Source organism: Sinohyriopsis cumingii, chromosome 8 (assembly GCF_028554795.1).
Source record: "Sinohyriopsis cumingii isolate HCF-2022 chromosome 8, ASM2855479v2, whole genome shotgun sequence".
Classification (NCBI taxonomy): domain Eukaryota; kingdom Metazoa; phylum Mollusca; class Bivalvia; order Unionida; family Unionidae; genus Sinohyriopsis; species Sinohyriopsis cumingii.
In genome coordinates this window covers 113237634-113525991 of record NC_142968.1, presented here as the reverse complement: position 1 = coordinate 113525991, position 288358 = coordinate 113237634, and the positions used below count along the sequence as shown (strand labels likewise).

The 288358-nt window shown below is 36.1% G+C and overlaps 7 protein-coding genes across 11 annotated transcripts; 3 read left to right on the top strand and 4 right to left on the bottom strand.

Annotated features, from left to right (window-relative positions):
- Positions 1-8136: 8136 nt before the first annotated feature.
- Positions 8137-49360, top strand: LOC149794406 (uncharacterized). 2 transcript variants are annotated; one of them, XM_089968594.1, is made up of 11 exons: positions 8137-8318; positions 8548-8570; positions 16443-16772; positions 18684-18731; positions 26882-27093; positions 31070-31162; positions 32971-33307; positions 33977-34150; positions 35533-35655; positions 37914-38031; positions 39472-39571. In XM_089968594.1, exons 3-11 carry the CDS (start codon positions 16448-16450, stop codon positions 39488-39490), a joined length of 1449 nt encoding a protein of 482 aa, XP_089824720.1. In that variant the 5' UTR covers positions 8137-8318; positions 8548-8570; positions 16443-16447; the 3' UTR covers positions 39491-39571. The 2 variants fall into 2 exon arrangements, with proteins under 2 accessions (XP_089824720.1, XP_089824719.1); XM_089968593.1 differs by lacking the exon at positions 39472-39571 and adding an exon at positions 47878-49360 and having other exon boundaries at positions 8140-8318.
- A 19980-nt stretch (positions 49361-69340) lies between these two features.
- Positions 69341-87401, bottom strand: LOC149794405 (uncharacterized). The gene is made up of 10 exons (XM_089968590.1): positions 87285-87401; positions 86626-86964; positions 82838-82885; positions 82148-82359; positions 78477-78566; positions 77197-77533; positions 76399-76572; positions 74897-75019; positions 71120-71237; positions 69341-69694 (listed from the first exon to the last, which is right to left on the bottom strand). Exons 2-10 carry the CDS (start codon positions 86948-86950, stop codon positions 69406-69408), a joined length of 1716 nt encoding a protein of 571 aa, XP_089824716.1. The 5' UTR covers positions 86951-86964; positions 87285-87401; the 3' UTR covers positions 69341-69405.
- Positions 87402-116371: 28970 nt separating this feature from the next.
- On the bottom strand, positions 116372-134367 carry LOC149794404 (uncharacterized). 2 transcript variants are annotated; one of them, XM_089968591.1, is made up of 10 exons: positions 134210-134367; positions 128700-129034; positions 128329-128376; positions 126928-127139; positions 125651-125740; positions 122463-122802; positions 121429-121596; positions 120692-120817; positions 120091-120208; positions 116372-117314 (listed from the first exon to the last, which is right to left on the bottom strand). In XM_089968591.1, exons 2-10 carry the CDS (start codon positions 129019-129021, stop codon positions 117041-117043), a joined length of 1698 nt encoding a protein of 565 aa, XP_089824717.1. In that variant the 5' UTR covers positions 129022-129034; positions 134210-134367; the 3' UTR covers positions 116372-117040. The 2 variants fall into 2 exon arrangements, with proteins under 2 accessions (XP_089824717.1, XP_089824718.1); XM_089968592.1 differs by lacking the exon at positions 134210-134367 and adding an exon at positions 132586-132702.
- Positions 134368-142599: 8232 nt separating this feature from the next.
- Positions 142600-175642, top strand: LOC149794403 (uncharacterized). 3 transcript variants are annotated; one of them, XM_089968587.1, is made up of 7 exons: positions 142600-143559; positions 144022-144069; positions 153235-153437; positions 153937-154026; positions 166009-166088; positions 172930-173242; positions 175391-175642. In XM_089968587.1, exons 1-6 carry the CDS (start codon positions 143268-143270, stop codon positions 172994-172996), a joined length of 780 nt encoding a protein of 259 aa, XP_089824713.1. In that variant the 5' UTR covers positions 142600-143267; the 3' UTR covers positions 172997-173242; positions 175391-175642. The 3 variants fall into 3 exon arrangements, with proteins under 3 accessions (XP_089824713.1, XP_089824714.1, XP_089824715.1); XM_089968588.1 differs by lacking the exon at positions 175391-175642 and adding an exon at positions 162613-162708 and having other exon boundaries at positions 172930-172983; XM_089968589.1 differs by lacking the exons at positions 153937-154026; positions 166009-166088.
- A 4058-nt stretch (positions 175643-179700) lies between these two features.
- On the top strand, positions 179701-212001 carry LOC149794402 (uncharacterized). The gene is made up of 10 exons (XM_089968586.1): positions 179701-179824; positions 181486-181906; positions 184018-184065; positions 195649-195860; positions 196491-196580; positions 198104-198443; positions 199188-199343; positions 204437-204562; positions 208709-208817; positions 211680-212001. The coding sequence occupies exons 1-10, from the start codon at positions 179813-179815 to the stop codon at positions 211942-211944; spliced, it is 1779 nt and encodes a 592-aa protein (XP_089824712.1). The 5' UTR covers positions 179701-179812; the 3' UTR covers positions 211945-212001.
- A 615-nt stretch (positions 212002-212616) lies between these two features.
- On the bottom strand, positions 212617-217737 carry LOC149794401 (uncharacterized). Its single transcript, XM_089966567.1, has 2 exons — positions 214688-217737; positions 212617-213819 (listed from the first exon to the last, which is right to left on the bottom strand). The coding sequence occupies exons 1-2, from the start codon at positions 214823-214825 to the stop codon at positions 213637-213639; spliced, it is 321 nt and encodes a 106-aa protein (XP_089822693.1). The 5' UTR covers positions 214826-217737; the 3' UTR covers positions 212617-213636.
- Positions 217738-233981: 16244 nt separating this feature from the next.
- Positions 233982-264171, bottom strand: LOC149794400 (mitochondrial import receptor subunit TOM40 homolog 1-like). The gene is made up of 7 exons (XM_089968585.1): positions 263858-264171; positions 251955-252115; positions 247402-247503; positions 244341-244446; positions 241412-241543; positions 237346-237531; positions 233982-234426 (listed from the first exon to the last, which is right to left on the bottom strand). The coding sequence occupies exons 1-7, from the start codon at positions 264051-264053 to the stop codon at positions 234287-234289; spliced, it is 1023 nt and encodes a 340-aa protein (XP_089824711.1). The 5' UTR covers positions 264054-264171; the 3' UTR covers positions 233982-234286.
- Between the last annotated feature and the right edge of the window lie 24187 nt (positions 264172-288358).

The window sequence follows — 288358 nt, the reverse complement described above, 5'->3', positions numbered from 1 at the left end:
TGATCTCAAGTAAACAAAAGCTGAGTACATTTTAAGTATGGAAAATATCATCTTTGCACCAGAAATTGATGAAAACATGCGGCTCGGTAATTGATGAAAACACGGGGCTCTGTAATTGATGAAAACATGGGGTTCGGTAATAGATGAAAAGATGGGGTCTGTAATTGATGAAAACATGGGGCTGGGTAATTGATGAAAACACGGGGTTCGGTAATTGATGAAAACATGGGGTTTGGTAATTGATGAAAACATGGGGCTCGGTAATTGATGAAATCATGGGTCTCGGTAATTGATAAATACATGGGGTCGGTAATTTATGAAAACATGGGGGTCTGTGTAATTTGATACCTCTTATTACATAATGTGTATTGATGCATATTTCATGCATGCACATGAACGTGGCAGACACAAAGGGAATTAGGAAAAACATGAGACCAACTATTAGAATCCTTGTATTTGTTCAGTTATTTACATCTATAACGTATTTACATGTAAAGATCTCTTGCAAAGCAACATTCATTTTTATCATCTGTAGGCACTATATAAGTGCCGATTATTGTCATTGTCTGTGCTTCGAATGCCGTCAAAAATTCAGTTTAACGTATCCTTGGTGTATTAGGTTGGCAGTGCATACAAATGTACACAATTGATGGTTGGTATAGGTATCGGGACACTTTTTAACAGCCTGAGAACCAGACAGTTGGTGGGGAAAATAAAAAAATAGAATACTATATATTTTGAGATGCTCCCATTTCTTGCAAATGTATTTAATTCCTTCCATTGTACATTCCATAAACTCCAATCTTTGTACTATAGTTGACACTAAAATATTTACTTTCACTTTGATATTCTGTATTTATTTTCCTACTGACAAAATAACGTACAGACTATTGCTTGAGGATATGTTATCCGGTGCAGACCAGAGAGTCCCCTGACTAGCATCACGAGGCGCAAGGAAATGCTGCAAAGCACCTGTTTTTCAAAGCTTCAACAATTTCTATAACTCTGCTGAATAGAAACATGTATGGTTTGTATGCCAATATAATGAAGAAACATTTAATTTTATTTTTTTTGATATTAACGTTAATTCTACGTGAAATGAATTATGAGATCCGATCGCAGCAGCTCTCCCAGCTGATATAACACAGCGTCTTCCTCGTCCTGAAGAAATTATGCAAGCGTCTCGTCCACCATGTATGCTGTTAGCAGTCTTCAAATACAAATACAAAGGGAAATCACCAACTCGCAAGTTCGTTCACTCGCAAATGATTGACTGACCTTGTCATCGCGAGTAAACAAACATTTGTCAATGGTCGTGCTGGCATGACTGTCAACAGCGAGGCCACAACGGACTAACGTTGAGAGTTGAACCGGGTAGTGGATGATCTTTGCCTGAGGGTATTTTGAGAATCATCCCGGGTAGTGAAAGGTCTTTTCATTTTTATTCGTCTGCGAGACGCTATATGTCCACCAACAACCTTTTTCCGAGCCCTCTTGGATGCAATTTCGATGGCTTCTAACGCAGCTGCTTTTCAACAAAGCATGAATTGCCGCGAGGAATGGAAATATCCTATTAGTCTATGGATTTGTGCCACCTCCGACTTTGATAACTTTAATGTCACTGAGGTGTTCGTTTTGTTGGCTGATTTGAACTGATCAGATTTTGCTTTGGTTAGCCACACGAGGACATTTCAAGTTAACTATCTCGGAGAGAGCCTCATTATGTGCTAGCAATCGTTTCCTATTGCGCTCTTGATATTCGCAAGCTTGTTTTCACTAGGTCCAACTTTAACCTTGTGATATTACATTATTGTTAGAAAATGTAACTCGATCAATAACGAGTTTGAGATAACTTAACTGGTTTGACACTGGCGTGTGAATGACGCTCATCTGGCAACCTATGCCCACCAACTATAATATCATATTAGAAATAATCACAGCAGTACATCTGTATCCATCGTCGGAGCCTTAATTACCTGTGCATGAAAGTGTATGTTTGCCAAGGACTGCTAAGCCATGGATAGGTGTTCCAACGAAAAATAATAAATCGGGTACAACGTAGTGATGTAGTGCTGGAAAATCTGCAGACCTGTGTCAACGTTTCAGTCTCTGTCCATTTTCAACGATTGTGACATGCACGTTCGACATAATTGTTTTCGAAGTTAAGCAAAACTTCCTCGGATCGTTCCTGATGACCGTTTCACCGCAAGGAAACTTTAGATACTCCTAAATGGTCAAATATCATTTTACTCCTGCACTGTCCTCCACGCACGTGAGCTATGTCCTGAACTACAATGAATGAATGTTTTGATGCACGGGCACCATGTTGTTTAGTTATTTAACATGAAAACGGCTAACTCGAGGTTCACGAGTCTTTGTTGCATGTGAGAAATGACAGCGGTGATTTGCTTACAGAACTCATCATGCCAGATGATTCGTGTCCACCAACACACATTTGAACCCCTGTATTGCTTCGCAGTCCACGAGGAGGATCTGCCTCCCAAAGATTTCTTCCTACATGTTGTCACTGGGGTTTGGGCGGACTTTTACATTTCACAATCTCTTGCCTTTTTGTCAAGGTCCGACCTAATAAATTCATTATATATGTTTCTAAAAGGATTCAATTTCTCACCGGTGGCTTTATTTCTCCAGTAAACTCCTTAAATACCATTTTAATCTATTCATTGTCCATGTATACATAGTTTATCTACGACAGTACTTTTAACAAGTACTCTTCCAACTTGGGGCTATGTCATAGCGGTATTAACGATCTCACACCTGATCACATTCCGAAGCAACCAACAAGCTACCATCAAGCTCTGGACTCTTCAGTTATCGCGGACAAAAGAGAAGCACGACCACGGAAAGCAAAGTCAAGTGGACTTAGTCTATTAAGTAGAGCATTGTGTGAGATGAACTACAAGTCGTTTCCGCTGATACGGTACTACCTCCAAGATTTAGTTTTGGTATAACGCTTGCTCGTACGGGTAAGTTATGATCCCATCAGGGAAAAGTCATCGTTTAGTATCCAGCGGGGACAAACTCACCTTTTAATAGCGATATACACACATACAACTCATCTTTGAGCAGATAAATCTGGCACCGTGTTTATTGTTCTTGAGATCTTTCAGTACCACAACCCGGGGAACTCCTTTAGCTTTCTTGATATCTTGATATTTTTTACAACCTAGCCCCCTTTGCGGTCCAAGCACAATCGAATAGTAATGTGCATCAACAAAGAGTCAATATCCGAGTACAACTTTCTGAGCTTGTCGCCGTACCGCGGCTTGATCTTATCGTAGCAGAACTCCTGCATGAGTTGTTTGGACACGTCTAGTACTCACATGCCAACGTAAACGGGTTTTGCCATCTTCAGCTTGTTGAAGTTTTTTGCTGCATACGGCAACGAGCGACCATCAAAGACTTTGCGTGACTCAAACCCTGTGTCCACAATTAATCAAAAGAGGTGGTCTTGCTCACTGTCACTAATATGCATTCGCTTCTGCCTGTTCTGCATAGTTTTTCCAAACACGGCCTTGTTCGAGAGCTTTAAGACGTCTTTCTCAAACTAGTTAGTGGCGACTGTGCCCAGATCCATGTTCATTTGCATATACGGTGTCATCCCGGCGCGCTGCCGAAATCCAAGCACGGATTTCCAACCACAAATACAATTAAAGGTTTCGTACGTGAACTACATAATTGATCTTGCATCGCAGATTGGAAACTGACTGAGAAGCATTCTGTAAACCTGCGTCCAGAATACCCCAAGATTCCATGCTGACAACCACTAGCGGGTCACTGACAGCACACTCCAGGTCAACATCAAAGAATTATCCAACGTTGCTGTTGATGTTGCTTTCGTTCTGCTGTACGTGTTAGTGGGCATCCACATATGCTAGATTAATCCATTAAACTCGTCTACATCGCCTATTCATACATGTTGTTTGATTATTGTTACATGATGTAACTGTTTTGACAAAGGGGTCATATGCGTCATCGATCTGTTAGTTCGCGCTAGCGATGACTTGGCATTGAAATCCGCTGCCAGCTAAACGTTTGACGAATAAATGTTGACCGATCCGTTAACAGCTCAAGCTCGTAAAAGGGTTTGACAGCGATGCATCCCAGGACATTCCTGGCAATGAGAGGTAGTGTGCGAGATCGAGATTGTAAATGCGCATGGCTCTATAAAAAAACGTTTCGAAGACGTCCGCGAGCAGCAACACTAACGCGGAGTAGGCATTGTTCGTGGATGTATAATCGTTGCAGGAAGCACGTTTGTGAGACGGCTATAAATGGAAGAGATCGACAGGTGGCAACAGAGTTTCTGAAAAATGTTCCTAGTCGCTAATGTATTGGTACATGTAGATTCCTTTGCGAGTGAGCCAGGCGATCTTAGAACTTACACCGTGGGAAGCACGACAGTATCGATGAGAGGTTGTAAAACGGTCGTTGCCATTCGATGAAGGATTGCGCGCTAGTTTGCACATGCCGGAATGCAGAAGTTGTAGCGAGTTAAGAAACTGTAGTGTCCCAGCCAAAATGTCACGTATTTCTCCGTATTTTTTGAGGATGAAGCTCATTATCATATTTGATGTTCTGCGATCCCTTGCATTATTCAATGGCCATTTATCATCGCAAATGATGAAGCACAACAGGGATTGCCAGGGTATATTCGCAACTGCAAAGTGCATGCGCTGTGTGCGGTTACCCTGTATATGATTATAAAGTAATATAGTAAGTTGTATAGCTAAATAATGTTCTGTATAAGGTGTGAATGAACATAAAGATGCACAAGTTTTCATTAAAAATAAGTCTTATCAGAAAAGGTATATTAAGACATTACTAAAACCCTCGTTTAAAATTGTGAATGCAACTTTTATTTCCTATTTTTTTTCGGCAATCTGTATAATTCATTGGGTACTACTCATTCCACTATATAATTTATATAGACGGTTTTCATTATAAGTATACATTTTTTGTGAGACTATCACAGTAAAATTAAACAAGTTCAGTTGAGTTTGTGTTTTCATGGGACCTACAGAAAGATCTTATTCAACACCCTTGTGTGAAATACAGGTCTTTTTTTATAGTAGAACTCAGGAATTTATTAAGCTTGAGTTGGATCGAGCTGTACTCAACATCTTAATGAAAGAGCAACAATGACAAAATTCCTTACTTATCGAGAGTGTAATTTCTTTCCTTACTTATTGAGGGTGTCACTACTTTCCTTACTTATCGAGGGTGTCATTTCTTTCCTGACTTATTGAGGGTGTCACTTCTTTTCTTTCTTATTGACCGCTCCGGTGGCCTAGTGGTTAGAGCGTCCGCCTCGGATGCGGGAGGTCGTGGGTTCGATCCCCGGCCGAGTCATACCAAAGACTTACATAAATGGTACTAACATTTGCCTCGCTAGGCGCTCAGCATTAAGAGGTTAGTGTTAGGACTGGTCGGCCTGGTGTCAGGATAATGTGACTGGGTGGGACATCATGCTACATGTCTGCGGCATGATGCCCCAGTGCTAGACATCACTATGAACTGCCACACTGCAGACATCGTAGCAATATGACTGAAAAATTGTTTAAGCTACGTTAAAAATCCAAATCACATCACATCACACTTTCTTATTGAAGGTGTCACTCCTATCCTTATTTACCGAGGGAGCCAATTTTTTCCTTACTTTTCGAGGGAGTCAGTCCTTTCCTTACTTACTGAAGGAATCATTCTATTCCTCACCTAACAAGGAGTCGCTCTTTTCCTTACTTATCGAGGGTGTTTCTCCTTTCCTTACTTATCGAGTGTGTACTTTTCTTACTTATCGAGAGTCACTCCTTACCTTACTTATCGATGGTGCCACTCCTTTCTTACTGAGGGAGTCACTCTTTGCCTTACCTAACGAAGGAAACACAGTCTCGTTTCCTTACTTATCGAGGGTGTCACTCTTTTCCTTACTTATCGAGTGTGTACTTTTCTTACTTATCGAGTGTGTACTTTTCTTACTTATCGAGAGTCACTCCTTACCTTAATTATCGATGGTGCCACTCCTTTCTTACTGAGGGAGTCACACCTTTCCTTACTTATTGCAGTAGTCACTCCTTTCCTTTTTTATTGAGAGAGTCACTCCTTACTTTACTTATCGATGGTGTCTATCCTTTAGTTACTTACCGAGGAGGTCACTCGTTTCCTTACGTATTTAGAGAGTAAATCCTTTCCTTACTTACTAAGGGTGTCACCCCTTTCCTTACTTAAGGAGAGAATCACTCCGTTCTTTACTTATTGAGGGTGTTTCACATTTCCTTACTTATAGAGGGTGTCAGTCTTTTCCTTACTTATGGACGAAGTCACCCCTTTCCTTACTTATCGATTGTGTCAATCCTTTCGTTTTTTGAGGGAAACACTCCTTTCCTTACTTATCGAAGGAGTCACTCCTTTCTTTTCTGATCGAGGATGTCACTCTGTTCCTTATTTATAGAGGGAGTCTCTCATTTCCTTACTTGTGATGATGCCACTCCTTTCCTTACTTACTGAGGGTGTTACTCCTTTCCTTACTTAACGAGGTAATCACTCCTTTCCTTACTTATGGAGGGTTTCATTCCTTACCTTACTTGTCAAGGGAGTCACTCATTTCCTTACTTATCGAGGCTGACACACCTTTCCTTACTTATCGAGGGAGACATTTCTTTTCTTATTTATCGGGGAAGGCATATATGCAAATAGCTGAGTCATTATAGAAACCATTTGATTGTATATTTTGCAGGTAACAGGAAATTAGAGATGAATAATATTTTCTTATCGGTTGTCCATTGCACGATATTTTGAGGTATATATATATTAATGTGACTGGGTGGGAATGATGCTACATGTCTGCAGCATGATGCCCCAATGCTAGACATCACCATAAACTGCCACAATGCAGACATCGTAGCGATTTGACTGAAAAAGTGTTAAAGCTACGTTAAAAATCCAACACACACACACACACACACACACACACACACACACACACACACACGCATGTACGTACACGCACGCACACACACACACACACACACACACACACACACACACTCCTCGGTGCACAATTTGAACGATAGGAAGTATGTTATGCTTTCTTGAGTAAAAGATCTTAAATCTTGAATCTAAAAGCCAGATTTTTTTCTCAGAGGAATTTTGCATCCACTAAAGAAGAGCCTGGACTCAGACAACAATCACGCAAGTTACGATGTTCTGGTACTGCTGACGTAACTAGCACATGTCAGCCCCAATCCGCTCGTGTAATAATTTAGATAACAGATGACATTTTATGCGAATATCCACCGGGTAAACCAATCTCACAATAACATTTTAGCGAAATATTTATGACGAGAGAAAGATATCAAATTTGTTATTACTGAGTAATATCTAGCATTATTTCTTGCAGTCCTTAATTGTAAAACTAAAAGTTCCATGTTACAAGTTTCGTTTTTGTCCAGATCATCGCTTTTACTGAGAACAAAAGAAATACCAATCGCTATACAACCGATACAATTTTCAACTCTTCTGTTTGACAGATAGACAACTGCATATTCCCGATGGGTATCACCCAAAATACGAGTCAGAATCTGATGCCGCCAACATTTGCAATGTGTCTGTAATATTCGGTATTCTAGAGACAAATTTTAATGACGTGGAAAATCGAATCGAGTCTACAACAAATACGTTTCTGTAAATTTAATTGTTATATCTCTTCTAATATCCCAAGAATTATATTAAAAAATTAGATGAGTATGATCCATAATTTGTTCATTAATTTTCGTTGGAAATGAGAAAAAAATAACACTAATTAGTAAATCCCATCCACCGTGTCAATGTTTTCCCGACTATTACATAAATTTTTCGCTTACTAATGCACATACATGTTACAACTTGCATACATCTTTCAGAGAAACACCAGATAAATGCTTTGATTATGTTGAGATTATATTTCTTCGAAGAGTTTTGTTTATCTACTTCCAGCAACATTTCAGTTAAGGGCCATTGCTACATGCATAAATAATAATCTAAGTAATCTGAGCAAACAAATCAAGTGAGATTTGACGTCATCAGAGTAATATTTACAATAATTTATGGAGATACACAGACGTGTCAGTAGCAAATCTTGATGATATATTTGCCTTCAGGCAGGTTATGGGGCAACATGCACTTCATGTATCAACCATTTACTTTCACCAAGTCCACGGATAAGGATAGGAGATTTTGTTTATCTTCTTTAGGCGTTCTTCTGAAGTAACAAGCCATTGTTCGAAAGCATATTACTACCCGCACAAATCTTGTTCCAGGTAATATAAGCAAACAAATTTACAATTTAACATCGTCGTGATATATTTTCACAATAATTGATTGGTATACCCTGACATAGCAATAGTAAATCTTGACGATATATTTGCCATCGGACAGTTTATAAGTCTACGGACATTCATTTTATCAGCTATTTGTATTCTGAATGAAGATAGAACGATACATCTCATTAACAACATTATTATATTTTAGTCTCTTTATTTACTTCAGAGATTCGTCAGAAGGCAAATAAGGTAAGTAATGGAATGCGTTACATTTATGTATTATTATTCTATAAGTAATCGAGTAATATCTAAGTAAAATTAGTATAAATATCACCATGTACACGTAATCCTGGCACTAGATGCCTGTGGTTAAAATGACGCATTAATCATGCCAAATGTATCTTTTGAAAATGATTGAAATCTTTAACAGTTTCAGGGACCTGTTCAAAAGGATAAATTCATATCATTATACCACAAAATGCATTATTTCAGACATGTTTCCTGTAATCAGTTTAATAGTCATCCAAGTATTTGAAAGTTATTGGTATTTTGGAGTTAATAAAAATCGTCGATACATTCTTTCATTTCAAAATGAGATATCGAAATGTGTAAGTAGGAGAAAAAATTATATTGCCAGTGTGGCGATATCACCCTTGGAACTATCATTTACGAAATAGATCTGCTCTTACGTCTGTTGATCAAACCTGTACTTTCATATATGGTTTATTTCATATTTCATCTTCTTCATCTGTATGTCTGTGTCTCAATTTGTCTGTCTGTTTCTGCCAGCATGAAGAGATCTTAAAATACTTGTGGAGACTGTAGACCCTCTAGAATACATTTATGTAATCAACGAGGAAGCACCGTTAATAAATACCAGAAAACGAACTCTAGTCTACAGATAGCAGGCTTCTTCTACTATTCTTCTGCATAATTACGTGTCCACATGAATCGTGCAAATTGTCAGTGACTGAACTTACATGACTGTTATTCGATATTGTGAGATGCTCGTCATACAGTATCGTATAAACGGTACACATTTTTAGGAAAAAAGTCTTGATACACTATAATAATAATATTTTCTAATTAACGATGTTAACTCTCACTACATTCTTAGTCATGTCTAAAAACAATGGAGAAATATGGTATGCATGTGAGTTGATTACAATCCTAAATTAAGTGACAACCGAAATATAGTGCAGCATCTGTTACCAAACTCAACTGCAAACCTGTCACGGCCACACAAGTCATGTTTGAATGCACTTATAAACAAAATAAACAATCAAAAGTATTACAATTAAACTAACAATCATTCAAATCTTTAGCTTAATGGTATCACGCACAGAAGTCTGTCGAAAACAACCGCTCTGTAATTTTTCTACAATATCCTTACGCAACGATGTTTACTTTATCAATCCGTGCAAGATATTTGTCCACGAAAATAACAATATCTTCACTTTTGCACAAGAAAGTAATGAACAATTTACATTTAGAATATATATATATATATATATATATATATATATATATATATATATATATATATATATATATATATATATATATATATATATATATATATATATATATATATATATATATATATATATATAACAAGTCTTAATAACATGTACAGATCTATTATGCATGATAAGTGTAATACCAAACAAATAAAATACGACAATTGACCTACACGGGCTTCAACATAAAGATCAACTGTGCCGACATATTCTGAAAATACATGGACAGATTCTTGTCACATCTGCAAAGTGAAGCAAATGATACAATCCATTTTATGGATAACTGGAGATTGACCCGACCAATAATTAGCTCAACTCTGCCTATAAGATCAGCGTTTCTTTCCTTGAGTGAAAAATAACGTTAATAACAAAGAGTCTAAAGTACTTTGATTTGGTTATTAGCAGTGGTGTACAAAGTTTCGTTGTTTCATGGTTAAGGCAGATCGCGAATTTAGAGTCATAGCAAAACATAAAACAAGTTGATACTCCAAGATCATCCATCACGCTTCATGTCCGCTTCGCCGTATGCAAAGGAGGACATCACTCGTTTGTTTCTTTGCTTTAATACTATTTATAGTACTGAATTAAGCTGGATTTAATTTCCATGCAAAATTTCATAACTTGAAAGCTCTACACTTCTGTGATGACCATATACGGTGCTATTGTATTAAATTCAGAGATACTCATGAATTATGTAATCTATATTTCCCCAAACACATATATCCCTTTAGAATAACGAAATTTCACTAACACTTGATGGAAACAAATAAAATTTGGTAACATATGAGAAACGAGACACCATTAAAGTTTAAGAAAATAAAATGTCAAGTACTTTATGAGTACACGTATCATTGAATAGCGCCAGTTACAATTTATTAGGACAGAAATGGGTAGTAAATTACTTACCCGTAATACATTAACGAAACTTAATCTGGTATAAATAGGATAACACAACCCATGTACAGAATGACATGTTAGAATGATATCATATTACATATTTTCAGCTTATAAAATATTCTTACAACCTACTCCTGCTGAAACAAAGCCATTTCTCGCTTCTTGCATGAGCACTGTACATACATTCTACCTTTATTATCTTTATTTTTTCATATTCTCCACTAGCTGATGCAGTAATCAATACCAATCGTGCCAATTACCAAGATCACTGAAAATGCTAAGTGTTAGACTTGTATGTTGTAATGCTAAAATGACTGAGTCTTAGACGCAAGTAGACAATACACTTAATATGTGAATGGAAGAAAATAAATTTCGTATTGTGTTAGTGTGTGCTTACACACATTTTGATTAAAGCTAATATAGTAAAACATGTTTTAACTTAAATCCATGTTGGAAAGACCTTTCGCTAGAATGCAGAAGTTGCCCGTGATGAAGTTTTATTGACCAAAAGACAGCAAGCAGGTCACCAGTGAAACAGCTAGAATATGCTTTTATGCCTGAAGTCTGTTTGAAATATCTAAGTACAACGTAAGTCGTCATTTAATATATTGGATAGATAAAGCATGGAAATTAAATGCATTAATTTTCCAATGTTATACACTTTTTCACAAATGAATAGGACACTGGGTATTACAACAAACTGTCTCTGTCTCGGGTTCCTCCCAATTTAAGGACCTCATTCCCTCATTAAGGTAATTTAGAACATACTAAAGATGTTTCTTCGGAAAATACCAGTATGCACATTGGATCTCCAAAAACAAATTCAGTTATCTTAGCAGATTTAATTCCAAGTTACAATTTTGACAATAAATATCAACGTAACTTTGTAGAGTTAAAGGTCCTGACCAAAATGCTCAAAGTCAAAATAAAATAGGTTACACTTTATTATTCTCTATAAAATTTAAGACTTTTACAGTAAATTTAAGAGCACTTTTATTGTCAGTGTCAGCATAAAATTACATAAGCACCAATGTGAGACAAAGACACGACAGTTATTTATGTTTCATGGTTAAATGACCAGAACTAGTTAAGCATCAGAACTCTGTTATCTTCTAAATATCAAATTTGAAACATTGTCCAGAAAGAAATATCAGAAATAAAAAAATTGTAAGGTATTCGGCTTTGGTTTTTACGTTGACGGGAATTTCGTACCTAGGAAGCACGGTCTGTCGCATAAAAGCACAGCGGGTCACGTTTATACTCTGGTCCAGTACTGTGCTTAACATTAGAGGGGAGGTCAAAACAATTAGGAAAAATATTATAATATCCTTGAGCTGAAGGGTGTGAGAAACACAATGCGTGTTCATGACGTTAAAGCTACCTCCATATGTTTTGTTGCATTATCTGTCTCCATGACGCTTATATATGAAACATTAAACAAATTGATGAGAAACGTGAGTTACCATACAATGTTCACACCTGAATGTCGATACTCTATGTATTTGGTGGATACTCATGTTGTGCCCATGCAAAATTGGAGACCATTTTTTAATGTTCATGGTTTTTCGGTGAGAGAAGGAAGGCACTTTTTTGTTGAATGACGTTGCTACAAACAAATATTGCTTTGATATCTAGTAAGAAGGAAATACTTATGTCCTCTACTCCAGTATAAAGGTTGAATATATATATATATATATATATATATATATATATATATATATATATATATATATATATATATATATATATATATATATATATATATATATATCTCGCTTAGTGTTGTGTGCTGCTGCCCATGAAAAGTTCAAGAAATTAAGTATTCACGAAAATATATATTTATTTTATTCAATCAAGCATCAAAAATTAATACGAATTTAAAATTATTAACTGTATTTGGTGAAATAAAAATAATTGAACCAGAAGTATTAAAGGTATAAAGATAGGAAAAGATACATACTATACAGTGCAAACTGCGTTTGTGACCAGCTTAGTTCATATCCAGTGGTGGACAAACCAATACACGTGGGGTGAAGTTAAATAGTTTTGGGGAGTGATCTAAATGGTCAGCGGTCTATTGAAATGTTTAATATTGTTATGCACATTTAATTCAATTATTTGTTTGTTAGTTTTAATTTTTTTATTCCATTACATGCTATTGTAAGGTAACTTTGTTTACTGGATTTGACATTTTCCAGAAATTCAGTTCAGTTCTGTTTGACCTGACTGTTATAATAATAAAAACACTATTTCTGACCTTGATTCAGAAACAGACGCAGTTCTGGTAAACAACTTTTTAAAAAGTTTGTATTATTTCACTGAGTAAGAACCATTGATTTCAGTTAAGGCCGTACCTGATAATTTTCATGTAACAAACTTCCATTTCTTCTGGAAGGTTGAACTCTTGACCTCCATCCGGGAATCTGTTTGGCGTCTTAAATTAGCCTTATTCCTAATGTTTTGTATAGAACTAGTCAGTGGGCTTTAAACTTTTGACACGTTAAGTTGTGTTATTGTGACCAGTTTGGGCTGAGATTTTATTTTCTTCAAATTATTGGATTTCAAGTGATTATTTTCCCTGGAAAACTAGTGCTCTAAATTAATTCTTTGACAAGGACATTTATCGAAATTTAGACAGAATTAAAAAACTGGAATAATATTTTCTGTGATTTAACAAGAGACTGTTGACACTGCAGCACTTCGCAGGTTACAACAGACGTCATCGTCTTATCTTTTTGGATTCCATCGGGATTCGAACTCAGTTTCATTCAGGACTTTTTATTGTAAGGATTTCTATACTTTAATTCTTGGATTATTTTGGGATTTGATTCGTACAACCGTAAGTCCCTTTCCTCATTTTTCACTTGATATTCTAGGGAAATAGATTATTTGTTAAATTTTACAAAGCTTATTGTCTTCACTTTTTTCCTGCTACTTTTTGTAAGAGCTTAGACTCGTAACAATTTGCAATAGTTAATTGACAGCTTATTCGGGTAGTCAGTTTGCGGAGAAATACGCAGATGTGACCAGACTGATCTCAACATTACCAGTGGCAGTGAATGAAAAGAAAGGCAAAATATTACACGAGAATTATCCTCACCATACACATGTTCTGTCATCAAACAATTATCATCATTTTGTTTTTCAAATTTTATTTTTTTGATTATTTTATTTAGTTGTGAGTTTTTAAATAACTTTATTCCAGATGATTTCACAAAGTTGCAATTATCCCGCTGCTAAAATATAAAATTGGTAACATGACCAACAAAAATAATAATGGATATCAAGTTCTCATGATAACCATTTTAAAACAATTTTAATGAGAAGACAGAATCTCCGATACTCAATTTGGTTTTAGAAAAAAAACCCACACTCAACAGACTAATGCGTTAATTGTTATTTAGAACACGACAGCCCTGTGTTTGCATGTTTATTTCATGCTATTATGGCTTTTGATAAGGTAAGTCATTGGACACTGTTTAAAACGTTGCTCGACAATCAAATTCCCGTCTAAAGCAATTATACCCAAGTTAAATGGTATGGTAAACAGTTGTGCTTATGGATTGTGATGTATCCAATTCCTACCAAGTAACCAATGGAGTGTGGCATGGAGGTGTTGTTTCGCCTTTGTTATTTAATATATACATAGACGATTTAAATCCTAAATTGGGTCATTGTCACTTGAGGATACATATGACACCAAACGCATTATTTCTGAACAATTTTATTATTGCTGACGATATATCATTGACAAGTCCTTCCATCGCAGCTTGAAGGAATTTATTAAAGAATTGTGATCATTACGCATCTGAGAATGATATCATATATAACGCACACAATTCGGTATAAATGGTCTTTATGTGAACTTATTTCGTATTACCATCTCTTCCCTCTGTACTTCTTAACAGCCATGGTCTTCACTATGCGAAAGGTTATATGTATTTGGATCATATTTTAAATTGTTATATACTCATTTTTGTCTCCGTCAACTTTACATTGTCAGACTCATGCAGAATTTTACGATACTGAACACCTTGATACTGCACTCAAGTGCGTTACACATGTGCATAAAAATAGTATAGTGTATTAAACAAATTTGTATTTGTAAACAAATTATGTACACTAATGTACTGAGCGCTTTAGGTTTCGGATGATTAGATCTGTCTTGTACATTTGAAATTAGAGATTATAAAGTTAACTGTGTGGACGAGTTCTCTGAGTCAGAAACAAAACTTTCCAACAAGCACATGCATATACGTGATGTTTGCAATGTCAGCAACAAACGTGAAGGACGCGGTGATTGAAAATACCGTTCTCATCACTGAAACAGTTATTTAAGAGAATATTCTTATCTTTTTGCAAACAAAATGGTTTAGACTATGACCAGTGCTGTCTAAGGTCTGTAACAATATAACACACAGAAGCATATTGAGGCCAAGGGCTATCGCATATCTACAAGAGACGTACCATTTTATGCGACTGTCAAAATACTAGATTAGAGAAAAAAATTAAACTGAAAGTTATGGTAGAAAACTAAGATCCTCAGAGCCAATAAGCCAAGATGACGAATAATTGTTATTTCCACTGAACTGTATTTTTTTCTGTAAATTGTTTCTTCCCCTGAAGAAGAGATTGTTTATCTTGATGCGTTGGGAAATCGTGTATCTCGATGCGTTGGGAAATTGTTTAGCTCGATGCGTTGGGAAATCGCTTATCTCGATGTGTTGGGAAATCGTTTTGTATTTGCGCAATTATCGAGCTTTGGTTTTGTTTTGTTTTGTGGGTTTAACGCCATTTTGAAACATGATAGGCTATACATGACGGACAGTATAATTGGTAGAAGAAAACCATAACAAACCACGAGAAGAGTCCTTACCTACGGGAAGCTACTGGTAAGCTTTCTCACCTACCCACGTTGGCCGAGCTGAGACTCAAACTCTCGCAGACAGAGGTGAGATGTCAGTGATATGCAAAGGCGTGCCATAGACCACTGGGCCACCCGGAGCCTCTATCAGCTTTTGTGACACTACATATATATGCACACATTAATTTCTATGAAATACAAAACAATGTGTCTCTTGCAAAACCCGTAATTTTGTAGATTAAGAATGCTAAATATCGCAACTATTATTTACGAAACTCTTGCAAAGCAGTTTACATGAATATAGAAAATGAATCAATCATTCATGTTCTAACATAAATAGATTTTGTAAACGCATTTCTGAAATCAGAATTACCGGTAACGCTTATTTTTTGCCATGAAATTTGCTCTTATCCATACACCAAAACTTTAAAATGAAATTCATGTTTATTAAAACAAACAAAGAGTTTAATTGATTGTCATATATTCTATTTAACAGGGTTGTCCAGCTCACAAAGACACTAAACTGTGTGGTATAAAAATCGCATTACAAGTAAATACAGGCTCGTACACCAGTCAAACCGCTTATTTAATTACTGATAATATTTTTGTTGTTTGTGAAAATATAAAATTTTGATTGTCTGCGACGTTTAAGTTATGTTTTGCCCCACCCCCTCCACTGAACTTAAACAAAATTTGCAGAAAAGTCATCTGTGAAAATCACTTAAAAATTGACAAAAGAAGATTTTTTCTCTCTCTACCAAGCTGGTTTAGCAATTATTTCATGTCATCATGGTATAAATTATTATTTTATATTAATTTATATCATTTATTTTATTTAAGCAAACATGAAGCAGAATTTTTATAGCGTGGTATTTTTTCTGACCCTGCTACGCTGTACTGCTGCTGCAAGTGCAATACCAGACACTGCTCTCTTTATCGGTAATGGTTACAATCTCCTCATGGGAAACCCTGACGGTGACTTTTGGTTGAGAGGCGGTGATGACCCTGGATTACTGCTAGGCAGAAGCATTTTTCCCGTGTCCAGGGATAATAACCAAGATGAAATATCATACCTAAGTCACCTGTCGTGTCACCATGCGCACTCTGTGGTGTTGATTCATGGGCCGAAATCGTACCAGGACAAGTTGCTTAGATATGTACATCTGACAGGTAAAATGAAATCATATTCAATCCAGGAAAATAAATAAAATAGAATAGATGTCAGATAGCAGGTGATGGATCCTTCTCACTGATTATACAAAATGGTTATTTTACAAATTTATCAGTTAAGAATGACAGTCTCATGTCACCGAAAGGAACTTTTCGAACTATTTTCGGTAGTGTCTGAAATTGAAACATAGATGATAAATAACTTAAAATTGATGTGGGCCCTGATACGAATAATGTTTTACTTGAATGATGATAGATGTCATGTAATATTTGTATCGGTGTCAAATTCAATTAATATGGCTTGAATGTTACAGTTCAAGCAACGGTTAATTAGTTAATAGATGGTCCAACTCCCCACAGCCCCATTAGCATCCAACTCCCCACAGCCCCATTAGCATCCAACTCCCCACAGCCCCATTAGCATCCAACTCCCCACAGCCCCATTAGCACACTCTCTTCCTGTGGTATATTTACCTGCGGTTAGATCATTTATTTTCAAGGGAATCGTTTTTGTGGCTTTGTAATACTATTCCATTCCGTTGATTTTTTAAGTTAGCACTAAACAGTTTTTGGTTGCGATCGAGGTAGGTAATTGACTATCTCTTGCAGAGACATACGACCATTATAACACCGGGACGCGTGAAAATCGTTTAAACTTGAGATTTTCAACTCCACAAAAACCTACAGAGAACAAAACAGAATATTTTCCTATAAAAAGCGGTGAAACTGCAACCCAAATATTACTTCACTGAATAAAATGGACCATAAACGTAAATATTTCCTGATAACACTTGCTTTGAAAAGATAAAAATGAGTGAAAACAGGGATTATAGAAAATGGGCAACCGCTGATGCACACTGTGGGCCAAAACTTAATCTCACACCTGGTCAGCTAAATATGTTTCTGTAATAGAATTGTCCCTTTATGCCTGCAAAATAAAATAATGAATTACTGGAACGACTGTAGAAAAGAAAGGACAAATATGGCAATATAATCTTAAGTGCAACCTTAATCTTAGTATTTGACTCTGCAAGAAAAGATATTTATAGTAGTTACAGTTTGATTAGGTATTTTAATTGTTTGCAGCGCTAGGAAATAACGAAGTTTGTATTCCAAGAATAAACTGAGTGATGCGACAGGAGTAGGGGTGGCTTAGTGGTTAGCTTGCCAAACTCTCGACCGAAGAGGCAAGGGTTCGAATCCTTCAATATGATAAGCTCAGATAGGATATAGTAGTGTGTCCCTTGAACTAACTAACCTATTTGTGTTGAAGTGCCCTAAAACGCCAAAACCAAATTTATTCATAATGTTATAAAAACTAATCGGTTAATTTTGTACTTTTATGATGCACTGCAATCAATGTTGTTCTTATCGTTCTTTTGTTGTGTGAATGGGTAACACTGGCTTCACGTTAGACTTCAAGTTGTTGTGTGAATAGGTAACACTGGCTTCACGTTAGACTTCAAGTTGTTGTGTGAATGGGTAACACTGGCTTTACGTTAGACTTCACGTTGTTGTGTGAATGGGTAACACTGGCTTCACGTTAGACTTCAAGTTGTTGTGTGAATGGGTAACACTGGCTTCACGTTAGACTTCAAGTTGTTGTGTGAATGGGTAACACTGGCTTCACGTTAGACTTCAAGTTGTTGTGTGAATGGGTAACACTAGCTTCACGTTACACTTCAAATTAGTGAATTGTCTGAAGCATTCAAAGACATCAAAAATATGTGTGCATCACTTACCATACTGTTATCATCAAAATTAAAATTGAAATTTTCTATTAAGTAAATAATTGTTTTAGGTATAACTAAAATGTGGTTGAAAATAAAAATAGACTTCAACTTTCTTTACAAAATTGGAATCTTTAGATACCTAACTATTTATAAAGTTTTCCTTTCTTTCTTCTGGCAGGTACAGAAATCCAGAATCTGACAGAGGCGGCATTTTCACTAAGCAATGGTATATTTTATAGTAATAATTATTTACTTGTGTTTACAATTTTCGTTAGTAAGTAGTCATTATATTGAATCAGTTTAGCATCACCTACCGTTAAACACTAACAATAAGCCATTTAGAAATAAGGCAAGTTGAATCAAGACGTACTACTAGTATGGCAGCCGTGTATTCACAGATGAAACATATATTGAGACAGGAGTGAAATATAAATGTATTTTGCATATTTGATTGATGCATATATACTGTCTTCAAAAAACATGTTACCGGCATTCATTCAAATCTAATGCTTCGTTTGAGTATATTTTCCAAACCAAGTTAAAGTGCCAGCAAATAAAGAAACTGTCATTCCGTCCAATGTTTGAAACTCCAGTTACTAATCTGACGACTTTTGTTCAATCTTTGTTCAATAATGTGACAATAATAATAATAATAATAATAATAATGAAGATTTTGTATAGCGCCTAATCTTTAGAAGCTCTAAGCGCTTTACAACATTAGACAACACCTATAATATAAAAAAACATATATAATGATATGATTATCCCCCCCCCAAAAAAAAATCCCACCATGAAATTAAAAAACATGCTGAAATATTAAGGTAGCGAACATTATTAGGTCTTTAAGTTTGTTCTTGCAGTCGAAATAAGTGCGTTTTAAGAGCACTCTTGAATGGGATCACTGTGTCTTTGTGTCTACGTTCAGTGGGCAATTCATTCCACGTTGCTGGGCCCTGGTATGCAAAAGAACGTTGTCCATATGACTTCGTTTTCGTAGTGGGAATAATGAGTATACGACTGTCAGAAGAGGAGCTTAAGTATCTTGCTGGTGTGTACGCATAGGTGAGGTCGGATAGGTATGTTGGACTGGAGTCCGTCAGTTGTTGTTGCTGTGGGGTTTAACGCCATTTATTAGCACACGATAGGCTATACATGGCGGCCAGTATTAATAGTGGAGGAAGAACCCGGGAAAACTCCGGAAAGAACCACCGACCCACGAGAAGCTACTGGCAAGGTTTCTCACATACCCACATTGGCTGAATCCGAGACTCGAACCCACGCAGACAGAGGTGAGATGGCAGTGATCCGTAACGGAGAGCGCTTTAGACCACTCGGCCACTCGAGGCCCCAGTCCGTCAGTGAAACGTAACTCAGAGAACAAATTTTGTGTTTGATTCTGGGTCGAATGGATAGCCAGTTTAGGGTACAGAGCAGCGGGGAGGTGTGTTCTGATCGTGGTACTCTAAGTATGATCCCAGCAGCTGTGTTTTGAACTTTTTGAAGTGTCTGAAGTAGATACTGAGATGAACAAGATAGAATTGAGTTACAATAGTCCAGTCTTGAAAGTACTAATGCACATACAAGTGTTTTAGTGGCATCAACTGAAAAATATTTGCGAATGGAGCTGATGCGTCTTAGCTCAAGATATGTGTCATGTTTACCCCGACCCAGAGTAGCCCAGTTGAAACACGTATAATCAAAGTAATTCTGACAAGCCATTGTTTGATGTTAAAATTGCCGCAGGCTAGCACTAATCCATTACGTAAGATTGCCGTAGCTAGAAGTGGAGAGCCGGACCTCGGAGTTGCGAAGTCACAGATAGCCAATTATCACCTAGGTGTGGAAATGTTTATCCAAGATCAAAAGAAGTTGCCTGAAGAAGTGGGAGTGTCTTAACTTATTTTCCCTGCAGACAGACAGACAGGTTGAACTGGCCGCTAAGACGATTGGACAGGGTCACAGCGCCACCCAATCAGAATCGAGATAGGGGAGAGACCTTGATTTGGGTAGAATGATATCTCTGCGTCTTCCGCCAAGAATTAGTTCGCTAAGAGAAATTACCCAGAGTGGAGGTTAGCGTAACTCCGAATAGCCATTCGTTATTGGTTGGAAAATATTAGAGCAGGAAATTCTAAGTACAGAGAGCTTCAAATAAGGTCAGTGGGATATTTGTTCGGTCTTTGTGGAATGCGACTGCATTTTAACTGTAGGTCGTATGTATACTTTATTATTACTAGAATCGTAGTACGAAGAATTACTTTGTTTTGTTAATATGTTTGCATATTTTGAAGAAATGAGTTGATATTTGTAAAGAATTATATAGCTTGCTAGCCGTCGTAAGAGTTAATATTGTAATTCGCTATGCGGGTATTTTATAGTAGACTAATACATGTGTTCATATGATTATAGATTTTGCCATTGCTGAATATTTGTAATGTACAGACATGCGTCTGCTTGTGGTCAGATTGTAGTACCATGAGATTAAATATATATGTGTATATACTGATGTGACGCAATGTATTGATGTCTATATGACAATTAGCTGATACCATGTTATTACGCTATTGTTTACCCTGCAAGAAGTGTGTGGGAATTTCGATGTGTACGCATGCGTGACAGAAACCGTGATGGACTTCCCTGATGATTAATTGTCGATATAGTGTGAGGTGAGATTCGATAAAACATATGTTAACGCCTTGTGGTTTTTCACAGGAAGCTTTGAGGGACAGACCAGTTACAGTTTGGTCCCGTAGTCTCAGATAGAGAGAAGGAGGAAAGGAGAAGAAAGGAAAAGTTGAAGTCTGGGAGCGAAATTGGAGGAGAAGATAGTAGAGAGGGAAACGGAGACAAAGGAGGAGTTAGAAGAACGGAAAGAAGGAAGGAATTAGCGGGAAAGAAAGAGATGAGTAGATGCAAGGACAGGGGGAAAATCGAACTCACACTGTAAATCACGGGATGAATTAGGCTGTCACTTGGTCGAGGGAAAGACGAGTGATTGGAAGTTATCGTTTTAATTAATCGGATTTATTAAATTGTTATTGATTGAATTTTCATCTTCGTGTTCTCTATAATTTAACCGTCCTCATTGCTGACTGGGGGCTCAGAGCTGTAAATCTACCTCGTCACTAATTTAACTTTCTAACCTCACGAGCCCGGGTGGAACTTTCATCATAATTTAATTAAATTATATTGGAAGAACCCCACCCCAATGCGTGCAAACGTCACAATATGCAGCCTTGCATATGTTCATGACATGTTGGTGCAACGTCAGATTACTGTCCAGAGTGACACCTAGGTTTCGTGCTGGCTGTGAATTTAATGTTGTGTTACTGATATATATTTTTTGAGGTAAAGGGTTTGAATGAGAAAGTCTTTGTGTTCTGATCAGAATGGCCTCAGATTTATGATCATTCATCTGCAGCTTGTTACATGTCATTCATGATTTCACATCAGAAATGCACCTCTCTACACCTTGGATGGTAGCTTCAAGTTCAGTTGGGTGGCTAGATCTGTATATTTGCGTGTCGTCAGCCTACAGTTGTTGAGACACTGGATGTTGATCTATGACACTTGAGAGCGGTTGAGTGTATGTAATGAAGAGAACAGGTATAAGAACAGACCCCTATAGAACACCACAACATAGATTAACTCGGCTGGAGTGTATTCCATTTGCTGACACAATTTGTGTCCTGTTGACCACGTAGGACTTGAACTACAGTAAGGCTGTATCATGAATGCCAAACAAATGCTGGAGACGGTGAAATAAATATATCATGGTCTGTTGTGTCAAATGCTGCAGACAAATCAAGGAGGGCGAGGAATGTAATCTTTCCGCTATCCAAAGCAGAAAGAATGTCATTAACTACTTTTAGAAGAGTAGTTACAGTACTGTGGCAAGGGCGATATGAAGATTGTACATGGCCAAAAAGACTATTTGAATTAAGATGAGATACAAGCTGGGATAGAACAACCTTCTCTTAGATTGTTTATATGAATGGGAGATGAGAAACTGGGCGGTAGTTCTTTAAATCGCTATGTCCGAGTGTTGGTTTCTTCAGAAGAGGCTTTACAATGGCAGTTTTGAAAAATGATGGGATTTCCCCGGATGAGAGAGAGGTATTAATAACATCAGTTAGTAAAGGCAATACTCGATCTAAACACTCAAGCAGCAGTGATGTTGGAATTGGATCAAGTTCACATGACTTTGGTGCACTCTTCATCACGATTGTACGTACGAAATCCATAGAGACAGGTTCAACTGCTGCTAATGGTTGCCGCTGAAATTCTGTATCCCAACTGTACGGTGACGACGAGTCAATTGAAATTGTGTTGTCAAGCTTATCTCTAATGGTTTATACTTTGGCACAGAAGAAATTTGCAAACAGGTCCGGAAGGTCGACTAGAGAGAAATTAGTTGTAAGTGGTGTAGATTTGTTCCTTGACATTAGCTTGTTAGTAATCTCGAAGAGATCTTTGCAGCTGGAACTTTCCATGATCTTTTTACTGTAGTTGGCTGATTTCGCTGCATGGACTATGTTTGTAACGTTCTTCTTAGCGGCTTCATAGATTTGCTTATGAACCGTGAGCTGAGTGAAAAGCCAAAGCCTCTCAGCTTTACGGCGGTCTCTTTTAGCAGTGCGGAGCTGGTCCCTAAAACTGCTATACCACGGAGAACACTTTTGAATTGATCCTCTGCACTTGGTAGCGGGGACATGTTTGTCGAGCAATGAACGCATGCAGTTATCGAGTTGTTCTGCTGTAGGAGGCAGGCAAGCGGTTATGTTTGCTTGGATGTCATGCATTAGTTTGGTTCTATTTATCACACAGAGGTTTCTCTTAGTAGCAAATAAAACGTGGCACAGGGGGCTAGTGGTGATACTTTTCTTCACAATTGTTAAGTATTGTTTGATTAAACTGGTTAATCTTATCTTACCAATTTAACTGCATACATGCATGTTAATGAAACTAAACATAAAGAAGGAAAATGCACAAAGTTTTGCATTCCTGCAAGGCATTTAATTTTTTTCTTTCATATGGTTACCATAACGGCCAAACTAGCTTTTCAATATTAGGAGATTTTAACATTTCCCAATTATTTACTGACTGATATAGCAGTCGGATCGAAGAAAACTAATTTTATTCCATTTGTTCAGGTACAACACGATATCAATAAACCTTCCTTTAACGAACATCATCAATATTGTGTAATAAAACATAAAGAAAGGGATTTCAGATTTTATTGCAGTCCTTAAACAAAACAAATTTATTTTTTTCAAAACGACTGTATAACTTAAATCTTTGTATTTGTTGATACAAATCTTTAAAGCTAACAATACTTGCTTGCACAATCCGCGACAGAATTCTGTTGAATCGTCTTGTGCATCACTTCCATCAAGAAGTCCTGCCTGTGAAAATCAGTGTAGTGTCAGAAAATGACGATGGACATTAGGCATGGTGTTGGCAGCTCGTCGGCTCCACATGGACGCCCGCAGGAATTTTGCGGGGGTGGGTGGGTTGGGGTGGTGTCAGTCAGCCACGGCCGGCTTGGGACGGAAGTATTAGTATAGTAGTATAGTAAGCAGTCTGAAACTAAGGCTAATATTTACTAAGCGTTTTGAATACAATCTTGTGACATATTTTCAGCTTCATTTGCATGATTAAGCTTGTCGGAATTTATAAATATATTTGCAGCATGATTTCCAGGAGGGGTCACGTGACCTCGTTTGACTTATGCTGCGGGCTCCCATGTAGCTCCAGGAGAAATGATAGGAACAGGACTTCATCATTTACATGACATTCATCGACCAGACAAAAGGCTTTGACGTGGTCAGCCATGGGGGCCTTCCGAAGATCATGGCACATTTGGTTGCCCAGTGAAATTCATCGCGATGGTTCGGTCATTCCATGCTCGCTGGTGTCGTGGGCGACGGTGAGTCATCTGAACCATTCCCAGTCACCAATGGAGTCAATTAAGGCTGTGTGTTGGCCCCAACAGCCTCCCGTATGATGAGACCACTCCGGTGGCCTAGTGGTTAGAGCGTCCGCTTCGGATGCGGGAGGGCGCGGGTTCGAACCCCGGCCGAGTCATACCAAAGACTTATAAAAATGGTACTAACAACTGCCTAGCTAGGCGCTCAGTATTAAGGGGTTAGTGCTAGGACTGGTCGGCTTGGTGTCAGGCTAATGTGACTGGGTGGAACAGCATGGTACATGTCTGTGCCATGATGCCCCAGTGCTACACATCACTATAAACTGCCACACTGCAGACATCGTAGCGATATGACTGTAAAATTGTTAAAGCTACGTTGTAATTCCAAATCATACACACACTGATGGTGTCTGCAACTATAACACTGGTATCGACATCGGACACCTCACTGTCGGCAAGTTTTTCAATCTGATGAGGCAACAGGCGAAGACGAAATTACGTGAAGTGACCGTTAGTGATTTTGTTTGTTGACTACTGTTTCCCGAATGCCAAATATGAGACTGTAATGCAACAGAGTATGGGCAATGTCTCTTCAGCTTGTGATAATTTCGGTCTCAGTCAGTATCAACAAAGAATATAGAGGTGATGCAGCAGCCTGTACCAGAAAAGCCTTGCATACAAACTTTAATCACAGTAAATTGCTATACCCTCCTGGCAGTGGACACATTCAGCTAATTGGCAGCACATCATCAAGTGCAGTCCGCATCGATGATAAAACAAACTCCAAAATTGCTAAAGCAAGTGTGGCATTTGCCAGACTACGCGAAAATATGTGTGAGCGCAAAGGTATCAGTCCACAAACATACCTGAAGATCTACAAAGACTTAACATTTCCGACCCTGATGTATGGGCTACTTGAGGAAACTGATGAGGATACGATGACGGGACAGGGTCCAGACGGTAAGGTTGTCACACGGGTAGGCATTGCAAGCATCCACACTCTGCTGACAAAATCACAGATGAGATGGGCAGGCCACGTCACCAGGATATCAGGAGAGCGATTACCTCAAGTCATCATTGAAACACTTCAACATTGACCATGTGAATTGGTAAGATGTTGCACAGGATCGCTCCACCTGGTGTTGTCTCATCCTTACTGGAGTAACACACGATGAACTGACGAGAATTGCAGAGGCAGCGCAGAATCACAGGCATCGTAAATCTCAGAACCTCTGCAAGTTCTTTATTGATCAAGCAAATCCAAGCGTCATTTCCTGTCAAGTGTCCTACAAACAGTTCATAACACGTTGGCCTGATTAGCCATTCATGTACTCACATACGCCAAACAGTAAGTGAAGTCATGGTCATCTTCGAACTCGAAGGAGGAACAACTGCAACAATAAACATGTAGATGCAAAGTTGAGGTTACTGATCCACAACATCAATGACCCTCATGATTTAAATAGATGAATTGTATGGTGTGGAGACACATGTGCATGTGTTCATGTGTATATTTAAATGGGTTATTTAGAAACAGTTTTGACAAATTTCCAACTTTGTCATTTTCTGGTGAGTTTCTATAAACTGCAAAATATTAAATTCCTTGTTTAAGTGGCATTTGATTAATTATTTGTACTATTTATAATTAGAATGCTATAATCTAGTTTCTCATATAATTGAGTTAATATCTATAGTTTCTTCTGTCACATTTAAAGTAATATCGCCATAATACATGGTGTAATGGTCAAGAACAGGACATGATGCTTTAATCGACTGAGTAAGAAATTGATTTCAGGCCAGACTTTGATGTCAGAGACAGGATGAATGACGTGGAGAGTAAATGAACTAGATTTCTCATTGGCAACACAGCCAGTGAATGAGAACTAATATATTATTTTGAAAAGAGCCCAAAGTCATTCAGATAAAGGCATGCAAACAAAATGTAAATCTACTTAACTTTAAGTTGCTTAATTGTGGCAAATGTTTATAACAGAAAGATTTGTCAGCAATCACGATCTAATGGATTAAAGGTGTGAAAATGGTGTGTTGAGAACATGAATTGGTGTACAGTTTAATTCAACATTAAGTAGACATATAGGTTCCATTCTGCAGATGTCAGTTTCCAAATAAAAGGTGAGGTTACGTTTCCTCAGTAGAATTTTACACTATTCACTGAGAAATCCTTCCTGGTTTATATAATGTTTTCTTTGACCTGGCAAAGGTATGGCTGACCGCCAGAATAAGGACCACTCAGACCATGTCTAGCTATACCACAGTTCAGACTGTAAAATTGTTGAAAACTTTATCTAAAAAAGTGCAAAATTTAATAAAAAGGTCATGCTATTCAATGTTTTAAACTGGAAAGGTGATAATTAAAGCATGCATCGTGCATGGGGAGAGAAACAACGTTTCAAAACTAAGTATATTGTCCTCCAATTATTTTCCAGGCTACCAGGTGATCAAACACCAGACAGAACGTCATCATTACGTGTATCAGGACCAGGAAACGAGGTGCATGCTGGGTAAAGCAGTACACCGAATAAACTTAGGTCCAAGTCAGGGTTTGGTTGTTACGAAACACTTTGCTGCTGCAATGTGTGCACTACCACAGGTGTATGACGTCACGAAATACATGTCATTTCTTGACACATGGGGAACGGTAACTCCACATTTTTATAGTCAAATAAGTCTCCCAATGATTACGTAAGGACGGACGGACGGATTAATGGATGGATGGATATGTGATAATACATAATAGCAAAATGCAGAACGTAAAACCAAACACGAAATTATCCAAAGCAGAGACTGCATACTAAATTACTGATTGGTAATCTATACCCAAAGGATACTTTAAAAACGTTCTAAATGTCATTCTAATAGGTGTTCATTTAAACCAAAGGACAAAGTTCTATAATGTACGATTTTGTCTACCAAATTAGCGATAGATCAAAGTGTCTTTTAAGAGTGTTTGTTATTGTTATTCCATATCCAGTGTTTGTCCACCGCAACGTAAGTACACAACATGTAATGAAACAGTGTGAAATTAACATTTAATGTTCCTATATAGGCGTCAGTCCCATCATAAACTCAAACTTGGCGTTATGTCCTTATCTTTGAATTCCTTAAAAGCTAGCAGCACATACAAGGTTTTATTTCATGACAGAATTAACCATCTAACACAAATTTTATGTTATCTTCTTCATTCATTCCTAACGGACAGAAAAATAAAAGTTTTGTTTTAGACACACTCGTTACATGTCCATCGCCATGTAAACCTACTTCACAGTATCGTCCAAATGGCAATTTATGTTTCTTTAAACTAAACAGATATTCAAATGTCGATTGCAATTAGCATCGGAGATTGTATTGTTTTCTTCTCTTCCTGATCGCATTTGTGGCATTTTTTTTTAAAGCGCAAATCATAATCAATGATAATATTTGGATGAGAGCAGCTATACATAGAACAATCGCATGAAGGAGCGAGATCCACAGCAACAACAAAAACAAGAAGCAGCCGTTTTTGCCATTTTTGACTAAAGTGGTCTGAAAAGGAATACTTGTAAGAGATAAAAATCACACTGAACCCAGAATAAATGCAATATTTGTTAGCATCATTGTTCATTTATTTCAATTTCATTCGTTATTTTAATAGATAACTCCAAATTGGCGTCTGTAGAGTTGACCTCTATGTCTACTTAGTAAAGTCATAGCACAGTATAACACGAACTTATCGTCCGCAGACTTGATTTATATACCTTCTTAGTAGGCTGCAAACACAGTATAACACGAACTTATCGTCCGCAGACTTGATTTATATACCTTCTTAGTAGACTGCAAACACAGTATAACACGAACTTATCGTCCGCAGATTTGATTTACATGCCTACTTAATAGGCTACAAACAGTATAACACGGACTTATCCACTGTAGACTTGATCTACATGCCTACTTAGTAGGCTACACACAGTATAGCACGGACATATCGTCTGTAGACTTGATTTATGTTCCTACTTAGTAGGCTGCAAACACAGTATAACATGGACATATCTGCATACTTGATTTATATACCTTCTTAGTAGGCTGCAAACACAGTATAACACGGACATATAATCTGCATACTTGATCTACATGCCTACTTAATAGGCTACAAACAGTATAACACGGACTTATCCACTGTAGACTTGATCATCATGCCTACTTAGTAGGCTACATACAGTATAGCACGGACATATCGTCCGTAGACTCGATTTATATTCTACTTAGTTGGCTACTAGCATAGCATAATAAGGACCAATAAGATTTGATGAGAGCAGCTTCTGAGGAAATATCATTGAAGAAAAGGATTATATTGTAGAGTTGGGGAATTTGAGTCTACTTATAATGTAACAATGTGAATCACTACAGAGCGCTCAAGTTAGCAATTACGGGTATAATAACAGTTTGCATACAGACAACATAAAACACATGAAATGTCTCACAAACACTATAAAAACAAATGAATTAATGCATAAAATAACAACATGAAACATATAAATGGGTTTACACAAAATAACCTAAAAACACAAAATGAGTTTGCAATACAGTTTCAATCTAAAGCTAATTACCGATGGATGAATGTCAAATTTATTCTTGCTGGTGGAAAAAATGTGTCTTGAGAGCGCTCTTGAATGTGACCACAGTCTCTTTGTGACCACGAGCAGTTCATTAAAAGTAGCTATGTCCTGATATGCAAATAAACGTTGTCCTTAGGACTTTATTTTTACCTTGGGAATACTAAGAATACGAAAAACAAAGAATATAAGAATATGAAATATATATGAAAAACTGAATCACTGAAATAATAATACAGAGACAAACTGTCATACATCCAATTATATATTAATAAAGAATATACAACATATAATTTTTTTTTGTAAAAAGTTCACCTTTAAAAGTTACCAAATCGGTAATCAGTTGATTTGTTTTGCAGAAAACTTGAGCTTAAAAACTCAGTGAATAGTCTCCCCATTGGACTTGATTAAAAAAGTAATTTTGCTACAGAGTTACGTTTTTTATTTATTATTTATTCGACCAATTATGGAATTGTCTAAAACGTTAAAACTCCGGAACGCATGTGAACTGTTGCTTAGTCATAATATCATGTTTTAAAATAAGTGTGTGTGTGATTTGTAGTTTGAACGTAGCTTTAACAATTGTTGAGTCATATCACTACGATGTCGGCAGTGTGGAAGTTTAAGGTGATGTCTAGCACTGGCGCATCATGCCGCAGACATACAGCATGATGTCCCACCTAGTCACATTATCCCGACACCAGGTCGACCAGTCCTAACACTAACCTCTTAATGCTGAGCGCCTAGCGAGGCAGCTGTTATTACCATTTTTATTAGCTTTTGGTATGACTCGGCCAGAGTTCGAACCAACGACACCCTTATCACTAGGCAACCGGAACGGTGGAAAATAAGTATGTAGATTTTCATTTGATTAAGAGACCTTAGAGCTTCTTTAATTAGTTCACGCATATATATATATGTATATATATATATATATATATATATATATATATATATATATATATATATATATATATATATATATATATATAGAGAGAGAGAGAGAGAGAGAGAGAGAGAGAGAGAGAGAGCGATACACACAGACAGACATACACACAGAGAGGAAGGCTGAATGGCTCTTTTTTTAAACAAGGAAATCACTATGGTGTAAATCTTGTTACTGATAGTGAATCAACTTTAATTTCCTTGCTATTAAATAAAAAAATAAAAAATAAAAAAATAGATAAAATAATAAAAAAAATAAGCAAATTATGGCAATAAATGTATTAAATACGGAATAATTTCTTCAGAACCAAACACCAAACATCTAGTAACGTTTGAAGATTAGTTTACAATTTATTGCAAAGTTGTAATGTAAGCTTCCCCCGCCGATGCAGAACACTGGCTTTCATTGTTAAATATGCGGTGTAGCAATGTCCGTGTATGTAAAAAATGTTTGCACGGCTCTTGTGTGAATATTTATGACAAAGAAATACATTGATCAATATTTTATGGCGATTCTGTCAGGATTCTGACACGACAGTTTGTCCTAAACATAAAACAGAAGTTTTGAATGAAAACGAACATAGGTGTAAAAAATAATCAATCATACAGATATATAGAATTATAAATCATTTAAACAATGTTGCCAAAAGGAAGCCAGAATTATAAATAATATTGTTGACTATTAGACATATTGTGTGCAAATGCATGATTTTAGATACATTATTTTCGGCAGTCAGCTTCAAGGCTTTTATTAGCCTTAATGTCCATAATGGAAGAAAATATGTGTTATAACAAGGAATAAAAACTCTGACTTATTGTTTCTTTTCTTTGCTAACGTGATTCGTGATAAGAATGAAATACACATTTAAACGAGAGAGTGAGAGAGAGAGAGAGAGAGAGAGAGAGAAGGCTCTTTAATCTGGATGAATTGCATCTAAATAGGGGCCTAAATCGATCCCTATCGAACGTTGTCATTTAAATGATGACCAAATCTGATCATCGGGCAAGCAATATCCCAGTAAAATTAAATTAGGCTATTATTTTTGGAATTATGTTATGAAAGATTAATTTTTTATGCAGCATGTTGTGACAGAGATTGAACTTGGCTGGCAAGAGACTTACAGATATGGCTTACGGCTGGAAGACTATATACTGAAGCACGGTTTAATTCATGTAAGTAAAATCTAACAGCACCGTATTAGAAAGGCATACAAAAAATCAAATGCCATTCAGGACATTAATGCAAAGCAGATCGGTAACTTTTTAACTTTTCACTGTCCACCTTTCAATTTTATAGCAACAAGTATATCCACCTCAGGTTACCTAAACAATACATTAATGGGAATAATTATAAAGTGCTATGTAAATACAGAAAGATGTGCAAAACATATTCAAACTTTATGACTCTGCTGTAAACATAGATCAGGAGCTGTCACAGGGAACATTGAAGTAAGTTGCCAAACAAAGGGTTATTGAGTTATTGAACTCATGACACGGAAGAAGTGTTATAATACAAACCATCGTTCTCATTCACTTTCTTTCTGACAATAACTTACACCCCTCTTCTACATGTGCATGAACACATCACATAAAACGATTTACGCTCGCGTAAGGACATTTATGGGATGTGTGATTGGGTCTACAATTTCCCGCCAGTTTTGTCGTGTCACGCGCTGTCAAGGGCCAATATATTTAAAGCTTTCAATCACGTGTTCTGCCCAGCCAATTGCAGTGCTCTCGCTCCGGCAGCGCGCGGAGGGATTCTCTCTGATAGGGACTGCGGCGTCAGTTGAGCCAATTTCCTTCTGGGGTGTGGACATGTTTCCTTTTTCTGTAGAAATTTTTTCCCACCTCCACCCCATCATACCTCCTTGTATATAATTGCTATATACTATCTTGTTGTTAATGATATATTGGTTTATTGTTGTGTTTTCTTTTAGTTGTTTTGTTTATTTGTTGTTATATTTTTACTTTCTCCATTTGTTCGGTTTTTAGGCTGTTGCATCCGCAGTAATCTCTTACAAGGTTATACGGCTTCTACAGTATGGTTGTATTATAATACCGCTCGTCTCAGTGTTTCATTTGTTAGCACCTTTACTTGATATATTTTGTTCAAAGTTACATTGCTGTAAATACATAGTTTAGGTTGAGTCTGTCTTGTAATCTTTGCACGACTGACCTAGGGTATTCTGTCCTTTCACTCTCTATCTTCCTCTTGACTCTATCGATGTCGGAAAGAGTAGGCGTGTGCATGTACATTTCATTTTACAATCTCATCAAACAAGTTAATAATACAAACCATCGTTCTTATTCACTTTCTTTCTGACAATAACTTACACCCCTCATCTACATGTGCATGAACACATCATATATATATATATATATATATATATATATATATATATATATATATATATATATATATATATATATATATAGTAATGACTCTGTCACATTATTTTACTTACTTTCATACTTGAAATAGGCAGCTAAATGCATAATTTACTTATGGCTATGATGCATTGTATGTTGGTCAGTGTGGCATCTGTTAAATGTTAACGTTATTGAACAAAACGTGGAAGAAAAGTTTAAAAGTTCTGGTGCATCTTTTATTTCCCATTGCCTAAACAAATTAATGAAAGCATGAATATACAAGAAATTAGTGTGCAGTAAACAACAGCATGAATATGCTAACTGTGACAGTATTTTTACCTTTATTGCAAAAGATGCGGTGTTATATAAATAAGCACCCTGCGAAATCTGAATCGGTAAACTATACTCATCCAGATTACCCATGATCCTATTTTGAAGTTTACTTACCACAAGTATGGTAAATATTTCGAATGATGATAATGTGTATCTTTTAAGCAGGATGGCGTGAACAAAGAAACAAAAGAATATTCAATTTGGTTTCACTTATAGAAATACGTGATATTAAGGTGCTGAATATATGTTGTAACGAATTCTCTTACGATTATCAGGCTCAAGACGATGTTACTGTTGGTGGTCAATACATGGGGGCCTCATCATCCTATCGATTTAATCTTGATTCATTCAAATATCGCCAAGAATTCACCATCACTGCCGGAAATCTCACGAACACGTTAAAGTTCGGAACGAACATGGAGCCGGAACCGATCGGAGTGACTTTAATGACTTTAGACGGGGTTTTCAGTGTTGAATATTTGAAGGATTTGCAAGGCTCAACACTAGGGCAGTGTTGTAGTAACGTCGCCATGAATGTGGAGGTCTTGCGTATAAATATCCTGAAGGCACTCAAAACATATTCAGAATTCAAGAAGGCAGTGACATCGCCAAGTAACACATTTTCACTTTTTTATTTTCACGCTGAAAATAAGAGTAGTCATTGTATGTTTGTTTATATGGAGTAGGTGATGGGAGGTTATTTCTCGTTCCGAACAATCAGCAAAGTAGTAGAACTGATGTCATAACGTGCAGTATTCACTAGACTTTATTTAAGCATGTCTTAGTTTCGTAACAGGACCATCCCAGATTTCTGACAACATGAATTGTCAGGCTATTTCATGTATGAGTGTTCAGTAATTTGTGCCACATATAATTTAGTAATTTTAGATAGGATAAATTCCGAATATTAGATGTTTGTATGATGTTTTGTAGTTCTTGACATAAAATATACATTTACTACTTAAAAAAGTATGCTTATAAGTAATACGAATGGTGACGCAAGATAAAACAAACAAGTGTGAAGTTCTAGTTACGTGAATTATGGTCGTTAGTTGATTAGAGGAAAATATTAGTTGTATAAGCGAGTTTTTGAACTTTAGTTGACAGCTACTGTTGTCTTGAGGTCCTCAGAAATAGGGGAAACATGAACCCCAAGCCGGCCTAATAAGGGTGTTGTTTTATTCGCCCGATAGTGAGGCGCTGTTTTAGTCATTGAGTGTTACAATATAGTGCATGTTTATCATAAAAGAATTTTAACTTATATACACTGTTTCCTTGCAGCCTTACCCCTTGTTATCCCAGTCATGTGGCCAGAAGGTACTTACGGCATCCCGATGGCAAAGGTTGGTTGCCCTGATGGGATAAGGTCTTGGAAGTCAGGATGGCGGTATCAGAATACTGAAACTCAGCATCCAAACAGTAGATGGTCTCCAGATATCATCAAGTACATGGAAGGTAATATTTTTCCTATTCAGTACACATAATGTTCATTTTTGACTGAAATATAAATATATTGATAAAATAAATTAGCTGACAGAATAAGTTAGGAGGCAAACAATGCTAAAATTGAACAAATGGCACCGTGAAAATCAAATAATGGATTCATTCCAAGTTAATTTCATCTTGAAATAACTCGAGTAACGCAACCTTGATATTGTAGATCTGACATAGATAACAAGTCAGTATATGCTATTCTCTGTGGTGAAAATAAGAGCCATTAGTCTTTCGACAGTGTCTGCCAGAATCCATAGCGTTAGCTTGGTCTGTCCTTATTGTTTCATGAGTAACATAAATGCAATGACGATGATATTATTGTTTAGTTTACATTAAAGGAATAGATATATTGTAAATAATAATAACAATAATAATAACAATAATAATTAATAATAATATTATTATTATTATCTTTATTATTATTATTATTACAGTTAGACATCTATTTCATTAGGAGGTCAACGGTTCAGTGGAAGAGTTCGTCGTGTTTCAGTAAAGTTTTCCATCCTTGCTCTGAAGAACGAAACGCATGCAGGACACAAAAGTACTCGACTTGATCAGATTGTTCGCTTCGATGCTGCTGTAGTACTTCATCCAAATTGAAGATGACCATATAATTTTAGATCTTTAAAATCTTTGTAAAATCAACATATACAAAATGGACTCTTCCACGTGAACTTTGGCATCACAGTAAAAACATAGTCAAATTTGAAAGTGTTGACCAGAAATCTGGTTCGACCTGAATCACCAATCCGATATTTTCAAAACGAGATCGGTTTCCTTTGATAATAATCAATGTCATCAATACACAATAACCAATGTTAAAGCCTAATATTTTTGGCACAGTTTCAAAACACACCTTAAATAGGAAAACTAGAATAGTGTTTGGAACAAAATTCATGTCTATTGTTTGAAAAGACTATTGGACATGTCCATAATGTTTTCTGTATTTTGCATTATCAAAATCGAGGTTATAAATGGGCGTTCCGTTCTACACATTAATCGTCCGTATAGAATCAGCATATGTGTACTGTATAAGTTGTTTCCAAAACTATACCTAAATAATTTTTAATCGATTAAATGATGTAAACAGAAAATAAGACGTTCATTACAATATATAAACTGAAATGCGGAAAAATTGTTTGTAAAATAATCAGGATGGGTGGGGATAGGTGTGGATGGGTAGGGATGGGTGGGGATGGATTGGGATGCGTGGGGATGCATGGGGATGTGTGGGGATGAATGACAAATAGAGAAACATGACATTTGTATGATTTTATTCAAACATGAAAACTAGTAAAATAATTTACCTCGTTTCAAGAGCTTTTTCATAATTTTTACAGTGGTGGCGAATCCTGTTTACTACAATTTGTCCTTTTGTATGAAAACAGACGCTGATGGGACATTTCAGGCTGAGTGGCCAGTTGGGGACTATTGTATCTATAAGTACAGAGAGTGTCCAAAAGGTATACTACTACTACTACTAATAATAATAATAACGATAACAATAATGACTGATACATAGATAAAATTATAGATCGATAGATATATAAACAGACCGAAAGAAAAAAATACGTGGGTGAGTGTAAGAGGTGTCGAACCTAGTGTTTTACTTGACTGATTAACAGCTTTTTGGAAAGGCACAAACAGAAAGGTGCCTGTATTGGTGGCAACACATGGAATCAAAGACATGGAGCGAGGGATCAAAACCATTGGCCATTAATATTAACACGTCTGATAATTTGGTAATTGTTAATTACTAATATTAGTTCCATCAGTTTACGTAACGACCATTCGGAGATTGTTTGTCCTTTTGGAAGTGACTTCATCACTCAGTCTATCGCAATATTCGGTCTTAGTGTTCAAACAAATTAGAGCAGCTCAGGAAAGTTACAAACAGAGATAAACAGCTACTATTTAATGTCTTTGGTGCGCCACTCCATTGTAGAGAAGCATTGTTCATCGTAAAATTATGAGTTAAGGTAAGTTTTTGCCTGTAATTTTGCTATGCGCAATGTTCTGTGAAAACTGTTGCACATCAAAGATGCTTAATTCGCAGCTATATACGTCTTTCTCGTCAAAATCACACTGATTTGTTTCAAACAGTTTGACCAATCGTTTCAAATCACTGAAAACGAACAAGCTGCAGAAAACGCGTAGTAACCCGAAGCCCGTGACGTAGGCTGGTAAACTTAACAGTCGTTTCTTGCAGTGGTATATATGGTTTGTGGAAGAGATTAAACTGAATGTGCCCCATTGCGTAACTTCAGCCGTAAGAATATATTTTATGGTACAATAGCCTGTGTGTGTGAGTGACATATTTGCCAGCACATAATTGTGGTACAGTGTCTGTCTACCATAGGGTCAAGGAGAGTGTTTTTGAAGATTCTAGTGGTAAGAAAACCAGGAGAATTGAAACCAAGAAAAACCAACGTGAGTTTGAGCTTCGACTAAAGATTATTACTAATTTACTATGAGAAGATAAAACTAATTTATCCTACCAACTTATCCTTTGAGCTTTTGATTCTTCATCCACAAGTATGTTTCATTTACGCTGTTTAAAGTCTGTAACACGTCCGATGAAAACCTTACTGAAAGATGAGAGAAAGTAATTTGAGACAGAAGACCCAAACCAATAGACATTATGACCTTCACATATAAATCAGATATTAATCGTCCCAAATTATCATTCAAATTTTAGCTCTCCTTCAAAGTTATAAAGTAGCTAAATAAGTTTCCAATTACGTAATAATGCTACTTTAAGAAGAAAGAAAAGAAAGAGAGTATTAAACATAGGGCATCTTGATCAAAAGAGTCAACAAAGTGTCAAATCATTTCAAAGGATTATTTCTCCCATCCCAGCGTTTTTGCAAATTTTTAAGGACTGTAAAAAATATAAATAATCTGAACACTTGTCAGGACTGTAGCAATACAAATAATCTGAACACTTTTCTCCAGTTCCAGTAGACATGTAGAAGCAGACAATGCATCATATAATATTATCCCTTTGCATCAATAGTGGTAACTTTCCAACGGATTTTTCACTATAGACGTTAGACGCGACGGCCTTTTATCCCCTTTCATTCAAGTGGGAATCCTATCCATTTCAACAAGTAACTTTGTTGCATTAACCTTTCACGGCCTTATTGTACTCTCTATTTCAGAATATATCGCTGTCTTGAGGTTCTTTTGACGTAAATGAGATCTAAACCTTTGCCCATCGTCCCCAGAAATCAGTACACGAACACGTTGACTAGGTCCTACCTAACTTTTCTTATCACAGATTGAAATATTGCAGCATCATCAGCCTTGTGCTCGACCACTTCAAGTAAAGAATTCATTACTTATACTTAATAGGTAATCAACAAAAACGTACCATCCTGTCGTAAGCCACTGTAAAGATCGCAGCAAATGCATTCTTAAATTAAGTGTAGGGTTTTCTCAATATGACATTTTACACCAAATTTTCAGCGTTGTGGCAGTACCTTTATCGTAACCAAGCGAAGAAAGATATTTTGAGGATATGTCACTGTCATCACTCACAGTGAGATATCAGTCTTAGCAGGTTAGACGCGTGCAGTGATCATGTTATACATCTGATGTGTCTTGGATAAGTACTTCGATGCAAAGTCAACATAGCTGTGGAAGGTGATCGTTCAGGTTGATATATAAGTCTTGTTACATACGGGCCTAACTTGCAATTTCGTGTAAATTATTGCTGCAGGTTTCCAGGAAGGCTTTGTTAGATGGGATGATGAGGACACGGGGAATCAGAACAGCTATGGAGGATATCTACCTAGTGGAATTTATGACGAGAATACTGAAATGAGATATTGCTGCAGGTAGAGTAACGGCATGTAAAAACACACGTGTTTTACTATGGGCGGCTTGTTTGAATGTTTCTATATATAAATGAAAATTTCTGTAAACGGATTTTCTCCATTATTCTTTTTGAAAACAAGGTCGTTATAAATTAATTATTATTCAAAAGGATTTATGTGCGAAAATGTTACCAAAACATAATTTGGCTGTATATGTTTATTCTAATCTAAAGTATGTATGTATGTATGTATGTATGTATGTATGTATGTATGTATGTATGTATGTATGCAAACATTCACGGATGGATGGACGAATGTATGTATGTAATACACCCCTGTATGCAAGTATTTAAGTAGTCAATGGGGTCACTCAATACTAAATAAAAAATTGTCACTATGGGATCATACGAATATCCCCATTCTTTAGCTATCTTGGATTCTGTCACTATAGAATCTAATGGGATTTTAATGTTAAAAAGGTGTATTGGTGGGTCATTTTGGGTTACTATGGGGTTTGACACTAATCCAGTGCTTATAATGTCATTAGATTTAACACTGTGCGGTTGATTTGGATTCCAACGAGCGATGAACATTATAATCTTACTTTGGAGCCTAACAAGAATTTAACATGGGGTATTTGAGCATCAGTCAGTTTCACTGCCCAGTAAATATATTTTACTGACCAGTGTAATTCTTGACTGATCAACACCCAATCTTTTTTTGACCAATACACATCCTTACTGACCAAGACTCACCCATATTCAGCAACACCTACATATTACATATGGATGTGTAAAGGAGAGGATGTAATGCAGGAGGTAGAGTGATACAGAGTAACAAATATTTACTATAAAACACCCTTTATTAATCATCCAACACATACACCTACAAACTAAAGAGGGGAGAAAATGCAGGAATAGATTATGGTCACTCACACTCTTTTGAATTTTTATGCATACATGATACAAACGTATCATTAATGGTAGGGTGGTTTTAGGTTTGCAAAATAAATAAAGATAAATATAGAGAAACACTTAAAAATACATTCACAAAATATATCTTGTGTGGCAAAAATGAGTAGTGTTTCCGTTTCTATATACCTTCGTTGACCCTGAGAAAAACCGTTGGATTGACCCCGATAAATGTTTTCGTCTCAGTTAAAGTTAGTAACAACACAAACCAATGCAGAGAACACATTCAGCTTATCCTGGCGCTATATATCTAAGTGAAGCAGATTAGCCTCATGTTCCTTATTTTTACCTATGAGATTATTGGTTCTTCTGGTGGGAGATGTTCCTTCAATTGGGTCTGCTGCTCCTGCTTGTGCTGAGACATTTGCCAAAGCTTCAGTTTTCGCTGCTTACTCTGTTGTGTATCTATTTGTCATTGTAGTTACAACCTCTACAACCTCTTATTTTATTAATGTTCCATCTTCTTTCTCTCTGATTTGTCTTTTAATAGATCTGCCAAAGCCGTTTAGCAACCCTGAACGTCAACATCTTCCTCTTGTTATGGCGCTAGTTTGGGTTTAGCGCCGTGTCCTTTATACGGTCGAGAGGAGTTCAACTATTTGGGACCATGTTTGAGTGACCATTTGGGACCATGTTTGCATAACCATTTGGGACCATGTTTGCCTGGCCATTTGGGAACATGCTTGCGTGGCCATTTGGGACCATGTTTGTGTAACCATTTGCGACCATGTTTGCGTGGCCATTTGGGACCATGCTTGAGCACTCTCCCACACATACTCATGCTGATTTCTTATATCTTTACTGATTAATCAATAATTAATGGCAAGACAGGGAAAAAAACTTCTGTATGCACCAGTAACGCAGACATGATTCAAAACATCTCCAAGGTTTGTTGCAAGGATTGAAGGAAAACGTCTTTGAGGAGATATGTAGAGGCGAAGAAAAATATATTCTTTAGAACGTCAAGAAAGATTGAGAGAAAGAATAAAAGACCATCCCAAAAATGTTAAAGAACCACGATTCGTAAAATATTCACTAACAAATAAACCATTATACTCATCAAAATCAATTTTAAAAAAATATACCATTCAGAACATATCACGAACAACAAGGAAATGATGGAAAATTAGAACATTACTTTATTTTCCTGTACACTGCTATCATTTTTACATGGGATAGTCTTGGTATAAAAAGGATGTGTGTTGGTCTAACACAAACACAAGTACATTACATTTTTAAACATGAGCTTATTGATGAAGTTGACAAAATTGGTAAGTAGACGTGAAATGATGGAAGATTAGAACAGTACTTCATTTTCATGTACACTGCTATCATTTTAACATGGCATAGTCTTGGTATAAAAAGAATGTGTGCTGGTCTAATACAAATACAAGTACAATACATTTTTAAACATGAGCTTATTGATAAAGTTGGTAAGTAGACATGGCTTTCCATGATCTGGACTAGTTTCATCATGTTCTTGATGGATACTACATTTCTTTACTACAGAAACACATATCAATAATGATCACCAAACTCCATTTCTACTGTTTCATCATTTCTAATGAAATGGGTTCAAACACCAGTCAGAAAATGTTCTAAAGGGGATCCAAGATTTCCTTCACGAAAAACATACGTACACTTTTGTCCAATCACCATCGAAGCGTATCACTCTGAAAAAATCACATTATTCAATTGGATCGACACAGCATTTCTTCTCATAATTAACATTTTCGATAAGAGGAAGATCATGCAAATCAAAATATTGAATTCTTTGCACGCTGGAAACGAACACAGTCTCCAAACTGGTTAATGGCCAATGTTGTAAATGTTGATTGCATAGGATGGAACATCTTTTGATACGGAATGTTATAGTTAGCATAGGCCACTTTAATTAACAAGGATGTGTACGAACTGTGTCAGAGGTTATGAAGTTTCCAGGTAATAATTTCATTGTTTTGTCTTAGACTTCAAAAGGTGACATGCAATGATTTTAAACCTTGGTATGTCTTTAAATTGATCTGTAAGATAAGTCGAAGAGCTGGAAGTGTCGGTACGATGCCCTGCAACGGCGACATCTTGGTGTTAGTTGATGGAATGTGTGAATGGTCTATCGAATCTTTATACGATTCATTCAAGATCATCTCGTCTTCCTTGAGAGTCTATGCTATTTGAAGATAATCTTCGAATTTTTATTTTGGTTCATCATTACACATTTATCCTATTGTATTTAACTAGGATGATCAAATGTGACAACCATAACAACGGTATATGACCAGGAACCAGAGTCGTTTAGCAAAGTGGTTAGTAAAACAGGATACTAAGTGTCACTTTTGTTTCAGCCCTCGTGCAGATGCTGTTTCTTCCTTTGCAAATTTTATTCACGCAGCTGTTGTAACTGCTGTTGTTCCTCTCCTATGAATTGTGTTCCATGAATGAATTTCTTAATAGTCTCGAATCTCTTCTCTGAAACTGTTGATAACAAGAGTATTGCCAAATTCTGTAAACTAGGCCAAGTTCAGCGTGTTCTCGAAGGTTAGATCAACTGAAGTTCCACAGTGAGTGTCCTGAAAATGGCGGAAATATCCCTCGTCAATGTTTTGGTTTAGAGTGAAATCAAATCAAAAAAATACTACCTGCATAATCATCGTGCAAAATACCGTTGGTATTGAATTGTACTTCAAACGGAATCAAATAAGGTCTCAAATAACTCTTCTGCGTAAAATTACGTTCAAACGGTCTAGTACACAATATCTGGCCGTCACAAGTGACTTCCATCTTCGAGACATTATAGTGCTGGAAAGGGTTTTGATCTATAGCTCCTTTGAGAAGTGAATTACTGACGATGCCAATGAACACATATTCAGGGAGCTGAACCTGGGGCACATGACCTTTGAGCCTGTTTTGGAGACCACCTGCAGTGGTGAAGGTTTAGTCTTCAACTCGTCGTATGTTTTACTTATCTGTGCTTCTGCTGCTCTGTCGGATTGATGCTGTTTCCTCCTTTAGGCAGGACTTCAACACGTTACACATACAGTCTGGGTTTTTCGATGTTGGGTTTCTACTCGTATGCATTTACCATCAAATCGAAAACGGTGCTATATCGATTGAGTCTTTGACGTACATACATCCACTTCAATCAACAAAAATAATTTTCTTGCAACAATTTCATTTATCATTTCTAAACCACGTTTGATTCTTTTATCTCTCAGCGAGTGGTCTGCATCATTATCAACAATCAAGACCGTGGATTTAAATTGCCCAAAGTATCAGATTTACACTCATCACAAAGAGATAAGTGTGGATTCTCGACTTATTGTCTGTTAGTCACCAGAGCCTATTGGTAAACTTGGTTATATTATGTGCCCATGATGTTGTCGCTGATTTTGTTTGTTTAAGTAAAAATCCACTTCACTGAACAAAAAATGCATTAAATTCTTGACAGAAGGCACTCTAGGATCTGCACCGAAATGTCTGCTGTCGGTCTTTATTAGTTGCATTTTGAGGTATTATTACTTTTTCCAGTTCGATGTAGTCTTCGGTTTGTCATTTAATTTCAAACTGGATGGTAGCTAGTTTTGTATCAGACAACACGGTATCGAATTCATCCCAATGGGATTCTTGAGTCGTTATCATCCTAGATGGCATAACAAACATATCTAATTCTGTTTTGGAACATAAGATTATCTGTACATCATTCTTGCGTGGTAATGATAAAAATTTCCAATTCTGTGACGGGTCTTCGCCTCTTATTTTTTATGGCATGTCTGTGTTTTTTAAAAACAATTTTAACATTCGTTTCTGTCTTGCTCTTGCTGCTGCACAGGTGACCAAACAAAATTCCTTCGACAGGAGTGTGAAGTGAATTTATAGTTTTTTCTCTGTAGTCAGTACTACTTATATGAGACTCAGTCAACTAACACGTTTTGCATGATTTCCATCCTTACGTCAGTGAAGCATATTTTAAAACATGAATTCCATGCTAAACAAACGGTTTTAAGGCAGGCGCCACAGTATGGCAAAAGGATGAGAACATATTTTCCAAGCCATGTCCTCGTTATCGAGTTACTCCTCGGTATACAGGATAAATGAATTATAGCTCAATCGACGAGCGTTTCGAAAATACAATGTCATGGTCACTTTTATTTTTGGAGAATATACTATTTGCTACAGATTTGCTTTTATGCGAAAAATAGCACTTTCAAAACACGATTTACTGGCAGGAATCCAATGGGGATGCACAAATTCTCGGTGAATGTGATACGCGTTTTCTTCATTTTGATCATAACTGATGGAAGTAACAGAATTAATTTTAAAGCGAATGACACTCCGGAAAGGAGCAGATGTGTTTTCCACCATGCTGTGTTCGACCACATTACACACTAAACTGAGTCCTTTATTGATTTCCATGGTATATTTTAAGAATCGGTTATTGTTGTCAATGTATTTCGACTAGGGAGCTAGGTTCGTGTCTCACTATAACAGTAAACCCTCTTTGAAAAAGTTAAAGGACAGTATTTTGCACTCCGGATTCGTTTTTAGACTCTGAGATGACGGCTGGTAGTAGATCAGCATATGTCTGTTATTATTCTGGACGGAATTGCGAAACTGATCATTGAGGATTGTTAATATCGTATCGATGAGATGTCGACTATTACAAAAATATAATTCAGAAATTGTTATTTCATACAGATTCATACGGGAATTGGTTGGCGATTCTATTTTGTTTTTCTGTAAAAGCCAGCATCACATTTGTCTAATTGTTCTTGTATTTGTAAGATGAAACTACTTTATTTCCTGGCGATATTCAAGATCTACGTCGGATGAATAATTTCTACCAAAGCAACTTCCCAATGGGTTTCATGGTCGAACTGTATGGATTAAGGTCATTTCGCCGTAAAACTGCACAAATGTTTGTTCGGAAACAGACCGAGAGAATTTTCATCAGGTAAAGTCAACTAATTCGGTTTTGCATTGTTCTATCATTTTTGTTTCCGGTAGTTGCCCAGTATCAGGCGATACTGACTTTTCAATGGGTTGCGTAACTTGAGTGGTTGTGACTGAAAATTGCGTGGCAGCTGTATATTTTAATGATGGACCAGGATGAAGATAGGTACTACACAGCTATATATCCCCTTATTCCAAACACACAATACACCTTTTTGTCATAACTTTGATTGGATTTTCCAGTACGAACCCAGTCTCAAGTCTTTAACATTTGTTCTATATTGGTCATGTCAGAGGCTCCAAAGAATCGATGTAACACATGTGCCTTGTTTTTGGAGTCACTTGTGCTGGAGCAAATCCGACTCATTGCATCTCAGTAAATCAGACGTTGTCGTTTCTTGACTTAGTTTTTCATATCTGTCATCCCTTATTTCCTCATTATGTAAAAGAGAGCGTCGATATCATCTTTTTCACCCAGACATTAGTTTCCTGTCGAATCCATGTAGTGAAGGGGTCAGTGTGTGTGCAACCTTTTGGGGTGTATCAGTGATTTATTGGATTGTATTGAGAACTCATTCCCATCTCTGTAAACATATCTGTCGTAGTCTTGATACCTTCTGTTATTTCTTCGGTCTTCATTACAGTCTTGAAATCTCTAAAAGTAAATTTGGCTGTGTCTTCTACAGCTTTATGGTGAAACAATCGAAGCCATCGCAGTAATTTTCATTAGCGTTGCAATGTTCTGTTTTAACAAGGTTGGTCTATCTATTAACTGGTTGTATCTCTTTAAAGGTTGTCAATTCCATGGGATTAAGTTAGTGCTGTTGTTTGTACTAATGTTGGAGGTCAATCTACTGTTTGTAAGCTACTAAATTTAAGTTCAGTCGTTCCAAAAAGTCAAGGTGCACCGTCCAGTTGGCATCATATTTTTATTTTCACCTCAACACTCCTTCAAAATGAGCGGCTATCACTCCCACCATGGGAGTAAACACTTGGGCAATAATGGAACTATTAGCACCGGAAGAAATCCTTCTCGTTATAGGAGCTATCTTTTCTTTTTCTGGCTGATTGAAGTTTTCTTTATTAATATGTCAAAGAGATATCAACTGAGAGTAAGATTTCAACGCAGAACAAGAGCTAACACTTTTTGAATCTTCTTCATTTCACGAGGTCCACACATGGTTTCTGTTCCAAGAGGACCTACTCTTCTTTCATTTGTTTGGCGGATTGCCTAATACCCACCGATAATCTCTTCCTTTCCAGTGTATATGTTTTCTTTGCATGAACTCTAGTCAACACGATAGCGAGAAATAAACATGATATGCGATCTTGGTCGTGGCTGCGTTTAATATTACTCAATGTCTTCGTTGAAACATGATTTACAAACAAGACTGCATTGTTTTCTGCCTGCAGTAACTAAAACATGAGTCATATGGACGATGTCTTTTCCGTAGAATACGTCAAATTCTTTGTTCCATTGTGACAGGTGTTGAATCTTTTCGATGATTTTTGGATGGTATTAGTCTCGCAGTTCTACTAAATTAGATTAAAACACATGATTTCAGACTGTCATGACTAATAGAAAGACGCAAACGATTTTGAGCTTGAGCTCCAACGTACCGTTTGAACGTATCCCAACAGAGACTCCAAGTCCGTAATAAACTCAGCCCTTTTCGCTTCAAGGGCTTGGGACATGAACTCTTTAAATTTAAATGTTTAAGTGTAGTCGATGGCTCGAAATATTTAGAAAGTCACCTTTTGAAATATGAAAATAAACTTCAGGGGCAACCTAACGACTTTCTCTCTTGTTTTATCTTGACTCTCTCTCCATCTTTCTTTCTCTCTCTCTCTTTCTCCCTCCCTCTCTCTCTCTCTCTCTCTCTCTCTCTCTCTCTCTCTCTCGATGATGATGATGATGATGATGATGATAATGATGATGCCTCAGGATAAATTCTTTCATCTAAAAAGCGCTTCTGTCAAAACGTCTCAGATGGCTCTGAGTGACGCAAAATGTGGTAATCGTCATTGTCGCTCTTCCTGGTTTCTACTTGGAGTGATGTGATCATTTCGTGATAGTAAAAACTTCAAGTTTAATCTAGCTATTGTACTTTCTTATTAACAGTCCCTATGAAAGACAGTGATATCTTCCAGTTCCAATTATATATAGGCTTTCAACGTGAGAAGATGTAAGAAAATGATTTAAGTTAAAGATTTATAGGAAATTATTTAACATTAAATGACATATAAAAAAAACCGGCGTGAAAATTGTGAGACGAAAGAACGCTTTGATACAAAATGTTCATAACGTCAAAATAAAGGAACTACTTTTCGACAGAAGGGAGAAACCAGACTCCAGATGAACGTAAATGCGAATGTTGTGTTTGACATGAGCAAGGGTATTGGTCTTCAGAGTGTCCAGAACGTCAAAGTACTGTGATGGAAGAAAAATAAATAAGAAAAAGATATTTCAGAAGATGAAAAAGCTGAAAAACCCGTTCCTTCAAAGGGATTAAAAAGAAGACATCAATAAGAATAAGTGGACTTTTGAAATGATCGAAATTTCAATGAGATTTTTTAATGAAAATATACGAAACGTAAGTAAAAAAATAAGATGCATCTATTTTTTATTATTATAATCAGTATGATTAGGATATAGACAAACACGCACTGCTGTTGCCGTTGCTGAAGTCATGGTAGTAGTGGTAATTGCTGTCACAGAGGTATTTTTCTCTTTGGCTTTATCAAATAGGCTTCACATATCGATCTCATAAATTTTTATTCAGTGAGAATTTCATGTAACTTAGGATTTATGCAGGGTTTTTTTTTCTCTCACTAGCTTCAGTCTGTTTACCAAGTGGTGTTGATTAATAAAGGCGATTCCTGGTCAATAAGGCTGTGTATTAGTCAATAAAGGATGCATGTCATCAATTCAGATTTATGTTGGTGATTATAATATAGGTATTTGTCAGTAAAAGATAGATGCTGATCAGTCAAATTGAGTCATGGTCAAATCCTACATTTCAAATTCCCAAATGGCCCCAACGTGCCGACCTAATGTTCATTTCGTGTAAGCATCCATAGTGACTCACAATGTTTAACCAAAGGAAGTATTTTGCATCAAATTTTATTTAATTACCTTATGAGCCGAATATTAATAATATGGACGTGTTGAACACTGCAGATACAAAAGCCCTCAGATTGACTATAACAAGCTTTTTCATCTAAAAGCAACTAAGTGTTATTTAAATGCTTTCAAAATAATGACCAATGAATTTTAGATTGAATACGTTCCTAATAATCATAGTGGAGCCGATAACGATTTTATCATGTGCACATACATCATATTTAAATATATGAGGATGGCGTAAAAGGAGAATGCTTCCATCACACATTTTGTCAACAGCTAATTCTTACATCGGTATATGAGTATGACTTAGAACCCCTTGAATCATTTTACTTACGCAGGTTTACTCATAGTGAATTTCAGCATACCTGCCTAGCAAGGAAACCAGACTAACTTACATAAAGGTCCAGTTTATCTTCCAACCACGAAGCCATCTTACAAATTCTGATAGAAGTACTAAAAATTGTATAGTTAATTTTTATTATAAATTCTAAATTTTATTTTGTTGTTAAGCAATTTATGATTGCAAAAAATTTAGTACGTTTGAAAACTTCACCATGTTTGCTTGACTATTTATTTAAAAAAGACTATGATAATATGCTATGTTTTAATTCCAGTATTCAAATACCGAACCCAGTCCAGTGATAAGAGAAATAAACATCCTTTGTAACAATGTTGCCGACTTGAATAATATTGTATGCTGAAACGTTTCTGGAAAATAAATGTTCAAAGAGCATTAAAAGGTTTCTAGAAGCACGAGTTTAGAATTAACAATGATACTTAATGCTCGACTTATAAATAATTTATTAGCACCCAACGTTTCAGATCAGACGGAAAGGCTGAAGATCCAATATATCTTCCAACCGAGAGACCGTTCTATCTATTTAAATACAAACATGGCTGTCAAAATGTAAGAGATATGAAAGTCACAGAGGAGTATCTCGTGTTTGATGATGAGGACAAGGCAGACCCATCGACTGCTGATATAGGAACGGTACATCCTGGGATGAAATTTTGCAACCCCCCGAAGTATCTTACAGACTGCGGAACAGGGAGTACGATATACTACTGCTACTATCACCGATAGGCCACAATTCCTGATTAATATTTGATACATACTTTTTTCAAAACCCAGTAATATAACTCATTCACGACTCTCTTCGTAAACTTTATTTTAACTTACGTTTTGTTGAAAGCGTTGTAATTACTGTTATGAAGCAATTTCTTGAGATTGTTAAATTGCATTTTTTGAAGACTTTTTAGACAAAATAAATTTGAAGTTTAAATTTGTATAAGAAATATAATTTGTATTTAATTGTTAGAATATTTGTATTATGTGATTCTAATGAAGAAAATGATTGTTAGAATGTTTTGTAAAATCAATCTTCAGTAGAGGTTTTCTCACGCTGGCACATTTTACAGACATCACTAAAACTAGACTGGGATCTAATTTTCACACTAAAGCAATTTTTGACGAAGCAAATTATCACTGGAAACAGAATAAGAACCTCGTGGCTCTTCGAATCACGAGAGTCGTGCGTGTTCCAAGGATACATAAGTGAGGCTGAGGGTTGTAATGTTATGCCCTATTATGGGCAAAGCTAACGTCTCCCAGAATAGGGACCACTATATATATATATATATATATATATATATATATATATATATATATATATATATATATATATATATATATATATATATATATATATATATATATATATATCTTCGCTCTCACGGCTTGGTCAAGAATTGCTGTGCCGCAGATTTGGATTCCTGAGTTCCTTTTTTCCAGGTAAGCTTTTCTTAGGTGTCGAATGCATTGATAAATAACATATTTAGAAATTATTCAACCTATCTCTAAAGAACTTGGGGCATGTTATTATTATTATTATTATTATTATTATTATCATCATACAATATGGAGTTTTAAATGTTTAAAATTTGTGTTAATTTATAATATTAAATTTGGTTTTGTAGAAATTGGTTTGCTACCAACTAAATGTTACAAATTTGTTTATTTAGAAATAAAATATCTTTGAAATTACAAGAAGTATTATTTTAAAATACTTTGATTGCAAACAACTTCGGTATTAGTTTGCAATATTTAATTCTTAAGCTTTTTTGCATTATTGGCAATTTATTCGGTTTTTAATTCCAAAATACAGAAATTATATCATTGTGTGAAGTTTGTTAGCCCTGATTAAACATCAAATTTTTATTATACACTTTAAATGATTTGTGAGTAATTTCTCTTTTATATCTAGTGTAGTGTTGTTTAATTTTAATAAAGAATTGCAGACTAAGATTTCTGACTTCCTTTTTCCAGTTCGATCCCAGTACATCTTCGCATATATTCGCCATGTAACTACATTGCTATAGTGTAGTGTTGTGACACCGCAACTATCAGGAGGCCAGAATGTCCTCTCTCTCTCTCTCTCATCAATAAATTGAAATATTTTGAAAGAACTTTACTCCCAATAAACTGACCATCATAAAATGTTAAATTTACCCATTAACATATTCTCTTTTATGATAATTGGTGGATTTTCTTCAAATTACTAACATAACCAGACACGATCCTTTGTTATTTTTCAAACAAAACATTGTGCTGATTTTATCATATGCAGAAGTCTTTCGTCTTTTAAGAAAACCTCTCATTTATTTTATTTTGTTTAATTTCTAAGTATCCCAATATTGTTTGAAAATATTTGACATAATAAACGATATTTCTTTTATTAAATCACATAATTAGCTTTCCTTGTAAATCTAGTTATAACTGCAAATTTTGACACGAACGAAAATAATCAAGTCCAGCGTGAATACATATTCATAATTTTTATTTGATACATTAAGTCCACATTTTTCTAAGAAGGCTTCAAAATGCTGTGAAGTTATCCATCTGTATATCCTTTAATCTTAAAAACAATATTGAAAATGGGATATTCTTTGAATATTACTTCCACATCTATCTCATTTTTAACAACTTCCTTTACAAAGTGTATCACACCCTTATTTCTTCACCACACTTATACATACATGTACTGACGCACACCACCCCAGCCCCCCCATATCTATATCTATCTATCCATCTATCTATCTATCTATCTATCTATATAAATATATATATATATATATATATATATATATATATATATATATATATATATATATATATATATATATATATATATATATATATATATATATATATATATATATATATGATAACTCAAGATATATAGAGCATGTTCAATCACAGGATCTAGCTTATATCTATTGACGGTAGATGTAAGGCATTGACATTCGGCTCAAGGCTCGAAATCAACTATTTCAACTAGATTTGCCAACTCTGATTAGAATGTGTGTATACCTTTCTTCTTATATATTAAGTTAGCTTTTTAAGTCTTGAATTTACTTAAAAACACTTCGGGTGACGTTTTGTCTTAGTATTTTCAATAAAATTTTGTCATGATTACTTAGCACTTTCTTTGTGGATTATGAGTGTAACTCTTCTATCCAAATTTTGCTACGTGTTCGAAATTTTACTTAAAAAAATACAGCACATATAATCCTTAAATCATAAGTATAAAGCCATTTATATTTTGTCATTCCTATACATAATGTAATTTGCTTACGCGATAAAGTCATGTGGGTAAATGTTTAACTTGGATCTAAATTTTGTATATTTGAATAATAGAGCAGGTTACAAAGTAAGCGGATGTGATGATCTTACGCATAAAATTAGTAACAAGTGGGTACCGATAAACTTTGTAACATGGCTGCTAAGTTTCAATATTAAGAGTTAGTTAAATTACCTTACAGTTATACAAATGAAAGGGTGGTTACAATGTAATTTCTCTTCATGTGAAAATCGACGTAAATATATTTACTTAATTTCAGTAATTTAGGCTACCGTCCTGTAATACATGTAATAAATGTCACTGTTAGAGCACAGTGTACTTCATATAGTATAAATGTCACTGTTAGAGCACAGTGTACTTCATATAGTATAAATGTCACTGTTAGAGCACAGTGTACTTCATATAGTATAAATGTCATATGTTAAGTACAGATTTTTGTCACGGTACTAAATGTTATATAAACTGCAGACTTTGATAGGAAATCAAGCTATATAATTATATTAAGATGGAATGGCACACCAATGACTATCTTAACATTGTTTCTGGTTTCTGGAAATAAATATATCCTTGTAAATTGTTTAAAAATTGCGTAGTGTTCGTCATGAACTAATATTTAATTATTTCTAGAACAGAAATGGAAAAAGCTCTCTGAGGCAATGTCACCTTCATATATACCTGCCTCAGTATTAAGTTTATGGCTAGAATATATAAATTTAGAAAAGTCCAGGAATGGAGAGAGGATCATAACATTTCGCAAAATGGATATTATGGGTTTTGGCGAAACCAGAAATAGAAATAAATATGCAAATTATAACAATAAACAGATGCTACTATTTAATGTTTTTTTATTTACTGCTATTATTATTTTATTGACTGCTATTATTAGACCGAACAACAAAACAATTATCTACATAGCCAATAAATCATGAACCTCCCCAAATTAGACGACTTAAAGTCTATAAAACAAGTCTTTATTAAATTTGGTTAATATTGTATTGGCAGGAGCAGAGCAGCATAGGTCCAGGGATAAGGTACAGTTCAACGTAAGCATCACATTGTGTACACCCCAATGTTGTTCTGTTTTTCCGAAATCAATACGGCAATGTTCGTCAGGTCTTGTGGGTAATGACATCAAAGTCTATACCGCTGTTGCAATTCGATGCATTTAAACTATACAACAGTAAAGAAGTGAAGCAAAAAGTTTAAGTAAAATTTGAACATAATTTACTTGCATAGAATACAAGAAAATTCAAAGGACACTTACGGTAAAGTGAATTAAATACCAAATAATCCTAAATGTCCTATCACAAGCCCAAGGTAATAGAATGTTCAAAATGATTACAGCAGTCTCGAATGTCATGATGTACGACAATGATGTAAACCAGAATGTCTTTGAATGAGTTCTCAATAATCCCAAAATATTGTTTTAGTCCAAAAAGTCAATGAAAAATTCAAATAAATAATTATCTAAAATTATATTTGGACACAACTTCGGACTCTTATTATAGATTGTAAAAAAGGGATATGAAACATTAATGAACACTTGTTTTCCAACACTCTTATATACAAGTACTCACTTGACCTATAACGCACTGGATTGGTCTGGAAACCCTAATTTCCGATGGAAATTTCCACCAGAATTTTCTATGCTCATAAATAAGGCTAGGCCTTGAGCTCAAATTTTAGTAAATATCTGAAAAATATGACAAAAGTCAGGTAGGCAAAAATTCTACCTTCAAAGTCAAGCACACAGTATAAATTAAATATACATAACTATAACACCAAGGTGAATTCGTAACCTGCTCTAATTGCCCATGTTAAATTGCTACGTACACCTATCCCAAATGAACTCACCACATGAACTTTATCCTATTTATGAAACCCTATTTATGTCCATTATATTGACATTATATGGTAATCTATCAATCATTATGATTTTATTCAAAGTATTAAAGAAATAATCAATCATATGCATTATTATGGGATAGGGAGATCTCACAACCGGGAATAAGACTTGTAGGCAAGACAACTGAGTTCCAGCCCACAAACTCTGACTCTTGAAGAATTGCAGTATATTTAAATTTATTAATCTTTCTGATATTAACGATATAAAAACTAGATTAAAATAAGAAAGAAAAATAGCGAAAAAATACACAATAGTATGCATTGGGAGAGGTGACATGAGTATACATTTAACATAGACGAATACAGCAGTATAGATTTTTGCACATGCACAAAAACTCAGTGGGGTAAGGAAGATAATAATACGGATGGACAGACGGATAGGCCAAGCGTGTTACCATGTCCATATGCTAAACTTAGCATGGGGGTGCTATGAACAGTGTACTCCTTCAAGCATTGTTCTTGAATGGTGCTGACAAAATACGTGACGGCGATAAATGAATTCATAACATTCGTTGACAATCATTGTATGAATAATTCAGGTATGATAAAGATCAGGTTTGTAAAACCTAAGATACTTGAACCTTGCCGAATACATCTTTCAGAACTCACCGTAATCTTCACTTGTGTTTAAGGAAAAAACAAAAGAAATTATTTAAAAATAATAAAATCATTTTAATCCAGTAATTCAGATTTGAACAAAGATGGGTCAATGTTTCCACAAATGACTTTGACAATGTTCATGAAGGTCTATTTTGTTTGCAAATTTTTGCCATTTCTGATAAATTCTTTATGACAAGTATTTATATCGAAGGAACGAAATAGAAAAATGTGCACGCAAGAGCAGAACATAAACATTGACTGCTGATCCAAAATGTTTTGAAACAAATAGACAAAACTATCCTTTTCAACACAATTACAAAGAATCAACGCAAACTGCATACTGTTGTGATATTTGTTAGCTAATTATCATGATGTTGTTCTTTGAGATAACAGTAAATGCTTTAAAGTGATATAAACATTTGACGTTGGGACCCAGCTTTTCCCCAAAAAATGTCAGCTGGTATCAATCACGGTATAAAAGCCCACTGAACCGCGTACGTAAAGAAATAAACAGAGATAAACTTGAAACTTGAAAATACGTGATACAAAAAGTTATCGTTTGATGGATTTAACAGTCCAGAGTACGATTAAATGTAACCCCCCACAAATGAGAAATTCATTTTGTGGTACAGACATTTTTATCAGACAGGTATGCTTTAAATATTGCATCGGAGTAGAGTCTTGCAGTCAACTTTGCCTACCAATTGGATCTTCTCGCCAGTATTATCGCGTGCGCCGGCGAAAACTTGCAAACACAAATATGGAACCTATCGTCATGGATAAACTCAGTGATACCATCTAAGGAAAAACCAGTGAAATAAATAGCCAAGACTGAAGCGATTGCGTTTTTTTCCCTGGTTAAGTAAAATTACGGCAAAATAATCATTGATGAAATATGCAATTAGACAATGATATGTCCATTATGTACCGGTATGTCGGCTGTGATTCAGGTTAAACACGTGCATGAGCGTGGGATAGGGATTCCAATCGGTATGAAAAAGGCAGAAGTCACAGGATGAGTCGCTACAAACCGTGAAGCAACTGCGTTCAACAGCATCTCGGTTACGTATCAAGATTCCTCCACGGGTCAAGCGGGTTGAAATCGCAAAGATTCCTCCACGGGCCAAGCGGACTGAAATCTCAAAGATTCCTCCACGGATCAAGCGGGTTGAAATCGCAAAGATTCCTCCACGGGTCAAGCTGGCTGAAGTCGCAAAAGTGGTCACTGATGACCATAGGCTGCCTCGTATGTTCGTCAATGAGTTTATGTCCTGAAGTTCAAGGTGCTCAAGCGCGTTAGTGATTTTAAAGAATATCATGCGATTATCACACTCGGGAAAAAGTATCAATGCCGTGACGTTTTTCCCCAACATATGTCCGGAAGTCAAGTCACCGGTGATTTTGCTACTCACGGACACCTTTTGGACACGGCTGAACATTACTTTATTATATCTCTTCGAGCCTGCTACAAAGATGCGTTAAAACATACACGGACACTTGGGCAGTGTTGCTCGTCTGATCTTGAACATATAAGACACCGAGGTTATCAAAGATGAAATGGAAATTTAATTTGCATTGATTCTCAATAAATTTGACTATTATACCCATGGAGGTTCGGGAAGGATTCTGCATGCCTAGCAGTATAAGCTGATCGACACCCTAAAGTTACCCAGGATCGACTGAAACTTCCTCGCTGTTACATATGTGCCTGTAAACGCGTCAGAGTTGTTTGCGTAATTACAGGCTACAGTGACTATTAAACACTTACCAGAGCAGATCGAGAAAGTCAAACAAGGTCTAGCTGTGACCAAATAAGATATAAATGGCCTAATATTCGATCTCAGCCGTTGGGGACTTAGACACTAAGGCATCAGAAGCTCTGCTGCGATTGTTTTTAAAAGCTAGGATCAGAGGCGGTCCAATCGATTCAAGATCAACTACTACAACGATTAGTGACGAAACAACCAAAGTCGGATACGCTTCCATCGACAGCAAGAATACCAGCTAAGGTTAATAAAATTATTAGTGAAGCCGTTGAACAAAGACTGGCAGAAGCCACTACGGATACAATGAATACGAATCTGGTAATAGGGAGCGAATTACGGTTGTCTCGCAAAAGGCAGAAAGCAAAAACCAAAATCATCCTGTATAAACAATAGCTCAGTTCAAAGATATATCCAATCTCGTGTTTGTTATGGATTCACCATTGTTGCGAGATCAAAGCTTCCGAAATATTTAGTTTTAATCGTACCGAGCTAGGTTCTCTGATGACCATGGACGAATAGAATTACAAGTGCTTGATAAGTCTGGAAAATTTCTCCCACTTTTGAAAATCGAAGCAAAACATATACAAAGGCCGACTATGCCATGCTTAGATTTGTCAACGACGGCATCGTGCGTTTTTTTTTTATCAGCCTACGATATCTGATCGACGGAAAAGAAATTTAAGAATGCTTGGATAACGTCGACATTGCCACGACAATTCTATGGCTATCCAGATACAGCAATGATTATAGAAGATGCGCTGACCCGACTACGATGGTTAACAAGGGCGCATACGATAATGCAGTTCATATCCCACATACCGCAGAAAATGGCAGGAGATGGACAGTCGTCCGCTGTAATCGCTGTCTAAGAACATTTTAACCTTGGATTCGCACAAATTCATGAAGACTCGTTGCTGTTTTCGTGTCCAATTCCTCTCAGTCATATAGGTGGGTTTTGTAGAGATGACCGAAAGATTATTTTCACAGGCAAACTAACAGTTGTGCTAACCCGGAATGACCAAGACAACGATGCAGTCTGGCGTGTTTCTGGTGCCGCAAGTGGCAAAATTGTCGTATCGTTGTTAACATTGTGGATATCTGTCATAACCACAGAAGCGCGTTTGCTAACCTTTATGGAATCTGGCGGCCTGTCAACATTATCATTTCTCGCGCCCACCATAGACCCAATATCAAAAGCCGTTTGGGGACAGTTTACATGGCAAACAAGTTCCCAACAAGGTATTACACACCAAGACAAGTGTTTGTACCATCTTGACATTCACATCAGGATAACACCCAAATCAGTAAAGTAATAATATTTTACCAGTTAGGAGCGTCTGAAGTTTCTCTGCAGTTGTGCGGTCAGGCAGGCATAACACAATCTGCTATAGCGCATGTGCGGAGACCAAAATGTAGACATGAGTCTGCAGATGTCTCCATAAGACTTCCCTACATTATGCGATTAATTAATTTTTTTTGGCACACCTTGTTCTGTTTAATCAGTCCGTGGTCGATATGCACTTTAAAGCACGTGTAACCGTGGAACATATCCCCGTCGGCAGTTACAGATGCATTACTGTGATACTCTCCAAGAAGACTCTTTTGATGGAGGCCACATGTTGCCGAATGAAGATAATTGGCGCACCTGTGGAACGTTCAAATAATTTTCTCCAAATCTTAGTGGGTAATTGAACCTGTAACATTTCAAATAAGATGTCACATCTGTGTTAGCATATCACGTTGACTCGAGACCAACTCGAAAAGATCGCAGTCCCAACTGGGAAACAAACTGCATTGAGTAGAAGCGTTAAGGGATATGCTAAATTTATCACTTACTGGTACTTGACCATCTTTGGTGTTTGCATATATATCTCTGTGTGTGTGTGTGTGTGTGTGTGTGTGTGACGGATTCTGAACGCGATGACGTTGCCGAATCTAGTGATGGGATGATTGATCAGCCGACACCGGATACCGATATCGACGGTGATTTTGTGCCACTTGTCGATGCATACCTGTGTTTGAAGGGTGTTACTAGATCCTCATGTACACTCAAATATAATCTTGCCAAGTGCCAAACAGAAACTGACGGTTGGAACCACCGTGATGTGTCAATATCAACTCGAGACCAAGGTTGGAATCATTGCATTAACACTTAAATTAACACAGCCGCAGAGAACAACACCATTTGTGAGAGCACCCGGGATGTTGTTAAACGATGGAGTGGAATTCACCGACAAAACCACCCTGATAAAATTTCCCGTAAAGTATATGAAGTCACTTAGATAGACTCGGCCAGGAAAAGAAAGACCATGACTGATACGATCCGCTTAAACAAGAACATTCCGAGATACCCAAGAAAGACGCAATCCATGTCATTTTAGATACACATGTGTCACGCCCGAAACACACAATGCCGGAGACAACAATAATACCGTAGAAGATTTTCTGTTATTGTACGGCAGTTGTACCAGTGATGAAAAATACTTGCTGGTAAATGCATATACATGTAACACATAAACAACGCCAATCTCTCAAACAATTCATACTCCACAAAGCCAATATTAACAGAAGAACTATGGCGGACGCTAAAACTTAAGATGTTTTGTCCTGTAAAAAAAAAACGGTTGAAACAGAAGACACAAAGCAACGGAGAAACTTCAAATAAAAGTTGCTATTAAAAATCAATAAGGTTCGTTTGGGACAAGTTTGGAATGTCTACTTTACGGTGAAATAAGTTTTGAGTGACTAAATACGCAGATAGTATAAGACAATTAGCACGGAGTCATCGAGTGGTTCTGATTTCAAATCAAGAGTTACTTACCTTGTGTTAATTGGGACTAGAAGAGGGCTTTACCATGAGGTTCCCCCATTTTGCTGATATAATCAAGTGCATGTGGTTAATAAATAGCACACTCAGCTGTTTAATGTGTTTTAGCCAAAGACACAACGATTCAAGCTCAATAAACACAAAAGGCACTGTAATATATAATTCCAGCTCTTGAGACGCTCCACCTCACCATACATTGGTGTTAGAGCTGATTTCACCATGAATACCTAAGCCATGTCGTTTTGAGGTAATATATCCTCGCAAGATGGTATGAAATAATCCTGGTGACGTTTGCCAGTTACATTGTATTTGTATCAATGAGGTATTGAAATCACAACTGGACTCCCTGGAAGCATGCAAGGTAATCCGATCGTTACATCTATTATATACCAGGCCAGACCTTAAATGAGATAGGACGTGTTTCTTCTAAGCTTCTATATTACCTAAATAAAGGTAAATGAAGTGAAAAATGCTAGCTATAGGGATTACGAACAGATATTAAGTGTGCAAAAACAGGAACAATACATTTTACATAGTGACACTCAGAAATGTGAAGAAACTGACATATATTATATCGGCTATATATCGATAAAATATTCGCGGTTTCCAGAAGCAGGTTTATAATAGTATGTTCTTCCATTTACAGGCTTAATCACAAAAGCCTATGTTAATCCAATTACATGTATTACGACTCTATGGTCTTAAACTAAAAGCCAACATGTTTTGTAAAATTCAACAAAGAGTTTATTTCCCTCGAAGGCTTATAAACTAACGACGCTCAATGACATGGAAGACTTATAGACTACTAAGTCTTATTGACTACTGAATCTTAGTACGTAATATCTTTTGCAATAGCTCTGAGTTCTCTGCATTACTGAAGATCTGGCGGATTCAAATAAAAAGGAGATTGCAACGGTTTTTCTCATTTGTAACGGAATAGGGTGAGTATTCCAAACCAAAGACATTTCTTTAAATAATTTCATTCTGAGATACTCGATTGTTATATATCTTTTCATAAGATAACGAGACAAGAAACCACTATTTGTAAGACAGCCATTTTGCTTTGGGAGGTCTCAGTCTTTTGCTGTTGTTCCAAAGTTCAAGACTTACACGCAAATTCATTTAAGTAAACTAAATCACTTACAAGAATACAATTATTTTGTATCATTCTGTAGGGGAACCAAGATGATAATTTTCCTATACGAGTGAGAAAAGACCATACTTGAAGTTTTCATTCTCGTTTAACTTGGAAACTGGGATAACATATTAGAAATTTGGAGGAACAAGGAAACAGCTCCCATTCCTTGATGGCCTTGTTTATATGTCAATGACATTGGAAATTAGTTCCGCATGTGGAATGCGATGCCTTGTATAGATGTTTGATGTTTCTCCCTTGGAGTTCGCATTATCCTCGCAACCCAATACCACAAAATTAATTTGTATGGTACTTTATGGTTATTTCATTTCAATTTCAAAAAGAATAATAGAATATTCTTAACTACAATATAAAGGAAGGAATATAAAGTCACCAACTGGTTGACCTGAGTGCATTTTAAAAGTAAAAGAATAAAACTACTTGATAGTAGCGGCAGTTAGTGCCGGATGCTAGTGAATTGCCTCTGAATATTATATGTTTCAAGTATCATTTTGTCAGTTCAGAATTGATATTGATATGCAAACAGTCACTGATTGCAGAGTGGACATGATTACTGGTGAATTATATGAAAGGTTGTAGAAAGATAGAGGGTTTCTTACCGTCTAAATACCTGGATGAGGGAGGAGAAATGCGACTTTAGTGGTGCAGTTTGCAAGACCTTCTTGTTTAGTTTTACTCTGTTTGCTAGAGTTACCTTCTACTTCTCAGATTCATTAATTCATATTGTTTGGCAATTTGTGAGTAATGACTGTCAGTATTTCAAATGAGTGGCAGCTAGAATAGATCAACCCAGACAAAATTAACTACAAACATTACGTGTAAAGAAAGGACTAAGGCAAACATTAAATGAAAACTAGATTATAGTATTTACCGAAAGAACACATCTAACACAAGATTCAAGATAGATCGTATTTCAGTTATGCTAAGGAAATAAAGCTAATCCTCAGAGGTCAATTTCACATCAGCTGTGGAAAACCTTGTGAAACCAAAAAGGTTTGTGGAGCAAAAGTAAAGGTTCGAGAAAAGAGCTTGTTCAAGACAAGGGGGGGGGGTATTTCCCATTACATTTCAGTCATTGACACTAAAATGTCTTACGGTCAAGACGTGCCTATATCATGATGGAGACACCTTTAAAGCACCCATAACCGTCTTTGTAGCGGTTAATAACTTTAACAATGAGGAACATATTTGCTAATAATTAACATCTCCTTTCAGCAGCAGCTTTGGACATTTCAAATAGCGAAGCACATGCCATCAGTTATGTTTGCATGTTCAATTAATTCACAAGATACGTAATACAATAGCTTCTCGAGTTTCAAACAGTACTGAAGTATTTTACAATTGTTGCATAAATAATGTATGGATAATTAAGATCGAAAAATGCAGCATCTATTGTGCTCATGGAGGATTATGAAAACGTTATCATTCAACATGTTACATCTGTTAAGAAGAATCAAATGATAAAATGGTTCGAGACTATGGCTATTGTAACAGGATCATCCTGGTTTGGATTAGATTATACAGAAGACACTGAAAACAATGAGGAAATAAAATGCTTATTTACAATGTGATAAAAAATAAATGGTTCTAACGCCAAACTCTTTAAGTTTAAGATTTAAACAACAAAAAAGAACAATGTTTCATCCACAACCAAGGGTATTAAAGTATAGGGTTTACACAACTATTACTAAGGCATGATTCTGTCTCTGTAGGTAATCAAAGTATAGTATTTGTACAAAAATACGAATAATTTTTTATCCGCAATTAGGTGGGATACGTATTTATATATTTGATTTGCACTCATATGGTGATACTGAATACATTGATTTGATTTTCACTTAAATAGTGATATTGACTAATTTAAGAACGAAACATATAACTCGTGGCATCCAGGTGACACTCTCAATGTATTTTCGGTCCCACCGCTCTTGTCGGATGGTCAAGCAGTCCTTAAGAGCCCTTTAGATGCAGACCAGTTGATTCCGAATCTCTTGTCCTTCACAACCAGAAAACCAATATCGTCCTCCGAGCCAATGTCACCATCCATAGCAGTGCACAGGTTATACGAAACCCCACTGTGTCCCACGATTCCCCATGAAAAATAGCAGATGAAAATATAATGACTAGTCCGATGTGGTACACGAGATATAGTCAAGTACACATGCAATGATTTACGTTCCGCATTCACGCACGTGAAGATGCTTATTGTATGAGATTATTATTATCATAACCAGGTTCGTTCATGAATCTGTATTCGACAAGAATAACCTCACAACATTATAAAACACGAACATTACAGAACCCTTTACTCCATGCAACGTATAAATAAATTCAATTGTTCTCTTCAGGTTTAAAATTGTTAACTTGAAAACATAATATGACAAATGTCTATATATATATATATATATATATATATATATATATATATATATATATATATATATATATATATATATATATATATATATATATATATATATATATATTTGAATAAGTACTGGAACCTACAATATCTGAAACAATTATACAACATAATACGGATAGCAACAAAAAAGAATTCAATATATTTCATATACCTTTATAGCTGAAGATTGTGTCTGTAAAGTGAACATCTCCCAAGCAAAACATTTTGTGTTGTGATAATACCGTACCGTCTGACTTGATTGTACCCTGGTTATGGTACATTTCACGGCCAGAGAGTATAAGCTAATGTTTTGTGACTGCAAGCACTTTGTTCGTGCTGCATTGGGTGTTCCGAACCCAATATTTCAAAATAATGTAGGGCGTAAATAAAACACTCTCGGGTAACGCTGTGCGCGGAAAAGAAACCCGAGTATATTTTAACTCAGGTGATGATAACTAGACAGAAATACTGAAACATTTTACAGACATGAAATCCTTTGAAAGGTTACATCAGACATCTATGCCACCGATAAAAAGTTGTACGCATCATTTAACTTAAATGTGTATGATGTCATGGAACATTTTAATCTTCAAACGTTTAAAGATTCATGACGTTCGTATTATGAAGTTTAATTATGGATGATACTCTAACGAGATTTTTAATTTTAGTAAGAAAAAATATTTTGTGACCGAAAACGTTAACGATGGCATAATGAATATCACTAAGTTTTGTGACACTTCTCAATAGCCAAATAAACATATATTTGGTATAACATAAATAAAAAAATGATACCCGGCGTTTTAAAATATTAGTTAAACGGAGTACTTACTAAAGAGTTTCGTTTGTAAAGGGAAAAAAATAACTCAGTCATGACTGATAAGCATGAAATTGAAGTTTTGTGAGTGAATCAAATGTGACTTATTAAAAACAATCTGAAAACTGTTTGTGAATATGAAGTGGCTAAAAGAAACTGAAATAATTCAAGGAAAATTCCCGCCACATACCTGTCATCATGATATTCTCATTATCATTTAACGCACTCTAAATTGTTAAAAAAGTTTTAGGTTAATCCAATTAGGACGATATGCGATTGAATTGAATTATCGCATATATGCGCTATATAGACTACCTCCGATGTTATGTATATTTAATTTAAATGTATGTTTGTTTGTTTGTAAAACAAATTATTCCATTACATGCTATTGTAATGTAACATTGTTTAATGGATTTGACATTGTCCAGAATTGATTTTTTTAAATCAATTTTACTTTTTTATTTTCGATGCAAACCACCAATAATAGAAACATTGTATCTAGTTTCTGACCTTGTTCTCAAATTAGTGACAGTTTTGGTAAGCAACTTTTTATTTTTTTAATTATCATTCTCAGAATAAAAATCATTAAGTTGAGTCAAGGTCATACCTGGACTACGTGATTTTTTATCATGTAACAAGCTTCTATATTTTCCAGACGAATGAACTCTTGACCCCTATCTGGGAATCTGTTTTGCGTTTTAGTTAGTCTTATAACTGATGTTATGATAAAGGATTGCTTAAAACATTTGACACGTTAAGTTGTAGTATGTTGTGAACAGTTTGGGCTGAATTTTTATTTTCTTCAAATTATTGAATTCAAGCGATTATTTTCTCTGTAAATACAAAAGCGCTCTGATATAATTCTTATACAAACACATTTACTGAATTTTATACTGAATTCAAAACTAGAATAATATTTTCTGTGATTCAAGACGAGACTATTGACACATCAGTACTACGCTGACTATTACTGACGACATCGCCTTCCGTTTTGAATTTTTTATCGGGACTTGAACTGAGATTCACTTAAAACTTTTCATTGATAAGATTTGTGTTTTGATTCTTGAATTATTTTTCGATTTAATTCGTAAAACTGTTAGATCATTTTTCTCATTTTTCACTTTCTATTCTAGGGAAATAAATTATTTGTTACATTTTACAAAACTTGTTGTCTTCACACATGGACGAACTGAATTTACCCTCTTTCCCTAAGGATAATGTAGAACAAACGCATCGCGTTGGTGGTAATTGCTGAGATGTGTACGTTTATATACGAGTCTACGAGTCTGCTTTCCAGTAAAGATGTAAAATGATTTTGAAAAATTTAAATTGATAAGTTTAATTATTCACGAATCATTTTAGTTTTCTTTGGAAATTGTATCATGCTGTTATTATTCGTTTTGTTATTTGATATTAGTAGGATAACTACATAAAGTGCTGAATAGCATTTCACAAACCCGGTCAAAAGATCGATGAAGATTAGAATTTGTCATGTGAGTTGCCTACTCATACGTCCTTCACGGCACGTGAGAATTTGTATATCTTAATGATCGCATTCATTAACTATATAAAATATATAGACAACAGTTGCTCTTTCTTTATCGCATTTTTGTTATTTTGTTTAGCCACATATCCAATAATTTGTGACTAAAATGCAACAAGGCCACTTACACGAGACACTAGGCTCTTTACCACGCTCCGCCCGAGTTAAAAAGAAGATGACTGAGTTGAGTGTTCCTTTGTCATCACAGAAAAAGAAAAATGTCTTACAAATTGAAGGGTGAAAGGCTGATATCACCTAAACGGTCCGTACAATTGTGCTGATTGTTTTTACAGTAGTAATGTATGAAATGTAGTATATAGACTTAGTACATTCATTTCTGATCAGGAATACTCTTTGACTAAAATTCATGCTTGAACGGTGATCTTTGGAAAGTCTCAACAGATTCTTCACAGGTATGCTGGCTGTAACACTGAGAACAGAGATTATTCTTGCATTATCAATTATGATGATAATATTCTTGGTGTCAGCCGACATGTCTCTGTAACCTAGACTGCATATTAACCCAAACCATGTAAACATTTAGCAACATAAGTTTATTTTTTATTTTGTTTTTACACTTAGCAACTTTGTTTCCAGTCCTTTGTAAAATCTATGTGCTCTCCGGAATTAGGTATGAACTAAGTAAACATGAAAAAATTACTATAGCAATATCAATTGAAATATTAAACAACTTCTTGAAAAGCATATTACAGCTGTGGATCAGAGTTTGACACTTCATGGTGAACAGAAATAATTACATGTGTTGTTGTAAAGTACAAGAATCCACTGGGTTAGGATCGACAAGTCTTGTCATCTTAAGTGCTGTTAAATGAAAAAAGGCCAAAGTTGAACAGGTTTTGTCGTTCTCCTGTACTGGTCTTTACCGGTATATTTTAAACAGGTTCTTTGATTTCATCAGCTTTAACAATAGACCTGGCAAAATGGTAAAGATACAGGTATATAACACGATATATTTTTTGAGTGTGTATTTACTCAAGAAGTATAACGCGCATCGAAGAAACTTATATTCCTGAGTTTTCGTTGATGAACTTAGGAACATTGTCCGTATAAATAGGCAATCGTAGTGAATGTGCGACAAACATCTTCGACAGCATTGAGGTAATGTTAATTCACTATTATGTCGCCATGTATGTTAGATGGCTTCACCTTTACATCTCAGACGAGCACTGACTCCGAAGAGTAATTTCTAGTAACTACAGATGCCTTTATGAGCAACGTAAATAGTTATAACACTTGGTTCAAGTGAAATTTATATTTGGTGGGCCGCCCGTTTCACACGTTGATTTGACTGAACATCTTTGATTGAAATCTAAAGTAGCTGGTCAACCTTGGGTATAGCGTAGCGTTCACATGGTATGATAAATTCGCATGCCACATGTACACAACTAATCGAATATCCTTTGTTCTCTTCGGCTTAGCGAACCCAGGTATTCAGGCAATTTTAAAAAATGATATTCAGTTCTTAAACTCGTCCACCCAGCCTGGCACAATAATGTTATAAAGCCCTTCTCATGGTTTGCGCAATTGGCTGCCCTTCAGTGTCGATCAGAATTTCCAACTGAAAAATGTTCCATGACCTTTAAAAAGTCTAGGCATTTGTATTTAAAAAAAAACGGTTAAAAAGAGATATCATTATTGTTAGATCCTGTTGTAATTGATCTGTATTCGTATTAGGACAACATTTCAAAACTCTTAGCTGTATATCCCTTTCACTCTTTAATAGCAGTTGATGTTGCGCTTTAATCACAGAAAGCTTTGTTTTCTCCAGCGAGCATTTTCCAAACTGTGCTGCACGTCTTATTATTTCTTGCTACCATATGTATAAAGATATTTTATGGTTGTTTTGGATTCACGTTGCACATTGTTTGTTTTTAAAATTCCCCTCTGTGGTTATTCGATAAAGATGCGACTAACACCTAGTCGCTATAATGTGATGTTCTGATTTAACTTTACAGGACCTCCCAGATATGAAATATTTCTTATAATGGAGATGCAGACTCGTCTTGCCCGCAAATTCGTCTGAATCAATATTTTTATTATATATATATATATATATATATATATATATATATATATATATATATATATATATATATATAATATTAGACCTTCCAGTGTCCACACACACATTTTAAACCAGTTAAATTATATTTTTCGATACAACATAGAAACTTTAGTGCGTTTAAATAGCACCAAATCTCTTTTATAATTGGTAAGTTGAACTGTTAAACTGGTTGCAAATCATATTAATTTATTTCACTTCTAATGCTATTCTTGATTGAATTAAATTTATCTTCACAAGTTACAGGTACTGCACACTCTCCATAATTTTATAATCGGAAGTAAACAAGAAATTTGCTAAGCTTTACTAATTTCTGAATATTGTTATCTATCATAGTTATTAAAATAAATTCCACAACGAGAATCTGACATTTATAATTTCCAATTCATTTGATTCTGCCAGAAATTTATATTACACTTAACTCAGTATATATATATATATATATATATATATATATATATATATATATATATATATATATATATATATATATATATATATATATATATATATATATTGTTACGTATATCTGATTTAATTCATATTTATTTTAATTTAATTGTTTGTCAGTTTTACATTTTTTTCTTCTATTATATGCTATTGTAATGTAAATTTATTCACTAGAGATGATACTCTTTCAGAAAATTGTTTGACCTTGATGTTAGTTTTTAAACACTACGTGTTGATCTAAATTCTGACCTTGTTTCAGAATTTGTTGCTACTTTCATAAACCTTCATAAACAAGTTCTACTTTATTTTAAAATTTTATTATAAAATGATTGGTTGTTTCCAAGGTCATGATGGTAAACAACTTTTTTATTTTTTATTTGGAGTAGAATTATTGGTTGTCGTCAGGGTCATTGTGACCCCCCTTTTCGATTCCGCAATTCCGGTTTTTCCATTACGCGCATTTGTTAGTTTTAATAGAGATGCTTTGACAGAGAGTTCTCAGTTTTGGGCTTTTTGCATTAATGTAAAGTTATTTTGTTGTAGCCAGATCTATAGTTATAATTTTCTTCGGATCAGTTGGATTTCAAAAGGATTAAATCTTTATTCTCTGTAAATATTTTGAGGAGTGCTCACACAGAAATTTTGGAAAGACATTGCTTACAAATTTAATTTGGATTTCCATCACCGGAGTGCCATTATTTGTGTTTCTACAAGGAAGTGTAGATAAGCACAGTACTGACTACAGCATACGTCATCGTCATCCATCTTGGATTTTCCATCAGGATTAGAACTTGAAATTATTAGAACATGTATTACTAGGACTTTTGCAATTTAATTCGTGGATTATTCTTAGATTATTTTTTTGATTTGATTCTTCAATCTGTAAGTTCTTCTCCTTTTTTCATTTTTACAGAATTTTCCACGAAAATAAATTATTTGCTAAATTTTAAAAAGCTTGTTGTTTTCACTCTTTCTGTGTTACTGTTTATTCGAGCCTACACACGTATCAATATATATATATATATATATATATATATATATATATATATATATATATATATATATATATATATATATATATATATATATATATATATATATATCGACAATAATTTATTTCTTCTTCATTTTGTACCAATTTGACCAGTTTACTGTCAGGGTCGATAATATTTGTTTAGTGTTATTACTATCGGGTTTGATACTTTTTTTTAAGTGTTTTTACTATCAGGGTCGATATTATTTAATTTAAGGTTATTATCATTAGATGAAATTTACATCTTTCTTAAAACTTTGTTTATCCCGTCCAAAAATGATGTGTCTCGTGATATTGGCAATGATGCTAGATATAACCTCAACCAAAAAATTCAACACATTGTTACCTTGTCCCATGAAGGAAAAAGTTTAAATTATTATTTTTTATATTCTGTGTTAGTTATCTAGATATTCAGTTTTATATTAGTAATTTACTTTTCATATACTAGTGTGCATATGGTAAAATATTACTCTGCACTAGTGATCATTTTTAATTTTTGAATTTTAGTATTCTCATAACCTTACACGAGTGTTTTAGTGAGACAATATAATTGCATTCTTTAATCTGATTTAATCTGTTTTAGTGTGGTTTCGACATAATTTGTTTTGTCATATTCCTTAAGAACTACTACTACTGTATGCATAATGTTTGATCAAAAGGATATTTGAAAACGTCACTGTAATTGAAAACCTTTTACTTTTAATCGTAGGTCTCTTAAAGGAACCGAGGTGAATAACCAGAAAGGATCACAGTTTTGCATATGGTTAGCACATGAGCAGGATAATAAATGTTTCGTCAAACTGACTGCATACCGCGATTAAGGACAAGGTACGTTATCAAACATAACGAAGCAATGGTGGAATATGTCTCATTATCTCCACGCTTGGAGCTATTAACACAATAACCATGTAATATTATACTTTTGAGTTGGTCGTATATTCATTGACCAGAAGAACCAGAAGTGATTGTGGCGACAACTGAGGTCAGTATACAGTTCTTCGTTTTGTTTTCTTTTTCGACGTGATCAATATCATTTCATGTCTGTGGGCTGAAAAGTTCATAATTATTTTATTATATAATCGTTACTCTGACTAAAATACAAAAATGTTTTGTGTAGTTTCTCCTGTGCTTGAAGGAGTTTTATGTATAGATGTTATTCGTCAGTAACAAGTCTGCCCATTGAAATCTATTTAGATATCTCATGAATATATCTTATTCAATTAAACGTTACGGTCTGTCTCCAAAGCTAGCTTAAATTAATATGCTGTTATGAGGACCACATCCTGATTCGGGATAAACTGTGAGCTGTTTCTACTCTTGTTGGTCACTTTTAAGTCCGATAAATCACACATCCAAATCTGTCTTGATACTTATGGATGATGTATTGCGCTGGTATAACCTGTTTATTAAAATGTGCAATTGTGCTGCATGCAGTTCTTTCCGGAACACTCCCACGTACAGTTTAGACACTAAACGGTATTTGGTAATAACCATATCTAGCAAGCATTTCAAAATGGCCATTGGGTTATGTTATTCCACGTAGACCTAAAATTCACCAAACTTAAGGCCTGATCCGGAAATATTCTGCACATATCTCTATTAAAAAAAAAATGTATACCCATATTTTGCTGACATACTTGTTTCCATACTATTCTTTGATTTTATGGAATAGGTGTTATCAGAACTATAAATAGTATCAGTCTGAATACATATTCGGGGGTCTGATTTATCGGACTAGTCGCTTGTGTAATCATTCGTGAATTTGGAAATTCCTGCTCTGTTTGAAAATGCCCGTAATCAACAGGTCGTGGCTAGAATCACCTGAAGTTGAATTTGTCAAAGGTTGATAAAGTTTAGCCACTTCTATTTTTAATATGAATCATTAATACATTCATTTCGAATAAATTTGTAAGTTTTCAATAATTTTAACATTCATGTATCTTCAGAACATAATATTTATATTTTCCAGTTTTGGAATTAGTACATTTTAAAATCACTAATAATTTAAAGGAACTTAAGTTCATTTTGGAAATTATCCTCAAAACAAAACTTTGATTCAAGCAAGGAGGAGCATTATATTACACCAGTTAGAGCAATATATTTCCCTTAACATGTAGTTTGCTCTTTTCTATCCAATTATAATCGGTACTATGGGCCCCTGATGATGATAGTAGCAATAAAATATTTGACTTCCAGTTGAACTTCCTGGGTATTTAGGTGGGTTCTCAAAAATCATCCCCGGATGAACCGTTCCAATATCGGCAGTTGATGGTGGTGTCTTGTCGTCGTCATCAAAAAACAGGTTCTCCTCTGTTACTGCCATGTCTCTCACACTTTGACAACCGCGCTTGTATTGGAAAAGATAAAATGGCCCATCGATTGGAAGAACAATTGGATCCAAGACATTTCCGTCGGACCTGAAATGTTTAATTTGAAGCATAAACTGAAGATTTGGTACATGCTTAGAGCAAGAAATATTATGTCATCGCCCTAGTTCTTTCTTTGCATACTGAACAAATTTGTCTAATTACGCATTTATTGTCCGGAAAGAAATACAACATAAATTAATTACCTCACTGGAATATGTAACTTTACGTGTTTGTGGATTTTAAAATCTGATATTTGTTAACTATTGTATGTATGTGTTTTCTTTTGTTCTCGTGGAAGCAGGGCAGGAATAAGGAGATTTCCATTCTACGAATAATTAATCAAGTCTACATTTTGTAAATATTATCGGGATTATTGAGGCCTTCTACAGTAGTCGGAAACTAGTATTATCACACGTGTTATCATGATCCCACGTGCGATGAAAGTCTCACGGATCCTTTATCAAATGTAAGTTGTTCCCGTTATTAAACCCATTCACAACACGCTAAACCTACACAAATCTGAACTATATTTAAAATATCTGGAACGTCTGCCACCAGGATTGCCACTGAGGTCAGAAGATGGACATTCGCGTCTCAAAAAATTATGTCGATATCGCAATCACAACGTTGAAAAAGCCATTGCAGATTTGAAAATGTAATCAAGGAACATACTGTGTATCTTGAATGGAAGGAAACATGACAAGTGTTCTCATCCTTTGGCACTAGCAGCATAGGAAATATATACAGGCTCAGTAAAAAAATTCACAATTTCCCTATGGGGTAAAAAATCTGTCAAGGCAATCAATATTAACATTGGTTCCTTCACCATCTAATGTATTGTAGAACCAGAAACCGTGTCTCATAAGGAGTAGCATGAAGCAAGCAAACCATTTGCACTTGTTATTAGCACCATAAGCAGAATTGGGCACAATGAACCTTTTATTAACGGTGGGGAAATATATTATATTGTGAGCCCTCGGATAAAATGGAAACATTTTAAAATTAGCGGCCACTAAAACAAATGGTAAATGTGTTTGAAAGGCAAACATCGCGAGATAACTGTTCTGCTTTGCTAGAAACTCTGCTACTAAACAGTAATGGTTTTTTTTTCTAACTTAGATTTACGCTTTATATTTACCGCCTTAGACAATTCTATATTCGATTAATAAAAGATAATTAAAAGACCTTTATACGCAAGCCTTCTTCCAGTCATACCTTGGACGGCAATGTTTCAAAAGATAAGTGATAGATACATATCGATGACACAGTGGGAAACAATAAAGCAAACATTGCCAGAGGGTTACATGAAAACAACGTTGTGTCGTTTTAGGGGTTTGATACGAAAACTGAGTTTCGATAAGACGAAATGGAGTATGCATCATAAACGAAAACACGGTTAAGATATGAGATAACATTGACTGGTATTTGAACAGTTTCTATTCCAAAGTATAAAAATAACATCGCTTTTTCTACCTGCAACAGTAGCGCATTTCAGTGTTAGCATCGTAAACTCCATCAGGAAGGTATCCTCCTAGCCTGTTCTGATTCCCCGTGTCTTCGTCGTCCTGTCGAACGAAACCCTCCTGGAAGCCTTAAATTAAAATTAGTCGAGTTTGTGACAGTTACAGTGGAAGTTTATTTATATAAGTACTACGGTTTTGCTTCTGCAAAATCAAGGATAAAGATGCGTGTTCTACATTGAAAATGTAGGCAGAAAAAAATCACTTACAGAAACAAATGAATAAAGGAATCGTAACTTCCGTCAAACGTGATTTTAAATTAAGCAAGTCATTTTACGACATACCAAAAAAGCATTGCTAAAAAAGGTCCGAACCAGTTTTTATGTACAAATTTAATGTCGCATGCACCTGCCTAATATAAAAATTCATTAAAAAGATAATACGTGAGTGATGTCAAAATGGTCCATATTTTTGGATAGGTATTATGTAGCGCAACATAATTTCAAACACTTGACCTGACAAGTCTACTGAAGTTCTTACAATATAATGTTTGTGCACCCCAATCCCTATTTTAGACATGCATTTTTCACATCCGAAGGCCATTTTTGACAGCATGTGGTGCTCACAGCGCAAATGCAAAGCCTTTCCCTGGATGAAAATTTTGAAAAACGTTGTCTACTAAATGGGCTGATGCAATTCAGAATAGTTGTCATCCAAGCCGTTTTTGAGATATTCTACTTGCCTTGATCCCACGTGTCTACTGCTATGGGAGGCTAGCTCTTCTTCCTAGCCGACTATTGGTATTTCACTATCAACATACTGTAGAGTAACTATGGAAGGTGTACATCCCTGGCATCAATTTCAAGAACAACAAACGCCCGAAACACCTAGTTCACAAATGTATCCATATCTTTAATTATTACACAATAATAGCTCAAAAACTCACACCATACACTTAAGTTAAGATATTTGCCAGAGGCTAATTTACGAAACTTGACCCTGCCACCTAAGCAAGTCATGTTAAGATATACCAAAAAAAGCGTTGATTAAAAACGTCCGATCTGCGGCTTTGAACCTCCGTTACGTTCAGGATAATAACATTTGCAATTCAGGCAAGAAAGTTTTATGTAGATTTATATAATGCACGTTACATATAAATTTTGGTTTGCTTTTCTGAATTTCATATCTTTCAAAATATGTCTGAAAAATAGTTTGAAAATATCTGGATGAAAAATAGATAAAAATCATCCTATCCAGGGTAAAGTCCTCATTGCTTTCGGCGTAAATTCCATGAAATCCAATTTACAGTGCCATTGAATCAGGTTACATATATCTATATTTTTTGAAACTTTTTGTACATGACTGTACTTATGATGGTTTTTCACTTTCAGAACGTAAAATGCATATAATCTATAAATACGTGTTTACGATCCTTAATAATACTACTTATAATAAGCCTCTTTACACATGTGGGGTTATTTCCCATTGGTTATATCGATATTGTGAATTTAAATTGTTTCCATTGGATGGATGGGTCGGGTTGTTTTATTACTTGGAGTATTGTGAAATGACTCGTTGTGAGTAGGAGGAAATTAAATGTTAGGCCTATTTGCGTGTATTGAGCATTGAGCAATTAATTCATTCCTATTTTGGTTTCTTATATCATATGTTCCTGTGTTAATATCAGTCTCCATATATTGAGTTTATATATGATTTAAGAGTAGACATCTGTTTGGATTTAGTCACTTGAATTACAAAGGGCTCATTTGACAAAAATGTTAATCGGAGTTGCCATTGGGATACATCAAAACTGTTGGCAGACCATTATATTCGAAGATCTGAAATCCGTCCGGAACATTACAGTCTTCTGGATTTGTTATAACGTTTTGTGACTATTTTGGATTCAATTCATAACACTGCAAGTTTTTTTTAAATTTTCATTTATAACTTTCAGCATTAAATTATATTTTTACGTTTTACACAGCTTTGTATTGCTTTTTTCTGTTACTAGTTTATTACCATAGAGTCGTCACGATCAGATGTAAATTGCCATTGAATCCCATGAAAAATTCAACTTAATCTTATGCAATATTCCATTGAATCCTAGATAAAATTCGATTAAAAAATATGCAAGTCCTATTCTTATGTAAAATATGGCCGATGAAATACGTTCTGTGTCCATTGAATCATACGTAAAATTCCATTTCAAGCCAAACCTAGGGGCCTCCTGACAAGAAGTAGGGCCAGAGTTTGAAGTTGAAGAGACTTATTCCCTACCAACTATGAAGACACGGGAAGGTAGGTAAAAAAATTCAATATCATACTCTCACAAACTGGATCCAACTGCAAACTGTACAGACTCAGATCTGCCATCATATAATGCGCAAGCAGATCTGGTTCTATGCATTTTTTTATAGGGTAATCGGTAAAATAAACAACTTAGACCCATATCTGCCTGCTCATTTTGTGATGGCAGATCAGAATGTATGTTATTTGCAGCTGGACTTGACTTGTAATTTCTTGTATTTGAAACTTGGGAATTATAACTTACACACGGGACTAGCTCCATATATTTTTTTATAAACATCAAACAATCATCACAAAAGTTACACTTGATAAATAGAGAATCTTACACGAGTGCTCATTTCATATGATATTTAAGAAACAAGTTGAATACGTTATCTGATCATAATCCATTAATTCCTATGTAAATTTCCATTGAATCCTTTGTGAAATTCCATTAAGAGGATCATTTTAAAGCGATGTCATTAGCGAGAGAACGCTGTTCGGTGACCACCCAATACTTTTATTTGTTTCACTTTTACATACGTACAGTCTTTAATTCTCTTTCCGGTATGGACGATGTCGATTTGTGTTTTACCATAAGGCAGTATGCTTCGCTTGTGTTTATCAATTATACAAAAACTTCAACGAAGAGTAAACTATTTTCTAAAGAGCTACATTGAATAATGATCTTTTCTACCACCATTTGTACAAATAAAATTTCGTGTGATTTCAGGACTAATTTATGTTTATCTGTCATTTAATGGTCAAATCAAACTGCTTTACATTCATTTATTTATAGATGTCTATTTCTTAAACAAAAACATTTTAATATTGATTAGGGTATTTTAAAGTGTAGAACTTATACTTTAGTTCAGCAACTTCAAACTTAAAATTAGACTTGATTATATGCTTGCCCCGTGAAGAAGTCCCGAAGGAGTGTGCATCTGTTATGGAAAAGGCATGTTCAAAATATCATCATAGGGCGAGATTGAGCCTATATGAAGCCTATATGAAGCTTATATGAAGTCTTTAAAATATTTCAAAATTTTACTATGTAGTTTTGGCATATTGTTGCTGTCCTATCTACTCGGAGTCACAGAACTACTACTTGTAAAGAAACTGAACTGCAGTTTCTCACTGCGTGTTTACTTTTATTAATAGGCAGTATTTTTTTTTATTTAAGAATGCAGAAATACGAAAGCGGAAACATCTGATGGTTTAAAATTAATGATATTCACCCGTATCTATTTTTTCTTTCCTTTTGGTTTCTCATTCATCTTTGGTAGTGCATCAGATACATATGATTGTTCATGAAATCAGGGTCATGTAATTTTAAGGCTGACTTATTTATGATCCATAATATAATTCACTCATTATAATTTAATCTTGTCAGAAGTATGAGCGCTGTTCATTGCTGAAAACAAAACAATAACGAAATAGTTTTGTACAGTACAGAGTTAATTTCATATAGAAACTGACTGACATTGGATATACGAATAATTACCTTTTGGACAGATTTTGTATTTGAAAATGCAGTAATCGCCCTTTGGCCATTCGAGCTGGAAAATTCCGTCGTCGTCCGTTTTCATGCAGAATGAGAGGTTGTAGTGGCCCGCGTTTACATCGACTGCAAGAAGAACTGTGAAAGTTTGACAATGGAATGAACTGACTATGCGATGCAATGGACAGTCTGACAATGGAATGGACTATGCGATGGTTGCAATGGAAAGTCTGACAATGGAATGGATATGCGATGATTGCAATGGAAAGTCTGACAATAGAATGGACTATGCGATGGCTGCTATAAAATAAGCTTGCAAATCAGATCAGCTTCAGTGGTATTTGATTTTGTTTATTAATAAATGATTCCTTTTCTAGAAAAATATGATCATTCAATAACAAAACATATGACATTGTGTACCAATTAATAATATTTTGCTGACAAAATAAAAGTGATTGACACAAAATGACAGCAGCGATAGACCACAAGTTCTTTCAACTTAGAATCGACCTTATCCGTGAACCATTTGCAAAGCAAATAATAAATTGTTATATGGGAGTGCTGGTGGTTGTAGAATGCATGCATACATTGTATACATTAGAAACGTGATATGTCACTTGCTATAGAGTGATGTTTATGGCATCTCTTAATTAGTTCAGTCCTTTGGAATCGTTTCTGAACTAATTTTTAACAGGTTACCATTTTCATAAAAGGTTATGCTAGTATTTATAGTGAATTATGAATCTGAAAATACTTGTACAGAAGAAGTAAGTAGTTACGCTTCACACTGACAAGCATTATACAATTAATGCGGTTGAGGGAACGTGCATAGCACCTCCCCCACCCCGAGTGCCGCTGAAAATATAAACAAACAAAATCTAAACATACTTTTACATACACAAAGATTACTCATCATGGTTCATTTTTACAGATGGATTTCCACACCATCTCCATGAAAAGTAGTGTGTTGCTTTTTAAATTGAAATGTAGATGCCAGTGGATATTTCGGCTCTGTCGACACATTTCTTCTGGTATATTATTCGTGACCCCGATGTCAAACAATGTCCATATGTATTTTAATTTTTTTTATGTGCACTACAGGCATTATCTAGAATGAATAGCCAGTAACAGCTCACGAATTTTTGTTTTAAACCGTGTCACTATTGCAGATGTTATAGGCTTCGTGGGCTCTATTTATATTTTAAAAAATCGTGTCATGTCTCCCGAAAGTTTTATTTCGGTTAGATAGTTAAAACGTTTTCCTTCGTAATATATATATATATATATATATATATATATATATATATATATATATATATATATATATATATATATATATATATATATATATATATATATATATAAAGAGAGAGAGAGAGGGGGGGGGGGCAGAAAGCTGTGTGTCATTTTGCAGACTTTTATCCAGAAAAATACAAGATGAAAGCTTTAAAGACACGACTTTTAGGATGATTTTTTTGCACTTTGGAAATTGTAATAAAATTTGCCTTCCATATGTTGATCAATGCCACTGGACCAAGAGTTGGAGGGATCTTGTGTTTCTGTATCCTCGTATCGCCATCCAGTCTTCCAAGAAGTAATTCCGTGTGGGCAGCCTGTCTTTGCTCTAGGAATACCATAAGTACCATTTGGCCACGTGACTGGCATGGATAGCTGTATCGCTGAGGTAAGAAGATAATTAAATAATCTTAACATAGTCCATGTTTTTGATATCTGAAATACAAGAAAGATGAGCACTTGCTACGACGGATTTAGCTAAAAATGACTATGACGCAAAGTGTCAACATACAGAATTTTGGCAGAAGTGCAAAGAGTCGATCTTGTTACAGTGCACGATGTGACTTACTCTGTATTCTTAACAATGTAAATATTAATATTGAAGTAAGTCAGTCTTATGGAATCTAAGCAAACCCATACAAACTGCCAACAATCAGAGCAAGAAAAGTGCAGATGAGGAGACAAAATACCTAATAAGTTCTCATTAATCATACGTACGTAAGATGCTCTCGATCATAAGTTTAGAATAACTGGAGACAACGGTTATCTGCAGAAGACAAATATGGAAATAACGTACATGCAGAGTATTATTCCAAGGATAATCTCTAGCCAGGATGTGTGCAAGGTTGTCAATTAATTTGGAATAATCATTGTTTGACGAGGTTAATGGGTATGAAATAAAAAGTAAATATCTTATCCACGTACGTTTGATTCACAATAGGTCCAATTAATTGTAATTAATTGTCATCATATTCTCAAAAGTACAAGCAAAGAGAAACTGGAGGTACCTGTTGGCGTCTCTGCATTTTTATAGGATGCATATTCATTGAGTGCTCGGATGATATTGGTACGCAATGCATTCATTTTCTGGGAGATGTTATAAGAGCACTGTCCCAGTGAGAAGCTTTCAAAGTTTTTCCAGTACTCATTACTGAAAACCCCGTCTATTGTTGTCAGCTTCATTCCAATGGCTTCGGGAGCAGACGCTGTTCCGAACTTGAGACTATCTTCAAAATACCCGATAACGGAATTAAATTCATGGCGATACTTGAATGACTCCAAATTAATCTGATAAGATGAAAATGCACCCTTGTACGGACCACCAATTGTTACATCATCTGGAGCCTTGAAGGACAAGAGAGTTTATCAAATAAGATACCATTCTGTTTAATTTAATCTGCATGAAACGAAATCAAAAAGATAGTTAACAAAGGTAAAAATTGAAACATTTTACATTCTTACGGCAATTTGGAGATCCAATGTAAAGGAATGTGAATGAAACAACCCGCTAGTCTTACCCATGCTTTGGAAGTGAGGAATAACGAAAACGACCTTACTTTTTAATGTTGCATAATTGCATATTGGTTTATGTGATGAAGTTCAGATTTTGGAAATGAATCTCTGTAAACCGTACATATCTTTCCTCTATCGTTTTTCTTTTGTTCTGGGCTCTAGTCCTCGGCTCTCGTTCCGTTTTGATTAATCTGATAAACAAATATAACACTTAAAGCAAACAATATTGTGTGATTGTTCTCTCCACACTGCCAAAGAATAATTCTTCTCTCCACATTGTCAAATAATGATTCTCTTTTCCACACTGTCAAATAATAATGTGATTATGTAGACGAGCGAAACCTTAACCGAAAGGCTTTTATACAAACAAGTTAAATATTGTCAGTTGAAATTTAATAACACGAGATATGATCTTTATTGAAAGTGATATGAGTTCAAAGAATAACTCCTTTGAAAGTATAAAAACGAAGACTGGAATCTGATGAAATATTGAAGAGACGGTTTTGGACCTGATGCTTTGCTGCAGATTTATAGCATTAGCAAAATGCTCGTGCCCAGTAGTTTCCCTTTCCAGTTTATTCGAAAGTATAAACATAACATCTAATATATAGTGGTAGCTTTCATAGTTCTTATTTAAGAAATTATATTTGCATCGTTTTCTATTGTTCTCTTTAACACTTTTTCTATTGATGAAACAAACATGCGCTGAGAATGCAACATCAAATCAATTTGGGTTGCCTGACAATTGTATTCTGTTGTGTATAATATTACTTACATGGTTGAGAACGTAGCTAATAAAATCCTTCAATAGCAAGCCATTCCTGCGAACTTCCTTCCAGCCAAGTTCAATTTCAGTTACTATATGCTGCATCGAAGTATTAGAGAGTTATATATATATATATATATATATATATATATATATATATATATATATATATATATATATATATATATATATATATATCCAGGTATAATATTATCATACACAGACTGCTAAGCCATATCTGATTCATTTTATACAAAATCTAAAAATAATGTAAGATAAAGGGTAATGACTCTAAAAGAAACAAGATCGATAAGTTGAAATTAGTTTCATCCAATGCCTATCAATGCAACATTTTGTACAAGATGGCCGCTATCGCCTAACAGGCTTGAAGCAGCTGTTCTGTTTTTTGTGCCGTTTTTCATGATATATGTGCTTGTTGCCTGTCTTCGTCTCCATTATTATGTTCATCGTGCATTAGCTGTTCAGTTCGTATGTGTTTCTTCATCTCCTTGTTTTGGAAACGAAAACAATTTAACTTTTTCTCAGCTGTCTTTCTCCACTGCTACAAATTCCTATGTTGTTGAACAAACCGCCATCACGTGATACTCGCCAGTCAACCAGTTTATGCTATGATGGACCCTCATTAATTACTTTAAATGACCACTCCTTGGCTCTCCACACTACATTGTGCTCAAGACTAAACGAACTGTGACTACATTCATCATTACTTAAATGTAAACAGAAGCGAGAAAAGAAACGTTGTTTCAAAGCTGGCCGGCGTAGGACAGAACGAAGAATTTCAGTTACCTCCCTCCTCCGGCTCAACAATTTAAAAATTCGACCGTTAATTTAGGTAACCTAATTCAAATCCCTATTAAATTGTCAACCTTTGTGTCAACTATCTAAGAGATACCTCTGCGTATTGCATTATTCAATGCCCAATCAGCAGGACCACACGAAAAACGCTCAGAAATAGTTAATTCTATCAACAATCTGAACATCGACGTCTTTTTCCTGACAGAAACATGGCTCAAAACCTCAGGCGATGAGACCAAGTGCGCGGATCTAACACCCAACGGTTACTCCATCAAGTCGTTCCCCAGCCCCTCTCGCGGAGGTGGAATTGCTATCATCACAAAGAACTCCATGATCAAACGTCTTAATCACAACACAACTTTCATTTTCTACCACACATCGTTTGAACTAGTCCAAACCACACTTACACTGGAACAAAGGTCAGTCCATCTTTTCTGCCTATACCACCCTCCTCCTAGTAGAAAAAAACAAGCTGACCGAATCTCTCTTTTTGGAGAAGTTTCCGAATCTCCTGGAGTATGGAAATTCCATAGGTTGCAACCTGATTATTCTTGGAGATTTCAACTTTCACATTGTCCCGGAAACCCAACACATAAAAACTCCTAGATTTCATTAATGGTTTCAACCTCAAACAGTCAGTTAACCAACCCACCCACATTTTAGACTGGATTCTTCATAGACCTGATGATCATATTCTACGTTCCTCCCTGGTATCATACGAACTTGCATCAGATCACCTCTGCATTATCTGCCATCTTGACATATCAGTCCCTAACCCTTCACCTTTATTTGCTACTAAGAGAAACCTCCGTATGATAAATAGAGCCAAACAAATGCATGACATCCAAGCCAACCTAACAACTTGCCTACCTTGAATAACAACAGAACAACTCGTTAACTGATTGCGTTTATTACTCGACAAACATGCCCCATCCACCAACTGCAGAGCATCAGAAGAAAAGTGTTCTCCATGGTATAGCAGTGTTAGGGACCAGACTCACTATTCATAAGCAAATTTATGAAGCCGCTAAGAAGAACGTCACAAGTATAGTCCATGCAGCGAAATCAGCCCACTACAGTACTAAGATCAAAGAAAATTTCAGCTGCAAAGAGCTTTTCGAGATTACTAACAAGCTAATGTCAAGGAACAAATGTACACCACTTCTAACTACCTTTTCTCTAGTCGACCTTCCGGACCTGTTTGCAAATTTCTTCCATGGCAAAGTACAAACGTTAGAGATAAGCTTGACATCACAATTTCAATTGACTCGACGTCACCAAACAGATGGGATACATAACTGAAGCAGCTACCATTAGTAGCATTTGAACCTGTCTCTATGGATTTCGTGCGTACAATCGTGATGAAGAGTGCACCAAAGTCATGTGAACTTGATCCAATTCCAACATCACTGCTGCTTGAGTGCTTAGATCCAATATTGAGTGCTTATAACCAATATTGGCTTCACTAACTGATGTTATTAATACCTCTCTCTCATCCGGGGAATTCCCATCATTTTTAAAACTGCCATTGTAAAGCCTCTGCTGAAGAAACCAACACTCGACCATGACGATTTAAAGAACTACACATTCATATAAAAAATCTTAGAAAAACTTGTTCTATCCCAGCTTGTATCTCATCTGAATTCAAACATTCTTTTCTATCAATGTACAGTCTGCATATCGCCCTTGCCACAGTACTGAAACTACTCTTCTAAAAGTAGTTAATTACATTATCTCTGCTTTGGATAGCGGAACGATTACAGTCCTCACCCTCCTTGATTTGTCTGCAGCATTTGACACAATAAACCATGATATATTACTTCACCATCTCCAGCATGTATTTGGCATTCATGATACAGCCTTATTGTGGTTCAAGTCCTACTTGGTCGACAGGATACAAATTGTATCTGCAAATGGAATACACTCCAGCCCAGTTAATCTATTAAGGGTCTGTTCTTGGAATTGTTCTCTTCATTCTATACACTCAGCCGCTCTCAAGTGTCATAGATCATCATCCAGTGTCTCACCAATTGCACGCTGTTGTACGTCCAACATACCTATCCGACCTCATCCATGTGTACAAACCACAAGATACTTACGCTCCTCTTCTGACAATCGTGTACTCATTATTCCCAGTACGAAAACAGTCATATGGACAACATTCTTTTGCTTACCAGGGCCAAGCAACGTGGAATGAATTGCCCACTGAACTTGGATACAAAGACACAGTGATCCCATTCAAGAGTGCTCTTAAAACTCACTTATTTCGACTGCAAGAACAAACTTAATGACCTATTAATGTTCCTAACCTTAAAGATTTTCAGCATGTTTTTTATGTTTTTTAATTTCATGGTGTTTGTTGTTTGTAATAATAGCATTATATATGTTTCTTATGTTATTTTATAGGTATTGTCTAATGTTGTAAAGCGCAAAGATTAGTCCTCATTATTATTATTATTATTATTATTATTATCATATTTGTATTTCCCCGATATGGCTGAGGCTTTTATCACAGTGGGGTAAAATGACTACCCCACATTAATCATCACGTAGTTCGTCAAGGTAGAAGCGCCCAGAGACTGAGAGTGTAGCTTACTATTCTGAGCCCATATAATAATAGGATTAAACATTTGGTTATATTAAGTGGAAAGGAAATCAAGACATTTAATGCAAGCAAGCAGCTGCTTGATATTTGTTTTAGAAATTACTACTTCTGCAAACGAGAAAATTTGAACTATATATATATATATATATATATATATATATATATATATATATATATATATATATATATATATATATATATATATATATATATATATATATATATATATATATATAATTTTTTATTTGAAGAGATATACCGTTCCCCATGTGTCCAAGAATGACATGTATTTTGTGACATCATACACAAGTGGCAGTGTACACACCGCAGCGGCAAAGTGGTCCGTAACACAGAATCCGCGGCTTGATGCAAGGTCCAGTTGGTATACTGCTTTACCTATCATGCATCTCGTTTCTTGATCCTGATATACATAATGGTGAAGGTCTGTTTGTCGTTTGATCGTCTGGTAACCTTGCGAATGTTAGATAAATTAGTAAAGGTTTACTAATTTTGTGAGAAACCAACATTTTGCGTTTTGCGTTGATAAAATTGATACATTAGACTTTCTTTGTTAATGACAATTTCATATACTGTTTACATCACGACTTGTATTACAAGCGGTAATTCACACATCACTATTATTTTAGTTTCGAAACTCTCTGTAACTTGGATACTCTTAGTAAATCTTACTAAATAAACATAAAATATTACTAAATTTGGCTGAAAATAATCTAACTTCTTTGTCGTCTTTTAAATGTTGAAACTACCCCCTCCCCAGTCTCTTTACCAACAATATCGTATTTGTTTCCAGTCGAAGTAAACTACCAACTTTTAATCAGTTGTTTTTAAATTACTTTTAAAGACCACGGTCATTTAAAATTAATCGTTCCCATGCGATTTCGTTGCAGGTAATCAACAAGGATGCTATATATGTATAGGAATAACGTACCATTGCTCAGGGTAAAAGCCCCTTCTGTCAGATTCTTGACATTCGTACCTGCCATAAAAATACAAAACAATTATGGATACTTTCAATAAGCGTATTTCGATCATGATTATATTAGCTGTTCAATACTTGAAACTGATGCATTTGAATCTTATTATTCTAAAAATAGAAAAACCTGTCATCTCTGATCTTTGTTGTGTACATTTAAATAGTTACTCAATTTTGGAATCTTAAAATCTTGTTTTGCTTGGCTTATTTTGGTACAATTAAAAAATTTGCGCAAATGTTACCAAATTTTATCAAGAGAATAATAATGCATGGCTTTTCCTGCTTCGAAAATAATATTGGTGTGACGAATATAATTCTTGTATGAAAGAAGGAAAAATGACAGGTATCTAAATTAATGGGATGAAGGTTCCAGGCACCTTATGGAAGACTTGCACAGACTAAGGAATCATTTTTTTACAACTTTTAGACAAGAAATCAAATTTTGCTAATAACTTAACTTTAATGTTCATAATACTGTTTAGTTACAATCGGACTTTAGTTTCGGGAGATGCATTTTAGTGTATCGTATTTGTGTGACTGGTCCCAAAAACTAAACAAAACTGGAAAGAAATTGTGCATTTAGACATCAATGGAAATTAGGAGATTTTTTTGATGTCAACAACTATGGTTTCAACATATCCAAAGCAGTATATAATTTACCTTCACTAAGCTTAACAAGTGTTTATATTAGTTTGTACGCTGCAGCTGTACACTCTTCCGGAGGAATGTTCAAACACTCGGTATATTAGTAGGGTACCAGCTTGGGTGGATCCCCTTCCCGATCTACGAATTTGATGTTTTTGTGGACCTACATGTATACTCAGATACCTAAAATTACCGCAGCTGTTAAAATAATAGATGCATATCGATTGACTCATACATAATGTATTATGAACTTATACCCTATGTCATAGAAATACTGCCAAAGCAATATATACAATACTGAAAAATAATGAACTGAGATTGAGAAAGCAAGTAAAAAGTGAATGCAGTTGATGTAGGAATATGTGGTAAAACAGAAAACGGAATATCCTTAAACGTATACATTAGAAGATATTGATATAAAGCACATTTTGTTTTGTTTTTTGTCGAAGTTTCAACACGTATATTTCGTTCCACCATGCAAAAAAACACATATGAGCTTTTTAATTGAATATCAAGGAGTACGTTGAATGATGGTTGGTAAACGTTAACCATTAATCGAACATGTTCATGGATTTGGATAAACGAGGGAAGATAACACCACTTTTGGAATAATAGAGAAGTGATGGTAAGTCCTAGACTAGGTTTTGACATGGTTGTAGTTTGTTGACTTTCTGAACAAGATTCTTCTGATTCCTCTCATGAGTACTTTAACTAAAGCACACAACCAGAAATGCTTGGAAAAATCTTATTATAAGTCTTGGTGACGGATGGTAGAATGAAATCAAGAGAGTTAAGAAGACGTGTGATGCTTAATGGTTGTGTCTTTATCTCTTTAAGTGATGGAAATGATTATCACAGTGCCTAGTGTGCACATCACAGTCACATGACACAGAGGAGAACCTTGAAACCATTGAGTCCTCAATAACAGTTATAACGAATGAACAACTTCCATGCAGACTTTTACAGTAAGTATTTCCTGAAACCTATCATAGCAATACATAGAAAACTATGTTTGGAAAAGAAAATGGTAGAGGAGTCAAATATTTGAAACAAAGGTTACTTCAAACACATATCTGCAATTACCAAGGCAGAATTTTAATACATTTACAAAGAAATCATTAGCTCAAATATATCAAGTATCGGAGAAGATATTCCCAATTACATTGAATACTAAAATTCCAAAACATGTGGCTGTAAACTGAATTAATCTGAATTAAAGAATTGAATAACACAACATGACGGCTACAATAACATAAAGTAAAACTATGGTCGTTTCGTGCAAAAGATGATAAAACTGTGTAGATATAAAGATGTTTTTTGCGTTGTTTTTTTTTTTTTTTGTTGTTGTTTGGTAGTTCATGTGCCTTTTATATTCCTGTATTATTTCATTAATCGTTTTATAATATCTCTCATCTTTCTTGCTGATGTCCTTCGCCGGCTAGAATGTTTTATTGCCTTTTATAAAAGCTATTGACCAAAGTTCAATTTGTTCTTTACTTCTCCTCCATTTCATCCTCAGGGCTGTCAATATCGGGAAATTACTTTTTGAAAGTTTCACGCAACATATCATGCCATGGCTTGTAACGTGTTGTTCCGTTGGCAATTAATATGTAAGTTTCCAGCTGAGTATCAGCAGAGTATTGGTATGTGTAGATATGTGATCTGTTGATGTCTTTCTGGCCCTTTTCGTTGAAATGTGCTGCAAGTTGTTTTCGTTCACTTATTCAATGATCTGCGCCATTCAGATCAGTTAAGTCTTGCCAACTCCTTATTTTATCTCTTTAAGTTATTGCAGTTTTTCTCTGTGAATCTGTTCAAATAGGAGAACACTAAACCAATAAATGCAAGCGCCAGTATCAGTACATGATCGTCTATGAAAGAAATCAGCTGCCCCAAACAAAAAACTTATTACATTGCCGATTAGACGGGATAATGTTAATTATTTCTTAGCCAACTCTAGCAATACTTGCTTGGTTGTACGTCAACATACATATGGGAATATCTACTTATCAATATGTTTTGAAAACGTAGTACTTGGATAGAAATACACTTTAGTATGTCTCCTATTGGGCGACACATTCCTCGCATTATCGTTCCGTTTCTATTAGTAGTATGATATCAGGAAGAGTGTTTACATCACGAATTTATAGACTATATGGATATACATGCATTCTGTACATATCTCTGACCAGTACCAGCTCCTGAAATAATTTCTTAAAATATCATATTTACATTTTTTTTTAAATCGTGTACATTAGAATATAGTTAGTATGAATATATATTATTTCTATCCGGATCTTTGACCAGATAAAGGTCATGAACCTTTTCCTCAAAACGCCACAAATAAAGAGAAAGACAATCAAATGCAGGGATTTGTGATGTGAGCACTCTTTGTAATATGATACTATTAAATGCAATAATCTAATACAAGGATGTATGATCTAAACACCCTTATAATGACATGATCATTCCATACGTTTAATTCAAGTAGTTTTTGGAGAATATTCTCTCTCTCTCTCTCTCTCTCTCTCTCTCTCTCTCTCGGGCAATATGATTTTATTTATGTAGTCTCTTTTTTAATTATAGTGCATGGCATTCATCAGCTACTTATACAATGTTGTAATTTCGTAGTAAATTTATTGTTGATCTATAATTTTCAATATATACTAAACGAACTTAGATTCGATCTGTAAACACATGCGTAGAGCATGTCAACCATACACTATCAGTTTGCATGGCTGCTTTCTGCGACAGCAAGTAAACAGGTCACAAAATAATAAACAAAACTGCAGAGAACAATTTGTTGGTTTATCCTAGAACAGACAGCTGGTCGTATGATTTATTAATTATCAAGCAATCAAGTCGGATCTAGGTTTGAGAGAAGAAATACGGTAAGAGTATTGGTTCGCGTGTAGTTATTATATACATGTTCCTTATCTCTGTCGTGCAGAATTAGAAAATCATGGCAACTCTTACTAAGACATGAATTGCACTCTTTATGAAATTTGTTTAAATGAACAGTGTGGTGTTTGGGTAAAAATCCAAAACAGCTTCAATTTATTGTTTCTGAGCGAAATAAATGAAAAAAATTATAATACCTGTCAGTTCTATATGCTGAAATAACTTGTCCTGGTATGATTTTGGCCCATAAACCAACACCATAGAGTGAGCCTCATGACATGTAAGGTGAACTTGGTAAGATATTTCATCGGGAATATTATCCTTGGACAATGTTAAAATACTTCGACCTAGTAGTAATCCAGGGTCATCACCGCCACTCGACCAAAAGCTACCATCTGGATTTCCCATCATTAAGTTGTATCCATCCCCGATGAACCGAGCTGTGTCCGGTATTGTGCTAACAGCATCCGTAAAACGTGCTACGGTCAAGACAATAAGAACTAGGGAAAATGCCGGTGTCATATTTGTTAAATAAACTGAAACGAAAGTCAGGAAATAAATTCAACTTTGTATGTCATCATCTGCATTATGTCTTAACACCAACAGAAAAAGCAAAGTTTATACGCCTCTGGAATTAGTTTTGGGTTGCTTAGAAAAAATATACATTCTATAAATGCCATTATTGGATTTATTCTTTCCCTAGTTTGAAGTATCTACGTGCAAGAACATTTAAAATTCAATATTGCTTACTAAATTTTTCTATTCTTGTTTTAGCCATAGATAGACGGGGAGGAGATAGAATAATATTAATAATCGATATTTTCTATTATTATCAAATATTCCGAAATAAACCTACCAAACGAATTCACATATAGAAAACGCGGAGAAGATTTATCTAGATCTTCCCTGAGAAACGTACAAACGTCCTGATGATAGTGTGAAATGTCACGTGGCTCTGCATTGTGAACTTGACTTGTAATGATAACCTCTTAATACGACTTTATTCAGTGCATTTGATAGCACTCGAACCAGATTATACCCACAATTTCTACCAAAGTTTAGATCCAAATTATTGAATTCGAGTAATCATTCTACTTGATTCTAGACCGGAATGCAGTTTTCATTGGCACAATCCAGTAATGAAGAGTGGTCTGTAAAACTTAATTTGTAACAGTAAAAGCACCATATAAGACTGCTATCACGTAACATAACCTTAATAATACTGGCTGAAGTTTCATCTGTATCCCTTTAATCCTTGAAGAACAGCCTAAAGAATCAGACCCTGGGTACAAAGTACATGTATGGCTGATTCAGAGAAAACTTTTGCAAACCCGTACCCGACTGACATACGAAGACTTGCGATATAACGTAGCGTGCTTTTGTAATGGTAAAATGGAAACTATTTGCTTAGTTCTTGAAGAGCGCGCGTGCGAAATGTTATTCATACTTAACAAACTTTGCCATGTTTTAATATTAAACCTTTCAATGTAATATAAAAATATTCGTCCATGTCCACCGAGATGTCTATAGATATAATACTTCTTGAGAACGGCCAGTATATTGTGGGGTAAAATTAGGGTTTAAGGTATGGAGACTGAAACCGAGTGTAAACCAATGACTGTTAACTGCAGCAGCAGGGAGGGCGAATCCTACAAAATTTAGAAGGTTCCAAATGTCGAAATAAACCCTCCCAAAAAAAGGGTTTCAACCGGAAATAACGTCGACTACGTTTCTCAGGAACCCTTGGAGATAAACCTCCTTGGGAGGTCCTCCTGAGTTAGTCCAAATATGGTGTCTGGTTGAAAAACTCATTAATGGCGTTTCGATTAAAAAAAATGAACCAATTCGTTGTCGTCGCCCTCCCTGCTGCTATGAATTAAAATTTTTTATCAAGACCAACTCGATACCGTGTTCGAGGATCATGTAAATTTATTGTTATAAATCCGTGTGGGGTTATTTTAGCACGACTAAAGAATTTTTTTAATTTATTTATGTCCATATCGCCGCTACACCAGGTCTGATGAATATTTCGTAACGTGTGAGTATCAACTCCGTTAAAGACAGTAAGAATATTACAGTTATCTCTGATCACTTTAGGAATTTGTGTATACCGCTGGGTTACATAAATTACATCTGTGTTTTTGTGTCTACCTCTGGAAAATATTCTGGCAGGATTTGATTGTTTATCCAACATTACGTCATCGTAAACAACTAAATTGTTAATTGACCCATCAATATCATCAATACTTGGCGCTTCATTGATGTCAGTCATAAATTCAACAATATCGTCTCCGCTTAACGATTTTGCGCTTTCATTATAATCTTTTAACACTTCATAGTATCGTTGATCGTCTACAGATGGTGCTACCAAATACAATTTATCCCATTTCATCCACTTCATTATTAAATTAAGTAACAACTGCGTCTTACCACTCCCAGATGGACCAATGATAATCATTCGAATAGAATTTGGTAGCGCTGCGTGATGCTTAACTGGTTCTCGTCGTTTTGTAGCAGAAAAATCAGTGATCTCCATTAGATATAATATAAAATAACATGGATTTATATTGTGTGAAATGCAGGGCGCGTACATCAACAATTGATCTAACAACCATTACAACAAAAAATAATAGATCTGCAGTTACGGGCAAGTGTGAGCGATGCGGTAAAAAGAAATTTAAATTTATTTCCACTGGCAAGTCAGGTGAAAAACCAAAGCCAAAGTCAAAGCAAAGACCAAAACCAAAGTCAAAACCAAATCAAAACCAAAGCCAAAGTCAAGTAAAAAAAAAAGCAACACGGGGGTGACATCGCAGCAAAATTAACAAAAATACCCGGTACTCCGTGGGCTAAATACCCAGGAGAAAAACACCTCCCAGGATATAATTACTGCGGTCCTGGAACCAGACTTGATATCACACTTGATGACCAAGATCAACCAAAATCAGGTGAGTATCCGATAAACGCTATTGACAAAGCGTGACATGCGCATGATGTAGCTTATAAAAGTAAAGATCTGCAGCATAGACTTCTCGCAGATGTGAAATTAATTCACGCGTTAAATTCCATAATAAATCTCCCAAGGAAAAATTAGCTAGTTGGTTAATAAAATCCGCAATGAAAGGAAAATTAGCGTTAGGTGCTAGTAATTAATTATAATGGAGTCGATTTATTATTCCCCAAGAGGATACTGGAGGGGTAGCGCAGCAATTAGTAAACTCGATTCAGCAGCAAAAGTTAAGCGCGTTACTGCTAAAAAGTAGTTATCCAAACAGGCAATATGGCAAATTTACCAACCACCGCCTAAACAAATTCACTTTGCACATTTTGATGTTAGTGTTCCTAATGCAGTTCATCAGGCCGATATATTATTTCTGCCACATGATACTATTAAAATCCGAAGACGTCAAATAACATTTAAATACGCGTTAACTGTAGTTGATGTTGCAAGTAGATACAAAGATGCGGAACCGTTGTCAACAAAGACATCAAGTGAAGTAGCCAATGCTTTTGAACGAATTTATCAACGCGGTGGTCTACGATGGCCGCATCTCTTACAAGTTGATCCTGGCAAAGACTTTCAGGGTGTAGTATCATCGCTGATGAAACAACATAACGTCAGCATCAGACTAGGACATACTGAAATTGATCGTGATCAGGCAATTGTTGAGCGATTTAATCGAACACTTGCTGAGCGGTTATTTGGATATCAATACGCGAAGGAATTCATTCAAGACAAGAGATCACGCGAATGGGTCGCAAGATTACCAAATGTTATAGCTGCATTAAATAACGAGATTACTCGAACAACCAACATGAAACCTATTAACGCAATTACCAAAAAACATATACCACAACGACGTGATTTTTCAACACAGCCGATACTGGGTGATGTCACTGTGAGATATTTATATGAACCAGGTGAACTTGAAGGTGGTAAAAAAAGAGCGACTGATCCTATTTGGAGTATTACCACACACAAGATATCTAACATAACTAGATCTACTGGTAGACCCGCGATCTACAGACTGGATTCAACTGCTCCTCAACGTGAATTTACACGTGAACAATTACAAGTAATTCCCGAGGACACACAATTACCGCCTAGATCACTTAACTAGCACCTGTACGCCGATTAGATTCAAGACAGGTCAGCATCACATTCTCTCGTGTATGACCAAGACGATTATCTTTTCTATCTACGGTGAATTGTCTTGGATTATTACTCGAATACTGCCACAACATTATACAATTACAGCTTGTACAGTGATTATTCTGCTGTTGCTTTAGTGTCATGATAAATTCAACATCAAGGTCAAAATCGCGATTATTTTTTTTGTCACTCTTTTTGTAACCAGTTAATTTTTTTCTTATTATATCACTGTTGTTTTCATTATTAATTTCATCAGCCATTGACTCATCCAAAACAATCCTTCGCATTTGAGACATTCTTCTGACTCTGGACACAGCTAAGTAAACTAAGTTTGACCACTCGATACGATCATCAATAATCCAAACAACTGTATCAGAAATAGTCAGTCCTTGAGATGAATGAATCGTTATTGCGTATCCTAGTGTCCACGGGGATTTATCGGCGCGCAGTGCATCTTCAACAACATTGACATCAACTGCAACAACATCATTTAATACGCGATTTTGTTTCCCTGACTGTCCTGGTATATCAACGTCGATATTCTGTAGTCGCGGAGCAGCTGGTCTATAACACAACGGCACTGGCAAAGTTGGAAACTTTTCTCGTTGTAACTGAAATAACTGTTGTTGAAGTGTGTCTCTGACTCTTTCTACTTGCCACTATCAAATCGTTTGGTCTCCACGTTTGCAGAAAGTCGCTCATTGAAGTCTCTGAAATTATTTTACGCATTATTTCACATTGAATTTTATTCGGTTGTAGTCTCATTAATTTATTAAACTCGTTTAATTCTGCATCAAGCGCTCTATAATCATCAGTTATCTCCTCGTAATAATCAAAAAAATCTTTTAACCACAAATGTGGGGATGGTCCAACAAACGAAGGTGGCTGACCGTGATAGCCGCACATTATCACAGCTGTATTTTTTGTTAATAACCAATCGAGGAATATTTTTAATGTTTCTAACGGTACCGTACATATTTCGTCCCAAATTATAATCCTTGGAATATATTTCTATCCCATTCGATCAGGAGTCCATGTGTCGCCCTTGTATCTGAAAAAGCTGTGATAAGTGCATGAGTTAACCCCTCGTTGTTTCATCTCTCGCGCGAGTCTGTGTGTAGGTGTTAACACGGTCATATCTGAATTCCGAAATAATTCAATCACTCGAGTCGTCTTACCAGACCCTCCCGGCCCATTGAGATAAACTGTCTTGTGTCTGGACACTGGATCGTACACAGATGGTGCACTCGACATTTCTGATAATTCTGATTTATAATAACTATCTTTAATCTCAACGTCTGCGGACTCACAATAATCATATACCATTTCTTCTTTCATTCTCCACGAGCCCCATGATTTATCATCAGTTGTAAAACGAGTTACCGAATTCAGGTATTTCTTGTTGATGTAAAATGAGTCCGTTGCAACTCTAACTGAAGTGTCAGGGAATCTATTTATCATCCATAGCAAATTTATAGAAACATAAGCTAGCATTGAAGATCTTAAATGAGTATACTGAGGTGACTCGCCATCAGTATAACTTACAATTGTACCCAGTCGCGTTCCATCAGATAAAAAAGCTATTTCTCGACTTAAAAATATACCTCTCGCAGCTGCATCAGCGACCACAAATTTATATTCGGCGGGATCCATATTCAGTCTTGCATAATGTCGTTTATGATCATATGCACCGCCTTGAGTAAATTTACCAATTATTCTTCTACCAAGATCTTTCGCGTTTCTTTTCTCTTCGAGGTTGGCGATTAATGTATCGTAATTATCACTTCCGCAATCAACCAGTTCAGGTGTTGATAACCAAACTTCAGTCTGTGCCCGATATGATATAACTGCCTCACTAACCGTCAACGATACCAGTATTTTACATTCAAGCATATATCGTAACAACACTATTGGTGCCCAGCGCTTTTCACTAAAATGCCGACCAAACCAAACATAACAAATAACATGAAGACCAATAGCCATTTCGAATGACACTACACGAGCGAATCCTGTTAGGTCAAAATCGGGTAATGGTCCATTAATAGCCACCCGCGTCATCCAGTTTGTGGGGTGTCCAAATCTTTTAAAGTATCCAGAACACTCTCCCATCTCGAGAAAGCTTCCTGGATAACACGCAACCATATTAACTGATATCATTTCCTTGTAATTATACTTGGTATTCCACAATCCGCCGTGTCCTTATTCGCAACAACTTAATTGTATATCTTCAAGAAACTCACTTCTGGTTGGGTTCCAGGAATTTTTTTCTCTGGCAGCATGGGCTACAACTGATGGAACAGTGAAACAATTAGTTAGTAATCGGTCAGTATCTTTTGAATATCTCTGAGCAAGTTTTCTCATTGCTTCATGAAGAGATTCTTTACGGTATATTTCACCGTTAACGCGTACAAACTGATCATATATTTCATTATCTGAACTCGAAAATAACCACATTGACACAGGATCGTTTTCACCTATCTGTTTAATAAAATCAAACATGACTCTCTCACTCTCTCAGAGTTCCTTCCTTCGGAATTTTCCGAAGACGGGTAAAATCTCACAGTTCGATTTCGTGGAAATATTGTGACTGCACTGGTCCAAGCGTGAGCGTTATGATCAATAATATTTAATGGAGCTCCGTTCCGATTATATTTTGATTTGTATAATACTTCCCATGTTATCGTTGCTACGGTTATGGAGAATCTTAATGCTTTTTCTAACTCGGCAACATCGTTTATTATAGCTCCTGTATCCTTACCGATTCAGCCCATTTGTTTATTTTTTCACGTCGTAACGCCGTTAGAACGTTTCCGCGCATCGCATTTGTAAAATGTTCTGTTACTCGTTCAGCTACACAATTCAGTTTTGAAAATTTCATTGGGGCAAGATTATTAATGTTGGTTTATTTTTAATCGGATAAATTCCATATATGACCGCGGTCACAGGATACGCTCGAGCGTAATATGGTTTATCAATCCCAGTCAGAGTTCCTGGTTTGGAATCTTTACTTAACAGAACAGTTATTCCATTAGCAAGGACAGGGTCATGTTTGTCACGGATAATCCATCTGTCATCATCCGAGCGCATAATAAACTTTGCTCTGAAAAAATATTTTTGATTGAGGTAATCGATGATCGTTTTCGCTCGTGCATCACTCATTGTAGCGTCCTTGACATTATCGTCGTGTATAATTTTGAATGTAGACCACACGTGAGATGCTCCATCATTACGAAATTCTTCTTTGGCATCTCTGATAATATCAAACAGACCAGTCAGGGCTTGCCTTCGCGAATCAGGGGTTAGTCTGTCAAGATCAAATCTAGAAGCTTTCCGGGGCCTGATCGCAGATAATCTCTCAAACTCCTCCATATCATATTTAAGACAAACATTTAAATAAGAAATATATATATATATATATATAATGTCTGATCAGTGCAAGTGTCTTAAATTGGGACCTGTAACTTTTTGTAATAAATCCTGCAGGAAGGAATTCTGCGGAGAACATTTACAAAGCATTCGGAAGGGGGGTTCAGGACCAATACCGTGTCTGCAATGTGGTATTGGAGTCAGGGGTAAAACACAGTTATGCGCATGTTTGGGGGGGGGGGAGGAAAGATACCGTGAACTTAAAAGATATTATAACAAAAAAAAAATAATAATGATGCTCTAAAATGTGAGCGCGATTATATAACTAAGTTCTCAGACAAATATAAATTAGACAAATAACATTATTATATAAAATGAACCAGGAATTTGTCCGACACCCCATCATCAATAATTACGAAGCGTCACGTAATGGTGAAATTAGAAATTGCAGGTTGAAAAAAAAAGTTGGTTTTGTTACTAATACTGGCTATCTAATGTTTAGTGTTGGAAAGAAAAATTATCACTGTCATCGTTTCGTATTTGAGGTTTATCACGGAGAGATCGAAGACGGTTTTGTGATCGATCATATAGATAAAAATAAACTTAACAATTCTTTATCCAATCTGAGAATTGTCACGCAGAGCGAGAATTGTAAATTTGGAAACGCTGGACGTCACGATAAAAGCGCAAAGGTAATATTTTCCATAAATTTAGAGACAAACGAAGAAAAAATATTTCACTCGATGTATGCAGTTAGCAAGTATTTTGATATTTGCAGCGCTTCAGTACGGAGTGTAGCAGAAAATATAACCAAATCCGCCCTGTCTAAAAACTATAATCAAATGATTGTTTTTCATTATTGTTAGATTGTGTACTTCAATCCAAGGGGTTTTTTTTTAATATAAATTTAAGGGAGATAACTCTGTTAAGCATGTGTCATGCAATTAATTTCCTCCCCTTGACTTTCAGAAAATTGCGTAACACATATCATTATCCTCTGCGAGTATTATCTTGAAAAGTAGAACTAATTTGAAGTATTATTTTGCAACAACCAAAAAGGTCAAATGATACGTTATACAGTTAACTGTAACGAATCGTCTATACACACTACAACAGGTAAACGGTTCTCCGTGCTACCGAACACGGAAGTAAATATCTCCAATTACTTCCCTTGACAAAGTCAAGGTGACAAAGTCAAGGTTGACAAAGTCAAGGATCGGCAGGCGTAATCGTTTATTTACAACTTTTTTTCACAAACAATATACTTATTTTACTGAATTTGTTTGGTTTCTTGGTTCATCTGCATTTTTTCCGCGATTATATTTAAGATAAGAAATACGAAAAACCATGCCCACCGTGTGAGCTATTTTTGAGTTTCCAAGTATCAGTCGGTTTATATACTATAGCGTCCAAATTATACACTGGGGTTTCGAAACCCAATAAAGTTGCACACCTTCCAAGTCATCACACCGTGCTGTGACATTTTACACCTCTCGAGATTGATTCAGGGAGGGTGTGAAACCTGTTGAGCGTAGAATATAACCCCGTATATGTCTGTGCTGTCCTTACACTACCCGTCAAACCTGCCAAAATGTCATAAGACAATTTGGAGGGAGCACGGTCAATAGTGTATATATGTTGTGCTGTCTTTACACTACCCGTCAAACCTGCCAAAATGTCATAAGGCAATTTGGAGGGAGCACGGTCAATAGTGTAAAAAAAAAAAACACCATTTCTGGACTTGCTAGGATGTTATAAGATAACCTAGGAGTTCACATAAATGGTGTACAATTTTTTTTTTCTTTTAAATATATAATTATATAAATAATGATTTATCCAAGCAATCTGTCGTCGATATATACTTCCGAGCTCAGACTGGTCACCTACCAATTATCAATCCTAATCCGTTAGCTTATGACACCGGTTACAAAGCAATCGCGGTCATACTTAGCAACAAGGCAATGTTACTTGAAGGTATCAGTGGCCGAATGAGACTCGTTGATGCGCCAGTGGAAAACATGTAGACAATTAGATCAATCGCGTTTATTATAAAATGTCATACAGTCACGTTAATGTCACTAACAATTGCACCAGGAGCTTTTTCGGCAACCACGTTAATGGCTTTCATCGATAACTGTTTTGCAAGAGGACCAAATTTTGGTGCTAACCCTGCAAATAATCTTTGAGTTACATCACCAAGTCCGTCTCCGTAAGCTGCTCTATAGACTGGTAATCGTGAATTTACTGCTCTGATCTGCACAGGCGTACGTCTGTTATATATGACCATGTTATGCTATTTACTATTGTTTAATCGCTGTAATCATCAACGAGTTCTCGGTAAATACTAGCATCCATGACACCACCTTGAAACAATCGCCGACAGATATCAGCTGCCTCATTAATTATTTCTGGTAAGTTGTTTCCGGCTCGTTTTCCTCCTATGAGAACTTCTAACCGCGAAACATCATTGAAAATACTATCAGGGCAGGGAATAAAACCACTTCCTAAACCACTGCCAGTAGCACCGGGTGGAGTTTTTTGTAGATCGTTGTCGTTTTTCTTCGACCTTTTGCATAAATGACAAGTAATTGGGATCGGTTGGGTTAATAGGTAATTTTTTAGCGGTAAAATACACCGCAGCAGGCCATTGCTCACGTGTTACTTTTCCAAGATACTCGGGTTTCAAATAAGTATAAAAATTATATCTCGCAGCAATATCGATTAAATGATACATTGGATGCGATTGAAAATTTTTTATGGGAGTTTCTTCAAACATCTCTGCGGGATTCAATGGTAATCTGGACCAGAATTGAGATTGTTGTTGTTCTGTTTGCTGCTGAGACGAAGGAAGATATAAAGGAGAATCATCTTGGTCTTCAGGTGTAGGAGAAAGCTCATAGTGCGGAAAAGTAATAAAAGACTGTTTTTAATTTCTTCCTTTTCTTTTTTCTTTTGTTCTCGTATTTCTCGTTGCAGTTCTTGTTTTTTTTGTCAGCGCTGTTTCTCGTTCTTCTCTTTTTCGTTCCTTTCTCTGTTGTTCTAGTTCTTTCTCTTCCTCTTGTCGTTCTTTTTGCTCCATATTATAATTCGCTACTTCCAGCAAATAAACTTTATAATTATTGCTTGTTTTGTCTATTGGTTTATTATCACCTCGATTTATTTTATACAACCAATCATACCACGTGTTTCTATCTGCTTTAAAATGTTCGGGTTTTAAAATATCACCTCTGGAATTAAATCTTTCGGCAGCAAACTTACCAAATTCGGCTATATCCGGGATTTTTTCTATCTTATATTTTTGAATTTCTTCTAAACCCGCTTCAGTAAATCTCTTCCTAGGATCAATTATCTTTTTTTTCTTTTTAGGTCCTCCAACAGCACCTTCAAGTTGAGGTTGCACGGCAGCCATTTTTTTCAGCAGTTTCTTTTAATACCTGAATAAGACTTTCTTGTTTCTCACCTGGTTTCTTTTTAGGTCCCCGAAAAGCAGTTAAACATCTCCAGTAACCGCGGTAATAGGTTTAAATGACTGTTCCGTTTCCGCTGCGTACTCAGCTTGTGCTTCCTGCCGCGATTGCACATTTTTTTTGAACTCCTCTTTTACAGGGATATATTTTTAAGTGCTTCTTCTCGCTCTCTAGCTAGTCGAGCTGTGTAAGATTCCGAATGCACCATTATTTGGTATAGCAATTTTTAATTCTTAGCAGCAGGGAGGGCGACGACAACGAATTGGTTCATTTCTTTTAATCGAAGCGCCATTCATGGGTTTTTCAACCAGAAACCATATTTGGACTAACTCAGGAGGACCCCCCAAGGAGTTTTATCTCCAAGGGTTCCTCTTGAAACGTAGTCGACGTTATTTCCGGTTGAAACCCTTTTTTGGAGGGTTTATTTCGACATTTGGAACCTTCTAAATTTTGTTGGATTCGCCCTCCCTGCTGCTACTGCACAGATATTCTGCTTTGGTGCATAGTTATTGTAAGCCCATAACGTAACAAACGGCCACATATACATATAGGCACCATTTTTGTATCTTCTGAAGTGTGTGTGTGTGTGTGTGTGTGTGTGTGTGTGTGTGTGTGTGTTGGATATTAATGTAGCTTTATAAGATTTTTATATCTCAAAGATGTCTGAAGTGTGGCAGTTTATAGTGATGTCTAGGACTGGGGCATCATACCGCACATATATAGCATGATGTCCCACCCAGTCATGCTATCCTGACACCAGGTCGCCCAGTCCTAACACTAACCTCTTAATGCAGAGCGACTAGCGAGGCAGCTGTTAGTACCATTACTATAAGTCTTTGGTATGGCTCGGTTGGGGTTCGAACCCAAGACCTCCTGCATCGTAGGCGGACGCCCTAACCACAAGGCCACCGGAGCGTTTATCTATCCTCTGAAGCGTTTTCAACTTTTCCGAATATGTAGCAAGAGGGTTTTAGGGAACAGCCTGTGGAAATTGCACTAGCCACACAAATGTATTTCTTTATGAATTGGTTTAAGCATATGAGGCCTTTATCTATACATCTTGTCGGGTCCGGACATTTCAATCAAGTGGTATGTGTGCCTAATTGCGCGACAGACAAACCGCATTTGATTCCCGACAGCGATAATTAGAATGTCTCTTCCTTTCTGATAAACTTGTAGGCTTGTCAAAGGAATATTTTTTTTTAATTTATGGCTTAATAAGTTTATTTTTGCTAAAGTCACTTACGGGTTTTGGAAGTGCTACAGTCAAATCCTTTGACAGTTGTTGTGAATTCCATATATATGACGAAACGTTCACATACCTAGTTATAGTTGTTAGAAGAACATATTTTGGAAAGAATATTTTGTAACGACTATGTAGTCACCAACTTAGTAAGAATGAATCAAAACCAACAAATTTTGTAAAACTTGAAAAATAATTTAATTATTAAAGTTATAAAATGAAACTGTAATAAAAACTTACAGTATGATAAATTTAATCTAAAATAATCCTAATATGTTATATTCCACTCCAAAGGAATCGACTGTTCCGAATGAATTTCAGATCCTCGAATGCACTAGTCTGCCAACAGTCCTGGTGTATCAAAAGGACATTGCCTGGAACTCCTTTGAATAATTCACAATAGATCAGAATAATATTCTAGTCCAATGTCAATGTGCTCTTTTGTAATTCAATGAATAATCTGAAACAAATGCTTCTTCTCAAATCTAAACACAACATTAAATACGTCTGAAGACTGGTGATGCTACAAGAATATAAGAAATAATACTACAAAATAGGAATCCGAAATAGGAATGAATTAAGTGCTCCGTTCTCTCTTTATATACAACTCCAATTGTCTATTACGACCATATGTCGCAATCTAACCCACGTGACAGACCTTACTACTTAATATAATATTTACCGATATATACTCACGTGAAATCCGTCGTAAAATAACCAACCTGGCCGATCTATTAAATGGGAAATAATTTCATTTTTCTAAGACCCCATCTGACGCCATCAGCCAATGAGATATTACCCAAACATGTCAACAGGTTCAATATATATACTGAATTTAACTTGTCAACACCTATTAAAAGCTTAATATCTATTTTTTAACAAAAATAGGATCTGCACCGATGGAAAATAAATTAGTTACGAACTATTTTGTTCACATGGGGATCAGTACAATTTACGGTCATGCACACAAATTACACACAATATAGGTACAGTCATGCACCAAAGGTTACAAAAAGAATAGATATACATAACAATTTAAGATATCGCTCTAATTTGTATTGATTGTTGTCGTCGTTGTTCATTACAAGTAAGAAATGCCATGTTTGGATTTGTATCATTTTTCGTGTTTATAATTAGCATGCTCTTTTGACTAGATGATAGTAATGTGTGGGGGATATAGTTTGGTCTTTAAGGGGGAGGAATGTAGCGGCAATTATCTAATTATCAAGTGTCATGTAACCTGCTTATCCGACATAAATCTGATTCATCTCGCTAATCATGTAGTGAAACTGTTTAGCAGTCTTTCACATGTTTAGCATGTGTTTTTGCCGTTATCATTATGTTATAAATTGTCTAAGTTCCAAACCCGGTTGCTGCACATAGTTGCCGTTCGCTGCCTTTTTCCCCATATTTAAAGCTTACTTCCGGTTTTGGTTTGTAATTTTCTCTTCTGTTATGTAAGTCGCTTTCTGATTGACTTTCGCCGGCTTGATCACATGTGAGTGATCTAGAAATTCATACTGGGCTGGGAAAGGCAGGTACAAGCTGCTTGAAGGGTTTTACTGTATTCATATTGTTTAGTAATACATTTACTGTTGCAAAGGTTCTATGTGTGCTTCGTGGGGCCCGCTGTGGCGGATTGATCTTAATTGGTAGGGAAATATAGCCCGTGGTGGATCTCATAGCGTTCATAGAGTCTAAAGATGACGTAAATATAGAACTCCTCATAAAGTAGTCAATGAGTCAACTGAGTAGTCAATTACACTGAGACAATGAGCTTTGGTACTTTATTATAGTACGCTTAATTAAACATCACCTGTTCTTACAAACGCATAATTACATTCGCATCTTTACTCTGTCTACAAATATGTTTGACTCCTTAAGATGAGAAAGATATAACTATATAACTTCTCAAATTATTTTCAGAACTATAATCAGGCGAAGTATAGACGACCAATGCCAAGAACTAAATAAATATGCACAATGTGCGTCGGTTTATGTGTCGTCCTATTAACTTGAAATAAAGCATCGACTGGCCAATCTCGTATAAAGTGGGACATGATGTGACGTTACAAATGAGGCTTTAAAAATAAGGACTAGTTTCGTTGCTTATTTCCATTTTTGGTCTTTATGCTACACTTGACGCAGTCCAAGGATAGCATAACCGTAGCAAAAAGCAAACAATTATTGCTATTAATATTAATAACTAAAGGAACTTCTTTACTTTACACCTATGATCAATAGATATAGTACGGACCAAATAACTATAGAAAAGTAAAATGATATGATTAGCCAAGAAAGAAAACATTATTCAGTTGTTGTCATATACCAGCTTAATGCTGCTTCTGTCTGTTTTAATAGCTTGAAGAAATAGTTGCTGATGAGAGTTCTCCACTTTGTACACTTTAGTGTTAATCTTATATTACTTTTTCTGCTTTTCTTACCTATTGAACAAACGATTGGTATGTGTCTATTGCATGCAATATTTTTATCCTCATCAAGAGGTTGTCAAGTGAGAATTATGTGCCTTTTTTTAGTTTTATTTCTTCTGTGTCTTGCACAGGTTCTATTGATCTCCTTCGTAGTGTCTTCGACATTTCTTTAAGGCACGAGACGCGTTACCTTGATATCCAAGATGAATAAATTATTGCCTTTTGGGACCTATATTTTTAAATCCTTCTTATTTAATTCCATTCCGTATTTAAAATGTAGGTATTGTCATTATATTAAGCTGGCTGATAAAACATTCTTTCATCTTGTCTGGGTACTGCGTACATTGTTTGGTCCAGAACTGGTTTGTATACAATCTAAATTTCATCAGCTCTACCTTTAGTACATTTTATAATTTTTTCTGATAATTAATGATTAACATTGCAGTTGCCATCGGTGCCAATATTTCGTGTTGCTTGATAGACATTTAAAGCTCTAAGTCTACAAGTAATATGCTCAATGCATTTGTCAACAACACATATACATATTGTGTCATGTTACACAAACCATACATATCATTCCCAATCAAATGAACAGAAAATATTTATAGACGTAGATGAGTTAATATGGTGAATACTTCAAAGTATAAATATGCTAAAATATTATAACATTTTAAAATCTCAACTGTGACTATTAAAAAAAGGATAGAACACGAAAACAAACCAAGCGATAAAGAAATTTGAGAGCTACTGAAAGATTGCACACAGCAATGTCTGATCAGAGCAGTAAAATAACGGTGAATCCTAATCTTTTGCAAACGTTATAGAAGAAGAAATAATTAACGAAGATCATCTAAAGAAGAAATTTTACAATATTGGAGACAGCAAGGACAAAATGATTGTGAAATAAAACAAGGTAAAAGCTATGTTTAATCAGCTCACAATTTATCCATTGCTGGTTTGAGTAATAATATAAGTTATAAATAATAAGATATGCAACATTTCAAGATTTTACATGCTGAGATTGAACAACGAAAACAATATGTAAATCAACATCTGACTTATAACACTTGTGCATCATATAGTGTTACTGACAAATTGGACAAACGCATAATAACGTATATCGAATTTGTACTGTGTGTCTGCTTTTGTCTACGAACACACACACACACACACACACACATATAGTGTTGTGTGATTATTCTTTAATCTATACTTAAGGGTAGGAGTTTGACCTACATGTCTAATGTCAAGTAGGGTAAACATGTTTACTAGGGTTGAATTCTAGGTACAGCCTTGAGTCTGATCTTAGAATATTCTAGAAACAAATTTTGTGTACCGAATAATGGAAATTTCCATTTAGATGACCCTCATACTTGTCCTCGAATTGTGTCTTAGGTTTTATATTAAGGTTGATTGTATTAGAATTATGCATTTCTATCTTAATATTAGTCTTCAGAAGAATCAATTGTAGTTGTGTTTCAGTTACTATTTGAGAGGATTTATTTATTTAAATTATTTATTGGAAATACAATGTGCTCTTTAACTTTGTGACTAAATCACTATTTTGGTATTATTGTGAATTCATTTAGGGACATTATGGATTATAGCATTAATACATCAAGTCTGTAAGCATATCAACATCTTTAGAGGCTACTGGTACTGGTACAAAACTTTCAAATTGGGAATTCATTTGGAATACCACTTGAATTCATTTTGAATTCTCAGTACTTTTGGACTTGTGATATAATATTTAGCACTATTTGGGGTTTAATTCACAATACTGTAAGTTCCTTTTAACATATGCAAGTTGGTAGCATAAAAATCTATTACTTTATCATATTGTTTTTAATGCTGATATTTGATGGGTTTATAGTTTAATTTTGTAGATGCTTGTATGGACTATTAACATTATATTAAAAGAAATCGCCGCTAAACATATCTTGCAGTATAAATTACATCTTGGATTTCATCAGCTTGTTTTATAAAATGAATGTGTTTTAAAGGTATCAAACTATTACATAATACTCAAATTCGGTAATCCAAACCTTAATGATAAAACCCCACTAAATTATCTAATCCATTGTGTTGTTAGTAGTGTTCCTGTAACACTTCTTATATTTTGTTAAATTATCAAATGCCAGAAATGTTCTCATCAAAGCTTTTGTTTTTACAAATTGTTAATCACAACCTAAAATATTAAAACATATTTTATTTTAATTGCTTGTATATACGCTTCTTGTTGTTTCCATTTACTCACAGAAGATGCTATTCCTTTTTTGTTACATCTAACAAACTATTTTGATATTTTAGCGGATCTGGCATTTACGAAAATTGTATGCCTGCTTTATTAGTTCGGAAACCATCCTATCCAGACTATGGTTAGTCAAATGTATGTCTGTTATTTCTTTGTATGTTTCATTTACTGTACTAAGTTTAAATTCTTGCTGGCATTCTTCTTCTATGCCATCACTTACATAGGCTTTGCTGTCTTTGTTTAATGTTCTCGCGTTAGTATCTTGAACAGATTCTGAAAACCAGTTTCTTTTCGAGTTGTTTTAATCCATTTAAATGGTGTAAGCTGACAGAGGTGCTGGCCAAGAATCGAAGAATCCTAGTTTTGAAGACCTTTATAATGGGAATGAATTAATGAGTGTAATATTGGTGTAAAATAATAGTATCACTGATAGATTTGAAGCTTGTCAATATGCAGCTTAACAAATGAATCCACAAACAGTTGGTGAACTATAGAAGGAACATATCGGGCAAAGATTTAGAAAAAGATACAACACAATATATGTAATTAAGCATCATTATTGCTGAAGCAACGTAGAATTACTAACAAATAGGTAGAGATTTGTTTTAAATGTAAAAAACTGGGCACCTAGCACTGTATGTATTAAAATAGATGATATTAATTTTTTGCTTTTGTAATTGAATTTTGGGGAAGTGGGAAAAAGAGAGTAACGAAAGTACATTAAAAGAGTGAAATGTGTTCCTAAAGAGTAATGTTCAAACTAGAAAAGTAAATTACACAAGGTCTCAAAACCATGGACAAAATTATAAATGCTTGATTTTTTATTGCATGGTCTTTATTATTGGCTGCACTGTCTTTATAACTTTTATTCCTCTTACCATCATATTGCTTATCATTCTTTTCCACACTTTTATGAAATTTTCCCCTACGATTATTCGGACTGCCGCAATTATTATTCATTGTGTTTTCATGCTTGCCAGCCATTTGATTACTTTATTTAAATTTTATCATCTTTTTCGTGTCCACATTTTATCATCGTCGTGTTTACAGGAGTATTTATTTCTATAACAATTGAATAAGATTATTGTAAATTCATATTGCAGCCTAATACGCTACATATTGTCATAATCATATACATATGTACAAAACCTTACTGTGATGTTTTCATTCACAGTATGCCTAAGTTCACCTAAGATTGCTTGAACACATGAAACAGGCTGTGTAATATCCGCGTGGGTACCTAAAATATGTATAATATGCGGCCTAATACTCAGATGTAAACTCGATATTCCTCCATCTGTTAGTCCGTTGAAATCCTGCAATAAACCAACCTATTAATTATGCTAGATCTGCTGTATGATCGTTCCGATAGTTACGTGTTAGACGTTAGGTAAAGTGAGATGGACCGTTTTGATATCATTAATAGATGTTACTGTCTACAGTCATTCTATTCTTCCCTTTGAGCTATATCCAATCATGATGTAGTGGTATACGAACACTTTTGCAGATGATATTAGCTTTTTCAGGTGTATCATATGGTTACTAGAGTTAAAGGACAGGTAAATGTATTGAACATTCGAATAGCTTATACGTGATTGATTATATTTCTAACGAACTAGAAAATCTCCGACCCTAAACTTGAGAGTTTTTAAATTTTTAAGCTTAATTCAGCATTCAGTAATTGAGCCGGTAGTCTCTCTCTCTCTCTCTCTCTCTCTCTCTCTCATTGTAAGATCGGTTAATCTTTAATAATAGATCGTGGCATTCTGCTTAGATATGACTGTAAAGATGGTGTTTGTACGTTTGTTTTACTATATTCCAAATCGTAATATGTGTCATAGTAAGATTGTTGCGTTTAATTTGGATAATTGACATCTTCAATTAACAATGCATAGCTTAGCATTTATGTTTGTTTATTCATCTTTATTATCGACGTGCTACGTATTTTTGTCTTCTATACTATACACGATTTTTCTTCGTGTTGTATTATCTGTCATTCTCACAGCCTTAATGTGTATCGTAGAGTACAAATACGAACAGTGCATAAGGCAGGTGACAAGTTATTCAAACAATCCAGTAAAATCTAACGTGCGAAACAACATTTTTTTGTGCTTTTGCTCAAAACTAGACATCGTTCACATTTACTAGTTTGGAATAGACAATAGTAACAAATATCATCAGTAGCAGACGTCTTCTTAGATTAAAGGATTATTTCGTTTCTTGGGGAGCACGATGACCAAATATTGGGTCCATGTGGTGGGACATTCTCCTGTCTACTATACCTTGCTGCAAATTTTTGTTAGGACTGTGACTATCTCTTCTCCTCCTATTTGAATGAGCTCTGCTGGTATGTTGTCAACGCCAGTTTACTTTCCGTTCTTTAATAACCTAACCACAATTTCTAATTCCTCACGTAAAAATGGGGTTGTCATCAATTTTTTCTGCTTGAGGGCAGTTTAGTACTGTCGGTTCTCCTTGGGTGTTATGATTGTACAGTTCTGAGTAGTATTCTGTCCATCGCTTGAGGATCTCTTGATCTTCTGTGAGGCATTTTCCTGATTTGTCTTGGATGGTGGTAGTTTTCCTTTGTTTATGGATTGTGAGATTTGTCACCAGTTGATATGCCATCTTGCAGTCGTTTCTGCTTAGTCTTTGATTTCACAACATTGTCTTTCTATCCAGGACTCCTTTGCTTTTAAGGTCTCCTTTTCCTTCTTTTCAGTTGTCATCTGTTCTGACCCAAGGTTTCTTTGATCGACAATATTTGCCAATGATCTCTATGGCTGTGCTAGTCACAGCTGTGTTGAATGTGGTTGTTAAGGACTTGAGGTATGTATCTTGGTTGTCCAGGGTTATCAGAAGGGCAAATTTACCACCGGTCATTGGTTGGAAGGCTTCTACTTTTTTTAGATGCTGAAGATAATTCTCAACAGACTATAGCCTCAAGCAGACAAAATTATTGCTGAAGAGCAGGCAGGCTGTCAAGCACGACATAACAAATCTTCAGTCTTTTTCAGACTCCTTGCGAGAAATTCCTCCAGCATCAGCAAAGTCTATACCATATCTGTCTAGATTTCAAGAAGGCCTTTGATAGGGTATGGCATGTGGCCTTACGGAAAACTGTGAGGAAATACATCAGCTCAAACCTGGTTCGGGTTGTTGAGCACCTCTATAACAAATCCATCAGTGCTGTACTCATCAATAGTAGAAGGTGAGTCAGACATTGATGTATACTGTCAACTACATTTTCCTGGAAAGGATCATGGAGGATGCTTTAGAAGACCACAACAGCACTGTCAGCATCGGATGCAGAACAATCACCATGGATGGCTTAGGAGGAGCTGAAAAAGAATTGGCTGACTTGGATGAACAGAACCTCCATATCATAAGATATGGAGTTTAGCACCGAAAAAACTAAACTTATGACAAACAACACCAATGGCATCAGTGCCGAAATAAAGGTCAATGGACAAAACCTGGAAACAGTCTCGAGCTTCATGTACGTGTGATCAATCAAAACAGATGAGGGTTCCAAACCAAAACTACTTTGCAGGATTGCCCAACCCACAGCAACAATAAGACACCAACATTGCTCTTGGTTCCAAATAAAGCTGATGCGCTCTATTGTCATATCCATTTTTCTGTTTGCTTGTGAAATAAAGATGCTCACATCCGATTTACAAAGAAGTAGTAAAACCTTTCGAAATGATATGCTACCGCAAGATCTTTGGCATCTCATACTTTGACCATCTAACCAAAAAAGACGTCCACAGCAGGATCCAACGAGACATCGGACCATATAAAGACCACTTGACCACTGTGAGAAAATGCAAACTGAAGTGGTAGAAGTGGTATGGTCATGTCACAAGATCATCGGGACTGGCAAAAATAATCTTGCAAGGCACAGTGCGGGCATGCCGAAGAAGAGGCAGACAGAAAAAGAAGTGGGAAGATAACAGTAAAGAGTGGACAGGCACGGGGTTTGGAGAATCCCAAAGGGCAGTAGAAAACGGAAAGATGGAGAGAATTGGTTGTAAGGTCAATTGTGGTGCCCCAACGACCTCTTTGGCTACCGGATTGATGATGATACACACACACACACACACACACACACACACACACACACACACACACACACACACACATGTGTGTGTGTGTGTGTGTGTGTGTTGTTACGACCTATGATTTTAATCTAAGTACAGTGAGAAGCAAAGCCACCAACTCTTGTAAAATTCAACAAACAATTATTTCCCTATAATACAAAGTGACAAGAGGAACTTGCATTATTGTGAATTAAATACTTCACAAATTCTTTTACAAGTCCAAAATTATAGAATGTTCCGAATGAGTTACAATCTTGAATGTGCTAATGTACCAAAAGTTTTGAATTGTTTAATGTACCCACCGTCTTGATGTATCACAATGATATAATCCAGAATGTCTTGGAATGAATTTATGATAATCCCCAAAATAGTGATTTAGTCCAAAAAAAGTCAATGTGTAATGCTAATGAATAATTTAATAAATGTTTCCTCTCAAAATTATAACACATAATAATAAAATGACCTGGATGTATCTCAAACGTTCTCTTCTAGACCGTCTAATGATTTGTAAATAAGGCTAAATCAGGAACTCAAATATCAGATAACAATTTATTTATAACTTACAAACATGAACAAAATTTAAGCACACACACACACACACACACTATATATATATATATATATATATATATATATATATATATATATATATATATATATATATATATATATATATATGTGTGTGTGTGTGTGTGTGTGTGTGTGTGTGTGTGTGTGTGTGTGTTTATATACAAGCATGAAATATCTTTTACACGTCGCTTCACATCTATCTTTTCATCTCGAAGGATTTTTGTATTGTGATAATACGTTGTAATCTGTCTTGTATATTCATTTGAGGATCTTTCCGTCCTTGCATCCGTCTAGCAGTTGTTGTTAGGGACAGGTAAGACAGAGAGGAAGTCGGAAAAGCCGAGAGTGAAGATACGCGAATATGAGCGATTCCTGTCTACTCTTTAAAACTGATGCTTAATGAGAATTATTAGTTGATAACTGCGGTTACGAACTTTAGATGCGATACACCTCTCTGTCAAAACTCGCATTGTCATGTTGCAATAGGTCATATGTCTAACAGGATTAAAACCGAATGCGTATGGATTAAGTGAAAGCACCCGACACCACATACGTGAATTAAATGTTTATGACACTAAAGCATGATAGTCTTTATAAACCCCAAACACAAATATTAATTCCACGAAGAATGAAAAAGACAATAATATTATTGAAAAACAACACTCGGTTGCGACTTAGAACTGAGGCACAATGTTCATAGCTTTGCACAAAACGTTCGTCTTCCCTTCGATATAATGAACACGATCGTTACACATAAGTACGCCATCAACAATATAATTACCCCAAAGCTGGTGCTAGACATCCCCACATGTTGACTATCTGTATTCAAAATTAAACAGATGTTCAAATGATCAAGCAACACACAGATACGGTAAATGATATTGACGTTGTCACATAAAACTCATGTTTTGCATACACCATAATGCGAATGTGCATTATGTGAGTATGGGTTAATATAACTAGATGAACTATTCAAAATTCAAAATACCTAGTACAAAAATCTCATTCTTTGAGCGAATTTATCCCGATTTGTTACACCCTCTTTCTGAGCTCAACGGCTCCTAGGAATTCCATTAACTTCTATATGACTCTGTTGCCAGCTATGTTACACAGTCTACAAATATATGCTGCCCAATTGCCAGTCACTGTAGACACTACCTGACAAGATTTCTGAATCGTTGTGCCAGCATATAGAATATACATTATATAAATATTAAAAAACACGTGCAATGCCCAAGGTTAAAGTACCCGTCATCATCATAAAATATGGGGAAATCGCTGTGAACGATCTACAACAAGATGCAAATATTGCTCGATAGCTTGTTTGGTAAGGAAAAACAATAAAACTACACTAGGTAAGTCTATACACATCTACGAAATCCACTTTATCCTATCGTTCTAATGTTTCATCAGGTTATTTTGTTGCAAAATTATGTGACAATATGGACTCATGCTTGAAGCCTAAACTATATGTGTCGGGGGTGATGGTGAGGGCCAGGCGGGACTGGTATCATGCAAAAATGTAGATGATTTTTTCTATATGTTGCCTAATTTCTTCATTACCAATGATTACCACCTATTTCTGAATGGAAATAAGTTGTTCAGAACGGTTTTCGACAATATTTAATGATAGTGGCTTATTATCTAATACCTAAAGCATTATCTGAATAATCCAGAATAGATTGATTGCAATCTGAAACATAAAACTAAGGCTAGTAAAATACAGGAGAATCACATTCACACATGCATTAGTTTATGACATCAATGTCTTAAATATAAATAACTTAATTTCTAAAGACAAGTTATATACAGAGTGCATTTTTATGGTTTAAGGCTGAAGGAAATGAAACAATCAGAAACAAGCTGAGTTTTAGATACCACTAAATCTTGCTCCATCTGCACCAGGAACTGACTAGGTTCCAAGAAAGTACATTCACTATTTCGCTACCATAGCCTTCGTATTCTTCTTTAGCATCAAATCATTTCCTTCCAGCTTGTGACCTGTCTATAGTGTAGAGAAATATTCAAACCAAGGCATTGCCACCTGGCTTTTCAATGTATACAAATATTAGATCAATTATCATTGAAGTCAGTGTCATCAAAATGGGAAGAATGGATTTAACTTTTACATATACAAGTTATTTAATGAAAGATAGAAAACGATCATTTGTCAAGTTTGATGTATGATAGTGCATTCGTTCTGAGCGTCAATGAAAATGGAAATTAATCAATTCCGAGGTTTTCGTCGTTAATACAGGCAGGATTTGTTAAACATTATGTGCGGAAAAATTACTCTTGAAAAATTACAATATATTATTAGTTTTAAATCAATTTGCCTCTTTCAAATTACAGTAATGTGCACTGGAGGGAACCCTAAATTGACAAGATGAAATCGTCTAATACACTGACTGCGCGCCAAAATAGGTATGTGTCTTATAACCCACACGTTTATTTCTGCATGTAGGTAGATAGGTAGGTATGTTGCTGACATCATCAATATTAGTAATTCTTTAAAAGTCAAGTAGAAACTTCTGACTCGGTTATATATGGTTTAGATCTAAATCTACATTTAAGCAGTGGGATAATGATAAGTAAAATATGTTAGAAAAAGACCTTCTGAACTTTGAGATTGTTGAATAAAAACACATGTAGAGTTAGGAGTACTGTTGAGTATTATCAAGGTCTGCAATAATTGTTATAAGATGATAATCAAGATGTATTTACAATGATGATTCCACTACCATAAATTGCGTACAAAATGATTTCAAATCAACAGCATTAAGGTTCACCTGAAAGAACAAAATACCCTAAAAACAACTGCACTATAAAGGGCCGTATATGACAATGAATATGTAATCCTGACAAATTTTAAGCTGCAAGTTACATAACACACAATTGTTAAAATTTCTGATAGCAGTTTGTTTTTATAAAGCAGCATCATCTGTATTCACAAATACATTATCAGAGGATTCGATTTCTTTATTCTTTATAGCACTGCGTACGAAGTAATTGATACTGGCATGAATGGTAACCATACAAAGGCATAATTGATTCTGGATATAATCTGCGGTTATAAAGCTTTATGTTACCAAAATAGAGAAGCTATTGCACCTTCTTTTGTGAGTCAGTGAAACAAGGTTGCCATTGTATCATCATCGTTAAGGGCTAATGTAATGCACAATTCAGTACAGGTGGGTGGGGTTGGCACCCTGGTTGTGTTATGTACCATTTTGCAGTGAGTGTGTGAAAGAATAACTTACTATAAAAACAGTTCCCTAGTATTTTTTCTCCACTTATTGTGATGCAGAGTACATAAATATGGAGTCTATTTATAGTGAAAAAGAAATGCCACTCACACTTGTTTATAATACATTTAGTGGCAAGGAGAAATGGATTGCCTATAAAACAAGGAGAAATTGTACATGAGCTGTTTTTCTGAACATACTGTTTGCAAATAAAATGTATTCAAGTCAGTTATGAACACTCTTGGCATAAGTTCCTAAATAAAGATACAAAGACCTGTATTGCTCATGTGCATTCTATAATAAAGACAATAGCACAGTTCTCCATGTATTTTTGTAATTATTATAATGGCATAATTTTAGACCCAAACATTATGATGTTGTCCAAAATGAAGAGTCTGAAATATTCATATTTTCTGCTCAAATGTATGTCTGTACATGCAGAATAATCTGGGGCCCCGAGTGGCCGAGTGGTCTAAAGCGCTCTCCGTTACGGATCACTGCCATCTCACCTCTGTCTGCGGCGGTTCGAGTCTAGGATTCAGCCAATGTGGGTATGTGAGAAAGCTTGCCAGTAGCTTCTCGTGGGTCGGTGGTTCTTTCCGGGGTTTTCCCGGGTTCTTCCTCCACCATTAATACTGGCCGCCATGTATAGCCTATCGTGTGCTGAAAAATGGCGTTAAGCCCCAAAACAACAACAACAACAAAGCAGAATAATCTATTGTACCACATTTGGTAATTAAGTTTTCTAAACTTTATTAATAAATGAATCTTTAGTTTAAATCTCTAACTGTTTCTTGGTATCCTAAAAACTGGTTCAAGGCAAAATGTACGAAATCCAAGACATTGGTTCATGTAGATCACCAGCTACATTCCATGTTTGCATACGTATAAGGTTTATCTTTGGATAATTAGCTAATGTCAAGTGAGTTTAATTACCTTTATTCGGGTAATACGAACGAAAGACTGATGATACCCGAACATATCAACTTCGACGGATTAATACTTAGAGAAGTAGATGCAGTGAAAGGTGGGATGAAAAGATGTAAAATGTAAACAAGTAAATAGGTCATTTTATAGTATATATTTCATGAATGTTTTATAATTCTCTTTGCTATTATCAGTACCGACCACAACCATACTTTCAATATGAAAAGTTTGATAGCCATGGCGAATACGGCAGCCCCATTATCTGGTATTGTGATGTTTGCCAAGTGCATTGTACGCAATGCCCAATGTATATGCAAAATGTAACGCTCGTTGTGTTTTCATTATTCTTGCAACAAGATAATTACAAAGCAATAGCACAATAATAGCACAATGCCATGATCTATATACAATATTAAATTGCCTATTTTAGCTGATATAACTGCATTTTCCGTAAATACAGATCGTCCCTGAACATTTTAAGTGACAGGGATATTTTTACGTTAATAATATATAACTTTAAACCAATTACATACTATACTTGATATTTGACTATACCACGCCCACCCACCCGTTAAGCCAATTGGTATCACCAATAGCCCTTATAACCAATAAGGTGTGACATCAGTGATCTTTAAAGTTCACATTTATTAGACATACAATCATGTAAATCATGTGAAGTCTTGTACCTTCGAAAAATTTTATTGTATTTATTATCTATAAATTTACCTCGATTTTGAAACTGTATTTGACAAAGACAGTTTGTGTACATTATATATATATATATATATATATATATATATATATATATATATATATATATATATATATATATATATATATATATATGCTGTGTTTTTGCAGCTATGCATACATGTATGCGTGAAGGCATTCGTGTGTAGGTAAGTTGAAAGGGTTTTTGTTTCTTTACGCAAAACTAGACTGAATAATAGAGTAACTTTAATCTTAGGAAAACTTATAGGGACAAAATTTGTATTTTTTTCGAAAGGTTATTTATAAGGTATAGAAAACCTACTATTAGGTGAAAAGTTATAAGAGCGTTTAAACAGAATGGTATAAAAAGTGCTGCTTTTATCATAGCAACAGGAATGAAAATATCAAATATTCTTTTAGTTCCAAATATGGTAACAGGTTTAATAGGAAATGGTGTGGAACAAGTGGTGGTTGTTATGGAAGATATATCAGAAAGTAACTTTAAACAGGCATGAAAAGTACTGCTAGCTATTTATTAGAGCTTTCCAAAAAGTGTATTGCTATTGGACGTGTAATAGCCTGAATCCTAAGGACTACCGAACAGGTTGTATCGTTTTTATCTGAGCGTGTGCCTTTGCTTGGCCTGACATTAGTTGGTATGTCAGTGGTGTAGACGCCATAACAAGGAGGACTGAGAAAAGCTGATGTGCACAGCATGATCAAAGATTAATACTCTATTGTAAAAGTTAATAAATCCCCGTTTTGCAACTATCTTTACCTCTGTTTTGTTGTCTATCTTTTTTGCAGGCTTATTAAATAACAGCAGCTTACCCTATAAACATCCTTGGCCACCAATAATGTCAATTGAAGAAGTCTGCCAAATGTTAATGTCACACTTTGCTATGGGTCCGTTGACACAGCCATCACTATCAAATTTTAAACAACAGAGACAACCAAAGATGTCGGACTAGGACAAGGATTAGTTGTTGCACTATTTTTTTTATTATAAGGTCCTTTATTTCAACTTTCAAAAATAGAGTTTGGAATATAAGTTTGGAAAATGTTTCTTGCGTAAATTGGCCAATCCTTTATTATCTGTTTTTCCACATTCACATGTAGTTCTTTACTGACTTATTTATTTTCTTGCAATTTCCTCCGCTTCGATATAATTTCATTCTCAGTTATATTGTGCAGTATTTGCATCTCTGGTATTTTGTATTTCACTTTTTCCATTTCTTCTATTTAATTTTTTCTATTACATTTTGTAACATCTTATAACTAACTGGGTTGTTTCCACACCATGAAATGTTTAAATTGTATAGTTTAATTGCAGTTGCTACCAGCTGTCAAATGATAGTTTTGTAGATTGCTTCAAAAAATATGTATGGCTACATACTGTCAAATGTTTACTATATTTTGCTTCCTTCACGTTCAGCAAAAGCTCTTATTTGTATTAACTATGCCAAATCTTCATGATTGAAAGCTGGTATGTTTAAACTAGGCATTTTAAACATTTGTTCCACAAAAAATTCCTAGTTTCTGGTGTAATTGCGTAAAGTACTGCTATACTTTCGCTGCAATTTATTTTAGAGGTTTAAATGTCTTCGTGAAAAAAGCAACATTTATATTTGTATTGCCCTTAAAATAGCAAACATCTCTTTGTTTTCCTTGCTCCCTTCAACTGGAGCTGCGTACATTGATCTCTGATGAGTGTTATTGTTTTTATTATTATCTTTCTTAAAACTTTATGTTATTTTCTTGTTCTTATCTTGATTGCAATGCTTCCAGATGCTATGCTTTAGAGTTCCGTGAAACCTTTCCACTGGATAGGTTTTTTTCTCTGCATTAGTTATAAACCATGTTTAGGAAAGACACTTATATATAAGACATTATTTCGAAGGGATCTATATGTTTCCTTTTTCGAGAAATCATAAATATTGTTTATGTAAGACTTTTTTACCCATTAAATTATTTTCAAGTCTTGAACATTCTTCTTAAAGCGTCGTGTATGTCACACCTCCCCCACCTAAATGTAATTATAGTTCATCAATGTCATTATTATGGTTTAATTAGCATTGCTGCTAACCATACATTTGTTTATATCCTCCATTTTTAATTTTCACCTATCCGTTGCTTCGAATGACTACATTTTTCCATCAGGCATATGTCCAGAGACACAGACGCTAGTTTTTTTTTTAACGGATTTTTGCTGGTATGTTACTACGAAGGTCCAGAGAGAGAGAGAGAGAGAGAGAGAGAGAGAGAGAGTTGTGCTGGGGTTGAAGAGACTTATTATTAAGGCATTTATCCATTGCCCATCCCTATGTTTATTTATTGGTCGATTGGTCTGCTGCCCTACCAACCCAAACAATGATAGAAAATGGCTTCTGACATTTTAATATTAAATAATGTTTTTTGACCCATATTATAATGTTTTATAAAACACGAAGAAAGAAATAAAACTAAACAAAGCATTAAATAGAGTACAGAGTGTGTATTCCTCCTTACATATAAATGCACTGTACAAATCTTGAAAGTGTATGGCAACTTTGTATAACTGGGTAATGTGAACACTGTATTAAAAACTCATGGAACGTTTACACATAACAGTAACGAAGTCAGAGGTTCTTGAAGATTCTTGAATGTTATTTGGTGCAAATTCAGTTTTTTTCTTTTTCTCACGCAACATAAATGTATTATCTTACTTATTCACGAGAGAGAGAGAGAGAGAGAGAGAGAGAGAGAGAGAGAGAGAGAGAGAGAATGGTGTAGATTACTTGATTTAGAACATGGGAAAAAATTCCAAACATTGTCGGATAGTACGCTGTTATTCAAATATATTGGACACTTAATTTTATTTTATAGTTCATTTGTTCGGTTTCATTCGTTTGGTTTCATTCGTTTGGTTTCATTTGTTTGGTTTCATTCGTTTGGTTTCATTCGTTTGGTTTCATTCTTCGTTTAAATTTCTCGTGTTACATGTTCTGTCAGTTAGCCATCGGTATCTAACAACTGAGACTCTGGTGACACTTACCGAGCATGTAATTCACCATAGCGGGTCGATCAGTGATAATATTTTAATTATTAACATATTTCCTCAGTCAAGCATAGGATTTGAATAAAGCTTGTTTTCGTGTCGATTTTAAGTTTTAGTCTTATGCCAATTGGTTGGACTTATTCATTAAGATCGTGAGGAATTTTTAAGTACATACAACGCCTATATTTATAGATCTATTATCTCTTTAATTAGGACGTTCCATTCCGGTACTGAAATGAAAGTTCTAGTCCTTTACACGTCAGAGAACGCATTCTTAGTGCCATATCGACAGTGAGATATTGTGTTTGCACACTTGACTGGCATATCGACAGTGAGATATTGTGTTTGAACAGTTGACCAGCATATCGAACAACATAACTGAGTCAATTACAATTTTCTTCTCATTTAGAAATGGAGAAAATTATAACAAATCTGTAAACTTTATCGAAGATTTATTTCAGATCACATGACAACTCACAAACTAACAATGCAGTGTATGTTAAATCTCCTATACAATGATACAGTGCAATAATAAGCAGATTCTAAGGATGCACATATGCGTATGTATACATGTTGCACGAACGACACGACAGGCTTCAAGACCGACATCAGTATAGCTGTACGCAAAACGTAAATGTCAATCAGATTTCAAGTACATAACGTTTTGACTTAGGGCCAGTATGCAATATATACATCTTTGCAGACTTACAGATTTTCAAATAAATTTTTTTCTTCCAAATTCCCACAAATTGGATTCATTCTCATGAAGATACACATATCTGCAAAACATGAACTATTTATGGAACTTATACAGTGCGGATGTTAAACGATCGATGTGATACATAATGTTCTACAAAACAGATTGTTCATGTATATATCGAAATTGTTAGAAGTACCGAAAATGATTTACCTTTATTAGTTCACATTAAAAATCCTAACTTTCTTGTTCCTCACTCAAGTGCATGCCCATAAGAATAAAAGCAAAATGAACTGGAATAAAAAAAATTAAGCAAGGAAAAAAAATATTATATTAGTTAACGGAATTGAACTAAAGTGTGTTAAATTACAATTGAAAGCATAACTGATGACGTCACTTTATACGCATTAGGGGGATGTAGTTGCTGGAAGAGGAGCATAATGACAGTAGTAGATCTCGCTTCCGCTGGCCCCAGTGGCCTGGTTCCAGAACTCCATGCCTGGATGTACGGCTCCTATTTCTGATTTGCTCGGGGTCACAAAGTCTTCATCATCCCATCTCAACCACTCTTCAGTGACCACCATATTAGCTACCTGCTGACAGACGTCACGCTTGTATTGGAATAGGTAGAATGGCTTGTCGGTTGGCATGACCATGTGTGCAGTGGGGAGTCCGTCAGATCTGAAAAAGTAAGGAGCCGTCCGTTGAATTCTCAGGGGCGTGGGGTGCTGTAATTTTTGTCTTATCGACCAGGATATTTTTGAACCGGAAGATAATTTTGGCAACTTGATGAACATAATGTTTTGTTCCATTTTTCTACAAATCAGAGCAAGAGAATTTTTAAAGCGTTAAGGTGGTACTCTACATTTGCATATTTTGCATAAGATTTGAATTTTAGAGAAAAACAAATTCCTAAGAGTTCCTCACTGTTTTCGCATCTATTTGAAATGAGCTTGTATATCTTAGGTATTGTTAAAAGCACTTTCAATTCCCTTTATATTCATGTATGATGGATGGGGGTAGATTGGTTATTGGTTAGATATCTTTGTCTTACATCAGACATGCACCTATCAAAACGCTTCTTGATTCGCTTGGTCATTTTCACATTTCGGTCTTCAAAGCTAAATTGTATAAAAACATGCCGATGACTTTTTCACTTTTTATATATTTTGTAATTCATTTACTGCACTTTCAGAGGATCTATTGTCCATTCTGGCAAAATTCATTTGTTTCATATTTGATAATTGCCAACAAATAGTGTACGCTAGACTAATTCAGGCTGATTTTTTGAGCATATAGGACCAGCCAGTTTAGTTAGCTGTGTGCTTAGATCATGTATAGTTTCTACAAGCACAATATCTAACGACATTTCAGCCACTGTGCATGACAATATAATAGAGGTATCCTAACATTCTGTCCCTTGTGCATGTTGCAAACGCAAATAACATCACCTCATACATGTAACTCTCTCCAAGGTACTTTTATCTGTGGAACGTCCCCATGAAGGAACCAAAATTGTGTTTCAAAATACTACAGCCCCACCCCACTGCCCTTCCTCGTGACCACCCTCCTACCCACGAAACAATAATTGCCAGTTCCTAAAATACGATCTCAGATACAACTGTTTTTGATTCAGCTATGCCTTGTGCCAAGCTATAGGGATATTTGTACCGCTGGAGACGTGACTTGAATCGCTTGATTGAACGTCACGTGTCATCTGAACTGAAAAATATATCACTGCGTTAAAACTACTTTTGGCTTTTCCAAACTACATATCAGATAACTTTTCTTCCAGCTGCTATGAAGAAAGGTCATGCATACCTGAATATTAAATTTTGCTTTCTAGTGCAACAATGCCGATTGCAGACACACATATTCGATTGTTTTCTTACTTTTCCGTCGCCTTCTTACCTGGGTATGTGCAAAACTAGTATATGTGTCTGTTTGAATACATCATATACCCGTATGAACCTATTTTTTGATTGTAAACTTTTGAGATTGTAATCGTAGGCATACTTCCCAAAAAGCCCCCAACATCCCGCATGTATGCGCACACACACACACACACACACCTACCTACCTGGGGGCCTCGAGTGACCGATTGGTCTAAAGCGCTCTCCGTTACGGATCACTGCCATCTCATCTCTGCCTGCGTGGGTTCGAGTCTCGGATTCAGCCAATGTGGGTATGTGAGAAAGCTTGCCAGTAGCTTCTCGTGGGTCGGTGGTTCATTCCGGGGTTTTCCCGGGTTCTTCCTCCACCATTAATACTGGCCGTCATGTATAGCCTATAGTGTGCAGAAAAATGGCGTTAAACCCTACAACAACAACAACATCAACCCACCTACACACACACACACACACACACACACACACACACACATACATACATACATACATATATACATGCATACATACATACATACATACATACATACATACATACATACATACATACATACATACATACATCATGTTTACTTTTGGTTGGAGGGGTTTGTCTTCCTCGGAATTTTGACAGGTTTTGCCTTTCACATATTTGATACGAAACCCTTGCTCTGCATCAGATGTGTAGGATTGTACACATGCACCGTTAGGCACGACACCTACTAACATAAAGTCCCCACAGAAATGCGAATATTTTATATTTGCCTAGGAGATGGTCAATTCACTGCATTTCTGCCCAGGAAAAGATTGAAAAAATATGGCCTGAAATGCCTTTGTGTATATGTGTATAGTTTTGTATCATTACTATTGCTATCACTGATACTCTGTCGAATTAGTTTAAACTTAAGAAAGAAAAACGAAAACGAAAAAAATAAATATGTAAACGTTTTCATTTAGAGAATAGGTGAGTAGATCTCATATTGAAATGATACATTTCTGGTTTCATAATCACGATGGCATGAAAGAATGACTAAGATTTTTTTAGACATATCAATCGATACAATCGATTCCCCTGGAGACTACAAAGCGATGACTCGCCAGAAAGGCATCAATATCAATCAGCATAATGTCTTTTGCAAGCACACATGATCTCAGAATCACTCTGGTTTATAAAACTTTCAACAGTATTTACTGGACACAGTTTACAGGATTAATGTGTTCAGAGATAAAAAGATTTGCCCACTGAAATATGTGCGTACCTAGTTTTCAATCAAACACACATTTCCTTATTTTTGAAAAGATATTGAAATGTGTCAGATATAATTTAATGTGGCTCCAAAAATAGATTTTGCATCTAAATATATATCTTATGCCAAAGGATTAAGAAAATGTGGACTTAGGCAGCTAATGGAACCGATGTCTTCAATAAATTCATTCAAGACAACTTCAAAGGGTACCTGACTATAATTACAGGGAGATAACTTTGTGTGGCTCATGACAGCACGTTAGCTCTATCAATAAGAATATGAATTCCCAAAATATACATTGATACTATTTCAGCATTTTTCTACCTGCAGCAGTATCTCTGGATTGTGTCCTCGTTGTAGACTCCGTCAGGCAGAACTCCTTGCCAGTCGTTTCTGTTCTGAGTGTCCTCGTCATCCCATTTCACGAACCCCTCTTCGAAACCTAAAACCAAAGAACCATAAGGGCTCGCAGAGTAGAGATCTTGCAAAGCAGAAGAGAAAAAGAAGATCGGATGGTTGATATATGTAAGGTCTGTAGGGTTGTAAGAAATATTTTCATCGTCGTGCGGGTCGGCAACGCTACTTAGATAGAATGAAGTTGACTAATTAAAGGTTGAATGTATTAAATACAGCTTATCAATTGCAGTGTAAAGTCTTAAACATTTGTTCACCATATTTATTTCAATATATTGTAAAAACTAGAAAGTGCAATTTTAAGTTCTCACGTGCTTTAATAGAACCTAGATGCAAGTGAGACACCAGAAACCAAAATTAACCGTTTAGGGCCCTATTCAACCGCAAAGATGAACTTCTCAATGACTGTATGAAATTCGTTCTGTTAGTTTGTTTTAATTCAGTATGTTCCCTGTTTACATGTAAAATCGACTTCGTCTGCTGTGATTACTATTAGGTATGTATATCTTACCTGTAGGGCAGGTTCCGTATTTGAATATGCAGTAATCTCCTTTAGGCCATTCCATATCAAATGGGGTTGGTTTTATCTCTCCCTTTGTGCAAAATTTGAGTGTTAAGTCCCCTTTGTTTAAAACGGCTGAAAAGTGATACACGACATCAGTGAATCAATTGCTTCCACACGCGTATCGTCATATTGTATACAAAAATAAAAATGATTCTGCTCACACACAGCGGGCACCTTAGGTCATTCTTAATTTGGGTATTATTGCGCAGATATTTTCGAGATGGGGATAGTGGAGTTTGTGGTTTTGGTTGTCTTCTATTACAGCATAACCACGCTATCCGCGTTAGGCATAGACAGCCTTTAAAAACATTTAAAAAACCTGTCGAGTCATATGAAACCAGGATTCAGAGTAAATTTTGTTGTTGTATTAGATTTTCTATGTTAAGTGACAAACTAACAGACATCATGAGGCAAATGAAGAATAAATTGTATAGCCTAAAAGTCTGAGTTAAATACAATCGATATCTAGTGAGTTAAAAAAATCTCAAAGTTATTATAAATTCTATATCTTGAAGTCCATTCTGTGGGACCTTGCTTGTTTATGTCACACAACAAACCTACGTTATGTATGTTTTTGTAATCAATCTCGCCAGGCAAGAGTTATCGGCCTTGCTGTTCTACATGGTAAGAGACATGGATGTGGCTAGTTTGACTGACTTAGCAGAATTATTACAACAACGCACCATCGAGATTAATTCCATTGGACCAGGCGTTATCTGGGCTCTGGGTCTCAGTATTCTGGAAACGCCATCCCTCAAACCACGTAAAGTCTCCATGAGGGCATCCGGTTTTAGGTTTTGCTAAGCTGTAGGTACCCTTTGGCCACGTGACAGGAATAGCCAATGGAACAGCTGAAATTTTAAAATATAGCAGCATTAAGATGACAAATAAGTTACAAATTTAACATAAATTTATCTTTCAAAGATATCATGAATGATAAACGCTTTTAAAACAGTTATAAGTTTACAATAGTCACGAATCGCATAATAGTTTGCTTGCGTTCTCGTATTCCAGAGTTCACGAAGTGTACATCGACGAGGTGTAACAATTTTACACTTCTTATTGCTGAAAATAGGACCAAATTTGTTCAAAAACCAAAAATAATAACGGCTCCTTTTAATCGGCATACGTTACTCAACCTTTCCTTCTAAGCAAAATAATAATACCGCAAAAAATGTCATTGAAGGATTTTGTAAAATCACTCAAATTTGTCAAACAAATCTCCACAATTCAGTATTTGTGATACTTTGTGTTGCTCTTTTATTAAGGTACCCATATTAACTGTATTTGTTTGAGAATCGCTTGAGCATTCATGACAACTCACGGTAAAAAACAAATTCCTTTGCGCTTATTCATTCTACAACTAATAAACTTCCTTCCAAAACATGGAGTAGATTCTGTCTCTATTAACAGATGTTTTAGAACTACAATAAAATTAAAGAATTATTAATTATTTTAGCACACTAATAGGCTTCAGTTTTTATACTTCTGGCGTATACAATAATCAATTATTGTAAATGCATGCAGAATATAATGATATCTAGCTAAATATTTTCTGTGAAAGTCAATGATGGAAAATACTCAATACCAAACGGGGGATATCAAAGCCTTTAATGAAAGATATGCGATAACAATGGGGGAATATTAAAAGGGATGTTTATATTTGAACTAGGTTTTCACAAAACACGAAATCATTCCTCTGGGACGTGGAACTTACATTTAGGTGTATGAGCATGGGTGTTGTCTACGTATTCGTTAAGCGCTCGTTGCAGGTGTGTTTTCCAAAATTCAAGAGCTTTCTCTGAACTCTGGGGGCACAGTCCCCGGGTCTGGTAATCATTAATATTCTGCCAGTAACGGGAATCCAGGAAGTCTGAAATGACCACCATGGCCATACCGATGGGCTCAGGGACGGTCTCACTGCCCAGATTTAAGGTGTCTTGGAGGGTTCCCACTACGGTCCTGTAAACTTTCCTGTATTGGTAGGAATTGAGGTCCACTACAAGGGAGGAGGCGTGGTTCATCAAGGGGCCTCCCACTGTCACGTCATCGGAAGCCTAGCCAAAAGATGTCCACAAATTTATTAATTTCATTAACGGACAGAAAACGCCGCACAGAAGTTAAGCTTGTTAGAGAAATTACTTATAATTATTCTACGGAAAATGGGTTACATGTTTTACTTTGCATGTTTCTATTACATATCGACAGAGCAAAGTATGGACGATGGACATCGCAGCTTTTGTCCAGACACATGAAAAATGATATTCACAGCGTTCGTTTGAAGAAAGACAACTCCAAACATATTAGAAAAATGATTTCTTTTCTATTTTTATCTTTCACAAAATATTTAACATAGCAACCAATTTTTATCGCTCATTCTAAACTATTGCTAATATTCAAGTCCAATGAAATGTCAACCCTATTGAAGCATATCTAAGCATATCTCGAAAGTTGAAATTTATTTAGGCCACCTGAGAATCAGTGTCTCGGGAATCCAGTATGTAAGGTATAAAATCTTTAGTAAAAAATAAACACAAAAATGATTAGGTTGTACAGTAGACACAATAATCCTTTATATAAATAAATAAATGTACCAATAGTTCACCTCACTTATGTTAAAAGATGTGTTCGACCTTTAGAACCTTGTGAAGTTGATTCCATTGGCAATGGCAAATACATAATGAACATAAACATTTGCATCATTACATATCTAAATCTGCGTTATTCAATATATAAAGTACAGCATCCATCTTATATATATATATATATATATATATATATATATATATATATATATATATATATATATATAAGACGTTTAATAACCCCATTTTACTAACAGTTTAATAATCCAGTAAATCTGTACATACTTGGCAGAGAATCAGAGAATAGCTTAGTGAATTTCGAATCCGTGAATAACTTTCGTGATTTAATGAAAAAGCGATACTCGTCTTCTATTACATTACAGAAAGTACGCAGCCTCTGACTGGTACGATGTGGTTTTCTCAAATACCTTACAACAAGGACACTCATGTTTGTTTAGTATGATATGTTTGTTTTAGCACATTACAGAAAGGACACAATCGATATTTAGTACGATGTGGTTTGTTTTCGATCGGATTCTGCATGCAATTACATGATGATGTTCTTAAAATAGCACTTAAAATTTCATCGCATTGTACCCAATTCAAAAATGTATACCCAAACTCCAGTGACAAATTTACACAAAGCATAAATCTTTAGGATTCCTATATTCTTTGATGCCAGTTCTGAACAAATTGGTAAGCTAAACGTTGTTTGACAAGTGATAAAACTGTGCATTTGTATTGCGAACAGATTGATCATCCACGATTTTCAATTACTAGAACATTTAAGAATTGTCGTTCCAAAATTGCCAATATTCTTTTTGCATGATGACTTCATAGATCTGTTTTTATTTGACTGTAAACAATTCAAAGTTATTTGTTATTATTAATAGAAATAACTTCGGTCCAATTCTCAGAACATACGGTAGTACCTTTTTTGGTCGAGACATTGTCTCCGATTCACGATAAACTCAATCATATTTACTTCATGTACCCGTTCCTAACGTTCTGTCAAACGATGTTAAGTGTAATTTGGCACCATGATTAACATTTGGGCAACAAGAATACCAAATAATTTACAGTTTAGTTTGGGAGATAGGTCCCCAACTTATAGAGTAATGTGTTTAAGCAGGAAAATAAAAACAGTCCAGCAAGTCTTGGTCGCTCTTCGCTATATACGGCATTCGAGGCTAAAATATTGCAAAGAAATGCAAATTTATTGACTGTTTCTAGTCCCAAGCCCTTTTAAAAGAATTGGTCACTACCAGGAATTATTCCACGTCTTCGAAATACCATATTTGTTTTCCTTTTCTGTATTTACTTTTATGCGCCATTAGTCAAAGTAGTTTTCATGAACATTCAAATTCACCTTTTGTTTTGGAAAATATAGCCATAAAATCTACATGAAGAATAGCGAACAATTTCAGCATAATAAAATATTTCTCTGCATCCTTATTTTGTAAAAAGTTAACTTTTGAAATCTTTAATAAACTTAACAGATATAAACAATGGTCAACATACACGTTGAGGTATTCTAGTGAAAAAATATAGTCATCAAATTATTTTTGTATCTAATTCTACAGTTGACGTTTGCATACATTGGAAATATATTAGTGTACTTCTCTAACATCTAATTTCAGTAGTTGGTACCTTACAAAATAATCAGTCGTTATTACATTTTGAAACCTGGATTTAAATAACAAGCACTTAAACAATGCGATATAAAATGTTATCAGAATAGAACAAAATATTAAATAAACTCAGTTCTAAATATAGTCATATTAGATTAAGTACAAACTGTAAATGGTGGTGGTATAATGGATAGATAAAGGTAGAAAGGCCAATGGTAGCAAGAGGTATACTCTGATCAATATTTTGGACTTAGGTAACGCGTTGGGAAGAAAAATTACAATAGACATAACTATTTTAAGTTTGCATGTTGATTTAAATATTAGTTCCAAGAATTCACTTAATTTAAAAAAGTACCATGAGATTTTAAATTATTTAGCAGCTCACTAAATTTGTGTATATTAGCACTTTTAGATACTTCATACTTATATGTGGTTTCCTTGTTTCAGCGGAATGTTGACATTGTAAAAGATAGTAAACTTCGCTCATAAGGTGCATGCTTCATATTTTCTATCAGGTATACCCAAATTTTACCACCAAGTCTTCCTAGGGAACCTATGATTCGTTGTACTGAATTTTGTTAAAAGTATTCTATTCCTTTCCGTGTTAAAATGGGTTTCAAATTATTTTTTGCTAAAATATATTTTACAACGTTACCTGTTAGCATCTTATATGTATGCAACAGACTTACGTTTACTCTTACAAACTGGATGAAGTCCCTCCTGGGGGCCATGTACCTCTTAATTGACTTGCCACCAATTTCAACCTCGGTCGTGACGTGCTGAAAAATTTAAGTATGTTTAATATAGCATTTTCTGTCACATTTATCTTTCTCTGTTGGATAAGAAGTTATAATTTTCAATATTTGTGATCCTGTCAAATTCGCGATAATTTGATTACCCATGCACGTTTTCTCTTCTGTTTCGATCGCTTTCGATTTGAAATAACAAGTCTTCTTAAATGCATGCTGAACGTCTTTTAAAGTTATCAATTTATTATTATTTGGTACAAACACTTCTGAAGTCTTTTGTATAATAGATACAGCTGTCTTCTTTGACCGCTCTGGTGACCTAAGTGGTTAGAGCGTCCGCCTCGAATGTGGGAGGTCGCGGGTTAGAACCCGGCCGAATTATACCAAAGACGTATATAAATGGTAATAGCTGCCTCGCTTGGCGCTCAGCATTAAGAGGTTAGTGTTAGGACTGGTAGACCTGGTGACTGGGTGGGACATGATGCCCCAGTGCTAGACATCACTTTAATTGCCACACAGCAGACATCGTAGCGATATGACTAAAAATGTTAAAGCTACATTAAAAATCCAAATTACACACACACACACACACACAGAGCCGTGTCCTTAAATGGAATGGAGTAATCTCCCCTATAATAGCTATTATTCAGCTTTATCGTCTGCATGGAGAAAAAACAACAGAAGGCTGATTAGTGTCGCATAAAAACTTAACACTATTTTCTGCATGGGCCATTGATCAAAGCCAGTGGAACTGGTACGTTTATTAGGAAGGCTGTGAACCTAGCTGATATTTTGTACCTGAAAGTAGATTTACAAAACGTAGCTAGCTTCAGCGCAATTCTAAATGATTTCAATAAATGGAACGGAGTAATTTCCCCTGCAATAAAAGGGTACACATGAAACACGAAATGGGCATAAATAGTATTTACTCTGCGATAAAAGCACTCACTCAAGACATTTAGCAAGTGCGTTAAAGTGAATGATCACTGAGATCGAGACATTCAAACTAAGTTTTGTGAAACAAACTAGACTTTGACCACTAGAGATTTCTTTATCATTTTATGAAAAATTATGTCGCAGGTAAATGATTGGGAGATTTATAGCGATACATATTTTCTCTTAATTTATTTCAAGATAAAGTCAAGTTTATGTGACCTACTTTTGATAAAGATCAATCATGCCAACGTAAATGTTGGGAACTATTGCTATGTACTTACAGTGCCCCATGTTTCGATGAATTGCAAATATGTATTTTTGTCATAGGTAATGGGAAGCGAGCAGATAGCAGCGGCAAACTCGTCAGTGATTCCAAAATGTCGGGCCTGTGAAAGGCTGAGCTGATATCGTGCGTAACCGGAATCGCATATTGACTGGTCGTCCTGAAATACGTAGTAGTCTCCGAGCGTTTGTTGCTCAATGGCCTTAAACCCTGAAATGAAGTCAATTTTGATTAAAATTTTTCCTGTACTGGTGCAAATTACATCAAGATAAAACAAGAGTTACGAAAATAACAGATGAGTCTGAAGTATTAATCTAAGACTAATATCCATATATGGAACTAGAAGCATTATTGACCCCGACTAGTCAATCATCATCTAGTTTCCATCAACACAGAGTGACGATATTATGTTTTAATTAGTACCAATGTCTTTGCCTGGGATGTGCCGTTTACTTTGAAAAGAAATCAAATGTTGTCTCAAGTCTAACGTATGCTACTTTCATGTACAGGTATTAAAGTAGATAACGTGTTCTACGTCGTTATAACCTAGACTAATTCATTTTATTTTTTTAAACTTTAACGAACAGCAGGTTCATTTATACCATACGCTAATCAATTTATCTTGAACAAAATTTCAAATTGTCGTTATCTTCCTTTTCCCGATTGATTCGTTCTTAATATACGTGATGTCTCTCCCGTATTATTATTTGGTGTACAGGCCAGTATCATTCTGACATGTACAGATCTCTAGTATTAGTATTAGGTATATTGGTCAGTATCATGCTGACATATACCAATCTCATGTATTATTATTAGGTATATAGGTCATTACCATTCTGACATGTACAGACTCTTGTATTATTATTAGGTATATAGGTCAGTATCATTCTGACATGTACAGATCTCTTGTATTATTATTAGGTATATAGGTCAGCATCATTCTGACATGTACATATATCCTGCATTAGTATTAGGTATACAGGCCAGCATCATTCTGACACGTACAGATCTCCTGTATTATTATTAGGTATGTAGGTCAATATCATTCTGACATGGACAGATCTGCCGTATTATTATTAGGTATGTAGGTCATAATCATTCTGACATGTACAGATCTCCTTTATTATTATTAGGTATATAGGTCAGTATCATTCTGACATGTACAGATCTCCTGTCTTATTATTAGGTATATAGGTCATAATCATTCTGACATGTACAGATCTCTTGTAGTATTATTAGGTATATAGGTCAGTATCGTTCTGACATGTACAGATCTACTGTGTTATTACTAGGTATGCAGGTCGGTATCATTCTGATATGTAATCTCTTCTCATCTAGTGACAAATTGCATGAGAAAATAAAACCATTAATAAAGCTACAGTTATGTCTCAACACATACCAGAACTCAAAACGAATGCGGCAGCCGTCAGATTTTCGTTCCCATGGCCTGGCAAGAAAACAATAACAACAGTTCAGAGAAGACGTGAGTTTCATCGCAATTTAACTTATTTAATTCATTAGTTTTTGTGGACATTAAAAATCTATTAAATATTCTCCTGTCAGTAGATGACAATTACATATCTGCTTTGATCTTAGAAATTCATCATTTATCCTGGCCATACTGTTTCACAATTATAACTCAAATTATCCCAGATAATATGGATTATAAAGAAGAAAGATTTTAGTAATGTAGCTATATTTATTAATATTGTGAGAGAGAGAAAGAGAGAGAGAGAGAGAGAGAGAGAGAGAGCATCCTTTTGTTCCTACCCGATGTACGCACTCTTTCCAGCAATTTATTTTGGTATGATTTTGGATCGTAGAAAAAGGCAAATTCGTGTGATTGTCTGCAGGTATCGTGGTGTTCGTAAACAATTTCTGCTGGAACATCTCCTGTTGAAAGGGACAGAATTTTTCTTGTTGTTAGGAAACCAGGATCATCTCCACCGGCAATCCAAAAATTGCCATCCGGATTACCTCTGATAACATTGTAGCCCACGCCTATGTAATGAAGAGCTGCCGGTGCTGGAACTGCATATCCTCCTAAGATGGCGGCAAACAGAACAGTCGCACAAAAGTAACAAGACAACATCTTGGAGCACTAGCTGAAAGAGACAAATGGGAAAATAATATAGCACACGACGAACTGGAAATGATTATGTTGATTATTACATATTATATTACCTTTCTCTCAAAGGTATTAAATATACTAATATAAAAGTGGAGTTGTTGGAGTCGCAATTTTTGCACATTGTCATGTTGTTGTTTCTTTTATCCGCCATATTTCACGAACTGAATAGAAATCTCAGGAACTCGTTTGCCCTAATTATATTGATCAGATTGAAAGCGTGACATTCAACAATGGAGCCATTTCACTAATCTTAAGCAAATTTCAAGACTAAATAGGTCGTTGTGATTAACATACATCACACTGACTAAAGATGAAGAAGAAAATGCAGCGAGTCTTCCAGGGTACTTAGAGTCAATATAAAGGTATACACGATAACATCTTTTTGGTATAACTCAAAATGAGCTTAGTTGTTTCGAAAGAGATACATTTGGTCTCCAACAAAATGTATACGTATTTGGTATGATTACACCCTTATCAAGTAATATGTATACAAATATACATGCATTCCACGAAAATACTGCATCTGTCAAAAAAGTCTGTTAGTGAAATTTTACCGCTTGATAAAATATTGTCTACAAATATTTCCTCTTTGCCATTTACATCATTAACCTAATATATTGCAATGGTTCTGTAATGTCGTGGAATTGCAAGTTTGAAAGATTGCAATCGTTAACCCTGAAACGTATTTTTCCGACGATACCTAATATAGGTTAATGCAGTCTGATAGAGACTTGGCTAATATCCCTGTAATTCTGTATCTGCGTTTCGATGACACTATTTACTTAACATCAATATCACTTGAGTTATTAGATATTACACCCTTGTGTGTTTCCCATTATTTGTTTTCAGTCAAATAGTTTGGTTCGCCCGGAGTTATAGAGTGTCCTGTTTGATAGAGACAACGGTATGTATTTAAACGTAGATAATGTCATTCAAAACCATGCCGTCACTAGGTCTCTTGAAAGAGGTCGCGGAGCTGGGGTCATAAATGTATTTCTTCAACCCAGAGATAAGAGACACAGGCAGCACAGTCATTGGTAAATTTGCTTAAAAGCTGCAATTATTCTAAAGAAGATCAGAAATTGCACGAGTAAATACGCCATCATTTAGAGCGTGCAACGATATATGACCTAAAAGTTTGTTTGCCTGAATCGCGAACAGCATGGTGTGCTTTTGAATCCGCACAGGCCAGGCCAGTTCAAACGCCCTTTGGGTCACTCACTTCGCCTCATATTATCGACTTTTGCCGATATCTTGCCAGGGAAACAAAGCATCTACAAAGCATTTTTTACTTTATCTATTAGGCTTACACACCAATGAATTAGTTCGAAACCGGCACGCAGCCATTCAGTTGGTCAAACGGAGAAATAGTGCATTCATTGTCGAGATCTGATTTCATTTCCATCGTTAAAGAATGTCTTCAAGAGAGCAAACTCTTATTTTATAATTGAAATTATACTTTACTTTGAAAAATATACCTTCAAAATTTCATATTTGAATTATGCATAGTTTGAAACAGTAGTGGTACTGATATTTGTCTTCCATCAGGCATATGACAAGTTATGGACCTAGCCTACATAAAAGAAGTAAAAATATATTCAGAAAAGCAGGTAACTGCATTTGAACCAGTAACACTATGAACAAGAATTACTTAACATTTTAGGATGTTTCCCTGTATTTTTTTAAAACCCACTTCTTGTAAGGACTGTGCTAATTATCAATGTGCTTGCACAATTTAGCAATCTACAAGACAAATTAGCAACAGAAACTTTGAGACTTTGAGCACTAACCAACGTTACAAATTAGTTCAAGAAAACCACACCATTTTACTTCATGATAAAGAGTCTGACGACAAAAACTCCATTGCATCAGGTTTTGTTTTGGGTTGGTGCTTTATGGAATGGCTAACAGTTATTTAATGCAGAGACAACTTGAGAAAACGTCACGAAAGTCAGCCAGGTCTAATCAGATGGAGGGATTCGATCTCAAGCCCTTTTGGGTCGATAGTCCTGCAAGCTATCTGTTGCGATTTAATAGTTGTTATTTGGTTAAATAGTATTGTATTGAATTACACAGTGACAAATATTGACATCTCTCTGGATTATAATCAATCAGATAAAATATAACTCGGAGTACGTGTGAAAATGAAAATCAGTCTGAAGATATCGGTAATAAGAACAAAGAGCAGTTCTGGACGTAAACTGATGAATATGTGAAGGGTCAGTACCACAAATGTTGCTAGTCAGTATCATTGCTGAATTTTGAAATAATGCGAAAATACAAACATAGCTAAGACAATTAGTGTATATAAACAGTCTAGAGAGTGAGATCACGTGGACCAGACTAAATAGTGGAACCAAGTAGATCGCGATCTCAGATTCGTCATTTTGATTTCAATGTGCATTACTTAAATACATTGGTCCGATTACTTAAATACATTTGTCCAATCTAATACTTTCTTTTCCTACTTTCTATCACCCAGATATATAATTTTTTCTCCGCACGGTCCTTAAGAAGGGAATACAGATTTCAGAATAAATGAACAAGAACAAAATATTCTGAAAAAAAAAAACCCAAAGAAAACAACACAAGCCTTACTTTGCACAGGCGAAGAACTCTCATGACTATGCAAAACATGCCCATTTCGTCACGCAATGTTGTTCGTGTCCTGTCATATCCCTGAACTTCATTATTAAGACGTGTGCAGTCAGGACACGCAATATGATTCAGTCACTATACACGTCGGAAGCTGTGTTTGTTTATTTTGTTTTTGCCCATGGCTATGCCTATTTTATATTATGCACAATAGTGCGCTTGAAATTAGCTAATGGCTTCTTTCCATAATTGTTTGTAGTGTCTGAGTAGTAAACAAGACATGCATCAATCTAATTAGATACAATTCTTCAGATATAAAGTAAAAGCTTGTAGTTGCTAGGCTTACTAAAATAGCAATCTATACTTTTCAACGAGGTTTTTATATGGCAGCTGGTCGCGAATTTTCCAGTGCCTTTCGTCTTTAAATGTTCCCTAATCTTGTTAACCTGGAACAATATTTTGAATGTAATTGTGCAGTGAAATAAACTTAAAGAACTTGTCTGTGACACAGTAAATCTGGCTTTCAATTGCATATGTAAAATGTGTTTGGTAGTACTAAATTATGCATCTAAAAGTTATTATTTTAAAAATAGAAAATTTTAGCCTATGTACGTAAGCATTGTTTTGTTTATTTCTCAAACATAACCATGTAAATTAAACTATTGCGAAGAGACATTGTTATTGGCTATCAAATAACGTACATTAAAAGAACTTTGTGCAATGTACGTCATGACTAAAGGGCTACTGAATCCTGGCTGTTAAGGACTGCTGAATCATTGAATAAAGAAACAATCAGAAGTCTTACAATAAAAGTAATCATAGTCAAGACATCCGTATATCTTCCTGCCTATAAGGTGCACTCTGAGTCCGAGACAGAAGAAAACACAAAAACAAATAATTTAAAGAACACAGTGGAAAAAGAAATCTTACCTTAATAAGCAATTTCCTTTAAAATACAAAGGAAAAATCTGGACAGAGTTTGGTAATTTTGCGTACAGACATATATATATAGTCATGTATTACGGTCAACAGGTAAAAGTATGTCACCTGCAGCAGGTAAAATTAAGTTTATCTTGCGGTGTTTTCCCACGATCATATCTCATGCAGACGGTCAATTCAGTACCAGACTCAAGCCCGGGTCATTCCGTCTCGGCGCGTGCTCCGAGTTCAGCTTAAATGTCAATTCTGTGACCCCTACACACGCGCCGACACTAACAAATTTTCCGTGATAGTATCACAACTGAGGCAAGTAAAAATTGAATTTAGATCAATTATTTTATAAAGTGCATATTGTAGTCGATGAAACACATAAATACAGAAAGTTATAAATTGTTCTGTACTTACAAGTCTTTTTTAAACTCTTAACCTTTTATTTTTTAAGCTTCTGTTTTGTTGCATTAGTCTCAGTCTTTGAAAGTCTTTTAGTACTGACAATGATTCCAGTAGCATTGCTTTGTTTTGTCTGGAAGGAAATTTTGTATTAGTAGCAAGAGTCGTAATAGTGGCAATGGTATATAACGGTGGTACATGTGGTGTAGTTCTTTCAATGGTATTTGATGGTAGTACTTGTGGTGGAAACAAATATCAAAAAGAAAGAAAAGAGATAAAAGTATATATTTTTCAAATTAGACTCGAGTCATATTTTGGGTTGATTCCTTTTGCCATTTACTCCGATTCATGTATGTGTAATCGTTACGTAACAGACTGAGATAAACTAGGGTCACAGTACCGAAATCGTGTACTACTCTTAGGTTCAACGCAAGAAGATGGGTTTCTGGCAGACAAGTTCGTGATCATATTAAAACAAAAAGTGAACTCTTTCACCTCGAATTTATTGATGCAAAGACATTAAAAAGCGACTCCATCAGGTGACAACTTATTAAAGAGAGCTGCTATTTCAAAATTATTTATATGATGTGACACAGATGTGCTTGCTTTTTCCGTGGAACTAGACTCACTCAGATAAGTATTTCGGTGCTTATAATTTATCAAAATGCATCAGCGATTTAAACATTGAACTGTAATTTCTATTCGCTCATTAAAATGATATATTAGCTTGCAATAATTCTGAAAATGGAAGGAAATTTCATCGCTGACTGAAAAACAAATGTTGCATATATATATATATATATATATATATATATATATATATATATATATATATATATATATATATATATATATATATATATATATATATATATATATATATATATATATATATATATATATATATATATATATATATAATGGTGGTATATGCTTGATACGATAAAGAATGCTAATAACAGTTGCATAGAAATTCTGTTTGTTTGTGCAAATGTTTTATCTGTGCTGAAAGAAATACAAATGTTACCGGGCTGTCAGAGTTGAAAAGAAATAAACGGAAATTATCATTCGAACACAACATAAGACAAACTGCATAAATGTATAAATAATACATACTAATATAGTAATAAATAATGCATACTAATATAGTAATAATTCACTTCACAATTAATACTTTAAAAAAATTCCACCTGTTAATATCACATGTTCTAGCACGAGAACTTACCCGGAGTTTGGTCGGTCCTGCTCTGCCCAAGTCGTCGTGCAGTGGAAAAAGCCGGTTTGTCACTGCGTCTGGCTGCTTAAGTAGGCCAGACCGGAGATTCCCCTGTGGCGCGGGACCGGTTTTGATAAATGATGGTGCACTCCTGTTCAAGGGACCAATTTACAACTTCCAAGATAAGAGTAGTAGAGTAAAGGCATTCGTTCATCGACCCGCCCAAATTAATAGTTAATTTTAGCTATTTATACGGTTCTTTCCTACCAGGGTAATATTTCTGTGCAATAGCGACGCCCCAAAATTAATAAAATTAATATTTGTTAGCTATTTAAATGTCAGTTTACCATACCTAGGTCGTGGTTTAATTGCTAAAAATATTCGCAGCCTGACCCTTTTATTTATTAATTTTTTTCGAAGAGATAGATAGTGTGTGTGTGTGTGTGTGTGTGTGTGTGTGTGTCAGAAAGTGTGTACATCGAACGTGGAAACGATTGCACATCGTGGTTAATCAAAGACTTCTGGGTTAAATTTATTTAAGAAACCAAAAGAATCAAAAAGACGTATAAAGACAGTAGACTTTTATGTATAATTTGGCATTTTCATTTCCTTATTCTGGTAAAGAAAAATGGGCAGAATTATCTCTTCTTACAGCTTTTCTGCTAAGATACAATCCATCGACTGTGTTCCAAAGATACGTGTACTTGGGATTTCGGTTGTATGTACTTGTTTTATTTTGTGTCTTTTAATTAAAAAAAGTAGTATGCGTGATACTTATTCTCAAAAACATAAATATATCATTCAAAATATTTGGTGAAAAGGTTGTCCCGAATATAGTCTTCAATTTTGCTCTATATCTAGTTCGCTGTATGCTCTTAGAAAAATATTTGTATGTAAAATCTAACAAAACTTGAAGAAATGGCCAGACATGCAGGTTATAGCCTTGTTCCCCGTATGTAAATTATAACAAAACTTGTAGCAATGGCCAGACATGCATGGCATATCCTTGTTCCTCTGTGTGCAAAATATAACAAGACTTAAAGCATGGACCAACATGCAGATTTGTTCCCTTGTATGTAAAATCTAACAAGACTTGAAGCAATGGTCAGACATGCAGGTAATAACCTTGTTTCCCTGTGTTCAAACAAAATCTAACAAGACTTGAAGCAATGGTCAGACATGCAGGTAATAGCCTTGTTTCCCTGTGTTCAAACAAAATCTAACAAGACATGGAGCAATGGTCAACAGACAGATCTTAGTCTTATTCCCCTGTATGTAAAATCCAACAAGACTTGGGACAATGACCAGACATTCGAGTCTTACGTTGTTATATATTGAAACATGTAACAAGACTTGAAGAGTGGGCCTGACATGTATGTTATGGCTATGCTCTAGTGTATGGAGCATGAGCTAGACATGCAGGATAAATCTTTATGTAACAAGATACTGAGCGTGGGCCAGACATGCAGGATAAATCTTTATTCTAGTGTATGGAGCATGAGCCAAACATGCAGGATATATCATTATTCTAGTGTGTAGAGCATGAACCAAACATGCACGATATATCTTTATTCTTGTGTGTAGAGCATGAACCAAACATGAAGGATAATTGTTGTTGTTGTTGTTGTAGGGTTTAACGCCATTTTTCAGTACACGATAGGCTATACATGGCGGCCAGTATTACTGGTGGAGGAAGAACCCGGGAAATCCCCAGAAAGATCCACCGACTCTCGAAAAGCTACTGGCAAGCTTTCTCACATACCCACATTGGCCGAATCCGAGACTCGAACCCACGCAGACAGAAGTGAGATGGCAGTGATCCGTAACGGAGAGCGCTTTAGACCACTCGGCCACTCGGGGCCTCACAACATGCAGGATAAATCTGTATTCTAGTTTATGAAGCATGAACTAGGCATTCAGCTGTGGCTTTGTTCTAGAGTATGGGGCATGAGCCAAACATGCATGATATATCTTTATTCTAGTGTATGGAGCATGAACCAGACCTGCAAGCTATGGCTTTGTTCTAGTGTATGGAGCACGAACCAGACCTACAAGCTATTGCTTTGTTCTGGTGTATGGAGCATGAGCGGGACATGCAGGATACATCATAATGTAACATGATACTGAGCGTGAGCCAGACATGCAGGCAATTGCGATTAAGACGATGAAAATACTGGTTTTACTGTTGAAATACTGGTTTTAATGTTGATACATTGTATTAAATACGGATGGCAGACCTCTTATTTACGAAACTTCTTGAGCTCACATTTTGAACTTAGGTTCAAACTTCAAGCATTTCGCTGTGATTATAAATTTATATGTCACTTTAACAAAATATCCCCGACGCAAGGCCAAATAAACCTTTTTAATTTTATAAAAGAACAATTTTGTTTGAACAAGAACTAGAAGAGACCCGGGTTTTCTTACCCAGGGCCCATGATCGCTCTGGCCCTGATTACTGGCTTTGTCCACATTTGTGTCAACATAGTCTTGGAGTTAAGTCGAGATTTAACACATCTCAGTGTGAATCAAGACTTAAGTTTTGGTGGTGTTTTTCATAAATTCGCTGTCAGAAAAAACTGTCGAGGGTTTCAGGACTAGAAGTGTTTCTGTTGTGGTTGAATGTCGTCTCTTGATGTGTTTTAGGGATACAACCATTAAAATCTGATATATAAACACAGTAGTCAATAATAATAATAATAATAATAATAATAATAATAATAATAATAATATTATTATTATTATTATTATTATTATTATTATTATTATTATTTCAACCGAATAACAATAATTCGGTCGAAATAAATACCATTTATATGGAATACATAAATGTAAGCATTTGCTTTAAACTTATCTTTAAATATTGTATGTACCTGTATATCTTGTGTGTACAGATTTAATACCAGTGGCTTGGCGAAATATAGGTCAGTTAAGCAGGGTCAATGCGCTGGTCATTTGTCGACTGATGACCTATGTTTAATTTGGCAACATTACAGATCCCATATCAAACTATCGATAACTTATGAATAGTCAAAACAAAACACAGCTAAGGAATGGATAGTACTGGTCCCAAATGACCCAGAAAGGTAAGTACTTTTATCTTGTAATGCCATCAGAACAACATCGTCACATGATGTTGACAGAAAAAGAAGTCTTTTTGTTTCTACATTTGATCGCATCTCCACGTAGATAGTTTAAATTAACGTTGTTGACAATACATGACTGACTGGTTTGAAGGTCTTGTTCTTGGCTTGGTTGGTTCGAAAGTCTGGTTCTTTGCTTGGTTGGTTTGGAAGTATTGTTCTCCGCTTGGTTGGTTTGGAAGTCTTGTCTGTTGATTGGTTTGTTTTGGAAGTCTTGTACGCTCTTTAGTTGGCTTAGAAGTCGTGTCTGTTGATTGTTTGGATTGGAAGTCATGTCTGTTGATTGGTTGGTTCGGAAGTCTTGTCCGTTGTTTGTTTGATTCGTAAGTCCTGTCAGTTGATTAGTTGGTTTGTAAGTTATTTCCTTTGTTTAGTTGGTTTGGAAGTCATTTCCGTTGCTTAGTTGGTTTAGAAGTCTTGTCCATTGTTTGGTTGGTTTGGAAGTCTTGTCTGTTTTTGGTTTGTTACGAAGTCTTGTCGGTTGTTGGTTGGTTTCGAGTCTTGTCCATTGTTTGGCTGGTTTGGATATCTTGTCCGCTGATTAGTTGCCTTGGAAGTCTTGTCCCTTGTTTGGTTTGTTTTATTTGTGCTTTATGGCTCAACAGCACTTTGAAAAGTATGCCGCGTCAAGGCAAATGGAGTAAAACGTATTGCCCAAACTATGCATTAATGGATGGAATCAAGCCTGCATGATTCTAGTCACAGGTCTATCTTAACCATAGGACGATTTTTGTTTGGATAGATGCTTAGGGCCTGTTATTGTAGTAGGTAGCATGAAATGCCGATCTACAGCGCGAAGATAAATCATACCTATGTGAGCATGAAAACACATGCAAGTATAAAATTATAGTCTCCTGAATGTGTAGTTCTTATCTTAATTAGACGAAGATTATATGTGTTATTAATGCTTAAAAACCCTTTAATGGACAATGACTTTCGTCTTGACGCCCTTTAAAGTAGGGAACAAACGATCTCAAGGCAATCTCACGCAGTATTGGACATTGCTTTAGGTTTATGACTTGTACTAACTGCTTTTAGACCCCTACACTATTTATATCTCATAATCTCAGACTATTATTGAATCAGATTTGGCTGAAGAGAATATTTTAAAAAATGACGGGCACATGTAATGAAATTACACATTAGAGACGTTACAAATTTGAGCAAATAATGTTGGACACGACCGTACGACTCGCAACAATACTTAGAGTCAGTAGTTACTCCACGAGAAATTTTCGTTAGTTTTCGTCTCCAGAGCCTGCATAACTGATCTAAGTATGAATATAAATTGTGAAATTTGTAAATTGTACAGATTATTTATACGCGCAACAAATTCACTTGAGTTCTTGCGGTCCTATTTAAAATAAATTGTGGATTTTGTACTAACGGTATTTACCCATCGGTATGATTTCTAACAAGTCGAAAATTCGCAATGTTTGATGAAACTGGGACATTAACATCCTCTATTTAGATTAACTTTACTTATTAAACATATTCGAGCATTGAGAATTTTGTGGATTTTTCAATGAAATAACCAAATATAAAACGGAACTCAAGGTACGTATACAGTATTCACGTTCTCCTAATATCCAAGATGCATGCATTTTGAGCACTAACGCTAACAATTATCATTACAGTCATCACGTGTATCTTGATTTCAACTTCATTTTGCGGGGATGGTAGAGGACTATAGCTAAATTTTAGCCAGAATGAAACACTTTTTATACAACACGTTTTACACCAATTTTGGGGGGACCTGTTACTTATATGTTGATTCTGAAACGAAACAACTAACGAATTGCGCACAGTTCTACATGTTTTTTAATTTAAACGTATACTTGCTTATCTATTAACCAAGTCTTCTTATATCTTCTCATTTTTCGCACCCCCCCCCCCACTAAAAGTACAAAAGAAGCTTCTAACATTAGTTAACATATAGGAATTTTCCCCTTATTATTACGCAGATGAATTCATTTTATGGCGTTGTTTTCACCATTTTCCAGACCCATATCAGTCCATTGTTGTTAAAGTGCATACAATACAAACATCACACAAAATATATAAAAGTGCAAGCAATTTTTCATTGCAGATTAACGTTATCACGTACATAGAGTACAAATGTCTGTAATCCAAATGTTCCTAAATAGCTACGCTCATTGTTATATCAACATAAGCACTTATTTATCAACTGAGATTAATCCCCCTGTTCTGTAAAATCACCATAGTATTAGTGAAAACCACAAAAGGTCGTACTTGCATACCAGGGTTCTTGCGTACAACTAAAAGCTTAAAGCTTACAGTTAATAAAATTAATTAACTCTATAATTCGTCAGGTACAAATTAACAAAGGGGACGATGACTTATCAAAATAGATGCTTATTTTCGAAAATCAAGTAATAACTATAAACGGGTGTTAGTATCTACTTGTTGGGGGTAAAGTTTCAATTTATCACTATGCACGGGCAGGTCCATGATTTAATACACTTACGATATCTGATAGCGAAGGCCTTTGATCCATCCCTTTCTTTTATTTGAGTTCAAAGTTATTAGTTTGTCGAATTTAAGACAGTTTGTTCGCAATTTCGACATCAACGGAATTTTTAATCGAGGACTATTATATAGCGCAGCTCAGGTAATCTATTAGTTTCGTTCTTGATTCACGTCATTAGGCATACGTTTTGCAATGATAGGGTAGATTTATGGCTGATATGACGTAGTTACGTGACGAATCTAGGCTGTGACCCAGCTTTGCTTGCTCGGTACTTAAGAATAACCAAGAAACATGAGTACCATCGATATAAGTGTCTTTGAATGTTTGAATAGTTAAATGGAAAGCGAAATGGTGGTGTGTGAGAGAACAAAGTGTTAGGTGAGAGAAAGTGTGCCTTTTGAATAATGTAAAGAACAGAAATGTTATGATCACTAACGTTACAATAATAATAATAATAATAATAATAATGCACAGTCGATAAATCTTATTCGCGTCTGTTCTTTATCTAAAAGCGCCAGAGGGAGCTGCGGTGGCTCATTGATTAGCGTGCCGTTTTCAAGACCGAAAATATGTGGGTTCGAATCCTGCCGTCTGACCAGTTTTCCTTATAATCAAACGTCATGTTCCTTTTCTCATTCAGGTTCCGAATAGTGTCCTAATGAGACTGAGATCATGATAAAGAGTCTAGAATAGATTATACTATGGTAAGGAACCGTGAAAACGCAGGTTCATAGTTGAATGGACAATAACTGTTTTTACATTAGGAAGCATTATAACATTTTACCTTTGCTTATTAAAAACAAATATATTTTATTCGTATTTGAAATAAAATCCATACAGTGCTCTGCACTCGACACTCTCGTTAATTCTTGTTGTGGACTGAGGATTGTTAGCCAGATTGAATGTATTGAGTATAACATTGTATTATGTTTATAACTAGGTGTTCTAAATCCTTAAAACGGTTTGTACTTTTCAACAGTTTAATGGCCTAAAACCTCGCTCTTAAAAAGAGATAAAACTACAATTTCTCTCTCTCTCTCTCTCTCTCTCTCTCTCTCTCTCTCTCTCTCTCGCCATCCATTTGACTTTAAAACACGAAACATCTGCGTGTGCTATGTATTAACAATAGGCACCCAATTCTATCAGCAAAATCGGGGAAACATTTTAAATTTCTTCTCTAGAACCAATTAACATAAGGTAAGTAACTCCGGCGATTTGAAATCAGACCACTCGATGACTCTGTGCTAATTGTCTTTAACTATCTGCGTGTTATTCACTCTTAACTTACACTACGATAAAGTAGAAATTCCGAACATTTTCTATCTATATGTCTATCTGTGTGCAATCTAGACATGCCCGGATTCTCTTTGTATATGTTTATTTTTGGTGAGCAGGTAGCCTATGTGTCGCTTTTTATGTTTATTTGTTTTCTATTTTCATTGCAGGATCTCTCTCTCTCTCTCTCTCTCTCTCTCTCTTCTGGATGGATGGATTTGTCTGTATACTGTTATCCATTTTTGAGACCGCAGTTTCAAAACTGAATAATAATAAACATGAGATTTCATTTAATTACGCATACACTGGACATTTAAAGGTTACAGTTCAAAGGAATCAACGTTATTTAATGGATCATCTCAGTCTAAGGCTATTCACACACACATCTTGCGCGGAATCTAAACATAATGCATTGCAGTAGCAAAAACATGACATGGTTCATACGATAAGCTGAGAGCATTCTGGGTAACCATATGCCACCACTCGTAACAGCGTCGTGGAGCACACTGCATCCTCGAAGTCCATATCGAGTGCTAAAACCATGTCGCCCTGTCCTTGTCCTCGGTCATGGAGACAGAAAGTGGAAAAAGCAAGAAAGAGGGGAACAGTACTAGCAAAATTATAGAATGCATGAATGACTTAGAACAGTATTATGGGGAACTTTCCTGGCATGTTCTGTACGGCGTTTAAATCGAAGTGGACTGCTCAGATAAAAAAACCTTCTTAAATATAGTGCAAATTATTATGCAAATATGTAAATAGTGCAAGTTTTATAATATATTGTTTATCACTACAGTGAAACGCGCTTAATCCGACACCTTCATATAACAGACATTGCGTATAAATATTTAATATCAATTACATCTTTAACCTCTACATAGCAAAGAACCACCTACAAAATGACATATTTTTACATCCTTGGGTGTCCTTTACAGACAAGCTAAAAACTAAATTATTTTGTGAGATATATAAAAAGAGCCCAAATATGTGACATACGTAGTGACGGGCAGACATACAAGCGATACGCATTGACCTGTTGCGAACTTTTTGGCTCGTGGAAGGTGCCAGACTGGAAGGTCGCCGACATCACCTGATCTAATAAGCAAAGATAAGTACAAAGGACTTCATGTACATAAGAAAGATCCCTAAATTTCAAATTATCTGATCTAAATTTTCAACAATGGTGAATACTGATAGTAACATCCTTAGATTAACAAAGTCTTTGAGGCTCGATAAAGTTTGCGATGTCGAAAACCTACTGTAAAATTTTCCCTGTCTTCAGATAACATTCAGTTTGTTCGATCTATACAATTTTAAGCTTATAAATCATGCCGACAAGCTAATGTTTTCTTGAATTTATTTATTCTGTTTAAAAATAATCTCTCTCTCTCTCTCTCTCTCTAATAATGTGATTTTTAAATTAGACAACCAAACTATTTTATTTATGTTCACACTTTGACGAAACTTACTTTTTTTTTTGGGGGGGGGAGCTTACTGAATCCATAAAACCGTTACAAGAAACGCGTGACAAGAACGGAATAATTCGTCGAATATAGGTTACTTAAGCGGATATGACGGAACATCAAAAAGTATCCACGATGTGAATGCGATTTACTGATGTCATGTTAATGTTTGGTATGCATTAGAAGAATTAGATCGCATTTAGTTGATTTTGATTAAATATTAAATAATGTCCTGTCACAACACACGATTTTGATTAAACATACTTTTATGTCCTGTCACATCACATGATTTTGATTAAATATTAAATGCATGTCCTGTCACATCACATGAATTTGATTGAATATTAAATTGATGTCCTGTCAAATCACATGATTTTGATTAAATATTAAATTTATATCCTGTCACATCACACGAGTCGATCTTTGCCAATTAGGATTTAATACGAAAACAATATAATGGTAAGATATATCATGCAGTCATGATTATGTAATTAAAAGTGAACAATAAACACGTGAAGAATTGTATAAGACAATCCAAGCTGATAATAAGTCGATAATGTATAAATAATTAAAATCTGAGTCTTCATTTATAGATGCAGGTAACCGTGCTAGTAGTATTCGTCTGTTTGAGCTGAACAACAGCCCAGCTTGTCTCCGGAGTTTCAACTTCTAGCGAAGCAGTTTCGAGTGGTCCAATGATTGGTCCTGGTGGTATTCCATTGCTTCCATCGGACCCGAGTGCAATCCGCCACCTATATATAGGCTACAACATCTTAAAGGGAAACCCGGATGGTGAACATTGGTCCACTGGAGGTGAAGACCCTTGGACCCTCTTCACCAAGAAAATATTGTACGTTGATCCTTCTGATCCTCCGCGACAGCTTGTTGTGGAATACCATCATAATTGTCAGGTTTCCCACGGCTTTCATCTCTTTTGCGACACCAAGTCATACCAGGACAAACTTGTTACTACGGTTCAGTCCTCAGGTAAATAGCTCAAGACGTCATAGTTTTGCTTCATCCGTCATTTTTGTCTTTCTTACAGCAAATACGCTAATTAAGGGATGAATTACCAATTAATTGCAAAAGCAAATAAATAAACCGAACCCTCATAACCAGCTGTATTCACATCACATCACCATCGCCATCATCATTATGGTCATCTTCTTACCCATCGTGATGTTGGTCTAATCAAATAAATAAAGACGGAAATTGAAAATCTGTTTGAATGTCACAGTGAACAGAATTTAATAGAAATAATGGTGCAAATGATTTTAAATGGTAAAATATTATAGCAGCTTTTTAGCTGGGTGTATGTAAAAACATTTTATATATATATATATATATATATATATATATATATATATATATATATATATATATATATATATATATATATATATATATATATATATATATATATATATATATAACACCTTTTTCTTTTAGGTACAGCAGATGCAGCTGTACGCCCATATGCGTTCATGCTTAGTTCTGGTAGGTAAAGATGCACCTCGATTCAGAAAGTCAGTATATCAACATGACATAGAATTACACAGCTACGAATAAGATAACCCATTTTCTTAAGTGCCTTTCTCGTTGCTTCAGCCCAAGATAGGCTATATATGGCGGCCAGTATAATATCAGGTGTGGAAGAACCCGGAGAATCAACCCATTGGAATATACTGGCAAGCTTTCTCACATTGCCACGACGTCTGATCCCGAGACTTGAACACACCGGACAGAGGTGAGACGTCAGTAATCTGTAAAGGCGAGGTCCTTAGACCACTCGCTCACTTGGGACCTTAGACCACTGGTCACTCGGGGCCTTAGACCACTTGGCCACCCGGGACCTTGCACTATTCGGTCAGCCGCAGCCTTGGACCACTCGACCATTCGGGACCCCACCGCGTTCAGTCTGAGTAACATTTGGACACGAAAAATGATACACTATGCATGGTAACATTTTGCTTTATAAATTTTGATAATCCTAGGTAATTTGAAATACTGCGATTGAGCTTCTCTCTCATGCTAATGTATGTATGTATGTATGTATGTATGTATGATCTAACAGCAGATCTGCACAACCTGACTATTTGGTGGCGAGTAAGTTAAAATAATCAATAAAATAAAACAAATATAAGAGCATCACACTGGCAGAACACAAAAACAAAACAGTTATTTACATTTTACGACACTCCGAAGGAGAAATCGGGCCTATCCTACATCCCTCGTCCATCCAAACCGTTAGATCGGATGGAGAGAGGGAGAAGAGAGAAATGTAGGTTACATGCTGTCATCATAATTGCAGGGCAAGCTTTTAATTATCTGGTTGCTTAGCCTTCACTAAAATATCTTGTTTCTCAGTGGATTAGGTAGCAAAACTAGGAATAAGGTCACGAACCCTAATAAATGTATGTGACATATTTGTAGGCCCGAAGATGTGTTCTAAATTTTACCCGATTCTGGTTTGAAGGAAAATATTTTAAATTATGTCTAAAGCTGTGCATACTGATAGAAACCATACCTATCAGTGGAATGCACTCAAGAAGATATTGCAGTTATGTGTATTCCTTCGTCTGGTGCTATAGACCACCAAGCCTTGCAATGGAACTTCCTTTGATGTGACGAGAATAGAAATGAACCTAGGTTGACATATTCCAATAAGAATAATTCTGTACTTCAACTCCGGATATTTGCTATGCTTGTATATCATATGGTTATGTTCATTTAAATGATTCCATGAAGCAAAATTAATATTAGATAACACTTAAAAATTGACAGAAATCTAGTGCTTTGTGCTCAGTGTAGGAATGTAAAAGCTTTCATGACAAATGAATTGTTTCTTGTCTGTCCTTCCTTACACATTAAATTTATATGTCATCATCCATCAGGATTATTTTGGATTATTTTTCGCTTTACAGGGGTCGCGGGGATTGTAGTAGTTCACGCCTCTTGTGTGGACAAATAGCAATGTTACAATACAGGGGTTTTACTTGACCGAGTAGTGTCAAACCCTGGCGCGATTCCACTAGACGTCATAAGTTTCCCCTATTTCCAAAGACTTCCATACAATTTCTGCTGTAAATTAGAAAGCCCAACGTGTTCACTCTGTAAATAATTTTACTCTAATCAGTACCAGACCACGGATCTCACAACTTTCCAGTTGTCTATCTACTGCACATATGCATGGATTCTCTTCATCAACTTTCCGTACCGTCAGCATTTCACGCCGTAAAAACTATACAACTCCACCTAACACAGGGAATTAATTTTACTAAGCCACCTTACGCCAGTCAAATCATGGTTTTGAGCCACATTTCGCCTTTAAATTCCACCACATTTGTCACCATGGCGACATAAAAGGTACCTGCCGATGACGGAACAGTCCCTTCTTGTTTATTCCATTGTGTAATTTAACAGTTTCCAATCATAAATACTGCACCTGGAGTCACGCAACCAATGTACACCACTAGATTTTAACAGGGGACATTCATGTGGCTCTGACCTGAATTCACCAAAAGTAAACCATGGCATCATGGAAACTCACTAACACTTCATTCCGTGACGTATGTTCCTAGTATCCTAGTAACTGGTGTCACGGAATGGTGTAAATGTTGTTAATTAAATACATGTACTCGGGTTTCGTTTCTTTTTCTCTGTACAACGATACCCTAGGGTGATTATAATATGGTCTATGTATTTCGAAATCGTGAGTACGATTCGTCCTGTGCCACACGTGCAAGGTGCCTTTGATAAAGAATAACGAAAATTCTAAAGGTATAAATACGTTACTACATGTAAAGGACCTTTACAATACTAATGGTTTTGTCAGCAAGCGGCCTGCTTAAAGGATTCGCACAACTCCAGCTGTAGGGCTGAGTGTTTTGATGGTAGGAATATCCGGGGTGTCCGGTGTTGTCAGAGGGTAGAAACGTCCGTGTGTCCGGAGCGTTTAAGGTGCCGGAGCGTCTAATGTCTAGCGTCCGGAATGTCAAGAGTGACTAAGGTGACCCAGCTCTAGAGCCGTCAAAGGACCAGGGGGTCCGGAGGGTCTAATATTTCAAGTGTCCGGAGGGTCTAATGTTTCAAGTGATCATAATATTCCGAGGGTCCGGAGTCTATATTGGTTGTGAAATTGATTCAGAGGAGCTGTGGAGCGGATAAGGTGCACGGGTGACGGAGTGCATCTCCACACATGTATTTTTAGCTGTATGCTAATTTTGGGTTAGTAAGACCCAGTGTATTATTCAGGACTGGAAGGATAGATTGTATATCCGTTCTTGTTTAGTGACATAATTTCGCTACCTGAGCGAATACATTTTTTTTACTATGTGTAAACGCTTACATTGTTTACTATTTGAGTGAACTATATTCATCTTTCCATTATTGAATCATTTGTGAAATCATTTATCATTTATCCTGTGTTTTAGGGTTACTGACCTAAATTTATTTGTATATTTTTTTCATCTTTGAAACTGTGCGTTTTTTGTTAAATAGATCCAATATTTGGATTATAAATACGCACACATCTTCATCATCCACTACTCATATTAATCGCCACATTAAACCATATATCTGTGTCGTCAAAACTTGTTCTGTTGTTAATCCGAAATATCCCACCCGGTTATCTTGTTACAACTGGGTAATTAATTCGGGCTAAGGAATATTTCACAGGACCGAGTATCCATAATCAAACAAGTAATTACTAAAATCTAAGAATTCCTTAAAATGGGGCGCTATAGCCAAATACACATACTCCGAATTTATTATACTATGTATGTTTTGTTTACACCGCGCAGATATATATATATATATATATATATATATATATATATATATATATATATATATATATATATATATATATATATATTCATATTCAGAGAGAGAGAATTCTATATATCTGAACAGAAAATATATCTCATTTAAATGCAGATATATATACTTCCCGGTTATTATCATACTGGTAAATTTCAATATGTATGTATGTATGTACGTACGTACGTACGTGTGTGTGTGTGTGTAAATATTGGACTTTAAAAATCTAACGAATAACCAAAAACAAGAGGCTTATTCGTATAAATTTGACTCGTCAACCATTACAGTTCAATTATATATTTAGTCACGTCCATTGAGATGCTGCCAGATGGGTCCAACATCTACTTGTGTAGACTTAATACACACACAAAATAAACACACTGAAATATGCTGGTAAAATGCAAGGAAGAATGATGATCTTGACGAAACAATCTAACCTGCTTATTACAATCCCTTTAATCTTGAAAACAGACACAATATTTCACTGTTTTTATAATAATTTCTTCCTTAATCCTACAAGAAATATGTTGTGCTTCATTATGATTGTTGTTGCTATTGTTACTACTATTAATATTATTACTACTACTATTAGTTGTAGCAGGAGTAGGAGGAGGAGTATAATTCTCGTGTTTAGTATTTCCCACAGCAATTATTATTCACATAGATTACATATGTAAAGATTATATTTTCCCTTCAAAAAATTAAAACTATAAATGAGACAGATACTGCTAGATTACATGAAATCAAAGGCAGGCTCATCAGCAAAAACAACAGAAGCAAAAGAATATCATGTTTTCTAACAAACTCTACTTGTTTCTTTAACGAACACTTGATTCGTTTCTTGTATCTTTCAAAATTGTGTCCACAGGACACGTGTTAGCATGTAAGTGTTTAGCGTGTGCATAGCATCATTGCAGCGTGTAATGGTTTAGAGAGCATAGTAAACTTTTAGCGGGTGCATAGCAGACGCTAAACACTTACACGCTGCAATGCATGCTATTCACACACTAAAGATTTACACGCTGCAATGTATGATATGCACTGTAAACCATTACACTGCAGAGTGAAAGTTATTCGCGTGTTCATAATATTTATTGCAGCGTGTATGTATTTTGTGTATGCTTTGTATACAATGCAGGATGTGTTTAGAGTGAGCATAATGTATATTGCAGCGTGTACGTGTTAAGCGTGTGCATAGTATACACTGCAGCGTGTAAGTGTTTAGCGTGTGCATAGCATACATTGCAGGATGTAAGTGTTTAGAGTGTGCAAAACATTCATTGCAGCATGTAAGTGTTTAGCGTGTGCATAGTATACAATGCAGGGTGTGTTTAGCGTGAGCATAGTATACATAGGAGGGTGTGTTTAGCGTGTGCATAGTATACAGTGCAGGATGTGTTTATCATGTGCATAATATACATTGCAGGGTGTAAGTGTTTAGCGTGTGCGTCGTATACATTGAATCATGTAAGTGTTTAGCGTGTGCATTATATACATTGCTACATTGCAGCGTGTAATGGTTTAGCGTGTGCAAAGCATACATTGCAGCATGTAGGTGTTTAGCGTATGCATAATATACAATCCAGCATGAAAGTGCTTAGCGTGTGCATATTATACATTGCAGCGTTTAATGGTTTAGCGTGTGCATAGTATACACTGCAGCGTGTAATGGTTTTGCGTGTGCATATTATACATTGCAGCGTGTGAATAGTATACATTCCAGTGTGTAAGTGTTTAGCCTGTGCATAATATACATTGCAGCATGTAAGTGTTTAGCGTGTGCATAGTATACATTGCAGTGTGTAAGTGTTTAGCGTGTGCATAGTATACATTGCAGTGTGTAAGTGTTTAGCGTGTGCATAGTATACATTGCAGTGTGTAAGTGTTTAGCGTGTGCATAGTATACATTGCAGTGTGTAAGTGTTTAGTCTGTGCATAATATACATTGGAGCGTGTAAGTGTTCAGCGGTGGAGAGCATACATTGCAGTATATAAGTTTTTAGCGCGTGCAGAGCATACATTGCTGCATGTAAGTGTTTGGTGTGTGCATATTATACATTTCAGTGTATAATGGTTTCGCGTGTGCATATTATACATTGCAGCGTGTGCATAGTATACATTGCAGTGTGTAATTGTTTAGCGTATGACTATTTGAAATCAAATGACTTGGTTGTTTCACTCGGTTGAAATATTCTTTGATATGCTAGATTAAGGGCAGCATATTTATGTGAACAAGTAACGTTATAAAATACACCAAGATATAAACACACATCGACCCACATTACATATACATGTTTCTACAGCCTTATCCTGTCATAGCCACATAATAAATAAGGTAATTTGGGGGCGAATATAGTCTGATATATTGCTTTCTAAAAATTAACATCTGCACATTGACATTTTTCAGGTAAAACACATTGACATTTGTCAGGTAAAACACATTACATTTGTCAGGTAAAACACATTACATTTGTCAGGTAAAACACATTGACATTTGTCCATTACTATAAGAAATATATGAAAAAGTACCATTACATTATATATAAATGAAGCCAATAATACTTTAAAAAATATATTCTTTAAATGAAGGAGGAACGTTTTCTGTCGCGCGGGGCTTGGGGGTGGGAAAGTGCATAGGTCTCTCGACAAATCGCGTGGAAGATTTTGGGTCTCTATATCACAGTTCACAGAATACATTTACTTTTTGTTAATACATGTTGTGCAAGTGTGTGGTCTACGCCTTGTTCATCTTTTAGGACAAGTTTTTGTTGTTGTTGCAAACATTCGGTTCAGACATAACACAACATTTTATAAAACATGTTTGTAATGCCTACCCTGATGAAACTTTGCGAGATGGCTTGCACAGCATTACTTCTCAGTAGCTGAGCCAGAAATATTTTGGTGGGGTGGGGTGGGGGAAGGAAATTGAGTTGTGTAAGGTCCTAATTTTAAAGCGTTTCCCGTTCTCGTGTGTGTGTGTGTGTGTGTGTGTGTGTGTTGGGGATTCATCCCCCGTACAGGCTGTGACAAATGCAACGACACGAAACAGGAAACAGAAAAATATACAAACTATGCAAATGTTGCATAAAATAAACGAAATTAGTCCGACACTACAGTGGATGAAATGAACAGATTAGAGAGAAAAGCAAGAAAGAATCACACATAAATATGGAAGAAGCGTACACAGGGCATCAAAGTATTTGCATAGGTACTGCCGATATACAGACAGAAAAAAGAAAATAAGTACAGCGCCTTAGCCTTGCCCAGCGACTCAGTTTGATGTAATTAACTGTTCACATTACTTTATGCAGTTTAACATAGCAAGCGAATTTAATGCCCTGAAAAAAATATTTGCTCCCACACAAGCCTCTAAATATTATTAAAAACGACACTTTAAGACTTAACAGTGATTATTCTTTGAAAAGAAACATATCAAAGAGTGACACGAACGTTTGGCAGAATCAGCTTTATTGGAAAGTGTAGATAGCAACGGCTGTTTGCGGTATTTCCCTAACGCTTTGATGGACAAAGCATTTCCAGAAATATCACTACCAGTACACGTATTTAATGCTATTTTCACATCATAAATCTGCTGTCTGAATGTAAAATACCATTTCTAGATGCAATGAATTCGAATAAGTAATATTAACACTGATATGAAACGATTTAATTTGGCATGCAGACTTTTGGAATTCCGCCACAATATGACTTCGGATACTCGAAACACAAACAGGAACTTACAAGCGTGTTCCAAACGGTTTAAAAATATACAACTGATATTGTGTTAGATGCGTACAAACGGAGATATAAATTCGTAGCTGGTTATTTTGAGTACTGTGAAACATTACAGAAACGAATTATGTTGAAGACATAGAAGAACCTACTTATAGAGTGCTTCCTATAAGAAAGCGATGGAAAATTAAATGAAGAAACAACTAGATTGAATGAAAGTTGTTGACCTTATGTAATTTGTAGTTTTTATATGAACTCAGGTTCCAAACGAAACATCCACTACCTAGTTTCTATTGACAGTACTATGCGCTATTAAAAAGCTAATGTAGCCAATAACTGTATGAGAAAAAGGTTCCGAAACAGACAGAAATATCACGGTAAAGTTCCAAGAAGACTTAACAGATTTAAAAACACGACGGTGTCGGTGATGACAGCGTTCTATTGTTACATCGTGACTCAGATATGAAAACTGGTTTGCAATTGGCAATAACGACTATTTTTAGAAATCAACTGACTCGTTTAAACTGGGCTTAAGCACTGTCATCAATACAGAGGTAGATAAACGAGATATTGTAAAGGCTGACAATTTGTGACAATACGACAAGAAATTGTAAAAGATAAAACAGAAGACAAATCGGTAACTTTATTAGCAGAGAATATGGATTACGCTATTCTGTTCTAAAGATGCTCTGCCATTCTTACAGTACGTTCTGCTAGTTCCATCCGATTCTCAGGCATTCGAGGGACACGAGGCAGCATAGAAACGTCAAAAATGAATAAACTATGATAGAGACAAACAAGCGTTTTTTGTGGTTTTTTTTTTGTTCTCATGGATTTGGTAACGACTGTAAATTGATTTTTGAAATAGGTTACCAGCCTTTAATACTATTTCTTGCATTTTTTTAACCTCTGAACAACAATGCGATTAGCAAAACCATCAATGCTAAAAGAAATAAAGCACCCTGTTTCGCAAGGAAAGATAAAGTTTGTCTATTACTCTTAAATAAGCAACGTATCACCTCACCAGCAATACCAGGCAATGCTGTTGCAACTCTTTCTCAGGTTAATTCACAAATAAATAATTAGCTAAGTTTTGAAAGTTTTTTTATATTAAAGCATGATTTTCCTGGAGGAGGAACAGATGAAGTAGGTGCGGGAGATAAAGCAGGTTGTGGAGATAGGGCAGGTGCTCGTGGGCTTTGAAAAATAGCACCAGCTGCAAGATTTTATATAGGTAGCAATACATGATATAGCTATTCCTTCTACTGTAGCAATAGCACCGACCACTTAACCGTTTACATTGAACTGTTGTGTCAGCATTATTCACTTCAACATTCAACCGATTTTCTAAATGATTTCTCTAAAATTGCTAACCAGCTGTGCTGATTGTTCAACTCCTTGCGTGTATGCAATCCCAAGCCTTCCAACTGACCTTGTAATTCAGCATTGGGGGCGTTACTTTAGTATGTTTTTCTATCGAGTTTCACGAGTTTTGTCTGATAAACTATTTGTGGTATGTAAATGTTATCGAGCAAAGGACAAGAAGATGTTGCTCTTCTACGACTTGTGTAGCTTTAATCTGGTTAAATGGCACACGGACTCAATATTATGTTTATTTTAACACAGTACGAATGGTTTAGAAATGTTGTTTTACCCTTGCACAAGTTCGTAATAATGGCAAAGCAGAAAAGGTTCAACGCAAAGAATTCAAGAAACTTCTTTTCTAAAAGCCCTTCCATAGAACATATTTTCAAAACTAGTTTATTTTTTCTACACGAGCATTTTTCGCTTCAACATAATTTTATATGTAAGCTCCTTCCGTTTTGTCCCCATTTCCCCAAACTGAGTTCTCTTTTTGAAACCTTTCATTTTCCTAACCATTGCATCATGTTTAATTCGTTGATTTTCTATACATTCATCTCAAAAATTTTATTCCGACTGTTCATTCCACTTTTGAACCCTTCCCGCTTCCCCTATCGTGTTTTAGGTGCTTACACATATTTTAGTATGCATAAATCCCTTCAATCTCGCGAATGTCCTTCCTTGCTCTTCCCTTAACGTCTTTATTTACATCCAGTGTAGCTACATTCATTGTTTCGTTTATTTTAGCTTACCAAGCTGTGAAAAGTCAAGCTAGTCAGCACCACTCCATTTTCCAGGATGCCGCCGCCATCTGCAACATGGGACGTTATCGATATCTCGCCGCAGCTGATCACGTTCCGGTCACACGAGAATTTGCTGCATCCGTTTGCTCTTTTCCGACAGAATTTGACGAAACAAAATACATGGCATTCATTGACGAATGGGGAACGGTAACCAGTGTTTCTAGCCTCTTGTGCAGTTTAATTACCATTCGACCCAGAAATTAAAGAGGTACGGAAATCCGTTTTGTTTAAAAATAAGATATATGTGTGAAGAAACAATTATATAAATAATTAAATCTAAATAATAAATAAAATAAATGGTAAAGAGGTATACCTCTATTCCTGACCACTTGGTTAACAAAAACATATGCAATATTTATGAAACTTTACATTTTACAATTTCCAATAGGTTTTTATTTCATCTTTCTTGCCGGACTGTGCCTTGAGCTAACTAGCTTATAAAATAATTTTGCATAATTGTATCAGTTAAATTATTTTCATTAAAACAAAATGTGAAAGCATGCTGTAAAAACTGTAATTTATAAAAAAAATTATTGATCTACACGCTATTTTACAAATGCAAATGTACACATTTTACAAATTAGAGTCTAACATCTAAAGTCGCCTTGAAATTCGAAGATTACATTGAGTTTGTTCTTATTCGTAGCATAACCTTACCAACACCAGCATTGGAAAAAAGACAACATATCGATATATGGAGCGACTGCTAGACCTATTTAATTTTGTCGTACAAAATGTAAGTACGGCACAGAGAGAGAGAGAACAAAAATGGCAGATAAAACATTGAAAGAAACTACATGCTACAAAGTGAGTCTCCTTAAGCATAAAGTGAAATATAATTAACATTAAATAATCATATAAATAGCACTAAACACACCATTATACTTCGGAAATGAAAATTCAACCTTCCAAAACCGAAAAGCTCAATCTTTTTTTCGACCATGCTTTAATGACGATCTTGAAGTTTTTGAACGGAATGACAGAAATAACATTCACATGCTTATTGAAATGTTATCTGCCACTTATAATCGTATTATTTTTTATTGTTCCTACTGCTTTTGCTGTTTAAATATTTAATTGCAGAAGGTGAAATAATACCCTTTTTAATTGAAATAATATATATGACATGGATATCATTGCGTCCTACCTGTAACACAGTGGTTTCAGGCAATGGATTAAAATAGAGTGATCATCTTTTATTCCTTCATTTTCCGAAGATTTTAAGATAATTCAAAGAAATGCAATGCAAAACACGAAGGCATGGTCAAAATCATTCCAGAACTTATAAAGCTCTATAAATTATTTACAAATAAAAACTGTATTTATTGTAGATTTATGACATGCCACCTATATGTTGCTTACGATAATGTCAAGTGAATTCCTCATGTCATGCAATGCACGTGGACATAGGAATCAGTCCCCCAGTAGGGTAATGCTTGCTGCATCACTGAGTGACATGACCCTTTCATACGATGAAAGTGTGCATAAGATTATGTGGAGAATTTCTATGATTTGCAAGTTGTGACCCAACTGGTGGGTAACAGCAGCAGAGAGGGCGAACAGTCTTTAATTGATCCACCCGTATTTCGTCAAAATAGGCCTTCCTGGAAAATCGTAAAAAAAACCGCCGTATTTCGTCAAAATAGACCTTTGTCAACGATAAATTGATTTACCCGCCTGTCGCTGATCGTGATACATCGAAGGAAAATACACGATCGTGTCGGTGCCATGTTGGAGTCGCGCCCTCTCTGCTGCTATTAATTAAAAAATGTTATATCAATAATAATGGTTCATCCAGAATCTTATACTGCCCGGTTAGCCCGAGAGCGACTAGAAGCAATTAAAAAATTTATCCCCGTAAGAGATTCTTTTAGAGAAAACCTACAAGCGAGACAGCAAGCACAAGTTGAATTTGTAGAAGGCACAGAACGATTATTTAAACCCGTTACTAAAGTTACTGAAAGGGTTGCAACGGCCACTGAAGGTCTTCTTCCATCAGTTAAACAAACTGAAAAAATAGCACAAAAAAAAAATAAACAAACAAAAGAGATTTTACGAAAACTTCCAACTGATATAGCTGCAGCTCAGCCTTCTCCCGTCGGTGAAGAAATACTTGAGGGTATTGGAAAACGTCATACTGAATTCGCCGACGTGAAAGAAAAACTTGCACCTAAACCTAAAACAGGAAGAGGACATGTTGAACTGATTGAAAAATTTAACGAAGGTTTTGTTGAGAAACTTAAAGAAGAAGTTAAAAAGGAAGATTTTTCTCGTTTTGTATTTGATAATTTTCTTCGAAGATCTGAATTTTTTAAACCCAAGTACGCTGGCGTAGGGGATAAAAATTATTTTAAATGGTTATATCGCGTGTATTATAACAAACCCCAGGCTAGAACTGATGATAAAGTATACGATGAATATATTAAAGATATATATATATATATATATATATATATATATATATATATATATATATATATATATATATATATATATATATATATATATATATATATATATATATATATATATATATATATATATATATATATATATTTCGTTATTTGGAGTCCCAACGACAATCATAACATTCCCAGCAGGAACTTTCATATCGACTTCCTCCATCTCTGCAACAAATAGAAAAACAACAAATAGAACAACTTCCTCTACCGCAGCAAAAATCTTCACCCCTGCAGCAAGCAATAGACCGACGATCTACTTTGTTAAAGGATCAAATTGAGGAGTTTAAAAGAGAAAGGGAACAAATATTGGCAGGAGATGATAATGATGATGATCCTCCCGGCGCCACAGGAAGTGGTTTCCTGACTACATCAGGAGAAAGTAATTTTGTTTGTCCTGATAATATCCTCAATGATGTGTCACGATTAGAAGTTCTCATAGGAGGAAAACGTGCCAGAAAAAAACTCACCAGAAATTATTAATGAAGCAGCTGATATTTGTCGGCGATTATTCCAAGGTGGTATCATGGATATCGGTGCTTACCGAGAACTTATCGATGAACTCGTTGATGATTACAGTGACTAGTTGTCACCATGATTAGATGAATGATATTTAAATAAAAATGATTATGTACAATACACACTATAGACCCGTACGGGTCAGAGCAGCAAATTCACGATTACCAATCTACAGAGCAGCTTACGGAGATGGACTTGGTGATGTTGTTCAAGGGTTATTTAGAAGATTATCCCAAAAAGTAACACCTGTTGCAAAACAATTATCGATGAAAGCTATTGATCTTGTTCGTGAAAAAACTCCTAGTGCAATTGTCAGTGTTGCTGGTAAGGCTTTCTCGGCGATCAAAGATAGAATAGCACGATTAATGCAACGAAAATCACAACCACCAGTAAAATTACCAAGTACTACAGATAAGCCCGCAGACATCAGTAAAATAATAAATCAAGCCGCAAATGAAAAAACTAGCAGCATTGATGGATCAAGGATCTGATGAAGTACAAAGAAATATTACTGCAAATTAGATAGCAGGAAGTGGACTTCGTGTTCGTTGATAATTCATTTAAATCGAAGATATATAATAAAATGTTTAAACGTGTATCTGACTCAGCATTTAGCATAGATGAACCGGTCATCAAAAATGAATCAGTACGTGATTATCAATTTTATTACTATGATGCAAGACAACCAGATCAACGGGGACGTATCGAACTTCAAGTTCAGGATACATGTAGATATTTCTTACCATCTGAGGCATTTATTGAAGTAGAAGGTGAACTAGTAAAAACAGTAGATGGTTCTGCATACGGTGACAATGAACGAGTTGGTTTTTCAATAACGGGATCATGGCAGTATTTGATAGCGCCACATACATGATTGATGGAAGAAATATCGAATCGATTTAGAAGGATGTCGATGTTGCTACAACAATAATTGGTCTAGCAAGATATTCTGATGATTATACAAGATCAGCCGGTCCATCAATGATGTTTGCAAAGGATATTACCAACAACGCTGATCATGTTCTATATACTAAAATACGGACACCACGAAATACTGCATCTGATCCACAACCAGATGATTTTGAACATGCAGCTAGACCAGCTGATGCTTTTGATATTATAGGAAGTGTTAATGCAACTTACAACATGGGATTTGCAACACGCCGATCAATGTTGTTAGGAAATGGTAGAAATTTTTCGTGTGCGATTCCACTGTCTCACATCTTCGGATTTTGCAGAGATGTTAGAAAGGTCATCTTTGGAGTTAAACACACAGTTGTACTCGTAAGAAAAGGTGATGATAATGATGCGATCTGGCGAGGTGCTGGTGTTGCTGATGCTGGTAAAGTAAAAATAACAAAACTGTCACTATGGATGCCTGTAATTATTCCATCGGTCACAGAAGAACAGAAATTATTGTCTTTTATGGATCAAGGCGGTAAATCATTGCTATCATGGTTAACAGTAACCACAGATACTGTTCAAAGTGTCGCTAAAGACATATTTACATGGCATATAGCGTCACAGCAAGGTGTTTCTGCGCCACGACATATTTTTATTGCGTTTCAGAATTATGATCATTTAAATAATCAAGAACGTTCACATATGATATTTGACAATCTCGGTGTTAACGAGGTTTCAATGAGGATAAACGGACAACAAGAACTATCCGAAGATATGTTGTTCAATTATATCATGAATCATGTGGCACGCGCATATCATCGTTTGATGACATTTATGGGACGTGATCAAAACATAGACACAGGGCTGCAAATATCACAGTTAGATTTTATAAAACTGTATCCGATTTATTACTTTTCGCTGGAGCATCTTGATTTATCCAAACAATTTGTCGTTGATATTCACTTCCGAGCTCGTGTTGGTACCCGGCGAGTTTTGGCGGCTGGCCCACCAGTTGTTTATGGTCCTTACAGAGTAATCGAGGTCATACTCAGCGATAAAGCAATGTTACTTGAAGGTGGTAGTGGTCGAATGAGAGTCGTTGATGCACCAGTGGAGAATCTTTAATCATTATTTGGAGCGTGGCAAGTATTTATCATAAAATGTCATACAATCACGTTAATGTCACTCTGACTCCCGGTCAGGTGAAAAAATTACAATCGAAAAACGCGAGCGCATGCGCGACAAAAATAACATTGAAGCAAGATCAAATTGTTAATGGTGGTCCAAACAAGTTATCGTTGACTAAAACCCAACTAAAACATTTCAATAAAGCGCAGAAAGCAAAAACCGGAGTTCAACTTTCGCTCCAAGTGCCATCAAAGACATGATTAAAACAGGTAGTATATCTCCACTTCTCGCAGCAATACCAGCGCTGATAGCTGCTGCTGCTCCAACCGTAGCAAAAGCAGCTGCGTTAGGTGCTGTTGGAACCGCTGCTGGAATGGCATTAAAGAAAGCAACATGAAAAGGATATAAAAAAGGGAAAGGGTCTAAGATTATCGGGATCTCGTTGGGGAAGAGGTCTGAGGCTTCCAGGATCACATCGTTAGATGGTCCAGCATCAAATTTTCATTTACTTGATGCTGCTAAACAACTAAAAATATAAAACTTCAGAGGTGTTTTTATGCGATATCAATTACCACAACGACCAAACGGCGTTGAAACAGGTATTATTAATCTCGATTCGAATTCAGGACCCGGTACTCATTGGGTGTCATACGCAATTGATCCCCGAGGAATCGTTTATTTCGATTCGTACGGGTTAGCTCCACCGCGTGAGTTTATCAAGTATGTCGCACCACTTCACGCGCGAGTTTGGTATTCAACGCTACCCACACAAACAATGATAGATCCGCCAATATGCGGCTGTGAAGTAATTAATGTACTTAACGCTATATCAAAATCATCCAAACCACCACATAAAGCCGTGCATGATTATACAAGTAACCGCTTCGTTACGCAAGGTGTTTTAAACAGATCTTAGATCTTATATAATGGTTGATATTTACAGAGGATGTTCTACCAGTACCAAGAAAAAAAAGGTGATATTGATCTGCCGAAGTACGCGACTAAAGATGAACTCGCTCATATAATGAATCTCACTGGAGTTGACCGAGATGAAGTTGTTCTTTTTCAGGATAAATACGGTGTTTTAAAAACGAGTAATATCAGGTGGAATGATATAATTCGACGAATTCTCGGTGCGGTCACAGATAACATCCCCGTGTTTATTTACAGCGGAAAAATCAGAGACTCAAGTATATCATTTACAACTATCAGAGATGAAATTGCAAGAAGTGTTGCTGGTCGCTTAAAAAATACCGGTGACACAATGACAGATAAACTCAGCATGAACGGAAATAAAATAGTAGTGTTAAGAGATCCAACATCCGACGAAGATGCTGCAACGAAAAAATATGTTGACGTTAACTACAACACCGTAGATGGTAAGTTATCCACGTTGCGGGCCGAGTACGATGTTCACGTAAACGCGTTTTCAAATCTTCGCAGAAACTTTAGAAAAATTAGTGAAACCGCAGAGGAATTCTTTGGTAATCCGTTGACCCTTGACACAAAACTCTCTGATATCAAAACCAATATTAACACGATCAAACAAACACAGCAAGACATCGTAGCGAGGATTCCTGAGATCGTCAACAAAGTTAGTCTGATTAAAATTCCAGTGGGAGTAACTCCCGGGCATATTACCAACATTGTATACACAGTATCATCTGGATTTGCAACATGGTCACAGCAAAATAAAACTATCAAATATACCGCAACAGTCACTGGCGTGTACAGGCTGTCTGTGTTCAGTGCTGCAAAATTTGAAATATTTACAACGTATCTATGGCGTCATTCAACTGATAAGTTTTCCGGGGTTGTGACTATCATATTAAACAAAGGAACCGAAGAAATAATTATTCTGGAAGCAGCTGATAAGAAATTAACCGCGGCGTCTTACTGGTGGTGTCTAGAATTTGTAGCTAAACACCTCAATTGTTTACTGCGTAAAATATAATGAAGACCTCAATCGAAGATGCATCGCAACATTATAGGTATAATCAAGCACGCGAATGGCAAACGTCACTGAAAAATATCATCGAAAGATACACGATAAAAAAAATATCGAAGACGACTAGTTATCGTTGACGTAATTGTTTATTCAGCATGTGCTGTTGTTGCTGGAACCGGCGTGTTATTATCAACAATGACAATGATGGCACCAGTAGCTGTAACAATCTGTATTTCAGCCACAACAACGATTGCAGGTGTTCTTAATATCATCGCAAAAAAATAAGTACTTGCACGAAAGAAAAATTATCCGATTACATGATAAAATTACATAGGGCGACAACAGCATACTCGAAGTTATCTTCGTTGTTATCAGCAAGCCTCAGTGATGGAATCATCCCTGATTTCGAGTTTTCAGAGATGATTAAAATATACAACTACGCTGGTATTAAAGATACGAGTATTAATAATGACATCACTGACAACGTCAGGAGAGCTACTTCAACAGATCGTGACAAACACAACTCCACCAAAAACAACGATGATCTCAGTAAACTCGAATAATCCTGAATTTAACATCAATTTTCCAACTGCAATTCCAGTAAAAGAAATAGCACTAGTGAAGTTACGGGTATATTATAGTTGGCCAAATATTAGATCGAAATCATTTAATGGTACACCAGCAAATAATTCGCTTGTTTTTGCTAATAAGAACAAACCCGATGAAACTCCCGATTGGCAGGTTGTTGGAATACCAACTGGCAGTTATGAGATTGAAGAGATTAATGAAGAATTTCAGCGTAGAATAAAATCAATAACCGGAAGAGAGTCAAAAATATCAATTAACATTCATGAACCGACTTTATCTGCCACGATTGAAATACACTCACCTGATTATGCCGTAGATATATATCAATCTTCAATCAGAACGGTGTTAGGATGGCATGAAATTGTTCCGGAGGCACCACCGATACCACCAGAACCCAAAAAGTCTGACTATGTCACGGACAGGCAATCATACCACGAAGTTGAAACATCATACAAACAGTCTCTACTTGAGATAAAAAGTTCAATATATGCTAATACTTTTTACTTTACCAGCAAGGAGGATATTCGTTGGATCTTTGTTCTTGATGTAATTGAAGTAGGAGGAAAAATAAGGAGAAAAGTTACAGCTATTTATCTTAGTCAAATTATTGAATATTTTGAAGAAATTAGTCAAGAACATAAAACACAACTATAGCGAGTACGGCAAAGTTTCCAAGAACATCTTTTTGATATATCAAGTTCACGTAGTGAAATCGTCAAACACATATAAATATTATATCAACTCGTATCCGACATGGAATATCTTCACCAGCAAATGATTCAGTCAATAATTAATAATAAGTCAGACAACAAACAAAAGTTTTTAAATGAATACTCGTTAACAGAAGCGTCGCTGCCAAATTATAAATTTCCCTGGTATAACGCAGACGAACTAAAAAAATTCAATCAATGATGTAATCGAGGAAAACTTCAATGGTATACTAGCTGTGTGGAGAAAAACACTACCACCGGCAACTATTCTCCGGTACAACAATGATCCATATGGAGGTGGACGATCTGTATCACCAGGAATCGTCAATATAACTTCAACGATCGCGGTTAATCTCGTTTGTGATGTGATCGATGGCAACTATCAAATAGATCTTGGAAAATCAAATCAGGCTCAACAAGGATACATTTTATATACGTTCACACCATAAGTCTCCCCTGGAAGTTTAATCGTGCAAGAACCAACTAGTTCTGTTTATTTACGGTGTCATAATAATATGTTAACACGAGTAAATTTCAAACTCACTGACCACCTCGGACACTTAATTGACCTGCGTGGGGAAGAATTAATTGTGAATCTGTATGTGAAATCGTAGATTTTTATCCTAAGGATTTTTATCGTAATGATCTTTGATCAGAAATATTTTATTATTATTCTGAAATTGATATGTAGTTAGGTAGTCAAAATCATGTAAATCAATCAGTTTTGCAAAAACTACAACAAAAAAATATTTTTTATTATTCTGAAATATTTTTTATTCTGAAATTGATGGGGTGGTTGGGACTCAAAAATATACAAATCAATCAATTTTGTAACTCTGATGGGGTGGTTGGTACTCAAAAATAACAAAATCAATCAGTTTTGCAAAAAAATACGACTAAAAATATTTCAGAATAATAAAATTATTACACATGCTCGGTCATATTTGTTTCTTGGATCGTTTCACGATCAGACATAATTTTTCTTAATTGTCTTATACGAGTATTAATCGTTTTCTTTGCCTCGTATTCACGGGATAACTCTTATCTAATTTTTTCTACTGCGGTAGAGAGAGGAACGAACTTCTTCACCTGATCATCTTTTACTGCAGCTAGTGACTGGAACATCGACACCTGAATTCGTTTTATAAACTTGTCTTCAGACGGTAATGTGTATCCGTTCTCATTTTCACGTTTTTCTAAAATTTCATAATCAGAAATGATTTTTTTCAGGATACAGTTCATCAGATATATTAATACCGTCTTTTTCTAATTTTTTAATAGCAACAATTACATCATTAATATTTTCATCGTTCATTATACAGTATATATGTATATTTAAATTAAATTTTTAACAAAAATAAACAGTTGCATGATAAGCGGTTATGTTCATAGGAGTCCCTTTAGGTGGGGTACTCAGTGAGATTTAGAGCTTACACATCCACGCTACTGTTTATTTTGGAGGCGTCACAATTTCTTTCATAAACATATCTCCAACGATTTTTCTAAGCGAAACGAAATGTTAGAATATTCACCTACCCCCAGGACAAACCCCGGGACGAGTGCAAAACGCACTCGACACGCGGCTTGCGTGGCGAGAGATGTACATGAATGCTTTCGGGCTGCTGGCGTTCCCACTTTATATATGAAAAACCCTATAAATCGGTACCGTCGACAATGTGCCCGTTACGAGATTCGAACGGCTGACCCCCAGAACAAGAATCAGCTGCGCTACCTCTGCGCCATGGCTCTAATCTGCTTCTACATGTTTCAGAAATTATTACATAGCTAGCCATCACTAAAGAAATCAGTATTAAGTATTTTTTCCCAAAATACAACGGAATTTTAGTTCTGAACACATGAATTCAGAAGAAATACGCTATATAAACGTATTTCTGCTTAACAAGTCAGATTTAAAATGTTAGTTATTTTCGGGATAATATATGTACCTGAAACTAATTCGGGAAACGTTCTGGCTACTTGCTGTTTCCTTTATTAATTACTATTGCAGAAAAAAATACAGATGAACCAGGAAACCGACCGAATTTAATAAAACAAAAATATTGTTTCTTAAAAATATATTGTTTGTGCTTAACAAAAAGATCACATGTACCATAATGATAGTTATTGATACAAAATAAAGGAAAATATAAGGGAGATAACTGATACTCTTCCTGCAAGTCAACGGAAAATATAAGGAAGATAACTGATATTCTTCCCGTAAACCACTCTCGAAAAATCGAAATTAAATAAGTACGGTTGTCGAATTAACGATTTCTCAACTGACTTTAGAAGTACATAACAAACCACAGAAAAAATAATATTTACAAGTTTATATTTATGTACAACAATTTTCCACTTGCACAGAATGCTTGTGATAATATTCATTGTGAATGTCTTGGTCAAGGGGAAGTAATTTTATTACGCGCGTATCCTCAAGAAATTATCTCCTTTTGCTCAAGTCGAAAAAAGTAAGTAGTATGTGAGGGAAATGCGGATCCCAAAAAATAAAAAAATTAAATAAATAGTTAATAAATATAATTCGAGGTAATTACTTGCTAAAGATGATAGTTTATCTCATTAACAATAATAGAAAACAATTTTTTTTGTTTATATTTTTAGAGAAAGCGGATTTGTATATATTTTCGGCGTCTTTTTGTACTGAGGGCATGCAGATATTAAAGTATTTACCAGCCGAATTTATTGATTGAAATATCATCTCTTCGTCGGTTTTCACATTGAAGGATTTAATCGCTTTCTTTCCAATGCTCTTAAACCGACCAGTATTACCGGATTTACAATTTTCACTTTGTGTGATAGCTCTTAAATTGGATAAATTATTATCGGTTTTTATACCGTTGATGTGATCGATTACAAGACCGTCTTTGTTCACCCCAAAGAAACACTCGTATGTGAATCGATGACAGAGATACATTTTCTTCCTAACGGTAAATATTATATAACCAGTATTAATAACAACACCAACTGGTTTTTCGTTTTACAATTTCTAATCACACCATCACGAGACGCCTCGTAGTTCGATATTATAGGATGCTTCACAAACTCCATTTGCTCCATTTTATATATATAATGTATTTGTCTAAGTCATAATTTGCCTAAATCATAATTTATCTGAGGACTTATTTAGATAGTACTCTAAGGATTTTATAGTTCCATCTGCAGGGTTATTTTTTTTTTAATCATAATATCTTTTAAGTTCTCGATATTTTTTTCACCGCAACGTGTACACAACCGTGTTTTATCTCGGACTCCAACACCACATCGCAGACACGGTATTGGTCCTAAGCTTCCACCGCGAACGTTTTGCATGTGTTTTCCGCAGAATTCCTTTTTATAGGATTTATTACAAGGAGTTAATGAACCGACCATCAACCATTTACATTGATTCATTATATATTTAGATATTTGTCTAAAATATGATATCGATGGTTTATCCAACAAGTCTTTATTCGATCTTGATAATCTAGCTTCAACAACTGATACACAGGATCAGGATCTGATTAATATTATCAATGATGCCAAAAAGAATTTCATGATGATGGAGCATCTCACGTATGGTCTACATTTAAAATCATACGCAACGCTGACGAAGTCAACGTCGACGAAGTCATTGATGCTACAATGAATGATACACGAGCGAAAGTGATTATCGATTATGTTCATCAGAAATACGTTTTCAGAATAAAATTCATTGTGCAAGCAGGAGATTCCGATACGTGGATTATCAGTGACAAACGTGATCCTGTACTTACTAATGGAAAAACCGCCGTATTAAGTAAAGATTCCAAACCATGAATGTTAACTGGGATTGACAGACCATATTACGTTCGATCGTATCCTGTGACTGCGGTTGTTTATGGAATTTATAAACTAAATGATAAACCCAGCATCAATGATCTTACCCCGATGAAATTTTCATCTCTGAATTGTGTAGTCGAACGAGTAATGGAATATTTTACAAATGCGAAGCGTGGAAATGGCTTAACCGATCTACGACGTAAAAAAATAGCGAAATGGGCTGAATCGGTCAAGGATACAGGAGAGTCAATAAACGATGTTGCTGAGTTATCAAGTAAATTAAAATTTCAAATGGTAGTAAAATCATTATCGGGAGAGGTTTTATATGAATCAGTGAATAAATCGAGAGGGACACCAATTGAAATTATTGATCATAACACCCACGCGTGGACCTCCGCGGTAACAATATTTCCACGAGATCGTGTTGTGAGATTTTATTCTAAAAACGTGTTTGATTTTATTAAACAGATAAGTAAAAACGATCCCGTGTCAGTATATTTGTTTAAGAGCTCAGAAGATGAAGAATATGATCAATTTGTAAGACCTAATGGTGATTTATACCGTAAAGAATCCCTACACGGAAAAATGAAAACACTCGCAGAGATATTCAGAAAATACTGAGCAAATATTAACTAATTCTTTTACAGCTCCGTCAGTTGCTGCTGACGCCGCGAGAGAGAAAAATTCATGGAAACCAACACGTGCTGAATTCCTCGAAGATGTTCAGGTGAGTTGTATTGAATATTGACATGGTGGTTTGTGGAATACTAAGTATAATTACAACGAGATGATATCCTTAGATATGGTCGCTTGTTATCCAGGAAGTTTTCTCGGAATGAGTGAGTGTGCTGGATACTTTACACGGTTTGGACATCCTACAAATGAAATGACACGAGTGGCTATTAATGGTACATTACCCGATTTTGACCTGACAGGATTTGCTCGTGTAGTGTCGTTTGAATTTGCTAGGAATCTTCATCTGTCTTGTTATGTTTGGTTTGGTAGACATTTCTGGGAGCGACGCTGGGTACCAATAGTATTATTACGATATATGATTGACAACCGCGTATTAATATCGTTGACGGTTAGTGAAGCAATTATATCATATCATGCACAAACTTCGGTTTGGTTAACAACACCAGAGCGTATCAAGATAGATGAGGTTATTGAGGAATATACGCGAGAATGTCCAAATACTCCTGTTGATATCGTCGTCGATGATGCTCCTAATATTCTCAGGATTAAACTCAATAACAGTGAAAAAACCGCAAAAGATCTCGGTAGAAAAATATTCGGTAAATTTACTCAGGGTGGTGCATATGATCATAAACGATATCATTCATGACTGATTATGGATGATGTTGAATTAGATTTTATAATTGCTGATACCGCTGCGAGAAATATATTTTGTAATCGGGAAAACATTTACTTGTCTGACGGAAAAATGTTAGGCACAATTGTTAGTTACATTGATGGAGAATCCCCTCAGTATACACATTTAAGATCTTCAATGCTTGCTTATGCTTCTATAAATTTACTATCGATGATAAATAGATTTCCTGACACCGCAGTTAGAGTTGCAACGGATTCATTTTATATCGATAAAAAATATTCAGAATTACTGGTTCGTTTTACAAGCACTGATGAATCATTGGGTTCGTGGAGAATAAAAAAGGAAATATTACATTGTTATTGTGAATCCGCTGATGTTGCGGTTAAGGAGAATTATTATCGCGATCAGATATCAGAATTATCGTCGGAGCCATCCGTGTATGATCCAATATCCGGACACAGAATGATTTATTTGAACGGACCGGGAGGTTCTGGTAAGACAACTCGGGTAATCGAATTATTTCAGAATTCAGATATGATTGTGTTAACATCAACACACAGATTCGCGCGAGAGATGAAACAACGAGGGGTTAATTCCTGTACTTATTACGGATTTTTCATGGACTCCAGATCGAATGGGAGAGAAACATATTCCGAGGATTATTATTTGGGATGAAATATGTACAGTGTTGTTGGAAATATTAAAAATATTTCTCGATTGGTTATTAACAAGAAATACAGCTGTAATAATGTGCGGCGATCATGGTCAACCACCACCTATAGTTGGACCATCTCCACATGATTAGCTGAGAAATTTCTTTGATTATTAGGAAGAAATAAATGATGATCATAGAGCACTTGATGCAGAATTAAGTAAGTTTAAAAAATTAATCAGACTACAACCGAATAAAATTCAATGTGAAATTATGCGCGAGGTGATTTTTGGGAAACGTGGAGACCAAATGATTTGATAGTGGCAAGTAGAAAGATAGTTCGTGATACACTTCAACGGGAGTTGTTTCAGTTACAACGAGAGAAGTTTCCACCATTGCCAGTTCCGTTATGTTATCGACCAGCAGATACACGGCAGCAGAATATTGACGTTGATATACCAGAAGAGTCAAGAAAACAGAATCTTGTGTTGAATGATATTGTCGCAGTTGATGTCAATGTTGTTGAAGATGCTCTACACGCTGATAAATCCCCGTGGACGCTAGGATACGCGATGACGATCCACTCATCTCAGGGGTTAACTATTTCTGTTACTCGAGTTTGGATTGTCGATGATCATATCGAATGGTCAAATTTATCTCGCAGTATCTCAAGTCATAAGAATATCTCAACTGCGGAGAATCGTCATGGACTCGTCAGTGATCAATGATGATATTGACAATGACATAATAAGAATAAAAATAGCTGGTAATAAACAAAGTGACAAAAAAAGTAAACGCGACTTTGATCTCGATACTGACGTTGTCATAGCGCTGAAACAACGGCAGAATAATCATTGTGCAAGTTGTAATTGTATAATGTTATGGAAGTATTCGAATAATAATCCAAGACAATTTACCGAAGATAATCGTCTTGGCCATATACGTGAAAATGTGATGTTGACCTGTCTTGAGTGTAATCGTAGTAATGGTGCTAGTTAAGTGATTGCGGTGGTAATTGCGTATCTTCAGGAGTTACTTGTAATTGTTCACGTGTAAATTCACGTTGAGGAGCAGTTGAATCCAGTCTGTAGATTGCAGGTCTACCCGAAGATCTTGTTATGGTAGATATATTGTGTGTCGTAATACTCCAAACAGGATCAGTCGATCTTTTTTACCACCTTCAAGTTCACCGGGTTCATATTAATATCTTACAGTGGTATTACCTAATACTGGCTGTGTTGAAAAATCACGTCGTTGTACGGGTATATTCTCTTTTGTAATTGCATCAATGGGTTTCATGTTGGTTGTTCGAGTAATCTCATTATTTAACGCAGTTATCACATTTGGTAATCTTGCAACCCATTCACGAGATCTTTTATCTTGAATAAATTCCTTCGCGTATTGATATCCAAATAACCGCTCAGCAAGTGTTCGATTAAATCGTTCAACAATTGCCTGATCACGATGAATTGCAGTATGTCCACGTTGTATTTTGACATTATGTCGCTTCATCAACGATGATACTGGACCAAGAAATTCTTTGCCAGGATCAACCTGTAGCAGTTGTGGCCATCGTAAGGGTCCTCGTTGATAAATTCCTTCAAACGCAGAAGCAACTTCAGATGATATTTTACTTGATAATGGTTCTGCATCTTTATATCTACTTGCAAAATCAACTACAGTTGTTGTAACCGTTGATAGATCACCTGTTGGGGTACGTGTCCTGCATTTCACACAATATAGATCCATGTATTTATATAGTATGGATATAATTAATTTCTCAGCGACAAGAAAACGAGAACCAGTCAAGCATCATCCCGCGTTAAAGAAATCCATCAGAATGATAATAATAGGACCATCTGGAAGCGGAAAGAATCAGTTGTTGATTAATTTGATAATGAGATGGTTAAAATGGGATAAGTTTTTTTTGGTAGCACCATCAGTTGATGATCAACGATGTTATGATGTACTTAAGGATTTTAATGAAAACGCAAGATTGTTGAATGACGATGTTATCGAGTTTATAACCGATATTAATGAAGCACCGTCAGTTGATTCCATAGACGGATTTATTAATAATTTGGTTGTATATGATGATGTGATGCTGGACAAATAATCAAATCCAGCTAGAATATTTTCTCAAGGTAGACATAAAAACACTGATGTGATCTATGTTACTCAACGATACACACAAATACCAAAAGTAATCAGAGACAACTGTAATATTTTAGTTGTGTTTAAAGGAGTCGATACTCATACGTTGCGAAATATTCATCAAACTTGGTGTGGTGGTGACATGGATATAATTAAATTTAGAAACTTCTTTTCACTAGCGCAAGCTACTCCACACGGATTTATAACAATACATTTACATGATCCTAGAACAAGATATCGTGTAGGTATAGGTAAAATATTCGGTTAAATTCATAGCAACAGAGAGGGCGCGACTCCAATTTGGCACCGACACGATCGTGTATCGCGATCAGCGAGTAAACCAATTTGTCGTTGACAATTTCCAGAAAGGTCTTTTTTGACGAAATACGGTGGGTTTTTTGGTGATTTTCTAGGAGGGTCTATTTTGACGAAATACGGGTGGACCAATTAGAGACTGTTCGCCTTCTCTGCTGCTGCAACAGCGGTAACTAATGCTGAAAGCATCAGTTAATTTTTCATGACATGCGCAGCAAATCTATACATACGTGTATGGTGGGACTATGAACATTCTGAAGTTACGGCACAGGGGCCAGTCACCGTAGATGAAGAAGAAACCTAAAAGCCGATGATAGTTGCATAAACAACACGGTCCTATAAAGCCAAGCAAGAGTGAGTGTCTGTGTGTGTGTCTGTCCGCAGGTCCGCAGGGGGTGGGGTGATTTTTTGGTGGTGTGTGCTTAGTCGTATTAAATATTAATTTTGCCTACTATTAGCAGGCATTATTCGATACAATCCAGGAATAACACTTTCCGTTCTGCCTGGTGTATGTTTATAATTCTCTCTCTCTCTTCTGCGTGGTGTATGTTTATAATTCTCTCTCTCTCTCTCTCTCTCTCTCTCTCTCTCTCTCTCTCTCTCTATATATATATATATATATATATATATATATATATATATATATATATATATATATATATATATATATATATATATATATATATATATATTGTAAGCGACCTCTAATTCCTGTCTGCTAGGGAGGGTTAATTGAAGAAGTTCCACTCAACAGTAAAGTCAACCAAAAATGTTTAATGAAAGCAACATAGCCAAGAAACTGGAAAACTGTTACCAGTACACAATATTCATTGAAATAAGACAAATATACCCCTGAAACACTCGTTGCTTGCATTCTTGTATTGTAACAATTAGATACTGACATTAATTTCCGATGTCCTGTTCCTGGATCTTTTCAATACAATGTCTCAGCACATAATAGTCTGTTTCAATGTTAAATAAATTAAATAATGATTGGAAATCATAGAGTGGCCCCAACAGACGAGAGTTGAAGATTTGCTTTGTATTCGTTTAGCCCAGATTACCAATGTGGTGGGAGATAACTGCACGATAATTCTGAAGATTAATTTACTTATTCAACATTCCTACGTAATTTTCCAAAATGCTTGCCTCTGCATATTGTTAAAAACACGGACGTTCAAATGTTCCAAGTATTGCTTATTTTACTAGCTTTTCACCTAATTAATGTCCAAATAATTCAGAGTATTATTATTACTTTGTCAGTCCTATACTATTATTATTATTTAGCAATTTATATATATCATTACTTAAAAGGAGTATTGGACTTCACAGATGTTAGTTCTGGTTTTGAATTTGACCGCGCTCTGCAGTTATCTGACAAGTACTGTCTCCCACTCCAATATATAACCTTCGGTTTTATACCACGTGACAGTACTGAACCAATCAGAATTGGCAGACCGAATCCGCCAACGAATCAGATGTGGCAAACTGGCAAACCTCAGTCTTGCGCAGTCTTGCCATATCAACCACATATGAATAAGGTTCAATATATTCCAGCATATAAAATATTCGCACATCTTATATCTTATTCTGTACAAAACTCTGAGACAAAAATTCTGTCTCCTAATATTTCTATATAGTTTTCAGTAGCAAAACAACAGTCCTCGAATGGATAAACTGTGGCAAACCAATGACAGGGTATAATGATACTAAAAGAATTGCGGTTGCTGGGGAGGTTGCTACTATGCACAACACAAATTACATTACTCAATAAATCTAACAGTTTTTACATAAAGTCGATATATTTAAGATATCCCTTTCAGCAATAAGTTCACTGTGACTTCATCTGAGTGTAAATGTATGTGAATCACATACCTGTAATATCTAACCATCGAGGTCATGGGTCACTAACGAACAAAAATCGCGTCCATAAAAAATTGACTCGATCGTTGAAAAGTTCGTTTACTGCGAAACACGAACAGCCTGAAACTTTATATTTACTACACGTGTCGTGATGTTCACATCAAGCAACCACATGACAGAGAAACACATTTGGTATTAAATGAGGTAACACAAGCATGTAATTTGTGCAAGAAACGGTGCTGAATGTAAAATGTCAAACCTTGACAAGCAAAGTGTAATATAATGATCAACATGGTAATAGCTAAAACGTATTGACAGAGATTTCCTACATACATAATAAATATGGGATTACCTAACTAGTAATTCAGTGTAATCTAACTCCATAGACCGCAGGAAGTCTGAGAACATGCCTATGAAGTGGCGCATTATCGAAAATACGTAAAAATTAATGTAACCACAAAGCAACTAATTTGCCACAATTACATGCTCCTGCACTGCCCTATGTCCAATGAGCTAAACATGCAACACTAATATCTTAAAAGAAACATCTATAATAACATATGGAGAATTCACATACAGTAGTAAAATCCACTCCAACCCCATTATGGTGCACAAATGGTTAAGCCTGAGTCTATTACAACATATATATATATATATATATATATATATATATATATATATATATATATATATATATATATATATATATATATATATATATATATATATATATATATATATATATATATATATATATATATATATATATATATATATATATATATATATAGATAGATAGATAGATAGATAGATAGATATAGATATATATAAGTCATAGAAAGGGAATGTTTAAAGTATCCAATTTCTTAACCATGGGCTATGCCTCAAAAAGGATAAAGATAGTCACATTGACATGAGTTAGGGACAATACTGGTCTACACAGGAGAGTTGACTGTCCACTTACGCAACATTCTTGTGGACGTAGGTGTCTGCACGAACAGGTAATCCATACTGTCTAATTGTTAAACAAAGCAAATTTCATTAAAGTGCGACATGTAGTTTATACGTATGCGATATCACAAATACGTAGGCATTGAGTTTACGATGACGTCATCAGTGTTATATTTTTTTCTCAGAAAAAGGAAATTAAAGAATTGTCAAAACCAAGTGTTGCATTCTTATAAATTTTTATGTACAAATTATTGCTATAATTGATGTCATTTCTTTCAAGTTAGTTTCATATCATTGTAGGTCACTGATGATATTTCAATCGGTCGTCCGCTTGAAGGATACAACGCTTCTTACGTCATCGACATAAACTCGTTTCAGTATCGCTACGAGTATACATACATTCTATAGGTTTTCGAGAACATTTTAACAATTGGGGACATGCATAGCTATGACGTCATAGCCAAGATTTTGGTTCCCATAGATATGGCCTTGAACAGCAAATATTGGCAGGAAATTCCATTCCTTGTCTCACAAGGTGTGTGTAACTCAGACGCCAGCGGCAAGTTGACGACATGGCAGAACAACGTCATCCAAACTCTCAAGAACTACCCAGGTAAAATTCGAGAGATGCGTGAAAAATGGTTTTCAAAATTTAATTGATGTTTCAAAATGTCAAACTGTAAGTAGACTGAAGAACTGTCCTCCTTTAGTGAATCCAATACATATAAGATAACGTCGCACTATAATTTGAATGTAAATGCTGGTAATATATATATATATATATATATATATATATATATATATATATATATATATATATATATATATATATATATATATATATATATATATATATATATATATATATATATATAGTAATACCTAACTCAGCACACCAAAATGTTATTAAAAACTACATTCCTTCTTCCGATCCTGAACGCATGCCGCCCACCCACCATTGTTTAGACCGCCATCTGCATCTCTTATAAATGTGTATTCTGTGTTTTATACTAAATGTGAGTATAAAACCTTTCTATGGTCCTCGTAATGTCACGTTGTTGTCATGAGTATTAATGAATTCGTCAAGAAATTCATTTAAAGACATCAACAGTTCTACAAGCCCTGGGATATCAACATTAAGTGGAAAGAAGTTCGCATAATAGCAGTCATTGTACCATATTCATTTTTCATGTTGGACCATGTGTGTGTCGTGCTGGAATTTCGCATAAATGGTTTAGGAAATGAATTATCTTACCTTCCATGATTTTTGGAATATCAAAGCCAGAAATATGATGCTAGTCCATAAATTAGAGACTTCAACCATCCGGAGGAGTTTCATTGCCGAAACAGCGGACATGCAGGATAGTGATGGAATCAATGTGCCCAGCCAAAGAATCACATTTGTCAGACTTTTGTTGAACAATAAGTTAGAACTGATGTTACTGTTCATTATTGTAAGTTCTTGGTTATGTAGAATTTGTTATTTTTTCTTTAATGTGCAAAATAGTATGCATTTGATAGGGACTATTTCTAACCGTATTACGACTCATTGTATCAGCAGTACGTTGTACTCTCGCTCGATTCGCATCGAAATTCACTTGTCCGTTTCGTTCATTTCTACTTAATCATAGGTATGAATATATAAATAAGATTAAAAGTAAAAACGCACACCACGGACATTGAGAGGACAACTTACTTCTGTCAAAATGTTGTGAGCAGAGGGATTTTTCCATGCAGTTTCAACAGTTGACTCGGTTACCGCCATGGCTAACCCTGAGAAGGACAAACATTGATTGGCTAACTAAGGTCATGTGACGTGAATAGGAGTCTATAAATACGAACATCTAAGTAGAAAAGAATTTCGGCAAACCATCATTTATATATTTCTACACAACCGATATTAACTTTGGCACTTTGAAATCCCAGAACTGAATCAAATTGTTATGAGAAGTTTTAAAAAGATTTATTACATGATTGCCATTGAATTTAAATGCTTTAGAATTATTATATAATTCTTTATAAGGACAATGCTATCTCGCACCGCACTGTTCAAGTACACTAGTGCCTAAATTATGTTTGTTATTGAGATCATGCTACCATGTCAGAATGCATTACAGTCAATCCAATATTTAGCCGTTAATATACACAGGAATTTAATAATAGAATTAATTTCACCATAATATGGTGTATTATAACGTTGTCTTTTGGCATTTAGACAATTAAGTCTGATCTATATTATCAAAAGCCGATAATGTTGTGACGAACACTGTGTTTATGTAAAGTCACTATGCCACATTGAGAAGCATGTTCTGTCTCAACTTTATTATTTATAAAAAGCATTTTTAGTCTTGAACTCTGGTCTTTTCGATATATAATACACGGGGTGTTACTACATTTTGGTGGCGTGCGGTGGGATGGTAAAAATATATTTGCCATCCAGGATTCGAACCTAAAGAGACCAGCATAAATTTTGGACCGCAAGTGTGGTGGACAGTGACACTTTTAAATAGCTGTATATACGTGTAAAATTTGAAAAATGGCTGATTCTCCTGACCCTGAAGCTTTATTTAGGGCTGACATGGGTGAATCTGAGGCTGGTCAGGGCGATGTTATATATGATCAGGGACCTGGCGACGGAAGGGAAGATTCTCGTGAAGATATATATATAGAAAGAGAAGGGCATGAGCATGCCATACACAATATAAAACAAGACATTAATGATGTTGAGAGATTTTATTTTCATTCACGTCCATCAATGCAGCCGACACCTTATAGTGGGAGCGACGACTGGGATGAGTACATTTCCCACTTTGAGAACTGCGCGGAGTTCGGACGATGGAGTGACCGTGACAAAATTCTGGCCCTTGGTGCAAGCCTTAGGGGTGCTGCACGACTTTCTACATCAGTCTCTCTGTTGAGGAGAAACAGTCATATTCAGCTCTAGTTGGGAAACTTGGGCAAAGATTCGGAAGCACCCGTCAACAAAACCGATGGCTTTCAAGATTTGAAGCAAGAAAACGTCAACCTGGTGACTTTGGACAGTCTTCGTCAGATGACACAACAGGCTTATTCCAACTTGGGCGCAGTTGCACAAGAAGCCATTGCACTGAACCAATTATACAAAGCAATTTCATTGGAGATGAAGTGTAGATGCATAGATAGGGAATGCAAAACTGTTGCAGAAGCAGTTGATGTGACTGAAAGATATGAAGCAGTAATTGGAGATAGTAATGCAAGGAAGTCAAGTGTCAGAGTTGTAGCTGGGCTAAATGACCAGTCAGAAGAAATAAGTTCGTACAAGAATGGACGAGCTGACCCTTCTCCAGAAAATACCCTGAAACAAGTTATGGAAAAGCTGGATAAAATTGAAAAGAAAAATACATCTAGATGAGAGACGATTCCGCAAACTCAACCATTTAAAAGCAGATCTTGCTTTATCTGCAATTCTCCGGATCACTTGTTCCATAAGTGCCCAATGTACCAAAAGTGTCAAAGCCAGATGGAAGCTAGAAATTCTACATACAAAGGAGCGATCACTCAGCAGACCCAATATAAACAACAGGGAAACAGCAAACCATCAGCTCATTAAGCCAGGGGTTGATGGAAGGAAAATGGCCAAAAGAAAATGATTTGACCAGAGAGACGAAAGATAAAACTATAGATAACAAACGTTTAGGTCAGGTTGGAGAAGTTATAGGAAAATGGGACAATGGACTTTATACAACTGGAAGTATTCTGGGTGTCGAGGCAAAGTTTCTTGTTGACAGTGGCTCCACATCTACTCTTTCTTCGTACTCTATGTTTCAAAAGATACCTTATGAAAACCGACCTGCTCTTGTGGCTGCACCACAAGAAGTTCAGGGAGTAAATGGTCAACATCTACAAGTTAACGGACAAGTTCTACTGAATATTGTATTTGGTGGTATTCCATACGTACAGACTGATTGTGTGTGACATTATGCCCAAAGGTATCCTTGGACAAGATTTTATGCTTAAGTTTGAGAATAAAATTGACTATAAGAACTTGAGCATTCAGACGAATTATGCTGATATACAATGTTGGATTGGGGGAGACGTTTCAATGTCATGTAGAGTTGTTGTAAAATGTACCATTACTATACCTGCTAACTCTTACATGTGGCTACCAGTCATGATACCAGGAATTGAACACCTTCCGGACATTGGACTTGTTGAATCAAACAGAGAGCTCTTTGAAAAAGAATATTTATATATTGTTCAGGGCATTATTGACACAAGAAAGGAATACAAAGTGTTGCAGGTCGTCAGCGAAAATGGCTCAGATGTTAGCATATACCCAAATATGAAGCTGGGCTCTTGTGAATCAATATACACAGAAGAAACGATAGAACATAGATGTGCTACAGTTCTTACGCACAATGCAGATGATGCTCCAGGAAAGGTACTTGGGCATCTAGAAGAATTGTTGCAGAGAAGTTCCAAACATTTGAGTAATGATGAAACACAAGCCGTCTTGAAACTTCTTATTAAGTATCAGGACGTTTTCTCCAAGTCAAATGATCATCTAGGGCGAACTGACAGAGTGTTGCACCGCATCAATACCCTTCACGCCGCCCCTATACGCCAGCCACCAAGAAGACAACCAGTTGGGAAACGAGAAGTGGAAGAGCAAGAGCTACAGAAAATGCTGGAACAGAAAATTATTGAGCCATCAAATAGCCCCTGTGCTTCCTCTGTAGTTTTGGTTACCAAGAAAGATGGATCAACACACTTCTGCGTGGACTATATAAAACTGAATGATGTAACTGTCAAAGATGCTTATCCGTTACCAAAAGTTGATGAATGCCTAGACGCCTTAAGTGGATCGAAATGGTTTCATTGTATGGATCTCAACTCAGGATTCTGGCAGATCAGCTTAGACCCAAACGATAAAGAGAAAACAGCTTTTGCAACCGGCCTTGGCCTATACCAATTTATTGTAATGCCATTTGGACTTGCGGGAAGTCCTTCAATATTTGAAAGATTAATGGAAGATATATTAAGGAGATTGCAGTGGAAGGAATGCTTGATATACATGGACGACATTCTCGCACCAGCGATTTCCTTTCCTCAGAGTTTGGAACGCTTGGAACACATTTTCAAGAGACTGTTGGAGTCAAATCTGAAGCTGAAACCATCAAAATGTATCCTCTTCCAACGCAGTCCAAATGTTTTAGGCCATATCGTTTCGGAAGATGGCGTGCATACTGACCCAGATAAAATTCAGCTGTTCAAGAATGGCCGCAACCAAAGAATCCTAAGCAAGTTCGCAGCTTCTTAGGTTTATGCTTTTATTACAGACGGTTTGTCAAGAACTTTGCTGATACTGCTAGACCTTTGCATAAGTTGTGTGAAAAAAGTGTCAAGTTTGCTTGGACGGAGGTGTGCCAGGCATCGTTTGATGCTTTGAAACTAGCCCTAACCACTACTCCAATGCTTGCTTATCCACAACCTGGTCTTCGCTTTATTTTAGACACTGATGCTAGTAAATATGCAGTTGGAGCTGTAATTTCCCAAGAGCAAGATGGACATGAGAGAGTGATTGCTTACATGAGCAAAGCCTTGAATAAGCATGAAATTTCATACTGTGTGACAAGAAAAGAGTTGCTTGCTGTAGTCTCTGCACTTCGGAAATTTCATCATTATCTTCATAGGCAAGAGGTCCTCATACGCACTGATAATTCTGCAGTCAGTTGGATACAAAATCTGAAATGTCCAACAGGGCAAGTTGCAAGATGGCTGCAAGAACTGGGCACTTACAATCTTCATGTCACTCACTCATAGAGCTGGTAAGAAGCACTCTAACGCTGATGCATTATCTTGAAATCCTTGCGCTGTTTGCCGGCGGCAACAAGAATCTGACGAAATCTCTGATGATGATTTTGAACCCTCAAATTGCAAAAATGAGTCACCACCACTGTCTCAGATATCGGGTGTTCCCTCCGACGTTGCTCAGGTCTCTCCGAACGAAAACAGTCAGAAGAAAAGTTTAGATGTTAATTCTTTCCCTGTACAAGAGAACGAGTTAGACTTCGTGAGGGTCATAACTCGAGCTCAGAAGGCACATAAGGAGGCAGGTCCAAAACCTACTAAATGTGGTATGGTGTTATGGTGGGATGATCCAGAGTGGTCAAATATCTTAGGCAATCCAGCAGAGCTGAAGACGTTATGGCGCAGTTGGGATAGGCTACACCTGAAGGATGGCATGCTGTACCGAAAATGGATAAGTCAAGATGGCAAGACCACCCATTACCAGCTGGTTGTCCCGACAAAAATGAGGGCAGATGTACTCAAGTACTTTCAGGACGTTCCATCGGCTGGCCATCTGGGTGCAGATAGGACACTTGAGAAAATAAAATATAGCTTTTACTGACCAGATATGAGAATGGAGATGGAAAGCTACTGCACAACCTGCGATAGCTGCGTGGCAAGGAAAACGCCGAAAGGTAAGTTTGTTCGGATCTTACCTTTCGGTCAATGGTGAAATCCAAGATTGTCCCAATGCAAAATTGCCCTGTGAGTAGGGTAGATGTACATACGTCAAGATCGGCGAACAATTATTGCATTTTCTCCATTATATCACAAATTGAACGAAGTGTGTCGAGCTGTTTTGAAAATTGAACTATTCTTGATTACGACTGGCCTAAGTTGGAAATTAGCAGACGCAATTAGGATAAACTAGCAGTGTTGGAACTGCCGAGGGGTGCGGACCGGTGTCTTCCCTTGTGTTATATTATTACAAGTTAGAACCCGCATCCCTTGATTTTCTTTGTAAGGAGCCCCTGTGATATAATGGACTTATCTATATACAGAAAAATAGCAGAGTGCGTTCTCTTAACTTCACTCTCATATTTAACCTCTATATAACAAGCAATCATCTAAATAGGACATTTTTTGTTTATCCTTGTGTGTCGATTGCATACAGATTTCGCTGTAATAAAAAATATAGATTATTGTGACATCAGTTGTCCAGCTTTTATATGTATTGACGTTGTTCGAGTTATATATGTAACGATGGGAGGACATTTATATTCACCGAATTGCTCGTGGGAGGTAGGAAGGTTGTCAACGTCACTTGGACTGATAGGCAGAGATAAGCATGAAGGAACCCATGTATATAACCGAAGGCCTTAAATTTAACCTCAGCTGATCAAAATTTTGAACAATGGCGTACTCTGTAAGTAAATTCCTTACTTATACAAATGTTTTGTTAGTCCATGTAGTTTGCAACGTCATTAACCTGTTCTTAAATCATTCCTGTCTGCTGATAAAGCGATTTAAATTCCTAACCCTAAACAGTTATATGGTTCTAAATCAGCTCTACAACCTGATGTTTTCCAAGCTCTCTCTCTCTCTCTCTCTCTCTCTCTGACCATGAATACACGGAAAGATGTAGAGCTATTTTTGAGGTTTGCATCCTGTTTAATTTAATACAAACACTGAATTAATTCTCTTTTTTGTAGATTTTGTGGCAAAGTGTTTACGATGAAATTGGCTTCTAAATCTGTCATTATTTTCCTACCGTGCAAAAAATTAAACAAAACAATCCCAACAAAAAAAACTTCAAAACAACGCAGTAAAATCATTCAGCTCCACGAGCCCGGAAATTCACAAGTAAACGCACACCCCAGTCAGAAAATGGGTTGTTCAATGCACTTTCTTTTGCTTTAGCATTAGGTGCCTACATATAGAATGCCCATAGTCACAAAGACAGAAGCAGTTTTAACTAAAGTTGGTGTTCACTAATATTAACAAGAAACATTAGCTCCCTGAAGCTATTAACTGACCACAACGCAGTACAAGAAATTATAAAGTTACCTGGCACAATGTACATCATAAATATGTCAAATATGCATCTGTACGATTTTTGGCGACATTTTAAAATTCAATATTGCACTTTCCGTCATCCATTTGGCGCACTAAAATGAAATCACTTTTATTGGATATTAGTAACAAATGAAGTTGTTTTGAAACATGTTGTAGTTTATGCAAAAATATGTCACCTGCTTTCCATGTCGCGTTTAAGTTGCAGCATCAAACATTCACGCATAGAATGCATTTCTTTAGTGAATAACACTACATGTTTGGCGGCACTTTGCGATACACTGGTCATAAATATGTTTCGATTTACTGTCGGTTGGCCATGCTGGCGAATTGCTTGTGGTTGTGTGACGTCGCTGCTGCAACCCAAGTGTAACGAGACCTTATCGGTTATAAAAATGTGGCAGCATGATGGCAAAGTGAGCATTCCTAAAGGTCAGCACATTGCATAAAGAATTTTAACATGAAAATAAATTTTAAAAAATAATAATACATTCATGTTCTGGAAAGAGCGAAGCAAAATGAGCTTTAAACAGAAATATGTAAAAATTTGCTTCCTATCTGGTTGATGAAGTTGTTTTTGCAAGTAAAAACCAACACATTTGGGAGTCATTTAATTTCGTTGAAAACAGATTTGACTAGTTAAAACACAAACTCCTGTACTAAAACGCACACTTTTCATATAAAATATAGTTCTTTGTTTGGTAAATGAAGTAAAAATCGTCATTTTCTATATGTTTACTGCTTAAATTTCAAGCTATAAACTTCAAAATTTCGGGTAAGTAGAAGAATCGTTAGATTACATGCAGGTGAATCAGATTAAACTGTTAATGTAATCATGACACGATCTTTATATAACTAGAACAAAAAAGAAAACACATTTTGGTCTGATACAGGACACAGGTACGATGATGGAAAGCCAAAATAAATATTATTCAAAGACAACTAAAATGGCTAACGAAATCTTAATATCTTTATCGCATTTTAAAATCGGGTTCTTCTAAATTCCATTTACAGATGCAGGTAACCGTACTATTACTCGCCTGTCTAAGCTCAACAGAAGCCCAACTTGTATCTGGGGTTGCTGGTTCGGATGGCACAGTTTCTGCCGGAAGTGGCTCAAGCGGAAGTGGGTCAGTTGGTCCAATGATTGGTCCTGGTGGTCTCCCCTTCATGGCACCGAACCCGAGTGCAATCCGTCACGTAGGTATAGGATACAACCTCTTGAAGGGAAACCCGGATGGTGAACATTGGTCCACGGGAGGTGAAGACCCTGGAACCCTACTCACCAAGAAAATATTGTACGTTGATCCCTTGGATCCAGCAAGACAGATCGTGGTGGAACACCACGATAATTGTCAAATATCCCACGGCTTTCATCTCTTTTACGACATCAAGTCATACCAGGACAAACTTTTTAATACGGTTCAGTCATCAGGTAGATAACTTATGGCGATTGCTTTTCTTACTTCATCTACCATTTAAAGAATAGACAAAGATTATAATGAATGCAATATTAAATAACTGAATAAAGAAATAAATAAACTGAACAATCATTACCATTAGTATTCTCAGCGTCGTCGTCGTCATCAGACGATGTTTTCAAAACTAAATGTGAAAAATTCAAAAGGTGAAAGAGTAACGTTCCAAAAGATTTAGATACAGCTATTGATGTAATGATCTCTGTTTAAATATTTGTGGCCTAAAAAGATTGAAGCCAATGATTTTAAATTGTAAGAAAATTTATATTAGGTCAGGTTTTCACATCCGAGTTAAATGAGGTAATCTCTCATTTCGCATAGTAAATCCAAAGTCTTTATCTCTAACGCAGTCGTCAATTCTAGGGCCTAGCGCTTGAAGCCCTAAACATACAATATATTTATCAAATGTTCCACACGAAACATAAAATAGTTGTAAAAAAAAAAGGTTTATGATCTATGAGAATTCCAAAAATAGATTGACTAGTTTCTTTCGTGATAATGGATATAAACTCATCCTTATCGAATATGAAAGTTTTTCATCGAGGAAACAAAAATGACCTACTTTTAAAGTTCAGCGAAATTTTGCTTCCTTCATTCACTATTGTCCAAAGAATGCTCTCAGACTAAGGCAGTACATAAATCGATTTTACGATAAACCTCTCTGTGGCATCCCACAGAGAGGATATTAGAATATTTGGATGATTGAGACCACATGTCCACAAATTATTGACCTATCTCGACGACACAACAGATTACGTATTAAAAAACAAAGCAAGCGAGCCATACTACCATGCCCGTTTCCTTAGACGTCACTTTTACTTAGACGTCACTACTGATATAATAATGCACAGTGAAGGGATACAGTCATGTAAGTAAGCATGGGAAACAAGAACTGTGGACAATCCGCCCACTAACTGCATTGTTAAACTTCTGGAGCTTATCTTAAAACTCGTTAGTTTTACATTCAATGAAGAATATTACCTCAAAACCAATGGAATCACAATGGGCACAAAAATGCTCAGTTTTATAGGAGGACTGGAGAGTCAATTTTAGCATCGATGGAATTGACATCATACCAATGCATACATTTCATCGATGATATAGATATGAAGTTCCAACATGCAAGAGAAAATCTGGAGGATTTCATAGCAAAAATAAACAAATTTCATCCTTAATAAAATTCACAGCAGAAGTCTTCACCTCAAACCAGCGAAAACCTGAACTTAACACGGTCCAAAAGAACGTGCAAAACAGATAATGTAATTTATCTCATCACGGTAAGATCTGTGAGATTCATTTGGTCGGCAAAACTGAAAAGCTAAATAAAACGATCAATCATCAAAGATCTGACTGGATGACAAAGATTCTGGACAGACGTCCAGTTGTAGAATATTTCCCCTTGCCACACTTTGAGTGATGTAACACTATTTGCAATTGCTCAACCCCAAATTGAGTTTCAAAACCAGGAAAGAAAAGGAATCTTACTGGGCGGCAAGAAAATAGACGACCACGTGCAAATAAAATCATCATCATTTATAGCCAGCACTGTTACAGTTAAATATTTATTTTCACTTTGCTCATTATCCGTTCACTCGCCTCTTATTCCTATTTAAAAAATGAAATATCCAGGATATATTTTACGGTTTACGCCAATTTACATTTTAAAAATAGATATGGCTCATCCATTTGTAAGGTCGATATAAATAGATATACAGTCGAAACATAAAACATTTTAAAGATTTGATTTCAAGAGAAATAGTTATGTTAACTTTTGTAATTTCAGCGCTTGTTTGTTTATTGTTTGTCTTATCTCTATTTTGTTGCTGCCTCTGAAAAATAAACCAAATTTAGAATAGAAAGAGCTCAGGCTAGTGAGAATCTAGTTTCTCACTGTTCGTTGACAGTTCATTGCAGTTATTTTCATCAATCCCTGACACACGCGAACCCTCGATGGATCCAAAACACGTGAAAGGACTGCAATTCACCATATGATGTGTGTGTGTGTGTGTGTGTGTGTGTGTAATACAGTATACAATAGCTACTTTATATACATATATTCTTTTTCTAGGTTCAGCGGATTCAACCCTACGCCCGTATGCCTTCATGCTCAGTTCAGGTAGGTAAAGATCCATCATTTCGTGTACAAAGTTTTTAGTACAAGGTGATATGACACTACAATGCTACAGACAGGCTGGCCGTTTTACTCGATGTCCTATGTCGTATCCTCTTTTTTGTCCTTTTCCAGAATTTGATGATCACGAGAAGTTTTAAAATCGTACTACAAGGATAGAGTGTTTGTTTGCAGCTTCATCGTTTGAAAAGACATACTGTAAAAGTATAACCTTCTGACTATGCAAGAGCATTTGATTTATGTGCAGTATAAAAATATATGGTTCCCATCACACATTAAATTTGGTTTATATGCAGTATGGCAATATATAGTTCGACAATTCATTAAATTTTTACTTGTATACAGTATGGAAATACATGGTTCCCACCATACATTAAATTTTGGCCTGCATGCATGATACAACAATATATGGTTTCCACCATACATTAAATTTTGACCCGTGTGCAGCATAAAAATACATGGTTCCCACCATACATTAAATTTTTACTTGTATGCAGTATGGAAATATATGGTTCCCACCATACATTAAAGTTTGACCTGTATGCAGCATACAAAAATAAGGTCCTGACAATATAATAACCTTTGACCTGTATGCAGCATAAACTATGACAGGAAAATAAGTTGCGTTTTCATTCCACTTTCTGTAAGAGTAAAATGTAAGCAAGAACAAAAATAATGTGTGTATATAAGCATACACGCACGCATGCATGTATGTATGCCATGAGTGATCTTCTGTCTCATGCTAAGGCACATCAGCACACCCCTGAATAAATAGTGGCAAGTAAGTTTAGACAGCCACAAAAGATATACAAAACAAAGATAAAAGCAAGAAAGAGCTACATTCTTAATATATTAAAACAAACTTTTGATATAAACCACATTTTTATATAAAAAAAAGTCTAAGACCTTCTTAGCTGAAACATTATCACATGACTTCTTAGGGAATAAAGGTTGCCTCCAGTAGACGCCACTTACGACGCGTAAGATGGAACACCAGGGTTATTTTGCATTCATGAAACCTCAGGGACAGGGGGTAGGTGTTTTTATAAATGTGGGTGGCAGATTGTCATCATGATTGAAGGGCAAAACTTATATAATCTTGTTATCTAAAATTTTGCAGTAAAGTTGGAAGGAAAAATTAGAACAAAGTCACAACTCCTGACTACGTATGTTTGTGGTCCTATATGTATTATAAATGTGTCCCAGCTCGAGTAAGTGTCTCAAACAAAACCACATCGACTTATGTCCAAATTGTGTATTTTGTTAGATACTACATCATGTACTCACTAATATATTGCAAATCCATGCATTTTTTGGTATGCTGCCATGGACCAGCACGACTCGCTCAGGAAATTCCTTTGATGTGACAGAAACAGATATGCACTGGCGTTGACATTCTGATTAAAGGGGTTCCCCGTATTAACTTGACATTCTGATTAAAGGGGTTCCCCGTATTAACTTGACATTCTGATTAAAGAGGTTCCCCGTATTAACTTGACATTTTGATTAAAGGGGTTCCCTGTATTAACTTGACATTCTGATTAAAGGGTTTCCCCGAATTAACTCATAAACATTAAGTAGACTAGTATATAATGCAGTTAGGTTGATTCAGAGATTATGGGGTTTCCATGAACTCGAATAGAAATTTGTTAACACTTTTAAAAACATAGACGCGGTTTTATTGCGGGTAGCCAAATGTAGAACTATAAAAACTATTAACACAAATTAATTGTTTACTCACTCATATATGTGATTTACGGAGGGCGGGGGGTCTGTTGATTTGATTTAATAAAATTAAAGCTGGATGTAAGTTCAGTTTTTGTTATAAAGTTTTTGAAAATATGCGATTTAGATGGGCAGTATTCAAACACACACACACACACATACACACACGAGAGAGAGAGAGACAAGACAAAATGTTTTATTTCGCCCCCAAGACATTTTAATATATACTCAAAAAGTTACATTTTCTATTATTATATACTTGTATTATATACTTGAAGGCCGGAAAAATTTATTTGTATGAAATTGTTTCCCATTCTTTCTGTCCCAATGCGGTTAACACGATAAATATTATTACTACATCAAACAAGTTACTAAATCTTTTAAAATAATTTGGGATAGTACCTTTTGAGAATTTTGTTCTTCTATATGCAACGTTTCAAACATTGTATTTTATTTGTTGTTATTGTACAAAATTAATGCGATTTTTTGGATATATATTTGCTTTCATGGAATAATACGATAAACATTGTTGCGGTGGGTGTAGCGTCACAGATTGATCGAAACCGACAATTTTGAGAACGTAATATATTAATGAGTGCGAGTTTACCCATTCTGGTTTGCATTTTACAGTTTTACTCTCGTATGTGGCCCTGAGAATCAATCAGTGTAGTTCGTAAAATTTCGTTTCATCCATATTTTGGTGGTCGGTATGTTTAACAAAGTTTTAATGGCATATGTAATCGAGTGTTTTGCGTTTAACTGTTATCGTTTGTAGTTAAGTTTATGAATTATGTTGACAGTGGATAACACGCAATATCAGATGGAAACACATTATGACAGTGGATAACACGCAATATCAGATGGAAACACATTATGACAGTGGATAACACGCAATATCAGATGGAAACACATTATGACAGTGGATAACACGCAATATCAGATGGAAACACATTATGATAAGTTCAGTCAACGCAAATTTGCATCAAGAAATAACAGATGTAAAAAAAAAGAAGTGAAGATAATATTTTAAATCTTCTTGTTGTGGTTTGAAGTTTGTTTTTATGATTTTTTAAATTAAAATAATCTTTTTGCCTGGCAACACCTCATTGCTTCACAAATTACTCGTACACATATTGTTTATGATCTGCGCATACTGAAATGGGGTAGGGGTAGGCGAGAGAAAAGAGAGAGAAGAAAAAAAGAAGACGAAAATTAAGTATGGAAAATATATCTTATTTAAGGTCATATATACCTACATATATAGATTTGATGCAACCACAGTGGTTTTGCTCTGTGTGTGTGTGTGTGTGTGTGTGTGTGTGTGTGTTTGTATGTGTGTGTGTGTATGTGTGTTATCATTTATCTGTTGACTAGAAAAAATTGTTTCGTTCAGTATATTGGCGCAACGTTGCATTTCAGAAAGATAGCGAGTAACCGCAGGAGGCTTATTCACATTAAACGTGGCACTATACTCACCAACTATAGCAACTCAGCTAGACATTCTCACCAAACTCGCCAACTATCGCAACTCCGCTAGACATTCTCACTAAACACGCCAACTATCGTAACTCAGCTAGGCATTCTCACTAAGTTCGCCAACTATCGCAACTCAGCTAGACATTCTCACTAAACTCGCCAACTATCGCAACTCCGCTAGACATTCTCACTAAACTCAGCTAGACATTTTCACTAAGCTCGCAGACTATCGCAACTCACATAGACATTCTCACCAAACTCGCCAACTAGCGCAACTCAGCTGAACATTTTTATTAAATTCGCCAACACATGTAACTTAGCTAAACATTCTAGACATTGAGATGCTGCCAGTTGGGTTCAGTGTCTAGATGGATAGACTTAGAGCGCCGTGAAAGGAAAAATACTATTGAATGCAGTTAAAAACACGCAAACAGTTTTCGTCTTAACGACAAATCACAGCCAGCCCAATACAGTCCCACTATTCCCACAAAATGACAAAACAAGACACCTTGTCTATGATTATTTGATCTTCAATCATACATCGGAATATTTCGTGACCGAATTCTGCTTAGTAGTAGTAGTAGTAGTCCTTTACGCTTCTCTAGGTATCCTAATTGCTTTGCGAACTATATCTGTTTAGTATTTCTCATTGCAATTCTGTAATAGCAAATAATGATAAATGTTTAGTACTTCCGACATTAATTGCCATAACAAATACTTTTGTTTCGATTCATATATAGGTTCAATATCCAATTTTTTTTTTCTTTCTTTCTTCTCGTCAATAAATTAAAAGTATACACGATACAGGTACCCACAGATAAAAGGAGATGCAAATTTAAAAGCAAATTCAACAACAAAAGAACATTAGTTTCTATTAATGAAAATCGGTGTGGTTTCTCAACGAACATGTGGTCCATTTTTAATATATCCTTTAGGAGCCCCGTCGTTAGTAGACACGCAAACGTGTCGAGGGTATACAGTACATTGTATACCTTCCAGGTGGACAGACAATACTGTCGGTATCGAAGATGCATCATCCAATCAATTTGCCCGTATTCAGGTCATTCAACCTTTATTGCCTGCTTTATCGCGGCCTGTTTGAACTTATCTTCAGTTCGTTTTCTTACTTGATGGAAATATACTTTGTTATGTTGGATAAAGACTATGTTTTGTCCCATTTACGAGACAAAATAAGATCGGTTTATCCAATACATAAATCCACATCTAGCCACTGACGCATGTATTCACACACCCCTATGTCATATAAATATAAAGTAATTTAGTGAACAAACAGTGTCTGGTTTTCCCTTTAGAAAAATGAACATTTCCACGTTTCGTCCAATTTGGCGGCAAATGAATTGTAGTACAAAGACAAATAATCAGAGCAGTAGAGAGCGATCACTGGCACTGGGATAAGAAACACCCGGGCTTCTCCTAGTTCTTGTTCAAACAAAAAAGAATTGTTTTACAAATTAAAAACGTGTTGTTCGGCCCGGCCCCCTTACGAGCCCGGGACCCGGGAATATATCCCCGGTTGCTCCTCCCCCCCCCCTTGTCGGCCCTGCAGATAATTAGTAAAATTTGTAAATATTTATCAACATGATTGTTAGATGAATACACTGGCACAGATGTATATATAGATGGATGGTTACCTGAGTAGACGATTAGGCCGGAGGGGGGGGGGGGCAGATAAGTGGCGTACTAAGAGTAAATGGCGCTTGGGGCGACGATGAGGCCCAAATGGGTTTTGATACCCCGGGACCTCTGGCGCCTGTGGTTTTGGCGATCCAAAACCTCTGGTGCCTGGGTCACCCACTCACCCTCCCATTAGTAAGCTACTGAAAAAGATGGGCATACAGAGTTAGAGAAGTAAGTTGGGGAGAGAGGTTTACTATATGATTCATTATGAATGTTGTGAATGTTTTCAAGTAAAATTGAACCATACATTACCTGCCTACCATTTATAACTATAGACAGATATACGAGAAACAAGATTACACGTAATTCATTGCTCACGCGCTTGAAATGTGTGCAAACATGGTGGGAGGGTTGCATGAGTTTCACTGCAAACAAAATGGAAGGGTTGCATGGGTTTCACTGCGAACATGGCGAAAGGGTTACATGGGTTTCACTGCAAACATGGTGGAAAGCTTGCATGGGTTTCACTGCAAACATGGTGGAAGGGTTGCATGGGTTTCACTGCAAACATGGTGGAAAGCTTGCATGGGTTTCACTGCTGTTGTTGTTGTTGTTGTGGGGTTTAACGCCATTTTTCAGCACACGATAGGCTATACATGGCGGCCAGTATTAATGGTGGAGGAAGAACCCGGGAAAACCCCGGAAAGAACCACCGACCCACGAGAAGCTACTGGCAAGCTTTCTCACATACCCACATTGGCTGAATCCTAGACTCGAACCGCCGCAGACAGAGGTGAGATGGCAGTGATCCGTAACGAAGAGCGCTTTAGACCACTCGGCCACTCGGGGCCCCGGGTTTCACTGCAGACATGATGGAAGGGTTGCATGGGTTTCACTGCAAACATGGCGGAAGGGTTGCAAGGGTTTCACTGCAAACATGGTGGAAGGGTTGCATGGGTTTCACTGCAAACATGGCGGAAGGGTTGCAAGGGTTTCACTGCAAACATGGTGGAAGGGTTGCATGGGTTTCACTGCAAACATGGTGGAAATCTTGCATGCGTTTCACTGCAAACATGGTGGAAGGGTTGTATGGGTTTCACTGCAAACATGGTGGGAGGGTTTAGAGCTCCATATCATTATAAACAACCGTAACGGCTCCTTTAACGTGCAAAGTTTTAAAGAGATTGAACAACACGTTAATAATGGCAAGTCTGAGCAAACATTGCGAGATGGCTTGTATAACAATACTTATACAACTTGTTTCATTAACATCTTAATTCTTAACCTAAAGTTAATAAGTGGTAGTTAGAAGGCATGGCATGTATCTATATCAATGCATCCGAATGTCTACATATGTCATAAGCATGCATTTATGTCATAAGCTTGACTATATATGTCAGAACAAGCATATATATGATAAGCGTGCATTATTAGGTCACAAGCATGCCTATATATGTCATAAGCATGCCGATATATGTCATAAGCATGCCTGTATATGTCACAAAGCATGCATTTATATGTCATGAGTATGTATATATATGTCATAAGCATGCCTATATTCACTCAGCAGATTAAAGCAGACAGTCATTTATGTGTATTACCATGTTGTTAGCCAAGAGTGTAAGAGGTTTTGCAGAGCAACATAATCCGATCCCCACACGACGACTCTTCTAGGCCAATCATATTCGAGTAAACAAAAGTACCATCAAGTCACTGAGCCACTTACATTTTTAAAATAAAAAATACCCTCGAGTTCCTTGACCATACTGATATGTTAGCTCTGAGCTAGTCGTAAATTTGAAATGGTACGATCTTCAAGCATGTACAATAAATGATGACGCTAAAAAAATTATATCTACTCTAGCACAGCTGGTTAGGAAGCAAATTGAACAGCATCTTCGCGTACTGAATGTGGAAATTTTGCATCAACTACATTACAAAATACATGAAATATTATGTACAAGACAAATAATGACAGAAAGATATCATTTTGTAGAAACGTAATAGAAATATTTCATTAAATGAACATGAAACCAACCTTCCCGTTATCACGTTATCAGCAGATATGTATTTCCTTATTGCTTTGGATGGGAGTAAAGCATGGATCTAGCTAATTGTGTTGCAAAATAACATCAAAGATCATCAAAAGGTTTATTTCTCGATTTCAAATATCAAAAACTAAATATCCCGGAATATTCTTTAAAAGATTGCATTTAGTAATTAGAGTATTTACATAAGCAGCATCAGTCCTAACTGTAAGGTGGTCAAACCAGTACAATAAGAAGAACTCCATATTTAATGTAGATAAATATACAAATTTTATCCGGTTATTTTTGGACCATAACTGTAATGGATGTCTTCCAAAATATGCTTGGGCAACGAAAGTAAATGCGGAAAAGGGAGATGACATACACGTTCTTTTCTTAAACAAATAGACGGATGCAAATGCACAGTTCGAGGAGGGGAAAGAGTTTTATAGCTGGAAAGTTATGGATGTTTTGGAAATGGAAAACACTGCAAACATTTTTCTTTACTTAAATAAAAACCACCTGTTGTGTAAAGGTGTTTCACAAGTCTGAGTATTAGAATGTCGAAGTATCAAACTGAAACCAGATAACCAAATTTAATTCAGGGACACATTAGCACTCATCACGCGTCAACAGTGAAGATCCCAATTAAAGCTAGCAAGGAAGAAAACATTAAAAGTATGGATGAATCTATTTGGTTTTGTGAAAGGCGATGCGTTAGAAACTCTTGAAGTCAAAATTAGCGAAACAATTAGAATTTAGAAATGCAAATCAAATATTTTCGAAAATGGTACTTTCTAACTGTACGCAGTAAATATTGAACACAAGGCAAGTAATTCTAGGTAATCCTGTAGTTATCAAGCTTAAGTCTTAAAAGGAGATACTACAGAAAGTATTTTATCCGAGCAAAAGTTATCTCTATACAACAAAACAAAAAAATTAACTAAACGGCATGTACAGTGTTGTCAGATGATGATGAGATGTGAGATTGCAAAGAATTGTAAGCACTTCAGTTCGACCATTAGCGCTGTACACATTTAGTGATGAAATGTGAGATACCCATTCCTTAGGGCTTTTGATTATCGTTGTATAGAAGATGATCGATGTTATTGACATGGTCGAGTAAACAATACAATCAAATATGAAATTAATGAATGTAATAGAGATCTGAACAGGGATATAGAATAAATGTCATCATATAATCAAGTGAATGATCGAATTCAAATGGCCGGCATGTCAGTATCACCAGGTTGCTTCCGGTCTTTTCCAAATCACTGTTGGTGATTGGTCAGAGCTGCACTATCTATCTCTCTCTCTCTCTCTCTCTCTCTCTCTCTCTCTCTCTCTCTCTCTCTCTTGCCTCTTCGGGTCATCAACCGTCTTGATTGTAGACTGTACTCTTTTCCAATGTGCACTAAAGGTATGAAGCCTTTTTGTCGTTTTTGCCTTCCCGAGACCTCACTTGCTTATCAGGAGAAAATTCCACCTGTTTGCTCTCTGGATCCCGGTCTCTCAAATTTTAAGACCTTCTTCCTTGGACGATTTCTTTAACGAGCAGAAATCACTTTTAATTTTCCTCAAAGCTAAATTCTGGCTTCCCCCAGAACTAAGACTGACTATTTTTACGAGGAGACTTTCTTAAAAGAAATTGAATTCAGTTTGGGAACACAAACCCCCTCATTTTCTTAGCCAATCAGGGTTACTTTCTCTAAACCCGCTAAAAACATTTAACACTCCCATCGAAGTCAGAATAATCCTCTCTAGACTGACTTTATTAACTACAGTTCTGGATAATATCGTTATGTGACCCCTTTTTCAAACGACAGAAAGAATTCCCAGAATTATTGCTCTGATTTGTCTCAGCTCTGCCATTTTCCACTATTTGACCTTACTTTAACATCTCTCTCTCTCTCTCTCTCTCTCTCTCTCTCTCTCTCTCTCTCTCACGGTTATCGAACGGACTCTCCAAACATTAGGGTTATCTATTACAAGCCCCCAAGTTATAGCGGGCCCAGCTCTTACGTCAGGCTTAATGTTTACGTGCCACGCTGACCACGACAAAAAATGTGTTTTGATTGATCTTACACTATTTTTTATCATACCTAATCCACCGTAAGCACTTCAGTTCGACCATTAGCGCTGTACACATTTAGCTGGTAACATTTATGAATTAATTTGAGATACATACAACTATGAGAGAATGCCTTTGCTGTTTTCCTGGCCACATTTGTAATATAACTTTTCAAATAGACTTCAGAGACATCGTTCATTTAAACTCTCTTATTTGTATTCACAGGCCTTGTTATATGCTAGAATTTTCACTAATCAGTATATTTCTTGAATATGCCGCTTCAAAAGTCTGTTAATTAAGTCTAGATGTACATTATATAATAATCAAATTTTCGACTGATAATATTTTTTTCAAGTACGGATTAATGGCATTGAAAATCTTAATTATTGTTCACGTAAAATCTGTACACATTTGCATTTCTCTTCAGGTATTCTTTGCAATTTGATTGTGTTTAATTTTTCTTTAAAGAAGCTTTAAAGTTTTTTGCAGCTACTTTACAGTCGGTAAATCAAGTATCGAAGGCTACGTCATTGATTCATTGAACCAGAGATATAAATATTCTTCTCTAGGTGGAGGCGGGGTTATTAAGAGACTAAAGCCGTGTAACTAATTCATCTTCTACCGAAAAGTTTTAAATTTTCTGCCTCGTAGGTCACTGTCATATTTTAGTTTACTGTCGGAGCCGCCTCTCAGCAGAAATACTCGTTCCGTTGATATTATTCTTCAATCATCGCTGTTTTTGGCGTCAGTCATTTCATCCATCCACCCCCTTCCGCGGAAAATGAGCTTGCCTAATTTCTTTTCTGGTGCTTCGTGTTTTTTTTTTTTTGTGTCTACCAATGCTTGATCTAGTATTTGTTGGCTCTCCCGTTCTGTAGAGTCTGGTTTCTAATTACTTTCGCCACCTTTCACAACGTTCTCATAACTGATTTGTCATCGTCCATAAAGTGTCAAACACCTGTTATTTACTTTGAAGGTAATTAAAGGTAATCGCGTGTTTGGCACAGCCTGTAACTGTTAATCGCCTTAAAGATGTTTTTCCTTTTATGACACATGATGCTTTGTAGAGGAGAAACGTGTTCATAAGCGTAGTTCTGAACAGTATTGAATAATTCTGAATTCGCTGATACACTCCTTTCTCCACTGTCAAAATGATCAGTACCTCTGAAGTGTGCAAAGCCAGATAATAGTACATACGATTACACACTGATTGGCACCCGCTGGTGAGATGTCTCCATGTATATGCATTTGATGACATTAGGAACGGAGTCCTGATTAGCAACAAGACGAGTCATGTTTTATATTGATGGTCAAGGTGTTGCCGGCCATTATGTCCTATTTTTCACCAACATTTTTACGTCGACGATCGACAGCTCCTTCACGTGTAGTACCAACTTATCGGGAAAGTTGTCTCACAGGAAGTCCTGATTTTACGAAGTTCTGTATCTGCACATTGCCTTGCTGGGTCATAACGCTTTGAAGCAAACACTTTCCCCGAGTCTAACTCCTCTTGGAGATATGCTATATTCCTTTTCGGTACTTCACAACCTAGTACTTGACAAATTAATAGCAAATATCGTGCGGAATTCTCTCCTTGCTCCATAAATCAGTCTAGGAGTGAGTGTGTGCGTGTGCGTGTGCGCGTGCGGGTGTGATATTTGGATATATAACGTAGCTTTAACAATGTTTTAGTCATATGGCTACGATGTCTGTAATGTGGCAGTTTATAGTGACGTCTAGCACTGAAGCTTCATGCTGCAGACATGTAGCATGATGTCCCACCCATTCACATTATCCTGACACCATGCCGACCAGTCCTAACGATAGCCTCTTAATGCTGAGCGACAAGTGAGACAGCTGCTAATATCATTTTTTGTGTGTTTGGTGTGACTCGGCCGGGGATCGAACCGGAGCGGTCTTTAGGAATATAATCTGTGTATGCTCTATGGACAGATCGCACTTTTAAAACTAACAAGTCGATCGGAACTCAAATATCAATATGTTCAAGGGAATCAAGGTTATCATTGCTTTTAACGAGATAATTATTGGTTCCGCACTAGAGGATATGTTTATTGTAACGAAATATGTTCGGCCTAGAAATGTTGCCGTAACACACTGCGAGACAGTAATAATAGCACAACAAATACATTCGACGCGCAGTATTTAAGAATATTCTTTTATCAACACCAATGCATCAGTTTGTTTTCTCCAGAATAATGCTGGCGTGCCCCAGATTCATCGGATATTTTCTACTCACTTATATTCTGCTATTCTGCCTAATTTTAAATGTCCTTTCCATTTTATCCCCATCCCTGAAATATGATCTCCATTTGAATTTGTTCCTTTTCGAGACCCTTGAAATGAAATTCACAATGCAAATCTGTACCAAACTACATTTCTACACTATTTCATCATGTAGACCTCATTTATGTTTTATGAATTCATTTCAAGACTTAACTTTCGTTTTCGCTACTTTATGGCCCCGTTACCTATCCCATATCATCTTGACGCATTTATCCAACGTAATTAATAGGCTTACATTTAACTTTCTATCCTGCTGTACATAGCCCCTTCTTCTAGCGTCTTCGCTTGGGTCTAAATTAGCTTCATTCCACGTCTGATTTATTTTAGGCTACCAGGCCCTGAAGACGCAGACGAGTCATCATCATTACATTTTCCAGGACGCTGCAACCATCTGCAACATGGGACATTCCCGATATGCAACAAATCTGGCAGCAGCTGACCACTTCCCTATAACACGAGAGTTCGCTGCATCCGTTTGCTCTCTTCCGACGGAATTTGACGAAACGAAATACATGGCATTCATTGACGAATGGGGAACGGTAATTAATGTTTCTAGCCTCTTGTGCAATATGATTACCATTCGTCCAATTAATTTAGAAAGCACATAAAACCTATTTATCATTTTAATTAATTTTTAATTAAGAAGTTTACATGAAGAGACCATTATATAAATAATTAAATCCAACTTGAAATAAAATAAAAGATACATCCTTTCGCTACCACTTGGTCACTTGGAACTCTAGGGTAGTATTACTTTTAAGGAAATTATTAGTGGTCCCGGTACTAGACGATATACTTATTGTAACCAATTACGTGTGGCCATTAAATTGTGATGTAACACTGTGCGAACTAGCAACATAAACTTGTACATTTTACAAATTGCAATAGATATTCTTCATCGTTTGGAAGTGCATATTTCTTTAAGCCTTTTAGCTGATAATATAATGTTGCAGCCAAACATTGCAAAATGTGAGAAACTAAAAGCCATTAGAACTCGCATGACTTTCGCGTGAATACAAAGCTCAAGTTTTATTGTGACAATGGTAAATTGCACTATTTTTAATGATATATATGCTGCTTCACAAATATGAATGTTAAAATTATACCAATTAGAGTCTAAGATTGCACTGAAATTCAAAGAATGTAAGGACTTCATCTCTCATCTTTAGCACATTATTACCGACGCAAGCATCGGGAAAAAGTCAACCAACCGTTTTATAGGGCGACGTCTAGACCTATTCAACTTCGTCGTTCAAAATGTAAGTACGTTACGCGGAAAGAGGGGTGATGAGGAATGGCGAGAGAGGGGTGATCGGGAATAGCGAGAGTAACCATAAGGAAATTATATTCAACTCATTGAATCTCCTTTAGTATACGAATGAAGCAACGATTTCTTTTCAGAAATCTTCAAACAAAGAGAAAATGATAATATTATTACGGTCATGTTTAAATGATGGTCTATAACGCTTTGAACAAAATGACAGAAGCAACGTACAAGTGAATATGAGCATTTCATCTTCTGCTAAAGCTTTTATTATTTTTCCTTTCACTGCTCTACTGTAAAAATTAAGAAATAATATACTTTTAAAATGGAAACAGTATGCATCACCTAAGTACCTACCAAAATCACATTATTAAATTTATGTAAATTTTATTTTAGTCTCAATTTATCAATTACATAGTGCAAACATATTAGGCTTTACTGTCCATGCGCACGCACACATGCACGCTTGCTCATGCGTGATATACATAATTGTATTGGAGTATTAATTCATCCCTGGCACAAGACTAATCTGGGTTGACCGTTGGATTGGAACGAATTGGGGATGCTGGATCAAGGAGGAAAACGTGACAATTGTGCGGTGGTGCTGTAGAGTTATGTTTTTACTTACAAGTCTATAGTCACATGTCTAAATTTCATAGTACTGGATTAAAAATTACAGTGGATTATCTTAAGAATGTTACACATAATCTCTGGTCTTTTTCGGCTTCAGCCAATAATCTTTTTATTGGTTGCTATAAAGGAGACGGAATTTCCATTTTCGTGCAGTGTGCGTGAGCTTATAGTTTTAGAGTGGGTTTCTAGATAGATAGAGTAAGTACCAGGTCCAGTCTCCTTTGATATTGAAATACCCGGGGTAGGTCCAGTCTCCAGGTATATTGAAATAACCGGGGTAAGTGAAAAATGCATACGCGACTTGGCCCTTTCATGCCATGGGATGTGTCCTAGTGGATGTGCCCGAGTGGGTAACTAATGCTTACTGCATCGGTGAATTGTCCATGTCATCCCGACCAAGTCTTCACATACTTTATGGTGGAACTGTGAACAGTTTTGAAGTTATGTCACAGGGGTCACTCCCTATAGATTAGGGAGAAACCTAATGAACAGTTGTGTTTTCATAAACTTGGTCTTGTCATGTTAAGAAGCGTGCGTACAATGGTCATAGAGATAATAGTGATTCCAAAAGTTGACTTTCTAGTTGTGCAGTTTTCTTGCGGAGGTGTCATACATCACTTTGATGAAAAATCTAGTTCCCGCTGTCTACACATTAAATATTGCACGCGTCAAGAAATTTCCACGGATAGTTTTGTACTTAATGTGTTATCACAAATACGTGAACAGTGAATTAACATGGACGACATCAACCTTCCATTTTTCCCTCATAAGAAGGAGACAAGCAAGCGTTAGAACTAAATATCTTACATTTTATTAACACTTTTATGTACGAATTTTAGTTAGAATATATGTGGCTTTCACGTAAACTCCTTGGCATCATTGTAGGTCACTGATGATATTTCAATCGGTGGTCCGCTTGAAGGATACAGCGCTTCTTACGTCATCGACATAAACTCGTTTCAATATCGCTACGAGTATAAGTACATTCTAGGGGTTTTCGAGGACATGCTGACAATTGGGGACATGTATAGTAATGACGTCATCGCCAAGACTTTGGTTACCATAGATCTGGCCTTGAACAGCGAATATTGGCAGGGGCTGCCATTCCTTGTCTCACAAGGTGTATGTAACTCCGACGCCAGCGGAAAGTTATCGACATGGCAGAACAACATCATCCAAGCTCTCAAAACTTACCCAGGCTTCAAGGGACTTACACCACCGGCAGGTAAAATTCGAGAGATGCATGATAAATGATTTTCAATTTAATTTATGTGTCAAAATTTTAAACTAGGAGTAGATTAAAGAACTATCCTCCATTAATAAATCCAAAACAAATGAGAAAAATTACCGCTTTATTCTGTAGTTTCAATGCAAAGTTTATGGCTGATTAAATAGTCAAATCTAAGAAAATTTAGTCACTGATTTATTAATTGACATATCAATTTAGCAATTAATTGATTAATTAATAAAGAGACAAATGCCAGTGATTGAATGATGTGATACAAAGTTTTGAGTAAGTAATGCAATCTGAACAGCATTGATCGATTGTTTGGCTGATTATTCATTAAATGGCTCGCATATGATTTATTCTACACGAACGTAATTGCTTAATAAATCGATTCTCTGGTTCGTTGGCATATTGATAATTGCATGAATGTACTGAAGGATTGATACATGGTTGTACAAATGGATAGATGGATGGAAGGATGTATTTATATAATATACAGGGATTGAAGGGTTGTAGATAATAAGAATATGTATGATACATTTGGGATGACGGATAACTATGTTTCCTAAAGATTCTGGGTACTTAGATCACAGCTGAATAATTAAATGCATATTTAATTCATAAATAATTAAATTAAACGCAGACGTAATTAAATGCTGCTTTGAGCATATACTTGCAGTATGCATTATGTCATCTAAAATGCATAGCATCATTTTTAACCATGTACCATTTTCCCCCAAGATTCCAAACTGGCTATGCCGTTGACATGGCCCTACGGGACCTACGCTCTTCCAAAACCTATATCTGGCTGTCCTAAAGGCTGGGTGGAGGGATCAAGAACCCAGTTGCAGTCCCCCTCCCACAGCGCAAAGCCTGCGCAGTCCCGTCATCTGGCAGGTTAGTGATAAAGCCCTCCTGGCTGTGCAAGGGGCGAACGAGTAATACGCATGGAAATAAAAGAATTCAGATGAAGACCGGTAAATCCTAAAGGGTTTGAAATATCGTCGTCTTCTCGCCTAAAAAGAAGTTTGAGATAGTCTCTATACCTATTCAAACACACACAATTGGCTTGGACTTTTTAGATCTCAGATCCGAAAGCCTAGATGTGATGTGGTATTTACTGTTCAAAAAATCGGTACCTTTGTTACCGTAAGCCTTACAAAAATAATCAAGTATGCCAATAGTATGTAACGACGAGTTTCGATCCAAAAAATGTAGTCTTCTCTGATGCATTGTGTATTGACTCGCAAAAGATAGCATAGGCGACTTCTGATCTTCTTTAGGTTTATAGCTTGGTCATGTATAAACATGAACTAGTTAGTTTTTATTTATGTTTAATGAAGTAAGGTGCTAATATACCCCACATAGCGGGAGATAATACTTGGGGTGAGAAACAAGTATCAACATTCGAAAAATCAACAATGGCTCCATTGAATAGACTTGGCACTTGCATGTAATACAATGCAAATAAGATTCTTTGCACTCGTATGTAATACAGTGGATATACTTGACTTGGCATTCGAATGTAATACAATGTAAAAGATAGACTTGTCACTCGTATGTAACACTGGTCAACAGTGAAATCATTACTGACTTGAAAAGGCCCTAATCTGTAGTATTTTGGTGTGCCGAACACGAATATAACCGTGAAAAATTTGTATTGGCTCTCGTTTTGAAGATATTCATATACCTCATTTTCTATGTTTCACTGTGTAAATTTCTCCAGTAGGACTGCAGCAACATCCGGAATAATGATGTAACATTGCATAATACCATCATGCTCACATCATCCACAGTTGATTGCATCATTTTCTGATGCAATGCAATACTAATGCCATGCGGCTGCTGAAGTAAGTTGACGTCAGCAGTGTACTATACATGTGTAGGCCTATTATACTAATGCCAGGCGGCTGCTGAAGCTGACGTAAGCAGTGTACTATATAAAGCCCAATCAGATAGGTTCAGCATTTAAAATATTTTAGACGTTGTGCGAGACAGTTCAAGCTACTGTTACATAAAACTTATTATTTTATCCATTTACGTACAATAAAGAACAGTAATGCCTCGAAAGTGTGTTAATACCGCGGACAATTTTTGCTATATTTGTGGGGAAGTGACATTTGCCAACCAGAAGAAAAGTATCAATTCTCAAGTGAAGAAGGCATATCATCTTTACTTCGGATGCAAGGTTGGTGACCAAGACAAGCCTTGGGCTCCGCATATATGCTGTGCTACATGTACAACACAGCTTTCACAGTGGTTGAATTGCAAAAGGTCATCAATGCCGTTTGCAGTCCCAATGGTGTGGAGAGAGCCAAGCAACCACCTAAATGACTGTTACTTCTGCTTGGTTCCTCCTCTTTCCGGCGGAATAACGAAGCGAAAGAAGTCGAGAATAGTCTACCCAAACATTCCGTCTGCATTGAGACCAGTTCCACATGGTGAGGGACTTCCTATTCCAGAACCTCCAGCAGAATATTCTCTTGATTCATCTGACGAAGACAAAGGTGAGTCGACCTGTTCTTCTCCTGGTCCATCAGCATGCAGTGATCCAGATTTTCACTGTGGTGCATCATCAACCCCACACAGAATAACACAGGAAGAACTAAATGACCTGATTCGTGATTTGGACTTATCAAAGAACAAGGCAGAATTGCTAGGATCAAGACTCCAACAATGGAATCTTCTAGAAGAAGATGTCACAATTACTGCATATCGAAAGCGCCACCAGCAATTGGAGCCTTTCTTCAGAAAGGAAAGTAATCTGATATTCTGTTCCGATATTGAGGGCCTCATGAATGCTTTAAAAATCACTCATGACCCACAAGAATGGAGACTATTTGTGGACTCTTCGAAACTGAGTCTCAAGGCTGTGCTTTTGCACAATGGAAACATTCTTCCATCTATTCCAGTAGCGTATGCTGTCCACATGAAAGAGACATACGATAACTTAAGGCAGCTACTGAATTCCATTGAGTATAACAAGTACAGCTGGCACCTCTGTGGTGATTTGAAGGTAGTTGCCCTTTTAATGGGACTGCAGCAAGGATATACAAAATACATGTGTTTCTTATGCGAGTGGGATAGCCGAGCGAGGGAAATGCACTACATGAGGAAGGAATGGACTCACAGGCAGAATGTAGCCATTGGAGAGAAGAATATCCAACACCCAGCTCTGGTTGAGGCTCAGAAAATCTTGCTACCACCCCTTCACATCAAACTAGGTTTGATGAAGAACTTCGTGAAAGCCATTGACCAGACTTTGCCAGCATTCCGATACCTGCATGAAAAATTCCCTCGACTCAGCGAAGCAAAGATTAAAGAGGGAGTTTTTGTGGGTCCTCAGATTCGAGAGCTTTTCAAAGATGACCGGTTCAACAACTTGCTGGAAGGTGACGCGAAACAAGCATGGAATGCTTTTCGCCTAGTTTCTACAAACTTCCTCGGAAATGTTAGGGCAGAAAACTATAAGGAACTAGTAGAAGACATGTTGATGAAGTATAAGAAACTTGGCTGCAATATGTCTCTAAAGATTCACTTCCTTCATTCCCATTTGGATTTCTTTCCTAGCAACTGTGGTATTGTTAGTGATGAACACGGCGAACGTTTTCATCAAGATATCGCAACAATGGAACAAAGATACCAGGGAAAATGGTCCACTACAATGCTGGCTGACTACTGCTGGACACTCCTCAGAGATGCTCCCGAACAGCTGTACAAGAGACAAGCGAAGAAATCTAAGATGTAGTCAATGACTTGATTTTTTATAGGTAGGCTATTACAGTTGACCTTTTACTATTGAAATGCATTTCGTTATGTAAACATTCATTTCTTGCAGATTACAAAAAAACTAGAGCCAATTTTGCAATTTGACTGTCATATTCGTGTTCAGCACATAAAAATTGATAAGAATTGACTAATTTTATTTCAGTAACATGACTTTTGTAAAAATTTGTTGTCCAGTGTAATACAATGGATCTACTAGACTTGGCACTCTGATGTAATACAATGCATATACTAGACTTGATATTCGAATGTAATACAATGGATATACTAGACTTGGCACTCGTATGTAATACAATGGACATACTAGACTTGGCACTCGCATGTAATACAATGGATATACTAGACTTGGTACTCTGATGTAATACAATGCATATACTAGACTTGACATTCGAATGTAATAGAATATATAGGACAGACTTGGCATTCGTATATAATACAACATAAAGGAAAGACTGGGCACTCGTATGTGATACAATGCAACGGATAGATCCAGCGCTAGTATGAAATATAAATGTAAAAGCAAACAAGAGGGTCCTGTGTCTAAAAGAAACAATATTATAGAAACAAAGCGATAACTTAAAATTAAATAATAGTATCATGGTTATAAATTTTGAAGTATCATTTTATTCTTTGAGTTCCTGTAAATCAATACAATGTATAGATTATTTTCTAAGCGTTATTGCATGCCGTTCAATGCAATATATAGAGTATTTCTGGGCGTTATTTCATGATAATTGCAGTTGCATCAGTTGATAAATGAAGGGAATATTCCATTGGTCAGAACAAAATCATGTGATCAGGCCCAACTGCGTTTATTTCTGTATCAACTGTACGGAGAACTACTTTATACTAATTATAATAACTTCTACAAATATAGTAACGTGCAAAGTAACTAACGTAAACACTGAACTGGAAAGCATACACACTGCTAACCTTTAAAACGAAAGAAAAACGGTGGGTTTATATTTTATTAACAAACTTGAATAAATTGATTTGACAGAATCAAATAACACATCTTTGCTGTTTTTCTGAATATAAATAATTCTTTATTTGACTAGATTTTAAATAGAAAAGCTGGGAAACTCAAAATCAGCCAAGAACATTGGGGCTACGACACTTTCACTGTAGCTAGTTACAAATGAATTTAAAACTATAGGTGAATGAATATACGGATTGGGAGGAGGGTGGGGGCTCAAAGACTTGCATGATAATAATTGGATTCACAGTCCTACAACGTAGTACGCCGACCTTGATAGTTAAAATGTGGGTGGGTGGGAGATTTGCTACACGCCCCATCGTAACTTTCAGTGCCGCTGTCTTGCACAGTTTGACTAGTCGACCCCCATCACTATACTCATTTACCGATAGTCTTAATTTTTTTTTTGGAAGTAGCACCTGTAGGTAACCTAAACTGTTAATCAACACTGAAATAGATTTAAAGAAGCGAAAATCGGTTACTCACGGGTCTGGACAATAACGATTCACAAGTCACAATGAACTTAAGATCGCCTACCATTGTTAGAATTTTTGTTTGTTTGATATTAACGTAGCTATGACGTTGCAGATGGAGAAGTCCCTGTTCTGTAAATAGCCACGAAGCAGACGCCTCGTCAAGAATTCATATTCTTAAACAGGCTCTAAAACTGCCAGGAAATCTCTTTAAAACAAAACAACATTACAATATAAAAAAATGAAATAATGAATAATTGCAATTATTCTGAGTTTTTTTCTGAGTTTATCGTGGTATAAACTGTCAGTTGCCGACTCACACAGCTTACATGACGCCCTTCGATCGTTATTTGCTACGTGATTCGGTAACCGACAGTTTTTACCATGACGAACTCAGAAAAAACAACGTTAAACTCTTTATAATTCAGTGCAACATATAGATTATTACTAAGCGTTATTGCGTGTCATTCACTGCAGTATACAGGATATTTCTAAGCGTTATTGCGTGTTATTTAATGCAATACATAGAGTATTTCTAAGCGTTATTACGTGTAATTCAGAGCAATATACAGAATATTTCTAAGCGTTATTGCGTGTCATTTAATGCAGTATATAATTTCTAAGCATTACTGCGTGTAATTCAGTGCAATACATAGAGTATTTTTAAGCGTTATCGTATGTTATTCGATGCAATATATACAGTATTTCTAAAAAGAGAGATGAAAAACTCAATTATATTAATTTGGATCCGCTAGGTACATTTACTCAAAACAGCTACACACTTGGTTTCTGTGTGAAAGAAGACCCTACTCCTACAGACCATGGCATTTTCTGGCCCCAAGGAGACTACTGCATTTTCAAGTCTGGGACTTGTCCCCCGGGTAAATCTCTCCCTCTCTCTCTCTCTCTCTCAGAAGGCTATCAAGAAATTGCATCTCTTTGACAATACACGCATAAATGCATAATCACTCATGTGATTTATTTACCTTCATCTCTACATGCTTACTTTTCTGCCATGTACATCTTCCTAGCTAACTGCGTGCCTGCTTATCTGCCATTCCGATCAACCTGGCAATATGCATAGTGGAGAGAATACTGTTTTAATTCTATGCTGCTTTCGTGTACTGTGACTGAAATTTCTTTACATGTAATAATTATGGAAGCTATGCACTATTTTTTGAAGACAGCTGACAAAATGGTACATCCCCTGTGCTTGAAAAATGAATCTGAATTAGTCCAAATAAACTATCTTTAACAGTTATAGAGTATGGAAATGAATTGTGCCAGATTAGATATTACCAGCTTCTGAATGTACAGTTAATGATTGATAAAATATATAGAACGTGAAAAGTATGGCATCGACTCGTCATTTTCCAGTTTTCATTTGAAGTCCAAGAAGTGAAAATGAGCGAGCGGAACTAGCATTCTTTCGGAGTTAGCAATCGTTTCACATGTGCACATTTGAAGTATGGCCAAGTTGCATACTATATAACCCAAAATTACACCCAACAATCATATACACAAATAAAGATAATTAAAGTTTTTTTTTATCTCTTCCTAAAATATACTAGGGACGTTTTAAATAAACAGGATAACTAGTGGGGAAAATCTGAGAAATTTTGTTTAAAATATCAAATCCTATGCAAAGTGCGGGAGGGTTGGGCGTGGGGCTAGCAACCCGACCCTGTAAAACCCAACTTGCTACAAAAACCGCCAACAGAAGAAAACCCAGAAACTGTAAGCCTGAGGGAGGAAGGGTCTTCTTCTGGAAGACTTATGACGGTGTGTGGTGAACGCTGCGAGCCAGCGGAAGCCATAAAGCAGACCACACTTCTATAAATCAGAAGAATTAACATTGTAACATGGAACGTGAGAGTAACGTATGAGGCATGGAAAACAGCACAGGTAGCAGCAGAGATGAAGAATTACAACCTATCCCTCCCTACTTGGCATTAGCGAGACAAGATGGATTCAATCTGGACAAAGAAGACTGATGACAGGAGTGATGCTACTGTATTCAAGACATGAAGATGACGCGCCTCATACACAGGGGGTGGGGCTCTTGCTGTCGAAGCAAGCATATCCTGCACTGATAGGATGAGAAACACACGGGCCCAGAATCCTCACGGCAACGTTTGGGACCAAGACGGAGAAAATAAAGATGAACGTCATACAGTGATATGCTCCAACAAATGACGGTTAAGAAAAAGATAAGGACCAGTTTTACAACAGACTACAGAAAATGGTAGAGAACTTCCCAGACAAAGACATCAACATCCTCATGGGTGACTTCAATGTCAAAGCTGGGTCGGACAGCATAGGGTACGAAGAAGCCATGGGGATCAACGGCCTGGGCGAGATGAACGAAAATGGAGAGAGATTCGCAGACCTTTGTGCATTGAACAACCTCGTCATCGGGAGTACCATCTTTCCCCACAAGAGAATCCACAAGAACACATGGATATCACCAGACCATGTGACAGAATATGAGATTGACCACATCTACATAGCCAAGAAGGTCAGAAGATCCCTGCAAGATGTGAGAATGAAAAGGGGAGCAGATGCGGCACCTGACCACCATTAAGATGTCGCAAGGCTGTAACTTAAGCTGAAGAAGAACTGGATGGGCACAAAAAAGAAGAAAACAAAGTATAACATCAGCCTGTTGATAGATGCAAAAACTAAAGAACAATACAGACTGACACTTAACAATAAGCACCAAGTGCTACGATAGCTTCTTGAGGAAAACAATGCGAACAACAGACGGCAGAAAGTTAAGGAGGCAGTCAAATCAGCATGCCAAGAAGTACTATGCCCCATGAAGCACCAGCAGAAAGAATGGATTTCAGCCAAAACATTGCGCAAAATCCAGGAGCGGAAACAGAAAAAATCAGCAGTAAATAACACTAGGAAAAGAACTACAAAAGTAAAGGTACAAAAAGAGTACACTGACGCCCACGAAGACGTGAAAAGAAGTATCAAGATGGACAAAAAAAAAACTACGTTTAAGAACTGGCAGCAGAGGTAGAAGAAGCGGCTGGAAGCAGAAACATGAAGAAGCTCTACGACGTCATCAAGAAGCTGTCCGGCAAGTACAGCAAAAGAGAGAGACCCGTAAAGGACAAACAGGAAAAGACAATAGCAAGTACAGAACACCAAATGCATAGATGGGCAGAACATTTTGAAGAACTGTTGAACAGGCCAGCACCACTAAATCCCACAGAAATTCACCCAGCCAAGAAGAAGAAATACCGACTGACTGGAAGGAGGGATACCTCATCAAGATCCCAAAGAAAGGCGATCTCAGCAATCGCTCCAACTACAGAGGAATCACAATCCTGTCAGTGCCAGGGAAAGTCTTCAGCCTGGTCCTCTTGGAGAGGATGTAGAAGGCCGTCGATCCACAGTTACGAGACGAGCAAGCGGGCTTCCGGCAGAATCGATCGTGTACGGACCAAATACAGTGAAACCTGTCGATTATGATAATTCATTCGACAGCGTGGACCGAGAGACGCTTTGGAAACTTCTTCGCCACTGCGGCTTCCCAACCAAGCTGGTGAACGTGATCAAAAACGCTTATAACAGAATGTCCTGCAGAGTCATTCATGCAGGACAGCACGCAGACAGCTTCCTAATGCGGACTGGCGGGAGGCAAGGCTGCTTGCTGTCGCCATTTCTCTTCCTTCTCGCCATCGACTGGACTATGACGACGTCCACCAATGGGTGGAGAAATGGGATCCAGTGGACTTTGTGGAGTCAGCTTGAGAACCTGGACTTTGCCGATGACCTAGCACTCTTGTCCCATAGTCAGCAGCAAATGCAGGACAAGACCAACATACTGGTAGCCACATCAGCACAGGTTGCCCTCAACATCCACAAAGACATGACCAAGATCCTCAATATCAATTATGTCAGTAACAACCAAGTCACACTTCATGGAAACCTCCTGGAAGAGGTGGAATCCTTCACATACCTGGGCAGCATTATCAACCAGCAGGGTGGCACAGACGCGGGCGTCAAGGCAATGATCGGAAAGGCGAAAGCAGCTTTCATACAGCTCAAGAACGTCTGGAACTCCAAAGAAATTTACTTGACTACCACGATCAGACTGTTCAACTCCAACGCGAAGTCAGTCCTACTGTATGAAGCAAAGACCTGGAGAACCACCAAAGTCGACTGTAAAGAGAGTTCAGACCTTCATGAACAGCTGCCTTAGAAGAATTCTCCAGATCCGCTGGTCTTACATCACCAGCAACTCCAGCCTGTGACAGGGACCTCCTAGTTTCCGGTATAGGACGAGATGAAGAAGAGAAGGTGGGGTTGGATAGGACACACCCTACGTAAGCCGCCAACCAACATTAACAGACAGGCATTGAGGTCGAACCCTCAAGGCTAGCGGGGAAGGGGCCGAACAAGAAACACCTGCCGACGTGACCTTGAGATGGATATCATTAAGCTGGAACACACCTGGAATGAGCTTGAGAGGATGGTACAGGACAGAAGTCTCTGGCGATCTTGTGTGGGCGGCTTATACCCTGGCAGGAGTGACGGGCAAAACTAAACTGATGCAAAGTGCAAAACTGTAGAGCGGGACCTTAAACCAGCAATAAATATTTGTGCAATGCTATTTTCTTTTTTCATATCCTAATGTATGATTTTCTCTATAAAATGATATATTAACATTTGTGTTACGAAAAGAAATAAGCTATTTATGCCTATGTTGCTCTTGCAATGCACGAATTATAAATTATTTAAAACCTATGCAGAATACAATAAAATTCTATGCAAAGTACGAAACTGTAGAGCCGAACCCAGATCAGTTCATTATGCTAAAAAAATCGTTCATGTGATGATGTTTCTTAATTCAAATCTTTATTTTGAATCTCTCACATAAAAGCATCACTCTTCTTCAAATAGCATAAGTAATATCTTTTATTTAATATGTTGAACAATGAATACACTGCTTCTAGCGACAAAGATACTTAATTGATTCGCGAATTAATGAATATGAACTATGCCCATTGAAGATTTTACAGAAGGATGGATCCAGTTTGACGACGCAGGCACTGGAACTAACACAGGAGTAGTACCCGATGGCATTTACGATGACGACACGAGAACATCTTATTGTTGCAGGTATTAGTTTACATATGTAACTTTTTTAATTCGATAATCTTTTTAAAACGGCCCTTAAACATGTGCTCAATGTTTCTTCTGATTTTGCTGCTTTTATTGTTGAAAGTTGATCTTGCTCCTCCTAAAAAGGGACAATGCTAACATTGGTCTATCTACCATTAAATCCGTATTTTTTCTTTCATGACCCATGTACACCAGTTCGAATAGGACGATTTTCCAGAATGTTAGAGGAAATATTCAGTTTTTAGATTTCCTATCACAGCATACATCCTTAGTTAATTCTTTGCCAGCTTACAAATTATCAAAGGTTTCTTTTGTCAAATCATCAAGATAGAAGCCGAATTTAAATTATCACATGATCGAGTCATACTGAATCAATCCAGGAACATTGAAAAGAGCTGGATTAACTTCCTTCTTCTTCCATCAACACATCTAGTTGTTATAAGACTGTTGCATTACACGTTATTATACTAGTCTCCATTCCTGAGGATGCTCTATAATTTTAACAGACAAAGAATCACTTAGATAGATAATAAGCAAAACAAAGTGTGCATGCATAAGGGATTGTATACTTTTATTAGTAGTAAATCGGCTGGTCTTGACGCATCTGTTCCAGCTTACTGTACACAATCATGATAGAACGTATGTGTGTGATTTGGAATTTTAACCTAGCTATACCAATTTTTCAGCCATATCGCTACGATGTCTGTGCATTGTGGCAGGTTATAGTGATGTCTAGCACTGGGGCATCATGACGCAGACATGTAGCATCACTATGCGTGCACAGAAACCCGAAACGGACATGATATCATCGATCAAAATATCATGAGCATTATTTTCTTGACATCATGATTGTTTACCATTATTACATTTCAGTCAAACTTTCTCTTGCTTATAAATTTGAAAGTATGTCCAATTTTGTCGGGAGCACTGTTCTATTCACACATTACTCCAATAAATCACCACCCACCCACCCAAATCTGTGTTGATACTGTTGGACGATATGAAGGGATGATTTATCAGCCTATTCACACATGGGCTCCCGCATACTTATTGGGGGAGGAGGCAGACATGTAGTGGCACATAGAGGCAAGGACGGGGAGGGGGTGCCTCCCCCACCCCGTCCTTGCCTCTATGTGCGGTCGCTCATGTATTTACATTGTGCGTGTCGGGTACACAGCAGTCTAGCTATGTCATATTAAACCTTCCTGTAATGAAGATGAGAAAGACAGTACAACACAGGCCCAATATAAACGCATGTGACACTCCAACTCTAATAAGAGGACGAAGCTGCCTCAAATAATATTAATACAATCCTTACTCAAAATTGATCGACCACTCTCCCCCCCCACCACCACCACCACCACGCACGCGTGTTTCAAAGCCACAACAACCATATTTGCTCCTTTGACAATTCAGGCGAATATCGGTTTTGGGTCGAAGTAATTTTAAGGCTTGTAGCACACAGATTCATAACTTAGCGTCGGAGTGGTCCTGACAATCAGTCTGGTGGACACTGATTACTGCATGTAATGCAGTCAACACGGAGTGGTCCTGACAATCAGTCTGATGGACATTGATAACTGCATGGAATGCAGACAACACGGAGTGGTCCTGACAATCAGTCTGATGGACACTGATAACTGCATGTAATGCAGACAACATTAAAGGTATAATGTGTGCCTGGACCTCATGCATAGACAAATTTTTGTCAGCAAGTGTGACAAGTTTCGCAAGATTTTAGAAACCGGAAAATTTGATTAAGCTGTAATTCCTGCCAGTTCTCACACTGTACATGTGGTATTTCCATCCATAATTAACCACAGGTGCTCGACTCTTTACACACATCAACGGAGAACTACGATTGGCTCAAACGGTTATACTTAAATAACATCCATGCATCAGAGAACCGTTTCACGATGTAGACTAGTTGTACTCAGGCAAAAATAGGTAATAATATGATCGCATCATGTTAGAAATCACTTGAATGTGTTAAATTAACCAATGTATACATTAAAGTATAACCTTTTGAGCCAATCGTATTTCGCCGTTGACGTCTGTGCCGCATAGTGTACGTGTTTTGAAAATGAGAGTCGCTTTTATACGATGTATGTGCAGTGAAGAGGACGATGTCTAATTCTTCCATGGAACAGGATTCCTAAGCTGACTCGAGTTAATGGTAAATAAAAACTTACTTTTGCATATATCACTGTTCTGTAATTAAAGAAGGGATTATCACGGAGTCGAAAACATAGTATATGTAGCTCTCTTCACCGGCTGCTACCTGAGCTCGACGCTGTCCCAGCAAGCAAAATTCGCGAAATTCGCACGTTTCGGAGCCCGTAACTTCAGTGTGGTATAATGCAGAAAAGTCAATGATGACTGATAAATATAAAATTATCTCAGGAGTAAAACAAGCTATAGAGTATGGTCTTGTGCCTTTCAAGACGGAAATAGCTGAAGGATATCGAAGGTCATGGGTGGAAGGAAATATTTGGAAGTTACGTACTTTTTCTCTTATATAGTATGATAGAGAGGGTCCTATGTCAGAATGGGTCATGGGGGTAATCTGAGGTATTTTTGTCACTCCCTATGATTTTTTTTCCTTCAGATTTTTTGTTCTTCTCAACATCAAGCTCGCGTCGAGCACCTGTGGAATTAACTGGTTACATTTCATCGGTTATTTAATTGCTGGTATTATATATATATATATATATATATATATATATATATATATATATATATATATATATATATATATATATATATATATATATATATATTGTGGAAGTGCTTGTGTGTTTGGTACCATATGATATATTCTTATTAATTTTCCCTTGTGAAATCGTTTATGTTCTACAGGAATGACAGTGTTTACTCCAAAGCACGCTTCCTTCCCACTGATGTTCCATTCTACCTCTTCAAGAACCAGCATGGCTGCCAGAAAATCCAGGGCATGACCGTGTCAGAGGAGACTTTGACATTTTACAACGTTCAAAATCCATCCGGATCCAGATCTGCATTAGGTCCTGTTCATCCAGCCACTGATTCTGGAGACGTCCTCTCATTCGGAACCGGATCATACACGCTCCACTATTGCTACTACCAGAAGTCCACAACATTTTAATGATATTAAATTAATCATTTTAATTTTCTTGAAATAAAAAGGATTTCAACGAAACAAGCAATCTTTTCATTACTTACAATAGAATATCCCCCAAAGTTACTTCATCCTTCCTGGTCAGTTTTGCAAGAAACATACATTTATTTGATGCTTCACATGTGAAAAATGTAGAAAAAAGGCAATCCGCGGCTTTTTTATTGCATGTTAAATAAAGTAACTTTGTCTTTCTGTGCAAATGTAAGAGGATGTTCCGACTTGTTGGCTCTACAGATATTACTTGTTTCTGAGGATGATAGTGTAAGGTGAAATTGTTTTCATTTTCAACATGTATTTTGGAAAGGATGCTGGCATAGATCCTTATTACCTTCATATTCTGTGGCTGAAATATTTCTTTTCATATTGTACATGGGAAAATTGTACATGATCTAAGCAGACAGCTAATCAAAATGGTGTATCCCATCTGCTCGAAAAATCAGCATGAATTAGTCTAAAGTATACTATCAGGAGCAAAGCAGTTTTTTTTAGCTGCATATCAGAAGTAAGGTCTAGCTTTGTACCCTTTAACCTAAACTACACCCATCAATCATGTACAAAAAACAAAGGGAATCAAAAGATATTTTAAGGATCTGTACTTTATTACATAGCCAGGATAACCAATGAGGAAATCCTGGGAACTTCTTTTTCTGTAAAAATCTAACCATATGTTTAAATGGGAAACTGCAGAGTGCCACCATAATCATCTTATGTCTGTGTGCGTCAACTTCTGGGAAAAATCTGACGCCTCTTTTAAAGCCTGGATACATTTCCAGTAAAAGAATGACATCTTGTTGAACATAAAATTATCCGATGGACGTCAATGAAACATAGTAGTGGCTTTTTGTATTGATTGATTTTGTTTCACATTTCCCGTTGTCGCATGCCACGGTTACATTCCGTTTCGCTCCTTTATCTCTGCACGCAATTGTGAAATGCATGCATTCATATTTCCAACCCTACTTTTCCATGTTTATGCAGCCAAAAGAAATCAAAAACAGATGCACAATAATTTTAGTGGTGACGTGTCAAAAGATATAAAAGTCACTACAGAAACACTCGCAGACAAAATAGCCCAAAACAAATAACCTCGTAAAATCGGTCCGGATGTTGAACTTTATAAATGTATTAAATATTACATGAGACTGTTAAATATTGTTAGCTCGTTACCTAATAACAATTATCAGATTAATTTAAGGATGGTTAAACAATATCGTGGTGCATGTTATGGGGAGCACGTTTTGGCTTTCTTGTGAAACGGGGGGAATTGCAGAGCTTTTTTTAAGGGGAGGTAACCTAGTGCACAAAGTAGACCACTGAGGTTTTGACCCTGTCGCATTAGGGCTTTTGACGAGTTTTAACCAGTTCCATCCGGGAATGCACACATTTCCACATCAATGCCGACGGTAAATGATTGTATATACAAAAAATTCAACGTATAACAATTTAATGACAATTCAATACTCAAGTGATTAAAATTTCCCAAGTACTCTCATTCTGCTCGACCCTGTGATAGCCTATTGCATCATTTGATAAGTAGTGTGAGATAGCTTTCCACCTGTCCTTGAATTCTACTCATCTGTGTGTTCTTCTCTCCTATTCCTCCAATTCATTCTCCTCTTCCTTCAGACTTTCTCCAAATTCCTTCTCTACCTCGACTTGTCAATACTCCTCCTCCGTCTCCACTTCCTCCTCCTCAACTCCTTTTCCTCCTCCTCCTCCTCCTCGACTCTCTATTATGACTAGACTTGTCGACTCCGACTGCTCTGCTAATCTCACTTCCGTCTCCCCTCTTAGAGACTCGGGACTTAACTTAGCCGGAAGTTCTGTCCCCAAAACAGCTTCCTGTGAAAACACAAGGAGGATATAATATTTTCCTTAGCCCTGTCATCTCACATTACACCCAGCCTATCATCAGATAACGGCTATTAAATTTATTCGGTCGCGCATTCATTCACATCGAAATACTCATACGTTCTTGTATGGTAAAACAACGTCGTAATGAAAGTACGGTATTAATTACCTTTCATATATGCATCAATAAATTGCGTCACATCAGTACATATTCCTAATCCCTTTATACTAAACAATATCACAGCAATCAGACGCACTTCTTTACATTACAACTCATACAAAGTACACAAATATTCAAATATCCATGCATCCATATTAACTCATCTTACACACTTCAACCATTTTCCAAATTCACAATTCATGCCTGTGATAAATTCAAACATATCACATGAATAAGTGCATTAGATTATTACGAATCAAGCTATTAGCGAATGACACATTAATTCAAACCACAAGCTAACAATCTACATAATTATCAACATAATACTCAAACTCATTTCTCAAATACGCATGTAAATTAACACTACAAAGGTAATTCTACATACTACACGATCCTATTAATTAAGTATACATACTACACATAATTACAATTATAATGCTGTAATATTCTGCAAAAATCGAGCAAATAACTTAATGACCTTTACGAAGCTTTGTCTTTCCTTAGAATCTCCTCTCTAAGTTTTACCGCCAAATTACGAGTGGCTCTCTTGGAGTAACCCTTTATTGCTCAGCAATTTTCCTAGGCGAGACTAAGCTTTCGCTTGCTAGCTAGAAGTTATAATTCGGATCTAAATTGTTATCACACCCTCCGTCTAAATTTCGATTGAATGTTGCTTTGACCCGATCCAATCAAACTTACGGACAATGTCCTTCTCTCTGTCTGTCCACGTGGAGACGGAATTGTTGATGATTTCTTTTGAAAACCAGTAGTTACCGGTATTAACCTTTCTGAAATTAACACAAAACTCGGCGATATTAAAACAGTTATGTCAGACATTGAAACGATTAATCCACGATTATGTGTTATCAGAGATCCTAAATCATTTACAGAGCTAATCACGATAGTACAGAGTAATATCGATGATATTAATAAACAAATAGAAGTAATTATCAGTGGAATTCCTGAAATTGTTCAAGAAATTATTTTAATTAAGATTCCTCACAAGCAAATCATCAATGTGGTATACACGGTATCATCAGATCATCAACATGGTCACAGCAAAATAACACTATCAAACATACCGTGGAAGCTACTGGTGTGTATAGGCTGTCCGTGTTCAGCGGTGCAAAATTTAGTGTCTTTACCACGTATCCCTGGCATCATTCAACTGATATTTTTTTCTGGAACCGTGTCTATTGTGTTAAATTGGAGGGACGAAGAAACATTTATGCTAGAATCATCTGATAAAAAATTAACCACAGTGTCTTACTGGATGTGTCTGAAATTTGTCGCTGAAACACATTAATTGATTACTTAATAATTAAAATATAATGAATATTCCAATCAACGTTCAGCGTTTTAGATACAATCAAACACGTGAGTGGCAAGCAAAACTAAAACAATTATTGTTGATGAATAAACTTTGAAAGTATTAAAAAAATATCGCAGACGTGTAGATGTTGATATAATTGTCTATTCAGCATCTGCCGTTATTGCTGGAAATGGTGTATTATTATCAACAATAACAATGACATCGCCGGCAATTATAACAATATGTGTTTCAACTGCAACAACAATTGCTGGTTTTCTTAATATCATCGCAAAAATATGTGTACATATACAAATACAAAGTTGCATGAGTATATAATAAAATTACACACATCGACGCTAGCATGCTCCAAAGTATCCTCTTTGATATCATCGAATCGTAGTGATGGAATAATATCTGATGCTGAGTTCACAGAAACGATTAAAATTTACAAAGAGGTAATGACTGTGTTAGAATCTACGTCTGATTTAAATAATAATGATAATAATAATAATAATAATAATAATAATAATAATAATAATAAAAATAATAATAACGTCAACGTCGAACGAATTACTGCAACAGATGGTCGCTAATACAGCTGTCAAAAACCACCATGATATCAGCAAGCTCAACTAATAACGAAAAGAGTATCAACTTTCCAACTGCAATTTCAGTGAAAGAAATAACGCTAGCACAATTACGAATATATCACAGCTGTCCAAATATTAAATCAAAATTATTCGGTGGATTACCAGCAAATAATTCTTAGGTATTTTCATCTAAACATAAACCAGATGGAACTCCCGATTGGCAAGTTGTTGGAATTTTCAATGGTCAATTATCAAATTGAACAAATCAACGATGAATTACATATTAGAATTAAATCTATTTTAGAAAGAGAATCTAGGTTAGCTATCACTGTTCACGAACCAACATTATCAGCTGCGATAGAAATAAATTCGCAAGATTATGTCGTTGATATATATCAGTCGCAAATCCGAACAGTGTTATGATGGCCTGAGGTTCCGCCAAAATTTCAAAAAGCAACAGAACCAAAGTTAGATGATTTCCTTACAAATAAAAAAAAATTAAAATAACTCCTGAATATCGACAAAAAATTCCATGGGTAAATAAGACCAATGATTATATTGGCTCTGATGGTACAAAATGTCCTGAGTTAGGTTTGGTTATATATACTATTAATTTAAGAGGTGGTTGGATGGTTGATGAAAAAGAGCTTACAAAATATATCACGCCCGATTAGATACGATTATATACAATGAACTGAGAAAATGCGAGATCTATTTTCTAGTATTACACTTTATTACAACGATGATACACGCCGGCACATTACTAAGTTAATACAACATTTAATCCGGCTTGTATCGGAAGTAGATTATCTTAATAAAATTATAGTTGACGGTGTCAACCAGCATACTAAAATTAATCATGAAAGTTTTACATTTAAGCAAGTATTTTTCTCTCGTTATAAAATAACTGAAGCAGATCTGCAAAAATTTGTAATACCAGGATTTAATACCGACGAACTGAAAAAATTAGTCAATGATCTTATTAATAAAAATCTTTCAAAAATTGTCGAGTCATGGATAAAAACAAACCCACCAAAAATAACAATCGTCCATACGGTGGAGATCGTCATATTTCGCCAGGAATTGTAAATATAACATCAACAATTGCAGTCAATCTTCTATCTGACGCAATTGGCGGTAGTTATCAAGTAGATCTTGAAAAATCAAGTCAGGCTCAGCAAGGATATATTTCATATACATTTACACCACAAGTACCTCCTGGATATTTGATCGTACAAGAACCTATTAATCCGGTCTAGTTGCGATGTCATAATCCGCTATTATCAAGAATACATTTCAAACTTATTGACCAATCCGGACAATTACTTGATATACGGAATAAAAAAAATTTTTTAATCTGTATGTAAGATCAAAGATCTTTACGTCAGTGATTGATTTCCAATTCTGATTCATAATCAGGGGAAATAAAATGTATATATAACATAATTTTTCAATCGTGATTCATAATCAGGGGAAATAAAATATCCTTGAAAAAAACATGGCAGAATTATTTTTTACTGATTCTCGTTCAGATTTCAGGTAAATGGTACTTGAAATCACAAAACTTAGTTAGATTTAATAATTTTATGGGGTAAATGGAACACAAAATAACAAAAATTAGTTAGATTTTATAATTTGATAGGGTAAATAATTCTCAAAATAATAAAAATCTCATCGAAAAAAGAAAAAAGAAAAAAATTACATAATGATAATAATATCACCCTTGACTTTGTCAAGGAACAACTAAATATAATTTACTTTTTACTTATTCTCGTCCAGATTTCAAGTAAATGGTACTTGAAATCATGATGAATCAGTCAGATTTTATAATTTACTGTGGTAAATGATACTCGAAATTGTAAAACTCAGTCAGATTTTATAATTTCATGGGGTAAATGGTACTTTAAAAATTGTGAAAATCCTACTGAAAACAGAAAATTGCATAATAAATATTATAAGAATAAAAAAATATTATCAGAATAAAAATATTATTTTCAGAATCAGAATAAACTTTATTATCATAAACAAATCTGAATCGGAGTAAATATTATAATCTGAATCAGAATAAATATTATCAGAAATACAAATAAATCTCAATCCCTTGACAAAGTCAAAGATAATATTATAATCTTAAAAAGAGAAAACCTGAATCAAAATAAATATTATAATCTGAAAAAAGTAAATCTCAATCAAAATAAATATTATTATCAGAATGAATATTATTATCAGAATAATTTTTTCTACACTGATTATTGAATTTGCTGGGCTAAATGCTACTAAAATCATGAAAATCATTTACATTTCATAATTTTACGAGGAAAATGATACTAAAATAATATTACAGAACTGAGTCAGAATAAATATTATAATCAGAATAACGGAATTCCTTGACAAAGTTAAGGATAAAATTAAATCTGAATCCTTTGACTAAGTCAAGGACAAATATTATAATCAGAATAAAAATAAGTCTGATTCTGAATAACAAATCTGAATCCCTTCACAAAGTCAAGGATAAATATTATTATCAGAACAAATATTATTATCAAAATAAATATTATAATCAGAATAAATATTATAATCAGAATAAATATTATCAGAATAAAAATAAATTAAATATTATTATCACAATAAATGTTATTATCAGAATAATTTTATTTTTCACTGATTATTGAATTTGATGGGGTAAATGATATTAAAAATTATAAAAATCAGTCAGATTTCAGAATTTGATGGGGTGAATGCTACTAAAAATACTACTATAGAACTTAATCAGAATAAATATTATTACCAAAATAAATATTATTATTAGAATAAAAATTAATCTGAATCCCTTGACAAAGTCAAGGATAAATATTAAAATCAGAATAAATATTAAATTCAGAATAACATTATAATTATTTTTATTACAATAACTAGTAAATATTAATTATCAGAATTGTCATTGTCTTCATCAGAATAAGTTACCCCAGACAAAGCTAAAACGTTCGCTGTTGCCATAACTTTCACTTTCACACTCTCCTTTAGTGGTAATCGCTCCGGTGGCCTAGTAGTTAGAGCGTCCGCCTCGGATGCGGGAGGTCGTGGGTTCGATCCCCGGCCGAGTCATACCAAAGACTTACAAAAATGGTGCTAACAGCTGCCTCGCTTGGCGCTCAGCATTAAGAGGTTAGTGTTAGAACTGGTCGGCCTGGTGTCAGGATAATGTGACTGGGTGGGTCATCATGCTACATGTCTGCGGCATGATCCTCCAGTGCTAGACATCAATATAAACTGCCACATTGCAGACATCATAGCGATATGACTGAAAAATTGTTAAAGTTACGTTAAAAATCTAAATCACATCACAATACACTCTCCTTTAGTGACGTTTTCACAATCACTACGGTCACTGGTGACAGCGTTTTTATTTTCACGATCTTACAGAATTTTTTTCAATTGTCTTACGCGTGTATTAATATTATTTTTGTTTCGTATTCGTGAGATAATTCTGATCTAATTTTTTCAATTGCGCGTGAGAGAAATACGAATTTCTCAACTTCTGTATCTTTGACTGTCGCCAAGGATTGAAACATAGATTGTTGAATCAGTTTAATAGATCGGTATTTCGCAGGTAGTGTATATCTATCTTCAAATTTTCGTTGTAGTAATGATTCAAAATAGCCAGTATAACGAGTGAGGAAAGCCGGGGAAATTCTTTTTCTTTAAAATTCTAACCCTATGCAAAATACTAAACTGTAGAGTGCCACCATAACAGAATAATTGACTGAGTTTCCAGAATAACTCAATCACATGATTTTCTGGAACATTCTGGATAGGCGATATCGCAACAATAAAAGGTACCCAGAATTTTCTTCCAGTCAGTCTGGAAGTGCATTCGTGGGAGTGAACAGTAAGTAAAACATTTTCTTGTATTATGTTAATTGCCACACAGACATTTAAATTATTGTATATTAGTACTGAATGACACACACAAAAATAAAATAAACGCGTTAAATTAGTCATATAAATATTACGCAGTAACAAGCAGGGTAACTACTTAATAATTCTATCGGAGAGAGCATTGTTTGACAGAGTTTTCTTCCTTCATCTGTTTGTATCTAACACAATCGGGAGATACTGAAATATAATTTTTGTTTATATTTTTTCGAAAATGCTGATCTGGAAATATTATCTGCGACGTATCGTATATAATTTGGGTGAATATCAATATATTTGCCAGCTGCGTTCATCGATTCGTTTTGTCGGACGGATATACTGCACTCCCAAGGTCGTGCAGTATTTCCATTCGAAAAATTCGTTCATATTTTCCCAAACAAATGCAGTCACCTAAAATTATTTATGCAATATAACCAATAAATGATAAACCTAGCGTTTATGATCTAAAACCAATAAAATTTTCGAAAATAAATTGTGTAGGCTTGCGAATTACTGAACACCCCAAAAACGCGATGCGTGGAAATAAACTAACGGATCTAAGACGTAAAAAAATTTTGGGGGGCAGAACCAGTTAAAGATACCGGAGCGTCTATCAAAGACGTTGCTGAACTGGGAAAGAAACAATAACCGGAGAGATTTTGTACAAATCAAAATATAAATCGAAAAGAGCTCCGATAAATATTATTGATCATAATGAAAATGCGTGGGGAGTGACAATATTTCCTCGAGATAGAACAGTTAAATTTTATCAAGGAAATAGTTTTGATTGTATTAATCAGATTAATAAAAGTGATGCCGTATATGTATGGTTGTTCCAAAGCTCTGAAGATGATAGTGATCTGATAAGGCCTGATGAAAGTCTTTGTATCGAAAAAAAAATTGATCAGTTTGTAAGACCTAATGGTGATATTTATCGAATTGAGACTCTTCATACAAAAATGAAAGATCTTGCGTTAAATTATACCAGAGACTATGAACAGTTACTTTGTAATTGTTTTACTGTAATATCTGTCACAACTCATTTCGCCAGAGAGGAAAATGTGTGAAAGCCACCTCGGTTTGAATTTCTCGATGATGTAATATCAAGTTGTGTCGAATATGGAAATGGTAGAGTATGGAATACCAGATACGATTTTAAAAATATGTTATCATTTGATACAGCAGCGTGTTATCCTGGAAGTTTTCTTGGAATGGGAGAATATTCGGAATATTTTAATAGATTTGGACATCCAACCCATGAAATGATTCGAGTTTCTGTAAATGAACCTCTACCAGATTTTGACGTACCGGTTTAGCACGAATTACATCATTTAGGTTTGCTGAAAAATCTTCATCCGATTTGTTATGTACGGTTTGGCAAACATTTTTCAGAACAAAGTGCGGGCACCACCATTGTTAAGATACATGCTTGATTCAGTTATTTTATTATTGTTAACAGTGAGTGAAATATTAATGTCGTATCGTCCACATAAACAAGTTGGTTACCAGAAGAAAGAAAAAATCTTTGGAACCATCCGAGGATTTAGATAAGATTGACTATGAAATAAACAAGCAAATGATCTCAGTAGAAAGATAATTGAAAAGTTTACGCAAGGTGGTTCAAATAATCATAAACGAAGCTGTTATAGGTTAGTTAATAAATCTATTGTCGATCGTGAACAGATTCCTAAATTAGCCGTTAGAGTAGCGACGGATTCATTTTATATCGATAACAAAAATATGCAGATTTGTTAAAACAACTAAATAATCGGTAATGAATCACCGTGGAGTGGATGGAGATTGAAAAAAGAACAATTACACGGTTATAATGAAACAGCTGATGTCGAGTGTAAAAAATACTTATAGTGAAAATATTCAAGAGACAGTATCGCCATTACCATCGGTGTATGATCATGTTGCCAGACATAAAACAGTTTATCTAAACGGAACCGAAGGTTCTGATAAAACAACACGTGTGATCGAATTATTTTGTGGGCTTGATATGGTTGTATTAACACCTACACATTAACTCGCCAGGAAAATGAAAAAGCGAGGTATAAAATATAATAATTATCATAGCTTCTTTCGGTGGAAAGGTGATAATAGGACTCCTGAATGAATGGGTAAAAATATATTTCATGGATTATTATATGGGATGAAATATGTACCGTTTCATCAGAAACGTTAAAAATATTTCTTGATTGGTTGTTGACAAAAAATACTGCTGTAATAATGTGTGGCGATCATGGTCAACCGTCACATTTTGTTGGATTGTCTCCAAATGAATGGCTGAGGAATTTTGTAGATTATTATGAGGAAATAACTGATGATCATAGAGCGCTTGATCCAGAATTAAGAGAGTTTAAGAAATTAACCAGACTACAACCAAATAAAATTCAGTGCAAAACAATGCGTGAAATAATTTCAGAAACTCTTATGAACAATTTTTGGAATTTATGGAGACCAGATGATTTGATAGTTGCAAGTAGAAAGATAGTTCGTTATACACTTCAACAACAATTATTTCTGTTATATAAAGAAAAAATTTCAAATCTACCGGTACCATTGTGTTATCGCACAGCAGATATTCGACAGCAAAATATCGATGTTGAAATTCCAGGAGGACGACAAAATCTTGTACTATATGATATTGTTTTAGTTCGTGTCAGTGTTATTGAGAGCGCGTTAACGCTGGACAAAACTCCATGGACGCTAGGATATGCTATAACGATTCAATCGTCACAAGGATTAACTATTTATAATACTAATATTTGGATTGTTGACGATCGTATTGAGTGGTCAAACTTAGTTTATCTTGCAGTATCTCAAGTCAGAAGAATATCTCAGCTGCGGAGGGTTATTATTGACTTCACAGAAAATAATAACCAAACTGCTAGCAATAGCGATGATGTAGTAAGAAAAAAAATTAACTGGTTATAAGCAGTGTGGCAAAAAAAAAGCGCGATTTTGATCCCGACGCTGAAACGACAGAATAAGCAGTAATGTTGTGGCAGTTTTCGAATAATAATCCAAAACAGTTTACCGTAGATAGAACTAATAGTATTCTTGGTCACACGCATGAAAATGTGATGCTGACCTGTCTTGAGTGTAATCGATGTCGAGGCGCTAGTTCACAAAAGTGAACGAGGTGGTAATTCTGTGTCTTCAGGAATTACTTGTAATTGTCCACGTACAAATCCACGTTGAGGAGCAATTGAATATAGATTGTAGATTGCAGGTGAACCCGTATCTCTTACCACACTGGAAACTTCATGTGTCGTCACATTCCAAATAGGATAAGATGCTTTTGCACCACCTTCAAGTTCACCAGGTTCATATAAATATCTTACAGTTACATTACCTAGTACTGGATGTTTTGAAAAGCCATGTCGTATTGGTATATTGTTTTGTGTTTGCATTGGTAGGTTTCATAGATATCGCACGAGTAATTTCATTATTTAACGCAGCTATCACAATTGGTAGTCTTGTAACCCATTCACGAGATCTCTTGACTATCTGAATTATTTCCTTTGCATGCTGGTATCCAAACAATCTCCCAGCAAGTGTTCGATTAAACCGTTTAACAATTGCCTGGGCGCGGTGAATTGCGTTATGTCCTCGTCTGACTTTGACGTTGATTTTTTTCATCAGAGATGATACTGCACCATGAAATTCCTTGCCAGGATCAACATGTAGCAACTGAGGCTATAGCAACGGTCCTCGTTGATAAATTCGTTCCAAAGCAGATACAATTTCAGCTGCTGTTTTAGTCGATAGTGGTTCTGCTTTTTTATACCTACTTGCAACGTCTACCAGTTTTAACGGTATCGTGTGGTAAAAGCAAAACATCTGCCTGATGAACTTCATTGGGAGCGCTGACATCAAAATGTGCATGCTGAATTTTTTTTAGGTGGTGGTAGCTAAAAAGCCATATTGCCTGTCGTGCTAACCATTTTGCAGCAACATAACGTGTGACATTTGCTGCATCAGCAAGTTTACAAATCGCTGCTCTACCCCTCCAATATCCTCTTGGGCTATAATAAATCGATTCCATAATAATAATAATAATAATAATAATAATTACCGGCCCCTAACACTAGTTTACCTTTCATTACAGATCTAACTAGGAAGCTAGCAAGTTTTTCTCTAAGAGATTTATTTTTTATGGACTTTAACAAGTGAATCAACTTCACATCTGCAATATGTCGCTGTAAATCCTTATTTTTATACGCTACATGATGAACATGACATGCTTGATCAATCGCATTTATTGGATACTCTCCAGGTCTTGGTTGATCTCACTCATCAAATCGGATATTAAGTCGAGTTCCAGGACCACAATAATTATATCTAGGAAGATGTTTTTCTCCTGGATACTTAGCCATGGAGCTCCTGGTAATTTTCCTAATGAAGTAGCAATATCACCACCTGTCTTCATACGAGACGAAATAAATCTGTATTTTTTTTACCACATTTCACACACTTGCCTGTAAGTGTACCCTTTTTATTTTTTGTCATTATTGTTGTTAATCCACTTGTGAAAGTGGATGCTCTCCATCGAACGCAATATAAATTCATATTATTTATATAATTTCTACAACATGGATATCATTGATTTCTCAGCGACACCAAAGCAAGAACCAAAACATCATCCAGTGCTACTAAATTCTATCAGAGCAATTATCATAGGTCCATCTGGGTCTGCTAAAACGCAATTATCACTTAATCTGATAATGAGATGGCTCAAGTGGGATAAATTATATTTAGTGGCACCAGCCGTAGATGATCAGAGATGGTACAATGTGCTTAAAGATTTTAATGAAAACACAAAATTGTTGGACGAGGATGACATATTGATTTTATCACCAATATTGATGAAGCCCCATCTGTAAATGGCCTCAATGGATTTATTAATAATCTCGTAGTATATGATGATGTGATGCTGGACAAACAATCAAATCCAGCTCGGATATTTTCTAGAGGCAGACAAAAAAACAGACGAGATTTATGTTACTCTGCGATATACACGAATACCTAAAGTCATCAGAGATAACTATAATATTTTAGTTGTGTTTAATGGAGTTGATACACATACTCTGCAAAATATTAATCAGACTTAGTGTTCAGGAGACATGGAAATGATTAAATTCAAAAACTTCTTTTCAAAAGCACAAATATTAATCAGACTTAGTGTTCAGGAGACATGGAAATGATTAAATTCAAAAACTTCTTTTCAAAAGCACAAGCTACCCCACACGGATTTATAACAATAAGTTTACACGATCCTTGGTCATGATATCGTATAGGTCTTGATAAAATCTTTGGATAAAGACAGCAGCAGGGAGGGTACGACCATCAATGCGTGTCCGAAATGTAAACAAAAACACACATACAAATTTGAAAACACGAACGACAAAGATGAAGTAACAAAATAAACTAACCCAATTAGAGAAACTGTCGGTTTTGGTTAAAGGCTTCAGTTTTGTGTAATTGACCTTGTATTTTTCTTTTTCTTTTTCTTTGTATAAAGTTGTATTTTTCATTAATGGACTTTCCAGCTAACGGTCGGTTCATCCTCCCTGCTGCTCGGTAAGATTCATATAATCTCACGTAATGAAAAATTAAAATAATGTCATGTAATGAAAGTAAGATTCAAATAATCTCATGGAATGATAATACGATTCAAATAATCTCATGTGATCAAAATGACCCAGTTGTACTCAACTGAAACAAACATATGACTCGGTCATTTGTACAGCTGTACGATTCATAAATATTTGTAAAAACTTGCCAATGTGTCCACTGACAAACCACACAGTTCTCCTGAATTCTTGGGTTGGCCCGCATTTGTATCGGCCGCACACACCCTTCATGGATCCACCATGCGAACAAGTTTACAAATTAGTGATGTCATCTTTGTATGGCCTTGGTGGTTACATCATTGTCCATGTCCATATAGACACACAGATGGCCAGCCTGATATATCCACATACACGTACGTACAGAGAGCACACAGTTCTCCTGAATTGGGTTGACCCACTTGTATTGGCCACGCCCACCCTTCATGGATCCACCATGCACACAGACATACGTACAGGCAGCCCTATGACTGAAGAAGAAAAATGGAGAACGTTCACTCTTTGACAAGATCTAAAAGACCAGTGTGTCAGTTAGAAAACAAACTTGCCTTAACTCTACGCGAGAGCGAGTATTAGTATGGGTAAAATACCCGTGCATACCGTACTTTTCGTGTCTCTTCCCGCAAGTGATCTACGACGAGATACATGCTAGTTCATTTGCTTACCTAGAAAAACAATTATCCACCCTAGGTACTGTTTTAAGCAGGTACGACGAAAATGATCAAATCGTTCTAAGGCGAAACCAAGTTATTTCTTGCCTTATTCTGTGACAATATGGGATAATAAAATGTTGTTTAACTTAGGTTTTGAAAGGCTTCTGTATTGAAAGAGTATCGAACAAGATTGTACATTTGTTTCTTGAGGTTTAAATATAATTTGAAAAATTTAGCAGGGCTATAATGTCTGCATTAAACATTTATGTTTTATCCAATAATAAACTTGAGATGATGCCATGTGTTGTTGCAATTGCAACTCCTTGCCACCATCTTTCGAACAGTGGGATATGACAACAGAAAGATCCGACTGTGTTGAATTTACGATGTTATGCTATACATGGCGGTCATGTATAATTGATGGGTGAAGAACCCCAGTAAGAACCACCAACCAACGAGAAGCTACTGGCAGCTTTCTCACAAACGCGCACTGGCCGAGCCCGAGACCCGGACTCAAGCGGACAGAGATGAGATTGCAATGATCAGTAAAGGCGAACACTTTCGATCACTCAACCACCGGGGGTCCCTTTTATAAAGATCAAATATCAATGGGAGTGGGGCTGATAAACATGGTAGCGTTTTGGGAACATAAAATTGTTTAATTTCCAACAGCGATATTTGCTTTTTCTAGGTAAGAATGAACTGAATGACAAAAAAGGTGAGATGAAATTTAGTTTCTGAGCATACAATGTTTGGAATTTTGTCCTTATGACTTTATATGCAGGATTTCATGGATTGGTAGCATACTAAAAAGCCAATTTCTTTCATCCGAGACAAAGTGATGGTTCATTTGCCACAACAGAGGATTTCTGAACGAAAGTTTTTACTCCCAGATCTAAGACTACCAAACCAATCACAGATCGATCAGATTCATACACAGTCCAGCCATAGTAAGGTCTGGAACTTACTAAAGACCTGTCCAACCAAAGAAGGACCGGATCTTCTCCCCAATCAGTGTTTGCCAAGACATGTTAAATTTTGGTAAAGTCATTTACGAGATTTGCAATTTTTAGTAACAGTGGCCATATCTAATGATAGATTAACATTTTTATACAAATGAGAAAGGCATTCATTCCAGGTTGTTGTCTGCCAAGTTGGGACAAATTCTATTCAATGGTTTTGGAAAAATCAATTAAAGGTTTTCTAATTTTAGTAATGATGTCACCCCTAATCGATGGTGGATCGGCATCATTGGTGTTAATATGAAAGGTCTTCAAGTCTGGATGTTTTCTGCAAAATATAATTAAAGTTTAGTAAGGTTCAGAGAAGAAGTCATTTTGAAAGCTTTTTTCCTTCCAGTTTTTACAAATGATGGCCATTTTTACTGCAGACTTTGCATCATTTGTGCAAAATTGAAATTCCTGTTCCAGGGTGCTTTTCTTCAAATTTGGTCTATTAATGTTGTTACTTTTGAGAAGGATTTTCTATTTGTAACAAGATATATTTCATGGCAGATTGGCATCACTGGTATAAATTCTAAATGTCTTTATACAGGAAGCTTAACCTGTTTTGGACAAGAAGCGATTTAAAGTTTCTTTTTCTTTCTTTAGTAACAGTGGCTTATAATAGCTTAAACATCAGTTGATTGAACTTTGAACCCCTTTATGCCAGGATGCTTTCCGTTAAATCAGTACAAATTTTATTGAGCGGTTTTTGAGAGATTGTTTCTATTTTAAGTAACAGCTGCCATATTTCATGATGGATCAGCATCTTTGTACAAATGTGTTCATGCCAGCATGCTATAATGCATGATCAAAATCTGTTCAGTGGATCTGGCAAAGAACATGTTAAAAAAATTTATTTTACTGAATAGTGACAGCCATATATGATGGCAGATCAACATTATTTTGTACAAACCTTGTTTGGCCTCTATGCCTGGATAATTTCTTTAGAACACTTTCTGAGAAGTTGTTTGGGTTTTTTTTAAAAAAAAATTATTTTTAAAAAGCCAGCCATATTGGATGGTAGACAACCATGATCAGTATACAATTTAGAGGTCTTTATGTAGGATGCTAACTGTCAAGTTTTGGTAAATTTTGTTTCAGAGGTTTTGGAAAAAAAATTCATTTAGACTTTTTGTTCTATTTTAAGCAACAGTGGTTTGCCTATTTTTAGTAACAGCAGCCATATTGAAACGTGGATTAGATCATTTGTACAAACTTGAAAGGACTTCCATGCAGGATGCTTCTTGTCAAATTTGATCAAATTCTGTTCAGCTACTTAAGAGAAGTAATTTAAAGTGTCTAAACTAATTCAAGTAACAGTTACTAAACCTTATGGCAGATAGGCATCCTTCATAAAAAATGTCATCCTCAATTTGTTCAAATTGGTCTTGTGTACTTTTTAATTCATAAGTTTAAAACAGCAACTGTTCATGACACAACTTAAAACAGATGAAGTCCAGTGAAATAAACTCACTTGGATTTTTAGCCAAGTGAGCTAAAATCTGATTAAGTGGAATAGGTATGGGCATGGGGATTTAGGTACTGCAGTTATGAAACAGATCCAAGAGGTTTCCAAACATCTGCAGGTTTACTTATGCTAAAAGTTATCTATTACAAAATGAGCTTGTGGGATGGGTGTTCCAATATGTATGTGCATGTAGTACAAATGAGGCATATATTTTGGTGTGGAAGAAAAAAAGCATGCTTTAGGTTTGTTTTTCTTTACTAATCTTTTCCTTATTACCCATTTATATTGTGTATACATGTATTTTGTCCTTTAAGATTTGTCCGAAATAAATGGCTGCCCCGATTAAAAGATGGCCCATTTAACCGGAATCTACTGTACACTGAATAATATTTTGTTACCATCAGATTGGTTAACTAAAAGATGGCTTAAACTTTTTATAATGTTTACTGTTGTTGTTGTTGTGGGGTTTAACGCCATTTTTCAGCACACGATAGGCTATGCATGGTGGCCAGTATTAATGGTGGAGGAAGAACCCAGGAAACCCCCAGGAAGAACCACCGACCCACGAGAAGCTACTGGCAAGCTTTCTCACATACCCACATTGGCCGAATCCTAGACTCAAACCCACGCAGAAAGAGGTGAGATGGCAGTGATCCGTAACTTGATTATGATGCAATCCAACTCAACCAGCCCATCACTGAAATCTGACAGTTCAGCCATAAAAGAATCCCACAAAGTTAGTTTTAAAATAATAATAATAACTAAAAATAAGGATGACCCGTCAATACAATAACAAGCTATACCACTGTTCACATCGACATAGAGCATAACACATTTCATTAAATACATATTAAAATATGGTGGTCTGTTTACATAAATTGTTTGATGCTGCCAGGAGAAGGTCCTAGAACGGACACTTTGTTTTTTAAGGAGTGCCTAGTTTTCCTATTCAGCTATAATGTACTCCTTTGATTTCTTTGCAGTATCAAAAATGGACTCCTCCAGAACTCAGGAGGAACATGGTGGATTACATGTACACAGACCAGTCATTTTCAGCATCAATTGATTGAATGGTTTTGTGCTGTGTGTCAATATTAATTATGTTTAAATCATTTGTGCACAAAACAAATTCAGTAATTTTAGTTGCATTTTGTGATGCTTACAGGAAAATTCAACTTGAAACAGATGCAGATATCATTCACAATGCTGCCCAGGACAAACTAAAATTCAGTGAATGTTTTTCCCCCTATCATGGTGAGGTCACAAAAGTTCACAATAATGATATCTAAGACTTTTAAAACCTCTGAAAAGTTATTGAACAGGTTTGGAAAGTAACCAAGTTTCAGAGACCTACCTTGATGGCCACTTGAGCATATGTGCAGAAAATGGGTTACAAAAACAATGCATTTGTGACCTTGACATTGAGGGTAAAACCTTGACTGATAAACGAGACATCACCAAACAAAGACACGTAAGTGTAGCATGACTTACTGCTGTAATTCTTGACCTGTAACCTTATATCAGCATCTTGACCTGTAACCTTATATCAGTCTCCCAAGTTTCATCCATTTTTCTTCAACACTTAGAAAGCAGTAGAGCAAATGGTGACTGAAACCTAAAATGTGGAACTGTGACTTTGACCTTGAATGTGATATATTACATTTTTACTGATGATATGCAGCTATACCAAGTTTCATCCCTTCATCTCAAACAACTCTACAATTTAGAGTTAAAGGTGGAATAGAAAATTCAATATATAATAACATGCCACTGACCTAAAAAATAAGACACACACACAAATGTTGTGCACAAACTATCTGCTGATAATGATATACATGTATACCAAGCTGCAGACTCTGATCTCCAACAGCTCTAAAGTTATAGAGTTCAAAAGAAAGTATGATAAGAAAACGAAATATTGAACCATGACCTTGACCTTGCATTTAGCAACCCTACTGTGGTACATGAACTTCTTCTGCTGATGATGTACAATTATATCATGTTTCATCCTTTAATCTCAAATGAGGTCAAAGTTCCTTAGCTGATCTGCTGAACTGAAAACTTTAAGTACTGTGCCATGACCCTGACCTTGGAGATAGGACCCTCAATGCAACACCTTTTAATGATGGTATGCAATTATACCAAGATTTATTCCCTATCACAAGAAAGCTTTAAGGTTATAGTGCAGAAACAAGAGTGTGATGGACATATGGAAACTTGGATGCTAGGTTTGACTGCTTTTCTTTGAAACTGTAGTGGACATATATGCAAACTGTGTCATTGAAGCTTCACCCCACCCACCATATTTAAAAATTGTCTGGAGGCTTTTAACTTTTTTCCCATGGTCATAACAAGACCAAAAACTATATATACAGATTCCACGATCATAAGACCAAAAACTGCACGTACAGATTCCATGACCACAAGACCAAAAACAACACATACAGATTCCACAATCACAAAACCTAAACTACACAGATTCCACAATCACAACAAGACCAAAAACTACACACACAGATTCCATGACCATAACAAGACCAAAAACTACACATACAGATTCCACAATCACAATAAAACCAAAAACTACACACACAGATTCCATGACCATAACAAGACCAAAAACAACACATACAGATTCCACGATCACAACAGGACCAAAAACTACACATACAGATTCCACGATCACAACAAGACCAAAAACTACACATACAGATTCCACAATCACAAGAACAAAAACAACACATACAGATACCACAATCACAACAAGACCAAAAACTACACATACAGATTCCATGACCACAACAAGACCAAAAACTGCACAGATTCCATGATCACAACAAGACCAAAAACTACACATACAGATTCACATACAATAACTTGTATGCACCTCTTGGATGACATCAGTTCAAATCTAATCACGCAATACAACCTCTCTTTAAAAAAACAACACAACCAAGTCTTTCTACAGGAATTTACATGGCTTCTAATCCTACACAGAATAAAGCATATCAGTCTTGGTACTGACACTGGAATTTGATGATTCATCCAACAAAAACTTAAAAAAGAAAAGAAGATAAAATGCTAATCATGTTTACATTTATAGTATTCATTACTAGTGCAAATTAGTTTTGAAATAACCATTGCCTCCAAACAGGCATGATAATAGACAGACAATATTACTATATCTCTACACAAAAATACCAGAATAATTAAATTTAGTAGTAATGAGTTTATCCTGTACAAATTTTCTTCCCCTCCTAATCTGGTCTTTAATTTCTTAAAAGTCAAAAGAGACATTAGAAAAAGAAAAGAATCCCTAGAAGGAACTGATGCTATACTGACTAACAAGAATATCCCAGAATTCAAGATAAGACCATTTCCTCCTTTTAGCTCTTGAGTGTTGAAACCATCTCAGATATTCTTCACCAAGATTTCAAATCACCTGTTTTGGATGCAAGATTGGCACCATTTTCATTTTGGACCAACAAGACATCATAAAACGTCTTGTGGAGTAAACCTCATATTAATACATTTCATTTTGGATAAGTAACAGGAACAAGATTTTCAAGATGACTTCCATGGTGTCCATACATGATATCAGATTGGCAACATTTCCAATAAGGACCAACTAGACATCATAAGAGGTCATTTAATGAAAGCACAATATAAACAGCTATCTGGATGCAGCTCTAACAAGATTTTCAAAAAGGTCATTGAGGTGACATAATTAAGTCAAATCGGCACCATTTTCATTCACAACCAACTATACAATATAAGGTTTTAAGTGAAAACTGCTGGCTAACATGACAAGACAAGTAGTGATAAGAATTTCAAGATGGCCACGGTGGTCAGACTGGCACAAGTTTCGTTTAGGACCAACGAGACATCAGACGAAGTCTTTCAGTGAAAAACCTAATGTTGATATGATCATCCATTCAGAAGAATAACAAAATTTTCAAGACCACCACTGTGGCCACCATAATAGACACCAGTTTCATTTAGGACTAACCAGACACCATAGTCTGCTGGTGCAAACTCCATGCTGACATGGCTTTCCATTCAGGAGTAGCAATTACAAGATTTTCAAGATGGAGACTATGTCAGAGAAGCACCTTTTCCTTTAGGACCAACTAAATATTACATAAAGTCTTTTCAGGAAAAACCCAAAACTGTTATGACCATGCATCCAGGATAAGTATCGATAAGATTTTCAAGATGGATGCAGTAGTGGCTATAAAGGATGTCTGAGCAGCACCATTTTCATTTAGGACCAACTAGACCATAGGGTGAATACTGTTGTAAAGTTTCAAAGCAATCCTCCAAGTAGTTTAGAAGGAGCAGTGATAACAAACTTGTGCTAAAAGACGGACTGATTACAGATGACATTGGACAATAGACCATTCCATAAGCCCTTCCGATCTATAACCAGTAAAACAAAATACTTGTACAATTTCCTTTAAGAGTATGTCATTGAAAAACATAACACAGAGCAACACAAGAAAATAAAAGGGGGGTGGTTGCAGTCTTTATCCACCTTTTTATATCAAGTGATAGGAAGACAATAAACAAGTGATATAAACAAGTAATATATACACTGTATTAGAAAAGCCATATATATTTTGCCATGATGAAGCCAATAAAACATTTACTATATATTTACACACGTGTCACTGTTCAGGTTCCACATCCCAAACTTGAAGCATACATTCATGTGCTCATTTAAAAAGAGCTATGGGGATGATGACTGGCATGGTTTTCCTTTTTTTTCTTTTCGGGTTTTAACAGAACTTGGAACACATTACTATATTTTTGTGACAAGGAAATGTGAGCCAATTGCCTTTTCCCAAGGACAAACAAAGGCAGCTGACCCAGGTTGGCCTGGGTATTGAACCTGCATCCTACGAAAGCATGGCTGTTTGGAAACATGCTATGCTGGTTATCTAAAGTCTTTTATTTGCAATGTACAGAAGGTCAAGATTTCTCTGAGAGCCTGTATATGTCAGCAGCACCCGCAACTGTAACAAATACCTTTATGGATGGAGGGGCAAAGATATTTACTATGTGAAATTTACAGCCAGTGTTACATGGAGATAATTGCCACTACTACCTTTACAAACACTGTCAGACAAATAATTCAAATAAAATGCTTACAATCTGGAACCTCTAATTATCCAAATATTACATAAGTAATGTGGATCATGTACAAGTTTATTTTGAAGGAAAAATAAAATTCCTGAACACATTCATCTCTTAAAGAGGCCATCCTCTCATCAAGTCATACATTCTGTGAAGGTGACGTTATGATGTTTTTTAGTGGCATTCGTGTTTTACAGGGGCCCTTACAAGAGGAGCAACCACTGTACAGATTCACGGACAAGAGTGGTATGAAAAAAAAGAAAAACAATACGAATCTGAAAACTCTCTTGCCCTCCAGCAGGCATAAAAATGCAGATACAATTTATTTCACTCATGTTTGTACATTCATACAAAAGGTTAATTTTTCACATGCATTATAAAAACTTAGACCTATGCATACATACGTTAAAAATAACAATTACCATCATTATTATTAACACAAGTTGTGGTTTTGATCATGTGATACACAACACATATGCCTCACAATAAAGTTCATGTCCATGATTTAAATTTCATAATGACCTCTATAATTGACATACCTATATTTTATTAAAAGAACATTTTTATTTATACAGTCTGTGTTAGCCTACAGTTAAACCTATTCCAAATCTATATTGCTGTTTCGCTTGGTTGGCCATTCCACTAAGTAGAAATGTGAAAGGAAATGGCTGAAGCTTTTTCTCCATGATGGCTTGAATACACCAGTTAGAATCAAACTGACCTGAAATGACAGGAAAGATTAAACATTGTTTATACTAAGTTCTGAAGTTCAAACAATGATTCCACTGAATCCTGTTAGACCTGTTAATGCTATTTCAATGAGGTAGCTTTCCACATACATGGGCATAAATGGAAACATTAGCAAGCCAGAATGAAGTCCACTTGCTCTCTCCTGACTGGCCATAAAATTCATTTTTCTCAAAATTTTCTGTCCAGACAATTATGATCCAACTTTAAGTAATTCTTTGACATATCCCATTGTACATTTTTCTGAATTTTGTAAAGGTATTTTCAGACTTTTTGCCCAATAACTGAATAATCATAAACAGGCACTTTGGAAAAATTACCACTCCGCAATTACTTGAAAGATTCAACAGCACATGAATATGTGTTTGGCTTCCAAAGATTGTACGACTAATTCACCGTGTAATCTTTGTTATTATCATTTTGTAAAGTATCAACATGCATATGGTAGTACACTAAAACTTCCCTAAACCAGACACCATTTGGATCAACCACTTTGGCCATTTTAAGGAAGTATTATAACCATCTTTTCAGAACCATAGCACATGGTCCATCTGCAGAAAAAGCCAGGTTACACTGATGCCATACTAAGTGAGTTTCACTATATCATACCAACATATCAACAGAATACAGGAAATGGTGTAGAAGATACAGGGCAAACTGAGAATGTTAATGTTATTAATGATGACAATGTTCTCACCATTAAAGAAGTGATACTCCTCTCACGATTAACAGGTGAGATAAAAATCAATGTACCAAAATGATTACTGTAAATACTGACTTGCAAGTCACATCCAACTGCAAACAATACAGACCCAAATTTTCCGTATCAAAATGTGACGGTATAAAAGGGTTTCTGCTGCTTATTTTACTGATTTATCCTAACAAACAGCCGACCCAGGTCTGCTAGGGCATGATGCAATAGCAGAACTTGATAGAAAAAGTTAGCAATTGGATCTGACTTGTATACGAGTATATATGGTAAAGTCTGACTTCAGTACTGTATAACTTAGTCACCTTTCTAAATTCAAATAGCCATACTAAAAACTCAAAATCTACTCAAACATTTTACATCCAGAAATTGTTTACAATGAAATACATTGAACATTTGCCATAGTATGTATATCAAAGTGAAAAAGTGGGAAATCATCAAACTAGTCACCATGGGTATCATTTTAATACAACTCTCTTGACCTAATTTATAATGGATTTAGTGGACTTTTTCCCCGTCATGACAAAATTACAATATTTTATCTATTGTGTGAAACCTAATTTATTCAAATTATCTGCAGAGAGAATTTTGATGATATCGAATTGTAAAAAACAAAAGAAACTTCATAGGTCATTGGAAACTTGAAATAGATTTACAACAACTGTTTAAAATGCAAGACGTGAATAATAGAACTTAACAGAGGCAGACCTACCAACACAGGATTAATACAGATGCTTCCTCAGAATATTAAAACTACTATTTGTGGACATTTCTAGAATATAAATTAAATTTTTGGACACTATTATAAACTGTGAATAAAACATAGGAAGAATGTTGATTGTGGTATGTACTGTCCACAAAAGTTTAAGAATATTTTAATAGAAAAGCCCTTGTTTTACAATGATGCTTGTGAAATTTTTGTCTAAAATGACAAGCAGTTTTCAAGAAATTGAAGACCAACAGAGTATACTATGTTAGGCAATACCATAAACTTTCTTGGCCTTAAGGCAAGATAAACTATATTACAAAGAGCTAGAAATGTGTTCATGGGACACCCACCACAGTACCTGAAAATGAACATAAAACCAAAGCTAAACTGCACATAGGTAAGCTATATGTCCCAACCACATCAATGATTGGACATACAAACCATGGGCAAAATTAGAACCATATACAGTATAGAGTAGCAAGCAGGCAAAATCAGACCTGTATACAGGATAGAGTAGCAAGCAGGCAAAATTATAACTGTATACAGTCTAGAGAAGCAAGCAGGCAAAATCAGAACAGTATACAGGATAGAACAGCAGGTAGGCAAAATTAGAACTGTATACAGTATAGAGTAGCAAGCTGGCAACATTTGAACTGTATACAGTATAGGGTAGCAAGCAGGCAAAATTTGAACTATGTACAGTATAGAGTAGCAAGCAGGCAAAATGTTAACTATATACAGTACAGAGTAGCAGGTAGGCAAAATTAGAACTATGTAGCAGGAAAATATAGAGTAGCAAGCAGGCAAACCTATAACAGTATGCAGTATTGAGTAACGAGGAGGCAAAATTGGAACTATATACTGGAAAATACAGACAAAATTTGCAAAGGACCAGAGAAGCTTTGCTAGTTACAATACTAAACCTTTGTTGAGCTGTCAAGCGGACATCATATGTAATTCTGTCCCCATATAATGATCAAGATATTGGAATTTGTTACATTTTGGGAACCAGTCGTTGTCTGGTGGGGATTAAGGAGCAGTATCATGGTTAGAATAATGTCAAAAACGTAATATAATCAAAAGTACTTAACCTAATACTTTGTTATATACACAAGTTCATAAAATCATTTTTGAAAATTGTTTCTGTGATTTCAAGTAAAATATGTTGTTGTTGTGGGGTTTAATGCCATTTTTCAGCAGAAGATAGGCTATGCATGGTGGCCAGTATTAATGGTGGAGGAAGAACCCGGGGAAACCCCAGGAAAAACCACAGACCCACGAGAAGCTACTGGCAAGCTTTCTCACATACCTGCATTGGCCGAATCTTAGACTCAAACCCATGCAGACAGAGGTGAGATGGCAGTGATCCATAACGGAGAATGCTTCAGTCCACTTGGCCACTCAGGGCCCCCAAAGTAAAATATCTCACACAATAATAAAATGCATGCAAAATTAAGTCTGAAGCTAAAACTTGCCTCTAAATGTAACAGCAGCACTGGGTATTTCTAACTGATATACGAGGGTTCCTACACTTTCCTGTAGACGTAAACTTGTCTCCAACTCAGCTCCAACCTGCAGCTGGTCATTGATTTTGTGATAATAACATGCGTGAAGACCTCCAGCTGCTGGACTGATGTTTCCACTTAATTGCCATTTTTGACCTGCAGATAACAAAAGTCGTTACATCAGGATTTATGCTTTTCTTTTCAACCAGTGAACAGAACCAACCCAGATTGCTTGCTCTAGTGCTGTAACAATTAATAAAAATAATCAAAGAATGGTTGGAAAAGTCAATCAACTAGGTCTTTCATTATGATTCTCCACAACTAAATATGTCTGACTAAAATTTATCTTTTATTAAAAGTTTGACTTTGGGAATTATATCTTCAAGGAAAAGTAAAATATGTGAGTAACAAGTTCCAGTTTCTAAAGCCATCTGTTATTTAGTATAACCCCAGCACAAACAACATGGCAGATGACAAGTGTGCTGATCAACCATTTGACTTTACAGGGATACAAGCAGCTAACCATTAGGAAATGTGTGAATTTGACATTTTGACATCTCCATCCAATTAAAACTGATGGTTGATTGGTTATCATGAACAAATCGATGGCCTTTACATTTTAACCAATTACTGGCATATCAGAGTCCATGCTATTCATAAATAAATGTCAAATATATAAACAAATGAAGCCATTGGAGAATACATTATTATTATTATTAATGCAGCAATTTTGTTATAGTTTAGTTTGTATCATTTTATTATTTAAAAGCAGCTGTAATTATAGAATTATACAATGATGGCTTTCAATCTCTCATGAAGTTTATTTCAATATTTTACAATAATGTAATAAGAACATAACTAAATCTGTGTAATAAAGTAATAATAATGAACACTAAACATATTTTTGACGTCAAAAAAACATCTATGGGGTAGTTAAAATATCTTCAAGTTGAAACTGAATATAAAACAAAACAATTTTCATTGGTCATGATAGGGCTTTCTTAATTTATAATGGTGTAGGTCTAAAACAATTTCCATAGGTTTGACAGTGCCTTCTTAATAGTGCTCTCTCAATTTATAAAGGTGTAAAATTAAATCCATGACATGCCATGTAATTGCAAAATATAAAAAATGGACTATCCTTAATTTTCACTTTTTATGTACCACAGAAATGTATTGTTTTGAGTCAAATATGTTATGCCTATGAATAACTAGGATGGTACATTAGAAAGGGAAGTAACTCTTGTAACAGCATAACTGCCAACCCACAAGTACGAAAATACTGACTGCTTGTGACAAAAATACTGATGTTCAGGAACAAATACTGATTTTTAAAATTTTAAGGCATATGTAACTATTTACAACATATACAACCATCAGTAAAGTAGGATAGTGCCTTATATAATTATTTAATGTCAAAGATGCATGTGTTGCACACTTGTACCTTCTGGATGGGCACCATGTTCCATTCGGGTACCCATTCAGATGGTGCATGAGTGCAATACACTCAGACACAGGCTGCTTATAGGAACCTTTTCCACACCTTGTTTTTTTAATAATCATTATCGATTCCAATGTACAACTTTCACTGATGATCTCAATTCTGTGCAATTCTTACTGAAATGTTTTCGTTCTAGCACACAAATAATCCTTTGCAATTTTCCTGTCTGGGAAATGTGTGTGAAATAAATTGCCAGCAACACTAGTAACTGAAAGAGGAAGGTTCATTTATAAAATAAATTTAATAAACTGAATTTCAATTGAATTACATCAAGGTTCTCTCTAGTATTTATATATGTTGTAAGTTCAGGCTGAGTTGTCTTGTATTTCATGGGCACCTCAATGCAAAATAGTGAAATCACATTACATATTTGAAAAACGTTAAGTTTTCTTCTTTACTTGATGGTTTCACAAATCTAAACAAGATGGCACAATTGTCCTTCCAGTTCTGTTTTCTTATCTATCCTGGAGAAAATTCTGAATATTCTGCTTTCCTAATAAAACACGATTAAAAGTTGAATATTACGAAGATGAGATATAGTGACAGCAGTAACTGTTTACAAAATCCAATATGGCAGATAAAGACAGGCATGGTAGCCTCGATTTCAAATGAACCAATCATACTGTAGAACTGTATTCCTATATACATGCGATACATTTCTATCAGAATGGAACCAAGTGCCCGTTCTAAACTGAAAATTGCAAGTAAGTTTTTTATTATTTTTTAAAATTAAAAAACCTCTTTTTTGCAAAAGAAATGTACACCCATATTCATGTACAAAATACAGGACAAACAGAGAAAAAGTGGGACACTTAGCAGCTATGTAACAGCATACACCCACTACCTGGCCCTTCATTATCACAAGAGTCTGTTGTAAGACAAGTATGCTCATGGAGCCAGTTTTATATGTGACAGTAAAATTAAATGAATCATGTGCTTCCTAATAAAGCATTCTCATTATAAGGTGGTATAGGTCAAATGAACATAATGAGTTCCATACCATGTACTTTATTATAAGGTATTCTCACTATAAGGATTTCAAATGGAAATTACAATGAGTACTATACCATGTACTTTATTATAAGGTATTCTCACTATAAGGATTTCAAATGGAAATTATAATTAGTACCAGACCATGTATTTTATTACAAGGTATTCTCACTATAAGGATTTCAAATGGAAATTACAATGAGTACCAGACCATGTACTTTACTATAAGGTATTCTCACTATAAGGATTTCAAATGGAAATTATAATGAGTACCAGACCATGTACTTTATTATAAGGTATTCTCACGATAAGGATTTCAAAGGATTACCAGACCATGTACTTTATTATAAGGCATTCTCACTATAAGGTGGAATACTCTACATGTCCATAAACATAATAATTAAGGAGTACTGCATTTACTTGCATCACTTTGATGCACAAGAAAACACAAATCCTGTATTTTGATTTATCTGAACAATTCTTATACCTAATTTTTTGGATGAAATTAACCAAGTGATTGATAACTGTAATCTTCCTAAACAATTAGCATTTGTCTCTGGAATCAGAATAAAGGTAGGGAATGTAAATGAAGACTGGTAAACAAGTATAGAAGAATAGGGAATCTATTAAGATCCTGACAAATGGAAAATTTAATAATTTTTAAAATCAATCCACAAAAAAGGATTTAAATTCACCTAGAATTTCTTAAAGCTGCATTACCATGTATAAAATTGAAAACTTATATAATTAAAAGAGATGATGATTTTGTGGCTCTTCCAATGAAGTGGTGAGAATATCGCAAAGAAAGGCACAATAAAATAAATAACAGATTCTGAGCTAGGACCAAAAAATGTAGCCAGTCATTATAGTGTTTAAATAAGATGCAAAGTGGTAATGAGGTCACCTTGGCACATGTAACTGTACAAAGTCAATCCATAATACACATGAGGAATGGCACATTAAAGTGTCGAGACCACATGCTATCACTGTCCAAATATGGCTATATCATGAATTTGTTCCCAATCTAAAACCTTGCATACCTAAAAATTGAGACAATTATTTGAAGACAGTGTCTGTTCACAATTTTGAGGGAAAGCAAAGACATGTTATCATATCCAAGCCACAGAAAAATTATTCTGACCATAACAAGAGTTTCCTGTATATTAAACAAGTCAATCTGGATGATTCGAAAAGATTTTGGTAACTAGACTCACTTTATCTTATTTGGCAAGGACATACCTGCATTATTAGTTAAAAACCAGTTTTGGGAAAGGAATGAAGCTTAGGTTATTGCATAGAAGGGAGAAAAAAGAACAGCAAATGTGGTAGAATGTAAGTACAAGTCATGTAACGAAGTGGAATGGGATCATCAAAGAATACTTTACTTTTGAAAAAGTTACTTCTGATCTGCTTTGTGTGCAAACTAGCTCTTAAACAGTTTTTATGATCTCTGACCAAGAAAGAAATTAGAAGCAGGGACTCGTGTGACAAAATGCTCACCTCAAAATATTTTTTTAATGAAAAGTATGGAAGCATTTCACTAACCTTTTAATCTTGCTGCAATTGAAAACAAGGATAACTCCCCTCCTGGCACCTGGCTGCCATACTGATAAAAAGCCTCAGCACCAAGGTCAAGGTTAGAGGTCACACGCTGAAGATACTGTCCTACTACAAGACCTGTACAACAAATAATTAGTTTGTTCAAAGTATGGCACAAGGACAGTAATGAATACATTCTATAAAAAATTAAACATAATTTGAATGTCGTCATTATTAACACCAATATCCTAATTTTTAAGAGTTTTAAAATGGTACTTGTATGAAACTTTAGTTTCACAATACAGTGTCTCATCTGTAACAAATACAATGATGTATTTCTGCCACCCACCCACCCACATCTGACTGGCAGTAACTTTAACACAAATCTTTATATCAAAATATTGTTTTCCATTTTACCAAGCTGTTCAATGTTGAACATCAAAAAACTAAAATGGTCTCATTTCTCTCTCTCCACCTATTTCAAACACAAATACAGAGTCCTATATAAGACAAGCATTTGTATTTGGGTTTCAGTTGGTATTATGGTAATGCAATATAAATAAGTTACATTGTGCCTTGCCCAATGTTGGACCATGGTAGCTGACCCTGGCTGATCCAATGGTAAGATTCAAACCCTCAGCCTCTTGATCACAAGTCTGGCATACTAACAAAGGTCCCTGTCTCCATTAGTGTTCTCTTATAAAACATGGGAGGATGCAACGAGTCTGTGTCAATAAGCATGTAAGAAATATGTATTTGTATAATTAATGCAAAAATGTTGGCAAAATACACTGGAAGAAATGTTCAAATTACACAACAAAATTTAATTTTCAGTTTTATTCACGGCTGTACACAGAACAGTGTCAGTGAGGCCTAGAAATAAATGCAAAAATTTAACGTCACCACCAGACTGTGCTCCAAGTACATATACAATTTTAACAACCTACTTGAAACCTGAAGTGACCATTTTAAAATTTTAGGTTTCTGTAATAATTTTGTCGGAGAAAAGAAATCAACTTAATTGAAAATATTCAGTGCAAGATAACAAAAAATGAAAATTTTACTTCAGACATATTAAAGAGAAATGAAAAAAAAAAGCATTCAGGTATTGTTGTTTCCAGTGCTCAAAAAATCTGAAAGCACGATGCCTGGGGCCCCTGTAATTTTAGATCAGACAAAGTCCTGTATTCTGAGTGAGATGCCTGTCAGACTTGTCAAAAAACATTCTAATTTGCTTGAGGATACTTTGATCGTACTGATGAAATATGTAAATATATTTTCAAGATGTTGCCTTACTGCCATACCATGGTACAATCTAAATTAGATCACCAAACTGAGATCTGATTTTAATCAAATAGAAGGATGACAGGTCATACTTAAACTACGATTTGTACTGGCAAGCCCTCTGACACAGTAGCATTTTGAGAAAACACAATTTTCAGTAAAATTCAAAATACAAAGAAAAAAGAAATGAAAATAAAAACAAACATGACTTTCAGTATATGCTCATTACATGTAGCATGTATAAATGGCAAACAGTCATGACTGGAGCTGATGGGCACTTTTAATAGCAGCAATTAAAGGCAAAAGGAGAGTTATACACCACCATTTCACATAGTGCTTAACTGGCTGATAATAGCTACTGAGATGTGGTTGAAGGTTGCAATGTGTGAAGCCACTGTGATAATTTGCATAGGTAGGATCAGGAAGTGGAACAACCCATTACAGGTAAATCAAAGTGATGCTAAATGTTTGTACAAGAACAAAAGTTACTACATATTATTGCCATGAATAACAATGTTTGAGCCATATGTATATTTTTGACATGTTTGTGAACAGCAGCAGGACCATCCAGTCACTAGAGAATACAGTGATGAACACTGACACTGGTGTTACCTTCAAACTCCTTTGAACCCCTATTGAATTTGTATTCAAACTGTAGCTTTTGCAACGTTGTGTGACAATTTTAAATGTGGGGAAAGTTTTTGGGCATGTGAAAATTGGGAGTCCAGGCTTGTGGTATTTCAGTCAAGGCTTGAGATTATTTAGGTCACCAGCCCTGGGCCTGTGTCTAAAAAACATTTTCTTTGAACCCTGGTTTAATTTATTTTAATTTCTCAATTTTTGTGGTTTTGTTATGTTGTGGGTACTTACACTTGTGGATTTGTATGTCAAAGTTTCCACATTTGGAGGTATTTAATTTAGTGGATAAGCCCCTACAAATACCCAGAATAAAGAATGTAAAAGAACAAAACTATGTTGACCACAAAAGGCAGTCACCTGAATAGTTGAAACAATAATACCATCTGTACAAGCACAAATAAAACACATACAAAGTTAATACAAATGGTTTTCATCAGTGGGAGCCGATGCCAATGTACCCTGTTATTAACGCATGTGTATGATCTCTTACTTAAACCACCATCCATAAAGTTGCACCATCAATACCTTCATTTGATAATGGTACTGACACAAGCTTACAAAGTGATATAATACAGCTTAGATCCCCCTTGTTTTGGATGGTTTCATTCCATATGCGAAATCAAACACATGACCAGCAATCCCAGTCATCATGGCAATTAGTAAGCAGTTGCAATATTTAATGTGTTCATAGTCCACTAAAGTGCAAAGACGACACCTAAATTGAAAGACAATGACTCAAATCATTCATTTGTTTGTACCTACTTCGTAGAAACTATCATCAACTACAGGACTTTATAATAAAGACTACAAAGAATAATTAAAATTGCATTTCCACAACTGCTAAAGTTGTCACAGAGACCATGAGAGAAAAAGAAAATATCACTGATAAACATCAGTTTACAGTATTAATGGACCTAGAAACCTCATCAATCATTCATGCTGAATGGATAATTGCAGCTGACACAAAAAGGTATGAAAGATCAGACCTAATTATCAGATGCAAAGTCACTACCTGATTCATTCACAATGTCTGGGTTAGCAAAAGCAATGGTGGCTGAGTAATCTTTTCCCTTGTAGTCTGTTGAAAACTGGCTAGCTTGACATTTTCCTCCCTGTATCTGTAAAATAAATATTTTCCATTATAGTTATCTCAACATTCTACTGAAAATTCTGAGTCCAAATATTGTACATTTTTATATTTTATGCATTTAATTCTGTGAGAAAATTTCCTGTTTTTTAATAAAGAAAAGGAAAAAATATCCCAATATGTTTAAATCTGATAAACATTTATCACCAAAATTTCTAGCCAAAAATTAAGATCTTACTTAATATGATCACAGTTATTTCTTGACCAATTAACAAGGTATTGTCAATCGAGGACAAATCTGAAAGACACCAATGGCTATTTAGAAAATATATTGTTTCTAAGAGGCATATATTGCTTTCCTGAATTAAAATAATCTAATGCATGTTCTATATTACCAGAAGAAAATGTTAACAATACATATTAATTTCAATGCAAACAATGATCTTAAAAAACTTTTCTGGCAAAACTCCACCTTGAAAAAACAACAATGCAGCCAAATTATCTTCAAAAAAGAGAATTTTTCATAAAACTGCACAGAATTTGAACGATATGCTAGCTAAGGGCTATGGTACTAAAATGAATATACCAAGGATGGAAAGCAAGTATAAACCTGAAACCAACAGAAATAACCTTGCCCTGGTAAATTTAAGGTTTTTTTCTGTATAAGAATCAACCTACAACAACATTCTGGATTACTCTGATGCTGGCATATCCTTTGAAATGAAACAGATCTAAAGAAGTTGAGGTCTTGAAGAAATATTACTATTAAAGATCGTTTGCTTGAGACACAATTTTGAACTTTTTCTAAATACTTTACACCTTAGAAAGAAACAAAATTCAACATGGTACACACACCAAGTCACAGCATGCTGTTGGTTGCCTGTCTGGGAATTTTTAGCTCATTACATTATGACAGCAGAGCTGCCATCCCTCCAGACTCACAATTAGTGAAAAGAGGGATACAAATTAGTGAAATTTGAATAAGTGAAAAATTTAACCGTGACACTAGCTCCATCCACTTTGATGGTCAGTACTGCATCACATGAAAATCCCAAAATAAAGTTATAACATTATTTACGTTGATTACATGTACAAATTTATTAGCAGCCAAATTTACTGATATACACAAATTTGTTAGCAGAATGTACTGATATAAACAAACTTCATCCTATTTGTCATGTTATGATATCATGATGTGGCAGACTTGAACTTCCTCAATTAGGCTGTTGTAAAAAAAAAAAAATCAAAATAGTTCGGGCTTTTTGCCCACAGGTTAATCTCAGTGACTAAAAGTTTGTCTTAATTTTTCTTTGCAATAGGAAATACTCTTTTACTATCACTGTTTTTTTTGATCTCCAACTGAGAAAGGCAGGTTATATTCAACAAGAAAATTCACAAACAATGCTTCAGCATTTGTAGCTTGCAGGACTTGAGTAGGTGGCTTAAAGTACTCCGAGATGAAATCTGCTGGGGGTGCTCTTAAATTTCCCAATATTTATGTTTTTTGCTAGCAGTGTGCTTTTTCACACTGTTCTGCCACAAGCCAACACGGGCTCGTATCACTGCTTACAATTTATTTGTCATACACGTACTATATAATAATATTACTATATAGTGCATGTAAGACAGGTCAATTTTAAGCAATGGTATGAGCCTCTGTGCACATAATTCTAAAATTCACAGCACACTACTGTGCAAAAAGCATGTCCATCGATGTTTCATGGCTGAATGCAAGGCCAATTTTTGGTGTACTCCAATCTATGCTTCACTTTTTGTGGAATACTTATCTTTTTCTTTGAAGGTGAAAACAATTTACGTGCAGTGTAGCTTAATTAAGAAATGGCATTAAACCTGAAGAAGAAACATTGAACAGTTAACGATTAGTGGTGCCGGCATATGCGCGGAAAAATATGAACTCAAGCAAATTACTCTATATGCCAAATTCGTACACTCGAAAAAGCTGTCTTCATTTAGTGTTTTTTTTTTTTTAAATTACAGTTGCTATGAGTATGTAAACGAGCCATTAAAAAAAAAATCAGTTGGGTCCCAGTTTTCCTCACAAGTATTTGTAAAACATCTGTTCTAAATATATATTAGATATTGTACAATGCTTGCTACAGGGAAAACTGTAACAACTGGATATAGTTCTACTAACGTCGCAACAAGCAATACAGGACCATTACTGGCATCAGTGACCACTGCTGCTATTTTGACTAGCACTCAACGGGATAACAGTTATTTTTTTTCCTGATTTAGGCCGATTCTGAATTAGGAAATTCATCATTTTTTTGCATGCGGTGAATCAGTGAATCGCTATCTCAAGTCATGAAACTAATGCCAAAATCCTGAGTGTTGGCAGGTCAGTGACAGTCTCTCTTTGGCACTCCACTGATGCATGTACGTTGAAAATGAGGTTACATTTTCAAAAGTTAGCACACAACATGCACATGTTACAATATTGATAACATGCAATAAATTCTGGAAGATGCAAGACCAAGCAGCCCAACGAGAGTAGGGTGCAGTCCAGTGAAGAAGGGTGCAACATTCTACTAAAACCACTAAGGGACAACACTGAAATTAAATAATCAGATTAAAATGAATTAAAATGATATCAATGAACTGATGTATGATGACAAAGGATTTTTTAAAATAACAATAAAGCAGCGATAAAAAGTGGTGCCTGCCCACTGCTCCAACATCAAAAAATGTACGGTCAGATTGACAAAAGATTCAACTAGCATGGTTCTTGTGGCCAGCTCAAATTATTACAAGTTTATTAAAAATAAATCCTGAGGACAAGCAAATGTTCTGAAAAGTAACTAACTTTTTAAGATGGCTGGCCTTCAGGCCTAGGGAATATTTAGGGAGAGGAGAAACACTAAAATGGATACTTCTTAATGTTATGCTTTTCTTGCTGCTGGAGTGGGCAAGAATTCTTAAACACTACCTTTATGATAGGATTCTGGGGGAATTCATCTGCACTTACCTGAGCTACAAACTTTGATCGTATCGTTTCTGTCCACGCATGGATGACATGTGCGTTAAGGTTGCCACTGGCATCAATATCTCCTAAAAGAACTGGGTATGCCTGAAAATGAAATATATACATCTATATTTGTATATCTGCTCACCGTTTTGCCAAAACATAGTGAAAGATGCTTGTCTTAAAATGTTACATTTCAAAATTTGAAGATAAACATTTTATGTACTTTTTTTTAGACGTTTTGGAGACAATAAGTATAACATGATTACAGCTGAATGATTGAGGAGTGTAATTTGGGTTCTTGAGTATACAGCTTGCCCTTACTTCTGATGTACACCTATCAAAAATCTGCTAACTCTATCTGGTCATTTTCACTTCTGAACTTCAAAGGTAAATTGCAAACAAACAAGTCAATAATTTACTTTTAATACCTTTTGTAGTTCATTCAGAAGCTGGTTTGCCTACTTTAGAAAAATTTGTTTTATTAACTGCAAAAGATAGTATACTTGAGACAAATTCAGCAAGCTTTTATGGGCTATTGGGAATAGCCCTTTTGGATAGATGTCCACTTAAGTCAAGTAATTTTGTAATATGTAAAGATATTTCAGCCACAGTAAATGAAGGTAGCATAGAGGTACCACAACATTCTCTCCACTGTAAACTGAGACACAAATTAGGTCATAAGAAAATAAGAAGGGGGCTTAAAAAACTTATCTCTCCAGTTGGAAATGTGTCTTACCAGTAGCAACCCTGACAAATTAAGCTGTATGAATGAAAAATACTGTTTTTGCTTCATTATTGTTCAACACAAACTAGGCATTATACAAAACATAAAAATGACAATTTTTTCTACTATATTGTAATTTTGCTTCTATTAGACATATCTTGATAATGTAAACTGTTCTGTGGTGACTTCAATCAACTTTTTAAGTTGCACTAATTTTTAAAACTTAAAGAAACTCCAACCACAAAATAACTCCTTGCTCTGTACTCTTTGGCTGATTATTAAGCTGCCTAGGTTCAAAAATGGGCACAAAGAAGCCATGTATTTTCTCCCTGATGATTAACTTGCTGAATCTGCTGGACTCAGACATGAGGAAGAGTACACTGTGTTCAATTACTCTGTACGAGAGAGACCTGAAAATCCAAGTACTGTACCATTACTTTTACTCTTTCTTTGAAATGAAAAAGTACCATGTACTCCAGAATACATTCTACAGCAGAACAGAATTTTAAACAATTAAAAATGTGAGCCCTTCCCTCACCAGCAGTTCAAGTTAAAACCTGAAGTTATTAAATGTACTAATATTCTCAATTCTCAAAGATGATAATCTTTTCATCCTGAGTGACCTTTATATGCGAGATTAAATGGAATCATAATCCCAGGATATACTGGAAAAGACTGTGAATGATTAATACCCAATGTATTTGGGGGAAATCCCGCATGTGTGACCCAAGTATAACTTGTGCAGTAAAAATGACTCACCGATACTCTAGTAATTGACTGAACTAGTAATACGTTCTCTATCTTAGCCATTAATGTCATTTTACTCAAATGGGAAACTGCACCTTGTGAGCTAGCTCACCATGTCCAACATTAAATCAGAAGTTCATCTTCTTTATTTCATTCTGCAATTCACTTGTGTGGTTAGCTAGGAAAACATTAAACTTACCTTAAATAATTATGCCCTGCACAATTATTCAATGATTATGCTTTTCAAGGTCTTGTCATTGAGTACCGTCACACACGTCATAAAGTGTCATGTCAGCAAAGAAAGCAAATTTTTCAGCAAATTATGCTTCTCTGAGAATACTTACCCTTACAAATTATCATTACAAAAAAATAATCTTACATGACAAGCACTGCCCCTTACCTTCTCCTGCTATCTCCAGGTGTTGCTAGTTTTAAAATGAGCGATATAACAATGAGGCTACTCACATGGTGCCGAGTTTGGGAGAAATTTGAAGTAATGTGAAGGAGTAAGTATTCGCAGATAATCTAATTTACTAAAAACATTAGCTTTCTCCTTCAAATAAGTTCACTGATCACATTAATGTTAGGAAAATATATAATAGGACAAAGCAATGCTAACCATTCTACATATACCACGGACATCCTTCGAGAGAAGGCTTGAATCACTATATGAAAGATAACCTGTTCTCAACCTGAAATCAGCCGACAGTCATGTGATCTGTGACAACTACACAGGCCAAAAAAAAAAAAAGATAACTAACCTCTTCTTAGTAACAAACATGTTATGGGCGAATCAAGCCAACAGCTTCTATGATGTCTCAGATTGAGACATTACCGGTATGTTCGAAAGTGAGGTTCACTGAGATCATTTTCATATCAAGAGATGAAATCTTCATGAGAATACTAAGATCTTTTGAGACTTCAGTGTACACACAGTGTATAAGCCACTTCAGCCATTTTGACAAAGCTTGTGGGGTGATATTCTCTTGTCCTACACTCACCAGGAGAACAAGTTATTTCTTTAAAAATTCCATGACTTTTTTCTTTGGGGCTCAAGAAAAGCTTGATAGCATAGATGGGATCTTTCATGGCCACTTCTGTCATTTCAATGATGAGAGAGACTCTCTCTGATGGCAGCTTATTCGTGGCTATAAAGCCTGGTTGCATCATTTGGATCATGGAACAACCCCTTCTGAACTGCTGATAATCATCGTCCATCGAAAGAAGAATCAACTTTTGCTCACACACTACATGCTGATGATAAAGCTATAAGGAAACATGTTTTATATGACAGTAGCTTCAGTAAGGTTCTGGAAAAAGGCTCAACTGATCTTACTGGAGTTAAGGTTTCATTCTGGAAATATGGGCAAGATATTTTACTGACAAATAAGTATGACACAAAATACACATATGGAGGATGGGGATTCCTGTAGGCCTAAACAAGGTAATACAGGTTTGAGTAACATACACAATGGCAGATATATTTCCTAAATGGGAAAAGTGATATTGCCACTGTGGAAATAAAAGTGGCATTGCCACTATGACAATATCATGTTCCTCCAAATGAAATATGTCAATGAAATGCACAAAATATACAAACACCCTGACAGGTCCTGTGGCCTACTGGTTAGCTCATCTGCCTCAGATGTGGGAGGTCATGGGTTCGAACCTCAGACAAGTTATATGGAAGACTTATAAAAATGGTACATACAGCTGCCTCAATTGGCACTCAGCATTAAGAGGTTAGTGTTAGGACTGGTCAGCCTGGTGTCAGAACAATGTGACTGGCTGGGACATGATGCTACATGTCTGTGGCATGATGTCCCAGTGCTAGACATCACTATAAACTGCCATACTGCCAACATTGTAGTAACATGATTGAAAAACTGCTAAAGCTATGTTAAAAATCCAAATAGACATACATACACACACACACACACTTACATACATATACCCAAACACACAGATAATTGTAAGAACTGCAGTTTAATTTTATAATTAAGATGTATATGGAGGAAATCATACATATGTCTGGAATTTGAAACTACCAATGATCATTTGAGGAATTCACAGTAGATCTGGTATTTAAAACTAGTAATACTCATTTGAGGAAATCGTAAGTCTGGTATTTAACACTACCAATGACCAAAGGTCATTTGAGCTAGATATTTCTAGAACTTAACAATTATTATATTAACCTAATTTAGTTGTGTTTATTGGTAATCACAGGGTTAGAAAAATAAAAGATAACTTTCAAAAAAAATAACTTTACTTAAATAAAGGATTGTTTAATGTAGTGCAATATGATGTGCTTTTCTATTTTTTTTTATCCAAATAGTACAGTGACAGACTTCTAATTTCCATGCATCAACAATGTCAAAAGTACTCATGATTACTTTTTGAAAAGTACTCACTTGCACTCTTAATTAGGAAACCCAGAAGTACTTGTACTTGTGTACTTTAAAAAGTGCTTTGCCCCATGTCTGCTGGACTCCAGGCCAGCAACTGTTGAAACAAGTAGAACAATTCTTGATAAAAAGTTACGGTTTTCGGGCACTCAGGTAGAAGGTATGATCAGATGTTGCTGCAGAACTGTCTATAAACGCTTCCAGTGCATCCTGGAACTTCAAATGCTAGTCTTGGACTCTCAATGTTCTAAGACTGCATCCTTTGGATCTTCAATTTTCTGAAGATGAATCCTGTTGTTTATGTGTTCCCTACCGGGTTGTACAAAAAAAAAAAAAAACCTAATTGACAAGATCATTAGATGTAAAGAAAAAAAGAATTCATACATTTGAAAAGTGAGAAAAATGGAAAATTTAAATGAATTAAAAAGATGGTAATAACTACAGTCAAAAAATTTACTACAATATGGTTGCACTGACTTTCCTTGGTTGAAATAACTTGACACCTGCTAATGGATTCCCATTTTTCTCAATGAAACCCTAATTTTCCGATCAGGACCCATAATTTCTTGAGAATGGTCCTAGGTTCTTTGTCAAAGAGATAGAGAGAGCTGAAAAACTGAAGCTGAATGAAGGAGGTTAGGCATACAACCAAATGACAATATAGCTTTTCTTACTTCTTGTGGACTAAATTGTTTTGTTCCTACATAGGTTGCTCCGAATCTGTATTCTGCTGGTTGAAATGTTGACAGGGACATTGTATGGCTAATCTGGAAGTGATTGCTCAGTCCTTTTGAGATTACAAGTTTTGCTCCATCAAAAACCTGGGGGAACAAATCTGAAACAAGAATTAAAGCTTTTAACTAAATCTGAGTTTTAAATTAGGATTATTATTTTTCACTAACCCACAGGAATACCATGATACTATTTTTTCTCTGATCCTGCTCAAGTCAAACAAAAGCCAGTTTAATTTCTAATTCAACATCAACTCAAAACAATAACACTGTATTTATAAACAAGACTGAAACTCTAATGTACACAATCATTCAGCATCTAATTCATCATCAGATACTGTACTGATATACACCCCAAACACTGATTTCAATGTGGATGATGAAAAAATTATTTAGACTATCAGGCTCATATTGGCCACTTGGTTGTGTTGGCTAACTCATCTAAAAATTATATAATTATACTTCATAAAAGGTTCACACTACCATGTGAAATGGAGGAATAAAACAGAAAAAAAAAATGCAAACTTTGCCTTCTTCTATCAGGAAAATGAAAATTACCCTCCCCAATCATTTTTCATACATAAACAGTAATATTAGCTTGTTATTATTTGACGTGCTCACTAGACCAAACCAAGTAGTTACAGTGCTCGAGATTTTGCCCAGTCAAAATGTATTGCTGTCTCTCCAGATGATGACATCAATCCTGCATATAAAACTAACTCTTACACATTCACAGGCACTTTTTTTAGTAACTGATGCCAAAAATGGTGCTCAATAATGGAATGCATGAGTGTCATCAATGGGAAATACATGGATACACTTACAATATGGCTATATTAAGGTTTATTTGTCGTTTTTAGTAATTACACCATATACTTTGGCCATATGACTTCACCGAGCATAGCAGAAACCCCAATGCAATTACAACTGACAGTAGTACCATTATTACATTACTGTAATCTACCTACTGGCATACTTTTATTAAATTACTGTTATTACAGACATACTTTTATTAAATTACTGTTATTACAGACATACTTTTATTAAATTACTGTTATTACAGACATATCTTTATTAAATTACTGTAATCTAATCTACCAACTGGCATACCTTTATTAAATTACTGTTATTACACTGCTGCACTACAAATTTTGGGCCACCAGCGCTCATAGAAAATTTTGATAAACCCACTTCTAAAAAAAAAAAAAACAAGCAGTGACTCATATTTTGCATACTCCAATTCTAATTATATGCCCCCCCTCCCCCAAATATGTATACCAGTGGTCCTGCTGAAATTATTTTTAGGTTAATCTCTCCATTTTATTTCAACTCCACCAAAGGATGGCTAACTTTGAATCAATGATTCAAAAGCCAACATGAAGCACCATTTATCCCTTTATTACTTATAACATCCCAATAAACATCATGGATTTGGCCTAAAATCTCTGTATTACTACATTATGGTAATCAATTAACATCTTAGCTCTCTTCATCAACAACAAACCAGTGCATCAATCACTATGATCACTGTAATAGTTTAGATCCCCAGTAAAGTGGTTCTGACTGGTGTCTGTAATGCATGGACAGAACATGTAGAAATAACATTAAAAAATCTGTACATTTTTAACAGCAATGGATTTCAACTATAAAACAGTATGTATGGTAGTCAGCTTTAAAAAATTGGTACTTTTATCCTTCCTCAAGTGGAGCCACAGGGGTTGGTATTGCTGCTTACAAACACAGTACCTTTATGATTTATACGTATATTTCAAGCAATGATACAAGGCCCTGTAATAACCCATATGTTAAAGCCATGTGAGTACTATTTATAGGAGTGCGTATCTTGGTTTTCAACATAGCATTAACAATGTTTTGGTCATATTGCTATGATGTCTGCAGTGTGGCAGTTTATAGTGTTGTTGTTGTTGCTGCTTTTGTTGTGGGGTTTAATGCCATTTTTCAGCACACGATAGGCTATACAATGTGGAGGAAGAACCCGGGAAAACCCCGGAAAGAACCACCGACCCACGAGAAGCTACTGGCAAGCTTTCTCACATACCAACATTGGCCAATTCAAGACTTGAACCCATGCAGACAGAGGTGAGATGGCAGTGATCTGTAACGGAGAGCGCTTTAGACCACTTGGCCACTCAGGGCCCCCAGTTTATAGTGATGTTAAGTACTGGGGCATCATGTCACAGACATTTAGCATCAAGTCCCACCCAGTCACATTATCCTGACACCAGGTTGACCAGTCCTAACATTAACCTCTCATTGCTAAGCACCAAGTGAGGTAGCTGCAAGTAACATTTTTGTAAGTCTTTGGTATGACTCGGCTGGGGTCAGAACCTGTGACCTCCCACATCTGAGGTGGATGCGCTAACCACTAGGCCACCTGAGCAGTCCACTATTTATAGGTAATCCAGGCAATTTTTTCCCCATTAACAGGTCACATGTTTCACTTTGTACAAAACGTACAGTATAGTAATTCCACAATCTTCATATGGGTAAGGTGCCCACATTCGTATAAATATTACTAGCCTTTCAATGACTTCAAAATAAATTCTGCATTTCATCTGTGTTATCCACGTTTTCTCACTCTCATGAATCTATGGTCCTAAACTAGGTAAAAAGAGCAAAACCAACAAGTTTTGTAAAATTCAACAAATAATTTATTCTCTAGCATACAAAGAAAACATTTCAAAATAACTTACAGCATTTTGAATTAAATCCCCAATAGTCCTAAAAGTTCTATCACAAGTCCAAGTGCACAAGTTCCAAAATAATTCCAGAGGTATTCCAAGTAAGATCAAATAGTGCATGTGTTGACGTGCCTTTAGTTTTGGATATTCTAATGTGCTAATGGCCAGAAATGCAATCTCTACAGTCTTTTCATCTATCATACTATAATTCAAAATGTCTGTGTCTGAATTCAATATAATTCCTAATTAATGTTTTAGTCCAAGGAATATTACTGAGAACATCATAATTCCAATGAATAATCTGAATAAATAAATCCACCCAAATAAAAAAACTGAACACACAAATAAGACTGATTCTGCTTCAGATGTTAAGGCAAGAATGAGTAATTTTTCAAGTGAACAACATTATATAAAAAGCAAAGACAAAAGAATTGTGCCTGGATGTATGTCAGTCTCCATGCCAACAAGTTTAGGAATTTCTAAGTGAAAAACAATGTCCTTGACTCAGATTCAAGCAAACATGTTTATCATTAATAACGATCTGAATATCTAATCCACACTCATATAGAAATATTGACTATATATTATGTTGTTGACAAAATAAATGCCACTAGTCAGGTACACCATTAACTTAATTTTGGACAAGGTTAAGTATATTATACAGATGTACAGGACATAACAATCATTATGAAAAGCCAAAAAAACAATACAAATTAAAGATACAGAACATTAGGCAAATTATATTTTAATGACAAGCCAGAAGGACACTTCATGTAGAATGTAGGAAAAGAACAATGATACACACAAATACATGTATCATTTCTTCCTTTGGTCTCCCTTCATATTATTCTGTCCAAAAGATGAAACCTCTCCATAAAATTTAAGTGAAGCTCGATACCTGCAAATACGATGTTTTGGTATTTGTATTGTTCTTGATAAATATTCAGTGCATTGTGTTGACATTTGGAAAGTATGTATGCATGTACACTGAAGTAGCATTTTACAATAGTGACTGTAGGCTAACAACTAAAGGTAAACTTTGAAAATGGTGTGGATGTTTTTTGGCAAGGTGTGCAGCCAACAGTGAAGCATAATATATAATAGATATATATGATAGATGATGAAGAGTGAGCATAATTGTATATATGATCAAGAGAATATGACCCATGAATGTACCAGAATTGCTGGGAAAATGACAGAAGCATGACCCACAAATGGATGTGATATGCACCTTGTACTGATTATTCACATAAAAACAAAAGTATATCAGGTACCTAATTATCATTCATTGATGGGTGATATTTCATAAATTTGAAATCACATTGATAATTGTGCTGCTCAATGCTCCCAGGCTTAAAAACTGTACAACAAGGAAAAGCCATCAAGGGAATAAATGATGCTGGACCAAGAAACAAGGTCAGAAACCAGTCCTTATGGGCTCTAATATAATGATGAATCTCATACAGAAAATGAATATGAACTTGAAGCATTCAATCACTCCTGTTTGTAAAATAGTTTTTATTGTTTTGAGCTGATGTTAATGAAATGTTGAAATAGGAAATTAACTGATCTCGACTTGATTTCTATAGCATCTGTGAAATTCAGTATAAAATTTTACTGGTACAGAAAGGTCAATCTTGTTGACAACATACCATCAACCGTCACAAGACTACAAAAATACAGTTCACAAAAGTTTTCCCTTGGAGATAATGACAATTCCTCACATTGGACATATTAAATGACCCATTATCTGTACTTCAAAATATTATGGAAACTCGTCGTTAGCCAAAGAAAAAAATATGCATGTTTTGGGTCAGCCAACCATCTCTATTTCTCAATGCCAACCACAGCACTTTTGCCCTAAGTAGTTGAAAAAAACTTGCAAAAAAAATCCCCAAATGATTTGTACATCTATTAACCAATTCTCTAAGTGCTTAGTATGTTATATATACTATTCATTATAATATATACACTGTTAAAAAAAAACACCCTAAAAAGCTACCTAGCCTCCCTAATTTTAAAACCAGTGCAATGGGAACAACACACATTTCTAGGGGCTTACCAGATGAACATAATTAGAATAAACTCATAAAAGGCTTACCAATAAATTAAGATTGTTTATACTTGCTGCTGCTGTACCTGCTCCATAGGTTTACTTTTTAAAATTAGCTGTAAAAAGTTGAGCTGAGTTGAACTATATTCTACATAATTTAAGTTGATGTACTTTGGTCCAGGCCTCACTTCTCATTGTCACAAGCCATGAATGATAATCCGCTATGCTCCTTTACTGCCCAAGGCTATCTGTGCAGAGGTTTCCACTTTCGCATAAATATTCAGAAACCTGCTTAAACCTCTACCTACAACCATCTACAACTGTAGATGTTGTTGATATACATGTGACAAAGTCACAGAGGGCAGTTTACTATAAACAGAACACCTGTTACTCAACTGACTATGCATACAGGCATGCCTGTAAAAGCTATGGCAGTGTAGTATAGGTCACAAAAGTTCCCCATAAATTTGAACCATTTTTTAAAATAATGTATTTGTTATCTGTATATAGGTTTATGAGTAAAGTCTGATCTTAATAGCTGTATAATTATTTTTCAACGAAGAACTGTTATATTAGTATTGAAATCATGGGAGAACTCAGTCAACATTAAATCACTGAAGATGCAAGTAACGACAGCCAACCTGTCTAAACCTCTGAATCTACTGGTTTGATGTCTACATCTTTCTCAACCTCTGAATCTATCGATCTGATGTCTACATTTTTCTCAACCTCTGAATCTATTGCTTTGATGTCTACATCTTTCTCAACCTCTGAATCTATTGGTTTGATGTCTACATCTTTCTCAACTTTTGAATCTATTGGTTTTGATATCTACATCTTTCTCAACCTCTGAATCTATTGGTTTGATGTCTACATCTGTCTCAACCTCTGAATCTATCGGTTTGATGTCTACATCTTTCTCAACCTCTGAATCTATTGGTTTGATGTCTACATCTTTCTCAACCTCTGAATTTATTGGTTTCATGTCTACATCTGCCCACCAGATCATCTGATTTTCATGAATAATAAAAACAATCAATTTATATCAGCTGCTACATCTAAACCCAAGAAAGTGCTGAATAAAATCTGTGAAGAGTGGAAAATCCAACCCAAATACTTTAAATAGCAGCTCATAGTTCTATGTTAAGCAGCAACCACATGATGTGATATAAAAGTCATTTGACACAACACGTGTAGTTCTAATTGGCAGGTTTCCCACCAAAATTGCTCTCTGAAAACCAGCTCAAAAAATGGTTGAAATTTACTGTGGGCATCTGAACATGGTTCCATATGAATGGTGCAAAGGCATTCAAACACACCTGTATGTGAATCAGATGGAGGCAGTAATGGCAGCAACTAGTACTTGAATGAGATAAAGTGTTATCTGGTTGCCACAAGTAAATTTTTCTCACCATTTTGATCAAACATGACATTCCACATGCATGCTCCCTTACTGACAGATAAAACTGATACTTTCATTAATGTGTTACACTGTGTTGTGCATGACACATTTTTGTGTCCTCAAGAAAAATGAAAAAAATCTCATCACAGACACATGATGTGGTATAGGGGATAATTACCTATGACTTGCAATGATGTTTACTTGTCATACCTATGCTAAAGCAAGAGGGAATAACTCTAGGCTTTTCAAAGATGACATTGGATCCAGACTCCAAAACGTATATTTTTTTCACCTTTCTTTGTACTCACATGATCATCTATTGCATATGTATTTATGCAAAGTAAATATCCAAAATTTTGTGTACCTAGCATCATCCGACCGATGTACCCCCTCAAAATGCTTTTCAGTATTCTCAGAGGCATTTTCAGCATTTCATATCAGCTTTCTTTATTCCTGACAATGCAAACTATTTACCAATGCATCTTTATTCCATCTTTTAACTAAATTGTCAATGCAAGCAATGATATATGCTTCAGAAATGTTGCAAAATATTTATTTACAATATTTGAAACAAATAACAGCTGAAAATAAATCATCAGTGTTAAGCTTAGATAGTGATGGTAACAGCAAAACAGTGTCAAGTTCAGTGCTGCATGTGTTGTCCATGAGGATCGGTGTCTTGACTTGCTCGTTTATAGTAGGCAGTTTTTAACTTCTGCAGTTGTTCACACATCATCACTTCAGCACAAGTCACACACAAGGAGTATTCACTGCAGTAGGCTGACTGTTTCATACTTGAAAGAACAATGTAATTAGCATCATTTTTCCAGCCTTGTTGATCTCTCAGAATTTATGTTGCCATAGACGTTATTCCTGCCACCACTCCCAACTGAAAAATCAGTTTCACACAGTTTGCAGAAATGAACGGCTAGGTCTTACTTTATGTGATAAATTGCTGTACTCATCTCTTAGTGTCTCTGACTGAAGTTGATCCTTCTTCAACCACTCTTCCTCATATATATCATTTCAAATTCATTTTACCAACCTTGCTCAGCCATAATACTATTTACACTATAGAGAGAAGACAAAGAAACCCTACACATGTGCCAGTGCAGAGCATTTTGCACATGACACTTCCATTTAATACAGGACTAACTTAGGCAGGATACTTTTACTTCATCTTCATACTTTTTTTGCTTTATATTTGTACTTGCTAAATGCAAACGTGCCATATTTTTATCTTGCACAAAATCGGATTTGTCCCTCGAAAGTTTTATTTCTATATTTGCTATGTTTTTTTCCATATAAAATATAAAAAAAAAAACATGGAGGGTGCAATGTCTGCTTTATTCTGGTTTTAGCACATCTGGGAGAAGTGATGGAAAGCTTAAGTGTCCAAATTTCCTATTAACCAGCAAAAATATGTGCTCAACAAAACATTTTCTGAAAAAGCAAAATTTGAAACTTTTTACAATTTTTCTAAATTTGAACTGATGTGCATTGCCCAAAATTGTGTGTTCAATTAAATGGGTCAGGCTTGTCAGCATAACTGAAATACACATCGTTAACATGGTGTAAACTTTGGGGGGGGGGGTTTTACCCCATTTATTTAGCACACAACAGACTATATACAAAAGTCAAATTTCTGTAACCAACAGAAAACAATCAAACAGCCATTCTTAAGATCCATACTTCATGGTTACCATTCCTTCCTTGGCTAAACAGTGTGCACAACACATGGCACATATCATTGCTTCAGTCTTCAGAGTAACAAAGTTTGCAGCAGTGGTAAAATTTCTGCATCAACTCTAAGGACTTGCTGATTGTCACAGCACTTGATATGGCACATTAAAGTTGAGGTCCTAAGTTCTGAATCTAAGCAAGGAGTTTTCCTTACTGGAACTTCTGCACAAGTTACTATACATTTTAATCATATTCTAGCCAGCTATACTCATGTTTCCAACCTCCATGGAACATGTGCATGAATTTTTTTTCTTCTTCATTTCAGCCATTTTGAAATCCAAATCATTGTTAGAAGTCTCATTTTAGGCTTGTCTCATCTTGGCTGTTGTTTCTTCATCTTCTTTAGTGCTGTCATCATCTCTATGATCATTCTCCGAGATCTCAGAAACGCTTAATTGCACGTATTTGGATGCCAATTTTTGATCTGGGATGCAGAAAATCACAGAGGCGGGAGTCCTCTGTACGCATGTAATAGGTGTGCGACAAATTTCAAAGACTTGCCAGTCCTGCTTCAGCCACCTGCTTTGTAGGAAAATGTGTTGATCAATTAGCCGTGCTGATATTTACAATGACAGAATTCAGTGATTGAAAGACTCCTTGATACATACATGTTGCCATTTTATAAGAGTACATAAAAAAGAACATGATGTAATAGCTGGACAGCAAGTTCAAAGGCTCTGACCGGAGGTCGGGTCGGAAAATGTACTGATACTTACAGTGATTGAATTCAGAGGCAAAAAGACCCAAAGATGTACATGTGGTCATTTCTAAAAGTACATCAAATAAACAACTCTAGCTTTTGTTATTGTGTTCATTTCCGAATGTAGCAGAATAAGCAGTGCACGTGACCTCAGAATCAAGACATGTTGAGACTTAAGACAAAATGTCATTTGTAAGTGGGTGACAAGTTGCCTAAAAATGTAAACTTCGCCTTCTTCTGTTAGGAAGGCAAAAATGACTTCACCCTGTGATTATTTAAGAGGTACATTGACTGACCATACCATATTTTTTTTTAAAATGTCCCTCGTCTTAGCCCGGTTAGTTCTAGTGTTGTAGTGAAATGTATTCATCAAGGCATCAGTAGCTAGGCCTAGTTTTTATATCAATTACGTTGACAAATAAACTCTTGCCCATTCACAAACATCATGTTTTGATAGCTGATTGACCATTAACCCTTTTCCGAGTAAGGTAGCAACTATCAATTTCCTGTATGCTATCCTTTGATGATAAAACATACAAACTTGTGTTGTAAGATCAGAATAGGTGATCTGGATATATATTAACTGCCTCTTATAAACTATTTTGTCATAAAATTTGTTTGAAACTGTAAGTCAACCAGTAGGCCTAACGGGAAATAATGGCAGACTTCGCTAAGTCTGGGATGTACAAGTTTATTAGATTGTCTGTTTTCTTAAATCATCGGGAAAATATATTCAGAAAAAATATACAAATCATTGAAACCAAAGCCTTTTATTAAAGATTTAACTTTAAAATGCAAATTATGTAGGTCAGAAACATATGGGACAATGCTATGTTGTGGAATTCGCGAGATGCGCTATAAGGTCAAAGCTGTTGTCTGACTTGACACGTATTTGCGAAAATACAGGAATAAACAGCAAATCAGATACTATCTGCCTAAAATTACTACAAGTATGTATACAAATAAATAAACCATAAATTTGCAATCCTGGCAATGGACTGTTGTAATGAAGCTATATTATAATGAGTGATTACATTACGAAAACCGCTCCATCAAAAAATAGATGCACTCATGTCTGTGTTGATTCTGTAGGAAAGAAGGGACTGCAGCTTTTGATGGCAGGACTCCTTTTTTTTACCAAAATGGGAGTCATGGACTCCTAGTTTTAAAATCCAAGCGAGACCGGATTCTGTTTGCCATGACAATCAAGGAAATATGTTATCCATGAATTCATATCTGCCTCTTAGTAAAACAGTGCCACCCATGCAAATGTCAAGGTTCCATTATGAGGCTTGTAGCATTTGACCGATGAAAACTGCCATGACTACAGATTTTCTTTGATAACAGATGTTAATTAAACTGAGGTGGAACTTACCTCGATACATTTTAAATCTTTTTTTAAATATTCATTAAGGCTATTAAAATTCTAAGCCAAGACTGTTTCCCCGTCTCAAGAAAAATATAAAAAATAAACCTAATGTCTGGGACAAGATACTGGTCTAATTCTAAGCTGGAAACATTATGGGAAATATCAAGTACATGATTATATCCAGATGATCCATAAATACATGTTTAGCAAATGGGGGAGCAAATCAGAAGAGAAATCTAAATGGAATTTATTAATTTTTACTAAAGAATCCTTGAGAAATTATGATTTTTAATAATTTGACTTGTGCAGCTGTGTCAAATTAAAAATAAAAATATGCCCTGTCCATTTCATTGCACCAGTTTAGGCACAATGAATTTTGGGGGCTTTTTTTGCGGGATATGGTGTCTATTATTTGGAAATCCCACAAGGCTGCATCCTGGCTAAAACAGTCATTGTGAAAGTAGTTAATGACATTATTTTCACTGGCTTGAAAATATGATACACTGCAAAAGTATGTCAATAAATCAGCAGACACAACTATTTCAAGGATTTTCAATCACACAATATGAGATTTTAATAAAGGCAACAGACATTAACTTCTGGGCTAGAATGTGTGCAATTATATATATGAACAGGAACATGCATCAAAGAAGTCTGACATTTTATCAATAATATCTGGCAATGTAGCCAATTTTATCATGGGATAAATAACCCTTGAAAGAAATATGAATGTTTACTTTGTTTTTCATTTTTGAATTTATCATTAAAGAAATTTGTAAATATTTCCATAATAGGAATATTTCGTTAAAATTCAGATAGTAGAAAATTAAAAACATTTGAGCCTCTATTGGAACATTGATCGACCATGTTCATCAGGTTTTGCCTTGATGGAAAAGGCTATAGATGTTCCAAATGTGAGATCCCAACAATTGATTTAATGGGAACTCCAATGTAAACAAACAAACTCGCTGTCCATTTCTGGTTTCCAAATTGTCTATTTCAGTAAAACTGTGTTGCCTGCATCCAATATATTCAATGTCAAGTTTTAATATTCCTAAAACAAATTTAACAAAGAAACAGGAGGAACACTTAAGTAGATATGTTCAAAGAGATGTTAATCTAAAATTTACAGAATTGTTGAGATTTTCAAAGATGCTACATTCATCTGTTGCTTGAATACATAGACTGACCCAAGCAATATGGCGACCGTGTTGATAAAAAAATCTCATCTGATTTGAAATGCCAACAAGCTGACAGTTTGATATTCCGCGTTTCCTCTGACCCTTGCACCCCATTTTTTATATTTGGACATTTATGCTGGGGTGTAGGGTCAGAGCTCATTCCCTATCGAAAAGTTGGAATTCACTGACACCATTTGGTGTTGGCATGGGGTAGCCGCTTTCTAGCCAACCCAGCACACTTGAATGACCTTTAATTGAGATATACCTGCATGAAATCGATTGGAATATGATTTATTTTCTCAGAAATTGCGAACATAGCGATCGTTATGTCTTTAATCCTCTCATACACAATAAGAAATGCACTCTGACCTTACACCCCAACATAAATGTCCAAATATCAAAATATGAGGTGGCACGAGTCAGAGGAAACTCTTAACAGTTTGAGACCTCCTGGAGATAATCAGGTTAGAACATAACAAATCAATGAATGAAATGAGTAAGTTTTGTTCAAATTTTATATCCCTAATGCCTTCTGTTTTTAAATTCGGTTGGGGGGGGTACAAATGAGATAGTGTGAGAATGCTATAGTAAAATGCAAAAATGTACGCTTATTCAAGAATAGTTATCAACGCATTTGCACTTATCTACGAATCATTATCGATAACTTTACATTAATATATGAATCATTATCGACACCTTTACACTTCTTGTGAAGATCTTCATATGTGCCTGGATGGTTGTCCTCTATGGTTGAGGTGGTGGCAGGGGTCGGACTCTGCGTCTCGCCGGGTTGTGATGAACCTGGTGGGGACGCAGTTATTGGGGGTGCAACTACTTGTAGCCCAGGAGAAGAGGGCTTCTGTGGTGGAGCTGCTGCAAAAACGTTTCCCATTTTGGGTTTAAAGTCTCTAATATACAGAAAACACAATAAATGACCCGGTACACAACACTATAACCTGGAGTTCGCCATGTGCATTTACTGCTGACATGCGCAAAATTATTTCCGGTAGGAGTAATATCAGCAAAATAGAACACATTTAGACACAGTTACGGAATAATGTGAGAAGATTTATTTTAATGTCGGCATGATTTAAAACAGCAATTCGATCAGGTCACATTCAACGAATGCAACTATTTTTTTTCTTTCAAGAGACCTCTGTTTTTTTTCCTTCTGTTAAATGTTAAACACTTTTAGGGATTCATTTATCATTTTGCTTTTAATTCACTTATGCGACTGAACTTATACCTACTGGAAATAATTGTGCACATCACCAGTCAATGCACACGCCGAACTGCACATTTTATAGTACAGGCGTGCCAGTTTGCTATAAATCTGATCTACCTCATCGATGCATTGAAAGTTTAGAATGTAACTCAACTATATCAATATTCATGGAATTTCGTCATCATAAACTTTACTAAACTGATCTGTCTTTTTATCAGCGATTTGTCAGCTAATATTAAGTAGTGATCTAGAACCATTTACTGACCCTTTATCTGGCATTTACTGTCCCTTTATCTGGCATTTAATGTCCCTTTATCTGGCATTTCCGCTGCGAATAACAATCTGACAAATGGAAAAATCACAACAATCTGACAAGTGGAAAAATCGTGATGATGTTCATGACTATGTTATTAGAGCATATTAATCTGTTAAGAAAAACGAATCTTCTTCATTCGCATATTAGAAAATTACGATATATTACAAAAGCAGCAGAAAGATACTTAACAAATAAAACATAATTACTTGAATAAGCTGGTCATATTAGACGAATGCAACTTTAAAATCAGACACTAACCTTTTGCCATAATACCATGGACCCTACTGCACGGCGAGATTTCTTTTAATTTTGAAGTTCATTGAGTCTGAAACAGACTGCGCAATGAATTATACCTCATTTCAAAGAATTTACCGTGCTACTTCGAAGATGGTCAGTGTATCAATGTGAATGGAAACCTACCTCGTATCGTTTTAATTAGCGAGTAAAGACCAATAGCTTCCTATTTGGTAAATTTTGCTGGGTTTCTTTGGTTTTAATTATGTTCCCGTACTGATTAATTTGTTTATTTATTTTACTTATTTATTTAGTTTCTATTTAAGCACCTTCATTTTCTGATAGCTAGTAGAAATGCTAGTTTTTATAATATCCAGAGCCACATAAGTTAAATAAAGCTTTTTGTATATTGCATCTTCTTCTAATTGTTATGAATATCTACGTTGTTCTTGACTTTGGTTCATGATTGCAATGCACTGGCAATATATATTTTTAGTGTTCTACATACTGAACTTGTTGAAAAGTTCGGGATAATTTCCCATCGGACGATTAAGTCAGGTCATTTGTGTTGCGACGTATGCCACGTGGGAATGAATTGTGAAATATGTCACACAGGAGATATACTGCGACATCGACTCGTAGTAGAGTCGTGGATATATATATAAGGTGGTAGATGAGAACAATGGCCAAAGACGTCCTTAATTCAAGTTAAGTCAGTTATACAATATATTCCTTCATATTTACCATGTTCTTGTTTCTGGTATCAGTCTTCAAATCTATTTAATGTTGGGTTTAGATTTAATTTTAGAGGAATTATTTATTTAAATTATTTATTGGCATTAGAAAGTGCTCACATGACGGTCTGGACTAAAACAACGTTTCGGGATAATTGTGAATTCATTCAAAGGAGTTTTGCCATTGTCATACATCAAGACTGTTGGCACGTCAGCATGTTCAATGCTGTTGATACATCAGCACGTTCAAGACCTGGAGTTTATTTGGAAGATAGTATTGTTTTTCGTAATCTATTTTGTTTGGACTTGTGATAGAACTTCTAGGATTATTTTGGACCCAGTTCACAATATTGCAAGTTCCTCTTAAATTTTCGTTCTATAACATAGAGAACTAATTTAATTTGTTAAGTTTACCAGACTTGCAATGTTTGCTTCTTTCTGTTACAGAGTCGTAACAATTAATTTGTTGAATTCGCATTTAGCGAATCAAGACAATTAAACTGATTCAATTGATGGTCACCACAATGTGATTATTTGCCTGGAATGTAGTTATAGTTGGGTAAACAGGGTTCCAGACACCAAGGTTCTAACAGGGGCAGACATTCCATAGATCCACAGTCTGCTGAAGAAATCAGAGACAAGATGGACAGGAGACGTCGCGATATAAAATGAGTGACTACCAAGAAGATCTTGTACAGCGAGCTGAAGGAGGGAAAGTGAACACAGGGTGATCAAGAGAAACGCTTCAAAGATTGCCTCAAGTCATCTTTGAAACATTTTAACAATGACACTGAGTATTGACCGCTCCGGTGGCCTAGTGGTTAGAGCGTCCGCCTCGGATGCGGAGGTCGTGGGTTCGATCCCCGACTGAGTCATACCAAAGAATTATAAAAATGGTACTAACAGCTGCCTCGCTTGGTGCTCAGCATTAAGAGGTTAGAACTGGTCAGCCTGGTGTCAGGATAATGTGACTGGGTGGGATATCATACTACATGTCTGCGGCATGATGCCCCAGTGCTAGACATCACTATAAACTGCCACACTTCAGACATCGCAGCGATTTGACTGAAAAATTTTTAAGGTTACCTTAAAACACACAAACACACAGACACAAACACACACACAATCATATTTGAAGCCTGTCTTATCATTGCCCTAAACAGGTTATATAATAAGAGGGGAACTGTACATTTTAAGGAGAAGGTCTGGCAACTGGTGGAGCTTACATCTCTATATTTAGAGAGTATGTTTATCTTCTATAAAACGTGTTAATATGTCATCACGATTTTGGCTGGCATCAAATGTGAACAAGAAACTATGCACGTGGTTCTCTGGTATATTTCAACAACAAAATATAATCGACCCTTGACTCCAAAATATCAAGAGTAAAAATCAAAACTTCACGAGTCACTTGCTTTTGAGTCATGAGCTTATATCTCTGATAGTTCATTATTCGTCTAGCCAATTTTTACTCTCATTCTTCCAACAGTTGACACAAACTTTCGGTTTCTTTTGAGCCTGACATAAAAAAATAATTTTTCTGAGGCTGAGACATACATGAAAATAATCTTCTGTGCACCATTGTAATTGAAAAAGTTCAGTTTTACTGACTAAACATAATGTCTGGTAAATGTTTCCTAAATGATACATTGATTAAGACAACTGAGTTTTGAATGTGTCATCACCATTAAAACACAATTCAAATTTGTACACTTTATTTTTACAACTGCCTTTGCAAGCAGCGTTAAGTTCAACAGTTTTGGCTAATTGATTATTATTTGATGGGTTATCAAACAAATACCAATATTGGATCAAAAGTTAATCCATTCAAGGTATAACTGTTTCCCCTCTTTCTTTAATTATCATAATCATTGAAGATAATCTCCAAACAATCTAACTTTGACTCAGTTATGTACACCTAAGCCTAACATCAGTGTCTTGTAAACTCCGTTAGTTCATATTGCTTTTAGACAGGTGCGATATTGGCTGATAAAATGGGTCATATTTAAAATTCAAACGTCAAAACCTGAACGCACGCTTTTGTTGAGAACCTTCTTGTCATGATTCCGTGGTCTTAAACTAAGTAAGAGAAATAAGTGAAACCATCAAGTTTAGTAAAATTATTGAATCATTTATTTCCGTCGAATACAAAATGAAAATTTTTAAGAGGAACGTATAGTATTGTGAATTAAATCCCAAACAATCCTAAAAGTTCTATCACAAGTCTGAAAGTATAGAGTGTTCCAAATGAATTCAAATATTGAATTTACTAATATACCAAGTATTGAATTTACTAATGTACCAACAGTCTTGATGTATCATCGTGATATAATCCAGAATGTCTTTGAATGAATTCAGAATAATCCCAAAGTAATGCTTTAGTCGAAACAATCAGTTAGTACTTTGTAATTCCAATTAATAATTTATATAAATGATTCCTCACAAAATATATCTGAAACAAGAGTAAATGTTTCCAAAGACCTAACTTAAAATAGGAAATAATAAGTGTTTACCACGTCAGACAAACACACACACACACAGATATATATATATATATATATATATATATATATATATATATATATATATATATATATATATATATATATATATATATATATATATATATATAATTTACTTTTGACTAAGACATAATAAAATGCACATGATGTGGGTCACTTCTACAACATCAAAGGTTCATAAATAAGGTTAGGCCTTGAACTCAAAACAAAGTAAACATCTTACAATACTACATAAATCTACTTAGTGCTATGGTCAGTTGTTAAGTTATGGAAGCCAGTCAAGTAATATCAAGTCCACTTGGTTCTCTTATTATAGTATGGATTAATTTGTTAACTATCATCATGAAGACATGATTTGAGTGGACTATTCTGGTGTCAGAATTTATTTAACCAAAAACGATTTAAAATAGTATTTAGTTTAGATTGCAAATGTCTTTTATTTATGGTAATGTTGTCATGAAAAAGCCTAAAAATTATATTTTCCTTAAATGATTTTATCCATAATTTGCTGTACATACAGTAAGCATGCTGAAGTCAGTAAAAAAATGTTGTAATTTTTAAGGTCATTTTTAAATATGGATAAAACTTTATTATGTTTATGATTTTTAAAAAATAAAAAATCAGTCATTTTAACATTCAATTCTATAGGAAACTTTAGTGTATTCTGACATTTAGAAACATGCTTTGATATCTCCTCATGGTGAATTTTGGACCCATACATACAGGGTTTCCTCGTGGTGAATTCTGGATCCATACATACAGGTTTTCACATGGTGAGTTCAGGATCCATACATACAGGGTTTCACATGGTGAATTCAGGATCCATACATACAGGGTTTCACATGGTGAATTCTGGATCCATACATACAGGGTTTCCTCATGGTGAATTCTGGATCCATACATACAGGTTTTCACATGGTGAATTCAGGATCCATGCATATAGGGTTTCCTCGTGGTGAATTCAGGATCCATACATAGAGGGTTTCACATGGTGAATTCAGGATCCATACATACAGGGTTTCCTCATGGTGAATTCTGGATCCATACATACAGGGTTTCCTCATGGTGAATTTTGGATCCATGCATACAGGTTTCCTCATGGTGAATTCAGGATCCATACATACAGGGTTTCACATGGTGAATTCTGGATCCATACATACAGGTTTCCTCATGGTGAATTCTGGATCCATACATACAGGGTTTCCTCATGGTGAATTTTGGATCCATGCATACAGGTTTCCTCATGGTGAATTCTGGATCCATACATACAGGGTTTCCTCGTGGTGAATTCTGGATCCATACATACAGGGTTTCCTCATGGTGAATTCTGGATCCATACATACAGGTTTCCTCGTGGTGAATTCTGGATCCATACATACAGGTTTCCTCGTGGTGAATTCTGGATCCATACATACTGGGTTTCACATGGCGAATTCTGGATCCATACATACAGGGTTTCACATGGTGAATTCTGGATCCATACATACAAGGTTTCACATGGTGAATTCTTGATCCATACATACAGGGTTTCCTCGTGGTGAATTCTGGATCCATACATACAGGTTTTCTCATGGTGAATTCTTGATCCATACATACAGGCTTTCACATGAGTGCTCATTTAGCATCATAATTAGCACACACAAAAATCAATAAGTAACTTTCACGGATCTTTTGGGAGCCCTCAGGAGAGTCTGAACCAATCAACGAATTCCAGAAACGTCATTGACATTAACCTTTGATTTTATTTACTACATAAGCAGCATTTTATAAATGTTATCGTGTTTGTCTAGACTGAAATCTGATAACTCTGATGTGATAATTTTTTATGACACTTTGATGTGCTATTGTATACAAATACATGATAACACAAAAAGAAAATGGCTATATAAAGTTTCATAAACAATGACATCATTTGTGTGTGTGTTTTATCTGATCATTAAGTTATTATTGTCATGGTTAGTTTATACTTATTCTGTTGCTTCATAAAAAGAGTTCTCCATATTTTTACCCTATTATGCAAAACAAAACAATGCTAATAACTGTTTTTTTTTAAAAGAATTATTCACCTTCCTAAACATTATGACTCATGTGATATTGAAAGGCACCTGAAACCTATCAACTAGCTAATTATTCAATTAAAGAATTGTCTTTTAATCTTTATATCTTTTGTCAACACTGAATATCTATAATCAAATGAATAATGATTAAAATCTCTCAAATTTAAAGATGGAGGCAGAAATACGACTGTTCAGATCTGCAGATTGTTACAATCGTTTCTTTCTCTTACTCTGTACAGATTCTGTTTGTGTTTCTTTGTTTTGCTTTTATTCACGAAAACACAATGCCTACAGTATATCTGATTACACTACTTCATCCAAAATAAATAATTAGCATATCACAAAATTTAAGCATAGATAGAATTTTTGTGAATTTCAATTTGCTGTAATTTTTTTTATCATAGGCCCAGAGACTTAAATTGCATGACATAAATCCAGCACACGAATGCATCAACTGTATGAGATGAATATATTACTTATGGATAAATCTGTATTTTCATATATTCCTTTCTTTACATGTAGTGACAATTAAAAAACTCAGAGATTCGCCTTTGGCTGAAGTTGTCATTAATGATATGGAAAAATGTCAAAACTTGTGACTCACAGTGATATCTTCCGCTTCAGGCCTAGGTCTAGAAGCCGTCAGAAGATCCGAATATTCCGAGTAGAACACATTGTACCAGATGATAACACTATTTTTATTTCAAAAAGTTTGGTTTCATTTTCTTAGATAATAAACAAGGTTATCACATTAGCTTTGTTCTGCATGTTGATTTTTGTTTACTATGCAAAACGAAAAAAGTTTTTTTTCTACTTAAAAATATAAAATATTTAACTGTTATTACTGTGTAGGTAAAGATTAACTCACATGAAGGGGAAGAAATAGCTTAAATGGTTACTTTACTGTTTTCTTCCCCATTCTTCCTCTTGTAGTAGTGACAATGGTAAATGTAATGGTGGCAGAGGCTATAGTACCAATGTACTTGCTGTGGTGATTTATAAATAAAAATAAATAAATAAACACATAATGTATGTAAACCTTTTATATAAAGAACACCTGATATAACTTCTAGTTGATCCCTTTTTTACGCACAAGTTTGTATGTAAATTTTATTTTAAGTTATGCAGAATTTATAAATCAGTTTACAAATAATTTTAGTCAACACCCAGGTCTTTTGGATTTGATAATGTTTAAATATGTGTCGTATTTAAAAAAAAAAAAAGAATAAAATCGCAGTAGTTGCATAATAAACTTTATGACTGTTCAAACCATCAAACCAACTGTTGACGTTACTGAATCTATGCACCTTTGCACTAGAGCAGCACTCTTCCACATCAACACTACTGTATAATTCTCCAACCTTATAGCTACTGCATCATCTGTGATGCCAAACACCTGTCACCAAACATAGCCTTTTGCTGTTCAGTAATTACGTTAAAGTAATTGACCATATAGTTCTGAATAGTCCTATAGTGTAAGACACCTACATTGATATTGTAATAAATTTAGAGTATGCGCACTTGGTTTAGTTATAGCGCCCCGTTTTAAGGAATTCTTACATTTGTGTGATTACTTGTGTGATTATTGGAATTCGGCGCCATGGAAATATTCCTAGCCCGAAATAATGAGCCAGTTATTAGGAGCAAACATCACTGAGTGAAGTGGTAGTGTGTTTCCATGATGATATGGTTAACTAGTAGTGAATTCAGGCCAAAACCGAATGAACGTCACTGTCGTAAAATAGTCCATGTTAAAATCTAGTGGTATACATTGGTGGCGTGACTACAAATACATCATTTACGGTATTATACCGGTAAATTACACAAGGGAATAAATAAGAAGGGACTTGGCAGACACCGTGTATGTGGCCATGTGGGCGAATATGGTGCAGTGATATTGGCGAAATGTGCCTGGAAAGCATACATTGACTGGCCTAAGGTGGCGGAGTTAAAATAGTTCCCATCCTTAGGGGGTACTCATATATTTTCTAAGGCGTGAACGGTTGGTGGTACGGAAACAGGATGAAGGTAAAACATGCAGATGTACGGTTGATAGATATTTGGCAGTTTGTTTTATCTGTGGTCTTGCATTAATTAGAGGAAAATTTAGGTATAGAATGGACACGTTGGGCTTTCTAATTTACAACTGAAGTTGTGTGGAAGTCTTTGGAAAGTCGGGGTAAACTTATGACTTCTAGCGAGAATCGCGCCAGGGTTTGACTACCGCTCGGTCAAGTAAATACCCGTGTGCGTGTAACAATATTATTGTTGTTTGTGTCGGCCGAGACAACATGAATATCAAGGTAGACGCTTTACATTGTATTTAGGACTACATTACTGGGCTGCGAAATAGCCCCCCCCCCCCTCCACTTTTCACTAAATTGCCCCCATTGCAAAATCGCCTCTGATCAAAAAGCCTCCACTTGTTCACAAAATTGCTCCCATTCCAGTCAATAACTCCCCACGGAATTAATTTTTTGCATTTATTACAATCTAAGAATCCCCAAAACATAAGCGGCCTTAATAGTATTTGAAGGTTTCATAATGGTAATAGGCTATTGTAGTGGTTAAAAATATACTTTTTGTACAGAATGAATGCATAATATGAAACAAACACTTGTAGTTTATTTATTTAGATATTTATGTTGTTTGTGTAACCAGATTCAATATTAATTTAAAAAAATAAAGCAATATTTTATTGGTTACATTTAATATGAAAAGATTGAAGAAAAAATGCGACTTTATTGTAAAAAAGCCGGCAATGTAAAAGTTACCAATTTTCCTCCCGTTAATGACCTTTCAATTAAATTTAAACCCATGTGACTTACTCTTCATGCTTTAAGTTGAACTTAATTTATCGGCACAAGCAAACTCCTCCAGCTATGCGGTTGTATTAATCGTCCTGTCCTTGATATGTAAAGGAAGGTTCATAGAAATGCATATAAACGCTGAAAATAACACTTTGGAAAACGTGAACTAAAACACTCTAAAAATAAATATTGTCATTTTATATACATGATTACTAACACAGTTCTTGTTTTATGATATGGAGTATTTTATTCTATCTGACCTGAGCAAAACGTGACTGGAAAACGAAGCCTGGTTGATAAATGCTGCCAGAAAACATCTTAAAATCACATGAATGTTCCTCTTACATACAAGACTGCGTAAACATTTATTGTTTCTATGATTATCAGTGCTTTTAAGTTTGATTCATTTAATGTTCTTTCTAAGGTGCAGAGAAACACGGCCGATAAAGGCAGCAGCAGAGAGGGTGAACAGACCATAGAATTCCGACAAAACAAATAAAACAAACAAATAAATCATCTCGTAGAAAGGTCAAGATTTTACAAATGAACTTTTCCTTGAGATGTTTTATTTCTGTAATGGACGATTGTACTAATGAAACCTCAGTTCGAAATAGTATCTGAAAAAATAAAGTACTCTACGCGTTTATTTATTTCTTGTTTATTTTTTTGACGACCAACGTTGGTAGGTACCCTCTCTGCTGCTCCTCTTCTGCTGATATTAATTAAATTATTATGTTATAATAAAATGATACGTCCAGAATCTCATACTGCAAGAACAGCTCGAGAACGATTAGAAGCAATTAAAAAATTTCTTCCTGTCAAAGACTCATTTAGAAAAAATTTACAAGCGCAGCAAGAAGCAAAAGTTGAGTATGAAGAAGACACTAAAAAACTGTTTAAACCCGTCACTGCAGCTACTGAGAAAGTTGCAACTGTCATCTTAGAAGATCTTCTTCCGGTATCAGAAAAAATAGCAAGAAGAACTAAACAGGCAAAGAAGATTTTACGAGACCTTCCAAATGACATAGCTGCAGCTCAACCTCCACCTCTTGGTGAGGAAATACTTGAAGGTATTGGAGAACTTCGTACTGAAGTCGCCGATGTGAGAGAAAAACTTGCATCTAAATCCAAATCAGGAGGAGAGAGCTTAAAATTAATTGCAAGATTTAACGAAGGAGTTGTTGAGGAAATTAGAAAAACTGAAAGAGAGAAATTACCTAAGATGATATTAGATAATATATCTGATAAAACTAATTTTTTAAAACCCTTTTATGGAAAAACAAATAATAATGATTTCATTAAATGGATATATCGCGTATATTACAATAAAAAACAAGCTAGAGGTCCAGAATTTGAAAGACTTAATGAAGAAGTAAATAGACTTAGAGGGAGACGGGAACAACTAGGACAAGGAGAGTCCTCCCAGTATCAGCTTCCTCCACCTCTGCAACAAATAGAACGACAGCAATCTTCTTCGCCGCAGCAAAGGTTGAAGCCGGAACTTAAAAGGTCTAAAGAGCTACCTGGAAAATCAGCAGAGGAAAGATCACCCTTAAGACTATTTAAGAAAACAGCAGAAAAAGGAGCAACGGGAAGTGGTCTGGGAAATAATTTTGTTTGTCCTGATAATATCCTCAATGACGTGTCACGGTTAGAAGTTCTCATAGGAGGAAAACGTGCCGGAAATAATTCACCAGAAATAACCAATGAAGCAGCTGATATTTGTCGGCGATTATTTCAAGGTGGTATCATGGATATCGGAGTTTACCGAGAACTTATTGATGAGCTCGTTGATGATTAGTCACCGCGATTAGATAAATGGTAAATAAAATAAGATGATTGTGCATAATAATCATCGTAAACCCACACAGGTTAGAGCGGTAAACTCACGATTACCAATCTATAGTGTTATTTACGGAAATGGACTTGGTGATGTTATTCAGGGATTATTTACAAGGATAGCTCCAAAAGTAGCACCTGTAGCAAAACAATTATCGATGAAGGCTATTGATATTGTTCGTGATAAAGCTCCTGGTGCAATTGTCAATGTTGCTGGTAAGGCGTTCTCGGCGATCAAAGAAAGACTAGCACGATTATTGCGACGAAAACAACAACCACCGGTGAAACTGGCAAGTACTGAGGTGATGCCCGCAGACGTAAGTAAAATAATAAATCAGGCTGCAAATCAAAAACTAGCGGCGATATCTGAAGAAGCAGAAAAAAATATAACAGCAAATTTAATAGCAGGAAGTGGTCTTCGTCGACGATGATCATCATTTGAAAAATGGTAACTATAATAAAAATGTTCAGGCGCGAATCAGACCCAGCATTTGATATGGAGGCACCTGTCCTTAAGTACGAGTCGGTACGTGATTATCAATTTTATTCTTATGACGCAAGACTACCAAATCAGCGGGGGAGAATCGAATTACAGGTTCATGATACAAGTAGATATTTCTTGCCCGCTGAGGCGTTTATTGAAGTAGAAGGTAGACTTGTAACGAATGTTGTAGCTAATACGGCATATGCTGCTAATTTGCGTGTTGGTTTTGTCAACAACGGGATCATGGCATTATTTAGTGGCGCCACATACATGATTGATGGAAAAAATATTGAATCAATTCAGAATGATGTCGACGTTGCTACAACAATAATTGGTCTGGCGAGATATTCTGACGACTTTACAAGATCAGCTGGTCCAACAATGATGTTTGCTAAGGATATTACCAACAACGCTGATCATGTTCAGTATACTAAATTACTGACACCAGTAGGTACTGCATCTGATCCACAGACAGATGACTTTGAACACGCAGCCAGACCAGCTGCTGCTTTTGATATTATAAAAAGTGTCAATGCGACTTACAACCTGGGATTTGCAACACGCCGAACAGCGCTGTCGGGAAATGATAGAAATTTTTCGTGTGCAATTCCATTATCTCACATCTTTGGATTCTGCAGAAATGTTAGAAAAGTCATCTTTGGAGCTAAACACACAATTGTGCTCGTAAGAAAAGGTGATGATAATGATGCAATCTGGCGAGGTGCTGGTGTTGCTGAGGGTAAAGTAAATATATCAAAACTTTCACTATGGATGCCAGTAATGACTCCATCTATTACTGAGGAACAAAAATTACTATCTTTTATGGATCAAGGCGGTAAATCATTGCTATCATGGTTAACAGTAACCACAGATGCTGCTCAAAGCAATATTAATGGTTTATTTACATGGCATATAGCATCACAACATGGTGTTTCTGCACCACGACATATTTTTATTGCACTACAAGATAATGCTCGGACGAATAATCAAGAACGTTCACATATGATATTTGACAACCTTGGAGTTAATGAAGTTTCCTTACGGATAAATGGACATCAAGAACCGGCTGAGGATATATTGTTAAATTTTGATCAAAATCATGTAGCGCGCGCATATCATCGTTTAATGTCATTCATGGGACGTGATCAAAATATAGATATCGGTTTGCAAATATCACAACTAGATTTTACAGGTCTATATCCGATTTATTATTTTTCACTAGAACATCTTGATTTATCCAAACAATCTGTTGTTGATATACACTTTCGAGCTCATGTTACTAACCCTCCTCCTGATATACCCGGTCCACCAATTGTTCCCGGCTTCTACAGAGCGATCGCGGTCATACTTAGCGACAAAGCCATGTTACTTGAAGGTGGTAGTGGTCGAATGAGGGTCGTTGATGCACCGGTGGAAAATATTTAATCGTGTTATTTAGAAAAATATTATTTATATAAAAATGTCGTATAGTCATGTTAATGTTACTCTGACCCCCGGTCAGGTAAAAAAGCTTCAATCAAAAACCGCCAACAAATGCGGAACTAAAATATCACTAAAACGAGATCATATTAGTGGTGGTCCAAACAAATTATCGTTGACAAATAATCAGATTAAACATTTCAATAAAGCCCTAGAATCAAAAACTGGAGTTCAATTCCATCTCTCCCCGAGCGCCATCAAAGACATGGTTAAAACGGGTGGTATATTTCCACTACTTGCGGCCATTCCGGCATTAATAGCTGCGGCTGCTCCAGCCGTAGCAAAAGCGGCCGCGTTAGGTGCTGTTGGAACAGCCGCTGGAATGGCACTAAAGAAAGCAACAGGGCAAGGATACAAAAAAAGGGGCGCGGCTTAAGATTGCCAGGATCTCGTTGGGGGAGAGGCCTAAGGCTTCCAGGATCACTTCGTTAGACGTTCCAGCATCAAATTTTGATTTACTTGATGCCGCTAAAAAATTAAAAATATCTGCCTTTAGAGGTGTTTTTATGCGAGATCAATTACCGAAACAACCAAACAAACTAGAAACAGGTATTATTAATCTGGATGAACGTTCCGGACCTGGTACTCATTGGGTATCATACGCGGTTGACCCGCGTAGAATTATTTATTTTGATTCATACGGGTTAGCTCCACCTGTTGAATTTATCAAGTATGTCGCACCACTCCACACAACAACCAGAGGTTCCAAAGTTTGGTATTCAACGCTACCCACACAAACAATGACAGATCCGCCAATATGCGGCCGTGAAGTAATTAATGTACTCGACGCTATATCAAAATCATCCAGGCCGCCACATAAAGTCGTGCACGATTATACAAGCAACCGATTTGTTGCGCGTAAAGCATTTTAAACAACGGGTCTTATTATAATGGTTGATATTTACGGAAGATCTTCTTCACGCGTTAAGAAAAAGCCCGGCGACGTTGATCTGTCGAAGTATGTGACTAAGGATGACCTCGCTGATATTATGAACCTGGCTGGAGTTGACCCAGATGAAGTTGTTATTTTTCAGGATCGATATGGTAAACTAAAAACCAGCAATATCAAATGGAATGATATAGTCCGGCGAGTACTCGGTGCAGTTACGGATAATATTCCCGTGTTTACTGACGGTGGTAGAATCAGAGATTCAAGTATGTCACTTAAAACCATCAGAGATGAAATTGCAAAAAGTGTTGCTAATCGCGTGAGAAACACCGGTGACACAATGATGGGTGAACTTAGCATGAACGGGAACAAAATAGTAGTTTTAAGAGATCCAACATCTGACGAAGACGCATCAACAAAAAAATACGTCGACGTCAACTATGGCACCGTAGACGGTAAATTATCCACGTTACGGGCTGAGTATGACGTTCACGTGGGCGCTTTTGGAAGATTTCGAAGAAATTTTCAAAAAACCGATGAATCCATAGATAAATTCTTCGGTACTCCACGCGCCATTGACATGAAACTTTCTGATATCAAAAGTAACCTAGACACGATCAAACAAACACAGCAAGACGTCGTAGCGGGAATTCCTGAGATTGTCAGCAAAACCAATTTGATTAAAATTCCAGCTGGAATAACTCCCGGGCATATCACAAACATCGTATGCACGGTATCATCGGGATTTGCAACATGGTCGCAGCAAAATAATACTATCAAATATACCGCAACAGTCACTGGCGTGTACAGGTTGTCCGTGTTCAGTGCTGCAAAATTTGAAATATTTACAACGTTTCCATGGCGTCATTCCACCGACAGGTTTTCCGGGGTTGTATCTGTTGTATTAAATAACGGAACCGAAGAAATATTTATTCTGGAAGTAGCTGATAAGAAATTAACCGCAACATCCTTCTGGTGGTGTTTGGAATTTGTAGCTGAAACACCTCAATTGGTTACTGCATAAAAATATATATGGACGGTGCACAATACAGATACAATCAAGCACGTGAATGGCAGACGGCGCTAAAAGATCAAGTCGATCAATATACAGTAAAAGTAAAAAAATATCGACGACGATTGGTTATCGTTGATGTGATTGTTTATTCAGTATCCGCTGTTGTTGCTGGAACCGGTGTAATATTATCAGCGTTGACAACGATGGCACCAGTAGCTGTAACTATTTGTATTTCAGCAGCAACAACTATTGCAGGTGTGCTTAATATCATCACAAAAAAAATATGTACTTGTACGAACGAAAAATTATCCGATTACAAAATAGAATTATATACAGCGACGGTAGCATACTCGAAATTATCCTCGTTGTTATCAGCGAGTCTCAGTGATGGAATTATATCTGATTTCGAATTTTCAATGATAACCAAAATATACGACGAAGGTATTAAAGATACAAGTATCAATAATAACAGAATTACTCCAGCAGATCGTGACCAACACAACTCCGCCAAAGATAACGATGATCTCGGTAAGTTCAATTAATCCTGAATTTAGTGTTAATTTTCCCACTGCAATTCCAGTAAAAGAAATAGCACTAGCACAATTACGAGTATATTACAGCTGGCCAAATATCAGATCAAAATCATTTAATGGTACACCAGCAAATAATTCGCTCGTATTTGCTAACAACAACAAACCCGATGGAACACCTGACTGGGTTGTTGTTGGAATACCAACCGGCAGTTACGAGATTGAAGAGATCAGAGCAGCAGGGGGGGGCGAATCGGACATTTTGTCCAATCGTCATTTGGCTTAATTAATACTTTCTGCGACTCAACGATCTAGTGTCGTCGGCGCCTGGTAAAAAAAAAACGACGACGTCGTTGGGGGATCGTCCAATCGTCATTTGGTTTAATTAACACCTTCTGCGCGTCGATCCCCAGCGTCGTCAGCGTCCGGTAAGCACATCGACGACCGCGTCGATGTCATCGCCCCCCCTGCTGCTATGATCTTACAAACAGAGTGATCACTAACTCCTCCTCTTGCAGATCAATTAGGTTATTTGACTGATCGGTAATTCTAAAATTAATTCTCGTTAAAAACCGATCATGGCATCGCATATAGACCGGATTAATCGGACTCTCAACGATTAAAAATCCCGGAGGGGCTGTTGGTGAAAATGAATAAAGGATGTATCCCTGTTGAGCCTGATTTGATTGCTTGGTATCCACCTGGTAACTTCCTTCGATAGCATCACACACTAGATTAATCGCTATCACCGATGCAATATTTACGTTGTGTGGAGCAATATGCCTACCACCATCTCCGTTATCGTGTCTGAGGATAGTTGATGGGGGGGGGGGGTGTCCGCGGGTGGATTCTCAGGCCATCCTAGTATGGTTCTTATTGAACTGTTATAAATATCAACCATATACCCCGGTGTGCTTATTTCAATCGTCGACGATAACGTCGGTTCATGAACCGTAATAGCGATTTTTGATTCTTTTCCTGTGATCGATTTTATCCTGCGTTGAAATTCTTTATTGATTTGCTCTATTTGGTATGACCCAGTTGGTATTGTAACCTCCTCCCAGTTTGGGGTTCCATCGGGTTTATTTGTCCGTGCAAAAACCAGCGAGTTATTAGGTTGTTGTCCGTTAAATGCGTTCGCTCGAATATTAGGCCAACTGTGATATATTCGCAATTTTGCCAGCGCTATTTCCTTTACTGGAATCGGCGATGGGAAGTTCACACTGAATTCGGGTTTCGTTGACGTTATTGATATCATATTTGTTTGCACCGGAGTGGTGTTCTCCGCGATCCGCTGAAGTAATTGAGACCCTTCGGGGTTCAGCGACATTATTATTATTCGTTGTCTTTAGTGTCTAATTTCAACAACCAGGTGGTTCCGGCTTCCAGTTGAAAATCCTCGATTTTTGACATCGCGGAGCTATACAACTGGACCATCGTGGAGAATTCAACATCGGATACGAACAAATTATCAATCGATAACGAGATCAACCCGGATAATTTCGAGTATGCGTCGGATACTATTTGATGTTTTACTGTATACTCGTTGAGTTTTTTCTGAAAACACGATGATATCTTCCTAGTGATTGCGTTGGCAACTTCAGCAACTGTTGTCATTGCGGAGACGGCGATTGGAACAGCGATCGGGGCTATCGTGGTCACCGTGGATAAAATAACACCGGCGCCAGCTACTATACCCGACACCGAGTACACGACCGCGTCGATGGCGGTTATTTTACGACGGTATTTTTTTATTTTTACACGGTATTGTTCGGAAAGCGTTTTCAAGTTTGCGGAAAATTCTTTTGCGGTATCGAATCGATATTGATGTGACGTCGGTGATACCTCTGATTCAACTTCCTTGGTGGTCATTTTTATTTTAAAAGAGCTAGTGTTTTTAATTACTTAGATTCGCTGCAAATTCCACATACCATGTAATGTTTGCCCGGGCTAGATTTCTATCAACGGCATAAATTGTAAACTGTTCAGTTGCGTTCCTGTCTATAATTGTTGATATTGTATTGTTAAACCCGGATGAACTCGACGATAATATATTAAACTGCATCATTGAAACCAGTGTCAATCGATAAATACCCTTAACAGTTGCGGTAATATTTACTGTATTCTGTGTAGGAGTCCAATCGAATGATCCATGCCGAATTGTGTATACTGTGTTGATGATGTTCTCATGAGGGATTTTTATTTTTTCGAATTGCTCTGCTACTCTCGGTAGTCCGTCTTTAATCGCTTCAACATCAGTTTTAATCGTTCCTATTTCCTGTATATGCGTGTCCACATCTTTTTTGTTCGCTGCAACCCTAGTAATGAGTGTATTTATTTCCTGTATATGCGTGTCTATACTTTTTTTGTTCGCTATAACATTAATTTTGAGTACTTCTATTTCCCCTTCATGCACGTCTATACTTTTTTTGCTCGCTATAGCATTAGTGTTAATTGTTTCTATTCTCTGTCCATGCGCGTCTACATTATTTATGATCGTTACAACATTAGTTTTGATTGTTTCTATTTCCCGTGTATTCTCGGTCATACTTTTTTTGTTCGCCGCAACATCAAGTTTGATTGTTTCTATTTCATATGTATGCACGTCTATACCTTTTTTGTTCGCTGCAACATCAGTTTTGATTAATCCTATTCCCCGCCAATACGCGTCTACATTTTTTTTATTCGCTTCAACATCAGTTTTGATTGTTCCTATTTCCTGTGTATGCGCGTCCACACTCTTTTTGTTCGCTTCAATATCAGTTTTGATTGTTCCTATTTCCTGTGAATGCGCGTCCATATTATTTATGATCGTTGCAACATTAGCGCCGATTATTCCTATTTCCCGTTCATGCACGTCTACATTCCCTTTGCTCGTTGCAACATCAGTTTTGATTGTTTCTATTTCCTGTCTATACGCAGTGATATCATTTATAGTTGTTGTAATCTCATCCGGTTTGACATTTTTTTTGCCAAGGAATTTATCAACGGCGCTATCAACCCTGTTACAATTTTTTCGTAACGTGTAAAATTGGCCCGACAGCGTTGTAAACTCCGAAATAGTATTTTTTATTGTTGCAAGATTTGGTTCGGTTACCGTCGGGTTCCCAAAAAAATTACCGATAGTTGTTTTCACATGCACGTTGAGTTCGATCACAAATTCATTTAACCTTATAAGACCGTCTTGGACTAATTTTATCATATCCTCTATCTCCAATATATGTTTACCCGGTCTGAGTCGTCCGTCGCTGGTATACAACGCGATAGTGTCCTCGCCGGCATCACGCTGTCGTGTTAAAACATCATTCAGTGACACATTACCGGATTTCAATTTACCCTGGCGGTCTTGAAATACAACTATTTCGCCCGGGTCAACACTTGTTAGATTCAACATATCAGCGATTTCATCCTCAATTAGTTTTTTTATGTCGGCGGCGGCCGTTTCCGTGGATTCTTTCAGCGCCGAAACCGGTCGTCCCCAAATATCAATCATTATTATTGTAAATGTTATTCTCTAAAATCCGTTGAGCTTCTACGACCCCACTAGTGTATTCGTTTACAACCACATGAGGTGGTTTCCACGATGATGAAATCGCCGCGAGTACGTTCAATACCTCACGGCCAGATATCGGTGGGTCACTTAACTGCTGTGTTGGCAGCGTGGAATAAAAAACCGGGGCTGAACACGCCCGGATATACCGCATGAACTCTTTCGGCGGGGCTAACCCGTATGAATCAAAATAGACGATCGCACGCGGATCAATCGCGTATGCAACCCAATGAGTTCCCGCTCCGGAGGACCCATCGAGGTTAATTATGCCGGTTTCAATATTCCTTGGTGCCGCCGGTAATTGATCTCTCATAAAAACACCCCTGAAGTTTTTTATCGCTAGCGCGTTTGCGGCGTCTATTAAATCAAAATTAGACATTGGAGTCATAGACTCCTGCGTTAATAAACGGTCCCCGGTAGTCTTAGACCCTTTCCCGAGTACCATGAATACGGGGTCCCCGGTAGTCTTAGACCCTTTCCGGCTACGGGTCGTTTTTTTTGTAGCCTTTCCCGGTTGCCTTCTTCAATGCCATCCCCGCCGCGGTACCAACGGCTCCTAACGCCGCCGCCTTAGCCACTGCTGGGGCCGCCGCGGCAATCAACGCTGGAATCGCAGCTAACAGCGGAAATATCCCACCGGTCTTTTCCATGTTTTTAATTGCTGCGGCTGAAAAATCTATTTGAACTCCCTTTTTATTCTTCATCGCATCATTGAAATGTTTTATTTGACGCGCCGTCAACGATATCTTATGATTACCACCCGCCATCTGCGACGGCTTCAGCGTTATTGTGGTTCCGCATTGTTTAGCCGACTTTGATCGTAATTTCTTGACTTGACCATCAGTCAACTCTACACTGACGACACTATACGACATTTATTGTAAACGCGTTTTGTGCTTTCAATTACATGTTTTCCACTGGCGCATCAACGATTCTCATTCGTCCACCAACACCTTCTAGCAGCATTGATTTATCGCTGAGAATGACAGCAACCGCTCTATAATTAACACCACCCGGGGCTATACGAGCTCGGAAGTGTATATCAACGACGGATTGTCTCGTTAAATCAAGATGTTCCAGCGAAAAATAATAAATCGGATACAGGTTTTTAAAATCAAGTTGTGATATTTGCAAACCAGTGTCGACGTTTTGATCACGACCCATATACGACAGCAATCGATGATACACACGTGCGATATGGTTGTCGCCGTAATTAAGCTGTATGTCCTCGGATGGTTCCTGTTGTCCGTTTATTCTCAGCGAAACATCCCTGACTCCTAATTGATCAAATATCATATGGCTGCGTTCTTGACTACCCAATCGTTCCCTATTCTGTAGCGCTATGAATATATGACGCGGGGCTGAAACACCCTGTTTTGATGCCAAGTGCCATGTAAACGTATCGGCGACGTTATCCTCTTTAGCATCAGTTGTTACCGCTAGCCAACTCAACAACGATTTCCCTCCCTGTTCCATAAATGCTAACAATCGTGCTTCCGTGGTAACTGATGGAGTCAACACCGGCATCCACAATGCTATTTTAGTTAAAATGACTTTACCGGCAGCGACGCCAGCAGCATGCCATATTGCATTGTTATCATCGCCCCTTCGCGTCAGGGCAATTGTATGCTTAGCCCCATAGATAACCTTCCTGACATTTCTGCAGAATCCGAATATGTGATGGAGTGGAATCGCGCATGAAAACTTTCGGCGTGGTCCTTGCAACATTCCTACTCGTGCTGCGAATCCCATATTGTAATTATCGTTAAGACTTTTTATAATATTGAAATTAACGTTTGGTTTTACTCTGCGGTCTGGGTTATTTGCTTCAGCCTGATCAATTGCGGTATCTTTTTCCACCAGCAAGTTAACGTACTGAATATGATCAGCGTTATTAGTGGTGTCCTTCGCAAACATCATAGATGGGCCCGCCGATCTTGTATAATCATCCGAGTATCTCGCCAACCCAATTATCGTCGTTGCAACATCAACCTCGCGTTCTATTGATTCAATTTCTCGCCCGTCAATAAGATATCTGGCGCTCTCAAATAACGCCATGATACCGTTGTTGACGAAGCCAACTCGAACACGATGGTCATCTGCGTATGGTGCATTATCGGCGGCATTTGTCACGAGTTCTCCCTCGATTTCGATAAACGCTTCACACGGCAGAAAGTATTTACTGGTATCTTGGACCTGAAGTTCAATTCGCGATCGTAGGTCAGGTTGCGCTGCATAATAAGAATAAAATTGATAATCACGGACAGAATCATCCCTGCGCACTGGGGCGTCCATATCAAACGCGGGATCAGCGGTACGCGCAAACATTCTATTATTTATCATGTTGATGTTTTCAATTGCGATTTTTTCGTCGTAGACCACTTCCCGCTATCGCGTTCATGAGCGCGTTGGTTGCCGCATCGGCGGATGGCGAAGTCGCCAACGACGGAGTCGTCGCCGCCAACGACTCTAATTTTTCTTCCACGGCGTTATTTATTACTTTACTGACATTTGCAGGCATCACTGTCGTTGATGGCATTACCGGTGGTTTCTGTTTTCTTTTTGAAAATCTCTTGGATTTCACCAATGACATTAGTTTGTCCCGCGCGGCTGAAAGCGCCTTTCCGGCAACATCTCCAATAGCGCTGATTCCCTTATCACGAATAACATCAATAGCCTTCATTCCTAATTGTTTGGCTAACGGCGCTACTTTTGGAGCCATTCTTGTAAATAACCCCGCAATGGTGCTACCGAGACCATCTCCATAGTACGCGCGGTAAACAGGCAATCGCGAGTTTACCACGTAGACGAGTACTGGTTTATCATGGTTGTAGTGTATGATCATCCTTATTAAAAACACCAGTTTTCCAATTAATCATCCACGAGCTCGTCTATGAGCGTTCGATATGCATTAATGTCCATAATACCGCCTGTAAATAACCGCTTGCAAATATCAGCGGCCTCATTGATTATTTCCGTAGAGTTATTTCCGGCTCGTTTTCCTCCGATTAGTACTTCCAGCCGTGATATATCACTGAGAACACTATTAGGGCAGGTAACGCCGTAGGATTCTTTACCAACAGGGTATCCTTTTCCTTTTTTTGGTGTTATACTCTTAACTTCCTTGTGGAATGCGTCGTAATCGGATTTACTACGATGTGGTAATGCATCTTTATGTTTACTTGCTAAATACACTATTCTTGCCCAGTCCTTTAACGACTTTATATTTTTCTCGTAACCGCTATTGATATGCTTCTTATCTCGTATGCTCTTAGCAAAATTGTTGGCAGCAAAATTAATTAATTCTTCCCTGTTGCTGAAGCCTCTAATTTGATCTATTGTGCTCTTCTTGAGTACAATACGGGGTATATTCCCCTCTTTTTCTTCCGGTATTTCTTCTTCTGGTATTTCTTCTTCTGGTATTTCTTCTTCTGGTTCTTTCGCAGTAGCGCCTAGTTCTTCCTCGTCGGCCATTGTAACATAAGGTTCTTGTGGTTCGGTTATAGCGAGTGGTGGCGGCCTCCGTGTTGTAGCAGCCGCTATTTTTGCAGGGAGTGTTTCTAAAGACCTTTTTGTTTGTTTTGTCTCTGCCGCTATCTTTTCAAGCGCACCAAGAACGGGTACAGTTACCGCCGTAACATCCTTAGTCGCTTTAGTTACCGGGACAAATAACTGTTCACTTCCAACAGCAAAATCAGTTTGCATTTGTTGTCGCGTTTGAAGTTTCTCTCTCACTCTGTCTCGTAACGGTATAAACTTTCTAAGCGCTGCTAGCCGCTCTCTGGCTAGCCGAGTAGTAAGTGATTCACCTACCATTATTGTAAATTGATCCGCAATTTCAAATAAAATTTTCCGCCGGGTCTTTCCATGGTGGCAGAAATATATCGTGTCATTGTACATCACATGTATATAATGTTACATTTGTATGCCGACTTCGTCACGCGACGTGGGCACAGGTAACTTCAAGCTGAGGCTCCCCACAGGGGTTTCGTCTATGATCCTCCTAATGTTTTTAATCTTACTAGAGATCTCGCGGCGTTTTTCATAAAGCCGCCCGAGTTTTTTTCGTATTGTTTCAACGGCAGTGAATAACCCAATGAATACGCTTACGTCATTGCCATACAGGTTCTCATTAATTGTATGTTGTAATCGTTTTATAAAAGAATACTCGCGGGCTAGCGTAAAACGCCCTCGCTTCGATTGTTCGTTTATAGCCTCATAATCGGATAATATTTCCTCGCTGTTGAGCCTATCAGATAATACAATTCCTTGATTTTTTAATTTTGAAATCTCAGTTAATATATTATTGATGTCTTGGGAATCCATATTCTTATAAACATCTTATTTCTAATATCAAAAATTTTAATAAAATTTAAGTTTAAAGTTTAATAAAATTATTGGGGTCATTTTTGACCCCGTTTTTTGTATGGACAGTACAATGCCGTAAATCTCCACTCGAGTGTTGTGGCAGATTGCAGGCATACATGGACAGTACAATGCCGTAAATCTCCACTCGAGTGTTGTGGCAGATTGCAGGCATACATGGACAGTACAATGCCGTAAATCTCCACTCGAGTGTTGTGGCAGATTGCAGGCATATACATATACTTAATTAAGGACATTCACATCTTGGAACCCCTTGGGTGCCTTCGCATCCATCTGAGCCCAAGGGAACCCCAAAACATACATCTCCGGGAGGGAGGCCTAGGGTGACAAACGTCATCGTAGACCGCCCAGAAGATATGCTTGGGGGACATCACTACATGTACTTAATTAAGGATGAATATATTTACAATGAAATGATTGATGGATGATGGGACGGCACAAGACAGCACAAACATAAAACGGCGGGGCGGAACTCTATGGCCAATTCAACCAATCAAAAGCAACCCAATTAAATTAACCCGGTTGCATGATTGTGAACAAAAGACAACCACACGCCCGGGTCAAGAGCGTGGGTTAGTTTTGATTAGTTGAATTGGCTTTCGAAAGCCCCAGGCTTATAACGAGTCATCTTATATATAAAGTGACTAATACAGCGGCGTCAGTCACAAGGTGTGTGTTAATTTAAATTCCCTTGAATCGTTAAACCCTTAAATACTTATTAATGGTGTTTCACGGCATTTAAATGAAACCAAATACTCAAATAAAACATTAAAAAAAAGAATACAGCTGTTAGATAACAGCGTGTATTTCATTACTTTTCATCGTAAAATGATTAATTAATCGCAACATTAATTGGACTTCAAGGGACGTAACTCTTGTCATGCGACGCTATCACAAAACGAGTTATCTCCCTTTGATGTTATATATGAAAATCGAATTCTGTGACCCGTCTTTTTTGAGATCGCTGTTTTAGTTATATTCTCCGCAACATCTCGAACTGATTTACTACAAATATCGAAGTATTTACCAGCCGCATTCATAGAGCGAAATATTTTTTCTTCGTGCGTTATTGTATCAAATGACTTTACGGGTTTTGCCTTTCTCATCCCTCCTGTTTTTCCAAATTT

Bases quoted from the DNA above. Each gene is read 5' to 3' on its own strand.
- LOC149794405 (XM_089968590.1), bottom strand. From the start codon at position 86,950: ATGACACCGGCATTTTCCCTAGTTCTTATTGTCTTGACCGTAGCACGT. The intron at 82,360-82,837 runs GTACGTTATTCC...AACATTCGCAAG, and splicing joins GGCTTTTACCCTGAGCAATG to GTTACCAGACGATCAAACGA. The intron at 75,020-76,398 runs GCAAATTTTATT...TTCTTCTTGCAG, and splicing joins CATTGATCAACATATGGAAG to TCGATGTAAACGCGGGCCAC.
- LOC149794403 (XM_089968587.1), top strand. From the start codon at position 143,268: ATGATTGGTCCTGGTGGTATTCCATTGCTTCCATCGGACCCGAGTGCA. The intron at 154,027-166,008 runs GTAAGTACGGCA...ATTCTTTTACAG, and splicing joins TTAATTTTGTCGTACAAAAT to CTCCGTCAGTTGCTGCTGAC. The intron at 166,089-172,929 runs GTGAGTTGTATT...ATATCATTGTAG, and splicing joins AATTCCTCGAAGATGTTCAG to GTCACTGATGATATTTCAAT.
- LOC149794402 (XM_089968586.1), top strand. The intron at 181,907-184,017 runs GTAGATAACTTA...TTCTTTTTCTAG, and splicing joins TAATACGGTTCAGTCATCAG to GTTCAGCGGATTCAACCCTA. The intron at 198,444-199,187 runs GTAAAATTCGAG...TTTTCCCCCAAG, and splicing joins GGGACTTACACCACCGGCAG to ATTCCAAACTGGCTATGCCG.
- LOC149794400 (XM_089968585.1), bottom strand. From the start codon at position 264,053: ATGGGAAACGTTTTTGCAGCAGCTCCACCACAGAAGCCCTCTTCTCCT. The intron at 252,116-263,857 runs GTGTCGATAATG...TTCTTGTTTCAG, and splicing joins TCTTCACAAGAAGTGTAAAG to ATTTGTTCCCCCAGGTTTTT. The intron at 237,532-241,411 runs GTTAGTGAAATG...TGTTATCTGCAG, and splicing joins AATTGCAGCAAGATTAAAAG to GTCAAAAATGGCAATTAAGT.
- LOC149794404 (XM_089968591.1), bottom strand. From the start codon at position 129,021: ATGTTGTCTTGTTACTTTTGTGCGACTGTTCTGTTTGCCGCCATCTTA. The intron at 127,140-128,328 runs GTATGTGTTGAG...ACTTCATTTCAG, and splicing joins CGCATTCGTTTTGAGTTCTG to GGTTTAAGGCCATTGAGCAA. The intron at 121,597-122,462 runs GTAAGTTCCACG...TTAAAATTTCAG, and splicing joins CCATGCTCATACACCTAAAT to CTGTTCCATTGGCTATTCCT.
- LOC149794406 (XM_089968593.1), top strand. From the start codon at position 16,448: ATGAAGCAGAATTTTTATAGCGTGGTATTTTTTCTGACCCTGCTACGC. The intron at 16,773-18,683 runs GTAAAATGAAAT...TTCTTCTGGCAG, and splicing joins TAGATATGTACATCTGACAG to GTACAGAAATCCAGAATCTG. The intron at 34,151-35,532 runs GTAATATTTTTC...TAATTTTTACAG, and splicing joins TATCATCAAGTACATGGAAG to TGGTGGCGAATCCTGTTTAC.
- LOC149794401 (XM_089966567.1), bottom strand. From the start codon at position 214,825: ATGTCTGACATAACTGTTTTAATATCGCCGAGTTTTGTGTTAATTTCA. The intron at 213,820-214,687 runs GTAAGTTTGATT...GTGTTTTCACAG, and splicing joins CAGAGAGAAGGACATTGTCC to GAAGCTGTTTTGGGGACAGA.